Raw genomic sequence first — 219,417 nt, forward strand, 5'->3', positions numbered from 1 at the left:
CCCATAATTTCCGCTGATATAAATTTAAGTATCTCCTTCACTAGCACGGAAGGTCCCTCCCTGCCTGGGTGGGCGGAATTATCAGGAGTGTTTTATGTTGTCCGTTTATGAGAACAGAAAATAATCGAATGGATATGATTTTCTTTCCGGTGCAAAACATAACCTCCGCCCGGGAACAACACGGGAATTCGGTGCCGTAAAGTCTTTCGAGCAGATCGGGTTTATTTCCGGTGCCTTCTGCTGTTCCCATCGGATGTTTATGGGATTTAATGGGCCGGCACATCTTGGGAGGTAGTTTTGAATCTTTATGGTAGCTGGTATCGGACTAACAAATCTACAGTTTGATGATTGACTGATTTGCTATAGTAAAACCTAAAACTTTGCCTTAGTAAAACAGAATGTTAACACAATTCGATTTGTTTAGTTAATTTAAAACCCAAAGAAATGCGTTCCAAAATGTATTGTATTGTCAGACGGGTTAACCTCCCTTTTTTTAGCGATTTTGGGTAGTTGATGATAATTCCCGTTTACTTCAATGAAACATTTCAGAATAGTTTACAAATCAGAAGTACAATTTAATTCAGTATAATTGATTAAACTCAAGTTACAACAAACTTCTCTAGAGATAACTCTCCGAGGGGACTTATGGATATATTTAATACCTCTCTTCTTGAATTCAATTTTATATAAATTCGTTGTAGACCAAGACTTTCCTATCTGATAAGAAATCACTCTGTCTTCTAAGTGAATAAATTTGGAATGAACACTAAGAGCTCGTGAGTGACTGGATTAACCAACCCAAGTAACAATTCTAAAATTCTAAAAACAATTCTAAGATATGAGAACGAGTCATATGAAACATATAAAGCTGACTGCTAAACTCGATGAAAACTATTCGTAAAACCGAATCACAGATCTTATTGCGGTTACTTACATTACCACAATAAAACTAGGTGTTTATGCAACGTCACCTAAAAAGCCATTTTAAGGATTCCCGTGGGCAGGCGTATCAACACACGGGGGCGTAAAAATATAGAACTCTTCTTATTGAGGCTGCTTTTCAAACTGCAATTAAACTTCACAGCTTACTTACTTACTTTAGCAGCCGAGAGCCGGGGGGGGCTCTTCCCGTATCAAGAATTCCTTGTACTCGGTCCTGGGCTACTCGTCACCCATTCGTTGCGCATCTCGACACAGGCAAGTCGGCTTCAACCTGGTCGAGCTATCTAGCACGTTGGACCCCTCTATTCCTGGCGCCGGTGGGGTTCTTGAAGAGAGGATTTCACTGCACAGTCGTCCAGCATCCTTGCGACGTGGCCGGCCCACCGTAGTCTCTCAGTTTTTACCAGGTGTACGATGGGAATCTCTCTAAGCAGTGCCTGTAGCTCGTGATTTATACGCCTCCGCCACTCTCCGCTTTCCGTTTGTACTCCACCAAAATAGTCCGCTACACCTTTCGTTCAAATACGGCTAGTGTACGTATGTCTTCCGTAAGCAAAGTTACTGTCTCAAGTTCGTAGAGGACCACTGGTCTGATTAGCGTTTTGTACATCGGCAGTTTTGTGCAGCGGCGAATGCTCCTAGATCGAAGTGTCTTGTAGAGGGAAAAGTAGGCTCGATTTCTATTTTCTTTATAAAATTTAATGTAAAAAACTGTCATTGTGTAAGCCAGAGCTTTTAGTCGTATCGGCCGATATTTTTGCAATAAGTAAATTAATCGCGTAAAAATAGATCCGCTATGATTTACGCGACACCTTGACGTACGGGCTTATCCATTCTGCCTATAAGTGATAACCATAGATTTTAGGGGTTTTGGACCCTCTGCTCGAGAGCTAGCACTCAACATTCGCATGTGTTTCCTTCCCTGTCCGCATACGAGCTTAGTTTCCACCAGGATTGGTTACCCAATTTCCACTAAGGTTACATATATTTAGGTTCATATATTTACAACAATGGTGACAGATTGACAATTGTGACAGTTCCACTGTTTTGCTAGTAACAACAAAGCGATGATGTGTTCTCCTCTCTTTCATATTTGCTTGAGTAAATATATCGGGGTGATGGCGCACCCACAATCTTTCGGTTGGTACCCAACTGTTTTGTCAACAAAACTACCATCGCCCGCTATATTAGGCAGTCTAATACCTAATTTTGTTTCACACTCCCAATTCTTTATTATTTGTAAGACTGCTCTTTGTTTCTACCACCGAGTAGATGTTATCGAAACGGAGTCAAATTTACACTATCCTAACCAAAGGTGAGAAAAGGCTTTTCGTGCAGTGATTAATTGGGTGGAAATAGCTTATTCGAAACCAACCAGCACCATACGAGCGTAAACATAATCAAAAATATTACTGATCCTGATCAATGACAAACAAAATAAAACAGTCCAGATGAAACCGAAAATCAAACAGCTTAAAAACGAAATATATACATACTAAAAGATGTCTTTTGTATTGTTCGATAAAGTATAGCGCAAAATATAAAATTCAAAAGTAAACAACAAACAGAATCAAAGAGAATCAAACTCCCAATTATTGGGCCACAAGAGAAGGGATAATATTTTTATAATAATCGTTTTGTAAATAGTCACTCCGGTCGCGGACATCAACCAGCTGCAGTAACGATTATTGTGGGCGTACAACTGGGTTGGATTGGTGTGGCAAACCGTGGTCGGTACACTCAACTGTCAAGTTACAGTTTGAAAACACAATGCGAGGCTGCTGCTGCTGTTGCTGCTGTTGAAAATCCCTGCGCTTATTGCACTCAACGCCGCTTCCCAGACTAGGTGTCGTCGATCCAGACTGCACACATACACCAACACAAACACAGTTTTACTTGTTATTTTACACACAGGCACACATCCACGGGCACTCTTGGTTCGATTTCGATTGCACATGAATGGTTCAATCTGATTATTTGACGATCATTGTTTTCGACGGTCGCTTCACCTTCTGTCGACGTATTTTGGCGCTCTGATTGAAATGGGAACTTGCTCGCGAACGCAAAAAAAATACCGAAACCGAATCGAATCGATCGGTATGTTTGCTTTCACCGGGCACTGTGTTTGCTGATACAAGATATCATCGGTACGCATGAATTAATTCTGTCATTGTTGACGTTATTAATAATTCTATCAATATCCGATGAGCGCTGTCGCTTTTGTAATGAAAATGTCCGTTTAAACCAAAGGGTAAACTAACTTTCAGTGTACTGCATCATGAAAACATTGATTTTAGGAGTATTATTTTAGCATTGATTTCCGAGCTTCAATGGTAAATTTGAAAAAACACACAGGTTAGAAACAGATATTGGTTTTCCAATGCTACACAAATAACAATATCAAACTCGACTAACACAGCTAACTCACCAAACGCCATCCTTCATGCTGACACGGATTTTCGGGAAATTGCTCCAAGCATCCGCATCATCTGTAGAGAGTTGAACCATACATTTTGAACGTAAATTAGCAAACATTCCCACAAGTGGTTAAAATGTTTCCGTAGTTTAAACAAACGAAAACAACACTCAAACAAACACACGCTCCCGCACTGGCCCTCGTTTGGCACCGGGAGACGAATGAATGATATTTATGTCCTGCCAGTATCTAACGTCCATGAAAATAGTTGTTTGTATAGCACACTTACATAGAAAGAGAGAGACAAAACAGAAAATTTACTATCCAACTTTGCCGCTGCTGTAGATTACGAAGCTGAAATTTCGAAATACATAGGCTGATCCGGGCAGCATAGAGTGTATGATGAGAGGAAGCATTATTTTCGTGGGTTTATCGTTTATCGTAGTGATAGGAGGAAATTCAAACGAGGAAATTGCTTCAGGCGCTTGCATTACATGTTAGAATTAAAGTGCGAAACAAACGAGCAACCAACAGTATTAAAACATAAATCAAGATAATTAACGCCGGATGCCTAAGCTCTTCAAATTTTTGTAAGGTTAGAAATTCAATCAAGCAGACAAAATAAAAGTACTTAAGAATAAAACGCAACCAAAGAGACATGGAAATGTGCGACTGAACAAAACAAAAACAAACTTGCACATTTTTGTACATCTAACTATCAACAAACCGCCTATAGAATACCGAACTCCTTCCGAAAGATTATTTTTCTATAAATTATCACACACACCAGGCAGCTTCTAAAATCAGGCAGTGTTGTAGGCATTGTAGCGTTGTTATACTTACTAGAAAGCAAAACAAAAACAAACAAAAAATGTTCAGCTGAAAAATTAAATTCACACACTATATACTAAACGCGTAGCTTAGGCTTACTAGGATAGCTTATCAAATCTAAGCCCGCCTCCAATTGAAAAAAAAATTGACAGTAAAGAAGTGCAATCTATATTTTTTTCTACCTTAAACGCCTACTAACTAGAGCAAAGTGTGTGTATTTCATGCCGATTGATGAATTTTCAAACCATAGGAATATAAATACTTCCAGGATGTTGACAAACACGCTGTCAATGCGATAGGAATTATCTCTAACAACAATCGTCCTGGGACTCTGCGAAAAAAAAGGCTAACTGAACATGAACCGAATGTCAATACAATGTCACCCTGCTTACTACTATGTATGACCTTTCAACAAAATAGTGATTATCAAACACGGACAGGATGTGCACTGTGAGCAGATGATCGGTATGTAATGGGTTAAATGTAAAATGTATAGTTATATATTTTAATGTAAGAAAAAAAAACCGTAGTGATAAAGATGAACCATTTTGAAAAAACTGGAAATTAAAATATATGTTGTTATAAATAGTTCGTGTGCTGTTTTGTTTTTAATCAATGATATCACAATGATTTCTTTTAATGAGAGTCACTTGCGCGCTCGGACACAAACCAAAGGTGGGGTTACTTATCACAAAAGTAGCGGGCAAATGGATTGAAAACTCCGGACTTTCGGATGCAATTGGATTTAGAATCAGTTTCCAGTCTCTTAGTTTCCTTCCATTTTCTTCTTTTTTTATCATTTTTCTTTTTTCTGTCACGTGTTTCCTGTTTGGTTGTTACATTCTTCTATGTTTCCGGCCTTATTTTTTTCTTATTTTACCTCTGCTTTACCTCATTCGTTTTTATTAATTTCATTCTCCTATTATCTCCCTATTTTCGGCTTTTTCTGTTCCATTTTACAATTTTCAGTCCGTCTTTCTTGTTTTTTTTTCTTCTTTTTCTGTCCTATTTTTCCGTTTTCTTATCCATCTTCTTCCTTTTATATCCCATTTGACTTCTTTTTCCTGTTTTCCTCGTCTTTTTTATTTCTCGCTATTCTTCTTTTCCCCATTTCCATTTCTTTATTTCTTATTCCCTGTGCCCTTACCTGTCTCGTTTTTCCTCTTTTGTTCACTAGATTTTTCTTAAAGGCTGTTTGTTCTTTCTTTGTTCCATTATCTTCCTTTCCTTTTCCGTTTTTCGCTTTTTCATGAGTCCTGATTTTCCTTTATTCCGTTTTTCGTCTCTTTTCATCCGTTTTTCCTCTTTATTTTGTCATTTCGTTCCGTTTAGAGTCTTTTTTTTAAATCCAGGTTTCGTCTTTTTCGCTCTGACGGAATTCACACCAACTCGACCAGAGTTGCATTCAACTTGCGGTTCGTTTGATTGTTTTTTGAAACCAGTCAATCTGCCGTATGCCAGACTGCGGTCAACAATCTATATGTTAACTCAGTATAATCAATATATATATAATGCCAGTGATATTTTGGTGGCAAACATATTGCTGGTTCGTGTCTTGGATACGGGAACAACATTGTCAAATTTCCCAATAGAAAATTTTCCTGCCGACGAAATACCCCAAAACGAACAAATCGGGTGATTTACGTGATTTACGGAAAAGCAGAAGGATTTTTTATTGAGTTGCCTTTTTAGTTTGACAATCAGATTCCCGTTTCGAAACGATCACTCACACATATACGCATACAATGTAAATACATAATTTTCAAATGTGTGATGTTTACCACGAGCACTGAAGCGACACTGGCATTCTATATATATTGATTCTACTGTTAACTCTGAAAAGAATCCAAAAGTTCTTATTGAAGAGTGAAAGCTGTAAACTGATTGAGAGCATAAAGTGACAAATATTTTCATTCCTCTTTTTATCTTCAAATCGGCAACCCATACAAAAAGTAAGTCACCCGGTGCCAGTCCGACGCAACCGAATGTTCCGACCGACTTCTTCCATGCACTTGTAGTGGTTTTTAATAGTATTAAATCATACGATAACGCGGTTGCTTTTCATTAGTGTGGTGACTGTGGTGTCATTCGCTGCTCCAAACGGTAAAGGAAACTTGATCGAAGCGAAAATTTAAAAAAGGATCAGAACGCATTCGTTCTGCTGTACAATCAGAGGTATGACTGAACCACAGACAGACAGACATTACACTCGTCTTCCATTCTGCGCACCGATTAAACTGTCATTTCAAATTTTGCGTAGTTGGGAATGTTTCCGTATTCGTCAAAGTGGCGCTTTTTACCAAACGGAGAGGAATGTCTCTTAAAAAATATTAGCTAGTTCGAGGGATACTCGGGTTGTGGGATGTGTGGTACAATAATTTTTGTTGATTTTTCTTCCAAGTGTTATGTCTGTTTGTCTGTGACTGAACGAAGTGTGGCGGTACTGTACATAGCGTTCGAACTCCAGCACAAAACAGAGGCTATGAAATAGAACGGACGATGCGGCTGACTGCTGTAGAAAAGAAAGGAAAGGCAAAAGCCTTGCCTTGGCTATTCAAGGACGCTTACTCACGACTTTCGTTTCTGATTTTTCATCATTCACATTTCGACTTTGGTTTTGCGTCCTTCATTTATCATTTTTCGTTGTTTGGTTTTTTTTTGTCTATTGTCTGTAATGTTTCGTCTTTTTTGTCTTATAAGTTAATAAGCTGTCATATGACGCCTTTTGCTGTCGGCTTTTTGTTATTTTGTTATCTTGTAACGTCAGTTATTCATTTTCTGTCCGTTTTAACATATGACAGATTCTTTTTGCATTTTTGTCATTTTTTTTTTTGACGTTTTCGGTATCTTTTTATTGTAATCTTATCATCTTTTGTCTTTTGCTTCATCTGTCATCATCTGTCATCAACATCATTTCATCTTTCCGTCGACTTTTCACCGGTTTTTCGTCGTTGATTTGCTGTCTTTTCGTCCATCTTTTGTCGTCTTATCGTCATCTTATCGTTGTCTTTTTGATGCCTTTTCATACTCTCTTGTTAGAGCCTTGTTGTTTATTTTCGTACTCATCGCCTATTTGTTCTCTTTCGTTATTTTTTTTGTCGTCTGTTCATGGTCTATTAGCGTTTCTTAAATGGTATTTTCTTCGTCTTTTAACCTCGGTCTTTGGCTAAGATTTTTTACGTTTTTGTCGCCTACTTTGTTGACATTCTGTCTTATTTTTGTCGTCATAAAAGACGACAATTTCTTCGTTATTTGTTATATTTTCATTATCTGTTGAATTTTCGTCACTATTTTGCCATTTTCCGTCATTCTTTTTTAGCTTGACAACTACAACAGCATTATTGATTTTTTACTGTTTGATCATCGTTCTTTCGTCGTATTGCCCCTTTTATGACTATTTAGACTACTGTGATAATCATTTAATGCAACATACCATATTTTAAGGTCCAAACACAATGCATACGAATTTTGTTACGTTGCGGCAATTTGACAGGTTTTCCATGGGTTTTCTGTCAAATATCCGCAACGTAGTAAAATCCGTATGCATTGTGTCTGGGCCTTTACACTGTTAATCTGACACTAGAGTGGCTTTTAGTTTAATCAACTTAAGAGTTTGACTTCTTTTTCCTTCTTGCCCTTCTTTTTCACTTCATTTTCCTTGAGCGAAATCGTGTGCGAGATTCGACTGTGATAATCGTGTAAATCGAGTAGTGTAAATAGGGGCAAATGTCGCTAATTCTTTTGTATATTCATCATCTATTCATAATCCTTTTTGCATGTTTTATCGTCTTTTTGTCTTGTTCTTTTTATCTCATTTTTCATCTTTTGAACGCTGTCTCTTCGTTGTTGTAGGATAAGAATGTTATTAGATAAATAAAATACTAATAAATAAAAATAAAATAAAATTATACCTACGTGAAAAAGAAAATAATTCATATTTCTCAAGTTGATGTCCGAAGTCCGCCAATTCGCATTGAACAGAGTACATATTCTCCCCGCCCCTTCTACTATTACGTGAGAGTCATCTGCTATAAAAACGCGTGCGCACCGCAAGAGAGCTCATTCGAATCGACGAGTAAGCGAGCCATTCTTGGTGAGCTCTCTGTCTTATATCGGCAACGATACTAGTTAGTAACACGCGCAGAGATGCTGCCCGGTTACGGAAATTACGACAGTTGTATTTTCGTTGTGTTTTCTAAAAGCATTCTCATATCGGGCATCCTTGCTACGTGGCCAACCCACTGTAGTCTGCCGTGTTTTATTCGCTTCACAATATTCGCATTTTTGTATATTCAGTAAATTTCGTGGTTCATGGGCCAGCACCACACGTAATAAGCCGCCAAGAATTGAACGCAGGATCTTACACTCAAAAATACCAGGAGCTCGTCGGTCAGTCTCTTTCAACGTCTATACTTCGTGACCATAGAGTACCACCGAGAGAAACCTTACAGATCGTGCATTTCGTACAGAGTTGCAATCTATGGGACCTCAGCTGGTTAATAATCCGTAGAAGGCCTGTTGAAAGATGATGATGATCATGATAAACAAATTCGTCGACAACTTCAAAGGTATCTCCATCTATCACCACCGTAGCTCAATCACCCGAAGGGCTACCACGTTCTCTACCAGCCACCGTATACTTCGTTTTACCAGAGTTTATGATAAGCCTTCCGATGTATGTACGCCTCTTCCACCACTGCACAGTTGATTTAACTGAATCGTACGCCGCCTTGAAGTACATTAACACATGGTGAGTCTGCAGGTTGACTGTCCGGAATTTATCGAGGATTCGTCGCAAGGTGAGCATTTAGTCCGTCGTGAAACGACCCTCTCGATATCTGTTTCTGCTCTAGCGTGTTTGCAGTTGCAACCAACATATGAGTTCTGATTTGTTTCTTCTCGTCAGTGCGACATCCGAAATATGCCGACTTTCAACCATAATGTGGTCTATCTGAATGCAGTCCACTCCGTTAGGGTGTTTGCAGGCAAGTTTTCGAATGTCCCGTCGTCCACAATTTGTACTAAAGATAGCAATTCTCTGGCTGCAGTGAACTTGTTTAGCCTCAGGCCATTGTCCCTTGTGATGGCTTCTGAAGCACTGTGAACTTTCAAAATAAAATATTCTTACAATTGAAATAAATTATTCAACTTCAGCGACCAACCAGAGTCCATGAGAGGGCTATAAAATACTGTACAATTGCATTGCTACTAAAAAGCCGTAAATTGCCAATAAAGACCATGCATACTAAGCTGGTGGTATGAAAGTATGATTTTTAAGGGTTGAAATAGAATTCTAGATGCAATCCACATTAGCAGTGATTCCATGTTGTACCTCAAAAACAATAAAACCGAACCCAACTATGGGGATTCGTTGAAGCAAAGCAATGCCAGGAGAGTAAAACGAAATTGTTTATTTAATGCTTTTTCCCGACTTTTATTACCTTTCTTCGACCACGGACGAGTCAAACCTCACCATCACCGGCATCACCGGCACTGATTTCGGACAATAAAATTTCGATTGGGCTGTTTTATTCAGCCTCGACGCGATGGTAAATGAATGCTTTCCAACTTCTATGTTTAGCGACAGTTGGGTCGTGGAACTTTTGCGCGCCACATGTTCTAACTAGTTATCCGGAATACCTCTATGGTTTCGTTTGAGTAAATAAGTCACGCACATTGCAAAAAATCTGGCAGTAGGCTAGCTTGTGTAATTTGATCTTTTTAAACTTTTTCGTGACAATCATTTAGGAGGATATTCTACTAAAAAAATATGAAAATTGAAAGTTAAGAAATAAAGTTGCTATAATGGAAACGCATGGTGTTTCGTTTTTATATTTTCAGCAAAGAGGAACCTCGGTTTTCCTTACCAGAAAGAGAAGGAGCGTCATATTTGAAAACATGCTCGCTTTTCTTTTCGTCGATGACCCACTGTACGGCAGTCTGGTAGTAGTGGCTGTTGGCAGAAACCGGAGCCTTATTGTTAGCAAACTGGATAGGTATGCTTTCTTTTTATGCTGTCTTTCTACTGCTTTGCTGTTTAGACGATGTTTAATGGGTGACTTACCTTCAAGGGTAATATGATTTCTGTATTTCATAGGAAAATATACGAGAAACAAAAGAGCCTCAAGGAAACGAGGGTAATAAATGTATAATGTTTCTACCATTAGGATGTATAAGCAAATAGAAGTGCCGGTCTACAGTCATCGTTGCCTTTTGTAGGTAAACAGCCATTAGGCTGTGTTGTTGGACAATCATTCTGTTGCCATTGCAGTATATCATGCTTGATAAACATTTGCATTCCTTGAAGTCAAACACTGTTATCATTATGTCTTGAGTTACACTCATAAGAATATGCTCGTTCAGTCTGCGTCCCTATTTCTCAACAATTGCTTATTTTATTTATTTTTCATATGAATACTATAAACTTTTATCAACACAAATGATTTGATAGTAGACAGCAAACGACTTTCTGAATTTACTTGTCAATAAACAGTGATTTCGGTTACAAATTGGATTTTAAATTAAAACCAGTACTGCATAGCAGTACCATTCCCGCAGTTCTCCGCTAATCTCTATCAATAATCTGGTTAACCGATAAATTTGTTGTGGGCAAATCACTAAGCCACCCAGCATCGGATAAATTGAACTCTCATCAGTAGTGCACGTGAATCAGGTTCTCTATCTCGATTCTGTGCAGTCCTGCTGTCCAGCTGGAAACAGAATGGATTTCTGTGGTTGACTATCTGTTCAGTATGCTTTAAATGGAACTGACACGAACGTACCATCCACTGCTGTCAGGCACATCTGAAGCGTAATGACCAGATACCTATTCAAAATAGCCACTGCTGGAAATTGTTGGCAAAATATATATTGGTGACCTGGCTTCAGGACGAACGACATTTTATATGCAATTCTGCAATCATCGCCCAGGAACACCCAACGCCAACGGTGCAACAAGTATAATGCAGAAATGTTCAACATAAGCTACTACATACTGTGGCGAAATTAGTGACTCCGCACCCACACCCACATCCATTAACCCTCAATCTGCCCCTCGTCGTGCAATACATATAGCCAGTCTTTTGTTTGAAAAGATGAAGCACACTGAATTAAAAATACCAATTACCGCACCTGTGCGTCCCGCCGATTCGGTGCACACATCCGAGTGTTCTCTCCTTCACTAATCCGTCGGTTGCAAAAACACGCACCTGGATTGTACGCAATTCCGATGAATCCACGAATGCCAGTGTTACGTTATCTGGTACCACGAATCCACCCGGCTGCCAAGCGTATAAACATGTATAATTAAATTTTGATGAGATCTCAAAACGCAATTCTATCGCTTTCCCGTTCGGAATCCGGCGGCGGCTTTGCCAACGATTTGCAACATTTCGAGAGTGCAGGGTTGGTTTTTATTTTGTCCCAAGCGCACTCATTTTATCCAGTTATCGGTATCAAATCTTAAAATTATGTCACCTAAGGAATAGTTTAAACAGCTAAAATATTACTAACATTATCAATTAGAGAGGGACTAACATTGTTAAAAATGTAAAACGGTCTCAAACAACCCTGCATTCGGTCCGGCAGTTGACGAGCATCAGCGACCTGTCAAAGCGTCCTCTGCATGCAGCAGCTTAGCTTCAGCTTCCCTTTGGCTCTCTTTAACAACCGGGTGTGATATGAACGCATTCTTGGCACTCGATTGAAAATGGGTTTATTCGGGGAATTTTCATTTCAATGACGAGAATCCATTGAACTTTGGATGGTTTACACGTACGTACGAACCTTCTACTTATGTTCTAAATCCTAAACAGATTTGAGATAGAAACTCATTCGACAGTAGGTATTATTTTCAGATGCCTATAACAGAATTGAACACTCGCGTAAACTATGTTGTTGCATTACTAAATTTTTAGTATGAGGTAATCATTCCGATAGCAGTATTGAGAACTGAAATTATACGATTTTACAACATGTTAATTTGGATTTTTAACAACTAGGACAAGTAAAGAAAATAAAAACACACGACACCGTAATAAGTTCCGGACTAAAACGAGTAAAATTGCTTCTATCAACAATAACAATTTATAACAGTAACTCAGTCTTTTGCTAAAATTGTATAACAAATTCCTACTTTTTCGAAAAACTTATAGAACTATTTTGCTGTATTTCCGTCTACCTGAAAATTCGTTTATATGTTTCCAATTCAGAGGAAGGGTAATAAAAGAAGCGTAGGCAATTACAGAGGGATGTCCGCCTTATACGCTTTATCGAAACTGTTCTAACTCGTTGTGTTCGTGCCAATTTCCTCGTTCGTCCAGCAGTACATGGTCGATGGACAATACGAATTCATGCCAAAGCACTCACCGTCCACCAATCTACTAACACTCACTTCCTACGCAATGGACTGCTTAGACAACCTTTCTCAGACAGACATGATAAACAGGGACCACTCTACTGCCTTTGACAAACTGAATTATCAAATCGCCGTCGCTAAACTGTAAATGTAAAGTAAAGTAAAGTAAAAAGTAAAAAATAAAAAGTAAAAAGTAAAAAGTAAAAAGTAAAAAGTAAAAAGTAAAAAGTAAAAAGTAAAAAGTAAAAAGTAAAAAGTAAAAAGTAAAAAGTAAAAAGTAAAAAGTAAAAAGTAAAAAGTAAAAAGTAAAAAGTAAAAAGTAAAAAGTAAAAAGTAAAAAGTAAAAAGTAAAAAGTAAAAAGTAAAAAGTAAAAAGTAAAAAGTAAAAAGTAAAAAGTAAAAAGTAAAAAGTAAAAAGTAAAAAGTAAAAAGTAAAAAGTAAAAAGTAAAAAGTAAAAAGTAAAAAGTAAAAAGTAAAAAGTAAAAAGTAAAAAGTAAAAAGTAAAAAGTAAAAAGTAAAAAGTAAAAAGTAAAAAGTAAAAAGTAAAAAGTAAAAAGTAAAAAGTAAAAAGTAAAAAGTAAAAAGTAAAAAGTAAAAAGTAAAAAGTAAAAAGTAAAAAGTAAAAAGTAAAAAGTAAAATGTAAAAAGTAAAAAGTAAAAAGTAAAAAGTAAAATGTAAAAAGTAAAAAGTAAAAAGTAAAAAGTAAAAAGTAAAAAGTAAAAAGTAAAAAGTAAAAAGTAAAAAGTAAAAAGTAAAAAGTAAAAAGTAAAAAGTAAAAAGTAAAAAGTAAAAAGTAAAAAGTAAAAAGTAAAAAGTAAAAAGTAAAAAGTAAAAAGTAAAAAGTAAAAAGTAAAAAGTAAAAAGTAAAAAGTAAAAAGTAAAAAGTAAAAAGTAAAAAGTAAAAAGTAAAAAGTAAAAAGTAAAAAGTAAAAAGTAAAAAGTAAAAAGTAAAAAGTAAAAAGTAAAAACTAAAAACTAAAAACTAAAATGTAAAAAGTAAAAAGTGAAAAGTAAAAAATCAGAGGGGTTGTGTACAAGACACGACCGCATATATAGGTGACGCAGGACTACGTAAGACTCTTTGTAGTGATAGTAGCATGTATTCATGCTTGTAATATGGTTTTGCAGAGTGCATATGTATTGGAGAGCTGTTGGGCAGGCAAAAGTGACAGCTCCATATAAATTGTACGGGTTGGAAAGAGCGAGATTTTTTAAATAATTTCATTTCTTCATTTAAAACAGAAATTACTATTTGCGTTCTATGTATAGCAAGGTAATATATCTGTTTACTAAATAACAAATCTATTTTCAACCAACAAGCTAAAACGCGGTAGAATTGATCAAAAATGTAACTATTAACTATGTTAGCGGGATAAAACTAACCAAATATCTATAACCAGCGATTGCTTTCGGCCAAGAAAACAATAAATTATACTAAAATCAATGCTACATTCAGTTGTTTCGAACTTGACCTATGCGGCATGCTGCATCCGAAAGTCGTATTTTTGGGTCACCGATTCAATGCTAATTCACTGAAATATTAGTTGCTAAATGTGAACATATATAGCGGCATACAATTCTTGGTTGATTTAAACATTATTTATTTCGAATGTATAAATAGTTTTAGAAAAAATGTCGAGCAACATTTGAAAGGGGCGGATAAGCCAACTGTCAAACAGAACGAGTGAGAGTTATTTTTTGCTGGAGCAGCATAGGAAAATGAACTCTCACTCGTTCTGTTTGACAGTTGGCTTATCCGCCCCTTTCAAATGTTAGTCGACAAATGATCATTTTATCCAACGCGTTTTTGCTGCATCGAATAGGAAAAGATGCAATGTGTGCCTAACAGACGTCTTGCATGTGTGTGTAGCAAGCCCTATTATTCGATTCTTCATGTATACGTGCTATATGCAACATATATACATGCTACATGCGTTGTATGTAACATTTATCAAAGTAGTAACATTGCATACGTTCAATTCTCAAAAGATTGTGCATTTGAATACAATTTAACAAAATCAAGAACACAAACTATTGATTTCCTGCTACCTTACTGAAATTAAAGATTGATTTATTACCCATGGTTCCTCACGTTGAAGGGATTTTACCAATTCAATTCTATTTTGTCAACAGTACATCTTTTCACTACACTTCTGATGAAACGGTAAGCATGCGTATTCATACAGAGTCGTATTATAACCGAACACTACAGCTGTAGCACATTTTTCCAACACAGATATCAAATTCGCCGAGGTTTAATCGTCTCGCAGTAAAGAATTTGCGATCTGTTGGGACAATGAACTTATGCCATTTTTTCTGGCACACTTTCCTAACACAGACATCAAATTGGACTAGGTTTAATCGCGTTCGTAAGAAATCTGTTGGCATGAGGGGGCTTTGTCACTCTCTCTGGCGTACTTCCCAAGCAAGGACATCAAAATGGTCTAGGTTTAACCGCAGTGTGAAGAAATCTTGTTGAAATAAGGGAACTTTGTCACTTGTTTTGGCTTACTTCCCAAGCACAGATATCAAATTGGTATAGGTTTAGATCATCGTAAAGAATCTTCCAACCAATCACGAAGCGAGAATTCTGGTAAACCATAGGCTCATTATTTTCAATTTTTCAATAGTTCAACATCAAGAATCCATACTTTTCTTCATTTGGGCCAATTCTTAGAAGGTTTTCCGATCGATTGGTGTAAGAATATTAAAAATCGACCGGAAAACCGCTGAGCTATTAGCGCTCAAAACATTTCATTTTTCGTGACGCTCGCATTTTTCGATTTTTTGGAATGACACCCTATCTCAAAACTTGCCGTAAGACGTAGTCCTACGTCAAAAGTAAAATGTAAAAAAATAAACAGTAAAAAGTAAAAATCAGAGAACAAAAATCAAAAGACAAAATCGAAAGAATAATTCTCACTGCAACGGGGCTGCTAACACGAGGTCTTCAAATATTGGAACTTTTGCACTCGATTGGTTGAAAATAGATAAAAAACCCGATTTAATCCACCTAGTGGTGAAAGGAACCTTTGTTATACGGTCTTACTTGCTATTTGAGATAGAAATCGACACGGCTTCGGAACATAATTCATCTATTGGTTATCGTTACGCAGTGCGTTGATTTACATAAAATTTTTGAAAATTGAATAAGTTTACAAAATTTGATCAAAATAAGAACACTTTTAAATTTTGATAGATCCTTTTTTCATGAAATTGCTGAGTAAGGATAAGTAAGTTATTATTAATCTGTTGTTATTAATCTGAACTTTTATTTGCACTTAAGTAAGTTGTAAGAGGAAATCTTATTCTTTAACATATACATTGTTTAGTAAAGGTCTAGTTTACAGGTTTTTGAACTATGCATAGTTTCCTGTAATGCTATTCCACAGAGAACAGACATCCGAACACGAACAAATTTTTTGGGAATTGTTGGATAAAATTTCAAATTAAAATCACCTAATATGCTAGCGTCACCACCACTATAGTTTCCCAACTAAATGATTCTTTTGATTTGCACACTGACAACCTTTGGCTCCTCTGGCGCTAGTTTATATGGACTATAAGCGTTATGCTAGCGCCAGGAGCTAGCTGTTGTGAGTTTAGTGTAGAATTTTATGCGCCTTCAGCGACATCATCACTATAGTTTCCCAACTAATTTGACATAAGTTTTATCCAAGTGGGGACCTTTTGCTTGGATGTCTGTTCTCTGTGGCTATTCTATTTGAATCACATCAGTAGAGTTTTCTTGTATAATTTTCATCAATTTGTATTAACCTTCGGTTACTCACGCTGTTGTATTTGATACAACACGTGTAGGTTTTCCAACGCCATATTGTTATAAAGTTGCAAAACGTTGTTTAACTAACGTATATTCTTCAACAAACTTATTGTGCGCAAAATGTCATAATTATTCAATGCATTAATAATTTAAACTGTTGGGAAAATGTATGCAGCAAAACTATCAGCAAATGTAAAATGTTTAAAATGTATCCGTCTGCTGGTAGTCGAGTAATTCGGAGTCAAAATTGGGGCATTCTTTATAATCAAAGTTCTACAGTTCCTAAACAAGCAAACATACAGGTATACTATTTTCAGCAAAGTTGTGTATTTTTATTATTTGTACAATTTTGTAGTACATATAAAAGTTATACAACAATTACAAAAAGAGCAAAAATAGAAAAACTGATTTTACAAATTCATATACAATAAATAAGATTTTTCTATCTTCGCTGCAGAGATAGAAGGTTACAGTCTTCAACAAAATTTCTTGTAATAATATGTTCTATAACTTTGCAGAACACATCAATGTGTTATATTGACACTGAAGAAAAATAAATTTTTTATTTCACTTTTAGGGGAATTAATCAAAATTTAAATTCTACCAGACGATAGAGCTTTCAATTTCAAGAAACTCTTACAATAGTTTAATAAACTTAAAACCAAGTTTTCCCAGTCAAAACTCCCTTGCACACGTTTTCTTTGGTTTGGGACTATTTTGCGCGCGAGTAACTGTATTACAAAAGTTGGCGCGAGTGTTCGAGGGTTAATATCTTTTGACCGGTAAAACCAATTCTTATGAAATTTTGCATATATATTCGTAGTGTGAATACCTCTCGTTTGATATTAAAATAATTGAAATTAGGTAAATTTTCTTCGTTGAAATCATTCTAAATTATTGTTAATTTTGGTGTGGTGTATACGGTTGCTCATAACTTTCAAATTAAACGTCCAATCAAAAAATCATTCAATAGTGATCTATTAGGATATATTATCTTTCATATGAGACTAATAGCGCAAAAATCGGTTTGGCCATCTCTAAGAAACAGGCGATAATTATTACCTTGTCAAAACAGGTTTTTTAAGGCTAACTTCTAAACTACTTGTTTGTTTTCAATAAAAAAATCCTGAACAATTTAGCTTTAATAAGGGCTTTCATTTGATACTAAGATCGTTGAAATCGGTCATGTAGTTCCGGAGAAACCCGTGTCACGTATTTTTCACATTTTTGCTTATAACTTTTAAACGAAACGTCGTATCACGAAACAACTCAATAGTGATCTACTAGACAATAATACCTTTCAAACAAAAGTAATAGCGAACGATTCGGCTCAGCCATCTCTGAGAAACAGGCGATAGAAAAAATCATTACATACATACACACACACACACACACACAGACATTGCTCAAATCGTCGAACCCTATCGATTGGTATATGTGACTTGGCCCTCCGGGCCTCGGATCAATTTCGTGTTTTTCGACCAATTTTTAAACCTTTGTTATAGTATAACAAAGGTAAAAAACTTGCAATTTAGACACCATGTTGGATTTTATCAAAAAATCGCCGTTCTTGCCACGAGCCCTTCAATTGATTCTCATTTTAAGACCACCAGCAAAGCTGAGAAATATTCTACAAGAAACATTCATTAAATTAGGTGTGTATTGGCACTAAATGAAACAACCATTTGTCTGTAGCAAGGTTTATTATTTCATTTGTCATTTGTTGTTTATTCCATAGCAAATTTTTGAAGACTTCGTTCCAGTAGTGACCCCGTTTCAGCGAGAAAAGTCAAAAATCAAAAGTAAAAAGTCAAACGTCAAAAGTAAAAAGTAAAAAGTCAAAGGTCAAACATCAATAGTCAAAAGTCAAAAGCTAATAGTCAACAGTCAACTGTGAAAAATTAAAAATCAGAAGTCAAAAATTAAAAGTCAGAAGTCTAAAGTCAAAAACCAAAATCCGATACTCAAAACCCGAAAGGTAAAAAGCAAAAATGAAAAGACTAAAATCAAAACTCAAAAGACAAAAGTCAAAAGACTGTAACCCAAGCCAAAATAAGGAATGAAAGTCAGAAGTTATATATCGAAAGTTGAAGCTCTAAAGTCGTGTGTCAAAATTTGTAAGTCGAAGGTTAAAAATCAAAACACCAAAAAACCAAAATTCAAAAAATACCAAAAATTTGAAATCAAATCAAATTTCTACATTCAAGTGACAAACATTAAAAAACAGAGATCATAATTGGAAATTATAATTGAAGCAACCCTAAAGTAAAGTAATTAAAGTTTACAAGAATTTTTTAACTTTCGCACGAGATACATTTTTCAAATTAACGTAGTAAATCAAACTACGTTAATAACGTATGGATAGATTAGACTAGAAATGAAATAAAATTGGCCTTAGAATCAAGTTCATTGGAGCTTAAAGTTTTACATCAATTAGAACAGGGAATTGAACATGAAACCGGATGTGAACTTAGGCTTGAAATTTGACATAAATTAGACTTAAAATTGGGTTTGAAAATGGACTTGAATGGACTTATTTAAAATTAGACTTTACTTGGACCTTCGATTACTGTTGAAATTGGGCCTGTAAACAGAGTTGAAATCTGACAGTAAATTTCATTTGAAATTTAAATTAAACTAAACTTGCAATTAGACTTGAAATCGGACATGAAATTGGCATTCAAATTGAATTTGAAATTGAACTAATTTGAACTTGAATTTTTACTTCAATTTTGGCTGTAAATTGGACTTGAAACTGAATATGAAACTGACATTAGACTTAAAATTAAAGTTCAAATTAGACTTAGAGTGGGCTGTAAATAGAACTTGGACCTAGACTTTGAATTAGTCATCAAATTACAGTTGAAATTGGACATGAATATGGACTTGATATTGGAAATCAATTCGGTGTTAGAAATGGGTCTAAAAATGATTTTTAAATTTGACTCGGACTGAAATTGAATTTGAAATTGGAACCTGAACGTCAACCTATTTTTACGCAAGTAGGTAATTTACTTATCGTACAATATCGTACCGGGCGAACAAATACAATTTACAAAACTTCCTGGTTACACCACGAGGATATTTTTTGTTTGAAATAAATCTTTTAGAAAAGGTGAATATAAATGCAATCTGGGTTGGATTTGGACTGGATTTTAATTGGATTTGGATTGGATTTGAATTGGATCTGGATTGAATTTGGATTGGATTTGGATTGGATTTGGATTGGATTTGGATTGGATTTGGATTGGATTTGGATTGGATTTGGATTGGATTTGGATTGGATTTGGATTGGATTTGGATTGGATTTGGATTGGATTTGGATTGGATTTGGATTGGATTTGGATTGGATTTGGATTGGATTTGGATTGGATTTGGATTGGATTTGGATTGGATTTGCATTGGATTTGGATTGGATTGGATTTGGATTGGATTTGGATTAGATTTGGATTGGATTTGGATTGGATTTGGATTGGATTTGGATTGGATTTGGATTGGATTTGGATTGGATTTGGATTGGATTTGGATTGGATTTGGATTGGATTTGGATTGGATTTGGATTGGATTTGGATTGGATTTGGATTGGATTTGGATTGGATTTGGATTGGATTTGGATTGGATTTGGATTGGATTTGGATTGGATTTGGATTGGATTTGGATTGGATTTGGATTGAATTTGGATTGGATTTGGATTGGATTTGGATTAGATTTGGATTGGATTTGGTTTGTATTTGGATTGGATTTGGATTGGATTTGGATTGGATTTGGATTGGATTTGGATTGGATTTGGATTGGATTGTGGATTGGATTTGGATTGGATTTGGATTGGATTTGGATTGGATTTGGATTGGATTGGATGGATTGGATTTGGATTGGATTTGGATTGGATTTGGATTGGATTTGGATTGGATTTGGATTGGATTTGGATTGGATTTGGATTGGATTTGGATTGGATTTGGATTTGATTTGGATTGGATTTGGATTGGATTTGGATTGGATTTGGATTGGATTTGGATTGGATTTGGATTGGATTTGGATTGGATTTGGATTGGATTTAGATTGGATTTGGATTGGATTTGGATTGGATTTGGATTGGATTTAGATTGGATTTGGATTGGATTTGGATTGGATTTGGATTGGATTTGGATTGGATTTGGATTGGATTTGGATTGGATTTGGATTGGATTTGGATTGGATTTGGATTGGATTTGGATTGGATTTGGATTGGATTTGGATTGGATTTGGATTGGATTTGGATTGGATTTGGATTGGATTTGGATTGGATTTGGATTGGATTTGGATTGGATTTGGATTGGATTTGGATTGGATTTGGATTGGATTTGGATTGGATTTGGATTGGATTGGATTTGGATTGGATTTGGATTGGATTTGGATTGGATTTGGATTGGATTTGGATTGGATTTGGATTGGATTTGGATTGGATTTGGATTGGATTTGGATTGAATTTGGATTGGATTTGGATTGGATTTGGATTAGATTTGGATTGGATTTGGTTTGTATTTGGATTGGATTTGGATTGGATTTGGATTGGATTTGGATTGGATTTGGATTGGATTTGGATTGGATTTGGATTGGATTTGGATTGGATTTGGATTGGATTTGGATTGGATTTGGATTGGATTTGGATTGGATTTGGATTGGATTTGGATTGGATTTGGATTGGATTGGATTTGGATTGGATTTGGATTGGATTTGGATTGGATTTGGATTGGATTTGGATTGGATTTGGATTGGATTTGGATTGGATTTGGATTGGATTTGGATTGGATTTGGATTGAATTTGGATTGGATTTGGATTGGATTTGGATTAGATTTGGATTGGATTTGGTTTGTATTTGGATTGGATTTGGGATTGGATTTGGATTGGATTTGGATTGGATTTGGATTGGATTTGGATTGGATTTGGATTGGATTTGGATTGGATTTGGATTGGATTTGGATTGGATTTGGATTGGATTTGGATTGAATTTGGATTGGATTTGGATTGGATTTGGATTAGATTTGGATTGGATTTGGTTTGTATTTGGATTGGATTTGGATTGGATTTGGATTGGATTTGGATTGGATTTGGATTGGATTTGGATTGGATTTGGATTTGGATTGGATTTGGATTGGATTTGGATTGGATTTGGATTGGATTTGGATTGGATTTGGATTGGATTTGGATTGGATTTGGATTGGATTTGGATTGGATTTGGATTGGATTTGGATTGGATTTGGATTGGATTTGGATTGGATTTGGATTGGATTTGGATTGGATTTGGATTGGATTTGGATTGGATTTGGATTGGATTTGGATTGGATTTGGATTGGATTTGGATTGGATTTGGATTGGATTTGGATTGGATTTGGATTGGATTTGGATTGGATTTGGATTGGATTTGGATTGGATTTGGATTGGATTTGGATTGGATTTGGATTGGATTTGGATTGGATTTGGATTGGATTTGGATTGGATTTGGATTGGATTTGGATTGGATTTGGATTGAATTTGGATTGGATTTGGATTGGATTTGGATTAGATTTGGATTGGATTTGGTTTGTATTTGGATTGGATTTGGATTGGATTTGGATTGGATTTGGATTGGATTTGGATTGGATTTGAATTGGATTTGGATTGGATTTGGATTGGATTTGGATTGGATTTGGATTGGATTTGGATTAAATTTGGATTGGATTTGGTTTGTATTTGGATTGGATTTGGATTGGATTTGGATTGGATTTGGATTGGATTTGGATTGGATTTGGATTGGATTTGGATTGGATTTGGATTGGATTTGGATTGGATTTGGATTGGATTTGGATTGGATTTGGATTGGATTTGGATTGGATTTGGATTGGATTTGGATTGGATTTGGATTGGATTTGGATTGGATTTGGATTGGATTGGATTTGGATTGGATTTGGATTGGATTTGGATTGGATTTGGATTGGATTTGGATTGGATTTGGATTGGATTTGGATTGGATTTGGATTGGATTTGGATTGAATTTGGATTGGATTTGGATTGGATTTGGATTAGATTTGGATTGGATTTGGTTTGTATTTGGATTGGATTTGGATTGGATTTGGATTGGATTTGGATTGGATTTGGATTGGATTTGGATTGGATTTGGATTGGATTTGGATTGGATTTGGATTGGATTTGGATTGGATTTGGATTGGATTTGGATTGGATTTGGATTGGATTTGGATTGGATTTGGATTGGATTTGGATTGGATTTGGATTGGATTTGGATTGGATTTGGATTGAATTTGGATTGGATTTGGATTGGATTTGGATTAGATTTGGATTGGATTTGGTTTGGATTTGGATTGGATTTGGATTGGATTTGGATTGGATTTGGATTGGATTTGGATTGGATTTGGATTGGATTTGGATTGGATTTGGATTGGATTTGGATTGGATTTGGATTGGATTTGGATTGGATTTGGATTGGATTTGGATTGGATTTGGATTGGATTTGGATTGCATTTGGATTGGATTTGGATTGGATTTGGATTGGATTTGGATTGGATTTGGATTGGATTTGGATTGGATTTGGATTAGATTTGGATTGGATTTGGTTTGTATTTGGATTGGATTTGGATTGGATTTGGATTGGATTTGGATTGGATTTGGATTGGATTTGGATTGGATTTGGATTGGATTTGGATTGGATTTGGATTGGATTTGGATTGGATTTGGATTGGATTTGGATTGGATTTGGATTGGATTTGGATTGGATTCGGATTGGATTTGGATTGGATTTGGATTGGATTTGGATTGGATTTGGATTGGATTTGGATTGGATTTGGATTGGATTTGGATTGGATTCGGATTGGATTTGGATTGGATTTGGATTGGATTTGGATTAGATTTGGATTGGATTTGGATTGGATTTGGATTGGATTTGGATTGGATTTGGATTAGATTTGGATTGGATTTGGATTGTATTTGGATTGTATTTGGATTGGATTTGGATTGGATTTGGATTGGATTTGGATTGGATTTGGATTGGATTTGGATTGGATTTGGATTGGATTTGGATTGGATTTGGATTGGATTTGGATTGGATTTGGATTGGATTTGGATTGGATTTGGATTGGATTTGAATTGGATTTGGATTGGATTTGGATTGGATTTGGATTGGATTTGGATTGGATTTGGATTGGATTTGGATTGGATTTGGATTGGATTTGGATTGGATTTGGATTGGATTTGGATTGGATTTGGATTGGATTTGGATTGGATTTGGATTGGATTTGGATTGGATTTGGATTGGATTTGGATTGGATTTGGATTGGATTTGGATTGGATTTGGATTGAATTTGGATTGGATTTGGATTGGATTTGGATTGGATTTGGATTGGATTTGGATTGGATTTGGACTGGATTTGGATTGGATTTGGATTGGATTTGGATTGGATTTGGATTGGATTTGGCTTGGATTTGGATTGGATTTGGCTTGGATTTGGATTGGATTTGGATTGGATTTGGATTGGATTTGGATTGGATTTGGATTGGATTTGGATTGGATTTGGATTGGATTTGGATTGGATTTGGATTGGATTTGGATTGGATTTGGATTGGATTTGGATTGGATTTGGATTGGATTTGGATTGGATTTGGATTGGATTTGGATTGGATTTGGATTGGATTTGGATTGGATTTGGATTGGATTTGGATTGGATTTGGATTGGATTTATAATGGATTTGGATAGGATTTGTATTGGATTTGGATATGATTTGTATTGGACTTGAATTGGATTTGGATACGATTTGTATTGGACTTGAATTGAATTTGGTTTGGATTTCCATTGAATTAAATTTTAATTGTACTTGGAAAAGATGGGTTATAATGATTTAGATATGATTAGTTATGAATGGAATAAATTGTTTCGATAATAAAATAAATATTGATGTGGTTTGGATTGAATTAGATTTGATTAAAATGGGATGGATTAAATTAAACATTTTTACCATTTTGTAGTTGTTGGCCCAGAAACCCGTTAGTTCAGATGCATCCTCGGGTGCGTCTAAGGTTTTATTCTGTATCGTTATTTTAATACGCCACGGTGCAGAGATCTATGATAAAAGTATGACTAGCAAAGCAATAAAATTATTTAATGCATTTTCTAACCGGGAGTGCCATCACAATTCACAAAATTTCGAATGAGCGTATTAAATGTTTGTTTGTTTGTTTTGTTTCTGATCACAAAATAATTTATCTATTTTGAGACCCAGTAAAATTTCTGGATAATAATGGTAAGCACTTTCGAGCAGAAACCGTTCCTCACGTGCGTTATCTAATGTACGAACAAGCACGTGGGCGACAGAATATTTCAAACTCGATTTGATTACGTTCGGGAAATTTCAGCCGATAGCTTTTCTTTGTGCTGAAGAAGTCAGCGCAACGCAGCGGTCTGCTGGAAAGCACAAAACAGTACACCTGATAGGACATGACTTATGCCGCAGCCGTGTGGGTAGGCAGAGCGTCAGACGATACAGACGAGTTCACCTTTGCGTTGTGAAAATATGAAAATTCGATGAAACCATAAATCATATCGCCGTAGGTATTCCACTCGCGTTCCGGTTTGAATTTCGTAAGTATCCTACCTACCTATCGGAGGAGGAGGAGGACGAGGAGCAGCAGCAGCAAGATGGAGCCTAGATCCTCTTACACACGCTCCTTATGAGATACATTCCGAACCAGTACGCGCGCGATCCTTGAATAGTTTAGAAAGGAAAAACGACCGCCACGCCATGGTGTTGTCTTCTTCGCCGCTGAATTTCCATGGCGAAAGCGATAGGATGGATGTAGTGTTGTAGCTAAGAGAGTAGGTTTTGTGAAGAAAGCAATTTGGATTCTGCGTCATATTTATTATGGTATTTTCCGGTACGATTTTTACGAGTGCAGAAGAAGCGGCTTTGCTCCTTAGAGAAAGAGAAAAAGAACATATATGAATAGCAAAGATTTTAAAGCATGTGTTTACAGGATGATACGATTCGTAAGAGTAAATGTAGTGAAATGGAAACCGGTAATTCAACAGGAGGATTGAAATATATTTTCTAGTGCTCTTTTCCTTTTTTCATTTTAAAAAAAATGAAGAAATGTACAATAACTAAGAATGTTCTGAAAATTCTTATATTTTTCTTACTAATACTTTCAATGCTACCACAATTCTTATCAACTACCATTTTCGCAGGAAAAAAGTAAGCAACTCTCCTGGAGTCGCTATTTCACCCGTAGTAATACGACACTTCCAACATCCATATTCAGTACCCTACCTACCTTGAAGCGATTTGCTGGAAATGAAAAAATAACGTAATAAATGTAAAGTGAAATGAATAATGCATGAAATGTTTACGTACTGTATCCTCGACTGCAATGCATACCGTATATGTACTAAATCGCACTGAACGTTGACGTACCTGCAGTGTATGTAGAATGTAAAAGTATGTATGCTCTTTGAAGGAGAAAACAGAAACTTAGTCTTCTGCTTCAAGATTCATCTGTCTCGAGTATGTGGGTCGAAAATATGAGCTTTATTACCCTAGTAGGTACGGGCTTAGTAAAATAGTTGCAAGATATGGGAGAACATTTTTCCTTACTAGCATAATCGGAGAAAATTGCGTCGGTTCCATTTGCACTTGTTGAGATCTTTGTAATGTATATTTCTATCCATTTTAATAAGAGTGTAAATAGTGGTAATTCACCACACATGTAAATTATTGAAATTGCTCTACTAATTGTGAGAAAACCACACAATTATACAAATTCAATACATGAGAGAAGATTTTCTTCTGAAACTTGAGGCTATGACTAGCATAGATGAAAATAAGTAGTTGTTGATACGACCTGACAACACTTTAATTTAAAATATTTCCGCTTAACACCATTCATTTCGTAAAAGTTATAATTCACAAAACACATCAATTGTATTCCGAACAATGTTTAATTTACGGCGCTGCATAAATTGAATCATTATTCCACCATAACCGTAACTTGTCAGTTTCTACATTTTTGCTGGCACCATTTTGACCACCACCACCAACACCAGTAATGCCCTCTTGCTTTGTTTTGGTTAAAAAAAGCATCCGCCTCATTGCTCGCTCTACTAACAAGTATTGCGGATAATTAAATCCGCAAAATTGCTCTTTTTCCCAGCAACAGCAACCTCGATGCTCGACTCAACGGTATATTATCCGTACGAAAATGTACATGCAAAATAAATTGTGTTACACCATTTAAGCTTACAGCTCATCGGCTCACAGCTTTAATCAATTTATGTATGCAAATTATATTTACGTAGGCAAAACCATCCTGGACTCTGGTAGCACCGGTACCGCTGCCGATCCGGTTCTGCTTCTCCATAACAGCAGCAGGGCAGGCATGCTCGTGACTCTGCACCGAAATGCGATGCCACAGACCCGGAACCGCTTCCAACTTTTTCGACGCTACCAAGCGGCACTAAATTTCGACATGAAGAGTGTGACATTCGTGTGGAGCTACATCAAGCACCAATATCGCCGTCCTAAAGATCTTTCGCTGTTCCATTGCTCGTTTAACCTTGCTTATTACGTGAAACATGATGTTCAGCTGCAGTTTACCAAATTACCGTATGTTACGGTAAAAGCACCGTCAGCTATGTGCACGTTCTCTGATCCGCAGCATCTCGTGCCATCAGATTGATTCGCCATCATAATGACAACCCGTTGTAAATTAAAACCAAATTACGCTTCATTATCGACCTATAATTGATTTAATACATCCTAGCGGGAACGAAAAACAGTCGCCCACAACAAATTATGTCGTCCCGCACGTCTGAAAGAGACTATACAGAATACAGCCCTATCAGCTTTGTACATCATTGAAAATGCGGTGAAGTCTATTCGTTGTACAACATTTTCCTGGAAACTTTGTATGAAAAATTTGTAAAGAATTCCGTATTAAAATACATAATGCGACAAATAAATTCAGTTATTCATGGTCTAATGAACCAAGGATTTTTTTTAATTTTTAAAAATTTACTTTACCTATGTCATACTATATCAAAGATATAAAAATCGATTGAATATCACGGAAATCATAGGACAGATGACAGAAACAGAAAATTTCCACACATAGATCAAAAACTCGAATCCACGTATCTCGATTGCCGGCCAAGTGTGTTACCTTTGCATGACCGCCGCACCCTTCTTTTAGGAAGTCTAACACCTAGTTTTGTTTCATTCTTCCAATCCTTCAAACTGATTGAACCATCTAACACGTTGGGCCCCTTTATTCCTGGTGCCGGAAGTGTTCCTGAAAAGAACGGATTTCACTGTACAGTCGTCTGGCATCCTTGCGACGTGGCCGACCCAGCGTAGTTTCCCAGCTTACGCCAGGTGTACGATGAAAATCCTCCAAGTAGTGCCTCCAGCTCGTGGTTCATACGCCTACGCCACTCGCCGTTCCGTTCCCTTTGTACTCCACCAAAAAAAAAAAGTCCACAACAACTTTCATTCAAATAAAGCAAATGCAGGTATGTCTTTCGTAAGTAAAGTTACAGCCTTAAGCCCGCAGAGGATTATCGGTCCGATCAGCGTTTTATACATCGTCAGCTTTGTGCGGCGGTGTACGCTCCTGGTTCGAAGCATCTTGCGGAGGAAAAAATAAGCTAAACTTCCAGCGTGAATATGTCGTTGTATCTCCTTACTCGTATTATTGTCGGCGGTGACCAGAGATCCCAAAGCATGAACTCATCAACCACTTCCGGTTCACCGCGTCCAGTCGTGCCGACTAGGGGCTTCATAAGCTATTGCGGTCGAGCAGACTAAGCTTCCATACGAAGTGTAACCCGTCAGCGCCGTAGCGTGCGGTTGGCCAGCCTTTTTTTTAACGACTAGGAGTGAAAGGAACTCAAGGAGTGGGGTTTGGTATCCCGATCCCCCTAATGGGGCGTAAGGACCCAGACCCACTAAAATCCTACTCGAGTCTCCAGCCTCAATCCCCCCTGGCACCACCTTATCGGTATTACTTCAGGGAGGGGCTATTGTGCTTAACGCACTCTCTTAGATAACTGCTGGACTATGGTAGTTAGTTAGGCCGTTGATCGGCTCTCCAGCGGTTTTGTAGCTCAAGTACAATCTAGGTAGCAGCCGCATTGACCACTCCCCAGACGTCCGAGCTAGAACACATCCTTTGGACTAAGTTGTCCGGAGTAGTGTCCTGTCCGCTCACTGCCTGCATGTTGTTTCTCGCGCCCACGAAACGAGGGCATATAAAGAAAACATGTTCTGCAGTTTCTTTAACATCCACGCATTCGGGACACGCGGGGGACTCTGCATGCCCGAACTTGTGCATATACTGTCTAAAACAACCATGCCCTGACAGAATCTGAGTCAGGTGGAAGTTGACTTCGCCGTGGCGCCTGTCGACCCACCCGGATACTTCCGGAATAAGTCGGTGTGTCCACCGGCCCTCTGTGGAATCAGACCATGCCCGTTGCCATGTGGTCATCGAAGCCGATCTTGTGGTACTCCGTATGCTTCTAGTTCCACGTTGGTTGAAGTGTTACCACCCATTACCATAGGCATCATACCCGCTAAAACGTAGATTGCATCATATGAATCTGTGCAATACGCACTCGCCACTCTCAAGCACATGAGACGATAGGTACTTTCCAGCTTACCTAGGTAGCTTTTGGTTCCTAACGCCGATGACCACACCGGTCCGCCATACCTAAGTATGGACTGGACCACGTTGGCTAAAAGCCTCCCAGGCCCCTATGACTCCCAGGAGTTTTAAGGGCCACGTTGACGAAAAAGTTGTTCACCACGATAACCTCCGTTTTATTATGCGTTAGCTTCAGTTTCCTGGAGCGCATCCAATCTTCGACAATGCTTATAGAGTGTAAATTGACCCACTGTACAGACAACGTAAGCTGTATCTGAGTAGATTTTTTATATGTAAAATAAATTATCTGTGGGCTTTAATTCGAAAAATGAGTGTACGTAATGTTAACGCTTCTACCACGAAAGAGAAGTGGAGGTTAAAAAATGTAATTTTCTAAAATCGGCAACAAAAATTTCTGTCGGGGTTTTCTCTCATTTTGTCGGTTTTTAGATGAAAAATAATAACGAATAAACTTAAAGTAAAAATGTATAAAACTCTTAATTTTCTGCGTGATTAAAAAAATACCCCCCTTCAGCTGACCAACATTGTAAGATCAAAAACTTTCAATATGTTAAAATACACATTTTCTCTGAAGACTATTCCCGAGTAACAATTCCAAGTTATTACGTTCGCATGGTGGTTTTCATGACCAATTTCAAAAAACCGCTAATAAAACTATGAGCTCCATCAGAACTTTCTGATGACCGCTATAAAACCGAATTCTGACCAAGTGGCCCGCTCCTCAGAATGTTTTCATAACCTCTACAAGAATCAGGTTATAAACTCAAGTAGTCGTATCACGCTCTGCTGAAAGCAGCTATAAACCGATTAAGCTGTCGCTGCTTGACATCCACTGCCATAATTTAATAAAGCTTTGCCTTTTTCGCGCTGGCGAAAGCTAAATATCAGTTCGCCAGCTTTGTCAACTTGAAAATATATCCGTGAACAGAAAAATTAAAGGTTTACTGATAGATCATTCTGATCGATTTGGTTTATAGCGACCATAATAAAATATCCCACAGAATATTTAATAAATTTTAGGCAATTCCTTTGGTTTACAGCATGTGCGCATTTAATTTCATCGTGCATATTGATATGATAGGTTGATAAAATCACCGCGCCACTGAAATTTTGCAATTTGGAAAAACTGGTTGTTTTAATAAAATAAAAATATTTAGTTAATCAAACTCAATTTACTTCCTGTGACAGGAAACCCGATTGATAATAACTTTCTTTCTGCAAAACACTTTGCTTTGATGAATTTTTGTTTGCGAGCTAAAACAAAATACTAGAATATGGCAAAATGGCCTCGCATAAAAAAATGATTTTGGTGTTGAACTTTACTATTCTTCATAATAGCAGCAAAAAACTGTTTGGTCAGGGTGTTACCGTTTTAATAGGTCTATAAAACTATCAGATTTATTGCGGTTTGACAAACGACCGTGATAAGATCAATTTTGATTTGTGCACCATTTTGTGTTGCTACGCCGCATGTTTATAAGAGACGTGGTGCAGCCAATCAGTTTTAACGTGGTAATATAAGCAACCAAAATAAATTTGCTTTATTAACAGTTTTATTGTGGTTTTCTAGCTAGTTACAATTGTGTTTATACTCGTATCTTCTTGGTATTGCGCAACACCACAATAAAACCAGAGGTAATGATTAATACCGCAATTAAACCTTTATAAAATTCAAGTACAACTAAGTGGCTTTAGAATTGTTACTTCAGTTTTTCACTAGTATGCATGTTTAATGAGTTTTGAAATATTCAAAAAATTCAGATAATTCAAAAAATTAATTTCGGGAAGCTTTGGGTAAACCAAACAACCATTAGAGGAAAATACTTATTTTGTTTACAAAAACAAAACTTGCATCAATGTAGAAGAAAAATTTTATTTTTGACTTTCACCCTAAAGACAGAAAATACCTTTCTTACATAAAAACGAATATGAATATACAACAATTCCGCAAAAAAGTACTATCGAAAAAAATTCTGTCCAATTTACTTCAATCACACTATGTATATTTTTTCCTTTTTAAAAATAATTAGACTCGTAATTTTTTATTTGACGCCTATGGCGACCCTTTCTGAGTTAGAGTGTTCCCAAAAAAATCGATTTATACCTACTGCGGTATTGTTTTAGAAAGCCCATAAAAATACCTTTCATTTGCTTCGTCAACGCTTAAAATCCCCCACCCTAATTCAAAAAGGTTCACCCCAGAGGCAAAATAAAAAATTAAGGGTATGATTATTTTCAAAAAGTATTAAGTAGAGTGAGTTTGAACAAAATCGGAGCAAATTTTTTTCCGACTCTATATAATCGAGTCTAAAATTGTATATAATCGAATCTATTTATAGAAGAGGCTTATGTCTGTACCGAAAACCAAGCCTGTGACTCTGACGTCATGTTTTCATAGCAAGTATCGCAGTTCACTCCCAAAATACTTTATACAAAGCTGAAAATAATACAACTTATAAAACAACTACAGTTAGTCCAAGCACCTCACGAACTTTCTCTTATCCAGGACAGGATTTGCTTAGGCCCAAAAAAGAAAAACGTCAATATTTTTGATGCAACAATTTACAGTCAGTTGCCTGGTTAAAATCCCAGCTCCTCAGTCCGTTATTAATTAATAATAAATGGCGTTTACATGCAAGCGCTATCTCTTGACAATTTTGTATGTAAAGTTTATCTACTAGATCGGCATATATGTAGTACTGAACGCTTTTTTATATTTCATCGCAATAATGCCTGAAGTTTAACTTAAGCGCTCTCTATAAGCATACAAAAGCGACAAGGAGTGTGCGCGCTGCTGATAGAGATTGCTAATTTGTGGTTAGATTAGCGTTTTGTTTCACCCAATTTGAAAAGCACTTCAACAGCACAGCTGGAAACACACCAAAAGTAACAACAAGTCGTCCGTAGTAATCAAAGATTACCTTTGTAATCATTGGTAAACATTACTCTTTCGTAATCATATAAAAGAATTTTTATCAAAAATTATAATACTATGGAGCAATCGGTAATGTCATCAAAGGTAGCTTTTTTAAACCCCTTGCGTGTACGTATACGCGGCAGTTAGAATAGACCAAACCAAGGTGACGTCACGAAGCCGATTTGGCAGATACTGGCGCCCTTGTTTACATAACAGACAACAGAATCCAGCAAATATTCAGTTATTTAAACGACAAGTTTGTTGTTAAAACAGCAAGACAGGGATACCTCGATATAAGACAACCTCGTTATAAAACAACCTCGATATAAGACAATTCGATATAAGACAATTTTTACCTCGATATAAGACAAATCCCTTTGACATGGTTGGTAACGACACCAGAGCAAATTTTCCATTCCAAAAGCGTCGCCATATGGATGTTCATTATTTCAAAATAATCCAAAAAATTGTAATCAACTAATAGCTGAAACAATATTAAATCGTTCAAAAAACGTAAACACATAACACAGAGCAAAATTGGCTACTGCTAATGCCAAATTTTTGTGAAAAAATCATGTTTCGATATAAGACAATTTCGATATAAGACAACTTTTTGAAATTATAAATTGTCTTATATCGAGGTATCCCTGTATGACTAAATTAGAAAGGCCAGTAAAATGTTAAAAAAGCATGAAAAGGAAAATTTTCCAAACAGTAAGCAAGGGTGCCAGTATCTGTCAATTGACGGCTTGATGATTTGGTCAATTGACTGATACTGGCGCCTTTGTTCATATTTTGGACTATTTTCTTTTTCGTTCATATCGAATATAGCGTGTGTATTTAATACTTTACAAGCATAATGGCTTTTATTATTTAGTCATATTGCTATTTAAACAACAAACTTGCCGTTTAAACAACTGAATCTTTGTTGGATGCTGCGTTTGTTATGTAAACAAGGGCGCCAGTGTTTGCCAAATGACGTCACCTTGATTTGGTCTATGGTTAGAATAGATCACATGATAATGACGTTATTTTGCGGTCAAATGACACCACCGGGTGGTTTGTTTACATAAAATTTGTTATATCCAGCGGTTTAGATTTGAGTTTTCGTGAAGAATGACTGTGTCGTGCATATAAAGCACTTTTCCTTCAAGCATGATTTATCTGCTCGACTCAATTGTTCGATTCGACGCTCGACTCAACTGCTCGATTCAACTGCTTGATTCCACTGCTCGACTGGACTACTCGACTCAACTGCTCGAATAAACTGCTTGACTCAACTACTTGATTGGACTATTCGAATCGGCTGCTCGACTCAACTGCTCAACCCGATTGCTCGACTAGACTACTCGATTTAATTGCTCGATTCAACTGACAGCTCAACTAGACTGCTCAACTTAGCCATTCAACCCGACTGCTCGACTCAACTGCTCGACTTAGGCTGTGAACCATTTTGCGAAATTTTTAACATTTTAGTTAAAATATGACAGTTCCATGGTTATTCCCCTTCTGTTGAAAATAACCCTGCTCTGAAGCATGGTTATTTTTGACAGTTCGATGTTTTATTCTGAGAGCCAATGAGATATGCCACAGGTGAGGAAAGAGCTTCGATGTGTTTCACTGATTTTTCATTGAATTTCTTTTCACCAATGTATGGATGTTTAACATATAACAAATTTGTTTATTCAACCCAAAATAAAATGAGATAAATTTTATCTATCAAATAGGAGCAAATGAACACCAAAAATTCATCCAAATCCAACCTGGACTGAATAAATAATTTCGTTGTTACAGAAACATATCTTCATCCTCACCTTTTATATGCTCTCATTGAGTAAAACAACTATCAATCTATCAAATATGAAATGGTTTGCATAGAGCTTGCTAATTTACGGTTGTGTTGGTGGTTTGTTTTCCCCCAGTTTGAAAAAGGTCATGGAAAAACCAATAGCAGCAGCAACAAATCGCGTGTACGTATACGCGGCATAGTGTGCGTACGGTAGCTGTCAGCAATCTCAATTCTGAACTGATTTTAACCACTCGAGGAGAAATAACCATCGAACTGTCAAATTTTAACTTAAAAGTTAAAAATTTCGCGAAATGGTTCACAGCCTTAACTGTTTGATTCGACAGCTCGACTGGAAGTTTTTATTCAGTTAAATAGAATCCAATACGACCAGAAAAACTATTTGTTTCAGTTTTCGGCTATGACTCTTTTATGTACAACATCTTAGAGCTATATTATGCAATATAAGAACTCAAAGAACTAATACAAAGATTAAACACCTTCGCAAACACTGGCCAATGAAATGGATCCGCAGTTTTTGGAATTCTGAACAGACATTTATATTTTCCGCATCGTAAGATTCGGGCTCAACTAGTCACCTATAAGCGAGTCGGTATATAATCGAGTCTCTAAATAATCGAGTCCGACCTGTAATTACATTTCATTACACAAATTCTGTGAATTGTTACACTAATTACCCACCATGACTATAGAGATTACCATAATGCCCAATCTATTCACGCAAGCCATTCCCAAATTAAATCGAATGCCACACGGTTGTGTGATCTCATACGAATAAATACGCGGAAGCAAGTATTTATGTAGCGAATAATAACGCTTGATTTATGTTTTATGACATCTGTCGAACGACTGTCGAAGCCGTGCATTCTCGGCATTCTGGTTGCATGCCGTAACGACATAAAACGCAGACCCGAACCAAAATTCGGTTAGCTCGCAAAATTCAAAATCATAAATTAACTTCTCCAGTAAGGCCCCGTAATTCCAAAAGCCGCCGCCTGGTTGCCGGTAAGAAAAAAACAACAACGACCATTGGCATTACACCGAGCGATGCGATGCCGCACGTGTCCAGCTACGCGGCACTTCTAGGTCAGAGATCATCAGGGAACTGCGACACAATGACCGGTTCCTGTATGCCAGATGGGAGATTAATTGCAAGCGTGCGCGCAAGCTTCATTGGAGTGTAAAATTTGGTGCAACTCTCACCTGCGCTGCGTATCGGGGGGTTTCCGTGTGACTATTAGCTTTTCGTTTCTTGTCGAAATAAAAACACCTTTATTAGATTCATTATTGAGGGACTTGGTTATGTTGTTCAACTTTTACGGCAAGGCAATAATTCTTAACGACCTCATTTTCCGTAAATAACTTTGTTTCGCTTTCAACCGACGTATAAACCCCTCGCCCGGAATTACCAGTGTCACGAATGTCAAGCACCGGCGGATTTATGGTCGAATAAATTTATTCTTCCTTATCCCGATTCTGCATCGACCGTCATTGGGCGATTGGTTAACGTTGTAAAGGGGCACGGGGCCAGGGTCAGGGAAGGGGACCAGCCAGCTGCTATGATTATGAGGATTCCAATCCAGCCAGCAGTCGTAATGTGCACCCGATTCTGCGGGGGACAATTGGATCCGCAGGTATTGGCTTTGCGATGAGTGGATTAAATACCAACTACATATATTCGCGCCATTAAATATGGACTGCACTACTGACTGGTTGGGTGTATGTGTGTATGTGCGTTCCCTGTATGTGGCTCGTGTGTGGTAATGGTCAGCGCATTAATCTTGATTCGATTCAGCGAAGGATTATTGGCACAGGTAAAATCCTCTGCAACATACAGTGCAGACATTTACCAGCGAATAGTTAGCTACTCGGTTGTGCAGCTGAAGGTCTACATGTTATTCCAGCGCTCAGTAGGAGTAGCGAAAAGCTATTAATATTATCACATCAGCAATTAGTTTTGCATACGGATACCGCTTGGAACACCCATCGCCCGGTTTGGAGGGGGAAAATCAGCAATTGTTTATGTGTATGTTATCTAACTGCGTTGAACACCGCCATTAATCATGGCGACTTGTATAATCGCCTGTTGTCAAATTAAAACTACATTAGAGAAATTAATTTCTCTATCAGTAGATCATAGCTGTTAAGTGTGTTCTGTAAAGGCTGAGCTAAATTGAGTTCATTTTAATGATATAATGCAGAATATCGTTTCCCAGTGATCAGCAAAAAGCCAACCAACAGAATAAATTCTTCACATCCTATTTACTAATCAATATCCCTGCAAAGCTAATTGTTTCCAAAATGAATTCAATTTATTATTTTATTGCAAAACTGTTTCAGACAAATTCGTAATCAATTTTCTGTTTCTGTTCTGTCCTTAAACTGTTTCAGATGACATTTAAAATCTACAGTTTTACAATAAAATAATTACGGTTTCCAAATTTCACGTGATTGGTTTGCTTTAAATTGTCGTTATTTTACAAGTAAAAATAGCACCCATTAAATAATCATGGACAATGTTCGTATATAATTATGCCAAAAAACGACAAATTCTGAGCTTATGCTAATCACTGCTTGCTTGCGTTAATAAAAAATGTCGTAAAATAGAACGTAATAAAACCAGTCCCGCGGAAGTGAACGAACCTAGACGACACGGACGGGAAAGATTTCAGATTTAAAGCCCCCCATGAATATTCCATAAATTACGCAACTTTCATCGTTAAGTTAATACTCTCGTTAAACGACAGACCATCAGTGGCACCGCACCAGGCAGCAACGTTTCAGGCGGCCGGCAGCCGTGTGGGAATAAAGTTCGAAGTTTCCCAGATCAACTAAAGGTCGCCCGCACCTGTCCTTTGTGCGCTTTTCACGGCACAGAACATCATCAAACTGTTAAAGTGATTTATTCCTCCAGGTTTCCCGTGTCGGTTCCTCCTGATCAACTCGACAGCACGCGAAAGTATTTTTAAATGAGAAAGGATTAATCCTCGCAAGCTCATCAAATTCCTGCGAGAAAAAAAAGAACCCAGAAACAATAAAATATAAATTAAGCTTGTCGACGCTTCTAGACTCCACTTACGCCGGGCCGAGTGGTGATGAACAACCGCGCGTCTCCTCCATCTGTGAGGTTGAAGTGGGTGAAGTCGATTGCACGAATCCAACTGAAAAGGAGAACAAGCAGAAACACCTTCACAAAACTGGCTAGCTCGGTTTCTTTGTCGGCTCCAGTCGACAGTTCAGAGCTCTTGACGTCACAAAACCAAGAAGAAGTAAAATTTCAAAACCTAGCCAGGAACAAACGAAAAAGTGAGTGAGATGAAATCCGATGAAAGTTCGTTAAAATAGCGAAGTGCAAATCTAGAGCGAAGGGCGAGAGGCAAAGTATATATATACATGCATACACTTTTCAATCTGATATAAAGTCCAACTTTCAAGTGTAAAACAAACAGACGAGATTTGAGAGAGTAAATTGATTTTCCTGTTCTACGGAAGTTGGAACGGTTGCTGGAACGAAGCGGGAAGGCGGAAAAGTGCCAAGTAAGTGCTAGAAATGCAAGAAACAGACTGAAGTCGAGCTGGAAAAGCTTTTGCACATTTCAGCAAACTAAATATTTTGCCGATGGCAATATTTGTTTCGATGATCCCACATTCGGAGCTGGCCACCAACCAGCATCGCACAGGACAACCACTAACAGGCACCGTCAGATCCGATCTGAGCAATTGTCCTAACGACTTTTCGATGATCCCCGAACATGCAACGTTGCCTGTCTGTTCGAGTCGCAAGCTTTGTTTCGGTGGTGTCGGGAATTCGCCGAACGGAGAGAAGAGAAATGGTCACGTTCCGGCCGTTCAGCATTGGTGGTTTGGCTAGCACCGTGGTCAGCAGCGTTGTCTTCATCTTTTGCCATGTGGTGGCCAGTGAACCATAAATCTTTAATTATCCGGTGATCCCTCGGGGGAATTGTTCCTTGCCCGCACAAAGTAGTAGCTCTTTCCGGGGTTTCCGCCTTAAACCGGCGGTAAAATGGTTGGCTGTCCTGCCGAAGGAATGCACCGTGATAAATTGGTTCATTTTTCTACGATTCATCTTCATTAAATGCTTTTTGTTGTGCTATTTCCTTCTAGTTTTGTACGGAAGCCTAGCCTTGCGCTCAGTAAATTTCGGAAACCAGCGAAATTTACACCTGCAATTTATAGCAGCAATTGTTTTGTTAGCAGCTGGTTTATTTGCTGTTAGTCATTTATAATTAACTTTTTTTCGGATCGCAAATAAAAATATGGGATGAAGGAAACCCCTAAATTAAAGACGTTTGCATTTTTTTATTAGCACGTAGATCAGAGATATAATTGCCAAAATGTAATATTACGAAATCTTCGTTATATGAAAGAAATGCACTGATTTAAAAGCTGTTTCTAATGGATCTATAGATATTTTGAAAGCAACGGTGTATTACTGAATTGCAGTTTATTTATTCATCTAACCATGCGTACAAAGTTGCATGAGTAAAAGATAAATTGTTCCATTGAATTCCATAATAGTGGAATTTGCTTTTGCTAAGAAAACAAAAACTATGAAATTTATTCTTAATCATCAGTTGCAGAAAAATGAATATGCAGCCGTATGCAAATTTTCAAACGTAAAACAAAACTAGCAGCGCTGGTCATGCCAAATATAATTTCAGCTATAGGGTTCATTTACCACTTATAGACCCTTTCCACATTATGAACCTAGAGTGACTATATATAGAGTGGCGACATTGTCAAAATTGGAATGACAATTATCTGTCAGTGTCATTCCAATCGAGTGTCATCTACTATCCAACGCGTATGCAGGAAAGAGAAAGAAAATTCTCATTGCATACATTTGGGATGACATGTCGCCTCTGTATATAGTCACTATATATGAACCCAAGCATATAATTTTAGCAACCACATGGAATCCCCTCGATTGTGTTAAAAAAATGTGCAACTGCCTTATGTGTTCCACTAAAGTTAATCTTCAATCAGTCGCTATCTCAGGCAATATTCCCATCGCGTCGGAAAAATTCTTGCATGTTTCCCATCTTTAAAAAAGGCGATAAACAAAACGTGACAAACTATCATGGAATTACATCCCTCTGCGCAGGTTCCAAGCTGCTTGAAATCTTAGTTGGTGGCATCGTATTACGAGAGGCAAAAACCTACATTTCGACGGATCAACATGGTTTTTTCCCAGGCAGATCGACAACAACAAACTTAGCACAGTTTACTTCCCATTGCATTTAGGGTAAATAGGAAGTCCTGAATCGCAATGTTTCACAAACTGCTCGGGCGTACCTCAAGGCAGTAACCTGGGGCAATTACTTTTTTTTATTATTGTTCAACAACGTCTGCCAAGTTATACCATCAGGCCGATTTCTAATCTATGTCGACGACCTCAAGCTCTTCCTTATCGTACGTTTTACAACCATTGTAAAACTTCTTACTGTGATAACTAACTTGTCACAATATTGTGAGTTTCATCCATGTATTCAAAACACCCGTACTGAATTCAGTGACTAAATCTTACAAAAAAAGTTTTCCAGGCGCAATGAACTCTTCTTCAAGAAATGATTCATGAAATGCAATTATCGAGATAAATTTTGAAAATGTATGAAGTGTGTTGTGCTGCACACGAAGACTACAGAAAAATCCCCTCCAGTAAGGTGTTTGGGAAGGCTAAGGCGAAATACTAGAAAAACACTAATTGTGAAGGTCGGGCCACCTGAGTAGTCATAGTTGGGCCACCATGATTTTAAGCGCAGAAGCGCAATAATCGCTAGAGAATGTCAATCACGTAAAATGTGATGAAATAAAGCAAAATTAATACGATAAAAACCTAGATTTTTGTTTTTTTTTTTTCATTGTAGTTGTACATTTCGGAAAAGACGATTGTAGTAATATTGATTTTACAAGATAGCCAAAATTTCGCAAAAATGCAATTAAAAATAGGGTATTTGTACCTATATGAGCCGTTGTTCACGGAATTCATTTTTTTCATGTCTCTATATAGAATTTCAATGCGAATGTCTTAGATTTTCTGCGGTGGCCCAACCTGTACAAGATGGCCCGACTATGACAACATTTTTTGTCTTCATGTAAATGCCTATAACGAAACGAAAGTTATGGGCGAATTCCAAAACGTGGCCCAACCACGACGTCACTCCCCTACTATTGGACACACAAATGTCTTTTAGAAATCATTACTCGCATATTATAGCACAGGCGAACAGAAATTTGGGATTTATCGTAAGAGTTGCCAAAGATTGTAATGATCCATACTGCTTACGAACGAGCATTGTATTTCTGCCTTGTTCGTTCTGTATTGGAATCCTCAGCTATTATATGGAGCCCATACGCGGTTTCTTGGTCAAACAGAATCGAAGCAGTTCAATCAAGGTTCCTGCGCTATTCTCTAAGACGTTTGCCTTGATGGCAGAACCCAGTAGAGTTACCACCATACATTGATCGCTGCTGCTTGCTCGACATGAATACGCTGGCCAGAAGAAGGGACATTTCCAGAGCAGTTTTTGTTGGAAAGCTGCTGCTAGGGGAAATCGATTCGCCTTTCATCCTATCAAAACATCCCGCCTAGAAGCCTAAGAACATGGGACTTTCTAAGATTGCAATTTTTAATAAATGTTATGTTCACTTTGATTTTTGCATGTCCAGTGTTAGTTTTAAGACAAGATTACAAAGATTGTTTTAATATGTATGATGCCGACTAGAAATTTGATTAGCTATTAAGCAGATTTTTGTGTATTTGTATATAAGTAATTTGAAAACGACTTTTATAAAATTTGTAAACACTGCTAATGATCAAAAGATGATGGGGTTTTTATGCCTCTTTGAGAATGGCGTATGTTAGACTATCTCAAAGGGGCTTTTCCCCATCCAATCCAATTGAATTTCATGGAGCCTAAGTGGCCAGATGGAAAAATAATTAACAAATAAACAAATAAATAAATAAATAAACTTCCCCCCTAAAAATGTTTTGTAGATATGCGACTTAAAACAGAATCAAATAAACATAGGTAATACACACTTTAATTTATAAAGCATGAAAAGGCAATGCGTTGGGTTACAAACGTCTTTAAGACTTCACCCATCGTTATCGACAGACTACGCTACCGGCCAAGTAACAATTCTAAAGCTTGATTTTATTTGAATTTTATAAAGGTTTTATTGTGGCATTATTCATTACCTCTGATTTTATTACGGTATTACGCAATACTAAGAGGATAAGAGTCAAGACACACTTATATAGCTTGCTAGCTATAAAACCATAATAAAACTCAATAAAACATATTTATTGCGGTTGCTTATATTACCACGATAAAACTAGTCGGCTGCACCACGTCTCTTATAAACTTATCAGAACTGTGGCGTAGCAAAACAATATGGCGCACCAATCAAAACTGATCTTATTACAGTTGCTTGTCAAATCGCAATAAATCTGTTAGTTTTATAGAGCTATTAATAGGGCAACATTCTGACCAAACAGATTTATTGCTGCTAATCATTTTTTATGTTAGGCCCTATTGCCATTTTCTAGTATTTTGTTTAAGCTCGCAAACAAAAATTCTTAAAAGCAAAGTGTTTTGCAGAAAGAAAGTCATTATCAATCGGTTTTCTCGTCACAGGAAGCAACTAAAATGATTTTGCTAGGAATTGAGACTAACTGAATGTATTTATTTTGTTGAAATAAGTTTTCGAAAATTGCAAAATTTCGATGGCGCGTTGAATTTCTCCACCTATCACATCAATATGCACGATAAAATTTAATGCACATAACCAACGGACATTAACCAAAATTTATTAATTATTCTATGGGATATTTTATTACGGTCGCTATAAACCAAATCAATCAGGTTGATCTGACAGTAAAACTTTTGCTATTCCGTTGTTGTTTCAGGTTAACAAAGCTAGCGGACTTCTTTAGCTAAAAGCGTAAAGCTTTTTTAAATTATGGCGGTTTCTGTTAAGCAGCGAAAGCTTAATCGGTTTTATTGCAGCTTTCAGCAGGTACAACTCTTAAGTCTTATAACTTGATTCTTAAAGCGGTAATAAAAACTTTCTGAAGAGTGGGCCACTTGTTCGGAAGCCAATTTTATATCGGTCATCAGCAAGTTCTAGTGGAGCTCTCGGTTTTCTTAGCGGTTTTATGATATTGGTCAAGGAAACCATTAGAGGAACGTAATAAAACTTAAAATTGTTACTCGGGTGTTTCTTACAGTACAGGATAATATGGAGCTAGTGCAACGATCCTACTAACTCTACTGACTAGGAATCAAGAGTGGTTTGAAAACTTAAAACTGATTGTTGAAATCATACTAAGGCTGAGCGAGATCTCGCGAACTTTCGTGTTTACCGAAATCTAACGAAACTGGCAGAAATTTACCTTAGCGTTAACTGTAGTTTAATGGTGATTTACCATAGAATCTAGGGTAAATATCGTATAATTTCCATAAACACGAAATTTCGCGAAATCTTGCACAGCCTTTATAACTGCATTTTTCTAACGCTACTATGCGCATATACTAGCGCCAAAAATAGTGAGTAAAGAATAATGGAATCAGCGTGATTCGGTGACTTCAACTGTGTGAAGTGCGTTCGTCCATCACGTACAAGCTCTAGGACGGGAAAACGTCGGAGATCGGTGATAGTGCGGGAGCTTCATCGGTTGTAAGAAGAGCGATGTTTGAGAGAGAAGCTGGAAAAGGAAAGCTTGCAGAGAGAGAAACTACTGGTCGAGTAGGCGATGAATGAAAAACTTGAACAAAAAAGGAGTATTTGGCCCGGAATCATGAGCTGCTTCGACAGCAGGATGAAGATACGGGAAATAGCAGTTAGGAGGAGTTAGCAAGTTTGCTGAAGCGTGCAGAGGAGAAACGGGAGCAGAACAGACACCGTATGGAAGGAATTTATCAACAGCAACGTGAGAAAGAAGAAAAAGTGCTACAAGCGCTCGAAAGTAGGTGAACTGTGGGAAAGACGCACAGGTTAAGAAGAACAGCTAATATAATACAGAGAACTTATGATTTATAAAACCTAAATACAGTTTACTTCAGTTCAACATATTGTTTTCAAAAGGAGCTAGTGAAATATTTAACAAAAAATGTTTTTCAATGTGTATTTTGAGTTTTAAAAATGGTCCGAAAAAGTGAACTTTTTTAGTGCTGCGGGTGAAACGGACAATGTGTGGGGGTAAGATGGACATGTATTGTGAATCGCCCCAACTGAGCGCATATTATTATTTTTGACCCTTAACAAATCGAATACGAAAAATATGGTGGTGTAGCGTGCAAAAAATGAAGGGGGCAGTCCACCCCCTCCCACTAGAGGCAGCCAATAGAAAGTTGTTTGGCAGCGGCAATATGAACAAGCATTCCAAAAACTGTTTCATGCCTGACCGCTGCTGATTTGTTTGAAGTTCACGTTTGCCGGTTAAATTTTCATTTATATGCTTGAGATATCACTAAGAAGCAAAATCAACAATTTTAATATAATATGTTCACTGACCATCTTACCCACACTAGCAGTTGTCCATTTCACCCCATCATTATACATTTTTTTAAAGCGTTCACAATTTTTTATACGCAAATGAAATTACGTATTATTTCAATGCAGACATTACTTGAAAAGGTATTAAATCGAAATACTTCATGCTATGGGCAACATTTTGGAATTAAACTACTCAAAAAGCTTAATTCCGATGGAAAAAAAGTTACATCCAAACGCAGAATCATGTCCAATTTTTAGTATTTTTGTACTTTATCAAAATTGAAAAGTTTTAAATGAGACATCATGAGTTAGCAAGATGGTTGGATGCCCATCAAAACACTTACCAATTTTAATGCTTAACTGGTATAATCAACCTCCTGTCCATCTTACCCACCCTGTTCGTCTTACCCACAGTTCCCCTACTGAGAGCTGACTGACTTGAACAAGCAGAATGACGTCAAAAGACAGACCCGAAATAGTAAAATGAACCTAGTTCAACGGGAAAAACAGTAATAACAAGCTGATCGATCGAAACGAAATGATAAGAAGCAGAGATTACTGGTACTTGAGTAGAATCTTATCGAGGACGTGCAATGACTGAGCATGCAGCAGAACAGCACACAGGGAAGATGTATCAGCATGATGCTCCAGAGACGAACTACCATGGCGTATCCGTGAGTAACAACTCTCAAACGACTTCCGATAAAGTAGACACACCCAACCAAACACCTATGTACTTGATAAGCCTCCTATTCCTCTTAGTATAGATCCGTTAGAGCCACCATCAATTGGCAACAAGGCAAGTCATCACGAGAGAGCTTCCCGCCTTTAGCGCGGACCCCATCGAGGGGTCGCTTTTTATCAGTAGTTACAACCATTTCACAGACGTTGACGATGACAGACAGACGCTTCAGACGTTGTACGGTAGGCCGGAGCAGATTGTCCAACACCTGGTGGCCAAGGCTCGGGCGATGGCCACATCCAACGATGAAAAATTGGAGACGCTCATTTATTTCGGCTTGGTTGTGCGAAATTTTTGTGTAGTCATATGGTGGCTGTTGGAATTACGAACCACCTTTCTAACCCGATCCTCCAGAAAGTTACGACCGTTACCGGTGGCATCACAAACTTCTAGATCGCAACGAAACCCCCAAAACATGAGAAGCCACAAAATAGCACCGGAGAATTCGGATGACGTTGTTCAGCTGCTTCAGAACTTGCTGCCACTGCTTCCACCATATGAATAGACCTTCGGGTATGTGATGGTCCCAGTCCAGCTTAGCTCTCCAAATTTCCTGCAGCATATTCTACCCTTGAATTATTAGCGAGCGAACCTGCCCCAACGGATCATAAATCTTCATCACGAAGCTCAACACCATCCTCTTCGTCGAAACGGTGTCACCAGCAAATCTACCAGCGATCTTAGATCATCTTGCAGTTTTAACTTGTAGTAGAAGACATCTTCTGCTGCGAGACAGCGTTCTAAATCATGATTGATTTTCATCGAAAGTTCCTGTATTTCAACGGGACTCACTTCTCCGTTAGCTTCGAGAACCAAGGGTGGATTCGGAATCCAGTTGCGAATTCGAAAGCCTGCCTTCCAGTGACCTTCAGCTACCTCCAGTGCTAGCATGACGGCCTCCTCTTTGGTTTAGTTTGTTTAGATTCTGCACCATTTCTAACGGAAGATACCAAATGAGTCGAGCATTAAGGCCTGCCATTTCTTCTTTAATTACTACGTGGATCTAGCCCTTCACTAAGAATCCTTCTCAAGTGGCTTCTCCAGGGTCTCAGCTTCAGACACCAGCCCCGGCCCTTGGTCGTGGGTCTACTATCTGGAAATTTAATGTCGTCTAGCGCCCAGATTATCTGACCCAGTGCTCAGTTTTAAGCCTTTTGCTTTCTGTCCGAACTGTCGTCTCTTCGACGATTTTGCGCGCGATTGTGGTTTTGTGCACCTTCCAGATTAGGAACTCCAAGGTTCTTCCAAGGTTTTCAACCGAGAATAAGATATCATGCTTCACTATATTATATTCTCGTTAAAATTGTATACTGCAGCAAAAAAGATTCTCCTTGGAGCAATAAAATCGAATTACAGGGAATCAAAAGAGAATTCAACAGCTGATGCACAAATTAAAGCGATCACTATCTTACAATCTCGAAACCAGACTTACAGCACGAAACATTAAACTAGGATACAAAAATATTATCTCAGCTCATTTTCACTCAATGTTCCGTATCACAACATAATAAAATATGTGGCATAAAATGCATTGTGTGTAATATAACACATAAAATCCACAGCCCCGAGTAAGGAACCAGAAAAAAATATATAAAGAAACACTGACCGCGCCAAACAGCCACCGCCATGTCTTGTCCGGATGTACCGAGCAGCCAGTAAAGTTAATTCCAGCATCCGCCGAGAACAGAAATCATGTACACCATAAAGCAGCTGCCCTAATGAGAAACTGGCCACATGAACTAGTCAAACAAAAGTACTTGGAGCGTATAAAGACGAAAGAACATTGCCGCAAGAAGTACGATAAATTTCCGCTTTTAGTAACTTTGGGGCCGGCAAAGCACATGCTCGTGCTCTTGCTCCTGCTCCTGCTCCTGCAGCACGGGGCAACAGATGTCGGTACCGTGCCGTCGTCGCCGGACGGAAGGAAGAATTCTGTAGACGTAAAATGTTTGGGCAGCAACAGCCCCGGAGGCTGGCTGGTGGTAATCCGCCTCCGTATGCTGTGTGCTAGCCCATTATTTAGTGCATATTATGATGTTAAGCTCAGTGTATATCTTTCCCCGTTAAATTGTACAGGATTATCAAACGTTTGACAATAGATTAAGACCAAATTTGCTGTCTCATTATTAATGCACGTTTATGGGTCAGTCACTTTTGATTCGGCTTTGAATAAAATTCACATTTCGGCAGTTTGATATCTTCAATTTGTTTTTATGCACTTCAGTTGGCGTTACAATTTCAAGGCACGTGAATGGCTTTCAGCTAAAGTAGCTTCTCTTTAACTCTTGTTCCGTTCCTTTTTTTCTATTATTTGTCTGTCTAAACATTAGCTGAGAACCCTTTTCTTTGTGACAAAACTTTCCGCCAAGTTTTTTTTTCTTTCTATAAACGTTAGAACTTCCACCCCACCCATCGGCAATTGGACTCGACCCTTTTTTTCGGGGGAAACAAAATTTGGGTTACGCTGTTAGTGATTGACATGGCATTGCGCTTTGGCCTCGTGTTTTTAAAGACCGTACAAAATAAGGCAACTTTTTAATGTCCATCCATCATTGGAGGATTTTTTTTTGTCGCTTCGTTTATATATTTCTTTGATGAAGGGTCGCCGAAATAAGAAACTTTTACAAAAGGGTCCAATCGGAGCGTTCGTCAACCAAGGAATGTCAATGAGCTGGTGCCGAAGGTTATCTCAATGTACACGAATATAATTTGGGTCGAGATGATAAAGTCGGATTTCGTTGTTTATTACAATGCCCGGTGGTGTTGAAAAAAGTATGTACAGTGCATAGAAAAGACAGCTGAATAAATTAAAATTCAAATTACCAAACCTAAAATACATTACAAGGATTAAAAACTAGTTCCATGCTTTGTAATTTGGACTGCTAATTTATTTACTGTCTATGTCAAAACAAATGTGAGTTAATTTTCAAAAAATACAATTCAATTAGCGAGTGCTTTGAAAATTTCAAAGTTCACCAAAACCGCACCGTCACGTAATTTTATATTCCAATCGCAAAATAACCTCACCGCACATAATCATATTTCAAATTGATTTGCTTTGTTTCGGTAGCTGTCCCATTTCATTGGCAAATAATCATCGCACAAAACAAATTGTAATTACGTTGCCAATAATGCTATTACAAAGTACCGTACCAGATTCGCCGGGCCAATAAGTGCCTTTTCGGTTGTGCCACGGGAGGGCCCACCAGGCCTGGGTCCCATTTAAAAATTCAATGTTAAATGCTAATTGATAATTTATTTATTTTTAATTAAGCGGATAATTAAATTGCACTTACGTATCGGCGTTGCCTTCCGGACAGCCCGGTCCGGTGCCAGGAGTGTCGCCAATTTCCGTTTATTATTTCATCCTTCGGCACGCTGCGATTCGTGATGCCCAAACACAGCGGGCACCGAAGGCCACACCTCGCAAAACGTGTGTTCTAGAATGTGATCGGGTAGTGGGCGCTCTATCCGCTTGCTTTTGTTCCGCGCTTACGCGGGGGAGAGATAGAGAGTAAAGGAAAACATTTTCCAAGGGAAGGCATTGCATTGCGTTTTTGCAGTTACAATCTGCTATATTTCAAAATTATTTCCATTTTATTGCGTCGATCGAAGTCGTTTTCAAAAAAGTTTAATTAAGAAACTATGATATAATTGATAAAATTTTTAAACGACCATAAAGATAAATTAATGTAAAAGATTGAAATTAAAATTGTTATGCACCTAATTGCTATCCGATCAACGGCACACTGACTCGCTTGTTTCCGAAAATTCAATACAACCAGATGTATTTTGCTAAATCTTATCATTTCACTTCACCGGCTTAAACACGTTCCATGAAATTTATCAGACCGTGTAACTTTTCACAACTGTAATCGCCACGCTGGATGCCAGTATGCAGACGGGAAAAAAACTCCAACCGGCAGCGGCAGCGAAAACCGGATTAGCCGCGGATCAAAGTCAAACTAAGTACGTCAAAGCGAAGCGAAGGCGAAAAATGAGATTAACGCAATTGCTCTTCCGCTAAAATCTGTTTCCTCTTGAAGGTATTTATATATTTGTTTTCTCCGGTAATGGCATTACCATGGCAATCGACGCTCCGAAGCAATCTACGTTCAACCTCGATCTCCTGTAGCAGGTTCTCCACCTTCTGCTGCGCCCAGCAAGGCTAGGCGTGGGAAGGGCCGCTTTTCAATACGGTGAAGATAGCGCTTGGAGCAACTACTACGGCAACTCCTTCTATAATGGAACCATCGCTGCCGTAATTGCCAGGACGCTGCCCGCAACACCTGCGCCATCCGTCACCGTTAGTAAGTTGGCCGTGGACCACTGTGAGAATTTATTGGTAGAAAAAGATCATAATTCGTTCATCAACGACGTGTTGTGTCTCGTCCGTCAATAGTCAGTGTTTAATTATTTTTATCAGTAAATATTGCTATTTTCTCTTTTTACAAAATCAGAAAGAATTTTAAATCACCTTCAAGGGTACCTTCAAATTGTATCATATTAAATTGAATTTTTGACTGCCAAAATTGTGCTGAAACATAAACTTTTATGAACAATGACGAAGACAGTTATACCTAATTCTGACCAATTTAGGAAGCAAGAAACATCCCAACGGTTCTAGTGGCCAAAATCTATACCTATAAAAATGGATTTCTGTCTGTCTATCCCTATGTTCCTTTTAGAATCGAAAACTACTGAACCGATCGGCGTGAAAATTTGCATGTAGGGATTTTTAGAGCCAGGGAAGGTTCTCTCGATTGCAAAAGACCCCTTCCCCACTAAGAGGGGAGGGGGCTCCCATACAATCTATGCCTATAAACATGGATTTCTGTCTGCCCTATGTTCCTTATAGAAGCGAAAACTACTGAACCGATTGGAGTGAAAATTTGCATGTAGGGGTTTTTGGTGCCATGGAAGGTTCTTATGATGGTTAGAGATCCCTCTCCCCACTAAGAGGGGGGGGGGGCTCCCATACAAATCTATACCTATAAAAATGGATTTCTGTCTGTCTGCCCGTATGTTCCTTATAGAATCGAAAACTACTAGACCGACCGGCGTGAAAATTTACATATAGGGGTTTTTGGGGCCAGGGAAGATTCTTATGATGGTTAGAGACCCCTCCCCCACTAAGAGGTGGGGCTCCCACACAAATGAAGCACAAATTTCTGCATAACTCGAGAACTAATCAAGCAAATGGAACCTAATTTAGCATGTGGGTGTTTTTGTAGGCAATTTTTTTTTTCTATGGTGAATTGAGGCTCCTCCTCTTTTTAGGAGGGGAATAATGACCCCTCTCCCTTTTAAGAGGGGTGGCTGCCTAACAAATGAAATACAAATTTCCTCATAACTCGAGAACTAATCAAGCAAATGGAACAAAATTTAGCACGTGGGTGTTTTTGTAGGTAATTTTTTTATGGTGGATTGAGACCCCTCCCCTCTGTAGGAGAGGAATAATTACCCCTCTCTCTTTTAACAGGGGGGGTTTCCATACAAATGAAATACAAATTTCCTCATAACTCGAGAACTAATCAAACAAATGGAACAAAATTTGACATGTGGGTGCTTTTGGAGACAAGAATTTTTTCTATGGTGAATTGAAACCTCTCCCCGCTTCAGGAGGGAGGGCTCCTATACAAATTTCCTCATAACTCGAGAACTAATTAATGAAATGGAACCATATTTGGCATGTGGGTGTTTTTGGAGGCATGAATTTTTTCTATGATGAATTAGGACCCCTCCACACTTTAGGAGAGGTGGCTCTCATACAAACGAAATACAGATTTCCGCATAACTCGAAAAGTAATCAAATTTGGCATGTGGGAGGTTTTGGAGGCAGGAATGTTTTTAATGATGCTTTGAGACCCCTCACCCCTGTGGTAGGGGTATAAGGACTCTCATACAAATGAAACAGAAATTTTTGCGTAACTCAAAAACTAATCGAAGCCGAGAAATTTTAGACGCTTTCATAAAACATTAATCAATAACAAGACCACCAAACACTATCACTATCGCGAGTGTTTCCGGCGACCTGCCGTCGGAAGCGCCGGCCACTGCGGGGGGCAGCCCCCCGAAGTGATCACCTTTGTCTAGGTTTATTTATTTTCCTAGATCTACTGACCTCTATTACTTTCCTTCATTTGGGTCACCCCTGCGAAATGGTACTTTCTACGAAAAGATTTTCGTAGCGAAAACGCAACGCTAGGAAGAAACGATATTCAAAATTTGCAACGGGAACGTTTGTTTTCGTTCGTTCGCTGCAGATGTTTCATTAAAAAAGTATAAAGTATTTATATGCATAATAATGAAGGTATGCAAAAATGGTATACGCTTAACGCCCAGCGTTACGTTTTCGCAACATAGCGTTGCGGAACACAGGGTCAAAATTAAAAATACATGTCAGCGGCTTTTTCTTAGTTGACCTAAAAGAGAATTTTCCTGAAAGTTTTAACTTTCTATCCCTGCTAGGAAAAGTGTGGGGCTTAATGGGTTAAATGCTTTCCGCTTTATTTTATCAGGCTAAGCAATGGGGGGAGTTGTTTTCTACTTTACTGTGAGAAAAATTTGTATATTAAAACACCCATGAACTCCCCAGAAACTTGCAAAACTCAAGATTGTGACAAAGGTCATCCAAGGTTCACGATTTATGTACAACATAGTTTAATTTGTGGAAATACGAAGTTTGTCGGGTCAGCTAGTTTATTATAAAAACCGCAATGAGAATGCAACAAAACCTAAATTTTTACTAGGGACCAGTCCGGCACTTACGGCCTGCTGGAGACCGAAGAGTCTTCTGAATCATCCACAAGTGTCACGAGAATTAGTAAGTGAAAAGCTATTGATCACTATCTGGATTCTATTCGAGCTCACGTCTGATGTAAGAATGGGTTTGGTCGCGAAACACATATAATGAAAAACGGAACTGGTGAGTGTTGATATATGTCGAAAAATTACTTTACTAGCAATACACGTCACATGCTATCAATCTACCTCTGTTCAAAATTCTAGTCGAAAAGTCGCTTGAAACTGTAGGATATTTACATACTATGCGTTGACTTCCCCAAGTACTCGGCCGCTTACGACAAACTTGAATATCAGACCATTTTCTGTAGAACTCTTTCACCCGGCACATTATGTTACTATCCTACAAATTAACGTGTGAAATTTCTTTGGTGTACCGTCCATCGTATTTGATCTTGATGATTTTCAATAGCTCTCTTTGGTCGATTGTATCATATGCAGCTTTGTAGTGAACAAACGGTGCGTGGGACTCTGTATTCACGGCCTTTTTGGAGGCTCTGCCACAGTGTGAAAATATAATCTGTTGTCCTTCAACGAAGTTGGCATGACAAATTCCCACAAATCTGTCAGCAATTAATAATACTCGGCAGAAAATGATTCGGGACAGCACTTACTTAGTACGCGGCATTGAGAACGTTGATTGCATGATAGTTCTCACTTTCCAGTTCATCGCTTTTCTTGTAAATCAGAAAGACAACTTCATCCTTGCAGCTACGTAGCCAGAGGTGTGGCCCTATCTTGACTCCTATTACTTTATATGCAAGTAAACCATGCACTTTACTGCCCATAAATGAAAAATTGGCTAATATGCCACCGACATGAACTTGAGAAAAATGCAATTTTGTTACTTTTGTCTGTAAAAGATGTTTTACGCGGTAATGGCAACCTGTTTAATGTGCATATTGCCCCTCATACACCCCGAAGCCACACCGTTGAGTTCAAACAGCGATAGATGTGGCCAAATTCCCTCCGCCGGACGTTTTTAACGCAGTAGCCAGTTTTTCATTTATAAACACAAGTAGAGTTTACAATTCGGGAGCAAATTTGGCTAACGTCCATACGTTAGGAATTATTCCGTGTTAGTGAGCCTACAAAATGGCTTTGAACTGCCTAAAACGGTACGGAAGCACAAGTGAAGACGAAGTGGACGACGAAACAAGTAATCCGTGCACCCCGGAGAAGTTGCCAACGAAGCGTGTGCTTCAAGCGCTTAAAGCCAGAAGGAAGAAGCAGTTACTCCATGCCCTCATTAATGTAAGCCGCGAATCCTGCCGTCTAAATTGAAAAAAAAAAGATAAAATGTGAACATAACAAGATTCGATCCAAAAACTTTGCGATTGCTAACCTTACGTCTGAAACCACCACACCACATGATCAGTTTTAATGTGTGATGGAAAAATGCGAAATAAGAACACATCGGTTGCTGCGCATGCGGTTTGAACCCATTATGGATATTAGCCAATTTCTCATTTATTTTGGATATTAGCCAAAATTGTTTCACGTCCTGTGCCTCCAAAAATACATTTTTTTACAATCGGCTTCCGTGGGAACATTGGTTGGAGTGTATTCTATCATGTGATATTATGATCTCAATTTTGGAAAAAATGGCATATTAGCCAATTTTTCATTTATGGGCAGTTTACTGCTTATAACTATAATACATTAAAAGTAATTTAATGTATTATAGTTATAAGCACTAAAGTGCATGGTTTACTTGCATATAAAGTAATGTATTAAAAGTATTTTAATGTATTATAGTTCCAAAGGAAAAAAATAAGCATATAAAACAGTTGATATCAAAATTGCACGCCGCGCCGCCGGTGTCATTTTTCTCACGCCGCCGAGACAATTTTACCCACCCCGATGACGAAGCTCAAGCTGCTGGACAAAACTTGACAGCACACCGTAAATCCATTTTGTGAATAATAAACTCGTTATAAAGTACGTTTAATTTATATTCAATTTAACAGCATTCCAACTATACTCTGAGTGCAGTATTTAACTTAAGGGGTCGTAACAGCATAGCATTTATGAGACCACCTCGAATAAACGTCAGGGGCCGCAAACTTTCGCGCCTTGTGCCAAGAAAACACTGCAAAAACATGCAAAAACCTCCCACTTTATTGACAAGTTCATTAGTGACTCCTATATCTTTGGTTCGTAAATCGCACTTCCGGTTACGGAAATGTTTATCGGGATACGTTGGGTGAGTAAATCAACTTCTATGGCTAACGCTGCGAGGTTATAGCTTACTTACCGTATTTTTTCCGCGATAATCCGCTTATCGAACCCAAGCCGAATTCAGGAACCCTCTCCCCATTCCTCGGTCTTAGGCTGCCGCTCTCCAGTCGCTCACAAGACCCGCTGCGCTAGCATCCACGTCAACAGCGCTCATCTAACGGGTACGGGTCTGCCTCGAAGTCGGCGGCCTCTGTCGGGTTCTCTGCTGAATATTGTTTTCGCTGGTCTCTCATTCATCCTTACTACGTGGCCAGCCCATGGTAGCCAGACGTGTTTTAGTCGCTTCACAATATGATATATTTCGTGATTCATGCGACTGCGTCACACTCCTTCATCTAATATGCCACCAAGAATGGATCACAGGATCTTGCGCTCAAAAGCGCCAAGAGCTCGTCGGTTGCTCTCTTTCAACGTCCACGCGAATGCGTTGACCACTTCAAAAGTATCTTTATCTATCACCACCGCAGTTCCAACAGCAGAAGGGCTACCACGCCCTCTACCAGCCACCTGTACATAATTAACCCTTTTCAACCCTATATATCACATATATTGTATTGTGTTATTTCCGGCGGTCAGAACTCCCAAATATACGAACTCATGAGCCACTTCCAATTCATCACCGTCAATAGTCACTGTCCGTGTGAGACGAACGTTATTTCCTCTGGAGCCTCTTCTTACCATATATTTGGTTTTTAACGCATTGGTTTGTAACTCGCTTCAGGGTAGCTTTGTTTGTCCGGAAACCCGTACTCGTGCATTATTTGGCATCCCTGTTTGCGCTCAACTGTATCGTATGCTGCCCTGAAATCCACGAAAATGATGCGTGGGCACGTTGTACTCCCGATATTTCACAAAGATTTGTCGAAGAGTAAAAATTTGATCCGTAGTAGCACGGGCCCCCATAAAGGCCGTCTAATACTACGAATCCTCTACAAAGTTACAAAACCTGAGAGAGCACCTTGTGGGCGGCGTTGACCAGCATAATGTCGCGGAAATTACAGAAATTTAGCCGATTTCCCGTTTTGTGGATGGGACAAACCACATCTTCCATTCACTCCTCCGGTAGTTTCTCCTCCGGTAGTTTCTCCTCCAGTAGTTTGTGCTCCTCTCAAATCCTTGAAATTTTCCCGTAAAGCCCCGTTCCTAGTAGCTCTTGGCCATGTTTGTAGAGTTCTGCCGGCAGTCGGTTCTTTCCAGTGACTTTATTATTCTTCAACTGACCGATTTCCCGCCGGAACTCTTCGGGATCGGGAGCCGGCACACTGTTATCGTTTGTAGGCACTTCTAGGTTAACTTCCATTGCGTCTCCTCCTGTTATATCGCCGTTGAGATGCGAAGAACTGGTTCCACTCGTCCACCACCTCGCGCTTGTTTGTGTTTGAGGTTTCCCTCCTCGTCCGTATACATATCAGGCTTTGGTGTGCGTTCTGTACGAGATTGGTACACCTTCTCCTAGAGCTTACGCGCCTCATTAGTGCGGAACCGACCTCACAGTTGCGACCTCTTTGATGGCCGAGCGCATCCATTTTCGAAGGTCAAAGCATCTAGCGCGACAGAGGAAGTTAGAGCTTCATCCAGTACGCGCGCGTTTTTAAGAGTAGGGAAATCTGCTGAGCACCTTAGAAGATACGGTACTATCAGACACCTAAGAAGATAACTCAGGGTTGTGGGGTTAGGTATCCCGACCCCCCCAATGGGACGTGCGGATCCAGACCCACTAAAACCCTACTCGAGTCTCCAGCCTCAATCCCCCCTGGTAATACCTTATCTATATTACTTCAGGGAGAGGCTATTGTGCTTAGCGCACCCCTCTCGCACGGCTCTCCAGCGGTTTTGTAGCTCAAGTACAATCTGGGTAGCAGCCGCATTGACCGCTCCCCAGACGTCCGAACTGGAACACATCCTTTGAACTAAGTTATCCGGAGTAGTGTCCTGTCCGCTCACTGCCATCATGTTGCTTCAAGCGCCCGCGAAACGAGGTCATATGAAGAAGGGATGTTCTGCAGTTTCCTCAACATCCACGCATTCGGGATACGCGGGGGACTCAACAACAACCATGCCCTAACACAATCTGTGTCAGGTGGAAGTTGACTTCGCCGTGGCGCCTGTTGACCCACCCGGATACTTCCGGGATAAGTCGATGTATCCACCGGCCTTTTGTGGAATCAGACCATTCCCGCTGCCATGTGGTTATCGAGGCCGATCTAGTGGTACTCCGTATGCCTCTAGTTTCTCGTTGGTTGAAGCACTTTACGTCCTCGCTGATGATGACGCCAATGGGCATCATACCCGCTAAGACGCCGATTGTGTCATGTGAAACTGTGCGTTACGCGCTCGCCATTCTCAAGCACATGAGACGATAGGTGCTTTCCAGCTTGGCTAGATAGCTTTTGGTACCTAACGCCGATGACCACACCGGCCTGCCCTACTTGAGTGTGGACTGGACCACGTTGGCTAATAGCCTTCGCTTGCTGCCATATATCGCAGAGCTATTAGACATCACACGAAACAATGCCGAGCTAGCTGTGGAAGCCTTCTTGCATGCATAGTCGACGTGGCTCCCGAACTTGAGCTTGTCGTCGACCATGACTCCCAGGAGTTTTAAGGACCGCGTTGACGAAATAGTGCAGTCCCCGACGCTGATCTTTGCTTGCTGCACCGGCTTGCGGTTGTTCTCAACGATAAGCTCCGTTTTGTGATGCGCTAGCTCCAGTTTCCTGGAGCCCAACCAATCTTCGACAATGCTTATAGAGTGGGCAGCCGTCAACTCAACCTCTCTGATAGATTCACCGTAGACTTCCAAGGTGATGTCATTCGTAAAGCCGACAACCACCACCCCTACCGGGAACATTAGCTTCAACACCTCGTCATACGTTCCACAACACCAGGCCCAGTATGGAACCTTGCCGAACCCCTGCGGTGATTGGAACGCACTTCTGACCCTCCTCTGTGTTGTAGCATGGCACACGATTCTGAAAATAATTTTCCAGAATCCTGTACAGCGACACCGGCACTTGGACGTTCCGAAGCGAGTTGGTTATGGAGTCCCAACTAGCGCTATTAAACGCATTTCTCACGTTGAGTGAGACAATTGCGCAATAGCGGATAGCCGAACTCTTACGCTGGATTGCCACCTCGGCTGTGTTAGTGACAGACAAGATGGCATCCACCGTAGATTTGCCTTTACGGAAGCCGGTTCTTTGACAGACCGTTTGTTTGAAATTTTCAAAACATTTAGCTAACTAGTGACTCCGGCAACCGTTTTATGCAAAGCTGATGTGTTAAAATGCATTAGGATCGCCGTAAAAACAAAGAGAGGAGACGCGAAGAGAATCTCTCATTGTCACTTAGGACTATTTGAAAATTTACCCGAGAATTGTAGAACCACCGTTTCAAAAAAAAATATTAATATTAATGTCTGACCGCATTTCAAGGTTTAAGACTAAAAACACGAGTTTGGTCTAATAGGACCAGGTTGTGTCGCTTCCATCTATCCGGGAAGTGGCCATCTTCCAGGCATCTACTCATTACTGCCCCGAATAATTCGGGAGCCTCCAAAATAGCCGCATCAATGGCCAAATTCGGGATTCCGTCTGGTCCCGGTGCCTTGCTCACCCTTAGGGATTTAGTGCTCTCAAAGAGTTCCTCGTTACGGTTACGACGGTTACGACCGTCGCTTCCTCCCCAACCTCTAAACTGTCGCCCGCGTTACTTTGGATATTCGGCATGGAGGCCGACCATCTTACGCTATGGTCCATTAAGCGCGCTTATCGCGTGGTTGCCTAATTGCCGAATATTTAACAGAGGAGGGCGGCTTTGTCGCGAGGTATAAATCGTCGATAATTTTGAGCGCACATTTATCACTACGTACTAGGTAATGGTTCGATTCGATATTCGCAGTACGTACGTTGGTGATGTTCGAGAAAAGCCGGTCCTCGATGAGAATATGGTCGATTTGGCACAAGGTTCGCTAGTCAGGTGACCTCCAGATGGCTTTGTGGATATCTTTGTGTGCTCCTGATCACGAGGCCTCGGGAAGCTGCAAAGTTGATACATCGCTGCCCGTTATCGTTTGTGTCGGTGTACATACTATGGGGCCCGATCAAGGTCTATACATTGCTTCCCTGCAGACATGGGCATTCATATCCCAGATGACGATCTTGATGGTTTAGGACTGTCTTGAGTGTTATTTAACATCGCTATTGAAGGAATGATCCGAGCATCGAAACGAGAGGAATGATATTCAGTAAAGTAGCTTATTCCTAGTCTCCACAGACGACCTTGAGATCATTACTAGAAACTTTACGACTATGGAGGTAAATCTACGTCAGAATAAAAATGAATAAGGATTGAACGAAAAATCAACGCGTCGAACCCCAGAGTGACGATTGACGGCGATGAACATAAAGCAGTTGATGAGTTCATATATCGCCGCACAAAATTGCCGATTTACGGTGGTCCTTTACGGACTCGAGACTGTAACATGTACTTACTGAAGATATTCGTGCACTTACCGTATTTGAACGAAAGGTGTTGCGAACGGAAAGCGGAGAGTTACGCGACCGTGTGAACGAATAATAATTTCTTGGAGAGATTTCCATCTTACATCTGGCGAAAGTCGGGAGACTACGGAGCTTCGGCCTCGTCGCAAGGATGCCGCACGAATGTGCATTGAAATCTGCTCTCTTCAGGAACCCCACCAGCACCAGGAATAGAGGCTCCCAAGGTGCTACGTGGCTTGATCAGGTTAAAGCTTTTCTCTTTATTTCTCAATGGCAAATAGCAATTTAAACTTAAATAAAAAAAAATTTCTAGCAAAAAAATTAATGCACGAAAAAATTTACCAATCAGTGTAATTTACTGCACCTAAAATAGAAACGAATCAAAACATGAAAGTAGCATATTAAAGAACAATGTTATTTGCAAACTTTTACGTTCCTGTCGCGGGAGAAAGCAATCTCAAACTTTTCCATTTTTTAGCAATACCAACCCATTGGGAAAAAAATCTTCACTTTAACGCCCGTTAAAGTTTAACCCGCTGTGCTGCCGGCGATGATGGTGCTCCTGCAGTACGGGGTACAAAACTCATCTCCATCTCCTGCGAATCTCCTCCACGGTCGCTCGACAGAAACTTGCTACCGGGCAAAACTACACCTAGGATAAACGTGGACGTGCCGAAGTGTTGTGCTGTTGGTTGATAAAATTAGGCCAGTAATTTGATTTGACACGATAACGTCACTTTGGGTTTTGTGTACAGTTTTGTTCTTTCTGTGCTTTCTCCGCCACTCCACCAGCCACGGTGATAGTGAGCTATTGAGTGTACTGAACTGAAGAGGTTTTTTTTTGTTTACAAACCAAGTTGTGCTTTCACGTGTCAACAACGGTTTATCTTTCAGAATGAGTTAGGTACCTCACCCTTCACCTCTATCGATCAATAAATCAGCAGTCCTACAGTAAATTTTCGGTTGGTAGTGAATAGGGCACTTACACTCGCGAGCTTTTATTTTGATTATTTGCGATTAAAGTCGACATTTTTGGAAATATTTTTACATCAATAAATCGAGCAAAACATAACATAGTAGATACCTTAATGGATAAGCTGTTTACAGTTCGTTATCGTTATGGGTTCCGTCCGAGTCCGAGTTCCGTGCTCTGTCTATTACTTGTGGACTCAATTTCGGTATTAATTAGCTCGTATCAAACCCAGCTCATAACCCACGGATCTCTACCAAACCGAGCAGCAAACAACATCTATTGTCATGTTGTTCAGCATCATCGCAAATGCGCCGTATCGCGGAAGTACCTTTGATACATAATAAACGCTGTTAATTAATAAGCCAGCATCTTGAATTCTCATATTCCGACAACAAATGGCAGGTGTTCTCACATGACCGCCGTCATCATGTTCTGCTCGCCGGCATTGTCAAGCTTCAGCTTCCGCTATTGTCAGTTCACTTCATATCAATGTCCTGGTGATGGCGGTCAATTAATATGAAATTTAATAGATAATTATCCTGGCTCTGCTACGTAGTACGTGACATAGTTGCATTGTCACGGCACGGAACACTATCGGTTCGCATCAGCGAAGCGTTTCCGGCTTGTTCTGGAGGGGGTCCCGAACTCTAGAAATAACAAAAAAAGAAGTATTGACATATGGAAGTTGAATTGTTATGCGATGGCTTTTGATAAATATGTATCTAGAGAACAAATGAACAGAATAGATGCCAACAAGACGATCACAATTTCCCCAAAGGAAACGTGATACACCTTAATTACGAGCATGTGACTCTGCCTTTTCCATTCAATCGCGTTTCTTGATGAACAATGAACTACCGAACCCGTTGAAACCGAGAAAGCATTGACCGGTAAGGATGAACTAATTAATAGCAGTTTCCGGTAACGGCTCAGGTCATCTTTCAGATGAAATTATCTCTCTTTTGCCGGTCGGGAAGCAGTATCGGTAGAACACAATATATAATATCCAGAGTAGTGCACAATAAAGCGTAATAATTAGATGTTTCCGAAGAAAAGTCAATTCGGCTATACCGGTAAACTGGAAAATATAAGACTTTTACTTTTTTATAAATAAAGATTCTACAGTATCTAAAAACATTCACAAAAGTTTTTTCAATACTTTAATAAGTAACAAAGTGTACCGAAGCATTTTACTGGAAGCTAGGTATGCTGGCAACATCATGCCGATAATAATGTCTCCTAACTATCAGCTCAAAATTTCATTAAAACTTTATAATTAAATATGCTCCGGTAATCTCCGCTTCAGGCAACCTATTTTTCTTCAAACAGCGGGCCGCTAGTTTGTTGTTTTCGCTGAAAACATCCAACTCACGGTTGACGAGTCGCACTTTCGGTAATTTCTCCCGCGAGGAGGTGGAAAATGTATGTAAAACTTGTTCCTTTCAGTTTGCACGCGACACCGTGCGACGGCGTTTACTTAATCGTCTTCGGAGATAGGTATGTGTTTACCAATCAGGATAAAAGAGTTCGGAAGTCGGCCGTTCCGTGTCCTCGCCATTACAGCGTGCGTCGTCGCTACACCTAGTGTCATGTCTTAAGGGCTTATATGTAGTAAGAATTTTTAAAAAAAGCAATTGGTTTAAATTTTATTTTCGTACAGTAGGTATATATATTCAAGCACACATATTTGTAATACCGTGTCAGGGCGATCAAAAAAGGAACATAAAGCTTGAAACATATTTTACTCAGCAATATGTTTCGGAAACCGAATAAACCGAATGATCTCAACTTTGAACACACGCTCTCTTTTTTTTTCTTGTATAGAACAGAAGTCCCATTTTCAACCATATCCTGTTTGTTGACGCCATTGCTTTACCTATTCCGAATGTCTATCTCTAGCGGCGTATTCCCATCATGTTGGAAATTTGCGCATATGTTTCCTGTACATAAAAAGGTAGTAAACGAGATGTGAACAACTATAGAGGAATCACATCGCTCAGTGCAGTTTCAAAACTATTTGAGTTGGTAATCATGGAACCTCTATTGTCACACTACAAACAATATCTAAGTGCCGATCAACATGGCTTCATTTCCCAGCGCTCTACCACCACTAACCTGCTGTGTCTAACATCATACATAACGGGAAGTATGGACCACCGTGCTCAAACCGATGTCTTATACACAGACTTGTCGGCCGCTTTTGATAAGATAAACCATGACATCGCAATTGCAAAATTGCATAGACTGGGTGTTAGCGACAACCTTTTGCGCTGGTTTCGCTCATATCTGACCAATCGACAGTTGGTGGTTGCCATTGGAGATTGTAGGTCCGATAGCTATCTAGCCTCTTCAGGTATACCTCAGGGAAGCCATCTTGGACCTTTGATCTTTCTGCTCTACTTCAACGATATTAATTTGGCTATCAAATGCCCTCGACTCTCGTATGCAGATGACCTGAAAATGTTTTCCCAGATCCGTTCGACAGACGATTGTCACTTTCTCCAAAATCAGTTGGAGGCCTTTGCCGCTTGGTGCGATGTGAACCGCATGTTAGTGAACCCGGGGAAGTGTTCAATAATCACTTTCTCCAGAAAAAAAGACCCGATCCTGTTTTGTTATGAGCTCAATGGCACACCCATCGAACGTGTTTCGTATATAAAAGACCTGGGAGTTATCTTGGATCCGCAGTTAACGTACAAGGAGCATATTTCGTACATTATCGCTAAGGCTTAGAGGTCATTAGGCTTCATTTTCAGGATCGCGAAAAAGTTCTCTCATATATATTGCCTTAAGTCACTATATTGTTCGCTGATGCGGTCCATCCTGGAATACTGTTCGCCCGTTTGGAATCCTAACTACAACAACAGTACAGAGAGAATTGAATCAGTTCAGCGCCGATTTCTTCGATTCGCCTTGCGTAGGTTGCCATGGAGAGACCCGTTCCGTCTACCTAGTTATGTAAGCCGCTGTCAGCTGATTGACTTGGAACCTCTCTATGTTCGTAGAGCTGCCTCTAGAGCTTTGTTTATTGCGGATTGCCTGCAGGGTAGAATAGACAGCCCTGTGCTTATGGAGCAGATTAACATAAATGTACAACCACGAGCACTGCGTAATAGCGCCATGCTGAGACTACCAGTTCGTCGCACTAATTACTCTATGAATGGCGCTTTCGGTGGCTTGCAGCGAGTTTTTAATCAAGTGTCGTCATTATTCGATTTTCATCTGTCGCGTCGAATACTTGGCAGAAGATTTGCAAGCTTTTTTTCGGAAGCAATAATCCGCGAGTAATGTAGACTTATATTTTAACTGTTTTTGTATTTGTATTTTACTCACTTGACTGTATTTTTATGTAACTATCGACAATCATTGGGGCTATCTCGAGCCCGTTGATTTAATAATAAATAAATAAATAAAAACCTATTATCCGATTTCCTCAGCCCAATTAAGTTCTAGTAGAGGACCAGGTGGTTTTGATATTCATTCAATAAACTACAGGTTATTTACATTTTTTAGAAAATAGTCATAGTATATTAAAGCTGCATACCAGCAAGATATCTATTTAGCGAAAGAAAAGGAACATAGGCTGAATGTAGAAATAGGCTGAAAATACACTCCCGTACGCTATTTTCGGCCCATTTAGTGCCAATCTCATCTCAGTTCTATCTCTTTCATTCTATTTCTTTCGCTCTACCTCCCATTCTCTCTCTCTCTCTCTCTGTGTGTGTCTCTTTATCTCTATTTCTCTCTCCTCTCTATCTCGCACACTCTCTGTTTCTTCCTTCCACAGTCTCTTTCTCTCTCTCCCTGCTCTTTCTTACTATCTCTCTTTAATTCACTACTGAGGATATCCGGGCGAAGCCATGTTTTCTTCAGAACGTCATAGTCGAACGCCAGAACGCAGGGGCTTGCGATGGGTGCCATGTTTTTGTTGCCAACATCCTCAGCACATCTCAACAAGGTTGGCAGCAAATTTACCTGTCAGACGGGCGCTATTTCCTGCATTTCCTGCAAATAAGTCTCTTCGTTAAGTCGACTGTCAAACACCGTTCGTTAAGATAAGGATAGCACCCCCCTGCCAGAACGTCGTAGTCGCAGCTGGAAAGCATCAGCCTGAGCTCGTTCGTTTTGTTCGCAGTCCCCTGTCGTTTTGGTAATAGAGCGTCCGAAATCGTTATGACATTGAAGCTGGCAGCAATAGAATTTTCGTCGACTGTTGCAGCGGAGCTGACCATTTCCACCTGTAGTGTGCGTACAGTTGACCAGATGGGCACTTGTGATGCAATTTTCGCTCGAGTTGGGTTGGCAAGATCGTAAACGGTAGCGGTCTAACGAACTAGTAAATAGCGTAAGGTATATGGAGGCAACTCTGTAGGGTTAGTCCAAGGGACCGTGACGTAATAAGGCGCCCATACTGATGCGGTTTGCTCAAGTATAACTCCGTACCATAAGTAATACAGTAACTTTAGAGCATAGACGTCTGCATTGAATGCTGTATGGTGACTAGCGATACCCAGAACAGCAAAAGTCTAGACTGCAGATGCAACACGTTCGTTGAATCGCAGCATGTCATTCATTATCACACCTAAGCCTTGTATAGAATTGGAGTGACCAGAGACGTATGTTTCCAGCCACTTAAAATTTGTCAATTACAAGCGTTCTACACACAGGTCAAAAGTCTTTGAAAAATCTGCGTAAATCGAATCTACCTAGCGAAACCATGGTGGAATTCGCTAATTAAAGATTCAGCAGTAATGCTCCGGAAACGACGGAAGAATGATTCGAATACTTTAGCAAGGCAATATAATATTGATATTCCACCACAGTTATCAACGAGGTGAATGCTTTCTGGTTTGTGAATTGCATTTTAGCAGTTTCCCAAATCGACGGGAATGTACACTTGACTAGGAAACGATTGAAAATAAACGATATTGGTGACATGACTGGAAATTAAAGTTGGAATAGGAATAGAAAGTAGAGTTGAACTTTGTCTATAAATCGGACTGTACATCAGACATTAAATTAGATTTGTATTTGGACTAATTTCGGCCTAATTTTGAAATTACGATCGATAATTTTCGTCTTATTTTCGTACACAGTTTACCTCTTTTCTGTTCAATTTTTTTTCTCTATTTCATTTTCTTGGTTTTTGCTCTCACTTTTCTTCTTTTTCCTTCCTCTCTTTATTCTTTTTTCTTCGCTTTCAGTACTGTTTTTCCTTTTAATTTTCACTAAATATTTCCTCATTTTTTCTGTTCCATTTTGTATTTCTTGTCTCGTTTTCTCTTTTTTCTTCCCTCTTCTTTTCTTCCCACCTTTTCTACCGTTTTTTCTACCTTTTATCTACCCGTTGTTTGCTCTTTCTCTTATTTTCTTGTCCCTTCTATCCACCTTTTCTCTTATTTTCCTGGTGCTGATTTTCCTCTTGTTTTTCTTTTTCTGTTCGTTTTTTCACGTCTGTTTCTCTCTCTTTCCAGTCTAATTTTTGTTTTCTGTCCCGTAATCCCGTTAACTAACTTTTATTTTTTTTTATTTTCGTCTGTTCAGTTCTTACTCTTATAATCCCTGCGTTTATTCCTTTTCTGTCACGTTTTGTTTTCGTTTTGTTGTCTTCCGTTTATTATTGTTTTCTCACTTTTCTTGTTTTTCTGTACACATCTCTCAATTTTTTTACTTTCGTATTCTCTCCCCTGCATTTTTTCCATTTCTACAGCAGTCCCCCGAATAACGCGGTTTCGAATAAGAGCGTTTACACTAAGGACGGTCTCGAATGATTCCATTAACGCGGTCGAACGTCCTTATTGGAGTCTACGTAGCATGTGGGAATTGACTTAATTGGTTCCAACATGGAATTATTCGGGATCCTGACCGTATAGAAGGTTGGTGTCTTCGACAGAGTTGTTCAGTACATCAACGGGTTTTCATTGGATTATATTATTGCGGAACTGACTAACTACGTGGCGCTAGTGTATATGTGATATTCTTATACAAGCTGTATCTTACGCTGCTGACTATCTAGAAAGTTGCGGTCTTCGGGAAGGTTACTCGAATGACTGACACCTTCAAAGTGGTATGGAAAATAGCGCAGAACTCACTCACTACGTGGCGCTAGTGTCTACATTATTTGTTTATACAGGCTGCATCGCAAATACATAAGCGCCGTCCGTTGAGTCAATTCTGCATTATTTTCCATATCATCTTGAAGGTAGCAGTAATTTAAGTAACCTTTCCGAAGACCGCAACTTTCTAGATAGTCAGCAGCGCAAGATACAGCCTGTCTAAGCATATTACATATACACTAGCGCCAAGTAGTGAGTCAGTTTTGCGCTATTTCTCATGCCATCTTGAAGCTGGCAGTCATTTGAGCAACCTTCCCAAAAACCGCAACTTTCTAGATAGTCAGCAGCGAAAGATACAGCCTACACAAAAATTTTGTTTTCCTTGTTGGGGACCTTGGACCACTGCGAACTGGTCTATTGTGGTGATACAAAAATATTACATATACGCTAGCGCCACGTAGTATAAGACAATTCCGAAATACTACAATCTAACAAAAAGCCCTCGATCTGCTGAACAACTTTGTCGAAGACACCAACGTTCTATACGGTCCAGATCACGAGTTCCATGTTGGAACCAATTAAGTCAATTCCCATATGCTACATAGACACCATTAACACGGTTTCGATTAACGCGGTCCCTATTAGCGTCCTTATTGGGGGGATTACTGTATTCTGTTTTTTCTCCTTTGTTGTTCCCGATTTTTCTATACCTGATCATTTTCTTTATCGTTTTTGCTTCTTTTGTTTCATTTTTCCTCTTTTTCTTGTTTGTTTCCCCACTTATTCTGCCCCATCTCCTCTTTTTGCATCTCCCGGTTCCTCCTTTCCCACACCTTTTTTCACTTTTTCTGTCTCGATTTCCCTCCCATTGTGTCACAATTTTTCTATCGTCTTGTTTTTTTTCATGATAGTTTTTGTTCTTTTTCTCTCTCGCGTTTTCCTCTTTTCCTATCCCCTTTGTTCATGATTTTCTTAGTGCTGTTTTTCGTTTTTTCTCCAGAAAAAACAACGGACTTCCTTTCCCAAGTAACAATTTGAGTTTTATTACACTTTTATGATGGGATTCAAGACTAAAATTGGCCTGAAGACCACCATAGGAGTACAATAAAACTCAGATTATTGCTTGGATTAAATCCATATGTAGTCCTTCTGTGAATATGAAAAGAAATTTATTTATCTCTTCACAAGAAACTGTTTAATCACTATGGCTGTTTGGTTTATGAGATGAATAATTCTCGTTGAAACGGGGCCACTACTGACACGAGGTCTTCAAATATTGGAACTTTTGCACTTAGTTAGTTGAAAATGGTGCAAAAATGAGAAATACGTTTTTAATACCTCAACAGTTTAAAAAAAGTTGACTTTTCAGCAAATCTTGAGATCTAAGTATATCATGTGATATAACGGGTGGTAACTAAAATTTTGAAATTTTTTACGACCCTTATGCTCATCAACAAATGAGCTCAGAGAGAAATGAGGGTGTGCATGTGTTAGCTCTCTCTCCTCTTTTTATTAAAATTTTTTGTTTTGTTTATGCTTGCCCAGTTTTGCTAAAAATGGCGTCGAAACAAGAAGCATTTCGGGAGCGCGTTGTACACTTCTACGAATTGCAGCAGAAATCTCGGCAAAAAGTATACGATACAACATTTGAAAAGCAAATATGTTGCGGCTTCGACTGTTTACCATATCCTAAGATGCCCAACAACTATTCGCAAGCAAGGTAGTGGAAGACTAGCCAAAATTATGGACGCAGAAGGACGTCGTTCTCTTTTTCGTTTCTTCAACAACAAGCCCTCTGGTTTGGCTATCAATTAAGATGCACCAGACGAATCTTTGAAGAAAATTTTGATCCCGTTTCTACAAAAACATTATGAAGATGGACAATACGTCTTTTGGTCGGATAGAGCATTATCGCGTTACGCCAAAAAAACTCAATCGTTCCTGAATACCCATTTGATCCCATTTTTACCCAAAAACCACGACCCGTAAAATCTGTTCCACTGCGCCCAATCGAAGATTTCTTAGGGATTTTGAATTCCTTGGTGTACAGAAATAACTGGAGAGCCACGAATTGCAAACAGTTGATTGGTAGAATCAAGAGATTCGTCCGCAAAGTTGACATGACGACCGTATAATGCTCCGGTTTCGACGTCAAATAAAAGCATCGCCGAACAGACAAATACGGACCGATTTCAAATGTTCGCTAATTTTTTTTCAACAATGGATAATGTATCTTCAATTTCGGTTAATCAGATCTTCATGTATCTTTGTCTTTTTTTGACAGCTTGTTAAAAAAAATTCCAAAATTTTAGTTGCCACCCGTTATCATAAATTTACCATGAAACAACTAACAAATTGCCCGGTTCTGTAAAAAAGAAGAACAGGGCTTTCAAATGCAGTAAAAAATTTGTGGCGGCCATCTTGAATTTTGTCGTTATATTGGATTTTATCAATAAATCACCACTTAAGGCCACCATTGGAAAGTTGAGAAAAAATGCTACATGAAACATTCATAAAATTAGGTGTGCAATGGTATTAAGTGAATAAAACAACCAGTTATGTGAAGCACGCTTCACAATTTTCATATAATTATTGTGATATTTCCAAAAAAATCATAAAATTAATGTTTCTTGCAGTATTTTTCTCAGCTTTCCAATGGTAATCTTAAAACGAAAATCCGTTGGGGGGCTCTTGGCCAAAAAGGCGATTTATTGATAAAACCCAATATGGCGACCAAATCCAAGATGGCCGCCCAAAAATTTTTACTTCATTTGAAAGCCCTATTCTTCTATTTTACAGAACCGGGCCATTTGTTAGTTGTTTCATTGCAAACTTATGAAACATCACATGGCATCTCAAAATTCAACTTTTTTGAAACTGTTAGGCCCCTTGGCAAACGAGGGGTCCACTATTTCGAGGTATTAAAAATGGAATTCTCATTTTTTTAACTTTTTTTTTAATTTTTTTTTAGCATTATGGCCTAATAAGCCAGTCGTCGTGTGTTCGAATCCCGACTGGGAGAGGCTGTTAGAGTCAATAGGATCGTAGCAACTGGCCCTGCAATTGTGCTGCACTCTAACAGCTGGCCGCGAAGTCTGTCGTATAAAAACAGAAGCTCAAGTTTCGATAACGGAAAGCAGCACCTAGGCTTTGCTTTGCTTTGCTTTGCTTTACATATATATGATATCTATACAAAGATCCATAATTTGAACGTTAAAGACTAATTGTACCTACGTAGAGCCGGTACAATTCAAAACAACCAAACACTACGGTTCGACACATTAGAAGTAAAATGTTTGCATTTCCAACATTACACCAACTCACACCATGCGAGGCGACTCCCTGTTTAGAGGCTGATAGCAGGGCGAGATACAGAAACATTCGAATCATAACGACAAATCGAATAATAATTCGGTTCTGCAAATTGTGAGTTAATTGTTACGTTCTACTAAGTATGTTATCACAGTGGAAAATAATTTAAATATTATTAAAACTGCTAACAGCGGTTTCCAACAAGAATGGATTTGAAAATCATTTTCATTATTGTTTGAACTCATCGTGTGTTTTGCACCAGAATTGAGTTTGCAATACAAATATAAATGGAAACAAGTTTGCAATTCGTTCCAGAAAATATAAATATAATCAAAATACAAAACCGCAGCTGAATAAAATGCTTGCCCACGCTATTTTAAAACTCCAACGTAGGTAATTTTTAACTAAAGTTACCTAATTAAATCGCATCACGTTCAAACAAGTAAACTCTCGTTCAGACATTATACGGAACTTTCTTTCCAGCCGGCAAGTCAATTCCCATTTGACGCTGTTTGTAATCCAACCGGCGTACAATGTACACCACCAGCTTATGGCATGAAGTCCGGAAAAGTCGAATCCGTTTCTAGCCATAAAACTAGCCTTCGTAACTCGTAGTTCCGGAAGCGGAAATACACTTTTCCTCCATCCGTCGTCACACCCACCCACGTTAAACCCTAATGAAAATCTCCTCTTCCGGTTGCAGTGAGTGCCGTGGCCCGGCCGCTCCGCTCCAGTTAGTGAAAAAGTTTTTAAACTCGTCGGAACAACAACTGACAGATGGAGAGGCCCCCAAAAAACATGTGCCAACTTCCAAATAAAAAAAAACTACATACATTTTGTGAAACTTATAAAAGCTACATGAAACTTTTCGGAAAAGTGAGCACGTTGTTAGAACTTTCTGACGGTGCAAAACGCAGCGTCAGCACCTGAATGCAATTACCGAAAATATTTCAATGCACTTTTTGTTGCTTTGCCGCTGTTTTCTACGAAGCGGTAAAAGTTTCCTGTTTGGTGAAAAACACTTGCGTAAGAACTCACTCATCCGGCTGCAGACGAAAGTAGCGTTTGGAATCATTTTTCACATCCTCATTTGTACGCCGGGCGACAAATCGTGATACCAATAATTCACACGTTCGAAGCACCACTTCCGGTCCTGCTAGATCCGTCCATCCGCTCTCGCTCGGTGCACTCTGGCAATGCTATGTGACACTGTGCGGGATACCGTGTAAACTGCCATCAATGTGCTCAGCCAAGGGGAAAATTGTGCTTACCGAAGCACATTTTACATCGCGCACTAGAGCAATATAACCGTTTCTGGCAAACAACCGGTTTTATTAGCTTCGGTCATATACCGGACTGCTGCCGGCTTTTACAGCACTAGCAGCGAAAGTAAATTTTGGAAAAGCGATCTCCGATGCCATTGCGCTAGACCGAAGCCATTTGGCGAGAGCAAGAGTTGCTATATTATACGGCGGGAATAGATTCATGGAAACAAAGGTTTCGTATATTCAGCAAAGTGAATTATTTATCAACAGTTACCGAACGGTAACGGTGAGGGCATGCAATGGTTTGACGTTTCGGTAGCAAAGTCTCAATTTAAAGGAAGTATGCAATCAAGAAATTTTCCTTTAACTCTTATCTACTTTTATATTTTAATATTTTATTTTATAATATTTTATATTTTATATTTTATATTTCAGAATGTAGACTTTTGACTCGAAATTTTGGATTTTTACTTTTTACTTTTTACTTTTTACTTTTTACTTTTTACTTTTTACTTTTTACTTTTTACTTTTTACTTTTTACTTTTTACTTTTTACTTTTTACTTTTTACTTTTTACTTTTTACTTTTTACTTTTTACTTTTTACTTTTTACTTTTTACTTTTTACTTTTTACTTTTTACTTTTTACTTTTTACTTTTTACTTTTTACTTTTTACTTTTTACTTTTTACTTTTTACTTTTTGCTTTTACAAGCAGTCTAGTATATCATAAGATAGTTTTACTTATTTTGCAATATCAAAAGTCCTATCAGAGTAGCTATACTTCTCTATATACTGCAAAACTAACTGACTGACCTAAAAATGCATCTGCATCATCTGGAAGTACACTGACGCAAACCACCTACCAGCAACATTAACCAAAAAGGTGACAAAGCGGAATGTTCAACACGAAACAGGAAGTTTCGTCGCGACATCGCATGTGTGTTTGCGGGGAGCAATAAAAAAAAGTTGTCTGGCATCAGCACAGACAGCATCCGGAGCCGGAAAGGCTAAATTCTGAATAGCAGAAGATAGCAAAGGCAAAAAGGAAAAATGATTTCCGTTCTAAAAGAACTGCAACTAAACATGACAAACTTTATATGGGACTGGCTTGTAAATCGTGATATCATTTTTTTATATTTTATTGAAGCTTTAAATTGTAAATTAGTAAATTATTCTCAAAACAACACAGTCGTAGTTAAAAAAAGGATTTTAAAAGAATGCCGGTTATTGAACGTTCACTACTACGTCGGAATATCATCCAGTAGCTTTGAAAATAGATAAATTGGCATGGCATTTTGGCACGATATGAAAATTGTGCATGAGCCACAGAGCAACATAGTCAATATAACGCTTTCCTGTGTATTTCTATAGAGTGGTTTTTCATAACTTTTTTGAAAGCAACTAGCCTTTTCTGTCTGAGTGCATCCACCAGCTTTTAAATTTAATTATAAACAATATCTTTTTAAAAAATATTTATTATCCATTTGATTTATAATGTCCATTTCCGTTGGTCTATAATGGTCCATCTCCTAGAAACATAAAACTTACCTGCTAAATTATTACTTAATTTCCGCTTTTCCGTATAAAATAACAATCAATCTTGTTTACATGCAATTAAAAACGCTTCGTTGGGAGGGCACAATCGAGCGTACCTACATTCCGTCAGATATGAAAAACCAGTGTAATACCTGCCGAATTTGTCATTTGGTACATGCCCGACCTGGCTCAGCCTACCAAAGCTGATATCAGGTAACGACGCCGAAGTAAATCATTGAGCCGGATGGTTCGTGCGGTTCCGGAGCCACCGAAAATGCCAAAATTTTTAAGCACCCATCAGCAGCGCGCGAGCAAAATTTAGCTGCTCGTTCTGCTGAATCGTTTATTCTGCCAATCCTACATAAATATAGATTTATGGCCAACGGGTGTCATCGCCGGGCAGCTTCTCCGTACTGGATGCAGCCAGCGCCAGGGCGCCAGCGGTACCGTATTTCGGAAGGTGATCCGCCAAATAAGGCACGGCCCCGGCGTGGCTCGGCGCCCTGCCTGGGTTGAAATCGAATCCGACACCGACAAGTGGGTACCCAAATTGGGATGGATAAATTGGACGATAAAAATGATGAGTGGAAAAACAGACATAAACAAGCCCTAATAGCGGATCACAAACAAGCGCTCTGTACCTACGTATTTTAGCGAGTGATTGATAAGAAAATGACTCGTAAAAAAGGCAGCACGATCGAACCTTACGGTTCACGGAATATATTTTACACTAAGCTACGTCTGCTACAGATTTATTAAACGTGATTTGCTGTTGTGATCATAACCCAGTTTTATAGGAGTTTGGAATGTGATTTTTTAAAAAGTGCCGTATTTAGAAATGACTTGGCTTGATGAACCAATTTTCCTACCCCTACTAGAAATAAATTCCCAAAACGGACTAGTGAGTTAACTAAGTCGAACTAAGTAGTGCGGTAGTAAGCAAATTAGATTATTAATCTAGAGCATTCGAAATTCATTCTGGAATGAAAATTTAAAGGCATTGAATGAAATGAATGAATCATTACTAGATCCTTATGAAATGATATTTCCTCCTCTTATACTTTTAATATCTTTTTGTGATTACTCAAATTTTTATTTTTATTTAGTTTTATTACAACATTATCAACGCAACATTCAATAAGCCTACGAACTGATGATTCTAAACGAAAAAGGAACGTGGCAAAGTGAGTGACAAACATAAACTCGTGCAAAGCGAAGCTAAGTTTGAAAATCAATCAGCTAACACGAGATTTATCAATGAAATCTTAAAGTACTTAAATACTAATCTTTAAGTTCTTAAATACTTAAATACTGCTTTTAAAATCTATATATATAAAAGTGTACGTTGGTTTGCATGTGAATGTGTGTATGTTCCGCTATAACTCCAGAACACCTTGACCGTCCACCGTCCTTCACCAAATTTCTCACATATGTTCCTTGACATAAGGGAATCAGCACTTGGGGGTTGACAAAAAAGGAAGAAGAGGTCGCTAACAAGGAGAGAAGGTTCAAGTAAGTAAAAGAGGTTGCGTTCCTCTAGCATTTAGACCGATTGCAGTTGCGCAAGTGGCTGGAAGGCAAGACGGTGCGGTGGGGAGGGGTTACGGAGGAGCCACCAGGTCTAGTTTTACCACCTTCACCAACCTCTAAGACTGTATGTATAAATCTCTGTGACTGCCATCTTTTAATAATACTAAGGGTTTTGATTGTGGTATAGAACAAGCGTTCTGTATTACCCATGACAGAAAAGGTTTTCTTGGTGCAATGAACCAATGCACTATGGGCCAAAACGAGGGAAAACAGACGCAATTAAGATACGGCCTGCAGGCTGATAAAATAAAGATGATCTTATGTAAAATTTTCCGAAGAATCTTGTGGTGTCCACCCCTTTCCTGTGTGCCATCGGAAAGTGCCCCATTTTGCTCATTTTCCCCTATTTTTGACATTTTTTCACACTTATTGGAGTATACCAAGCTAGACTTCGAGAAATAAAGCTTAAAAACCTGATAATTTCATGTAAAAAAATCCGCAGAATCGAATAGGGCTTACCCCACCTAGTTTGGAGCACATTAATTTTATGGGTTGAGTTCCCGTTTGGAATGGTCGACTTGATAACGCGAGTTCAGCCTAAAAAATTATTGTGCTCTAAACTAAATGGGATAAGCCCTATTCGATTCTGCGGACTTTTTTACGCGAAATTATAAGGCTTTTAGGTTTTGTTTTCTCGAAATCTTGCTTGGTATAGCTCAATAAGTGTAAAAAAGTATTAAAAATAGGGGAAATTGAGCAAAATGGGGCACTTCCCGATGGCAAACAGGAAAGGGGTGGGCACCACAAGATTCTCCGAAAATTTTATATTTTATCAGCTGTATCTTAATTGCGTCTGGTTTTTCACTTGTTTTTGCCCATAGTGCAATGGCATTCAACGCTTCCACCACTCAGGCAAGCGTAAGGCAAACAACCATCGTTGCTCTGTGCAGCCATTCTGCTACGTAAACACTCACGAGCGTACAGCCTTATATCGTCTTTCTACCCACTCAAACAACTTGTGAGTAACAAGGCCATGCGGCTCAACCGTCGGCCTAAAATCTCAGCTTTGAGATCAGGTAGCCAGGAACCACGCAGCATAGCACCTCCTAGCTTAGCTACTCAATAGAGTATTACCGGGTATCGTCGCGTGGAGGCGCTAGGTAGGTGCTTGGGCTGGCGAAAGCTATATTGGACGCTTTCTCGTTTGCCTACCCCATTTCATACCCACCGTGTTGATTCAAAGTCGCCGAAAAAGCGCTCAAATTCAAAAATCGCGGAAAAAACCGCGTCAATTCGATGATGTAAACAAACCACGTTAAATGGTCATAAAAAACTCCAAATTGTCATAAAAACCCGCGATAATTCGAAAATCGTAAAAAAGTGTATAAAGAGGCTTGAGATGTAAGTATGAGATTGAGACTAACCTAGATATTCGAAAATTTTCTTATAAAGCCTGTACCACGAAAATGAAGATCACATTTTTTTATAAAGTTAATATTATGTTAACGGTACAATCAACCATAATTTGATAATTTATGTCTAAAAATATTATGCACATGCGAGATTTAAAGTGACACGAAAACCTCGTGACAAATTTGAATTTATTATACCTCAAAACAAAAATCAGGGATAATGAAACAAGCCCATATATGGTCGGTGTTAAGTCAGACCGAACCAAGTAACAAAAATCTAATTTCGAGAAAAACGAAGTCAAATTTTGCTACTCTGTGTTGTTTAAAGCTGTCAACGTTCGAAATGAGTTCATATCTCTGGCTATTTGTAACGTTTAAGTAATCTGATTAGAGTAATATGTATTTTAGGAAGTTCTTGATCGTTTGCTATCATTAACTCATTTTTTTAAATTTTGCGACTTGGTTCAGTCTGACTTAACACTGACCATATAGTCCCTAAGAAGTTGATAAGCATTTCCTCCTATCAACGCTAATATGCAGAGATATAGCGCCCTACACGCTTATGTTATGTTTCTTAACAAACATTGGAGGAAAATTCCATCTTATAACATGTTTGAATATGATAAGACGAAATGTTACAAAATGTTACATGTTTGTCATCAGTGTCGGGCTACTATAGTCATTTTATTTTATCTTCATTTGTGTGAAGCTGGGTTCTTGTGTTTTCCGCAGCTTACGAACACCTCTGAAATTCTGCCAGGTAGGAATATGGAACCGCTGCTTTTCTCACTCTTTTTCAACAATGCCACTGTAGGAGTTACTATAAGGAATAAAATAAGTAAACAAAAATACAAAATTATTTACTTGATTGTAAACTTTTAACTATTCCCTGCAGGGACAATATGAAATGCAAAAATGTAAAAAAACAGACAACACTTCTAACAAGTAACGTTAAAAGAGAGGAGAAAAATTTGATGACTGACAAATGCTCACTCACACTTGAGCAGCGGAATATTCAACGGAGACAATTGGCATACGAACGTTTAGAGTTAGTTTTTGAAGTAGTGTCTTAGAAGACGGGCTTAAATCTGTAAAACCCTCGCATGGATACTACAGTCACTTTACTGTTGTGTACCGGTTATCGAGTCGTATATGCGAATGACCTGAAACTGTTGCTGGCAGTTGAAAAAATTGATGATTGTCGCCGCCTACAAGCTTTACTGGATAAGCTTGTTATTTGGCGATATATAAAACTGGCTTACAATAAGTGTTAAAATACGAAATACGAGGTTTTTTGGTTTAGTTTTAGTTCTTTTAAGTTACCGGACTGACGGAATTGAGTTGCACAGAGTCGATCATGTTACTTACTTTAGTGGCAACGGTCCGTTACCGATCCTGCGCCGAACGAATTATGGTACTCCAGTACCGTCGGTCCTGGGCTGCCGTTCTCCAATCCTCACGAACACCAGCTGAACGTGCATCGTCTTCGACAGCACACACCCACCGGGTGCGGGGTCTGCCTCGGAGTCTACGGCCTCTTCCTGGTTCTCTGCTGAAAATAGTTTTGGCTACTCTTTCATCGGGCATTCTGGCCACGAGTCCAGCCCACCGCAGCCTGCACACATTGCACTACCTTCACTATATCAGCCTATTTGTATACTTGGTACAGCTCGTGATTCATGCGTCTGCGCCACAGTCCATTTTCCATTTTGCCACCAAGTATAGATCACAGTATTTTACGCTCAAAAACCCCAAGCACTCGCCGATCAGCTTCCTTTAGCGTCCATGATTCGTGTCCGTAAAGGGCCACCATTTGCAAACTACGGGACTTCAGCTGGCTACGTAATCCGTAGAAAGCCCGATTCGCGGCTGCAACTCGTCGTTTCACTTCGCGGCTTACATCGTTGTCACATGTCACGAGTGTACCAAGGTATATAAACTCCTCCCCTACTACTTCATGTCGATCATGTTACTAGTCTTAGTATTTTACTTGAATGAAACCAAGCTCACATTAGCTCACACCACGAAGCAATTATTTCGAAAGTAGTGCGTCAGCTTAAATTTATCTTGAAAATTGCACGGGTCTTCAAGGATCCATACTGCCTCAAATCATCATATTACGCCCTTGTTCGACTACTGCTTGAAAACTGTAGCTTAGTATGGTATCCACAGCAACTAACATGGAATTTGCGTATCGAACGAGGGCAAATTTATCCGGATTGCTTTGCGACATCTACCGTAACATAATCCTGAGGACCTCCCACCGTACCCAGATCGTCACCGTCTACTTGACCTCGACGTACTAGAATACCGACATAAAACCCACCGACAGTCAACGGCAATGTTTGTGGCTATAGCCTTAAATGGAGTATTCGATTCTCCACAACTGTAGTCACTAACGGGCTTTTGCGCTTCACAACGGAATCTACGATCGACAAGTTAACTGCAAGTACATGGGCAGGGCAAAAATATTGTTTTTCGGAGCACCATAACTCAGAAGGGGGCATCCTGAACGCCGAATAAAAACAATTCGTGTTTTAAAATTTTGAACAATATTGGAGCACTTTTAAATTTCGTGGCACTTTTTGACGTAGGACTACGTCTTACGGCAAGTTTTGAGATAGGGTGTCATTCCAAAAAATCGAAAAATGCGAGCGTCACGAAAAATGAAAGGTTTTGAGCGCTAATAGCTCAGCGGTTTTCCGATCGATTTTCAATATTCTTACACCAATAGATCGGAAAATCTTCTAAGAATTGACCCAACTGAAGAAAAGTATGGATTCTTGATGTTGAACTATTGAAAAATTGGAAATAATAAACCTATGTTTTACCAGAATTCTCGCTTCATGACTGGTTGGAATATTCTTTACGATGATCTAAACCTATACCAATTTGATATCTGTGCTTGGGAAGTAAGCCAAAACAAGTGACAAAGTTTCTTCATTTCAACAAGATTTCGTAACACCGCGGTTTAACCTAGACCATTTTGATGTCCTTGCTTGGGAAGTACGCCAGAGAGAGTGACAAAGCCCCCACGAGACAACAGATTTCTTACGAACGCGACTAAACCTAGTCCAATCTGATGTCTGTGTTAGGGAAGTGTGCCAGAAAAAATGACACAAGTTCGTTGTCCCAACAGATCGCAAATTCTTTACTGCGAGACGATTAAACCTAGGCGAATTTGATATCTGTGTTGGAAAAATGTGCTGCAGCCAGTGCTGTTAATACCGTGGACCCCCGTTCGTTTGACCGTTTTTAATCTGTTTTTAATTTTTTAAACACTTTTTAATTTGAACCCCGTTGGTTTGCACGACGTGCAAATTAAAAATGGTTCAAATGTCATTCTCAATATGACATCATTTGCTTATGCAGACAATGCACATAAACACGATTTGTTTGTACTGATCTAGCGTGTTTACTCTGTTTCACAATGCGTTTTTCCAACGATTATGGTAGAAATCTGATTGGAGAATAAAATATTCGCTGCTTGCAACTGCCAACTGAATCAAACCACCAAAACAATAACAAAGAACAGGGCAGCCAGTTCACACAAGCTCCAGCATATTTAGGGTTACCAGTTGTTCAAATTAAAAGCTAACCCCGTTAGTTTGCATGAGGCATCGTTCAAACGAACGGGGGTTCACTGTATTCATCAGCATAACGTTCAAACTTCTGGATTATCAGTCTGCCTTGCATTGAAAATCTGCTTGCTTTGATCAAACGTACATAATAACTATACACTCAACCCCCGCTAATATGAAAAACAGCTCGTTCAGATTGGGCGAGTTCATTTTTAATCTGAATATTTGGTAACTCTATTCATTTTCACACACGCGCAAGACGCGCACCCTATGAACTTGTTGTTTTGATTTGACGAAAACAAACGTTTTGAAAACATCTCAAACATGCGCGAATTCTAAAGGTTCGGTTTGTATAATACGAAATTGGCTCGGCAGTTTCGACTAAAATGGTCTATTTTGAGTACTGGAGAGAGATAAGTTGCATATGAGCTATATTGCCAAAGCTCCTGAGCAAGAGGAAACGCATTAAGATTTTTTGCTTTTTTTTAATTTACCGGTCCACTTTACCGTCAATTGCGTGTGACGCTTGATCGGTTTTTAATGTGAACGCATTCATACCACCGGGGTACAGATTAAAAATGTTCAGATTAAAGAAGGCCATACCAACGGGGGTACACGGTATACAGCAAGCAAGAACTTCATGCACGAGAATATCCAGCTTTTTACGAGCCATAATGGCGGACGTGTTCGTAATATTTGAACAGCATTTTTGACATTACCCCAATAAATCGCACGTTTTCTTTCCGCGTGTTCACGGTAAAACTAAAGGAATGTACGAATAGAAAACGTGCGATGTATTAGGGAAATGTCAAAAATGCTGTTCAAATATTACGAACACGTCCGCCATTATGGCTCGTAAAAAGCTGGATATGTTGTATATAGCATGCATACATGAAGAATCGAATGATTACAAGCATGAATACATGCTACTATCACTACAAAGAGACTTACGTAGTCCTGCGTCAGCTATATATGCGGTCGTGTCTTGTACACAACCTCTCTGATTTTTACTGAATTACTAACGTTTGCATTAAAAAAAAATGAACAAAAGTTGCCGATTTTTCATGGGTTTACCTTCACACGCACTGACGAAACTACCCAAGCAGCATCAATTATCAGTTGAACTCTATCAGTTGAACTCTAACCGTGATGGCGGAAACAGTGAAGCTACACCGTTCAAACATGTGCGCGTTCAAAGAACGGTATCCCGGCGCGTCGGAAACGGACATCGTGCGGCACTTTGTGGAAGCCGGATACGCCCGTTCCGGAATCTACAACATCTTGGAACTATTGGACAACAATCAGAGCATCGAAAGAAAGCCCGGTTCCGGACGGTCGACAACCCTGAGCGACAAGAAGCTCCAAAGGATGCTGAAGAGGAAGACCGAGGGAAAAGTGGCTACATCGCTGTGTGCGCTTAGTCGGGAGGTCAGTGCAATCGGCCAAACAGTGAAAAAGTACCTGACGAACATGGACATACATGTCGGGAAGTGGCAGTCCACTGGTCTCGGAGCTGCAGGTAATGACGCAGCGGCAGAGGCGAATAACATGGTCAAGAGGATTTTCCCGGCGAAACGCGACGTGGCGGTGATGATGGACGACTAGACCTATCTCATCCTGGATGGTTCACGACTCACGACTGGAAGGGAACTTCGTATTTTACTTCCCCCACAAAGGAAGTGGGCTCCAAGGTGAAGTTCATTTCACACACCAAGTTCCCCAAGAAGGTGCTGCTGTGGCTGACAATCAGCGAGAAGAGGATATCAAAGCCGCTCTTTTTTCGCTCCGGACTGGCCGTGAACAGAGAAATTTACAGTACGAAGTGCCTGCCGGAAGTTGCGTCGTTCGTCAAGAAATACCATAAGGGCGAAGACGCAGTGTTCTGGCCGGATCTGACGTCGGTCCACTGACAAACATGTCGCATGTTTTCGTCCGCCATGGTGAATATTTCGGTTAACTACCGGAAGGCCGCTCGCAAGGGCATAGAATGTTTTTGCAAGTAAGCTAATATAATTATCTTCAATGGGAAATTTATCAAACTCAATTAGCTGTTTTCGTTTTTAGCACCATCCGAAAAAAAGCTCATTTTCTAATGCATACGTTAAATGTATACAATTTGGTGTAACCGTGTAGTCAATAAATACAAAAGTACCTACGTAATATTTCGAAGTTCAAATACCAAAAACCGCCATATGGAAGAACGACGATGGATTAAGCACTCATCGATATTCTAATTTCATTCCGCTTAGCAAATGCACACTGCCAGAATAAATTTCCAAATTCGATTAATTGCAGAAGTTTTTAAATGGATTTACCGTCGAAATTCATCCGCTTTCGCGTCGCTGCGTCAAGAATGGCGTAGAGTCCATTAAAAGTTCCACTAAACTGCGTCGCTAACATATGTTCTAGAGTGCGATCTAATGGTTGTATAAACTGCGCTGTCGCACCGTGTGACCTCTTCCGTGCGTCGCACCGTCGGCGCCGCTCAGGAAGCTGCACAGATGAAGTCGTTCCGATATACCGAAATGTTATGTCTATGCATAAAATTTCCCATTCGCTTTTATGCTAATCAGATAAAATTGCTTCTCCTCGGCGATGTGATGGTGTGGTGGCTCTTGCCACTGTCACGATGATGGCGTTGTTGATGATGATGGCAATGGTGATTGGGACTCGACTGTATGTAAATGTATCGTATCCTTTGCCTCCGGCACTCGCACAAATTCCGCCGAATAAGACAGCGCATGCATGCCCAATTTGAATAGGGATACTCGATTGATGGAGCCATGGGAGCGCCAGTTCTACGCCAACTTGCTTGCAAAAGACTCTGCACTTAGCTTTCAACGAGCAAATTGTGAAAACCATTCGAGCCTTTGAGTGAGACGAAAGAATAACAGACCCGTTCCGCGATCCACGTCGAAAGGATGGCAAGTTTCAATTAAATTAAGAGAAAACGAGAATATTTGGCTTCACCCATTGGCATTGCATTGGCTGTAGAACGGAGGACTGCCTAGAGATGAGACAGAGAATAAAACAACAAATCCCGAGCTTTTCGAGACGAAGGAACCACTGAAATAAAGATAACAAATCGAATCGCAATCACTCTTCTTAATCAATCGATCAATCAACTGCGTTTCAGGAGTTGGCTGGTTCACTCCGAAAAGTTGCGAATGGTGAACCTGCTAGGATAGACAGGGACCAATGCTTAGACGAAATTTGTATGTTTAGCTGTTTCTTTCTATTTTTTTGTGAGACAATCATGCTGTTATTTTCCAATCAAACTGATTGATAGTATGCAGAGTAGGTATTTGTATGAAGTGAAAATTGAATTCATTACCGATGAAAGCTCTCTTTTGTTTCAATTGAAAATCAGCAGCAAAAAGGGGATTTGGTTTTATTTTGTTTCGTAGATCGAATTTTTGCGGTAACGCTTGCTATTGAAAAGATGCTAAGGAATGGATGACTTGAGTTGTGAGTTTTTATTCATGCTGTACAGAATATTTTTCCAATTTAAAGAAGTTTAGAAATAATAAGTTTGCTCTTGTGCTCTTGTTGGCTGCATGTTTATATTTCTAACATGAAGCTCAGAGCAAAGGATTAGGATTGGAAAATTAATTAATATAATAAACTGTACCCCGCCCTCCTTTGAGCTGCTTTATAATCTGTTAATTATACATCAGGTTTCTGTCCTCCAGCTAAACTACGATTAGTGACATGACTCACTTCGGTCAGTTGATTGAATCAAAACGCTGCGCTGAATATAATTTGAAAACATAAAACTGAAAATCGCTCAACGCTCCACGTAAGGCACTAATTACTGCTCAACTTTGGAGGACGCTTTTGGATCTGCAATAACAAATATGAGCGATACCGGGCAAGTGAATCCTGTTGAGTTACCACTTCATTCATTTATATGCAAACAAACAAACAACTTCGAAGTTGCATTTCGCGAATTCCGTTAGCAAAGTTTCATTTTGTGCTTAGAAAACGCACTTGCCCGCCTTTGCTCAGCTTCAGTATTCTACATGATTACGAAGCTGTGACATTAGTCGCCACCTCCTGACTGGATACCCCCCCGAACCAGGTGAACCCTCTCCGTACGAAACGGCAAAGTTGAATCCAGTGTGGATGACCGGCACCTCTACGGTCTCTACGGTGCGATGGTGGCAGTAAATTCGATTCGCTATCTCTCCCTGCTCTGTCGGTCGGTCGGTCATTTAATACTATCGGGTCCGAATCGTACCATACCTACTTTTGGACGACCAGAAACAGTCGGTCGTTGTTGCATCGAGCAGTACCGAAAATTTACCGCCCATGTGCGATGAAAGTTATTCCACAATTAGTTTTAATTGTAATACCGAGCTTTATCCACATCGACGAAACCAGCAGCAGCACCAGTAGCAACACCAGGGCAAGTGGTTGCAATCATCAAACAGGCGATGATGGTTGTTCATTGGATAACGAGACCTTTGGGGCCAGAGTCAGTCGGATACGGCGTTCGGCCGGTGGCTACGAACCGGATTTAGTGGTAAAATTTGTTGGAATGAAGATTAGATTCAAATCTTCAAGTTATTGCCCCTATTTATCCTCAAAGTAAAGGCACTAATTTGTAGCAAAATGTACTGCAATGAAGTTTCCTGAATCTTTCTCCAGATGGAGGCAATCGAAGCTTCGGGTTATCCGTTGGATGTCCACGTAATCATTACGAAGGATGGTTACACTCTGAAACTGCATCGCATACCTGATCCAGCTCTCCAGGAAGACAACGAAGGCGAGTCAGTCTTATCGTCGAAGGGCGCAGCAGGTTTTCGTGGGGTTGTTCTGCTCATGCACGGAATGTTCTCGACGGCTGCGGATTTCGTTGTGACAGGACCGGACAACGGATTGGCCTTTGTGCTAGCCGATGCTGGGTATGACGTTTGGTTAGGGAATGCTCGTGGAACCCGATACTCGCGGAAGCATCTTACTGTGAGCCCCAAAACGGCAGCGTTCTGGGATTTCAGGTGAGTGTAGTGAAAATTGCAACTAAAATTGGAGAATAATCATTAGAACTTAATAGCACATCTAGGTACCTACCTACATAAAATCACTTCAAGCACAACAAATTGTACTTTGCAAGATTTCGTATAAGCTGCGTGACATTTGTGATCCACGGCAGTTTTTGTTGCTTACAATTTTTATAACTTTCTCAATTTTCGTTATAGAATTATACCCACTTTATTTCAATTTCATTGTCATTGAAAAGTTTCACATTGTCTGATAATAGCAATTAATAGTTAATTGCAAACAATTTTGTGTAAATTCATTTGTGCTTAGCCCGCAGCAATTTCTTATTTTATAATTCCTTTTTCCAACTTCTTGGAGGATTCCCAAAGTGCACACGTAACACGACACTTAATCTAGAGTAGCTGTGATCCGTCGAATCACCATGGAGTGCAACTACGGGCAGTCTACCTAAACTAAGCTAAGCTAACCAGCTTTGAGCCACCATTTTGAAATTTCCGATCAACTATATCATATGCTGCCTTAAAATCGACAAAACTATAATGTGTGGGCACATTATGCTTCCGATATTTTTAAACAATTAGTCAAAGTGTGTCCAGCTTTTTATATTTGCCTTATAGTTATACATCTCTACACATCTGCGTTGGTAAGAGGTAATGCTTACCAATTTAGGGACCAAATTGCTTTATTGGTTTCACTATTCATGGTTTTTGCTGTCAGGTATTGTGAACCAGTTAGCAATGTGTGATTATCTACGTCTTCATTAAAATCACCAAGAATTTGAAATTGTTTCGCAATGGTCAATGTTCTTAATTTAATTCTAATCATTCATGAAGCAAATTAATATTCTTAGTTTTCGCTAATAGTGCTGAGGTGCTCAGGTTCAGGATCTTATTGCAAGGGATCAGCATCGTTTGCTGTCGTGTCTCGTTCGTTGCAAAAACTTTGACAACAAGCTGTGCGAAGCTGTAACAATTACGCAGTTTGAAATTCGAGCCAGTAGTTTTGAATAGTAGTTTGTATTGTAATCTATACCTATAAAAATACAAATGAAACACAAATTTCTGCATAACTAGAGAACTAATCAAGCAAATGGAACAAAATTTGGCATGTGAAAGTTTTTGGAGGCAAGAATTTTTTCTATGGTGAATTAGGACCCCTTCCCACTTTAGGAGGGGGGCTCCTATACAAATGAAATACAAATTTCCACATAACTCGAAAACTAATCAATCAAAAGGAACCAAATTTGGCATGTGGGGGGTTTTGGCGGCAGGAATTTTTTTTATGATGGTTTGACACCCCCCACCCCTGTGGTAGGGGGATAAGGACTCTCATACAAACAACAACCGAGAAACGGTGTTCCGCAAATTGCTATTTGGCGAAATATTATATAATCATGGCGAATTTTTATATGCTATCCGCTTTATTTTATCAGGCTAAGCAATGGCGGAGTTATTTTCTACTTTACTGTGAAGAAAATTTATATATTAAACCACCTATGAACTCCTCAGAAATTTGCAAAACTTGAGATTGTGACAAAGATCATCCGAGATTCACGATTTATGTACAACACAGTTTAGGTTGTGGCAATACGAAGTTTGTCGGGTCAGCTAGTTTACAAAAATATTTGACTATGGCCTTCAGGCCGAGGGCCGTTGTGGTGGGTGGGTGCCTAGATACGTTGCTTGCATGATTTTTGTTGCGAAACGGTAAATTCGCGGAACAGTAAAGTTTTTAATGTAACAGTTCGTAAACAAATTAGAACGCGTGATTTTGATGACCACCTTGAAATCGTTATCTTGATTTTGCAAGAAACCTCATCCTCATCTGATAAGACGGATACAATATTATCCGCTCATACAGTGGATTCACGCGGGATTAGTTTATGTTTTACTTACAGAGATAAATATCCAAAGCATCAAGTCGCATTCAGGCCCAAAAACGTCGCACGCGCTTTCTAAACGACTATTTATAATGGCGATCGCGGAAAGTTTTTGTAATGAACGCGGGCGTTGTATCGTTGGATTATATTATCTACCAAGATGAACCCTAATTTGTACCTACCACTACTAACACAGATCCCATCCCGTGCTCCTTGTGGAGATGCAGTGGTACCCGCGGTCTCTAGCAACAATAAGTATCGGACTAATATTCCTTCCTTTTCCCATGTAAGTCTTGAATCAGTAGAAGTTGCACAATGAAAATGTCAAGTTACTCCCAAGCACCATTCAATTGGTTCTATGTGCAATCTTACTGGTTCGACCAATCACGGAGTGCAACTACGGGCAGTCTACCTAAGCTAAGCTAAGCTTTCATTATAGAGTTATACTCACCTTATTTTAATGTCATTGTCACCCGTGATTGATTTTAGCAATGAAAAATTTCACATTGTATGATTATAACAACTAACGTTAACAACAACAAAATTTTAACACCTTCAGTTGCGCTTATCCCGCAGCTGTTTCCTGTTCACTATTTCCTCTTCCTATTTCCAAATTCCTTTTTCCTATTTCCCATTTCATAGGGGACTCCCAAAGCGCACACCTAGCACGTCGCTAATTCCGGACTAGCTTTGATAAGCTAACATTTTTAAAAGATTGGTTGAAGTGTGAAAACCCCATCTGGTAGCGCATTATGAATTCTCTCGCTATTGGGTCTATCCCGAATCCAAATCAAGGAGAGTACTGCATATTACCGTTATACCGCGGTAATTATGGCCAACAATTCCTCCGGTAGTTTCTCCTCCTTCTAAATCCTTAAAAAAACAAAAAGTTTTCTTTTAAATGAGCAAATAAAACTATGCGTTTTAAACATTTTTATTTAATGTTTAAACGTGAAAATTATATCCCATAAACTTTTTTGCCTCCCGATTTTTCAAGTCTATTTCAAAGGGCAGGGCTAACTTTAAAAATAATTTGGAATGGCCTTATTGCATGCTAAAAACTGCTCTGTTTCGATAGCTTTCTTTCTTTATATTTTCTTTATTTATTGATTGAATGATCATCTAAGTATTGCTTTAAAAATTATTCTTTTAGGTGATAAATAACATTAAAAACTTACAACTGACGGTCAATAGTATGAAAGTAAATGATTCAAAATAACAAAGTTGCAACCGTCAGGACAATTTTTCTAATAATTTAAGATCATAACTAGAGTTGTTTAAACACAAACTCTCAAATGTCACAGTTAGACCTCCGCACCAAAGATCCAGTAAATTGGGACAATCAGTTGTAGAGCAAATGTAGTAGCAGAAAAACAACTTTAGCGATTTACCGCTTGTTTTCGAGTGAATACCAGTAATAGCAAGTTATACCAAGTACCAGGTATACCAAGCAATCCAAGCAATTGATTTATTTCATAAAGTTTCATGCGATCTATTAAGTTCAGGTTCTTTTTCAGGTTTTCTTTTTCTGCTGCGCCATTGTCGTGAACAAAGGCAGATTTGCGTTCGGCTGCGCTGCGGCTGTTGCAATAGAGTTCTGCGCTAGTGATGAGTCTCTATAACTTTATTACTATGGCAGTAGATTTCCGTCCGAAACTACACCCGACCGCTCATCTATCGGTTTACCCGATTTTCCTTCCAGGTGCTGCTCCTCCAAAGTTTATCACAAGAATGAGACTCACAGCGCAGCGGATGACGACTGTTCATATAGCATTGCTTGGAAGTTGTCTTATGGGAATAACATTATTTTCCAACTGCTGAACAGTTGCCGTATTAGACTATGCTGCCTCCAGATAACACAAAATCGTAATAGAAAGTTCAAATTAAATCGTTTTCATGTCAATTTCACAATGGAATTGTATAATGGTTAGAGTATGTCAAATGGAAGTGAACAATAAGTTGTTTTGCAGTCGTGCGTGTCTTCATATACAATTCTAGACTGTGAATTATAAAGCAGTATAGACGATTGCAATATTTGATTATATCTTAATCATATATTCAGGAGTATTTAGTTGCATGTTATAAAAACTACGCAAAATAGAATTACAAATAATTGTCGAAATTTTCGCACATATATCGCCTCCACTTTGGTACATATATGCTCTTATATGGCGTGAAATATAACTTTTTCGTTCACATATGATTTCGTATATCTCAGTTGCAATCGAGATATACAAACCAAATGGTTTACTGGGCCGTTCGCCAATTCCTTAGACAACGTGTACTAGTCGACACGTCTCGCTCCATCTAATCAAACCGTCTCATTCGCTGTGCTCCTGCCCGTTTTATACCTAGCGATATTGAAGCAAACACCATCTTCTTAGGGCAATTATCCGGAATTCTTGCAACAAACTCACCCAGTTAACGTCGGGGTACGATTTTGACCCATTTTTGGTCATCTCGATTTTGGAGTCTCGGCTAGACGGTGCTGCCATAGTGTCAGTAGGATCGTTGAACTAGCCCCATAATTATCCAGTACTCTAATAACCGGCTGTGAAATATGTCGATAAAGAAGGATCAAGTTCTAAAGGACGTTTATACCCATGACTTTGATTTTTGCAACGTGCCAAGGCCACAATTACAACTTTTAATAGCAGCTATTTGAGTACTGAGTACTTTCCATACTTCCATGGTACTTTCCATGGTTCATCCATTGACTCCATACTCCATGCTTCTGTACGCAACCGAAGATCGTTTATATCATTCGTCTCTCGAAAACTCCAAGCACACGCAGGTCCTTCTCGAGCTTTGTACACGTTTCATGCCCGTAGAGAACAATTTGATGAGAGTTTTGTACAGGGGCTTAGTCTATTCGAGCGCAATCGCTTGTGAAGACCATAGTAAATACAAGTTACGTGGATGTCTCCGAATCTCAAAGCTTGTTATTCGGTGTCACCAGTGGACCAAGCTAGAATTCGCTAACTACCTCCGACCTTGACGCCGAACTGGATAGGGCTGTTGAGCGAGCTTGTAGGCGGGACAAAAAAGCCTGCACTAACTCCCTAGCCAACCAGAAATAACCGCCGCACAGTGGTCCCATTGGTATCAGAACACGCGTTTTTTTAATTGCGCCGAAATGGTTGATTATACTGGTTAAGTATGTTCAGAGAAATTTCTCAGCGTTAAAAGCTCTTTCATATGGCATGAACGATTATTTGATTAATCCCCCTAAAAGTTAGATAAAAAATTTATTTTTTGAACAGTAAGAGATACAGCAAAACAAAGTTCTACAAAATTTTTAAAAAGATTATTATAAAGAACTTTGCCAAAGAAAGTAACCTTCTAGCTATTATAGTTTTAGAGATAAAGAACAATTTTTATGGAGACTTTACGAAAATCAATTTTTTGAGCACAGTTCTTTTTACAGTATTTATACGCATTAGACATGTTCGGCAAAGATTTTCTAACAGTCAAATTACATACTTTTGTAGAATATAGTAACTTGCTATCGTCAATATTTGCGGAGAAAATTAATGTTTTCGTTTCAAAATTAACCAATTTTCAACAGTAATAACTCCCAAACATGCAAATATATTCAAGCCATTTATTACCCATATGAAAGTACAAGAAAAATACTACAAAATGCAAAACAAGTTAGCTTGACCCGGGCTATCCCTCTACCAAAACACTCGCATTGAAAATTGTTACTCGGTTGAATTTAATATGGCGTATTGTAAAAACCGTGTTATCCCGATCAAGTAAAGTGTGCAAAATAAATTATGAAAATGTGTAATCCAAGCAGTCCGTTTGTTGTACGATATTTCTCGCCGCTTTAGTGGTGCCAGGATGAATACAAAAATGACACTAAAAACAGTTACAGAGCCGGCCAGCTACTGGCCAACCGACCAGAACAGAATAGCTTAAGCGATGTACTGAACATTTTGAACAACTCTTCCGAGTTTGAAATGTCAGAGACCAACAAAACCAGTAGCGTATGATGACAACTACAGTTCGTCGCAGTAATCGCGTCAACTCGGAGGCACCCTCATTGGATGAAATTGAAGCAGCCATCAAGAGTATGAAACCTGATCTAGGGAAGATCGACGCTACGTTCTGGCGGCAGCAAGCTGAATTCCGTGCTAGCCGATCGTGTGTAGACCATATCCGTCAAGGGTTTTGCATAGCTCCTTATGGTTGACAATGTAGCTGCTCCAAATCTGTGTTCTCATACAGCTTTTACCCATAGCTGCTATAGTATTTTATGATCAGGGGGGACGTCGATGGAGTTACTCGACCTGTTGCAAATGGCAATCAACACACCTCCGCCACGAGATTTTCTGCCGTTGAACTGGTTACGATCACGTCCAAGGACGAAAAAAGCACCTCCGAATAAGCGTTGTGAGTGAATTTTCTCATCAACCCAGATGTACGTTTAAACGATTATTAATATCATCGCTTTTGGTTCGAAGTCCATGCATGTTTGAATAGTGGACTGGAGAAGTTCAGCCACGGATCAGGCACAACGCTGGAAATAAGACCGGTGTCATCGGAAGAATTATTATGGGAGCTATCGCAGTTGCCTGATAGTTTCGGGGACCCACATGCAGGACCGGGACGGCTGTTGTTCATTGATAGGAATGGCTCAACTGCGGTGGGGAGGTCGAGGGCTACCATAATTCCAAAATCATTGTATCCCGATATAACCTCAGTTGTCGGGGGAGATACGGTGAATTGTTGTCTAGAGTAGCATGCTACGTCAAGCGGGTATGGGTTGGTGGAGTCGCAAACAGGTCCAGGATTAATTATGGCGAAGGGAACAAAAGTCTACATGATGTCAGAAATATTGCGTCCCAGCATCCGATCGACCGACGGTGGAGTGACGGTGATGCTCGTAAAGTGGTAAACAACTATGTTCCGGAAGATCCAAGAGCTATAATGGAAGCCTGGGTCGTTGCAGGAGTAAATTTGATCCATGAAGCGATAGGTGTTGAAATGGAGTTATCCGATGTAATAGTTTTTTAAGGCGGCACCCTCAAACTCCCTAAACAGAAGAACTTGTGACCAGATTCCCGTATTCAGTGCAGAGTCCCGTAATTTTTCATCCATACCGATTTTAAACGAGATGAAATTTATTGCACTAAAGTCTGCATCCATTTTGGTCAAGAGAATAACCTCAAATGGTCCATCACACTGCAAACATTCGTTCACCAGATCGGCTACAGCGTCCGCGTTGGCGCTAGAGTGAATTCTGGACTGGTACAACCAGAATATTTGAAGAAGGAACGGTTATTACGGCCCGGAAGTCGATGACAGTTCCCCAGAAGTGGTTCCCCAGAAACAATTCTGAGGCTAAAGGTGTAGACCAAAGATGGTCGGGTAGTGGAAAATTTACCCGAAGCCTGCACTCGTACCCGTACCCGACGGGTTCCGGTCGGGTTCGGGTATCAAAAAATAAATAAACTTGAGGGTTCGGGCCTACTGGTTTTTAATTTTGATTCTTTATCGGGTTCGAACCGAATTCAGGTATTCAAATTTTCATACCCGACCACCTCTAATGTGTACACTGTCTCTTGTACTTTTTTAGAAAGCTGTTCCATCTGCTTGCTATTGATCAAGATGGCAAGAGAAACAGCCTGGCCAATGGACGAAGCGAGCTATTTTCATCAATACGTCGCACTATAGTCACACGTCCAGAATGGATAGACGTATTCAATGCAATCAATGCAATGCATTTCGCACGGGTGACCGCTTCGCATTTTACTTTACTAATAATTTATATCAATAATTTATTTACCGACTGTTTATATTTACGAATTTTTATAATGATTAGAATGAAATGTAGTCAAAATTGAATCGAGGCGAATGAAACCTGAACTCGAAAATTCATTTATGTCACGCATTCTCCACGCGTCGACTACCGTCAAGCTATGCGAACCAACAATTCACGAATAGCAAAACAAGCAAAAATATCACGGTCAATTAGAGGAAATTATTGCTACTATACATAGGCACTTAATTGATTTCAAACGGTGGGTTAGTTATTTTGCTCTCGTACATTACCATCAATCTTTATATGTAGCACAAATATAGCAACTAAGTTGACCGAATAAATCATCCTGCACAAACGACCTCTGGCATGAAAAAGAAAAGAGTAACTTACGAAAATGGAGAATTATGCCGCCGGGAGGCTTAAATCGCCAACTACAACATAGCCATATTTGCTAGACATGTCACTGCCAACACACGTCCGACTGACGCCTTATCTGCTGTTCCCACGCAACGTGCTTCCTAAGGCGTGATGGCTCACTCCACTAAATTCCTTCATCCATTTAAATACCTCCACTTCATCCGTGCAAATAGCTACATGCCAGCCAGCCAGCCAGCCGCTTGGTTGATTCATTAGTATGATAGGCCACGGGAAGCTTCCTTTTCTGCGCGCCATCTTTGGCGTGGTGCTGGCTGGTCCGGCAACCGAACAGAGCAAAAAAGGGATATCCGTTTTGTGCAGAATTATTTCTGCACTTAAATTCACATTATTGCAACTAAATGAGCGCACGTTCAGCCCACCACGTTCGCCGGTCGGTGGCTGGCCTCGGGGGCACGAAAGAGCTTACATCTGACCGTATGCCAACGATGGAATCGTGGCGAATTAAATAAATAGGGATAAATTAATTAGCAACACCCACTGCCGACTTTCTGCCTTCGGTCTTTTGGTTGCTGAAAAAACTGTAGCAGCTTTTCTGCTTCTGTTTGGAAATTTGTGGCTCATTTCACCGCGCTCTTTGCGTGCAGCAAATCCATAAATGCTTGTTTTTTGCTATTTATGCGTTAATTCTAGCAAGTAATCCACAAAGCTATAAACTTAAGACATTGGTTATTTAATTGCAGTTGGCATGAGATCGGCACCGTGGACTTAGCAGCCATGATCGATTACATTTTGCGACACTCTAAACAACGGCAGCTGCACTACGTTGGACACAACCAAGGTGTAACGGCCATCCTGGTACTACTCTCTGAAAAACCGACGTATAATCGGAAGATATGCTCTGTCTCCGGAATGGCCCCGTTGAGTTTTCTCGGAAATGGCAAAAATGAGTTTGTCGAGCATTTTGGTAAATTCAACGATCAAATTTGGGTACAAAAACTTTCTTCGTATTAATAAATCCTTTGATATTATTTTGTATTTAACATTTTTGTGTACTCGCAGGCTACCTTAAGAACGCTCAACATATTTGAGCTGACTCCTTCGGAAAAGGTACTCAAGTTTCTCGGCAGTACCTTGTGCTCCGAAGAGGCACCCACCGGTGAGATATGTTCCGAACTTCTGGCAAGATTTTTTGGCTTTTCCTCTGAGCAAGCTAAAACGCTTCTTCCCGAACTTCTAAATAAAATTTTAACCGGAATCTCAACTAAGCAGTTGATTCATTATGGACAACTAATGGATTCGGGTAAATTGAACAACAGAAAGCAAACGAATTCTAATTTACGCGTTGTCTGAATTTTCTAGGCAAATTTCAACAATTCGACTACAAAAATATAATACAAAATATGCAACATTACAAGCAGACGAACGTTCCGGAATACAACCTGTCCAGAATCGACGTTCCATTTACGCTCTTCTATGGAAACAAGGACTTTTTTACGTCACGTCAGGTAGAAACACCTAGAGAATACATTAAATGCAAGCTAGGTACTATTTTTTTTTGTTTTCACAGGATATGAAGAAACTACTACGCTCTCTACCGAAGGTTAGCAGTTATACTGAGATACCCGGTTGGACTCATATGGACTTTATTTACAATGTTCAGGTGTATATCAAAGTGTACAGCAAAATTATAGAGTCACTTAGGAACGTAACTACAGTGTGAAACAAGTAAAATATATAACGACAGTCTTTTATCTTCTTCTTTCTTTAGTGGCAATGGTCCGTTACCGATCCTGCGCCGAACGAATTAGGGTCCTCCAGTACCGTCGGTCCTGGGCTGTCGTTCTCCAATCCCCACGAACACCAGCTTTACGTGCATCGTCTTCGACAGCACACACCCACCGGGTGCGGGGTCTGCCTCGGAGTCTACGGCCTCTTCCTGGTTCTCCGCTGAAAATAGTATTGGCTACTCTTTCGTCGAGCATTCTGGCCACGTGTCCAGCCCACCGCATCCTACCATATTGCATTACCTTCACTATATCAGCATATTTGTATACCTACTTGATACAGCACATGATTCATGCGTCTGCGCCACACTCCATTTTCCATTTTGCCACCAAGTATAGATCGCAGAATTTTACGCTCAAAAACCCCAAGCACTCGCCGATCAGCTTCCTTTAGCGTCCATGATTCGTGTCCGTAAAGGGTCACCGGGAGGATTAGTGTTCTGAAGAGCGCCAGTTTTGCGCGACTTTGCAAACTACGGGACTTCAACCGTAGAAAGCCTGATTCGCGGCTGCAACTCGTCGTTTCACTTCGCGGCTTACATCGTTGTCACATGTCACGAGTGTACTAAGGTATATAAACTCCTCCACTAATTCATATCGTTCCCCATCTAACTCCACCTCGGCACCAACACCACTTGGGCTCCCACGTTCCCTACCAGCAACCATGTACTTCGTTTTGGCGGTGTTAATGGTAAGTCCCAATCTCGCCGCTTCCCTTTTAAAAGGCCTGAAGGCGTCTTCCACTGCTCTTCGGTTGATTCCGATGATATCGACGTCATCCGCAAAACCAAGAAGCATGTGAGATTTCGTGATGATAGTTCCATTCCTTTCCACGTTTGCCCTTCGTAATGCACCTTCAATGTTGAATAACAGGTTAGAGGTTGCATACCCTTGCTTCAGCCCATCCAACGTCACGAAAGCAGCTGAGGTCTCAACCGCCATGCCACCCATGATTTGGATCCGTCCAGCGCCGCACGAATCAGCGTAACTAGTTTCGTCGAAAAACCATGTTCTAGCGTTATCTGTCACAGCTCATTTCGTTTAACTGAATCGTACGTCGCTTTATAGTCCACAAACAGATGGTGTGTCTACAAGTTGTATTGCCAGAACTTGTCTCGCAACTGACGCAGGGTAAACATCTGATCCGCGTGGAGCGACCCTCGAAAACCAGCTTGGTACTCGCCGACGAAGGACTCCGCCCAGTCGGTCTCAGTCTGCAGAACAGGATACGGGAAAGCACCTTGTAGGCAGAATTGAGCAATGTAATTCCTCTATAGTTTTTACACTCCAGTCGATGCCCTTTTTGAAATTTGGGAAAATGAGGCTATCCAACCAATCCTCCGACATTTGTTTTTCCTCCCAGGTCCTGACAATGATCCGATGGATTCCTTCGTACAGCCGCTCGCTCCCCGCTTTTAGAAATTCAGCCGGGATACCGTCCTTCCCAGCAGCCTTACCGTTTTTCAGCTCACTGATTGCCTTTTTAACCTCCTCCTGTGTTGGTGGCTCCACAGCTTGACCATCGCTTACAATTCCTATCCTGTCCCTGCTGATCTCCGCAATTTCCTCTCCATTCAACAGTGTCTGGAACTGCCTTTTCCAGCTGGCTTCTACCGCCGTTTCGTCGGTAAGCAGGTTGCCAGCACTATCATTGCACATCACAGGCATGGCAAAATTCCTGCATCTCACCGTTTTATAGAAACTCCGTATGTCGTTGCTGGCGTATCGCTCCTCTACGTCGACGAGCACGTGCTCCTCGTACTTGCGTTTCTTTAGACGATGGATCCTTTTTTCCGCAGCTCTAGTCTCTCTGTACCTCTCTCTGTTTTGACGCGTTGCCGCAGTGAGCATGCGACTCCTGACCTGGTTCTTTTCATCTGTCACTCTCTGGCATTCGGCATCAAACCAGCTGTTACACTGTCTTCAACGCGTCGTCCCTACCACCTCTCTCACAGCTGTTTCGATGGCACCATGGATGTTCCTCCACAGCCCATTTATATCTTCTACTTCTACCTGGTGTTCTGTGATTCGTTGGCCAAGCTTCCTGGCGTACTTCACTGCTACGCCGTCTGCCGTTAACCACTGGATGTTGAAACGCAACGTCCTCTCTGTGCGAGCTTTCGCCGTGTTCGACAGCCTTGCGCGAATCTTACTCACTACGAGATTGTGGTCAGAGTCGATATTTGGTCCCCGAAAAGACCGTACATCGATAACATCCGAAAAGTGTCGACCGTCAATCAAGACATGACCGATCTGAGAGCTAGAGTCTCCATTTGGATGCCTAGGTGTGTTTCCGAATATTCAAACGTGGAAAGTAGGTGCTACAGATGGCCATTCCTCTGGCCGCGGCAAAATTTATGAGCCTCATACCGCTATCATTGGTCGTCAGATGAAAGCTCTCTGCCAATGTCTGGACGGAAGAATACCCGATCTGCGCATTTGCATCTCCGAAGATGATTTTCACGTCGTGTTTTGGACACTCCATAGGTCCTCTCAAACCTGTCGTAAAACTCGTCCTTAGCATCATCGGATTTATCATTTGTCGGTGCGTATAAGTTGATTAGGCTGTAGTTGAAGAATTTGCCCTTAATCCTCAACACGCATATACGGTCATTTACGGGCCTCCACCAGATAACTCGTTGCTTTTGTTTTCCCAACACTACGAAACCGACTCCATGTTCTGCTTTTTTGCCGCCACTGTAGTAGATGTGGTACTTGAAAGAAGTGCCTGCAATAGGGTCTACTGCACGCAACTCCATTTCTCCGGGATTTGGCCACTGAACTTCCTGAATAGCAGCGATCCTGAATAGCAGTTGGGGATTCAAACAAGAAAATTTGCGGGGCTGGTTGTACGATCTTTGTCGCCGTCGTCAGTTATTCGTCGCCCATTTCTCAGGCGTTTCTGAAGTTGTAGTCCACCGTCCACAAGGGCGCGTATGTCCTCATTGCGCATTGTCAAATCCCTTAAAACGATCGGTCCAGAAGGGGGTTTATACATTTTCAGCTTCGTACGGCGGTTTATGCCTCTTGATCGTGCCGTTTTACGAAGTAGGCTTGGGGCCTTATTCTCACAGTCACCTCACCTAAATTATTTAGGTGAGGTGACAATTTACGATTCTTAGTCACCAGTAGTAGTACAGATCAAACGGGGAGTCGTTAGGTGAGGTGAAGTGACTGTGAGAAGAGGGCCCTTGATGTCCTGCTTGAATACATTGCTAGATCTCCTCATTTGTGTTGCTGTCCGTGGCCACCAGCGATGCCACATACACGAGCTCATCTATCACTTCTGGTTCGTCGCTGCCAGCAATTGCCGTCCGAGAAAAGCTTTCGTTGCTTTCGTTTGAGCCTCTACCATTCATGTATTTGGTCTTCGACGCATTTATTTTAAACCCAATCCTCCTAGCTTCCGCTTTCAGTCAAGCGCAAATGGCCTCCGCCGTGACGCGTAACCTGCTTAGTTTGCTACATTTACTGAAAATCATACTTCTTTTTTCGATATCCGCTTGTCGAATTACCCCCTCAAGAGCAATCTTGAAAAGCATGTAGGATAAATTGTTAGCTTATTTCGACCCTGGCCGCGTCTCGAAGAGGCTCGATCCTATGGATTTTTACAGCTTCTCCCAGCCGAGATTCGAACACATAACATACCTCGATGTCAACTGTGAGGCAAAATTTCAACATTTGTCTGATTTTATTTCAATTCGATTTTTTTGTCAAATAGCTTTTAACTGAAAATAATTTCTCATTTCATGAATAAACTGCTTAAGGTTAGGCTATGTCCGATTTTTTTGTAAACATTCGTCCCTCGAAAACTATAAGCACACCCAGATCCCCCTCGAGCACCGTCACAGATGTTTCGACAATATTTAAGTCAAAGTGATGAAGGGCGCTTATGTCCTTTGTGAGCAGCGTCAAGTCTAGAAAGAACTACCGGTCTAACAAGAGTTTTTTTTTACATTGTCAGCTTCGTACGACCGCGTATGCTTCTTGATTCTAGTTTAAGTGCGTTACTGGATCTTCTTACTTGTGTTTTGGTCCACGGCATTCAACGACCTCAAATACACAAACTAATCTACGTAAATGGTTACCGTGTTTGACTGGAAAACCGTATTCGTACACTGTCTGCCATAGCTGGTTTCGGCCGACTATATCGTATGCTGCTTTAAAGTCAATAAAGATGTGATGCGTGAGAACGTTGTACTCCCGACATTTCTACAAGATCTGTCGGATGGTAAAAATTTCAGACACAGAGGTGCGCAACAATCTGGGTGATTAAATCAAGTAGAGCACTTCCTAAAGTGTAGGCCTTTCAATAAATTGAAGGCAAGCGGCTAAGGACCGAGTATGTTTGCGGAACATTGTAATGCAGGTCAAATCCTAATACATCTAAGTAAGGTACGATTCAAATATGATGTCCATCAAATTTCGACATTTTTCATGTGCTGGTGAGAAATCGTAGCGTTGTCTGATTGAACGGAATTCAGTTTAAGTCAGCCAGAGTCTGAGTGCTCCGAAGATATTTTCCTCTTGTAGTGTCCACCACCACCTTATGATTTATAATTTCTTGGGTTGTAGCTGTCAAGTTTCCAAAACTTCCGACGTACTGTTACGTGCTCATCTTTTGTCACGAGCCTACAGCACTTCTTTGGGCAATCGAAATCAATCAAATTGAGACCATGTGCATTTTTTCATTTCTCAGTAGATTTGACTCAATTACACTTTTCATCCTCTTGCATTGCATCGTTCTTTGTGCTTCGTCGAATCCTATACCTGGGCCCCCTGTTCGTTTGACCGTTTTTAATCTGAACACTTTTTAATTTGAACCCCGTTGGTTTGCACGACGTGCAAATTAAAAATGGTTCAAATGTCATTTTCAATATGACATCATTTGCCTATGCAGACAATGCACATAAACACGATTTGTTTGTACTGATCTAGCGTGTTTAATCTGTTTCACATTGCGTTTTCCCAACGATTATGGTAGAAATCCGATCGGAGAATGAAATATTCGCTGCTTGCAACTGCCAACTGAATCAAACCACCAAAACAATAACAAAGAGTAGGGCAGCCAGTTCACACAAGCTCCAGCATATTTAGGGTTACCAGACGTTCAAATTAAAAACTGACCCCGTTAGTATGCATGAGGAATCGTTCAAACGAACGGGGGTCCACTGGACCATTGCCTTAACCGATTCAGAAAAGGCACTATTTTAAAGTTTTTAAATTTTTGAAGTGGATCATCGAAATGTGGGATAAATTTCACATACCAAAATAAGTTCTTTTATGTTATGGCCATCGCCCGCCCAGTTAGCTCCGGGATACGATAAAAAAGGGTTAAGTTCTGAAGGACGTTTATACCCATAGCTTTGCTTTGCTTTTGTTATGTTATGGTAAACTGGGAAAGTGATATTCTGAAGTTTTTGGAGCGTCTTAGTAGAATACGGAACCTAAAAATAAAAAATAAGAAAACTTATCCAATTTTACATAGTAGAATTACACATAGTATCCAATTACACATAGTAGAATTAAATTGGATAAGTTTTCTTATTTTTTATTTTTAGGTAAAGTGATATTCACCACCGGGCAGCCGAAAACGTGCTTCCTTTACAATTATTCTAAACTTGAAACAGTTTATTCTATATTTCTGATTCCATAAAATCCATGTTGTTCTTTGTTTGCTTTTGCTCTCATCATTATATCCGCTTAATTTTAAATTAATGTCGAAATGAAATCGAACTAACAGATTAGCAGTTTGGAAATTTTTTGATGACTTTAGACTCTAGCTATGCATGGGTACGTGACAAATAGTCGAATTTACTGTTTCGTTAAATGATGGTATAATTTTAAAAAGGAAACCTGCTATGTTGTTTCATTTGTGTGTGTGTGATCGGTGGCGCATATTAACATGTTGGGTTATAAATGGATTTATTAGTCTACAATTAATGCTTTAATGAAAATCAATTATGCGTACGTTCAATTGGCTTCAATGGTGTTTGTGATTCAATTGGTTCCATTCTTGCTTTGCTCAATTTATTTTTGTTTCTGAATTTCTCTAGCACTTACAAATTAGTTTAACTAAATATTTCCGATAAAATAATTTCAAGTATAAGTTATTGTATTTCATTTGAGTTTTCAGTTGCAATGTATATGGTTTCTCAATCACTATCTGTTTAGCGGACTCCAGCCGTTTTGCTGCCAGCCAATCCGGTTTTGCGTAATTATGCCGTCCATTCCACTAGCCATTCAACACTTACATTCTAGGTTTAGAAGCAAAAAATCCCTTGTTTGTTGATGATTACGTCTAGTGTGTAGTAGTGTGTATTGTAGCTATCGTATGTCAATTTTCAACCTAGTAGTTAGACTCATCTTGATACGATTCTCAAGCTCCATCCACGTCGTCGCGCCGGTATGATATCTTTGATTCGTTTCTTCTTCTCTTAAGTCTAGATAAATTATACTTTGCCTTGCTGCTGGGTTACTTGTTAAGGACAATTGTTGGATGATGCTTGTTTCATCATAACCTACAAAAAAGTACAATCTAACATTGAATAGAAATTTCCCGGTTTTTGTTTCGTGTCTTGTTTACGTTATATAATGTTCATTTTTTTTTATAGACATACGAACTTACGTACTAAGAATATAATCCTGGCCATCATCAGTAAAGTACGTCCATTCTGTATTCCGATCAGAAATACAGTTCCTAAAGGTGAAACTCTATTAAATAGCGTTTTTAGTTTGCGACGAATATTCTTAGCTTTCGTTTGGGATATTTTTTCTCTGGTCGAGTTTCGTGACCAAACCTAGTTCTGATCGAAATCTCGAATAAAGGGAAATAAATAGCTTTCTATCTGATGCTTTCCTGCTGCAAGGAGTGTCAACTTATGATAAATTAATTGGGTCATTTAGTAGTTGATAGTGCTCGGGCTTCTGTATGTTAAGTTATCACGTCTATCAAACTACAATCCGGACCCACGCCAGTAATAATGTTATACTATCATAGAATAAGGAAACGGTGCTCTTCTAGTGGTGCGAACTTTCCGAGTAAATGATTTGGCTGCCAGTTGGCACATTGAAACCTTACTTAGATATTACACGATATGGAATTGTTGTTGTTTGCAACACCGATGAAGAAAAACGAAGTACAGCGTGTTTGGAAAGTGTTGTAACTTGAAATAATAATCTGTAAGCTGATGCGATCCACTTATGCCAAAAGTAGTGCCAAGCCATTTAAAGAGGGCTACCGCTGAAGTCGGGTCCATTTACCGTCAAAAACCAACTCATTTGCATAACTAGCTTTGAAATAAGCTCGAAAAAACAACATTTTTGATTAACCAATTACCCAATACCATAATAAGGCTAACAACTGCTTCCATTTTATGATTATTACATATATTCAAATGTCTATACAATGGAACCACTCAATAGGCATATTCCATACCAGTTGATTAGGGCATCAAACTATGCAAGCATTTTCGATCAGTGAACGCACTAGAGAGCAATATAATAGGGTCTACAAACAAACGAGGATCACTGAAATCACCAGCAATCTTAGCGATGAAGCCAAACTGTCGAGAAGCTTTCGATATTGCCGTGGTGCGGTGTTGGTGCGAAAGTCAGTTTGGCATCAAGAAGTGCCCCGGGACCATTGACTTGGTTGACCCTCGAGATTACATGTGCATTTATTTGGTAGTTGAAAACGATCGGACTAGCAATGCGGTGGACCAGTCTACTTGACATTTTAGCATGCTGATAATTTTGCTCACCAATTAACAAACATAACCAAGAGCCTCTGAAACCATATACAATCATCTATAGAACGAACGAACGAGCGAACACAAACAGGTGAGGTCCCATGTTCCCGCCTTGAGGAACATCCGAGAAGTTGGTAAGCCGGCAAGAGAAACAAGTGCCAACTCACACGTAGAACTGCTACAATGCTACATAAGAAGTAAGCTATTCCCTAAAATTCCACGATGCGCCGAGTCACGAAATTTTCTGCGCAACAGTATTTATGGACAATATGATCACACACTGCTTTTAGATCACTCTAGATGGTATCAATTTGTGCTTTTTGTTTCATGCTGGATATACAGATAGATAGCCTATTTATATTCTTGTTTTCGTACGACTCAATTCAAACGTTCGAAAGTCCCTTCCTTTTGTTCATTCGAATACGAGAATAGTGCTTCGTTTGTAACCAACTATTCGAAGAAATGAATTAGTTATTGATCAAGAATCAGGGTAAATTGATACCGCTATTGGTCAATGATTACGGACTTCTTTTGTTCTAAATTCAAGCTTTAGACCTGGCTCATACATTGTTTCAACAAGACGGCGTTATTGGCCACGTAGCAGGCAAAGCAATAGACTAATTGAAAGGCCGATTAGTGAGCAGTTAATTTCTTTTTTTACCTATAAGTTGGTCGTCTACATCGCATGATTTGACGCCTCTAGACTATCAATTTGTGGAGTTATCCAAAATATCTCGGACCCTATTCTCACAGTCACCTCAAGTAAATTTTTTAGATGAGGTGACAATTTGCGATTCTGAGAGTCACCTGGGTGACTGTATAAATCAAAAGGGGCCTGTAAGGTGAGGTGAAGGTGACTGTGAGAATAGGGCCCCTCGTCTATACGGTTAAACCAGCAACAATTAAGGCCTTGGAAGACAATCGTCTCGACTGTCAGCACTATCGCTGAACTGTGATCTTAGAATGCGATTTTTTCGCGAGCCGTATAGGAGCCGTTTTTAAAGGAACATAGTCCAATGACTTCTCTAGAACACAATCTACACTAAACATTCACCTTTTGAGAATGAAGATTCTCCGGGGTAGGAGGAATTCCGGAGAACATAGGAACACGGCGTACCCCTTCTGGAGAAAGACGAGAGCGCCGAACGGAAGACTGGTTCAGACCTGAAGCTGAAGAGGAAGACCGAGAGCAAGGTAGCCTTATCGTTTGGCGCCTTGAACCGGAGGGTCGGAGCAACCGGTCGAACGGTGAAGAAATACCAACATGGAGATTGTTATGCAGAAGCATTAGTCATGGCCGACCGGGTCTGAGCAGCAGGTAATCACTCAGAAGGAGCGACTGAACGTGCTGGTAGAATACATCTTTCCGGCGAAGCGCAGCGTCGTGATCATGATGGATAAAGAGATCTACTTCAAGCTGTCAAAGTCAAATATATCTTTAAGGTTCTTTTGAAGCTGACGATCACCGGGAAGGATATGTCCTAGCAGCTGTTCCTTCCTTCGGGGCTTTCGGTGAACAGGGAGTTACACAGCACGAAGTGCATTCCGATAACTGCCGCCTTCATCAAGAAGTATCAGGCGTAGGAGGATATTATCTTTTGACCTAACCTGACCTGGGCTCATTATGCCAAGAGATCATTGGGAGAAGGACCGGCTGAAAAAAAAACATTGCACTAGGGACCGCCCGCCCGCCCAGTTAGCTTCGAGGTACATATGCTGGTCTATCAAGCCAGTCGTCGTATGTTCGAGTTTCGGCTAGGCGACGCTGCTAGATAGAGTCAGTAGGATTTTTGCACTAGCCCCGTAACTGTCCTGTACTCTAATAGCCGGCCGCGAAGTCTGTCGATAAAAAAGGGTCAAGTCTTAGAAAGACGTTTAAACCCACAGTTTTGCTTTTTACTAGGGGCCGCCAGCTCTACCAACTAACCACGGTTGCGACCGATAGAAAAATTTTGGGGGAACCTCAAGCGGAAGATCTACTCCACGATCTACTCCAATAATTTCGTGACCAAGCAGCTGATTGCAAAAAAGGCTGAAGAATATACCGAAATCTGTCTTTTCATCGGCCATAGCTGAGGTCAGCGAAGTCGGCGAATAAACGTAGGTCTTAAGGAAAGTTTGTCTCATGGTTTTATGGTTTATCAATACGGTTTTGTTCTATGCACAGGGAAGAAGAGTAAACGAAGAGTAAACGTGTGAATGTGATGTGACGATCGAATGAACTGAAAAATCTAATACAATAAGCGCCTTATTCCATCTGTAACGAAAACCAGGCCCCTGACAGAAAGTTATGTTTTCGTAGCAAGAATCACAGCTCACTTTCTAAATGTTTCACACAACTCTGAAAACAATATATGTGCCAGTGCTCGAAAAAATTGATAGCCCTGCATGAAGACGAATATAAAACGCATTCAGTGCCAGGGATGAACCCTGGTAGTATTCTTTTATCTGTCCGCCCATGGACTGAACTGCTGACAGTGTTTGTCTTTCTCAATTTTCTACCCTTCAAAACAATTCATTCATGAATCGCAGTGCTGAATGATTGCTCGACTAACCTGTCAGTCAATTTTCTTGCTCTTGACTGATAATTGAAATCTCAAAGTTTAATTTTTAAACTGCTTGCTTTTTAAAATCAACCAAAGCTTGGCTGAAGGAAATTAATTGAAACTTCGGAGCAATGTTTACGATTATTGTAATTTCGTTTGTCATTGTCGGCAGCACAAAATGAATGAAAGATTCACATTTGATTTCATTCGCTATTGTCGAGAACGAATGAATGTAGAAAACACGAACATAAACGCAAGTGATTCGCTCGAATCGTTAGTTTCAGGTTGGCAATGCTGAGTTTATTTCATCTGTACTAGAAACAGCAAAGGAGCAGTATATGGCATTAATTCAGGCGAATGGCATAAATTGAATATGAGATTTCTAAGCACTGATATGTGCACTTAAACTACAGTTGGTGCGAGCACTTCACTCTCTTAGTCGGGTCAGGGATTTCTGAGGGCCCGAAAAAAGGGGTCAGAAATTGGTGTAAAAATATATCAATATTCATCATACAACGATGTACAGATGTCTGTACCCTGGCTAAAACCTCAACACCACCGTTGACAGCAGCAAGTTAGGATATAAATGTAAGCGAAGACTCAAACAAATTATGCCAGATTGCATTCAAGGCAAGCATTATTAACGTAGTTGTATCTCATAATGTTACATAACGTTAGAGGTACATTTAGACGTCTAGGTCATATATTCCGGTTATCTCCGTTACAGTGAATCTAGATTATCAAACAAGTGTTTTTTGTCTAAATTACAGAAAATCAGGTTGGGTACCTCGATTTATTCACAATTAGACGCGAGGCGATGCACGCGGGCTACAACTAGTTTTTGATGTTAGGCTAAAAATATTGACTTAGTGAAAGTGTCGCCCAAATTCACAACTTTCAAACTCCGGTTGAGTGTGTTCGTCCATTTACACCACAAAGCCGGATATAAATATTTCGAATTAATTGAGAAATTGCCAACCACTGCAATACAAGGTAAATGATCCCTTCATAACTGAAGAATTACTACTTTTATATTCTGAGAGCTCGTGAATATTCTCTTCGATTCTACTATTCTATTCTTATATTATACTTCTATTCGGAATTCTAATCAAACTGTATGCTTTAACACAAACTGATTAGAATTCAGAACAGGGATTCTGGCCAGAATGGGTTTGATCAAGAATGTAGTATCGAGGCGATCGCAATCGTTTCGATCAAACTGTATGGCCACTTGATTATACTGACGGAATGCAGAATATCATCCTCTTTCAAATGTTTGGAATAAAGAATATTGGTCCAGTTTGTTGCAGTTCTGTTGACAACGCTCACTACTATAGAGGGCCCCCAATCAGTACTGCAAAATTCTATTTCAAGCTCTTTGTTCGACAACAGTTTTTACAATAATTAGGTGCGGGTTCAAACTAAGTAACGTAAAGTAATGCTGTGACTTCCATCCATTTTAACCGATCAAAATCCGTATGAGATCATCTAAAACATAAGCAGATCGCATCAGTCAACGTTAGTTTTGCCATCCTCCGAAAATAGCTGTTCTTCATCTGTTGGCCCTTCTTTACGCTCGGTAGCTTAATCACCGAAAATAGCAAAAAACAAGAACGCTCCTATCTATTCACACACGCACATCATGTTTGTATGTATTATGCTGCTCACGTGTCTTTTCTTTGCATCCTTTGCAATCTTGCTACATACTTCGAATCCTGCCCACATAAGCTTAGTGCCCCCCGGTATCACCCGGGGACGGGTGGTGGTGGTGTCGGTGTGTATAGTTATGTTATTACTATCAGGATGTTGGGTGCTGTTCATATTATTCTTTCACATCGATCACTCACGATCACTCACAATCTCGGCACACGGGTTAAAATAGTTCGAAGTTTGTTCTGTTAAAAATCTTATGTACCTAACATGAATTGCCTACAATCGTTCCTTCTTTTTTTTTGCTCAAATGGTTACCATTCGAATTCTGCTAATATTATGCTTCTGTAATCGTGGTTTAGGTGTAAATGTGTGTGTATGTTTTTTTGTTATTATGTATCGACGCTATTGCGCTCAGTTGCTTCGGATTCTATTATAACACATCGAGAGATTGGCTGCTGAAAGAAGATTTGTTTTGCTTGGTTGTGGTTGTATGCTATCCTATAACTATTAGAATTCTTCCTTGCTTTGTGGAGTGACTTACTAGCTAGTTATTTAAAGCGTACAGCTAACAATCGCTACGCTACTATAGATCTACACACTATCGAATAATTATTAATAGTCCCATATTTCAAGTTTAGTGGCTTAACCTGGCTGCTTTGCTTGCTGCTGAATGATCTTCTTGTTATAAGGAGTTTAAGTTCGCCCACGGACTCTCACTTGGGTTTGGCTTTTCTCCTCTTGCCAGCAGAAAAGAAAAATCAATAATAATAATAATAGATTTGAGTTCCACTGTTGATTCGCTGGCTGTTTGCACACAACAACGTTAGGAAAAGTAATAGATTTTAACTACTTATAAAATTATTCCCTTGTTTGATTACTTGTTATTTCCTTTTCGCAATTGTTTCACCATCGATAAGTTAAACTGCTTGTTGAGTACTTTGCTTGCTTCGGCGTTTTGATATTACAAGAAAAATAAAAACGATAACATTAACATAAACGAACGCGACAGAATTGCGATATTCTTTCCCACCGTAGGTTGAGGTTATTTTGTTCGACCGTGATGGCGATTGTCCGACTTGAGGAATGTCTAAAATTTATTCTATTGCGTATGGAGTTGAGATTGTTCCCTAAACAGTGTTTCCTTCATTAGATACCATTTTTTTTTCTTAAGAGATTTGGTTTTAAAGCTGCTAGTATTACAATTTATTAGATAGTTTCGTTCCTTGTGTTTTCGGTAGAGTTTCTTCTTTGCACAATTTAGTTAAAAACGGAAAAAATACAACATAGGTACTACCGTATAATCGTGATCGCTAAAACGCTAAGTAATGATGATAAGTGTTAACTTTTTCTTTTCACTTTATGTTGGAAAGCCTCTTGACTTAAAAGCTAATTCTGGCTGCTAAATATAATATAAAGCTGGGTGCGGACAACCATACAGTTGTGTTTCGTACGCTAATAGTTTAAAACTAAATTGGAAGCTTTGAAATTGGTTTGCATTCTCTAACTTTTTTTTTTTGGATTAAAGCAATTCGAAACCTATAAGATGCGCGTCTTTGAGCAAAATGTGAACTTATGCTACGAAAGAAACCTTATTTGTATTTGCGTCTGTTGTGGTGTCTTCTTATTGTAGTCTACCTAGACATGTAAGTAAATATAACCTATAATTTGCGTACGGCGAGTTGCCCGTATGTGGCATAGGGCGACAGATATTTAACAATTAACAAAATAGAAAATTTAAATTGAACGAACCTATATAGTCAAGAAGGTTGCATTGCTATTGCTCAAATTTGCTGTCAACTGCTCGTTTGCAATATAATAATAATAATTATAATTCGTCTTTGTTTGTGGTTTCATCATTCCACTCACTTGTAAAGCTTAATATGAGAAAATTATTAAAATAATATGGTGCATTGAAAATTGTTAAATAATTGAAACTGCTAATGCTGACTATGCAACTCTACGTCCTTACCGTTAAACGATTGAACTCTACAACGTAATAGTGCTTTCTCGTCAATATGCTAACAACTCATGATACAATTGATGAACATCGTACACAAAAGTCGAAAGGTCATTAGAAAGCAAATGGTTCTACATAAGTTAATAACGCGAAAACTGAATAGAAAGTAAAAAAAATACTTTAAGCAAAGTACATCACTTTTTTGGTATCGGCATGCACGGTAATTGCACGAGCCATCGCGCCCGGTGTTCTATCCTCGGAACAGCCGCTCTGGTGTGATCCTTCGCCGGAGTCGTGCTCTTTCTCGACCAGGTGGTATCTGTGAAATGCAAAAACGCGGGATTATATGGGTATATTTTTTCAAAGAATATCGAAAAAACGGTTTTACCTTGCTCTGAAAGCAACCAAATGGGCGTAATAGGCAGGCGCTGGAATCGAAACCGAACGCGTACACCGGACGTACGTGTGACAGAGCTGATACGTGAGGCACTGCAGTTCGTCCGATTCGAAGTGATTGTCGTCCCACAGGACGTGATAGTGCGAGGGTCTACTGGTGCCCTGCGAAAGAAAAAACAAGGTGAAAATTTAGATTATTCCAAATTAATCAACGGGCAACGGGGTTGACATCGGTGGTTTCTAATCCGAATGGGCCCGATCGGAATGTAGAATCGAGACGACTGTAGAAAATAATTGGATTAGAGTTCCCTGACAGTAATTTATGGTACACATGAGGTTATATTTGACAAAACCGCTTAATTGACGTAGGTACTAAAATACTAAGGCACTGTTTATGAACTGCCGAAAATATGTTATTGAGTCTAGTCCACTAAGAACCAGTAACTAAGAACTCAGCTCTATTTCGGCATTATCTGACGAAAGAAAAATGCTAAGTAGTCAATATGAATCAATTCTATAGCACTTTCATACACATTTTCTAGAGATTCTAGCTCTAGAGTACAAGAAAATTGCGCGTCTAATGCTACGTCCCTCTTGGCTAAAACAGGCTTTCCAAGCTGCGATTCGAACATACAACATTTTGCACTTAGAGCTGGGAAGTTGGATCCGAGAAAGTAATTTTCTGAAATGCCATCTACATGGTCCTGTAGAATTCACTACATGATCCTGTGAAAAAATTGAAAATGGTACAAAAACAATTTAAACCGCTCCAGAGACCCTAATTTCGTCCGCTTCTTCGAAAATTAGACTAAATCTAGTAACGAATTTCCAGCCGATCGACTCGGACCCGGCTTTGTCGCGAATGGTATCACAGTTTCCTGTGAGTAGTGTTGTCTCTTCAGTATCAGACTAAGGACACTATAACATGAGCTTCCAGTTCGTTCCACCTCAGTCAAATCGCACCTAATAATCGTTCCGATCCAGCGTGCGGCTGTAGAGAACGGAGTTTATAAACTCTACTTTCTTCTGCAAATAGTCGTGCTTACTGTGGGCTTCACAAGCAATTGCGGTCGAGCAGAGCAAGCCCCCGTACAAAGTGTACCCTGCACAAGACGCTCATTAGACCGGTTGTTCTCTACGAGTATGAAACATGGACGATGCTCGAGGAGGACCTGCGAGTGTTCGGGGTTCTCGAAAGAGGTGTACTACACACCTAAAAAATTCGGTAAAATTGACCGAAATTTCAACAGCCGAACGTTCGGTAAAAATGTCGATGGTGCATATCGACATTCACGGATCCTTAATGGTTGGTAACAAAAAAATGTGCCGAACGGTCAGCTATGGTTATTTCGGCAATATTTTACCGAATTCGGTGCTTTTTTTTAAATGTGTAAGAACGATCATCGGCGGCGTACAGGAGAACGAAGTATGGAGGCGGAGGATGAACCATGAACTCCCACAGCTCTATTGCGAACCCAGTATCCAAAAGGTGGCTAAAGCTGGACGGATACAATGGGCAGGGCGTGTTGCAAGAATGCCGAACAACTACCCTGCAAAGATGGTGTTTGCTTTAAATCAGATATGAGCAAGACGACCAGGAATGCAGGAATACTCGGTGTCCGAGGAAATAGAAAACGGTAGTCCAAAACCGAGCGAACTGGAAAAACCTTGTATAACACGATAAAAAAGATCTTTTTTATCGTTTCAGGTATTCTACTAAGACGCTCAAATAAACATTAGTTAATTTGACTTGTATAACAGACTTTGTCTTAGGACGGCTAGCCACTTGAGAAGAAGTCCTTCAGCAAATATGATTCTTCTTTTTACAATCCATTCGCTGATTTGCTCCATATTTTTAACCTTTCACCTGTCGACCTGCCGCTAGGCTAGAAGGTCAATTGGTTGACCTATGCAACGTCCGTTACTGTCGCTTAGCCCCTGCTTCTCGACTTCGTGCAAACGCTCCGCAATATTCATTCTCCTAAACTAATCACAAAACTTTATAAGATGACCCGACCGCTTGCAGATCCCCTTCGAAATCCATCATTCCAGCTCTGCTCCGATTCGTAAACATGCACAAACTCTCTGTTTTTAGGGTTTCCCTTTCCAGAATGGCTAGATTCGCTGATCGACAGCCCTGCGAACTCCGCAACCCCGAACACAATTTTATTTATAAAATTCGTAAACATTCGCCACGGATTCTCTACCTTGTTGCACTTATACCACACCCAATCGAGCTTGTAAGATGGTGGTAGTTTGTCAACTAACTCCAGCACCAGCATCGGGTTGTTCAGATGATCTTGTAGACGGGTGGCCTCGAGATGGTCGCACAGTTGCTTGACCTTAATCCCAAACTGGAAGAATGTTTCCAAACGATTCGGTCTTGGCGATGGTGGATTCTTCGCCATCGCCAACAAGGTCTTGAGCAACTTTTCCGGCTTGCCAAACAAGCTCTTGAATCACATCCGGAACAGAATGCAGCATCATCAGCCGACTCCTAACTGCTTCGAGCGCATCACCCATCAAGCAGTCATGTAACCGCTTTAGATTATCTAGATTTGAAAATCCGCAAGCTTCTGTCGTATACTCAAACCTTCAAATGAACAGGGACCAAATTTCTGGTTCCCCCCTGAACTTAGGAAGACTATGTGACACCGCCTGCCGAGCGGCCAACTGATCCCTTGATATTCGACCTACACTGCGTCCCGGCCCATGTCTTGTAATACGGATGCTACCATAAGTGCTACTTCTCGCATTCTTCTCGGATACAATACTGTATGCACTCCTATCACTATATACCTCGCTGCCTTATGTACCCTGCTTGTATGACTGGGGAACCTCCGTTAAGTTACGCCGCAGTCCTGATTTAGTTGTCACCTTCTGCTTCGGTTTCTCGCCCAGAACACCACCGACTGTGCCCGCAACAGCAGCCGCGTCATTCTTCAGCGCATAGACATACAGTTGTAACTCTTCCATCTCATGCTGGAACTGGAGCTCCTGCTCACACATCTCCCAATCTTGCTGCATTTTCAGTTCCAACAATGCCTTCTTCCTGGCGAGCTGCGCCTTCCGTGCTTCCATTTGCTTTTCAAAGGTCTCTCTCATCAGCTCTTCCTGCTCCCGACTGCTGCTCGGACGGATCCTTAGTGAAACCAGCTCCTTGATCAGACCCCGCATCATTCTTTACGCCGGATTTCTTAGTACGCCTTTTAATGAATGGTTCCGGCAACGAGTCCAAAACACACATGCAGAGCATTGTACTCAGTCGATGTCCGTCTCCGTGGATTGGGCCTCCGTTTTCCCGCGGAACAGGCATTGGTCTTCATTTGAACTTGACGAACGCAGCTTCTCAGGTTGAATCAATGCTCTGCATGTGATTTTTGGGCACATAACCGGAATCGTTAGACAACGCACCGTGATGCACCGAGCTTAGTACTATGGAACTCTCATGCCTGCTTAGCCTAGTCTAGATTCTTCTGCCAACAACCAGGAGCTGTACCGATTTTGTAAGCAGAATGGCAGGTGTACCGAGAGGACCATCTCAAACTCCTGGCCAGGCACCTATCGGTTACCCAGCTGACCAGTATATCATTGTCCAACCCACTGTAGAGTAACCTGTGTGACCTTCACCACGACAACTACGTTTATTACCAAAATGTGGGTGGTATGAATGTTGGGCCCCTCTGTTCCTCGTGCCGATGAAGTCGTTCTGATCGCACTGTCACTTCAAGCTTCAAGTCTAAGTTCTAACTACCGGTCTAAGAAGAGTTTTGTACATTGTCAATTTCGTACGGCGACGTATGCCTCTTGATCGTACTATTTAGCGAACGACGAAATAGGCCCGGCTTCCCGCTTCAATGCACCGCCGGATCTTCTTAATAGTGTCGTTATCCACGATCACCAGCTATCCCAAATACACGAACTCATCTACCACTTCTAGTTCGTCACCGTAAACGGTTACCGTCTATGAGAGGAGCTCATTTGTCTCCTTCGAGCCTCTTCATGTGTAGCTTGAAAGTCCGAATTCAACTGCCTTATTTAATAGTCTCGTGAAATCGTCAATATTTGCTGGTTCGGAGCTGCGTAGTTCTCCGTCTTCGAGAGATACTCAATCTGCCTGATCGTAAACTAATCGCGGTCTGTGTGATACATTTGGGAGTTTGTCGTTGGTAGTGATAGGTAGTGATGAACTTGTAGACGCTGCCCATAGAATCTACTTCAATTTTTCACTGTAGTCTATTATTAAAAGCGTAGCTTACAAGCGATACATTGATGGCTATTTCCAGATTCCTCTTAACGAAAGTGAGTTCCGTTAATATTCCTATAGACTAAAGAATGCTTGAAGTTGAAGGCTAAGGTTCAGACTTTTATGGCATGGTAGGATATCACTGAACGAGAAAGAAGGGCGAGAATTCTTGCGGCTACACTGGCAATTTCAAACATGGTGATGGAGTATAGAGTCGAAGATAAGATGCCCAGAGCTACTGTGGGATATATATCTGTAGTCCGTATTTGCAGATCCAGTTGTATTTGCCACCCAAAGTGCGGTTTATATTATCTGAGTTAGGAAGGTGGCTCTCTTGAACGGTCATAATGGTAGAGAAGGCCTGATATGCGTTAAACTGATCGGTAAGGTGCGTATCCCAAAAAACATTTTATTTTAATTTACCGTTCAACCGTTAAATAATTAAATCATGTCTAGAAGACAACCGCCTGACAAGCTATTAATATTAATAGCCTATTATACAACAAAATTGAATGTTGAGATATTCGCATAAAATTCACATCCCGCCAGACTTACAAAAAACGCCATTGTAGGAAAACTAATGGTCCTTAATTATTTCTCTGTGGGACTGTTCCCTGTTTCTTCCAAGCTAGTTCAAGTAAAGTCAAATAATGGACCAACGATTAGCCCTCCATCAGGCCAAAAAATTTAAACGATTTTCTCCGGCCCCATTGTTCATTCAATAAAGCAAAATTTGCACAAGACTCACCTGTATACCCTGGTGACTGCACAGGTAGAAATCGAACTCGGTCGGATGCGTGATTCCTACGTCCACCGTCGTGCCGGCAGGGATGTTGCCCGACTTGCCGCTCTGTTCTTTCTTGTCCGCACAGAACAGCCGCGTGTGATGGCGCTTCTGCACCACGATGAACGTTATACCCGGTTTATATTCCGACTCCAGCTTGATGCATGCCTCGCGGATCGCCGTCAATTCATGCTGCAAAACGTGCGGAAACTGGCCCTCCGACACGCCATCCCGGTAGAGAATGATGCGATGTGGCTTGAAACCACCGGTCGATTTGTAGAACATAATCAACAGCTCCCGAACCATACTGCTCAACTCCTGGATGATTTCCTGGCGGTGCTGCTGCACACGCACTGTTGCAGCGTAACGCGATGGATGCGCATCCATTGAACCAACCACAGCGGCAATCGAAGGCTTCTTATTATCGCCAGCTGGTGGATGAGTCACGTCGGCACCCAGGAAAATGACCGGTTCGTCAAATACCTACAAGATATTTACGGGAAATTATCATATAATACAAAGAAAACTTTATATAACATGAGTACCTTTGGTCTAATTGATGGCACAAGGATCGAATTGATTCCGCCCAGCTTGACGTTGATCTTCAAACAGAGATTAGACAGAGTTTGTGGTGACGTTTTATTAACGTTCTTGGCCTGGACACATTGAGTAGCCATTCCAAGAACGGTATCACCCACGCGTTTGACCTCCGCTGTAAATCAACATAAAATTAATTTGGTGTTTTTCCGTCGCAAAATTCGACTTACCATAAACTGGTGTCTTTCCGGGCAACACAACGACCACCAGCTGGAGTTGATTGAAACTGTTCTTCAGATATCTAAACATCGGCTCCACCTGGTCCGGTCCGGTTGCGTACTTGCAAAAGCATGGCTGGCCGATGATGGGCATACCCGCGTCGTTGGAGATCTTCTGCAGCTGCTGGGTGAAGTTCCTCAGGGCATCCTCGCGGACGGTTCGTTGGGGCGCAAAGCACGCTATGGCCCAGACGCGAATCTCGACGCCGGTGAAAAATTGTTTGCCTCGCATGTCCCAAACCCCTTGGTTTGGTAATGCTAAGCTCACCTTATTCTGTGGACCAGATGGTAACTTGTTCGCTGATTTTAACGTGCCACTTGCTAAGTTTTTAGGGGATGCTTACAAACTAAAGTGAAAGTGCATGCGATGGCGCGAATGGGTGATACTGAGAAGGAGGGATCTGAGTTTGGCATATTGAGTTACACTAAATGAGATTCAAAACCGTCATTTTTCCTAGTTATTCATTCGTTTTACTTCAAGGATATGTGAGAGCAAAACGCAATCCAGACTCAAATCAACCTCCTTTTCGAATGTAGTGGACAAAAATAAAAACATGCTACTCATTGGAGGTAAATATGCACTACACTGTGCCTGGTGGGGCTTTAAATAGACTTACTTGTCCGCTCATACTGGAAACACGACCTCCGTATTGCAGCTTCGGTGGAGGCAGCACACGACCGCGAACTTCCATCATGCTGTTAGAAATGGCTAGACCGAACTCCTGCACGTAAGCATCGTTATTGAAGTCGGCCCGACGTACGAGATTGTTGATTTCGCGTTCACTAAAACACACGCCAGGTTCAACATTGAAGCATAAAAGCAGAATTTCAATGAATGGCACTTACCGATCTGGAGCCGATCTGGCCGTCGCCTTAATCATAGTTGATGTCTGCATATCAGTCAGCTTTTTGATGCAGCGCTGACCGGCTACGATGTTACATACCTCCAACGGCAGGTAAGTATGCTTGTGCTCCTGGCCGACCTGAAGGCACGGTAGATGCGGATAGCGAAGCTTCATCTTGTACTTATCTAGGAAGTACTTCGCCACGGTGCACTCGACTGTCTGGCCATTCTCCAGCTGTAGCGGGAAACTGAAAAATAAAAAACACAAAATTATGTTAGCCATCCATTCGAGGTTTCTCAAACTAAACAATTACTTACGATTGCATTTGTGCGGGCCGACGGGTTACATTGCAGACGCGGTACTTACGGCGCATTGTACCGCAATGGGTGATCTCGATCTTGAGACCCTTGATTTCCTTGGTGAATTTCACGCGTTGAGAGTCGGTCAACGGTTTGCGCTGCTCATTGATATCCCTAATGTCCAGCACTTCGCACATGAACTCGATTACCGGTTGTGCCTTGTAGAAAGCAGTGGCCGACACTAGGGGAATAGAGTGATTTATTTAGAGTTGACAAGCCAAAATTGCGCAATGTTTCGTGAACCATTTTGCAGTTTGAAGAGATTTATTATACCACAAAGATCCTTCCACTTTGTGAACACTTCGCAGATGTTGTAGACATTAAACACCTACTAAATTGAATGTGACTTGTGAATCAAATTGTGTAAAATTATATCCATTTGAATGTTTTAGTTTTTTTTTCTGGTTCAGCCTATTTTTCTGTATTTATGGCTTGATGTAGCATAGAGGACACACTACATCTACATATTCAAGTTAGAGGTATACTATCAAAACGTGCGGGGGTTTTTTGATGTTCGATGGAGTTTTTATTTTAATAAACAACACAATTTGCAGAGAGCAAAATAAACGCGACTCCTATGCATCCTTGAAAGCGTCGTTGAATTTCCTTACGTATGTAATTGTCGGCGGCGAACAGAGATCCTAAATATGCATATGATGAGCAGGTTGATGAGTAACCACCTTGAGTTCATCGCCGTCCATAATGATTATTCGTAAGGGGCGAACATTGTTCTCTCTTAGGCCTTCACCTATTCTATATTCAGTTTTCGACGCATTGATTACCTTCACCGTCCCAAAGTTTCTAGTAATTAAGTTATCAGCGTAGTCTAGGAATTACCCTTACTAAAAATCGCATCTTTCGTTTCGATATTTGTTCGTCAGATGACACTCTCAATGACGTGTTAAAGCGGACCTAAAGGCAACCGCGTCAGCCATGCGCATTATATTCCCGATATTTTTAAATATCTGATCCGTAGTAGTATACGGGCCTTTCTAAAGTTCGCCTGGTATTGTCCTACGAATTCTCTTAATATTGACGATAGACGACAAAACAAGATCTGGTAGAACATCGCCTAGACGGCTTTGGCGGTGTTCGAAGCAATCGAATCATTCGCCTTTTTTTTGCAGATGAACAAATCACTTCTTTCCATTCCTCAATTACTCTCTAAAACCTGGAGATTATTCTATAACGTGCCGTTGCTAATGGTTCCCTACAGAGTTCTTCCAAATGGCGTTTCTTTTCGGTCACTCTTGTAGAATTCAGCTGTCCGATTTCTAGCCGGATCTTCTCGAGACGCGGAATGCTACTAAGCGCTGCAGGCATCCATACATCCCTAAAACCAAAACCTAGGTGCTACATTCCGTTATCGAAACTTGACCTTCTATTTTTATACGACAGATTTTGCAGCCAGCTGTTAGAGTACAGGACAATTGCAGGGCCGGTTTGTACAAACCCATTGACTCTAACAGCCTCTCCCAGCCGAGATTCGAACATACGACGACTGGCTTATTAGGCCAGCATTATACCTCAAGGCTAACTGGGAGGTCCCTACATCCCTACCGCCTTCATCCGCTATACATATCGCAATTCAGGTGCTCATTGAAGAACAGCTTTCACCTGTAGCTTCGCGTTTGTGAGGAAGGTTTCCTTCCTTATCCCTACATCGATTTTCGGTTTCTAGCTCTTTTGAGACTGGTTCAGCTTTTTATAAAACTTTGTAAACTAGTTGTTGAGTTCTTCCTTCTGTCCGCTGCCTGAAGTGTTTCTGCACACGTTTTTGCAGAAGACCGCAAATCTCTGGGACCTTTACTTGCTGAATTATCGCATATTCAAGCTTTAAATATCCATCGCTTCACGAGCTCATGGGGCAAAATGGGGCAAACGGGTTTATCAAATCAGCGCTTCATCTTTAAGTTGAGTACTATAAACTTGTATGGGTTTCGCTTGTCCCTAACCACCCTAACCACCACGTACGGCAAGCATACGTTTTATGTGTTTCGCGTTCGCTAAAGGCTCGATACAATTTTTTTTGTGTTAGTAGATAGACACATGGTTTCTTCGGCAAAGTTATAGAAAATATAAAGGCAAACAGCTTTACTAAAGAAATGACATTTCTATCTCTATCGAGTGCAGAGCTTTATTTTTAAGCTTTATTTTTAAGCTTTATTTTTGTTTAACTTCACGACCCAAAAGCGATAACTTGGTAAAGAAAGATCCTAGAGATTTGCAATCTTCTGCAAAAACATGTATTTTGTGTCCTTCAATAATCGCCTAGAATCATATATTCTTGTAAAATGCAACCAGCATAAGCTAAGTATGAAAAACTAATTTTTAAAGAATTTCCAAACGAAATGCTCTACAGCTCTGCACTCGATATAGATAAAAATGTCATTTCTTTAGCAAAGTTGATTACCTTTGCCGAAGAAACCATGTGTCTAACTTCTAACACAAAAAAAATGGACGTGTCGAGCCTTTAGCGAATGCGAAACACATAAAACGTATGGATGCCGTATTCACATTTGGGTAGCTAGGGACAATCAAAACCCATACAAGTTCATAGTACTCGACTTAAGCCTTAAAAGTAAGCGCTGATTTGATAAATGCCCCATTTTACCCCATGAACTCGTGAAGCTATGGATATTTAGAGCTTGAATATGCGATAACTGAGCAAGTAAAGGTCCAGAAGATTTGCGGTCTTCTGCAAAAACGTGTGTTTTGAGTGCTTCGATAATTGCCTAGAACAATATTTTCTAGTAAAACGCAACTAAGAAAAGTTAAATACGAAAAACCAATTTTGAAAGAAATTTTAAAGATAATTCCCTACAGTTCAGCACTCTATAAAGATATAAAATTTATTTCTTCAAAAAAGTTGCTTGTTTTTATATTGTTTACAACTTTGCCGAAGAAACTAGGGTGATTGATCGTGGTTCGGCCTATTCTCATTGTTTCACATAGCACCCATGGACTAATGCACGTATATCTATATACGTATATCTTGGTTCGGCCTATTGCGATATAAAGTTTCCAAAACAAATGTTTTTATATATTAATCAATCAGAAATGGTAAAAGCCTATTTTTGGTTCCTAATATAGTATCTTACTTCAATTTATCTACCTAGCAGTGTTAAATGAGCTTGTACATGGTCAATATTCTAACTATTTCGGGTTATATAAATTTAGACAATTTTTTACTTTCTTCGGAAGCATTACAAATAGTACAGATGTATTTTTGTTGCTAAATATAGTATCTTTTTTCACTTTATCTACCTAGCAGTGTTAAATAAGCTTGTACATAGATAATAATGTGGTTATTTCATAAAAGATTAATTTAGATATAGTTTTTAACTTTCTCCTCCCAGTTGACCTCAAGGTACAACGCTGATCTAACAATCCAGGCGTTGCATGTCGTAATTTCGACTGGAAGAGGCTGTAAAACTCAATAGATCGAAGCACTAGCCTCGTAATTGTCCTGTATTCTAACAGATACCTTTGAAAAAAGACAGAATTTACATTTAATTTCAGAATATTGTCCAATACATCACTGAAAATAGCTGCTTTTAAAATCACAACTGTGTTAACAAATAACCGGTCATATACCGACGTTAGTCGTTGGTTTTTTACCTAATTCAGGGACAACAAATAATGCTAAATTCCTATCGTTAAAAGAATAGAAATTGGCAAACCGACATACTTTTAAAAACAATTCAAAAGGTAAAGCATACTTTTATTAAAAATTATTTACGAGCGTCTTAGTAGAACTCACGAAATATCGCGAACTAATTGGAAACGAATTCTTTTTAGTTCTACTATAATTTCTGCAGAAATTTGCCACGCTGATGAAGGTTGCAAGTCGTAACCGAAAAACGCGTATAAGTGACGTAAGTCAAATTAGTAGAACTGAAAGGAATTCATTTCCAATTAATTCGTAATACTACTTTTATTGATTTTTCGTTAGAGTTCCCACAATCATGAAATTTTTGTGGAAACTTTTTTTCCAGATAGTATTTTTCTGGATTGGTGAATTTTTAAATATTGTTTCATTCACAAGCCCTGAAACCGCGTATAAGGTTGCATAAAATTCTAAAACATTACAACCCAGTTTGTACGCTTCTTTGGTAAAAAATACCCTCATATTTATTGCTAAAAGAAAAACTCAATTTTAGGAAGATAATAATTTTGTTTCTGAAATGCATAAAATAATAAAATATGGAATAAAACACAACATTTAGATTTAACACAAGTGGTACGTGCAGCCAGAAATGGGTAAAACGTGGGCGAAGCGCGGCGCCACTAGCGGTGATTTAGTGAAGCTGATAGGCCGAACCACGATCATTTGTAGGCCGAACTAAGATCAAAAAATTAATATCGTATTTTCTCAATAGGTCGTAATCTCGCTTTTTGTTTGGAATAAAACGTTCCAATAATGGAAGAATATAGATGAATCTATGTTTTAAAATTGTTTTCAACCTATACTTCACAGACTAAAACACTTTCTAGATGTTTAAAAAGACAGCTGTGATGGCGACATTGGAAACCGCTTTTACATATGTTATAAATGTAATTATTTGAGCTAGCTACATTAATTTTTATGGCAAATAAATAAAGGGAATGCATAGGAAAACATTATAAGCTGCTTATAAAATTATTTTACCTTTAAATCTGTAGATATTCAATGAATTATCGATGATTAAGCTGATGGGCCGAACCAGGATCAGTTTTTGCATAGGCCGAACCACGATCAATAACCCTATGTCTATATTTCCTAACACAAAAGTTATTTTTTTATTCTCATTATAGTAAGCGATGTCTAACTTTTGACTTTTTTAGATTAAGGGGGATACGAGCAAAATATACGAATTCATCATCCACTTCTAGTACATCGCCGTCAATAGTCACTGTCCGTGGGTGAGGCAAACGTTGTTTTCTCTTAGGCCCTACCATATGTTTGGTTTTCGACGCAATGGTTTGTAACCCTATCCTCCTAGCCCTCGTTTTTAGTCTGACGTAGATTGCCTCCGCCGTTCCAAGGTTTCTAATAATGATGTCGAGGTCGTCTGCGAAGGTTAGAAGTCGTCAACTCTTGCTGAAATTCGTTCCTATCGTTTCGATGCCCGCTCGCCGGATTAGCGCACAAAGCACATCGCTCGCTTTAGGGTAGATCCGGAGTTTATCCGGAAAACTGTACTCGTGCATTATCTGCCATAGCTGTTCGCGTTCAACTGCATCGTATGCTGCTCTGAAATCCACAATATGATACGTGTGCACTTTGTACTCCCGCCATTTCTGATAGATTTGTAAGAGTAAAAATTTGATCCGTAGTAGCACGGTCCCCCATAAAGCCCGTCTGGTATTACCCTACGAATTCTCTTGCTATTGGGGATAATCGACGCAACAATATCTGGGAGAGCAATTTGTAGGCGGTGTTGACCAGCGTAATGCCGCAGTAATTACAATCTAGCCGATCGCCTTTTTGTATATGGGACCGACCACACCTTCCATCCACTCTTCCAGTAGTTACCCTCTACCCACCCACCCCAAATCCGAAGTGTCGGTTCATGGCCATTTTTGTAGAGTTCTTTCCGGCGGTTCTATTATTCTTCAGCTGACCAATTTCTCGCCGGATCTCTTCGAGATCGAAAACCGGAATGCTGATATAGTTTGTAAGCACTCCTAGGTTAACTTCTAGGTTAACGTCTTGTTCTGTTATTTCGTCGTTGAGATGCTCATCGAAGAACTACTTTCACCTGTAAGCCACCTCGCGCTCATTTGTAATTAGATACCCTCCCTTGTCCCTACACATGTCAGGTCTCGGAGTGTAGCCCTTACGAGTTTGGTTCACCTTCTCGTAAAACTTGCGAGTGTCATTATCCCGGTCCTCACGATCTCTGTCCTCCTTCTGGTGCTTTTTCCTCCTTGGCCAAATTCTTCTTCGAGGATATACTTGGATAGCTTTTCCCAGGTCTTTTTTCCTCTCCATCGGTTGTTGGCATTTCCTGTCAAACGAATCATTTCATGCCCTCGAGGTTTCCTCACCTAGGACCGCGGTTGCGGCCTCATTGACGGCCCATGCGTTTTCGAGGGTCGAAGCATCTAGCTGCACAGAGGACAGCTGAAATTCATTCAGCCTTCGCACGTAGTTTTCGGTAACTCGCGGGTTGTCTAATTACAGGGTAGCTTTGTCAGCAGCCCGTACGGAGCGTACGTTGATGATGTTCGAGAAAAACCGGCCCTCGATGAAAATAGGGTCGATTTGGTTCAAGCACTGACGAACTGGCATGACACATAGAAGAAAATCCTCCAAAAACCATCGTCCTACACATTTTGCTTGCACACTAACACCCTCTGTTATGCATATTGCGGAGTAGCTTGCATTTGCAGGGTTTTATACTGTAGGTTTTTTACATTTGGAGGGTTTTATACTGTAGGTTTTTTACATTTGTATGGTTTTATTCTGAAAACTCGTAACAACACTCGAGCGCCGCGGTGTGGCCATGTTGCGAAACATGCTTTTTTTGAAAAATAAGTTGTTTTTTAATGGACGATGGAGTTAACGCGAGTGTCTCGTCTGTTTGTCTGTGGTTCAAGGTTCGTTGGTCAGGTGATTTTCAAGTAGCTTTATGGATATCTTTGCGAGGAAAGAATGTGCTTCTGATCACTAAGCCTCGGTATACTGCAAATTTGATGCATTGCTGGCCATTATCGTTCGTGTCGGTTTACAGACTATGGGGCCCGATCACTGGTCTGGTTACGGGACTGGATGTCCCGTGGCGAGCAGCTGTTGTACGTTGCCTCCAGCTGCGCATAGAACGTTTCCTTCTCGTCGTCGGGTCTACCTTCGTGTGGACAATGCACATTTATGATGGTGTAGTTGAAGAAACCTTTCACTTGGTATTTCTATACAAATTTTGTTGCTACCGGTAATAGATGACGGACCGAAATACTCAAGAATACTTTGTAGGTAGAGCTAATTAGTGCTACGCCACAAACAAGAATCCAGTCTCCAGTCTCGTGAGCATCCAGTGCCCATCAGATCTTGCTCGACCTGTGCTAACCATTTCGGTCGCTGCACCCGCCATCAACGCGTCTTATTGAAAAACAGACAGAAAAGACCATCGTCTTGTCGAAGTCCCCTGCTAGATTCGAATGTGTCTGAGAAATCCTCCCGAAATTCTCAGACAGCATGGCATCCCATCCATCGCAGCAATGATTAATCTGATCAACTTTCCCAAAAAGCGGTTTTCGTCCATAATTTTCCATAGCTCTTGTCGGTGTTTACACTATGGCTTTTAAGTCGATGACTGGGCGATACGCGGAATCAAAACTTGCGACAATTCCGCAAGTTCGGAGGCGGGTAGATTTGATCCACTAAAGGTCGCTCTTCCATGAAACTGGCTTGATGATATTCACCCGTGGCGACACTCGGCATGAAAAAGCACCTTGTAGTCGGCATTCAGGATAATGATCGCACGGTACTTCCCCTAACTCACCTTTGTCACCTTTCTTGTCGATAGAACAGATAACCTCATCCTTCCACTCCGTAGTTGCTTCGTATTCCAAACCATGACCAGCTTATCAGAGCACATTTTGATAAGTTCCGCCTAAATACCGCCTTTTGTAGCTGTCTTATTAATCACAATCTCCTATTTTATGTCCACTAGAGATTCAATTTTACCTCAGATTTCACGTCTAATTTCAAGTCCAATTTAACTCCCTCCTTTTTTAGGCCACTTTCATGTCCAATTTTAACTAATATTTCAAATTCAATTTTAAGTTCAAAACTCTCTTTTGATTATTACATCGACATAAATGAATTTCAAAGAAAGATTTCTTAACGATGACCTAGCTAAATGACGCCAGCAACCAACACAGGCTAAACAGATTTGTCCAAAGGGCATTTGCATGAACATGGAGAGCTGAAGAGTCTCTGACTGTTCGGTCCTTGTGAAAAATTACGTGTATCAATTAATATGTTATCCAAAACATTGTTTATCGCTGGCGACTACTTTTTCGCAACCTTTCTGGCAGCAAATGAAATTCGAGATGGAAAAAAGCTTTCTCCTTCGATCCTAATAAAGAAATAAATCTATTTTTAATACCTTTTCAATGCCAGTGCATGTTTTGAATTTTTCGTCTATCAAGATAAATAATAGTTGATAGATAATGGACCGGTTTCTGCTGATCCCTCTTTGCATCCATACACATCCGATTTTGCCCTCGACGCGTTCCTCTGGTTGTTTGATCGGGCTTATCATATAATTTCTTAAGCAAAATCACCTTTCGATTTATCTTGGCGTGGTACCAAATTTCCTACCGCATTCAAATGCCTGGAAATCATTGGCTGCGCGTCCCGACCGTGAGTTATTCGAAAGCGTTGCATTGCTGAAGGATCTTTTTACTATTTATAGTTGAGGATGTAATAACACCTGAGAACGTACTAGGAATGCGTTAACCAGAAAGACGAAGAGAGACTATGGGGCTCCTCGCATAGGATTCGCGTGAAGGAATATTGCAGAATATTCGCACAGAATGGCTTGCTTATAGAACTGGCAATATTTATATGAAACCCCAAAGTTGGAATCCCCGGGATACCTATAATTCAGAAAAGGAATCACATTTACTATGAAATAGAAATCTTCGGGATTCTGAAAGCAGAAATCCTGGTATTTTAGAAAGCGTCGTTTGTTGAAATTCTCAACTGGTGGTCTCGCTCTGATTCTGCGCCTCGACCAACTTAAGATGGAATTGCTGAACCGAATTCCGATAAGAGGCATTATTTTTTATTTGGCTTTATACTCCGTCTTCATCTGTCTGCCACTGATGATTCAGGCACTGACGCTTAGCATTAGATTAAAGCTGCCAACTTCACTTTCTTATGTGGCGTAATTAGAGATAACACCAAGAATTCATGGTTTACGTTTAAATAATCCACTTTATCTACAGAGCAAGAAGTTTTTCTCTCTAGAATGAATAATCTGTGTATAATTATAGATTGTTTTACAAAATGTACTCAATCAAACCCTGCAAACAGATTGCAGAAAACATTATTTGAATTTAAAAAAATCCTTCCCATTAACCAAACTGCAAAACGGTACGAACAAATCAACAAATATCGTTATTCTACTCACCATCGATGTTCAGCATCATTTTCCACTGTGAAGGACGCACGCTCTGATGAAAACCAAACCACACTTCACGACCGCCTCCCAAGGGATGATAATAGCTAAAACGATAGCAATAACAATTAAAAATGGCAATCGCTATAAACCGAAACCACGCAGAACTCACCCATCCGGTGAACTGAAGAAACTTCTACCAACTGGTGTGTAGGTCATACTCGGCAAATGGCGCATCACCACATCGAGCGCCAGAATGGCATCGTACGGAATCTGCCGTGTGCGACCCTCGAGAGCTTCCTCCAAATTGAACAGTGAAACCTGAGCCACCCACTTGATGGTGACGCGGAAAACGCGATCTTTGCCCTCACCGGGTAGGGTCACTTCCAGCTCCACGCGATCATTCCCGATTGGCAGCGGATCTCGGGTATAGAGATTATTGCGACCGTCGAAGACGGGCTTCAGAGCGCCGAACATCTTGCTGTAAGCGTGAACCATCGTCTCGATGATCTCCCGATTCACCTTCCGAGGGCACTTGTCCGGCTGGATGTTGATATCGTAATGATGAACGAACCCACGGGGCATCGTAATTTGAAAGTGATTGGCACGGAGCACGATCGGTCGACCCTCGCGGCCCAGATTCGGTCGCCTCGGACAGGTGAACACGGGCAGGTCTGGTGGAGCTGGCGGCGTTGCCGGGACCACCCCGAGAGCGCTGGTAGCCACATTCTGCGCACCGGCTGTGGTTGACACTGTAGTGGGGTTCACTGTGGCCCCAGCTGGAGGAGCTGTTGGTGTTTGTTTTTTTTTGTTTTGGTTTGTTGTTGTTTCGAAAGTGTTCCGGGTTTTGAAATTTCATTTTAAATTTTGAACAGAGCCACATTGTAAAATGATGATTTTGTTATTCCATGACAAATAACAAAAGCAACAAAATGATTTTTTTTTTTGGGTTATTCAAATATACGATACCAAAGCAGGAACAATGATCAAGATTGAATGGTGTTGGGAAAGAAACAAAAAGAGATGCATTATATTAAAATTTACTCAAAACACGATACCACGGCAGAGTGGGCTTCTCTGTTGGTGAATAGCTCTCAATCAAGTTGTTAGTTGTTGCTAGTCCTCTTAAAAGCTATTTACAAAAATCCTCGCTATAGCTAGCTCCTGTCGTAAGAGAAATTATTGATAAATAAAAACTCATTCCTACATCTATATGCCTATAAGACATACGATACCTGCTGTTTCTAATCATTTGGTAAATATAAATGAAAATGTTTATATACATGAACGATTAAAATGATAAAAAATAATATGAACTAAACGATTTTTTCGCTATTTACTGCCTTACACATATCGCTGACGTCAGAATGGCTTAGTCTAGAAATTTCTCAAGGTTCTTAAGTGACACAGCACGCATCACCGCTTTGCTGTTATGAATGAATCATCATTATTAATTACATATATGCAATGTCTCTTGATGCTGCTTATAGGAACGTTTAAAGCAAACCTCGGCCTTAGTTAATGGACATGGACGAAAACAATATTTAAAATATTCGAGATTTCCTAATTTCCCAAAAAAAAATGAAGGAAAGTTTCCGATTTCCTCAAACGCCGCTTATTTCAACAATTTATGACTCTTGAACTGTCAATCATAGAAGGAAGTTGAATGATTAATGCATGTTACTTCTATACTAAGCCATTCATTCTGCAGTTTCTGGACAGGCAAAATCAAATTATTCTAAGGAAAATATTAGATAAAAACAACACAACCACCAGCTGTTACTTCTAATCGTAAGTGCAATGATTAAAAAAACAATGTTTAATTATTGTTGTTGTTCTTTGAGGTAGCCAAATTAGTGAACACATAAAATATTATTATTGGTCTATATAATACACAAAACAAATAAGGGCAACAAAAAAAAACAATTAACCGATATTGAATATAGACAAACAAATGATTTTGCACAGACAAAAATAAACCGAGCAATGTGTGTTTGTAGCTTTCGAAAAACAACCTTACAGTATTGCGAAGCAGCAGCAAATATGATTTAGCCACTACTTGCAGTTTGCTGAAGCTTATATTTAACTAGTGATACAACGAAATAAAATAAAATTAACTATGCGACTCTCAATCTCTCCCATAGAATACACACACGCACGATTATACGAGGATCTATGTAATGGAGTGTGAAGCTCTAGTAGTAAAACGTGCTCGTTTGATTGGAAATGACTGGCAGGAAAATGATACTCGAGCTGGTTTTGTATTTCGGAAATTCTATCAATGACCAAATAAACTCTTAGCGACAATGTTGTTTTTCCGGAATGAAACCAAACAATGTCCGAAATCAAACGAAACATGAACTGTTGTGGTCCCTGCTTAACGAGCTAATAAGGCACTCTGTGGTTTTAATGCAGTTTTCGCTTAAAAGTTTAGCTTTTTCGAACAGTAGCATAAATTATTTTCATCATTTCCATCATTCAGCGGGCCCGATTTCGCAGTGGTTTACCAGTGGCTAACCTGAAGACCGCTCGAAATCGGCTACCGTCTCTCTTTCTAGATCCTATCAATTTTGCAACCTAACAATTTTGATTTTCAAACATTCATAAACCAATTGGAACTTTTCTCCTCTCTACTAGGCGCTACTGGCTCACACCGCAATCCAATTTATGAACGTTCGAAAGAGACTAAATTTTCAATTTTCAACAGTTGTCAGTTTACGTGAGAGTGTATCGAAGCTGGTCTGCGACTGAGTCGGACTTGGAGGCCTTGGCGGCGAAGTATTCCATGGTGTTTCTATAAAAGAAAGAAAAAAGAGAGAAAAAAACAATAACAGAAAATCTTTTTCTTTTTAATTTGCGACTTCGTAGGCGAGCGGCTGTTGGTGCTAGGTATTTTCGCAACAATTTCCACCGTCTTTCAACATCCCTTAGAATCCAAAAAACAGTTTACAAACAAAACTAAGCAATTGAAACCAAGCTTGTCACGTAATTCAATTAATACCATCAGATTTAAAACCAAAACGAACTATTTCAAATAAACCAAAAAATACTATATGAAAAAACACACTACACTGTTATTTGAATTGATAGCGGCAATGCAGCTTACAATTGAATATACATTTGCACATGAAAGATGTTTTGTTCGGACAATATTTAATACACGGGAAAAACGTTTTCACAGAGCTGAGGCATTCCACGGAGGTTCGCAAAAATCCTATCCAAAAATTGGTACTGATGAACAGAATATTAGGATATATGGGAAATATGGTTTGTTTGGTCCAAATGGTGTCTTCAACAAATTGTAGATAATAGAATTGCACGACAGCTTACAGCGATCCTATGGATACGCGTAATTCGGTTACGACTTGCTACCTTCTGAAAATCATTTGCATTATGAAAAAAACTTTTTTGTTGAAAAAACATAAAAATAAAAGTAAAAAGTAGAAGAATCTGTATCTCGGAATACAAACACAGGCTTGGCGTAGGACTGGGAATGTAGATACAGTTCCTCCTCTTAATGTTATCGACCTTTTCGCGTGCGTAATAGCGGCTAGTGGGTACAATTTTCGGAAAACGTTAGCATGCCTTTGGCAACTTTATTCTCGTCAGGATGATATTGTTAGGTCGACTGATATGCGGTCAAATAAGCAAAAAATATATCAATCGGTAGACGCTCACCGGCATATGTACAACTTGATAGTTGATACTATGCATTTTAGTTGAATAAAAATTTGTTCATTTTATTTATTTTTTATTTCAGGTTACATTTACATATAATATCCACAGTAAACCAGAAAATGCGAAAACACGAACACAACATTTACGTCACTTTCATCACCTTTTCTTACAAGACATCAGTTCTGAACACATTACAACAGCATATCTATACAATCGTATCGTTCTAAGTGAGGGTATCGTTGTGCATTTTCCCAAACCGGTTTGCTGTTACAACATTGATTCACAAGCGCTTCAGGACACAGGTTCAAGCGGCATAAATTATCTCCGTCCGGTTGAAAGGGGGAAATCACAAAGAAAATAACAAATCAGATGATTGTGCCAGAGTTTTATCATGGAGAGATGAAAAATAAATAAATTAATTAGTTCACTAAGCAGGCCCGTAATTTCATACAAACTACCAAAGATATTCCAACTGAATGCGGAATATATTTAGACCCTTACTGTTCTTCAGACCCCGGTAACTCTTGGGATAGAATCCCAAGTGTAACGACCCTGCCCGGATTTAAGTCCCGGAAGATATTAACCGCGGTAAATTTTCACTTATAGCATTGACCTAATTCGTCATTTTTTCTAAAGTCACCAAAACGTGCATGGTCGCGTTTATTATTCTTTTCGCAACATAGGCAGCGCAAGTCAAGTGTTTTTATTTGTCAATAGCGAGCCACCGCACATTTCCTATGTTTACGTAGAAGTTAGGGCTACACGGAAGGTGTGAATTTGTTTTTGTAAAGAAGTCGTAAGTTGCCGGTCGACCCGTCTGGTCGATCATGTGAATTTTAATAGAAGTTTCTTTCTTTTAGAGTTTGAGGAAGTCCGTGGGGTAGCAAGGGGTAGCATTCATGCTTGTAATCATTCGATTCTTCATGTATACATGCTATATGCATCATATATACATGCTACATGCGTTGTATGTAACATTTATCAAAGTAGTAACATTGCATACGTTCAATTCATTGTACATTTGAAAACAATTTAACAAAATTAAGAACGCAAACTATTGCTTTCCTGCTACCTTACTGAAATTAAAGATTGTTTTTATTACCCATGGTTTCCCACGTTGAAGTGATTTTACCAATTCAATCCTATTTTATCAACAGCACATCTTTTCACTACACTTCTAATAAAACGGCAAGCATGCGTATTCATACAGAGTCGTATTATAACCGAACACTACAGCTGTGGCACTTTTTTCCAACACATATATCAAGTTCGCCGAGGTTTAAACGTCTTGCAGTAAAGAATTTGCGATCTGTTGGGACAACGAACTTGTGTCATTTTTTCTGGCACACTTCACTAACACAGACATCAAATTGGACTAGGTTTAATCGCGTTCGTAAGAAATCTGTTGGCACGAGGGGGCTTTGTTACTCTCTCTGGCGTACTTCCCAAGCAAGGACATCAAAATGGTCTAGGTTGAACCGGGGTGTTAAGAAATCTTGTTGAAATGAGGAAACTTGGTCACTTGCTTTGGCTTGCTTCCCAAGCACAGATGTCAAATTGGTATAGGGTTTAGATCATCGTAAAGAATCTTCCAACCAAGAATTCTGGTAAAACATAGGTTAATTATTTTCAATTTTTCAATAGTTCAACATCAAGAATCAAGACTTTTCTTCTTTTGGGTCAATTCTTAGTAAGAATATTGAAAATCGATCGGAAAACCGCTGAGCTATTAGCGCTCAAAACCTTTCATTTTTCGTGACGCTCGCATTTAACGATTTTTTGGAATGACACCCTATCTCAAAACTTGCCGTAAGACGTAGTCCTACGTCAAAAAAATCATGTTTCATATAGCGGAACACTATGATAAACTGGTGTAAACTTGGTTTCTTCAATACCACAAATTAATCAGATCTTCACAGTTTGGGAGTTGAGTCAGGGCTCACGATCCTGCCGTCTGTTTATTGCTTAAGTATGTATCTCTTTCCTCGATACTATAACACCGTTATCTGTATCAAGGGTTTTGTCCCATCGAACGTTACAAATATTACGCTTTCGAAAATAGGTTATTTGATGAGGGTGTATGCCAATTAATTACTATCTTTGAAAATTTTAACCAAAAATGTTTTTTCAAGCCGCTTTTTATGCAAAAGAACGTGTCAAACCTATTACGGACTCTTTCTTTTGATCTTACATAATTTACACACTTCCATGTGATTACGGAGATTTCGTCTTCTAGTTAGTAGTATTGATATCAAGGCAACTAAGCAGTGCAGAACAGTCAGTCAATATTCCCTTGAAGGAAATCGCCGATTAAACACGCTTCAGTCACAATGCGCCTTCCTCCTAGCGGTTGTAAATTAATGAGCTTACAACGGCCTCCATGGCTCGGCAGATTACATGGGTCACGTCAGCGTAGAGGCCTGGCAAAGGGTGAACATGTGCATTCCACAACCTCTGTTCACCAACTCCTATCCCTACCTCCACGTGGTACCAGCTGGAGTACGCAACCTCGGTTGTCGTACGCTAACAGGGATCTACTGTACCGAAAAACAAAAAGTTAATGAAAATGGAAGAAAAAATCTACCTGAATTATTAGCAACGACGTTTAGCATGAAAATACGAACACGAATCGGAATCAGCAGTGCAAACTGGCTCAACTTGCAAGGGAAACTGGCCGCCTGAAGCTTGAAATCTTGGGGCTGAGCGAGGTCCGCTGGCCCGGTACTGGTGAACACAAGACATCATTCGGGCAGGTCTTGCTCTACTCTGGCATCCGAGGTGAAAATGCTACTCGAGAAAGCCCAGGGGCACATGCAGCCCTGATGAAGTGAGAACCGATAAACGGAAGAATAATCGTTGCCAGATTCAGAACATGGGTTAGAAACCTTACAGCAATCCAGTGCTATGCGCCAACAGATGCTGCCGACTTGCAGGAGTTTTTACAGCCAGCTAAACAGTGTGGTTGAGAAAATCCCGAAAGGGGGCATCCAAATACACTTGAGCGACTTCAACGCGAAGGTTGGTTCAAGCAACGCAGACCTTGAACGCATCATGGGACGCCATGACCTAGGAGAGATGAGCGTAAACGGGGAACTGTTTACAGAATTCTGTAGCAATAACAACATGATCATTGGTGGATCGCTCTTTTCCCATAGCCCAGTACATAAAGTCACGTAGGTTTCCCACGACGGCCGAACAGAAAACCAAATCGACATCCGCATCAGCCGAAAATGGCGAAGGAGCCATCAAGATGTACGCAACAAACGCAGCGCTGATATTGCATCCGACCACTTGATCTTGTTATCGCTGAGATACGTTTGAGCGTCGCACGAGTCCAATGTCGGGAGTAGAAAGTTGGGTGCCGTTACGACGTTCGCGGATTGGAGAATCTTGAGATGAAAAGGGTTTTTGTCAAACAACCTGTATCCCGAGCCTCGGAGTGGAACCGTCGAAAAGCAATGGACCGGCATCAAGAATTCCTTTACCACGACTAGTGACGAAACTCTCGGCAAAACGCGCAGCGGGCGGAGGGAGTGGATATCGGATAAAACTTGTAAGAAGACCGACGAGTGGAGAGAGGCGAAAGCCTGCATTGAGCGAGCGCGAACTAGATCGGCTAAGACAGCTGCCCGTCAACGATACGTTGATCTTGAGAGGGCTGTTAAAAGAGTTTGTAGGCGAGACAAGAGAGCCTGGACTAGCTCCCTAGCCGAACAAGGGGAAACCGCCGCCGCCAATGGTGATATTCGTTATTTCTCGTCGCCTTAGTGGTGCCAGGATCAATACAAAGATGCCGCTAAAGGACAGAGCTGGTCAGCTACTGACTGACCGTACAGAACGGCTTAAGCGATGGACTGAACATTTTGAACGACTCTTCCGAGTTTCAGATGTCAGAGACCAACAAAACCAACAGCGTATGACGCCTACAATTCATCGAATTAATCGTGTCAACTCGGAGGCGCCATCGCTGGATGAAATTGTAGCATCCATCAAGAGTATGAAATCCAATAGAGCACCAGACTACAATTCAGCCGAGATACTCAAAGCTGACCCATATTTGTCAGCCTAGATGATGCATTAGCTTTTCAGCAATGTATGGGAACATCTAGGTCGCACTTAGGCGTAGAGGAGTTCCAGATAAGCTAGTCCATCTCAAGGTCCCAAGATCTGCGAACATTTGGCGCTCAAAGCAGATCACTTTACATGCGAAAACTCGAATTTTCAATTCAATTCAAAAACTGCAGGTATTAAGTAAGTAAGTAAGTAAGTGGAAGAGAATCGGTCACACTTGAGGAAAGGAGCGAACGAGATCTGCAGAGAAGCACTCTGATTTTATAACGGTAGTTTTTACGATTTACGGAGAGAACGGTAGGAGTCTTTTCAAAATAAATTGTAAAAACTACCGTTATAAAAACTTATTTGATGTATATTTCAGTGGGTGCAGTGGTGCAGAAACTAGTACAGGGTCAAAAAACTAGATCCCTTACCGTATTAATTATTGTTGGTCAATAGCAAAAAATTAAATTTTATGCATATGCATATTTCGAGATAATAAAATTAGTTTTTTTTTATTTTTTTTTTTTTTGTTTTCCCTATTATCTATAACTTTGCCGAAGACACTGTTTCGATCAAGCAAACCACATTTCCTATGTAAAGTATTTTATTCATTAGTACCAGTTTTGGATGCTTTTTGAAAGCGCATTCAAGATCTTATAAAAATAATTCTTATCCTAAAATGACAGATTTTTAAAATAGAACATCTAGAAAAAGTTTCAAGTAAATCGGAATGGACAAGTCAACAAAACGTTTAGTTTTCATCATTTGCCATGGAATGCCTTAGTTACGAAAAAAAATCAAATTAACCTATTCATCGGTACATCGGATGAAATTTTCCAAACGATTAAGAAAGCTCATGCAAAATCACACACAGTACCTATCTATATGTCGAAAAGAAAAAGTATCACCAGTTTGATAACAAAACTCTCAAAAACATCACTCAGTTGAAGGAAAAATTTTGGTCACGCTTATAAAATAATATCAAAAAACCAAACCACAATCACAACACAACCGAAGAAGAATGGGAAAATATAAACATTTGCTCCGCCGTCGCGCGACGACGGCGAGAGGAGAAAGAGTCGATGACCTAAAAATAAAATAACACACACAACACAGCTGGTGACGCCGAAAAATGAACGTGCCTTCAAAGGCTAGCTAGCTAACTGGCTAGGTACGACGGAGATGGTGGCGCCATCAAACCGGGAGCTGATTCGGAGAGAAAATATGACGCTGAAAAACTGTCTCAAGGATACGAGCAGTAGACTATTACTCGGTCACAACTGCCACCTTGTATTAGGATCAGACAGAGCCAGAGCCAGAGCCAGTAAGCGAGTGTGGTGCCGTGTCGTGGTCGTTTACTCGGGAAGGGGGAAAGAAAAATTAGAAGGGGACACGGGCGACGCGTACCAGATCCAAAAGCGGGTGGAATTCTTATGGAATAGCGCGCAGTAGCGAATTGTGAAGAATGGAGTTCAAATGAGGCCACACCAACAACTATGGTGGTGGCGTGGTGTGATATTTTGCGCTTCGCTGCCCGAGCAAGTCGAACTGCACTGCAACAGCAGGTTGGAGTCTTGTGTGAATTGAATAAACTGTCCATCTACATTTATATGTTTTTGTATGCTAGCTAGACTATGCGAGGAAAGCTTCTTTGTTATCTGTTGACTTGATTTGCGGTTTGCCGTTTGCTCGCGGGTATCGTTTAAGTTTGCACTGACTTGTGCTGACCAAATTACAGTGGCAATTTCAAAATAATTCAGTTTAAAAACTTTCAACTAACTGTTAAGGGTATTTTCAATTGAGTTTTTTAACTGATATACCAACATAACTCAACGGGTAACGCATTGCCAACGATACTTTGCTTAATTATCTTTATTTTAAACAGAATATTTATATTAATTGCAACTATAATTGTTAAACTTCGACACAAAAAATCACGATAGCCTTTAATTTTTTAACTTGGTTTTTCTGGTTACCAAATGACTCATACCAAACGCCATACAAAGTTATATTGTTTAAATTCAAAGTCCAGAGTTGCTACTCAATTCAAAAAACGGCATCAGTATCATGCTAACCCAGGTAAGACGTAGTCCTACGTCAATAAAAATAATACCATTCAAAATCATTTTCGTCATTAAGAACATGTTTGCGAAAGGTGATTGATGTTTAAGCATATCTTTGGAATATATGGAATATATTTTGCCAAAATCGGTCTGTGCCGAAATCGAAAATCCGCATATCCTTCAGCAATGCTTTTGTTGATGCGTGCCTTACTTCTTGCTGTGTGTCTGATCCACAACAGAACTTTTTCAAGCTTCTGGTCTACTGTCAGAGCGTGCGTGGACTGCAAGGAGACTTTAAACACAACCGTCTTAAAAGAAAACTGAAGATTCACTTACTTCAGCTCTTCGAAAGCGGAGTATTGATTGCCTTCTCTAACAACCTGAGTTGCCCCATCGACACTTCTCCGATATCTAAAACACTGAATCAAAGTCATCAAGTTCAATCCCTCTTAGACCATGTGTGATTTTTTCTTTCATTCAATCGTAAGGATGACGTAACGAGTAAGAACTGTCTGACTGACTGATGAGGTTTGTTATTTGTGATTATCAAAATCATCAAGTCTTCAGCAAAGCTTACAGATTGACCTAATTTGTTTAAAATCATATTTGTTATTTATAAAAATTCATTCGAAACAATATTGTCTTGATGAACACTAATATAGACTAACTAAGAGTTACATATTGTTACCGATACTTTTACACAAAACTACACTTGAACAGCAAACAGTTATCGTCTCTGCAGGGGTAGTCTTTCAAAAGTGGCTATGGTGATGTCAAAAGCGAACAGCTCGTACACGGTGTTGAACTGAGCTGCCATATATCTTATCGGGCTAAACCGACCGTAATTAACTCTCCGAGCGTCAAGATCAAGGAAATTCCTGGTACGAAGAGCCCTTTCCGGAGCGTATAGATTCAGCTGTTCCAGGATAGGCGGACAGTCAATATGCCCGAGCAGGAACTCTGCAACAAACACAACTTGAGCAGTCGTACGCCTCTTTTCGAGGGTTTCAAGTCCTAGCAATTTGTACCGGTTGTCATATGGAGGCAAGTCCAGCGGGTTGCTCCACGGTAGCATCCGAAGAGCATAACGGACGAACTTTTTACCTTTGTTATACTATAACAAAGGTTTTTTGTATTGCTTCAATCTTCGCAATCCAGCTAGCTTGAAACGGGCACCAGTCTATTGAGGAGTAATGATCGTACCAATGCGCAGTATAGCGAGCGAAGACAAAACGGATCGCGGAGCTCGTTAGCTATTTTAAAGATGAAACCGAGTTGCCTGTTAGCTTTTGAGATGATCTCTTCAAAGTGCAAACGAAAGGTGATAGCAGTCAAGATTCACTCCCAGGTCACGAATATGATTAACCCGTTGCAGCGCATGACCCAGAATAGAGTAATTAAAGGTAATCGGGTTCAGTTTGCGGTAAAACGAGATAACACTGCATTTGGGTACACTGATTGTTAACAAATTATTCGTACACCACGCCTCAAATAGTCAACCAACTGCTGCAATCTCAAACAGTCAAGTGTGATTTTTATTGGCAGGTATATCTTAACATCGTCCGCGTAAAACAGACGACATCCAGCAGGCAGCAGTATAGAGAGCTCGTTGATGAATAATGTGAAAAGCAAAGGGCCCAAGTTGCTTCCTTGTGGAACCCCTGATAGATTACAAAACAGTTCCGATTCTACCGGACCGATTTTAACGCATAAACTACGGTCAGTGAGGTAAGACCTCATCCATCTGATAAAAGCGACAGAAATTCCAAGTTTCTCCATACAATTTAACAATATCGCGTGATCAACACGACCGAAGGCAGCTTTTAAGTCTGTATATATAACATCCACTTGCGCATTTTCCTCCATGACGTTTTCGGCAGAACGAGACAAACTGCTTTAGATTAGTGGCGACTGATCTTCTAGGGAAAAATCCATGCTGATCAACGGATAAGTACTGCGAACTGCACATAAAAAGTGCATCGTGGACTATGATTTCCAACACTTTCGAGCAGGCACAAAATGATAGTTTTCCACGTTCCTCTTATCTCCTTTTTTTGTGCACGGGAAACATGATGGATTTTTTTCCATGATTCAGGAAATACATTCTGCTGGAGAAGTTTCATATAAAAACACCAGTGGGCGAACAATAGTTGCAACACATTTCTACAGAACACAAGAAGGAATTCCGTCAGATCCAGCAGTGAACGAATATTTGAGCTTTTTGATCGCGGTTTCAACGAGTTGATCGTTTATATAGAATATATTGAAGTTGATCGCATCACATGGAGTATCTCTGATTTCAGATGCAGTCTGCATTTCCGAAGCAACAGAAGTGTTAAAAGAATTCTTGAAGTGAGTGACAAAGAGCCCGCATTTTTCCACGGCAGTGTTCGCACAGACGGTACCCAGAAACATGTTTACAGGCAGTCCTACCTCGTTTTTCCTAGAATTCACAAATGACCAGAATGATCTAGGATTCCTGCGCAAGTTGGATTGCATTCGTAAAGTGTACCTTTTGTACAAAAGTAGATTATAAGCTCTGTAATTGTTGCTGGCTATGTTAAACTGTCGCTTAGAGAATGGACATCGGAGCTTACTGTACTTTCGTAGAGCGGAAGATCTAGGGCGCTTCAAAAATCGCAAATGAGCATCGCCCCACGCTGGTTTACGAGGTGGTCTACGAGTGGGAACACAATCGGAGATCAGGTGTTTCATGGTTTGGGTGAAGTGACAAAAAGCGTTGTTAACATTCGCAAAACGGTCGAAGCAACTCCAATCGACTCGACTGATTCTTTCGGTTAAGGCAGAAAAATTTGCTCTTCGAAAATCTAAGTCACTTGCGTCGACAATATCTTCAAATTCAAAGGAGGCTGCCAGGTCCACTATCACTTCAACAGCGGGATGATCAGCGTTAATCAACACGTCAAATTGCATCACGGAAGAAACGCTGTAGGAAATTACCCATTGGGTATTTTCTCTTGAAAATTTGAGTAGAAGTAGTTTAGAATGTATTGTTTACACTGTATTTTTATCGCGGTGTTTTTCGAAAATTGGAAAAAATGGCGTCACCCGAAAAGCAATGCCGCGAATTTATTTTGCGCATCAAGCACCTAGAAAATTCTTAACTCTCTCATCATGGATGATGAGACTAACGTCAAGGCGAACTTCCGGCAGCTTCTAGGGCTCCTGTACTTTACCGCCCATCCCAAGTTTGATGTTCCGGAGGAAGTAAGGATACAGATACTTTCAAAGTTTGCCAAGAAATACATGATTTGGCAAGCGATCTGCTCATGTGGCAAATACAGTGCGCCGTTCGAGAATACCGGGACTGTTAACGGGCAGATCAACTTCAAGGAGTGTCTACAGAAGCGTCTGCTTCCTCTGTTGAAGCAACACGAGGGCTAGGCTGGATCTAGCTTCGTGCCACTATTCAAAGGATGTCCTGGAGTGCTACGAAGCCAACGGGTTTTCTTTCGTACCCACCCCAAGGACATGACATTTGGCAAACATTTGGCGCTCAAACCAGATCACTCTACGTACGAAAACCCGAATCTTTAATTCAAACGTTAAATCCGTACTGCTGTATGCCTGCGAAACGTGGTGCATCTCAGCGGAGACAACGCAAAAACTACAGGTATTCATTAACCGGTGCCTGCGATACATCACTCGCGCCTGGTGGCCTGATAACTGGATATCCAATGAGGAACATCGTCGGTGTCACCAACGGCCGATAGCCACAGAAATTCGTGAACGTAGATCGAAGTGGATCGGACACACCTTGAGGAAAGGAGCGAACGAGGTTTGCAGAGAAGCGCTCGCCTGACATCTACAAGGACAGCGTAGAAGAGGCAGACCCAAAGGCTCATAGAGACGCAGCCTAGCCAACGACATCCGGGCTGTAGACGAGAACCTGTCCTAGTGACAGGTAAAAGCCATGGCGGGTAACCGTCAGCAGTGGAGATCTCTGATTTCATCCCTTTGTTCTGCCGGACCGGCGGACATGGACACATAAGTAAACTACGGAAGCATCCTAAGGAGGAAGCATCTGAGGAAGGCTTCCGTACAGAAGAAGCTGCAGCGAAATGTTGCACAAAACTTTTTGAGTGGAGTTAAGCGTAAGGTGCGAGCATACGATTATGGTATTGAAGTTGAATGAAATAAATATGCCAAAAGGGGGTGGGTTACTATGGGTTTCGATTAGGTAATTTTCTACAGCGTTTCAGCAATTGGATGTGGGACCCTCTTAACCCGCTTTCACGCCAGGACAGTTTTATGACTCTGGACGCCTGAACACTGTGAAATCGAGGATATTGAGCTTGCTGACAGCCAAACAATACAGCAAGATCAGATCAACAGTTGTCACACTTTTTGATTCCTTTCGCTTGATTAGCATAAAAAATGCAACGCTCATAGATAGCATGTATTGTCTTAAAAACGGGCCGAAATACTGCCGAATTTCAACAACTTTCACAGAAGGTCGAAATTATAATTGGCCGAATCACGGAGGGCCGAGTTCTTATTTGCGCGAATCACGAAAGGCCAAACTCCTCCTTTCTCGGAAGGTTTAATATGAAGACGAATTTGCTTGGAATGCCTAAATAGCTATGCAATAAAAAACATGAATTGGCAAGCAGTTAACAAATAACTAATCAAACAGAATACAAAATAAGCAAGACAGCAACTATTTTTATTACAAAAAAAAAAAACAAACATCGAGAACGCCTTTGTTGAGCGCTTAATAAAAGCGCAACTGCGCCAACAAAACTTTTGTTGTTCATTTTATGAGCATTTATACATTTTGAATATATTTCTTAATCTCCGCGAATCTGGAACGTCTTCCTGAAAACCCCTTTAAATTTTCCCCTCTACTGCCTTTTGTTCCACTTGCAACTCTATAACAATCCTGGTGCTGGGAAGGGAAACCGACAATGGTTGTCCATCGTTAGTGCCCTGTCTCTACGCTATTTGTGCCCCGTGGTAGCTTCTCAATAACAGGCGTAAAGTATGACCACAGAGCGAAGTGAAACAATGACCTGTTTCCGTTCCTTCCACTATAGAAAAAGCAAAGCCGTGGGATTAAACGTCCTTTCTAATGCCCTTCTTTATCGACAGACTTCGCAGCCGGCTATTAGAGTACAGGACAATTACGGGGCTAGTGTAAAAATCCCACTTATATACGTGGTGCGAAAGTATTCGAGGAAATCTTCTAGTTCTCTAGGCATTGTCCCTTCTATCGCCTCGTATGCGTCGAGCATCCAACTTTGCGGCAGAAATTACGAAGCCTAGACTTTTTACATTATAAAAGATAAACAAAATTAATTATTAACAAAACAGCAATCGTTTTATCGCCATGAATACCTCTGTGTTGATTGAATAAAATTGCTTCAATCCTCGAATGTTTAGCTGTTTTGTTTTGGGCGAAATCGAAGAAGCACAGGAAGCGAACAAGAATTATTTGAAGTGTCATTAGCAAATGTTTCCTAGATGGTTCAGAACGAAACGGCCGCAGGCCACGAGTGTTCGCCGGTGACCCGTCCTCGAAAACGCCGGCCACTGCGGGCGACAGCCCCCGGAGAAAGCACTTCTATTTAGGCCCAAGCATTTTCCCTACCAGTTTACTAACTAGTAGAGACTATACCTTAGTTAAGTCCAAACGAGCGGTAGCGAGGCCGTGAATATACTCAACCGGATGTGACGTTCGACCATTTGTGTTTCGGCCTATTGTGATTCGGCCATCTGTATTTCGGCCATTTGATATATTATGCCATTTGTTATTTCGACCATTCGAATGTAATCCCAAAAATTTGAGGATTACCAGTTTACCCAGTTGTTGAATGTTGAACATGGGTTGAAAATAAAATAAGATTTAAAACTATTAACAAATTTCGTTGCAGTTTGCAAAAACAATGATGAAATCATTCGTCTAGTTATTTAAGAACACAATTAGTCAGCAATCATGGCATCGAATTGCAAGTTTAGTTTTTTTCCCCCAATACAATATGTTTTATATATTTTCAATGGTTTTATGGATGCGTAGACCAAATTCATTTTCCCGTTCACCTACAAGGGAAAAATTATTTCTGTTACTCGCCAAACACTACTCACAAAGTAGTTATTAAAACATGTTTCTCGGTAAACGCTCTATGAAAGTGAGTCATCTAAAACTCACGGAACGACTTAACCCACTTGGTAGCAGAGGGTAGCCGTAGCAGCAGCAGCAGCAGGTGCATGCACTTTTTAGTTCAGGTCATTTTCTGGCTCTGGTGCTGTTATTCCAGGTTGCAGAGAGCACTCGTTCGTTCACGGAACCTTGCAAATGCCTGACGGAGTCGAGCCGTTGACTCAGTGTAAAACACAGCCCTTGAGCAGGTGTTAGTGCATTGGGGCTATCAGCACACAACCGTAAGGGCAGAAGGGTTGATGATTTCTATTATGGCTGTCAGAAAGTTGGCAAACAATTCACTGCTTCAGCGGGTCCGTCCAAGCACAAAAATTACGATTGTTACTGAAATCCTTTTCCATTAGTACGTATTTAATAAAATCTGCTGCGTTATTCGTCATTAATCGTCGCTGATACGGTTAGAACGATGGTTTTAGTTGGTCAATTTTTCATGGATCATGAACTGAAAGACGAACAGACGCACACACGAGTAATAAAAGTGCAGTCTCACGAACACACGCACACTCTTGCACTCGAAGCACGTTAGTACACAAATTACACGAAAGAAACGGGTGCAAAGAACGTGCAAACATAGCATTTTAGTTTCATCCGGTCCATCTGCTTTTGAACAAAACGACTTCCAGAAGCCACATTCACCAGTTCCAAGGAACTAACAGTCCTTAAAATGCATTTTCATCGCAGATATTTCACTTTTCTGTACAATCTGCCCCGTTCTGTTTCGTTGCATTCACTGCAGGTACGCACACAGCAAAACTGGCAGCAGCCATCATCGTTCGCAAACGCACACAAACACAGCCGAGACAGAGCAGCCACAGGAAAAATGGGGGAAGATTATTTACAGATTCCCCAGCTCCGGAAATCGCACTTTTTTCAAACGACCAAAAACACTACTTACGTTGTCCTACGGGATACATTGTCTATCGCTAATCACACCCGAGCAGTTGAAGAAACGATTAGAGGCACTCGCGTAAACTAAAGCGAAACGAGAACGACCGAATTTTCCACTTTCCGTCGCGCGAATCAACACGCACGTCTGGCAGAGCTGATGAACTCGTCGCAAAATTTCGTATGGCGAACTACCTACGAAACGGGACTGCGCCAGCCAAGCAGAGACACCACTAGCAGCAACGGGTAGCGTTTTAGACCAGTGGCGAAGACAAAGAAAACCAAGTCGCACAACAAACAGAGACGTATCGAGGGCGGCCGACCGTGCCGCTGCAACGACACTAATCGAGTAAAGATAGCGAATTCATAAATTAAAAATTAACCTGATGGGTTCGTGCTAAAGCCTAGTATCGACCTGAAAAGAAATGGGCAAAAAGATAGGCCAAGAAATGCCAAAGAAAAGATTTTCCGTTTGCGATTTCTTTACCAGTATGCACTTCACAAGAAATATTCTTTTACTTTCAGATGGCGCAGTTTTACATGCAAATGAATTGAAACGTCAATTTTCCGTACGGAATAATATCCGGCGCAATTATTACCACAGGAAAAAATGACAGATAATTGCTTGCTTTGCAGTTGTCAAAATTTCTTCGGTAAATACCAGGATTTTTTCTTGAGCTGTTTTCTTTTCAGCTGGATACTAGGCTTAACTCGATCCGAAATTTATAGATCATTTTGCGATGACGTCATTTTTCCGTCAAATGACACCACTTGGTGGTTTGTTTACATATTTTTTGTCACATCCAGCAGTTTCAATTTGAAATTTCGTGAAGGATTACTGCATAAGTTTTTGTAAAATGCATGTACGGCACTTTCTCTTAAATAAAAACTATAAATTTTTATCATTATCTGCCGGACAAAGATAGGAAACTCAATTCAAAATTTAACACCATGTAAACAAACCACCAAGTGCTGTCAAAAAAGTGTGGTTAGGAGCTCCCGTGTAATGATCTATTAACGATACGGGCAGTTTGACAGATCGGCCCGTAAACCGTAATACTAGACAGTTTTAACTTTAAACCTGGCGCTTCAAACTGAATGCTGTCAGTTTAACCGAGATGCAATTTCGGTTAATTTATGAACGCTTTGACAGCACTTCAATTAAAACTGAGTTGAGTGCTATAATCACCCCATCGACATCTCTATTGGCGTTGATGGCATTAAACGATCTCTTGCACACTCATATAGCGAATTCATAAATTAACCTGGGTTCGTGCTAACTCGAACCCGAAATTTATTAACGATACGGGCAGTTTGACAGATCGACCCGTAAACCGTAATGCTATAGACAGTTTTAACCTGCGCTTCAAACTGAATGCTGTCAGTTTATGAACGCTTTGACAGCACTCCGATTAAAACTGAGTGCTAATCGACCTGAGCCAGGTTAATTTATGAATTCGCTAATAGAAATGCCCGTATGTACGTGTGGGTGAAAATCTGCCAAAATGTTTCGATCTCTTGCGCTCTTTAAGAAATTCCTATTCCGCTTCACTCCTACAGTAAACTTCTTGAGGTGGCAGCTGCTTACGTTCGTCAACGCGAATAACCCGAATAACGAACTGCAGTGAACGTCAGCGACAGCATGTCCTGGGGCTCAAAATTTGACAGCGGGCCCAAATCAGACTGCTGGCATTTGAGTGAAACGCGGTGCTGACATGCTATCTCATTTACGCACACGCGAGATGTTGGCAGCGAAAACATGGTTGCCTGCCGATGGGGTGGTGCTAATCGTCCTAAGCGGGATGTGCGATATTTTATCGATACCGGAGGTATCGATATTTTCGTTCAATATATCGAGTATCCGGCATTGATATTTCGCCAAGCGAAATATTATCGGATATCGATACTTTTTCATCCGATATTAGGTATCGAAAGCTGCAAAAGGGCCAGCTCTTCACGCATAACTTTTGCCAAATTATCGAACTCGCGTTGTTCAGTTCTCAAGCATTCCAAACAGACATGTCTCAAACTGAACCATACTGCATGCCGCATTTAAAAAATGCTACAAAGTTTATTTGAGTCGGTACGCTGCTACCGAGCCTGATGAAATAAACTGCACGCTCAAAAAAACAACCTCAAGCCATTTCGGTGTTGTAGCACACAGACAACATGCGAACGATTTTTCCAGGTACAGCACTAGTTCGCTAATTGCACGAATGAAGCGATGCGACTAGCGAATTTCGTTTTCTAATTGCACGAAGGCTGTCAATATTTATTGTAAAGCGTGATGCGTTATCACCGTAAAGAACTCTTCACATGCGCTCACACCTGCGCTTGGTTCAGGGAAGAACATTCAAATCATAACAACCGAACCAAAAGCTTAAAGAATATCTTTTCAATCTATTACCTTAAATCATTGTTGTACGACACCCAGGTCATCAATAAGCATTACCAATGCTATTTACATGCAAGCCTATAAGCATTTAAGTGACATTCATTTCATTCAAATTATACCAGCTAGTATTTTTATGGATCATCACAAACTTCAAGGGTCAGCGAACACTGATCTACACATATTTCATACCCTTGTCTAACTTCCAGCTATCTTTTATAAATATAAGCACGCAAGGAGGGGGCTCCGTAGCCGCAAGGTTGCCGAGTCTGCTTTGACAAGCGAGAGGTCGTGGGCTCGAATCTTAGTAGACAAGCCATTCGATGTCAAGTGACTTTAGCATGGGTTTATTCTCAGGCCCCTCCATTTACCCTTCCTTCGTGCTGAATTCTATATTTACCCACTGAAGCCTCTTGACAGTGCAAATTTCCCTTCTATAGTTAAGTCAAGTGTACTGGTCCGAGGTACGAATGAGTCCTCGCCAGGGACGGCTATAATATGGGATAGTGCTGGCAGCGAGGAATAAGTGGGTAAAGTAGATCAAGCTTTGAAGGAAGGATAAACCCCAATACACGCAAGCGCGCATACAATTTAAAATAAGCATATCGCTCACTCAATAGCGACTATAGCAAAAAGAAATGCAGTGCAGGTCATACAGCAAACACCCGGGCGATATTACAATAGATCAACTATACTGAGTCCACACATGGAAAAAAAGCACGCAAGGAACCCGTAAAAATACAAGCTACAAGTTTAGTTCACCTATTTAACGAAATAGAAATTTAACATTATGGCATTATGGTCTAAAGGGATGATCAAACCACAACTATAATTTGTGATCAAAGCGTTTTCTTTAATTTATAAAAAATATCCAAGAAATCAAATTGTTGGACTCACAATTAATATAATTATTACGAACATTTTACCTTTGCCGGTATTTTTCATTATTCATAATACTTTGTCAGTTTATTTTGGAATTATTCATTCATTGTAATTAACATGACACTTTATTTGTCTTCTATGTCTGCATAGACGTTTATGTAAAAAGAGGCAGCAGTCTTCACTGTACATAATTTCCTATCATTTGGAAACTTCACCGTATCAGCAGCTCAGTCAATCTCAGTAGAATAAACCAATACAACTGTAACAGACATATGATCGGATCATTCCCGGGACCCGGGAGTTATCTCGTCGCACATAGTACCAAAATTCAACATTCCCCTCCGAGAACTAATGAGAAAGGCCCGTTCGGGGCATCGTACACAAACGTATTCTGGAATTGCCGGTCTTCCGGAGTGGAACATGATCTGTGGCACCGCAATGCTTTGCTTCCAAGTTGTCTGCCAGACCTCGGGGAGCAAACATGAAAAAACGGGAATCACCATAGCCCTCTTCCGTCTAAACTAACTGTAGGGATCGAGCGGGGTGAACAGAGAAAAATATTAGGTATTGTGAAAAATTAGAAGCAGCAGCGATAGGGTCGTATACCCTCCGCACCGAGAGAGCGGAGTCGTTACAGAAATGGAAAGAGGAAAGGGAGAAATAAACCAACTCAGTCTTGTGATTGATTGTGCCGCGTAAAGACGTGTTTTATTAAAGCGAAGTTCGCAGTTGAGAAAATGTCCGTTTATTCGCAAAATCACCACACTAACTAGCGTGTATAAGTACGTATAAGTAAATTTATAAACCTCAAGCAGAGTATAAGAAACAGGTAGCGTTCGAGAGCCACTCGATACGTGAGCTATGCAAGGGACGAGATTCACTCACTTCAAATGAATTTGGTCCCTAAAATGTTATGCTTTTTGTTCTACGCGTGGTGCCTGTATAGCTTGTGGTGATAACGTATCACGTTTTACAATAAATATTGGCAACCATCGTGTAATTAAAAAACGAAATTCGCTAGTCACATTCGTGCAATTAGCGAACGAGTGCAGTATGTAATTGCACTGATTATTCGCGACTACGAAGGCAAGGTGCTACCACCTGGATAAGTTTAGTATATGCGTGAAGCAAGGATAGAAATTTGTCAACGAGTGCAAGAAACAGAAAGATTCTGAACCATTCTTCACGTACACTCACATATCTAGATAGAATTAACAAAAGGGCGAATGTCGCAAATGTAAACAAACCGGATGAGAGTTACTTTCTGCTGGACCAGCATAAGAAAATCAACCCTCACTTGGTTTTTCTACGCTTGCGACATTCGCCCTTTTGTTAATTCTATCTTCATATGAGCACTTTCATGGGGTTAAAAAGATCGTGTAGCATCTAGCATCGTAGCCGCGTATAGCTTCGGGAAAAAATCTTTGTTGAGTGTGTGTATTTTTTTCGGTGTACATACATGTTGTACCGCTGTAAAGCAATCGATTAGACGAGTCGCTATCGTTTCGTTACATTAGCCGAGTTGCACTCACAAAACGTCAAAATAAGGCGAGTCACTGTCAAAGTCCAAAGTAAATCGATTGCGGTAGGCATAATATTATATTAATTGTGATTCATTAAATTAAATTAAATTAAATTAAATTAAATGATAAAATAAATTTTATTTTTACAATCCATTTTTGAAGCCGTGAGTAAATATTTTTTCATTTAATTTTTCATAAAATAAATCTGGCACATGAAAACATGAGAGAGAGAGGCCCGAAAAAAAATTTACATTAAATTTTGTAGTAGAAACAATGCATCTAGAACAATTTATAGTAAATTTATTGTAAAAGTGCCTCAAATTCAAATTATATTCATATTTTTGTTTCTTAATTTATGCTATTGAATTGACCATATATCATCATAAATGTAAACCACAATATCATTATCAATCTTCATATCGAATTGCAGTGAATGACAGTGAGTGCATGTCCTGGGCTCAAAATTTGACAGCGAGCCCAACTCACACTGCTGGCTGTCGAGAGAGAAACGAATTGACGAAATGCTATTTTATTTTCGCTCACGCTGTGCTGTTGGCAGCGAAAGCATGATTGTCTACCGATGGAGTGCACAAAATGCTGTATTGTGAAAAATATTTTTGAACTTTGATTTATTTTCTTTATTTTCCATGTTCGTGCACGTTAAGCATGTACCTTCACTGAACAATTTGCTTTGAGCGTTTGCGGAGCTCGCACAAAAAGTGCTGTCAAATCACTTTACAGCCGCACGTACGAACAGCATCAGAAAAGAAACGAACTGAACGTGTTATGAAACCACACAGTTAAGTTTATATTTTAGTTTAATCAAATCGGTGCAATTGCCATACAATAATAACCAGTAATGTCGATCAAACTGAGTGGCACTTTATCCCGTTCGAGGGGAGTTTTCGCCGCCATCACTAAGCAGCTGAAGCTGCTTAATCTGAAAGCGGTCCAGCGGATTACGGTTACTTTCGATCCGTTTCACGATCGAGTCATTCCCACAAGGTATGTATTTACAAGAGTAACAAGGGTAATCACGGTTGCGGGCTACGCATAGATGGACTCCTAGTGCGCAGGCGTGTGTCAAAATGGAGCAGATTTTGTCGAAAGCATTCGCGAAGTCCATTTTCCTTTCGAGCAGGATACACTCAATTTGTGTGCGGGAAAGGTAGCTGATATTACCTATTTTTAGAAGAATTACCCTACAGAATTAGTACTACCGCTAGTGCAAGTGTTAGTTTTTCCGAAATACCGGAAAAGGTATGTATTTCCTCCCTGAACCCAAATGTAGTAGAAAATATACAATGCTCAAGTATAGCTCAAGAAAAATATTACAGTAGTAGGAAGAGGGTATACATAGTTTACATATAAGATAGGGAGCCTAGAGCGTTTTTACCACCATAGAAATGGGACGGTCAAACGTACCACTGAAATTTTTGCTGATAATGTTGACTCCATTCATCTGGATGTGATTGGCCAGGTCCGAATAGGACAGTGGCAACATTTGCGGCGGACCACCAGGGGTCAATTCCCGTTCGGTCGACATTTCCGCCAGCTTGACCGGTCGGGACTTGTCAGCCGGTTCTGCAAAAGAAAGAGAGAATGTTGATTAGTTTACTTCTGAATATCTTTTTTGTTTGGCGTTGGAAGAAGATTGAAAATTTATCGATCTGAGTGATATAGATAATCTATTGTAAAATTTATTGCATGTTTATGGTGAAATAAAATAGATTATTATCACTGTAATAATGCTAGAAGCACATAGGTTTACGCAAATTGCTAACACATAAATCTTTCTTTTGCTTGCAGAGAAGTTCTTAACCATCTGTCGGGGCCAAAAATAGTGCAAACTAATCCATCCTGCGCGCTGAAGGCCGAGGTGGTTTGCGACCGACGACCGCCATCGCTTGTTTTCCAATTGATTCCTTCCGTACAAGCCGAAGCAAAGCTGAAGAAAATCGAGATCAATAGCGAGAACCTCTCGACGCTGGAAATATTGCAACTGTGCAACAAACACATAACCAGCTTGGCCCCGAAGGAAACTGTCACCTCAACGCTAAAGACAAAGTCTGAAAAGAAGGCCGGAGGTGCCGGAAAGCGACGATAAACTGTGTATATTTGCGGCGGTCAATAGTTAAGCTAGAGTAGCCGGAAATGCCGGACAAAAAACTAAAGGGCGGTCATATGGCCATCATCGAGAATTGGTACCATCAGATTCCCGCCTTCACAGATGTTTTCACCGAGGAGAGCTTCTACATGTTTGTGGTTTGCTTCGTACTGGGTACCATCGCTGTTGTATTTATACTGTCACGGTTCATCACACTGAAACCGGTTGATTGAGTAGCTAGATGAGCCTGACGCTTTGGTTAAGGTAAAATAATAAAGAATGAAATGTAAGCTTTGCATTATAAATAATCCGAAACAATCGTTTCGCAAAGGGGTGCTGAGTGAGGTAAAGAAAGTCATCTGAAGCTTGCTTCGTCAGCAGCGGTAGCCGGTAAGGCTGGTACTGATTCGTTTCTTTCAACATGTGCCTATTGGAGGAAACATTTTCTCACGCTCTGCGAACATTTTTTTCCATTCAACGTAAGAAATAGATACCTACTCTGAAAAAAACAACCTACACGGAGTGCAAATATTCATTTGACACGCTATTAGTTGCGCATACGTTTTCTGGAATGCTTGTTTACTACTTGTTGTGTAACTTTGTTGCTAACGCGATCTTGAAATATGGGATAACTATCAGATAATAATGTTTTGCTACGTTCTACAAAAACAGAATGCAATCTGAAAACTGAAGTATTTTTTGATATATGATAGACATTTTCAAATTACGAAATATAAAATGGCTTAGGAGATTTTTCATTGGTCTATTGGCCGCCGTAACTGTCCTCTGTACTCTAATAGCCGGCTGAGAACTCTGTCGATAAAGGAGGATCAAGTCTTAGAAAAGACGTTAAGTCCAAGGCTTTGCTTTGCATAAAAGAGGCTGGCAAAGAGTATAAATGTGCAAATCTACCACTTTTGTTCACTAATTCCTGTTCCTACCTCCACGTGGTGTTGGCTAGGGTACGCAAACTTAGGGCTAAATGAGGTCCCTTGGCCGGATATTGGCGGACACAAGACATCGTACGGACAAGTCGTGCTCTACTCTAGCATATAAATGAAAATGACGAAAGGGGACATCCAAATTCACTTGGGTGACTTCATCACGAATTCATTGTCTCAAACAACGCACACCTTGAACGCGTCATGGGATGCCATAGCCTAGAACCCTAGAAGAGATGAGCGAAAACGGGGAGCTGGTTTCAGAACTCTGTGGTAATAACACGGTCATTGGTGGATCGCTTTCTCTCCATAGAGCAGCACATAAAGATTTCCAGTGACGACCGAACAGTAGACCAAATAGACCACATCTGTATCAAGCGAAGATGGACCGGCATCAAGAACGCCTTCTCCTCGACCAGTGACGAAACCCTCGGCAAAGCGCGCAGCGGAGCCGCCATCGCGCGGGCGAACCAGAGCGGCTAAGACAGCTACCCGTCAACGATACGTCGAACTGAAGAGGGCAGTTAAACGAGCTTGCAGGCGGGACAAGAGAGCCTGGATTAACTCCAACTCCAATGATGATATCCATTTATTGTACGACATTTCTTGCCGCCTTAGTGGTTCCAGGATAAATACCAAGATACCGCTACGGAACAGATCTGATCAGTTACTGACTTACTGTACGGAACGGGTTAAGCGATGGACTGAACATTTTGAAAAACTATTTCAAAATAGCAGTTTTGACGCCAAAAATTCGTCGCATCAATTGCTCTGGGGGACATCACTTAATGAAATTGAAGAAATCATTAAGAGTATGAAATTAAACAGAGCGCCATGGATTGATTGCATTTCAGCCAACATGCTCAAAGCTGACCAGCTTTGTTAGCACAGACAATACATCCAGACGTGGACTGGATTTATCCTCCAGAATAGTCGAGAGTACAAAGTGCCCGTGCAGCATATTTTTGTAGATTTCAAAGCAGCATACGATACAGTTGAACGCGAATAGCTATGGCAAATAATGCACGACAACGGTTTTCCGGACAAACTGACGCGGCTGATCAAAGCTACCCTGGAGCGAGTGATGTGCTACGTGCGCGTTTCAAGGACACTCGCGAGTTCTTTAGAATCGTCGAACGGACGGACAGTGACTATTGACTGGAAGTGGTTGATGAATTCGTATATTTGGGACCTCTGGTCACCGCCGACAATAATACGAGTAAGGCGATTCAACGACGCATTCAAGCTGTAAATCGAGCGTACTTTTCCCTCCGCAACACGCTTTGATCAAGGAGCATACGCCGCCGCACAAAGCTGAGGATGTACAAAACGCTAATCAGACCGGTAGTCCTGTACGAACTTGAAACAATAACTTAGCTTACAGAAGACATGTGCACTGGCCGTATTCGAACGACAGGTGTTGTGGACTATTTTTGACATTTTCAAAACATTTAACTATCTAGTGACTCCGGCAACCGATTCGGGCAAAGCTGATGCGCTAAAATGCATTAGTATCGCCGTAAAAAGTGGAAGAGAGGGACTCTATCTCATTGTCAGATACGTCGAAATGAAAAAGTACCCGAGAAATACGTTTGCGTGTCGCACGTGTCCAACGACGGGAGGCAGGGCTGTCATTCGCTCACACTATGCGCCCAATGTTCCAATATTATGCCTTGTCGCACAGAGCGATTGGGCAACACACCTCTACAGCTAATATGCACACAGCGTACGAGCGAAAGCAGAGTGGGAGCGAAGGACAGCACTCGGTGAAAATCGCCCAGTGAGTGACAAACAGCACTTGGTGCTGCCCTTTGCCACACTCCGTGCGGAATTGCGCAAAAAAATTGTTTTGTATTTACAAATTTTCTGCCCTTTTAAAAGTGAAAATACACGCTGCACTGAACAACTAATATGGTCTATGTTAAGTTAGTACGGATCAGGCACCGCAATAGTAAAAATGTTTTTTTCAATCACACCACTTCAACTGACCCAGCGCAGGGTGTACAATCCAGCCGCGCAGAGTGCGGCTCTTGGTATGGTAACATTTATCACTCAGCGTTTGCGACTGCCTTTTGTTGGTGCGCGTAAAGCACGAAAGAGCGTGTTTAGCAAAAGAGACACTGAAGGGAATTTGTGGGCGAACACACACCGCATGGCGAGTGTTGTGTTGTTTAAGAATGTGTGTCTTTTGGTCTGCGCTGCGGTTTATGCCACCTCTGACGGGAGGAGAAAGTTAGTTGCCCCTACGACGTCCGCCGTTTGGAGAATCCTGAGGTGAAAAGGGCCTTTGTCGAACAACTTGAATCCTGAGCCTTGGAGTTGCCACCTGGTGGAACCATCGAAGAGCAATAAACCGGCATCAAGAACGCGCACGACCAGAACCCTCGGCAGGACCATTTGGGAGCAGGAAGATCGACGAGCGGAGAGAGACGAAAGCCGGCATTATGCAGGCGCGAACCAAATCGGATAAGACAACTGCCCGTCATCGATCCGCCGAACTGGAGAGGGCTGTTAAACGTGCTTGTAGGCGGGACAAGAGAGCCTGTACTAACTCACAAGCCGAACAAGGGGAAACCACCGCCGCCAATGGTGATATCCGCTTGTTGTATGATATTTCTTGCCGCCTTAGTGGTGCCAAGACGAATACAAAGAGCTGGTCAATTACTGACTGACCGTACAGAATAGCTTAAGCGATGGACTGAACATTTTGAACAACTCTTCCGAGTTTCAAATGTCAGGGACCTACAAAACCATCAGCGTACGACGCCTACAGTTCGTCTAATTAATCGCGTCAACTCGGAAGCGCCATCGCTACATGAAATTGAAGCAGCCATCAAGAGTATGAAATCCAATAGAGCGCCAGGGATAGACTGTATTTCAGCCGAAACGCTTAATGCTAACCCATCTTTATCAGCTCAGAGATGCATCAGCTTTCAGCAATATATGGAAAACTGCAACCCAGTGAACTGGATACAGGGCATATGGGTCTAAGTCCCTAAAAAAGAGACCTAACTGAATGCGGTAACTGACGTGGCATCGCGTTGCTCTGTATTACTCTTAAAGTTAAAGCACTCTATAAGCTATGCCTCAACCGGATCTAGGAGAAGATAGACGCTACTCAACGGTAGCAGCAAGCTGGATTCCATGCTGGCCGATCAACGAATTCTACGACTGTTTTCTGCTGCTATACGTTGACTTTGAACAAGCGTTTGACCGACTCAACTGCAAAAAAATCTGAGACGCACTTAGACGTAGACGAGGTCCAGAGAAGGTAGTCCCAAATGGTCACTTTTTTTGCTACCAACGGGGTAGTATCCCCTTAGCGCCATAAATAGAAGAGCTAAACTTGTACTTTCTTTAACAATATCGTAGATAATGATTAACTCTACAATTGCCCTTTAAACTATATTTTAGAATTCTGTTTCGTTGAGGCGCTGTAGTCAAATGAGCATCAAAAAATATTAATAAATGAGCATCTACTGAGCAAAAAACCGAAAATGAAGCCTGGTTAGCGTAATCCTGCTTTTGACTACAATGCCTTAGCGAAGCAGAATTCGAAAAAGTGTTGTAGAGTCAATTATTAGCTACAATACTATTGAAGAAAGCATAGTTTTATCTTTTGTTTTTATGGCGCTATGGAGCTGCTACCCCACCCCAAAGAAGAGTACTCTTTTTGCAACCACATTGCAGTTCTAAAGTATCACAAATACAAAACTATACTTTCTTCAACAATATTGTAGATAATAATTAACTCTGCAATTGCCCCATACACCATTTTTTGAATACTTTTTCGCTGAGGCAAAAGAGCAAAAACAACAAACGAAACCTGCTTAAAACTTGAGAATAGTTTTGATAAAGATACAGGGTGTTAGGGAACTCGGTGCAAATATTTTGCGAACCACATTTGACGAAAAAAATCCTTCTACACACATGGGCAAATCTTATTTATTACAGAGTTAAACCTTCTAGTGCCTAACCCTGCCAATTAGAGGGTTGGAAGTATTTCTCCTAAAATCGCCATAAATCGCCGATACGTTATTTTTATATTCTAATATTTACTCATATCTTCTCATTATAGTCTAATATATACAAATGCATGGTTTTATTTACAACTTCAATTTGGGGGATTGATCTCTCGCAGAAATTTTCTCTCGAATTGTCGAACCGGTCTAATAAGCGTCTTGTACAGGGTGCACTTTGTACGGGGACTTAGGCCCCGTACAGAGTAAACGCGACAGCGACGCGACACGACTTCGCTCTCATGTTGCCAAATGCACAGTCCTGCTTCGGGCGAAAAAGGGCTGCGCGTATAACTACAGCAAGAAATGTCGCGTCGCGTCGCATGTCGCTTGCACTCTGGCGGTACCCTTAGTCTGCTCGACCGCAATTGCTTGTGGAGCCCATAGTAAGCACGACTTCCGCTGATAATACGCCGCCAAATCTCATGGCTGGTATCATTGTCTGCCGTTACCAGTGAGCCAAGGTAGACAAATTCATCAACTACCTCAAATTTATCGCCGTCGATCAATATACTACTGCCCAAGCGGCGTCGTTCGGCCTCGGTTCCGCTGGCCAGCATGTACTTTGTTTTAGACGTATTTACCTTTAACCTGATCTTTTCTGCTTCGCGCTTTAGTCTGGAGTACTGTTCAGCCACCGCCACAAATGTTCTGCCGATAATATCCATGTCATCGGCAAAGCAGACGAATTGACTAGATTTGTTGAATATCGTGCCCCGCGTGTTGATGTCCGCTCGGTTCATAACACCTTGTAGCGCTATGTTGAACAGCAGGCATGAAAGACCATCACCTTGACGAAGCCCTCTGTGTGATTCGAATGAACTTGACAATCCACCCGAAATCCAAACACAGCACTGTGTAGATTTAATCAGTTTGATGAGCTTCCTGGGAAAGCTGTTCTCGTCCATGATTTTCCATAGCTCTTTCCAGTCGATGGTATCATATACGGCTTTAAAGTCAACGAACAAATGATGCGTGGCAACTCTGTATTCACGGCCCTTTTGGAGGATTTGCCGCAGTGTTAATATTGTAGACCGACCTTCGACGAAGCCGGCCTGATAAGTTCCCACAAATCTGTTCGCAATTGGTGATAGTCGGCGGAAAATGATTTGGGACAGCGCTTTATAGGCGGCATTGAGAACGGTGATCGCTCGATAGTTCTCACAGTCCAACTAGTCGCCCTTTTTATAGATCGGGCAGATAATCCCATCTTTCCACTCCTCCGGTAGCTGTTCCGAATCCCAAATTCTAACAATTAGTCGGTGTAGACAAACGGCCAGCTTTTCTGGTCCCATTTTAATAAACTCCGCTCCGATGCCATCTTTTCCAGCTGACTTGTTGTTCTTTAGCTGCATGATGGCCTCCTTAACTTCGCCTATCGTTGGGGCTGGCACCTCTTCCCTGTTTGTTGCACTGTCGAAATTGCTTTCCCCGCCGCCATGGTTCTCCGCCTGGACGCCATTCAGGTGTTCGTCGAAGTGCTGCTTCCACCTATCGGTCACCTCACGATCGTCTGTCAGAATACTGCCAGTCTTATCCCGACACATTTCGGCTCGCGGCACAAAGCCTTTGCGGGGTCCGTTCAGTTTCTGGTAGAACTTCCGCGTTTCCTGAGAACGATGCAGCCGCTCCAACTCTGCATATTCCTGCTCTTCCAGGTAGCGGGTTTTCTCCCGGAAGATTTGGTTTCGCTGCATCTTCTTCTGTTTTTGTCTTTCCACGTTCTGACGTGTGATACTGCGCAGTGTGGCAGTCCTCGAGAAGGGCTTCGTCCACCTCGTCCTCTTCCGGCAGCGCAGCTTCGAGTGAATGCGCGTAGTTTGCGGCGACGTCTGACTGCTTCAGCAGCGCGAGATCTAACCGTGGCTGGCATTGGTACCGAATGTTGTTCACAACGGAGAGTCTTGGGCGCATCTTAACCATCACTAGGTAGTGGTCCTAGTCACCGTTAGCGCTTCGATAGGATCTGACATCGATAATGTCTGAGAAGTGCCGACTGTCGATCTGTGATTCTGTCTGATTTGGTGACCTCCAGGTGTACTTGTGATGGATTCCGTGCTGGAAAAGGTACTACGTACGGCCATGTTCTTGGAGGCGGCAAAGTCGATAAGTCTTAGGCTCATTTCATTGGTCCGCTGGTGTGCACTGAACCTTCCAATCACGGGTTTGTATTCCTCCTCCTGGCCGACCTGAGCATTGAAATCCCCGATGACGATCTTGATATCATGTTTTGAGCAGCGGTCGTATCCACTCTCCAACTGCGCGTAGAATTCATCCTTGTCGTCATCGGTACTTTTGAGGTGAGGGCTGTGCACGTTGATGATGCTTATATTGAAGAATCGGCCCTTGATTCTCAACCTGCACATTCGAGGATTGATTGGCCACCACCCAATCACCCGTTTCCGCTTCTCGCCTATCACTATGAAAGCTGTACCCAGCTCGTGTGTATTGCCGCTGCTCTGGTAGATGGTATGTCCATCTCTGAACGTACGTACCGTTGAGCTCTTCCAGCACACCTCTTGCAGCGCTACGACATCGAACTTGCGCCTCTTCAATACGTCGGAGAGCACTCGAGTGCTCTCTTGGAAGTGGAGAGATCGGCAGTTCCACGTCCCGAGTTTCCAATCCATAGTCCTTTTTCGTCGCGTGGGTCTATTCCGATTGTTCCAGTAACAATTTCCTTGTTCTTCGTTCCGTGCTTTAGAATTTTTCGTGGTGACGGCTTGCAAAGTCTGCTACATCAACCCCCTGTTTCGCCGGAGGGCCAACGAAGCTCGAAAGAGCCCTCCTTTCCTGTCGGCATACGACCTTGTATTCCACCGAGGTTGGTTACCCGATCTCCACCAAAGTTGCTCGTATCCCGGCTGGTACCACAAGGAGGTAGGAATAGCCTACACGTGCACAAAGCACCGACGGCGACGGTACGCATTATTCAGCCGTTTACCAGTCGGGCACTAAAGCGTTAAGCATTTTCAATTTTCGGTTCTGTTTTCCTTAAATTAGCTCTAGTAATACAAAAAGTATGCTAACTAGCTCAATTCCGTTGCTTTCATCCGAAAGCTGAAAAAATTTTGTACTGAAAATTATCCACTTGCTACTTCGTGAAAATTAGTAACTTTTCAGAAGCAAAAAGCTTTTAAATAATTGTTTCTCAAAACGTTTTCATAAAGTTTCTTCTAAAAAAGTGTGATAAAATTGATTGCTTTTATCCACCAATTTAAAGTTCTGGTATCGTTCGTTCTAGGCGTGAAAAGCTTATCTCTTTTAGTTTCGTTGCAATTTAATTTTAAACATATCATTTGAGGTGTTGAATTAACTTAAACCTGCTCAAATTTATATCTCACACCTAACGGGTGACAACTAAAATTTTGTAATTTTTTTGAGGCTCTTATACTCCACAACAAACGAACTCAGAGAGAAATGAGAGTATGTATGTGTTAGCTCACTCTCTCCTCTTTTTGTCAATATTTTTTGTTTTGTAAAATGACGTCGAAACAAGAAGCATTTCGAGAGTGCGTTGTGCACTTCTACGAACTGCCACTTTAATCTCGGCAAAAACTATACGGTACAACATTTAAAAAGCGAATATGTTGCGGCTTCGACTATTTACCATATCCTAAGATGCCCAACAACTATTCGCAAGCAAGCTGGTAGAAGACCAGCCAAAATTATGGACGCAAAAGGACATCGTTCTCTTTTTCGTTTTTTCAACAACAAGCCCTCTGGTTTGGCTATCAATTAAGTTGTGCCAGACGAATATTTGAAGAAAATTTTGATCCCATTTCTACAAAAACATCATGCAGATGGACAGTACGTGTTTCGACCGGATAGAGCATCATCGCATTACACAAAAAAAAACACAATCGTTTCTGAATACCCATTCGATCCCATTTTTACCCAAGAACCACGACCCGAAAAATCTGTCTCAGTGCGCCCAATCGAAGATTTTTTCGGGATTTTGAGTTCCTCTGGAGAACCACGAATTGCAAACAGTTGATTGGTAGAATTAAGAGATGCATTCGCAAAGTTGACATGACGGCCGTACAACGCTCCTGTTCCGACATCAAACGGAAGCTTCACCAAACAGCCGATTGTGGATCGTTTTCAAAAGTACATTAATTGCTTTCAACAAGGGATAATGTATCTTTAATTTCGGTAAATCATAGTTGTTAGTTGTTAGTTTTAGTTGTTACCCGTTAGCGGGTACGAAAGCCTGTAACCTTTTTATTAATGTTGTGTTTTTAAATGAATTTTTCATCTCAAAATAAAACGTTTACCTTCTTTATGGTGGTCGCTTGATTGAGCCCGTCGTGTAATTCAGGCCTAGGACTCACGATATTGCTTTTATGCTGTTCAATTTACAATAAATTGCTACACAAAAACTTCAATATCACTATACTCGGTATAGGGCAACCGTAGAGGACCCATTTATTTGGCACCACACCAGATCCCGCGTTGCAATGATCACGAGTCGATTTCGACTACCACTTGCTTCACACTTGTCCTGATATACCTACAGACTATCAACTGTTCAAAATTCTCTGTTGAAAAACTATGTTGTGGATTTGGATTTTTACAACAATAACTCAGCCGTGACGCAAAATGATGTAATGTAGAAAATTTTAACCACATTGACAGCGGATACAATTGCGCAATTGTTAGCACCTGATAAGCTACGGGCCTGTAACAATGTTCAGTTTATTGAGTTAAATCATAAAATTTAGTTACTCTGATAACAAGGACAAATTGTCATGAGAAGGTGTGCTTGTAAAATTTTCCAGGGTACAAAAATGTGTCAAACAACCCAGTGACCATAACTGTGCGTTATCTTTTATTGATTTTCGATACTCTCCATGTCACGTGAGTCTCGTTTTCATGGTGAAATTGCGTTTCATGGCACTGAAAAGTCCGACCGAACCCAACATCCAATGCTTTTTCCTGGTATTCCGATGAGTCAGGATCGAATGTAGAACACGGTGCGTACACGCAGACAGCAAATAAAACTAAGCCGAAATCGAAATTAGTCCATCAAAACAAAATTTTTGTTGTGGTGTGCATATATTTGGCAATGGCGTCTCAAGTTCAATGTCAAATCTAATGCGACCAGTAACTATACTGAGAAAGAGAGGCAGCTGACGAAAAATAGCGAAAGAGAAGCGGGAAAGTTCACGGTCGGCCGTTGGGGGTGGTGACGCCGGCAATGGGCGGAAAAGGGGCGATACCACTGCCACCACCCACCCCCATCCATCCGGTGCGCGCTGACGGTAGTCGCCTCGCAGGGTTCGAGAAAAACATAACAAACCGCGATGGTACTCCACACTGCTGCTGCTGCTGGCTCACTTGCTGCAGCGCACGTAGGACCACTTCTACTGTACGGGTACGGGCACAGGAGAGAGCGCTTAACACAAACAGAGAGGAAATGTCGGTTCCTACAGCTAGTGAGTTGTTGCGAGCTTAACCCGCATGGTGATGGTGTGTTAGTTGTACTCGCGGCCCAAAACTTTCAGAGAATACCTACTCTTGATGTGTGTTTGTCGTAACTCGTGAGTGAGAATTGCGTGCTGCTGCAGTCGCGAATCGCAACATAATATTTGTTTCGGTATAGGGTTTTACACTTTGTCGAATTTATCCGGTTCGTGTAATATTCTAATAACAAGAAAATGATTTGATGTCATGTTTTGAGACCGAATTTGCTTTGGATTTAATTGTTACCTTTCAGCTACATGCCTGTAATGTTGTACTAAATATTCAGTTAGTGCATGATATAAGTTTTCTATCCAAAAATTGCTAGCAACAAGTGTGTTAGTGTACGACGCAATATTTCTCTAATAGGTTCACCTTTGTAACACTACAGTAATTAAATATTATCAGCTGTTATCCTTATCTGATTTCTCGGTAACTCAATTTAGTTGCTTGTCCTCACTGTACCTTTTCACAGCAGGGCAAACTCAGCAAAGGGAAACCCCCTATCCAAAATAGCTTGAAAATTCACAGTTCACAGTAAGGTGGAAATTCTATTTCTAGAATTATAATTAATATCGTATCGTCATCAATCATCGATCGCACGGTTTTACCGTCCAATTTTACACGTCAAAGACAATTCATGAACGAAGCAAGTGTTGTTTATGGTTTTATGCTGCTGACCCTCGCTCGACATTAGACTTCATTCGAATGAGAAACGGGAATTATAAAACGTAGGCACACGCAATATCCTCGCTGTGTTACCAACCGACTGCCAACCATTCCAGATACTCCCCGTTTGCTGCCATCCATCGTATCCTACCGTACCAACTTCATATTCCAGAGGGTTGAGAGTAATTTCACGTCACTCAATTGACGTATTTTTTTTCGCCTGATTCTATCAATACCCACCGCACCGCACCGCACCGCACCACACCGCCGCACACAGCGAGTGGGTGTCGGATCGATAAAAGCTGTGAGCTGAGGTACAACGCAGCGAAAAACGTCGTCTCGGTCTCAGAAACTAAAACTAAAAGGATGAGAAAATATTGCTTTATCCTAGAGACTTAAAGAACTTGAACTTATTTCCGCAAAATTTCACTCTCGTTTTCACCAACACTAGCAGTGCTCTCTAGTAGTGCTAATGCGGTAGTCCCGCTTCCGGTCTCTCTGGTTCAAGTTTTGATTTTTTGTGTTTGTTTTGAACGAAAATATTCTTTATACCTACTAGGAGTGACAAGAAAGGAAAAGTAATTGTGCAATCCTGGAAGGCCATGGAGCTGGGAAGATTCTAGAGTCGATTTCGAGCAAACACGGGAATGGGAATTTGCGAGAAACTGATAGAAGAGTGCTCTCTCTCACGCGTGCTTTTCAACACTCTATTTCCTCGGGTGTGCGGAATGTGATGTTTTGAGATTTATGTTTTTGTTTGGTTTTCCTGGTTTACCAAATGTATGGCGTTGAAAGAAGTTTTGCCTTCTACATCGAGCAAATGTTATGATTTCGATTCAAAAGTCGAGCGTTTCGAATGAGGTTCGCAAAACAGTCCTATCGATTTAGTTTCGAAAACTAAACAAATATCGAGCGTTGTTGAGTGTGTCACTTTTTCACTTACTGGTGACAGAAAGCATTTATAAGCTGTTAGGCTCTGTCTAACTTTAATCATCACTGACACTCGCCCCTATGGCATTCTCGTCAACAATACACATCCACGAGGTCCAAGATAATATTCTAATGATTATTAGCTACGCTGATCGCTTATCCGACATCTTCGTTACAAGTCCAGCACACTGCACTATCTAGCTATAAAATGCCTATCTAACAAATAGTTTTGTTGTATAACAGCTTACCAAGCGCTTGTTACCCAATAATTAGATGTTTTCTGGATGGTACCCACCAGTCGACCTTCTTCAGATTCCAAACCTAATGACTATTGAACACCACAGCCAGGGTAAGGGCTTGAAGAACGTTCTGTTCGTGGCCACAATTCGCCTCTTTTCTTCACGTCTGACATAGTCAGCATAAGTGTACCAAGATATATGAACTGGTCGACTATTTTAAAAGTATTCTCATACCTGTCACTATCGCCGTACCAAGATCCGAGGAGCTCCCCACTTGAAGGGTCGAATGTCGATGACGACGAAGTCGTTCATAAAACTGAAAAAAATGTAGCACTTCTTGATGATGGTGATGATGGACTACTCGCGCCTTCCCTCGTACAACTCCTTGCAAGACTATTTTGATCAATGAATTCAACTTCGCTCTAGAGTCTAGAACATCTACGGTAAAATCAATATCCCGCTGCGTAACGAAAATCAGCCAAATAAATTCTGTTGGGATACCATTATCGAGCACAATCATCCATAACTGATTTCGACTAACGAAATCGTACGTCTCCTTAAAATCCACTGTGGAATTTCCTTTTAAAAACCACATTGAACAAAACAGAGTGCTTCCAATGCTACTAGTCTTTGCAATGGAATTTGAATATGTGTAATTGAGAAATATTATGCGTCGGTCAGACGTAAAGCGCGAGAAAGAAGACAAATATTATGCAGAGCTAGAAAAACTATTACTAGTTAATGAGACACGCAAGTGCTATGAGAAGGTGAACCAATCTCGTAAAAGACACACACCGAAGGACACACAATGATATGTGTAGGGACGAGAATGGAAACTTGATCACAAACGAGCGCGAGATAGTCGACAGGTGCAAGCAGTTCTTCGATGGGCATCTCAACGACAATATAACAGAAGGAGATTCCACCCGGAATGGAGGTCGATCCATTTCTACTAATTTGCAGATCCCTACTACACCCATCTTCGACAACATGTCTGCAATGACGTAAACCGACGTCATGTATACCGACCTGTCAGCCGCCTTTGATAAGCTCAGTCACGTAATCGCGATCGCTAAACTCGAAAGGTTTGGGATAAGCGAGACTCTCCTACGATGGTTCCGTTCTTATCTCACAAATCGTCAGCTGATGGTCGCCATAGTTGATTGTAGTTCCAGTAAATTCTGTCGCAGTGTTGAAAAATTCATAGCAGCAAAAAACTCAATGAGATTTCAAGCACAAGAAATTTCAACTTTGATCAGAAGCGCCGAACTCACATATGAATTTCTCTCGCTATTATATGCGATGACTCTGTTGCTATGCGATGTGAACCAAATTCAGCTGTGAGCATTTTGCTTACTTCTTCCACAGCTGGCATTTCATACAACGAACCAGAGAGCGAAAGAGAATTAACCGCCAGAAAAAACACCAGCTGCGAAAAAAGCTAGCACACATTCATGAATGAAGATGGCAAACAAATTGGCAGAATTTACATTTTTTCATCGCGGGAATCGACATTTTCTTAACTAGAAAGTAAAAAGCCTAATAAGAATTAGATAAACATGTATTTTAAATGTGTGTTGTAGTTTAACTTTACAATTTACTTAGAGATTCATTCTCCTACGCTCAGTCACAGTTACGTATCGCACGAGAGAATGCCTATGCTGTTCAACAACGATAGCTCCGAATAGCAGTTGAAGCAAAGCAGAATATGATCAAGCGGGAAGAAACATGAGTGAGTTTTGTGATTCTTGCTATGAAAACAGAAAAACTCACGTGTGAGTTTTTTCTGCATAGGATCAAGTTGACATGATTCACAGTTGATTTTGATTTTTGATGAGTTTTGTGGTTTCGAGTTTTTATCATCACTGATTCTGTGTCGCCTAAGGTAGTGCGCAGGGCAGTCATCCCGGACCGCTCACATTCCTGCTCTATTTCAACGATGTCAACCTCCTGCTTGACGGATCAAGGTTATCATATGCCGATGATCTAAAAATATTCTCCCGTATCCGCTCAACTGAAGACTGCATCGCTCTCCAACGGCAGCTGGATGTCTTCGGCTTCGCTAATTGGTGTACTTTAAATAATTATACAGAATGGTTGTAGCTCACTTAAAGTGCCCTGTATTATCCTTCTCACGTAAAAAAGATGCTGTTATTTTCAACTACTCTAATCTCTAAAGCGTGTCCCACATCAAATTACTTAACGATGAATCAAGTGATTAAACGTTACTACGAAACTCTGAGCATCGAACGGAAGGAGTAATGCGATCCGAATGAATGTTAGTTAGCAGTTATTAGGATCACAAGCGTGTCACGAAAGCGTTTGAGCGGAATCCCAATGCTTCATGGGCATGGATGTGGCAAAAAGTGAAATCTGTCCAAGTCTTTCGTTCAGTGAACCAAGGACCGGGAGGGACTGCATACGTACAAAGTACAGAAGGCTTCAAATCGTGGCGAACGGCAAAATACGGTGGGAAAGTTACGGACCCGGAAACTGCATACCCAGTAGCTGGCATAACCTCATTGTTCCATTATGGATAATGAGACTTACGACATGGCGGACTTCCGGCAGCTTCCGGGCTACTGTTCTTCACTGCCCAGCATAAGTTTGATGTTTCGGAGGAAGTAAGGAAGCAGAAACTGTCAAAGTTTGCCAAGAAACATATGATTTGGCAAGCGATCTGCTCATGTGGCAAACGGAGAGCGCCGTTTGTGACTACCGGGACTGTAAATGGGCAGATCTATCTCAAGAAGTATCTACAGAACCGTCCGCTTTCTCTGTTGAGGCAACACGAGGGCCCCCTGCCATCTTCTGGTCGGATCTAGCTTCGTGTCACTATTCAAAGGATGTTCTGGAGTGGTATGAAACCAACGGGGTTACTTTCATACCCAAGGACACGAATCCCCCAACGCACCGGAACTAAGACCTATCGGAAAATACTAGGCTATTATGAAGTAGGCTCATCCCAAGGAGGTCAAATCTGAGGAAGACATAAAGAAAAGTGGATTTCCGTATAGAATAACCTGCAGCCAGATGTTGTACAGAACCTTATGAGTGGAGTTAAGCGTAAGGTGCGAACATACGGTTATAGTACAGAAGATGAATGAAATGAATGTGCTAAAAGCTTACTAATGGGTCATACTTTATTGTCTGAAAGTATGAAAAGGTTTTTTCCGTAATGCAATTTGATGTGGAACACCCTTTAGTAAGACTAAATAAGAAGTATTGACAAGAAAAAAGGATGGATTCATGTAATCATTGTTTTAGAAGGTAATGAAAAAGCGGACGAGTTAGCCAGATTTGGATCTGCTATGGAAGTTATAGGCCCCGAACCTTTCTGTGGGGTATCCAATAGTACGTGCAAGATGGAACTGAAAAAATGGGAACAAAACCAGGTCATATTGAACTGGAATAATACTCTATCAGCCCGTCATGCAAAACGGTTTATTAAGCTAAATGTCTCAATCACGCAAAAGCTATTGAATCTTTCAAAGAATGATTTAAGTACCTTTAGCGGAGTGGTTACTGGTCATTGTTCAAGTAAATATCATCTAAAGGTAATGGGAAATCTTAATGATGATAGATGTCGTTTATGCAATCTAGAGTGTGAAAGGGCTCATCATATACTGTGCGAATGTACGGCGTTATTCATTAAAAGGCGCAAATTTCTCAATAATGGACCGTTGGTGTTGGAGCCTTCGGAAATATGAGCTAGTTCTCGTCAGAAAGTAATACAATTTATTCTCAACATACTACCATGTTGGGATGATTCAATTAAAATAACAATTACTAAACGGCATAGTAGCTGTTCATGAGTAAAGGCATACAGCAAAAGAGGACAAACCACAATAGATCAAAGAACTGGTCGCAGTGGTCCAAGGTCCCCAACAAGAAAACAAAACATCGTTTTCCACTGCTTTTAAATTCAAAGTACCTGTATTAGTATAAGATTATACACTGAAGTCGTTTTTTACGCGGTTCGATTTTCACGCGACTATTTTTACGCGAATGTCGGAATTTACGCGGTTTTTTTACGCGAATTTCGGAATTTATGCAGTTTTTATACGCGAATTTCGGAATTTACGCGGGACGTATCCTTCGCGTAAAAAGCGACTTGAGTGTATTAGATTAGATTGACAATACTTTATTTTGCTTGATAGCGTTGAATCCCTGTTACCCAGAAAAACACTAATAGAGTAGGGCGGGGCGTAAGTGCGATGTTTGAAGTTGTCATCAATTTTCATGAGATATAAAGAAGCAAAACAATAAAATATATTTTATATTGATGCAATAACTCAATATCTTCACATTCAACTATAAATCATCTGGGGTAATGATGTTATATAAAACAAATTCTTTATTTTTCTGGTTAGGTGCCGAATCGCACTTTTACCCCACTAGCGCACAGTAACGCTCCTCCATACAAAGCTTGGCCAAAAGTCAAAAGTTACTTCAAATCGGCTGAATATAACATCTTTAGCTAATTTTGGGTCACTGATTTCAAATTTGGGATCAAAAATCGAAAAAACTGATGGCTCATTAGGGTAGTTCACAAAATTAAAAAAAAATAGTTCCGGTTTTTTACTTGTTTCATTGTGATTTTTGTTTTTGAGATGGCAAATTTTGTATTTGCCGTTGAAAGCATAAAAAAAAAGTTGTATCGTAATGCATTAGGGTGGTTCACAAACCATAAAAAAATTATTACAAAAAAACAAAGTAAATTGCGATATCCACTAAGCTCGTTCAAACTATAGAATTAGCTCTTCGAAGTGCCATCGTAAGGTATTCTTCACTATATAAAAATAAATTCAAATCGGTTCAGTAATTCAACAGTTACGAATTTTTAAAGAAACCGAATTGGTCAAAAATGATGATTTTTGGCGTCACCCTAACTCAGAAAAAGACACCCTAAGCGCCAAGTAAAAAGTCAGGGGTCTAAAATTTTCCGAAAAGAAACAACTACACAAAATTTGAACAAACACGAGCATTTTTAATTGGGACTTTCGTGGAATTCTCCTATGGAAGAGAAAATCATTCCTTCATGTAAGAAGAAGAAATCACTTCTAATATAGCCGGCAAAAAGTCGATATTACTTCCTTAGCGCAGCAAAGCGCAGAAAGCCACCTAGATTTCCAAAAGGTAGAGAAAGTTTCCTATAAGATGCATTTAACGTGATCGTTTTCTGACGTTTCCCGCCATACTTTCTTGCTCGCTGAATATTGGTGTTGAGTTTCCCATACATTTTGAATGGAAGAACAAAATATCATTCTTCAACATGTTCAACTTCAGAAATTTTTTCAAAATTTCATTTTAACTTCAAACTGAAAAAGCTTGAAATTGGATTTTTGACTTTTGGCCAGCTTTGCGCCATAGCGGGGCAAAAGTGCGAATACCACGATATGTTTCGGTAAGAAGTATTCACAATTTGTACCTTTCCTATTTTCCGCTGGCGTACAGCAGCCTTCGTCAGAGCAAAACTTTACCAAACTTTTTTTTCTTGTTTCACCAGTTTCTTGTGGAGCACAAAGTTTTCTGCAGATCTTCCATTTCTAGTAGGGTAAGCGTAGGGTAGTAGGGTAACGCCACTACTGGGGCGTATTTAGTAGTAAAATTTCAAATTTTTGGTCAAAATATAGTGCTATCATAACAAATATACATGCATACGCTCACGATATGATTGAAACATTCTTAATCTTACTAAAAATGACGGTTGGAATCATTCAAAATTCAAATTTTGTTGAAGAGAAAGATTTTTTCTACGATCATTGGTTTGCCTATAGTGGTGGTATGGTTGCTACCGAGGTCCCTAGATTGGAGGCATCGCGAGCCCATAATGGAGGCAACACATTAAACATTCAATTACTGCAATAAAAATTTATACAAACTGGCTCTGCTTGTTTGCATGAGCTTGCGTTCTCACTTCATATGCTCGACAGATTTAAATTTATTGAATTCATGAATAAATAATATCAGAAAAAGATAAAATTCAAAACCTATTTTAGCAGCTATGCAAAATTAAATTTTATTCAGAAAATCTTAACAAAACCAGTGGAATATTTCTATAAATTTCATTTTACCACTAAGAGAAGAGACGATTATTTCAAGTAAACCTGTATAACCCAGGTGCAGGATTATATAAACGTTATCTAGAGGCATAATTGCGTTTTATCTCATGAAGGGCGTATCTTATTCAAGTACCACCACTATTGGTACTACCTCCACTAAGCGTACGCTTACCCTATCTGTAATATAGTGGCTAAAACTGTATATAAATACCCATGCATGTTTGTCTCATGCATGAATCGCACTTTTACCCCGCTAGGCGCTTTATGGGGTTTGATCAAATTAAGGAAAAGCAAAAGTTATTTGGTAAATTCTTCTCACCGCATTTTCAAAACAGATATATGAGTGATGTAAATGTTGATATGTAAAACGCTGCTACAATTTTTCAACAAGTAATATCCTCCTGTTGATATCGTATTTGCTGTACAACGAAATATTACATCAAACCCGCTCTAACATAACATTTACACATAACTCAGCAACTATGCTTTGAAAACAACAAATGTTTACGATAGATTCAAGCTGTCAAAGTAGTCATCCATCCAAGCCAATGTAATCAATTTACTCAGAATCGCACTTTTACCCCCATCGCACTTTTGCCCCTCCTTACTCTATATATAAATTTACTATTTAGCATCAAACATTCCGTTACTTCAGCGCCTATAACGGAATGTTTGTTAACTGCCTTAGATTAGACGAAAACAGTATACATAATCATGAACTCAACAACAGCTGAAGTCTTGCCAACGCGGTGATGATAACTTCCATATATTATTGTACGGAAGAAAAGCACTCCAATCGCACTGACCAAGGCGCCTCCATCGATTTCAACAGAAAAGGAGCCGCATGGTCGTTTTTCAATTTGCACTCTCCAGGGGGCATATGAGTTCTTTGATTTAAATAATGCATCTTGTTTTATTGATTACTTCGAACAAATTCTGAAATCGTTAGCAAAATGGCGAAAAATTAACAAAGTTCCAGCCTTACAGGGCATGCTGTAAGTTATTGTTCAGCGAATAAAAACTTAAATCACGATTTTCTTGAAGCCATGTTTTCAAAGGCGATACTATGGATATCTCAAGAACGGCTCGGCAAGTCGAAGCTTATATAAATATCTGGTCCTTGAGGTATTGCAACTTTTAGTTCTTATTGAAATTGAATTTACGTCACTCTTTGAACCAAGAGGCTCATTTTGCTCAGCTTTGATCCGTGGTTAGATCTTCTAAGTAAACAGTTTCCTATTTAATCCTTGTTTCATTCGTTACTAGTCTCATCATGTCAGCACAATTTTCTAGTATTGAGCCCTCGCGCATCTTTAAGTATCTAGTATCATTACCTCCCGTATTGTAAACGTATGTCTAGAGATAGAATACTGAAATACAATAAATAAAATCATATTCAAGTTCAAACTTTATTATATCCAAGGATATATAAAAAAGCGGTGGTCTGGTCGGCGTGTGAGGTTGCGTACTACTATCCTAACATTCTCCAATCTTAGATAAAATTGTCGGTCAGACGTCGTTCGACTCAAGTGGACCTTTCGAGTGCATCCGTCCGATCACCGTCCGACAAGCTCTTACCGGGCTGTGTGAATCCTATTCCCATGAAAGACTGCCAAGAGTAGAAACCAAAACCAAAAAATCTGACTGAATAGCCTACGACTTGCAGACTTCATTAGTTCGAAGTTCGAAAACAGTCACTGACGAAGCCTGCAAGTCGTGGGTGAAATATGTATCTGCCGTGAATACATATACATATTATAATTTATTTGGAAAGTTTTCTTTTTTATTTAATTCCAGGCAAAAAATCTGACTCTCTTCATCTCCCAACTATCTTCCTATTCGCCCCCCCGGAGTACACCCCCTAAGGCTAATCCACCAAGCCCAGCGACGTGGTAGAAGTAATATTTAGATCTATCCAGGGGATCCCAAATAGGCTACTTCAAAGGTCACAATTGTTCAAATTAGGAATATAGTGTCATAGTGTCAGTGGAAAAAGTATTTTAAGAAAACCGAATTATTAACTGACTAAAAATTAAATCTGAACGACCTGCTAATGCGCTATTACGTATATTGTATGAGGTATAATCGTATTGCTATTCAACATTTTCTAAATGTAAGTTGCAATACCCTTCTGGTTTCAAGCGTCTATTTAATATTTTATTTCATACCACAACTCTTCTTAATAGGCACAAAACATATTATACAAGGCGCCTCCATCGATTTTAAAGAAATGAGGACGCATGGTACCTTGCCAATTTGCAATATGTATTGGATTCGCAAAATTCTCTCCTTGGATCACCGCAGAACCCTGCTTTATCATACAATGCGAAAACAAATACAATCGCAATCCATAATTGTCCACAATGCAGAAGATTGTTGCGAAACGGCGATAAAATAGGCTTACGCTAGTTAACGCTGCTGTCGGGCATCGATGTACATCACGCGAATGATCGCATGCACGAGAGGATTTAATTATCGTTATCAATACTTATTAGAAAATAGATACACTGAAGTGCATTTTTAACACGGTCTATATTTTCAGTTATTAAGAAAGATGCAACTGAGGGACCACATTCCCTTATTTTACTCAAAGCATTTAGGAGAAACCTGACATTCGTCACGTATTTTGTAAATGGTTCCTAAGATGCACCGTTCTTGAGTAAACGAAAAAAACAAACCGTGTAAAAAAGACTTTAGTGTATGATATATCGGTCTAGGCACGATTATTATCAGCCCTGAATAAGCATCTCATCAGACCGGTCGCAAATACTCCTTTCGGTCGAATAAAGGCTCGATGTCCTAACGTTACCAATCTAAGTGTCCGCGTATATTGAATATATCGAAATTCCCGAACGTGTGGGTGGGCTGATCCGGCATAAAATTATGGTAATAAATAAAGGTTGTAAGTAATAACCAAAATATGCGTGTCTGCGAGATTTCATTAGTTACGGTAAAATTGAATGGTATTTTCTCCTAACTTTATCATTGATAAAAATGAGTGTAGATGATAAATTATCTACACTAGTTTGACACAATAAAGTGTGTTTCGAAACACACCATTTCCTTATCTTGCTATACCAGGATTGGTCAATAATGGCAAATGAGCAAAAACATCGATGAATAACAATAAGCATTTCGCCTCTTTGTCCATCTTAAAGGTACATTCCAGTACCCTTACCAAGTGTTTTGATTTTCTTTTCATTCAACAGAGGGGAGAAGTCTGTTCGTTCGACGGAGTATTGCACGCGTCAATGATTTCAAAGAATGGAGGAATGACGGATTATTTCATGGGCAGACACTTTTAACTAAAACGTATTATCGTACATTCCGCTGCAACAGCCGCGATGATCGTCGACAGACTTTTATACAAATTAATTCAACTTTTGGGTTACCCGAAATGCGACCCAATTCGAGATAAAACCTCGCTCGCCTCATTTAAAACAGTTTAAGAGCCGAATGTGCCGAAATTATTCCTCATTGACCAATGCCGTCAGTCGAATCTGCATGCATCAAGGCCGGTTTCAAGTCCAATGACTCAGCTGGCTCCGAAGACGAATGAAAAGAAAAAAAAATATTTTTTCGCTATCGTAATTTCGGTTTGACCGGCTCGAGACGCCGGCACGCGGCGGGTATGATTAGGCAGAACGCATAACCGCATAGACACATACATGGATGGTGACGAGACGGGGCCGGCCGGCCGGCCGGGCAATCGCGAAACCAGGTTGAGCCGTCTGCGAAACAAATCGAAAACAGTTACATGATCACCTAGACATCTCATACAACCACTAAGGCCACGACAGCGGCGGCAGCAGCAGCAGCAGCAGTCATTCGAACTCCCCGAAAACCAGTTTTGTGGAAAAATGAAATAAAAAAAACGGACTGACTGCCTGATTGACTGAAATTCAACCATCAGTGAATGTGAGGCTTTTATGCTTGATCGTGTAAATTTGAAATACTGAAATTTAGCGTAAATTCGGTTTCTGTTAGAATGAAGAAAATATTGCATTATGAAATTCCTAACCCGGTTAGATCCATGATCCTTAATAGTGCGTGGAATTTGCAGATGCGGGATGAAACTATAACTTATTATTTCTAAGAAAGGCAAAGTTTTACGCATGTCTGGATGGCCCGACTCGACTTTTTGTTGGAATCGAACGTAGTTTGCATGTTTTGAACCAGTAGCGTAATCAACGTACGCAAATTGAAATTGGATTTCTCTTCAAAGTTCAAAGTATTGGTTAAATTAAGCCCTATTTAAATGATTTTGTTTCACACAACAAGGTTAATCGATTGAAAAGCGTAGTGGATTTATATCTTCAAGGTGTTTTCATATTGTACGCAATGTTTAATGCGGATTTTGAAATTCGTACGGCCAACCAGTTGACCATGGTTTCTCTACCTTCTCATCGCCATCGGTGCAATTCCCATCTCAACACTCAGTCCGATACTATACAATGATTTCTGGACCAGTGAAAGATAAATTGCAGATACCACTGACTGGTTAGTTCCATCAGCAAGATTGTTTCTCGCAATACCCGAAGGCAATTCGAAGGTTGATTTGGAAATATTTTACAATATAATCGGCGATAATCATTCTAATGCTGTAACACAATTGTTAGCAGCAGTAATACTGGTTTATACTTGAACAAACTGAGCAAACAACAGACCTCCAGAGCAGACAGTTCAGGTGTCTCAAGAACGGCAAACCGCTAATCTAAAATGTCAGGCAAACCCTGTCGAAAGGGTGAATGATAACATTTGACTTAAGTCAAAATGATGACTGTTTTATCATAACCCTTGCTAAGAGTTTTTTGTTTGTAAAGATAATCGGTACTAAATTTTTAACAATCTTACCGAATAACACACCTCCATCGATTCTAACGAAGAAGGGGACGCGTGGTTATTTTCCAAATTTGCAGTGCCGAACGCTTAAAGGAAGATGACCGTTTGAAAAAATCAGTGCTTTGTGTTTCAGTTTTAGATTCAATTGACTGTTTTACTTGGTTTGATAATAATATTTTTAATGATGCGACCGCGAGGAATGGATGATAAAGATCGACGCAATAAAACACCGCTTCTGCGAAGCCATTTTTTCAAACTTCATATACCTTTTCTTGCAAACTAAACAATGTATCTTATTTTGCTTAGTTTTGTTGATAGATGTAAAGAAAATACTTTTATATCTTTTGTGCACATTATGAATAAAACACAGGCCGAGAAAAAGAAATGGAAGAACAAAAGATGGTAGAAAAAAGTAAATTTCTTTTCCCAACGTGCAATAAAAGAATAAAACAAAAAAGTACATAAAATTTCAATGACCGACGAAGTAACGTTTTATTGCGTCGAGTTCGCTCCGTTAGGCACTATACAATGTTGTTTTATTCACTTCCCATGGTCAGATCATCCAAAATTAGTATCCAAATAAGCAGAAAAGCCTATAGAATCGAAATCTAAAATTGAAAATTACTGAGTTTTTTTAATTTTTCTACGGCCATGTCCCTTTGATAAACGCTAAAAAGGTTAGAATATTATACACTTCTATACAAAAAATAGGCCCTACAGAAAACAGTGTTTCACCTGAAACTATCTTCAGTTGGTTGCCTCTGAAAACGACTTACAAAGATGCAAATCAAGTAAAACCCAATCATAAATCAAATTCCGTACTTATACTGTATAGTAAACGTTGTCAAACACTGCCTTATGGTCTATAAAACTTACATTGACTTATGATTTTTCTTCCATGTGAGTGACAAAGTGGATGATAAATTTGAAGTCGCCAATCGTCCGTGCACAAAACAGTATTCAAAGAAAAATTTTCCATTCAGACACTGGTTACTATCCAATGCATTATATACTGCCATTTAGTGCTGGCAGAAATGCTATTTACACGGAAAATAAAAGAAAACTGTAAACTGCCTTCAATAAAGTCATTTCGAACAGTTTGCAATAAACCAACAATACACAAAACAACAGCAAACTCAGTGCAGACATTTAATTGGAAATGTTTGCACAAGATTTCTATAAAAAAGTACCGTATGGGTTAGGTTGCGTTAAATTAAGAATTGGAGGTAATAATATTCCGGTCGTATGATGTTCAAATATTTTGCTTTTATCAACCACAATTTGGGTTTCAAAATGCGATTACCTATCAACCACCAACCCCTAATTCGTCCCATCATTCAACCAATCTTGGCACAATATCATCAATTATTGTTTGTCGTTCCCGTTTACATAGTTTTGCTTGTACCGGAACTTGCGCTCTTAGAGCTTGGTATATGTCTTTCAAAAACGAAAGACCTTCTAAAGACCATAGATTAGACCATAGACCATAGAGCTCATTTTAATCATCTGTTTTTGAACTTAGCGTTGGGCGCTAAAGATACTAAATTACCTCCGTATTTAACAGCTCTACTTTAACCGAAAGTCGCTTTCTAATGCGATGATTAAAGGTATAGGTATGGTTTCAACTCTTCTATTAATCTACAAAACTACCTACTGTCTTTCATTGTTACTTTAACTAGTCGCGGACTCTCGTGAACTGATCTTGTCCATCCCATTCCCAAGTAACAATTCAAAATTTTATTATGTTCCTGTAGTGGTTTTCGTGACCAATTTCATAAAACCGCTAATAAAACTATGACCTCCACCAGAACTTCCTGATAACCGCTAAAAAACTGCCTTCCGACCATGGGGTCCACTCTTCAGAAGGTTTCCATAAGCTTAAGTAGTTTTATGGAACTATCAGTAGTCCCCAAAAATTACCATTTTAGATGCTTATCACTCAGTCAATCCCCAATACACTTCAGAAATATTCATATGAATCCATTGGCAATTTTTCTAACCATCTCTAACAATATACTAGATTGTCAATCAAATCAATTTTTCAAATAATTGAAAATAATTGAGCAATGTCTGACTAGACATCCTCATTTCGTGGTTGGTTTAAATACTTCTTCTTCTTCTGCTTCAGCATAGAGCCTGGGTGGCTCGTGCTGTTTCAAGCGCTCGTCTCCATTCAACTCGGTCTTGGGCCACTCGTCGCCAATTTCCTAGTCGTCTCAGAAGTTGCAAATCGCTTTCGACCTGGTCGAGCCATCGTGCACGTTGGCCCCCCCCCCTGTTCCTGATGCCAGTGGGGTTGTTGAAGAGGACTATTTTCCTGCTAGTCTGCTACCTTTCGCTAGATGTATGATGGGAGTTTCCTCCAGCAGTGCCTGTAGCTCGTGGTTCATACGCCTCCGCCACTCTCCGCTTTCAGTTTGTACTCCACCAAATATCGTTCGAGGAACTATCCGCTAGAACACGGCAAGGGCGCGTATGTCCTCCGTGAGCAGCATCACGGCTTCAAGTCCATAAATAACTACCGGTCTAATAAGGGTTTGTATATTGTTAGCTTCGTGCGGCGGCGCACGCTTCCTGATCGTAGCATTTTACGAAGGGCAAAGTGGGCCCGATTTCCCGCTTGGATGCGCCGCTGTTTCTCCTTACTAGTGTTGTTGTCCGCGGTCATCAACGATCCCAAATACACGAACTCCTCTACCACTTCTAGTTCGTCGCCGTCAACGGTTACCTTCCATGGGAGACGCGCATTTGTTTCCTTTGAGCCTCTTCCTTTCATGTATTTGGTCTTCAACGCATTTGTTTTTAGCCCAATTCTCCTAGACTCCGCTTTTAGTCTGGCGTAGATTGCCTCCGCCGTCGCAAAGTTCCTGGCTATGATATCGAAGTTCGCTACCCTTGATAAAAATCGTTCCTCTCGTTTCGATGCCCGCTCGTCGGATCACCTCCTCAAGAGCGATATTGAACAGCATGCAGGATAAACCGCCACCTTGCCTAAACCCTCGCCGCGTCTCGAAGGGACTCGAGAGTGTCCCAGAGATGCGTACGAAACACATCACTCGATCCAATGTAGCTCTGAACAGTCGCGTCAGTTTGTCCGGAAAACCATGTTCGTACATTATCTGCCATAGCTGGTCTCGATTGACTGCAGTCATGTACATGTATCGTATGCTGCTTTGAAATCAATAAAGATGTGATGCGTGGGCACGTTGTACTCCCGACATTTCTGCAAGATCTGTCGGATAGTAAAAATTTGGTCCGTAGTTGCGCGAGCCCCCATGAAACCTGCCTGATAATTTCCTACGAAACCTTGTGCTATCGGTGACAACCGGCGTAACAGGATCTGGGAGAGTACCTTGTAGGCGGCGTTTACCAGCGTAATACCGGGATAGTTGCAGCAGTCTAGTCGATCATGGGACAAACCATTCCTTCCATCCATTCCTCCGGTAGCTTTTCCTCCTCCCAAAGCCTCGAAATAACCCAGTATAGAACCTTTGCTAGCGTTTCTCCGCCATGTTTACAAAGCTCTGCCGGTAGGCGGTTCTTTCCAGCGGCTTTATTGGTCTTTAGCAGCCCGATTTCTTGTTTGACTTTTTGGAGATCAGGTGCTAGGACATAAATTAATTTCCGTTCCACCTCCTTCTGCGACTTCGCCATTGAGGTGTTCATCGAACAACTGCTTCCATCTGTCGACCACCTCGTGCTCGTTTGTGATTATATTCCCTCCCTCGTCCTTGCAAATGTCAGGTTTCGGTGTGTAGCCCTTCCGAGTTAGGTTCACCTTCTCATAAAACTTGCGCGTGTCATTAGCTCGGAATAGTTGATCTAATTCTTTACGATCTCTGTCCTCCTTTTGGCGCTTTTTCCTCCTCAGGATCGTGGTCAACTGGTTCCTAGCTCGTCGGTATCTGGCGTCGGTTCTCTCTAGTGACAATAATTTTTCCAAGCAGTTTTTCCCCTCCACCGCTTGTTGGCATTCCCCTTCAAACCAATCATTTTGTGTACTCCGAGGCTCAATACCTAGTGCCGCGGTAGCGGCCTCTCCGATGGCCGAGCCTAACTCCTCGGAAGAAGGCAGTGCCTCATTTAGTACTCGCGCGTAGTAGGTTGGTTGAAATAAACATTGCAAATTTTAAATTATTTTCGAACGGATTACAATTCATGGATCAACGAAAGTTAGACGAAAATTTTAATAATTTAATAAAATATAATTTAATAAAAAAATTCTCTTTGTTTTTGATGATTCCGTTTCAGTGACGTACATCCAAGGGAAAAACAAACGGTACCGCAGTTTTATGTTTTACAAAAACTGCTAGTCCATAATCTAAAAGTTTCATTACGTGAAATTTAATTAAAAAGAAAACTTTTCAATTAAATTCTACTATGCATATTTATTCTTAACAGATACGTATTTCGCCTACGAGTTGCAGGCTTCCCCAGTGTTTGTTTTCGAACTAAAAAAACTTCAGTTTCATTACGATCAGTGTAACGGTTAGGTTACGGGAAACGAAGCATGATCACCAACGTGTATAATTGTGCATACGAAGCAAGTATCGATCGACCCGATGACGAATGTTCAATCGACTGATCGAGTGAGGCAGACGATACAAGATCAGAACGGGTTAGTTAAGTTCGGCTCACGCTACAGAAAGGTCATCGCGTACGGTCACGGTCAACGAGAGTCGGGAGTAAAGACACACTTTACAATGGCGACGAGATTAAAAATTGGTGAGTGCTACTAAAATTGTGATATACAAAAAAAGAAGGTTTGAAACAATGTACTAAGTGGATATCGTGGTCTTTTTATGTTGGTGCTAACCTAGTTCGAAAAAAATGAAGTAAATTGGTGTTTTTTAAGTACAACACGTGGTGCGATAAAAAAAGAATGGCGGAGCCGATGAAACAAAGCCTTCATTACGAGGGCTCGGCTTAATTTTCTTAATACCTAATGGCATGATGTGTGTATTTTCTTTTAGTAATATTATACCTACCTAATAAATTTCACAAGAAAAGTGTAATCGGTAAACCTTATGCCTTACTATGAAATGAAGCTAAAAAAAAAGTTTGTTGGTGAAAACTGAAGCAAAATGGGGTTTTATTTGGAATTGCATTTTTGTATGTATTAATATATATTATTAAAAATCAAAATGGACGCTATTGGTAGATTAAGGTAGTAGTGTGCTTCGTGCAAGGAAATTGAAGCCTTCGTGGTCCGTTTGCTATGTGCATAACCTTCATTGACAGAGCCGATCTGTAGTCAAATAAATGGTTGTGATGTACCATGCTTGATATTAGTGTAAAAAGGCTATACTGCGTGTATAACCGGGAAAGGAATCCTACGTGGAAGATCGATCGATTGATCTATGTTTGTAAAGTGGAGCATGAGAGAGGGGTTGTTGCTTTGTGCATAGCCTAAAAGATTATTCATGCTCTGTGGAGGGTAATACAGGATAGAAGAAAAAATATTTACCCTTGGTGATTGGGCCCAGAATAATAATTCTTCGCGAATAAACGCGTGGGACTGATGTGTGCTTTAATTGAAGATTTTTTTTTGTCTAAGGTTGTAAAGGGTATTAATGCTTCGTGCAGTCTTAAATGGTCGTTCCTTCGTGGTTGGTATTGTTAATTTGGTGGTACTTCGGAGTTATGTAACTAATTCTGGCGGTGTTGGTTAAGATGAACACTTCGTGTAAATAAGGTTAGACTTTTTTCTAATTTTTTAGATGCAGCGGTCATGCCACCATTTAAGGTGGGCACAGACCCAAGAAATGAGTGGACAAAATGGAAAAAAGCGCTTGACAGATATTTACAAGCAAGCAAGATTGACGATGACGATGAGAAATTTAACCTCCTGTTAGTGCTGGGAGGAATTGATTTACAGACATACTATGATAAAATATCGAAGTGGGAAGTACGACAAATGACTGTAGATCAGGGGGAAATCATTCTCAAATATGAATCAGCTATATTGTCTTTGGACAAATATTTCGCTCCGCAGCTGAAAAAACGATTTGAACGTCATCTTCTCAGGTCTATGCGTCAAGACAGTAATGAACCGTTTGAAGAATACGTGTTCCGTTTACAAGATCAGGCGAATCGATGTATGTTTTCGGATGTAGACGACATGGTTATTGACCAAATAATTGAAGGGTGTAGATCATCTGAACTGAGGAAAAAGTTGTTGACCGATGATCTATCTCTTAACGAAGTTATTGCATTTGGAAAAACGTTAGAGGAGGTTCAAAAACAGACGCGTGATTATGATAGAACTACAATGCACACGTATGAAAGTTCGGAAGGCCCCATAGTTCAGAAAGTTGTAGAAAATTCCTCAAGGAGAATAGCTGTCAGGAATAAAGAGATCAAAAACACACGGAAATGTTATAAATGCAACAGTACCGGTCACATAGTCAGGGACGTAGAGCGATGCCCGGCAAAGAATGCAGAGTGTCATAATTGCCATACGAAAGGTCATTTCAAAATATGCTGTCGGAAAAGGAAGCTATACGCCAAACGAGTTCATGCTATTGTCCCAGAACAGACAATGTCTGATAAGGGGGTGTCTTTCGTGAAATTCTCTGAAGATCAAAGCGAAGTACTTGAATTGGATGTAGGAGGTGTGAAAACGGAGATGGTGATCGACTCAGGATCTCCGGCGAACATAGTTGATAGAAAAACATTTGACTGGCTTAAACAACAGTACGCTCATATATTGAATGAAAGAAACCCAGAACAGGACGGTATTAGATATACAGCATTTGCATCACCCGTGGATATATTTTTCAGTAAAGGTGAAGAAACTGAGGTGAAGATACCGGGAGAGGAGACAGGCGTTTGGTCTCACATTTTAGTTGCCCCAGACGGACAGGTGAATCTACTGAGCAAAAGTACAGCTTTCGCGTTGGGAGTGCTGAAGATAGAATATCACGTGAATCAGGTATCCAAAAATCCGTCAGAGATTCAAATGACGTTCTCAAAGAATTTCCCAAAGTCCCAGGGGTACTTCTGACTGTTCAGGTGTCCGTCCGGTGGTCCAATCTGTAAGAAGATTCCCTGTGTCAATGGAAGCGGATGTTGAAAAAACCATCCAAGATCTACTCGAGAAAAAGATTATTGAAAGAGCGGAAACTCCACTGACATGGGTGTCTCCATTGGTTCCTGTTAGGAAAACGGATGGAAAAATTCGGCTATGTGTAGACATGCGAGCTGCCAACAAAACGGTAAAGCGGGAAAATTATCCCATTCCAAACATTGACGATGCGATGAATGGTATCAAGAAGGTAGTTAAATTGTCGAAAATTGACTTGGAAGCGGCTTATTATCATTTCGAGATCGAGCCATGTTGTAGAAACATTACAACTTTTGTTGCTCGCAGTGGGGTATATAGGTTGGTCGTGATTGTTTATCTCTGAATGTATTGGAAAGTAGATTTGCTAATTTCTTACAGGTTTTGCCGATTGATGTTTGGGATTAAGTCAGCTCCTGAGTTGTTCCAAAGAGAGATGGAAAACTTATTTCGGGGAATAAAAGGCTTGGTGGTTTACATTGATGATCTTCTGATCTATGGTGAGACAGAAGAGGAACACGATGTTACACTGGAGGAAGTCCTGTGCCGTATTACTGAAATGAACATGAAAATAAACGAGCAGAAATCGGTATTTGGTGCAAAGGACGTAACGTTTTTGGGATACGTTTCCTGCGAAGGAATAAGACCTACAGAAGACAAGATTAAGGCTGTTGTTGACCTTCAACCATTAACCTCGGTGACCGAATTGAGATCTCTTTTAGGGCTCATAAACTTCGTTGGGAAATTTATCCCAAATCTTGCAGCGTTGACGTTTCATATGCGAGCTCTGCTTCATAAGGATGCTACTTTTTTGTGGACCGAAATACACCATCGAGAGCTAAATAATAAAAAAAAATGTTCTGAAGGGGGCAGAGACGTTAGGCTATTTTGATCCGGAAAACGAAACGTTGCTCGTTACTGATGCTAGTCCATTCGGGTTGGGCGCGATCTTGATCTACGTCGACAACGGTATTTCAAAAACCATTTGTTGTGTGTCGAGAAGCTTATCGGACCACGAAAAAAAGTATTGCCAAACGGAAAAGGAATGTTTAGCGATAGTTTGGGCTATGGAAAAACTTTATGTCTATCTCTACGGACTCCAGTTCACCCTAGTAACAGATTGTAAACCATTAGAGTATCTATTTAATAGAGTCAAATCCAAGCCATCAGCAAGAATAGAAAGGTGGATCTTAAGGTTACAAAGCTTTGATTTCGTTGTGCGTTATGAGCCCGGTGAACAGAATCTTGCTGATGCACTCTCTCGGCTTACTCAAGCGAATGCCAATGTAGCTCAAAGTGAACCAGATGTTATATGTTGGCTAGCTGATGAGATGAAACCGTCCGTGTTGACTATTGAGGAACTGGAAACCGAAATACTTCGCGATGAAGACTTGCAAAAGGTCAAAGATGCTATGTATTCGAACAACTGGGATGAGGTTCCTGGAGAATACAAGACAATAACAATTAAGAATGAGCTGACAGTCTACGGAGAACTTATCCTTCGACGCGACAGGATTGTTATACCAAAAGAGCTTAGAGAAAAGGTTGTGCGACTAGCTCACTTGGGACATTAAGGTGGTAATTCAATGAAAGCCCTTCTCAGATCACGAGTGTGGTTCCCGGGAATGGATAAAATGGTAGATTCAATGCTTCAAACATGTAAACCATGTAAAATGACTGCTCTTCCCGATAAACCAAACCCGATGATTCGCCGAGTTCCTACGGAGCCGTGGCAGGACCTAACAATTTATTTCAAAGAAGGCTTACCAGACGGCATGTCCTTGTTGGTAGTTGTTTGTTATACAACAAGGTTTATCCAGGTTGAGCCAATGAAACCAGCAACTACATAGAAGGTAATTGGAGCGTTATTAAAAATGTTTAGCTCTTTTGGAATACCGAGGTCATTTACGTCCGACAATGGACCACAATTTAGAGCAACGGAATTTCAAAATTTCTGCATCAGTTATGGGTTTCATTTGAACCTGTCTACACCATTTGGGCCGGAACAAAATGGCGCCGTAGAAAGGCAAATGAGGAACATAGGAAAACGCATTAAGATAAGCGTTATCCAAAACACCGATTGGCAGACCGACCTCCAGGAATATATCACGCTATATCACTCAACACCACAGGAGACAACGGGAATCTCACCAGGATTCATGATGTTCGGCCGGGAGATAAATAATCGTATCCCATCTATACACCAAGCGCCCTCTTTGAAATGGGAATCAGCCAGAGATAGAGATGCAGCAATTAAGGAGCAACACAGGTTGAGAGCCGATAAGAAACGTCAAGCGAAAGATCACAAATTGGGGGAGGGTGATACTGTGTTAATGCGTAACTTTAAAAAGGGATCATTAGAACCAAATTTTAGGAGCGAGGAATTTATAGTAAGAGAAGTTAATGGAGGAGAGATTGATATTGAATCAGTTGAAACTGGAAAATCATACGTTAGGAATAGCACACATCTGAAAAAACTAGAACAAGCTCAAGAGCGAGGTGACTCTCTCGAGAGTAGCTTCATTAGGGAAAATCACTCCTACAGTATTAGACCAGAAGTTGAAGAGGAGTACCGTAGATTCCCTGCAAGATGCCACAAGAGACCAGCAAGATACGACGATTTCACTATGTAAACTTGTGAGGAAAATATGGGAAATTATCAATAAAATCTTGCACATAAAGTAGCGAGATGGAGAGATAGTTGTAAATAAAGATCTATTCTAACCAGTGACTGTTTCATTAAAAAATGGAGGGATGTAACGGTTAGTTTACGGGAAACGAAGCATGATCACCAACGTGTATAATTGTGCATACGAAGCAAGTATCGATCGACCCGATGACGAATGTTCAATCGACTGATCGAGTGAGGCAGACGATACAAGATCAGAACGGGTTAGTTAAGTTCGGCTCACGCTACAGAAAGGTCATCGCGTACGGTCACGGTCAACGAGAGTCGGGAGTAAAGACACACTTTACAATCAGTAGAAGGCTAGAAGTAGATCTAGAAGAAATCTAGAGTAGAAAATCTTTCATATCTTCATATACATCGAATTGAACGAGTCCAGAGAAAGTTTATACGACTGGCTCTACGTAATCTGCCTTGGCGTGACCCAAACAATTTGCCTCCGTATCCTGACCGCTGCCGTTTGCTTGGATTAGATACATTAGAATGTCGACGTAAGGTTCAACAGGCTTTGTTCGTAGCCAAACTGTTAAATGGCGAAATTGACTCACCGAAATTACTGTCGCTTATGAATTTCCGTGCATCTGAAAGGACTTTGAGGCCGTCATCATTGCTGACTAACCCGTTTCACCGCACCGAATTTGGCCGCAACGAACCAGTTACATCGTGTGTCAGAGTTTTTAGCTGTGTTGAGGAGCATTTCCAATTTGGCGAATCACTGAGTAAATTTAAGCGGTTGATGAGAATAAATTTATCATAGATTGTTAGAGTAAGTTCATTTAGACTAATAAGTCAGATGAAGTGTAAAACAAACAAATAAACAAATAAACAAATAAACAAATAAACAAATATACAAATATGTTCGTTCTGAAAAGGACGGTAATTGTTAAAACACTGTGACGAATTTGGGATTTCCTATCAGATTTCTATACGGCTCGGCAATACGCCACCTTCCATAATGGCAACCCCATTCAGAAATTTATTCAATTGTTTATTGTATCGAATGACCAGCTACAAATGACATAGGATGATTCTAGTCTTCCTGTTGTCACAAGCGGCAAAACTGTCCAATTCCAAATGCTTTTCACTAGGTAGACGAGTACACCTATACCAAAGCGTTCAGCAGCGTAATTTCCCTTTCGCAGCGACCTACCGAAAACTGGAGTACAGCACTACTTGTGGTTTGTTGTAATGAGCCAACCGGGTTGAAGTGTTTTCTTCTTCGTCTTTCCCCAATGCTTGCTTTCCATTGGTTTTCGGTGCCATTCCGAAGGTTACCTTGACTTGCTCTGCAGAAGCTGATAGCACTGCAGAGCGGTAACCCTTGTTTTATTCCAACACATTTCAGATACAATTCTAATCTGTCCCATTTTTCAAGTTTTACCGTTTCGCTACTTACGTAGCAGTACCTTTTTGACGACGGCCATTACCAAAATCGTGCGTAGAAAATGATGCTGTTAATAACCATATCGGATAATTCGAGGGGTACATGGTATTGTGATTATAAAATTCTGACCTCAAGCAACGTGTCTCCTTCCTCGTCCTCCTCGTTCAATTATAAAAGGACACATTGAGCTTGCTCGATAGTCGTATCGTCATCGCAAAGTATTTCAAGGTCGATTATCCTTTATTAGGGCTACCAAAATTTGTCATGAAAGAGTTGAATTTAAATTCCAAATCTTCACTTGCCGTTAATTGAATGAAAGGTGTTGCGGACTATTTTTGGCGGAGTGCAAACTGAAAACGGAGAGTGGCGATGTACGATTCACATCGTACACCTGGCGTACACCTGGCGAAAGTCGCAAGGCGGTGGTAGACCAGATATGTCACAAGGATGCCGGACGACTGTGCAGTGAAATTTTTTCTGTTCAAGGATGACATCAGGACCCAACTTGCTAGCTGGCTCGACCAAGTTGAAGCTGATTTGCGAGTGCCGAGACGGTCAACGAATTCGTGACGAATAGGCTTTATGCTGCTAAAAGAGGAGGGCGAAAGTAAGTTGTCTCTTGTCTGATTTGGCATAACCAAAATGGACCAGAAGGAAGCCTTAAGCAGATGGAAGGCCAATAAGCATTAGTATAAGCAGTAAATCAATCGTTTATTGGCATCTCTGGCGTTTTAAACTGGGAGTTGTTGTTTATAAGCCTTTTGACTGCATAGCTGTTGTGGCATCCACAATTCTATTTAAATTCTTCCTCTCGGTAACTAGCTGCAAATAAGCATTGTCAGCACTATAAGAGGGCTGGCAGTAAAGTAGCCGCATATTTTGCCAAAATAGCATTTAAGTAGCATTTAAGGCGACTTAAATGCTTATTGGATTGCATTTAAATCGCATTGGGAATGCTTATTGGTTACCTAGGTAGTTAACAACTGGTTCAAATTGCTCCGATTTCTTCCAAAACATGTGTACTTGTCATTTTTAGCAACTATCAGACCGCTATATTTTTATTTAGCAGTTAAAGTGCCTCATTCTTGTAGCAAACCAAAATTAGACTGCATACAAGCAGCAATTTAAGTTTTATTACGTTCTTCTAGTGGTTTTCATGACCAATTTCATGAAACCTAATAAAACCATGAGCTCCGCTAGAACCTTCTGATAACCGCTATAAAATTGTCTTCTTACCGAGCGGCCCACTCTTCGGAAGGTTTTTATAACTTCTCCAAGAACCAGGTCATATGCTCAAGTAATCTTATCACAATCTGAAAACAGTTATAAAACCGAATATGCTTTTCAATGCTAGACACCGATATCAAGGTTATCGTTTTGTTCTACAAAACTCCGGTACAAGTCAGCTAGCCAACTTTGTTTACTTGAAGATATATATCCGTAGGTAGTAAGGATAAAATTTTACTGTCAGGCCATCATGATCGATTTGGTTTATAGCTACCATAATAAAATATCCGATGAAATAAATAATAAATTATCAGCAGTGTCTGTAGTTGTGCAGCATATGCGCATTAAATTTTATCGTACATATTGGTATAAAATCAATGCACCTTCAAAATTTTGCAATTTTTGAAAACTAGCTGTTTTAACAAAAGAATTATAATTAACCAATCTCAATTTCTAGCAAAATCATTTCAATTACTTTTGTGAAATGAAAGTTGACTGATGATAATCTTCTTTATACAACTCACATTCCCTGATGTACAAATCTTTCCACGATTGTGAGAAACGTGCTGCTCGAGCCACAAATGCTGATCCCAAGTGTTAACATAACTTAATTTACTAATTTTAATAATACCTCTGAGTTTCATTCGCAAGTTTAGGATGAAAAAAATTATCATGTCCAATCCGGTCCAATCTGTGAAGTGTTATGTGACAAAAATACAACAGACAACCATTATTCGATACAGATGCTAACAATGGTAAGCACCTGTATTTTCATTACACCACGTAAACGTTCAAATAACATACAGAAGCTAAATTTCCGATTTAGAAAAGCGTGCGCCATATTTGCAAAGGTGTTGCTGAGCAAATAGCTCACTCCCTGTGCCTCTCCAATATTAATTGTTCCAGGATTATGAAATCGACTTCCCTCACCCAAAAACGAAAAATTCCTCACCACGGAAACACCTACACAAAGGCAACATTAGCCACCCACGTCCAATACAGTGAGCTCGGCTCAGCTCAACCATCGGTTTGATCGTCTGGCCTGGACAACTAACAACAAACTGATTACCTTGCCGGTTGATGTGTGTGAGTGCGCGGATATCGAAACCAAAACTCGAGGAGAGAGCTCCATCCAATTCCAAGTGGCAACTCTGCGGGCATTTCGATTTCATCACTGCATAATCAACAAACAAGAATGATCCAGCCAGTACTTTTCGTCTCCAGTACAGAAGCGCGGAAAATTACACCAAATAACAACGTATCACGTACTAACCTTCTCTAGTAGCGATATTACGTGGCCCGCCTTGCGTCTAGCTCACTCATCTATTGCATCATGTTTATTTATTTGCCGGCATTTTCAGCGCCAGACTGGCCAGCACGACACAAACAAAATTGACATTGAAAATATCTAATTCTACTTGCCACTGGCAAGGCAAGTGGCCAGCAGCTCTCATTCCATTTCTTATCAACCGCTTCAGTCTCATCTAGGAGAGCTCACTCACTCTCTGTTTCTCGCTCAAATGTTGTTTTGCCTAAAAAAAATCTCTACTATTAGTGTGGTGAGGTGAGGAGGGGAGATTTCAAACGAAAGTAAAATTCTCTCGAATTCGCTCCAGTTACTAAGAAAAAAAAGTTCTCTTGTGAAAATCCTAATACACACAGACATATGGGCATTTTATAGTGGAAGTTTGTAAAAACAAAAAGCTAAAGCATTGATTGGTAAGCATAACGGATTGGTGAACCCCTAATCTTGCCACTGAACAGCTCAGCTATTTTGCGATAGGAAAGTTTGGTAGAATTTTAATAAAATGATACGCCTTTTGGTATACAAATACTGTTGATAGTAGAGTTCGGTGAAAAGCGTTTAGTCATTTAACAGCACGTACGAGAAGAGATATATGTTTACATCTTACAGTCTAAGGGGACTGAGCCAAAAGAAAAATCACATGGTACAGCTCACGCGAAGGTCTAAATTTTGTAACATTAGAAATTGTATACAGAAGAAAATACACAAAACATATTTAACTAAACACGAGGAGGAATGAGTTTACGTTTGGAAACAGTTAGAACTAAACCCAAAACAAATATCACAGCAAATATGTGAAATGTTAGTGCCCCTTAACGAACAGAAGAAAAAAAACGTGGAATTGCAACGGACCAAAACAGTTCCAGAGAAATTGGAATTTAGCTAACAAAATTGACTAGTGGAAAAACAGCAAAATATGATGATCCATACCCAAGTAAAAGCTCGGGGAACTGGCTATGGTAAGTAAGACCGAAACAATGATCTTACTATAAGCGTAAGACACAGCAACGTACATTAAATACATTAAAATTTGAAAAATAAAATGAATAATGTTAGTCTATCGTGTCTAAATCAATTAGTGTTCAACCTTTATTATGTCCGTATACCATACCGTACCGTATATAGACAAAACACTGAGATTTTTTTTTAATTTTTTATAACGGTAACGGTAGTTTTTTAAACGGAGGGAACGGTAGAAGACAGTAATGAAATCAAGAGTGTTCATAGTATCTAACAGAGTGGGACAAGACTTGAAGAGGGAATGAGCAACGCTTACTAGGTTCGTGGTTTGAACCAAGCTGTAATGGGAGCCAACAATTACCGGATTTTAACCCAGCTTTTCCTCCAGACCTCCAGGTCAGGTGATTCACAGATATTGTATCAATGTGTAATCGAAGGGAGAATTAGTATCCTGTAGAGTGCCAGTTTTGTGCAAATAATTATGAGACTTTAACTAACTATGTAATCCGCAGATTCTTAAGCCCGATTCGCGGTTGCTATTTGTCGATTAACGTGGGCATTAAAAAATGGACCGACCTTTCATACCCTACCACCTGGTGGCGAAGCCCCCTATGCATGGCCAATCGTGGGTCTGCTGTGCAACGAAACAATTTGACAGATCAGTTGATTTGCAGCAGCCATTACAGTCCAGCAACTACGCACGCTGCTTTGTTCGTACTAGCAGCTGCATCCAGGAGCGAATAAGTTTGACACCGTGAGGCACTTCGTGTCCGCCGGATATTACCTTTCTGGCCCTTACAATATTCTCTCCCTTCTGGAAGGCAAGAGGCGAGAGCGGTGAACGAAAGACTGCTTCCGGTTGCCCGACGTGGCGGTACTGAGCGACCGTTAAGCGCAGTATAACCTGAGGAAGACCGAGAGGGACTTGCATGGAGATATACGATACGAAGCACCCGCCGGAAATTACCGCCTTCAAGACGAAGTATCACGCGAAAGTGGTGGTGGTCTTTGGACCACGGCCCATTATGCCAAGAGATCACTGGAGGAGTTGGACTGGCTGAAGATGGGTAAACTTTAATCATAGGATTTGCCACAAAATTTCCGTGACCAAGAGGGGAAGCAGCTGATCACCAAGGCCATGAAAGAGTTGAAGTACATTCCGTCGTCCATCTTTTTATCGGCCATGTACCATGGCTATAAGATTCCGACCAACTGCCGTAAAGCCACCCGGTAGGGCGTGAAACCATTTTTTTTAGAAGGCTTAATAAACATAAGATTTAAGGTAAATTTGTTTCATTGAATTATTATTGTTTTCATCACCATCTGAAATTAGTCCATATTCAAATGCATGCGTTAACTAATTTTCCACTGTTTCACCTCCACGTCATGTCCCACCCTGGGGATACCATTAACACCCATGGTGACCTATTACAGACCCAGAAATGGTCTTCATAAAAAGACTATTTTCCGATCGCTAGATAGTGAAATTTAACGAAAACTTCCAAGGTCAAATTTCCTCGTGCATTTTGCGTGCTTTCTAGGTTCCACTTTCCGTGATTTCCAGGCACGGACGACTAATATATATCCTAAGCGTGCAACTGCTGCTGCTATTGGCTTCAAGTAAAAGAAACTTATGGCACTTTCTTAGCCCAGCTTGACGTGTAAAGACTACTAAAATACTTCCTAGGTGTTCAGTTCAGTTTTTCTCTTCGATCGTGACTTGAAAACAGCGTAGCTACCTATTACCCCCCCCCCCCTTCCTTTCAACTCTTCCCCTCCATTCTCAAAAAAATCCTTCTTCATTACTTTCCCTTATCGTCCCTTCATCAATTGTAGAATCATCGTTTCAAAAAAATATTAATATATGCCTGACCGCATTTCAAGGTCATGACTAAAGTCACGAGTTTGGTCAATTGTCATAGGAACGGAGCCTTTCTCCGAAGACCCGCGCTGAGAAGACGCGGACTAACACGCTTACGGACGAACAACGTCACACGCAATACCTTGCAAGTCGTAAGGGCCTGCATAGTGTGGTCGTCCTGAAAGTAAAAACAAGTTAGATTAAAACTTCTCGGTCGGTGTATTCTACAGTAGGTGGAGGAAGAGGCACAATTTGTCTCTAAAAATAGCCCGACCCATGTCGCTACGGTTAACAAGGGGGGTTGTGCAGACTTCTTTTGTCCAGCGCCTCTATTGTTCAAAGGTACACGGGTACCAGCGAGCCACACACCCTGGCACGTGTTGTGGGTTCAAATCCGGTTATAATCTGTGATTATAGTTTGGTTCGACCCATGCACCTTCCAGCATTGGACAAAAGATAGGAGCCACAACGACAACTTGTTAAGAGTACCTATTACCCCCCCCCCCCTTCCTTTCCACTCTTCCCCTCCATTCTCAAAAAAATCCTTCTTCATTATTTTCCCTTACCGTCCTTTCTTCAATTGTAGAATCATCGTTTCAAAAAATACACCCAAATTGCTCTAACTTTTGAACCGTTGCGTAAAATCAATTGAAAATTTGCATGGAGAAAGTTCAAAGTGCATTGTTTATACTGTGTGAGAGTCAGGTGCGTAAAGATATGAAAAACGCCGTCGAAAGAACAGCTCGTTTGCGAAAAGATTCTGCACAAGTACGTCGAAAATCAGAATCTGTCACACCGTGCCATCGGTAAAAAGTAGGGAATCCCAAATTCTACCTACTGCAAAGGATAAGTTTGATGTTACAGAGAACCTCCGAAAACAGAAAATGTCGAACTTTGCCAAGAAATTCTTAATTTGGCAAGCAATTTGTTCATGCGGAAAGCGAAGTACACCTTTCGCGACCCCCGGGCACCACAAACATAAACAGGTGTGTTTGAAAGCGTGTCTCCAAAAGCGATTTCTTCCTCTTCTGAAGTCTCCCAACTGTCCTACGATCTTCTGGTCGGATTTGACTTCATGCCATTGTCCAAAGGCATAAGGCAAATAATGTCGATTTCGTGCCGAAAAAATCATAACCCCTTCATACACAGAACAAAAACACCTTCTGAAACATCCTAAAGTAGTCAAAACAGTTGAGGAAATGAATAAAATATGGGTAAATATGTCGATTTTGAGGTTGTGCAAAATCACATGGGTGGGGTTAACGCCAACGTACGGGTATTCGGATACGGAGGCGAAATTTAATAAAAATAAAAACGCTAAAACTAAGCTTACTTGTTTCATTTGATGCCCTGAAAGTTTGATGACAATCGGATAAAAACTCGAATTTTGTGTGTCGCAATTTTATTGTGGCCACCCTTTAATAAGCGTTACTTCAGTGACCTTCTTTTATCTAACTTTTCGCTGTTTACCCTTCACGTCTTGTTCCACTCTGCTGGGGTACTATAAACACCTTTGTTTCATTACTTTTTTTGTTGTCCTCCCCAAAGCAGAGCAAAGCCTAGGTGCTACATTCCGTTATCTAAACTTGATCTTCTATTTTTCTGACGTAGGACTACGTCTTTGATTTCTATTCTTTCTATATGGGGGTGCATTTTAGAAAAACGAAAAGGGAACATGTAACGAAAAGTGGTTATAGTTTGCATGATTATAACTCAGTCATCTGTCAATAGTTTCTAGAGATATTGGTATCAATCGATTGGAAATTTTTCCAAAAATCCATTACAACACAGTAGATTACATGTTTCCTTAACAGACGTTTGATAATTAAGAAAATATTAGACGAATATTCATTATTTTCATTTTTTTGCCTTCCCACATCAATGCTTCCCTAGCACAGATGACAGAAATATATACGAGATAAGCTATGGATTAAGCTCCTTTATGATTGTATTTAATTTACGCCCTAGCTGTTGCTGCTTCCCCGGATAAGGCAACGAATACATCCAAATTCACCAAGCGAAACGCCAACAAACCGAAGAATCCATCGACTCATCCGCCTGCGAACGATATGGTTTTGGCTGCTATGCCTTTTGCTGCACATCGACATTCGGTCGCGACACATCGGCAGGAAAGGTTGTATTTGAAACATTGCTTCTGCTTGCCTCTACCTGCCTTTGCTGATCATCGTCATTCGGTCGCGACACATCGGCAGGAAAGGTTGTATTCAAAACATTGCTTATTCTGCTTGTCTGCCTTTTGCTGCGGCAGGAAAGGTTATATTTGAAACATTGTTGCAGCTTGCCTCTGCCTGCCTTTGCTGCTCATCGTCATTCGGTCGCAAAACATCGGAGGGAAAGGTTGTATTTGAAACATTTCTTCTGCTTGCCTGCCTTTTGCTGTTCATCGTCATTCGGTCGCGACACATCGGCAGGAAAGGTTGTATTTGAAACATTGCTTCTGCTTGCCTTTTGCTGCTCATCGTCATTCGGTCAGTGGCTTTCGTTAGAGATACATCGGGCAGGCAACTTTCGAGTCACAACCGTGGCAAAATTTTAAAGGTTGTATTTAAAACATTGCTTGCCTTACGGTCGTCATTCGGTCAACGGCTTTCGTTGGCGATACATCGGCAAGCAGCTAGCATAACATCATCATAGCATAACATCATAATTATAAAAATCTTGATTACAGATCCTACCAGTAGCGTTTGTCCGGTAAACAGTATTCCCACCATTAATCCACACACCAATAACCTATCTCATGGAAGAAAGTAGACAATGGACACCACGAGTCAGAAATTTGAGAATTCGAGATTAACAAACGGATCTTTTCAGGTCCACCATTTAAGTTAGCTGAAGAGTTGAAATTATGAATTTCTCACATGTAATAACACAATCCTTTAATGCGCAACTTGGGCATCTATAAATGAAATTCGTACAAAACTCACCGGCTTTAGCATTGGGAGACAAATTACATTCGTAGTCCTACGTCAAGCCTGCGCCCGTGCCACTAGGCATGGACCCTTGTACTTTTATACGACAGACTTCGCACTTTCGCAGCCAGCTGTTAGAGTGCAGGACAATTGCATGGCCAATTACTACGATCCTATTGACTCTAACAGCCTCTCCCAGTCGAGATTCGACATACGACGACTGGCTTATTAGGCCAGCGTCATACCTCGAAGCCAGCTGGGAGGTACCATGTTGTCCTCTCCGCCGAAAGTAAAAAACTATCTTTTTAAAAAAATAATGCAGAGGTTGGTCTAGTTGAATAAAGTTCTGTACGCATAAAAAGTGCTGGTAATACGGAATGCATGCAAAAATGTACGCGGCAACTCCATTTACAATGCAAATTGCACAGTAGTCCAAAAGGGCAAAAAGCTTTTTTCCTAGTTATTTTGCTTTCATTTTATCATTTATGGTCTTGAGCACTTTTGTTCATATGAATATCCCCCTTAATCTAAAACTGTCAAAAATCAAAAGTTACTATGATGAAAATTTAAAAAAAATACTTTTTCGTGTTAGGAAATATAGACATAGTTTCTTCGACAAAGTTGTAAATATTGTAAAAACAAGCAACTTTGCTGAAGAAATAAAATTTCTATCTTTGTCGAGTGCTGAACTATAGTGCATATTCTTTAAAACTTCTTTATAAATTGGTTTTTCATACTTAGCTTTTGTTAGTTGCATTTTACAAGAATACAATGTTCTAGGCAATTATTGAAGCTCTCGAAATACACGTTTTTGCAGAAGATCGCAAATCTCTTGGACCTTTACTTGCTAAGTTATCGCATATTCAACCTTTAAATTTCCATAGCTTCACGAGTTCATGGGGTAAAATGGGCCAAGCGGATCTATGAAATCAGCACTTCAACTGAAAGTTTAAGTCGAGTACTATAAACTGGTATGAGTTCCGCTTATCCCCAACCACCCAAATGAGAGTACGGCAAGCATAAGTTTTATGTGTTTCGCGTTCACGAAAGGCGCACAATACACGTCCATTTTTTGTGTTAGTAGATAGACACATGGTTTCTTTGGCAAAGTTATGGAAAATATAAAGGTAAACAACTTTGCAAAAGAAATAACATTTCTATTCCTATAGGGAGCAGAGCTATAGAGCATTTTCCTTGGAAATTTTAAAAAAATAAGTTTTTCATGCTTAGCTTATGTTGGTTGCATTTTACCAGAATATATGGTTCTAGGCGATCATTGAAGGACTCAAAATACACGTTTTTGCAGAAGATTGCAAATCTCTAGGACTTTTCCTTACAAAGTTATCGCTTTTGGCTCATGAAGTTAAGGAAAAATAAAGCTTAAATAAGGGATAACTTTGTAAGCAAAAGTTCTATAGATTTGCAATCTTCTGCAAAAACATGTGTTTTGAGTATTTCAATAATCGCCTAGAACCATATACTCTTGTAAAATGCAACCAACATACCCTGAATATGAAAAACTTATTTTTAACGAATTTCCAAAGAAAATGCTGTACAGCTCTGCAGATAGAAATGTAATTTCTTCAGCAAAATTGTTTATCTTTATATTTTCTATAACTTTTCCGAAGAAACTGTGTGTCTATCTACAAACACAAAAAAAATGGACGTGTATCGAGTCTTTCGTGAACACGAAACACATAAAAAGTATGCTTGCCGTACTCTCATTTGGGTGGTTGGGGACAAGCGGAACCATACAAGTTTATAGTACTTGACTTAAGCTAGCAGATGACGCGCTGTTTTCATAAATTCGTTTGCCCCATTTTACCCCATGGGCTCGTGAAGCTATGGAAATTTCAAGCTTGAATATGCGATAGTTAAAGGCCCAAGAGATTTGCGGTCTTCTTCAAAAACGTGTATTTTGAGTGCTTCGATAATTACCTAGAACATTGTATTCTTGTAAAATGCAACTAACAAAAGCTAAGTATGAAAAACCAATTTTTAAAGAAGTTTTAAAGAATATGCCCTATAGATCAGGATTCGATAAATATAGAAATTTTAATTCTTCAGCAAAGTTGCTTATTTTTATAATATTTACAACTTTGCCGAAGAAACTATGTCTACATTTCCTTACACAAAAAAGTAATTTTCATTTTCATTATAGTAAGCGGTTACTAACTGTTGATAGTTTTAAATTAAGGGGATATTCATACAAACAAAAGTGCTGAAGACCATAAATGATAAAATGAAAACAAGAGACACTAGGAAAAAAGTTCCACTTTTCGCCCTTTTGGACTACTGCGCATTGCACTGTGGTCCAGAAAGCCAAATTAAGTGGAAAAAATTGTTTACTCAGTAGTCGTTGATTTTATACTATTTACGTCTTAGCAACAAAATCTTAATTTAGGATGCCGCTTTTTTTGGCATGAGCTATTTTAGGGTGACCCTTAAATTAACCAAGATCCAGAAATTATCTTCAAAACGAAACAAGATAGAGCGATATTCACTTCAGCAATTTTATAGCTTGAAGTATTTTGAGTAATATTGCAGAAGACTAAATCCTTCTATCTCGAACCGTTTCCATATTAGAGCGATTTTCCTGAGTCAAGTTAGGGTGACCCTGCTATTTTGCGATTTTTCTCCATAACTTTTTTATTTTGCCTTTCTCGCAAAACACTTCTTCAGATGACTTTTGAGGCTCAATAAGACGCAACTTTTGGTGGAAAAAGGAATTGGCTATCTACTTTACTTCTACACTTATATCAATTTTTATGATAAAAATAGGCCGTTTTCAAATGTTAGTATCTCAGAAAGGTGCAAGCAGAATTGAAATCGGTTAATTGCGTTTGAAAGATCGTGATTTTTTGTGTATAATATAAGAAAATTGGAGAGTGGATTTTTGTCTATCTCAAATAAATCAACTTTGAATATATGTGGTTTTAACATATTTAAGTATATAAAAGTAAACGAGTTGCGCCATAACTACGGAACGCCTTGACTGTTCTTCAGCAAACTTGGTGTACATGTTTCTTGATATAAGTGAATCAGCGCAGGAGGTTGACAAAAAGGGGGTGGTCGCTAAAAAGGGAGGGGGGAGGTCCAAATAAGTAAAAGTGGCTGCGATCATCTTGCATTAAGGGACGAACCAACCACAGGCTGAAAACCTCTCAAATATAGAATAATAATAATAATAATATCTTGCATTTGGTCTGTTAGAAGTTGTACAAGTGGCTGGGAGATAAGATGAAGAGCGTGTGAAAAGATGGGAGGGTCACAACTACGGAAGTAGAACAATATAACGAAGGCTTTGTGTCTCTTTCATTATCTTCGGAGAGACGTACAATTTGCTGTAGACAAAAGGGCCGCTGACCGAGGAGAGTTAATCAAGGGGAGCAGTAGATATGTCTAAATGAGGTCTTTGTTTTTTGTATTATGAGAATTTGCAAACTGAAACGTAGTGTTGTGAAGCCCGCATTCGTGTGGTCCAATTTTGTCTCACAATTTTCTTTTAACGAACACATATGCATGAGCATTTCTTTCGGATTTCTTTTCTGATATTCTCATACACTGCGACAAGTTTTTGCCACAGTGTATTTAGTTATCACCTCCCAGTTGGCCTCGAGGTATGATGCTGGTCTAATAAGCCAGTCGTCATATGTTCGAATCCCGGCTGGGAGAGGCTGTTAGAGTCAATAGGATCATAGCAACTGGCCCTGCAATTGTCCTGCACTCTAACAGCTGGCTGCAAAGTCTGTCGTATATAAAAAACAGAAGGTCAAGTTTCGATAACGGAATGTGGCTTTGCAATGCTTTGCTATTTAGGTATCAGCCACGTTCGTTGCTTACGCTCGTCATTGTAACCCAGCAGTTGATACCTATCATCGCTCGCGGCCCGCACACTTACCTGTGTGTGTAAGCGAGGGTGTAAAATGAAGAAGAAAAGTAAAATCCGTATCCATACATCCTAGTGTGCCGCTCGTGCTAACGACCTATGGACAGCTCGTGAGCTTTGGATTCGCGGGCGGGATGTGTAGAAAGTTGATATGAGGCTGTACACTCGCGAGTGTGTAGGTAGCAGAATGTATGCACACAGTGCCAGCAGTTGTTTGGCGTAGGCTTGCGTCAGTGGAGTAAGCTTTGGATGCTATGCTTTTCACACTCGCTCGCCTGAGATTTTCAATCTTATCGAAAACAGATGTACAAGTGGCTGAAAGACAAAAAAATGGTAGCCTCTGATGAAAGGGGAGGTGCGAATCACGGAAATCCCCGTCGCGGGTAGAAAACTATTTAAACTTCTCATTCGGTAGTTCCACTCCATGATACTATGAAACACATATGATTTCATTACTTTGTCCACCATTCCCTCTGTTTATTGGATAGTCTACCGTTTTTAATGTCTAACCTCATTATGAAGTTTAAGTCAGCAAATATGAGGTTAAGTTTATACATTCTCTTTTAGATTTGAACCACGCACACAACTTATAACGATTTAAATGCAAGATAATTATAGCCACTTTTACTTATTTGTACCTCCCCCTCCCCTTTTTAGCGATCACCCCGCTTTGGTCAACACCCTGTGCTGATTTACTTATGTCAAGAAACATGTACGCTAAGTTTAATCAAGAAGAGTCAAGGCCTTGCGGAGTTATGGCGCAACTCGTTTACTTTCATATACTTAAATATGTTAAAACCACACATATTCAAAGTTGATTTATTTGAGATAGACAAAAATCCACTCTCCAATTTTTTGATATTATGCACATAAAGTCACGATCTTTCAAACGCAATCAACCGATTTTAATTCTGCTTGCACCTTTCTGAGATACTAACATTTGAAAACGGCCTATTTTTATCATAAAAATTGATATAAGTGTAGAAGTAAAGTAGATAGCCAATTTCTTTTTTCACCAAAAGTTGCGTCTTATTGAGCCTCAAAAGTCATCTGAGGAAGTGTTTTGCGAGAATTGCAAAATAAAAAAAATTATGGAGAAAAATCGCAAAATAGCAGGGTCACCCTAACTTGACTCAGGAAAATCGCTCTAATATGGAAACGGTTCGAGATAGAAGGATTTCGTCTTCTGCAATATTACTCAAAATACTTCAAGCTATAAAATTGTTGAAGTAAATATCGCTCTATCTTATTTCGTTTTGAAGATAATTTTTGGATCTTGGTTAATTTAAGGGTCACTCTAAAATAGCTCATGCCAAAAGCGGCATCCTAAATCAAGATTTTGTTGCTAAGACGTAAATAGTCTAAAATCAACGACTACTGAGTAAACAATTTTTTCCACCTAATTTGGCTTTCTGGACCATAGTGCATTGGTAGGTTGACATCAAGTTCATATTTTGTTGCAATTTTTTCTGCCTTTTACATTGCTTATCCAATTTTATTTTACTTATTTTTTTCACATCGGAATCAAAGACATAGACATTCTGAACTAAGTAAGTATAGTCAGTACACAATTCTAGGTCACACACAATTTTGGGTCGTTTTAACTTTAGCTGCCCATTAACGCATGAATGTCATACTAATTGCTAATCATAAGTAGCACTAATAATTTGATAAAATATTAGGTGATTTTTAAACGGAAATTAGGGGCTATATCTAAAAAGACCTTCAATTGTGTGTCACCCATGATTATGTACTGACTGTATATTTACTGTCCGGTAATACGACCCAGTTTCTACAAATTATGTTTTTTCTTGAAAATCTTGAATATTCATATCAAATTTAAACTGTTTCGGAAAAACAACTCAAGCCAACGTTCAGAAATATTGCTTTTTTAAGTTAAAAACTCTCGCAACAGCAATTCAATGAAATTTATTCGATTCTTTATGTTTTAAATGATTGAAACCTTTAATTTACCTTTTGAAAACATGAAATTTTCCAATTTACTATTGTACCATTCTTTTCGAATGCTTATATCAGTCTGTTTCTCAGAAATCATTAGTGCCCAAATTTAAAAACTGTCCGGCTATAAAGGAACTTCCCACTATATTAGTTCTACGTTATAATTTCCGTGTTGTACCGTCTAGAATTGTATATAGAATATTGTCTAGAATTGTATTTAGAAAGAATATGAATAGAATTCTAAAGCAGCAATATGTCCAAAATGCCCCCCGTACTCTATATATGAAAAGATGCCATACTTACTTGTTTGACTGTCGAAATTTATTCGCTCAATCTTGTCTGCGCAGTATAAACGCGTTCTACCTTAAAAGTGTGATAAAATGATAAGTACACGCAGAGGGACACTGTATTCCTCGTCGTCCAACTTAAAAACGCTACACTTATCAAAACACTTGACACTTAACTTCTTCTTGTTTGTTTTATACGCTATATTCCATCACACTTGCCCTACCGCACGCACTGTATCCGCCTAAGCACAGCGAAAATTTTGTTTTTCTTCTTCCACCGGTACGATATACTTGTTTTACTGTACGTACACTGCTATGATTAATCTTCTTAAAAAAATTTTTTGCCTCCTAGATCTTCTCTGACGCACCTGTGTGCTTTAAATCACTATTTTCGCAGTCTCTATAGGATGAAAAACGCAAGGCCCTTTCTTTTCATGCAATGCAATGCAATGCAATGCGTAATAAACGCAACATCACTTGCAGTGCCTAGATCACTTGTATCACTGTGCTGCACCCGGCCGGGTCCCGAAAAGAAATTCCGCGAAAGTCTTCAAGCCAGATGTAACTCAGAGACCGTGTCGATAAACTCGTCGCATCAGCGGCACCGAAAAATTCAGATTCACACAGGAAGGCCATATAGCCTCCGGAGACCGACCACCATCACAGTAAACAAACCTCAGTTGTAGGCCCGTCAATACCTACATTGCACACGTTCACGTCAACTACACAAATAAGCGAGGCGGAGGTGCATCGGTCTCTGCGGCCTACGACGGGTGCACAAATGTGTGGCGAAAAATGCATCACCAGTGCTCAGATCTCTCACACAGCGGCATTCGACCCCCGTCTGTCCGTCCGCAGCCCGGAATGGCCGCCCGTTCGCTGAGAATTCACGATTCGGTTTGGATCCACCACCGGCGGGAAGCGAAAGCGATGATGACGACGGCACAGACGATGGCGACAGCGAACAGCAACAACGACGACGACGACGACGACGACGAGGATAACGTCGCACCCGCACTGCTCCAAAACTCCCACTTCTCGACACTTTAAACCGTTCTAAATTTTGCGGTGTACCCCCTTGCCCGGTGCGCGCCTCCCACCCCACCCCTTTTCTTGTGCTCGTTTACCTATCAGCGTTGATTGCCCGACTTGTACACACATTCGATTGCAACGAGCTGGCACATAAAACGCACACGTTAAACAGTTTTTTTTTGTTTTTACGTTTTTTTTTTCGTGAACCCATTTTGGCCCGGAGGGCTACTTTTCTATGGCTGCACACTCAAATGGGAATTTCACCGCAACTAATCATAATAAAAAATAATGATTGATTGCGGGTTTTGAATTGAGTTATTTAACTGGTTTGTGTATTACTGCACGGAGGTAGATAAGTCCGGATAGGGTTGGAAACAACTTGAAGAATTATTTATTGATATTTTTTCTGACTAATCCAAGTTTGGTAACTTGTACATTAAATACAGTCATTAAAAGTTTAAGAGTTTTCTGATTTGAAAATAACCTCTAAAATGTTAGATTCGAACTACAGACAACGCTTTTCGCATTACTACATAATCACATAAATGATTCCTAAATGTGAAATCTTTAATTTTCCGTTTAATACAGGCACGGAATTAAATGGAAAAAATCATACTGCTAGCCCCGCAATTGTCCTGTGCAACAATCGTTAATCGCGAACAAAAGCCTTTGTTTGGGTATAGTTGGTCCAGCTATAGGTGCTTGAAAATACATGAAAGGCAATATTTAGTGCTTAGCAATTGTAGTGTATACGTATTCATCAAAAGAAAAAAAAAGTACAGATTTTGCGACTAGAAGAACACTCATAAAATGATGCATTCAGTTTTATGGTATTGCAGAATATTTTATAAATACTAAAAATGCGTAACAAGGTTCATCAGTAATGCATTGTAAGTAACAAAAGCTGTGGTTTTACGCCTCTCGAGCGACGTATATCCTAGTGTTGAACGAAATTGATACCAGCTGAGTGATAATGAACAAAATAAAACAATTGCGCAGAGTTACCGTTTTAATTCTGCAGGGTCTAACAATCTATACGAAACATAGTAGGTACTTGAACAACACAAATGACTTATTAGACATCCCTCTTCGTGTTAAACAAAGGTGTATTGTTTATAGCAATAAATATTCGTTAGAGCGAGTGTGTATAACCACTATGAAATTAACAAAACAGAAGAAAATCATACCTAATAGGCAGATGCTAAGAAGCATTAAAGATTGCGTTGAATATGTTCATTTCAACGGCAAAATATCCATCTGGTTTTAGGTCATCATGGTTCAAATGAAGGTAAATCATGCCTTCACCTTTGAAATTGCAATTAAATAACTCAATACAGTAATCCCCCCGATAAGGATGCTAATAGGGACCGCGTTAATGGAAACCGTGTTAATGGAGTCTACGTAGCATATGGGAATTGACTTAATTAGTTCCAACATGGAATAACTCGTGATCTTGACCGTATAGAACGTTGGTGTCTTCGCCAAAGTTGTTCAGCAGATCGAGGGTTTATCTTGCGCTGCTGACTATTCAGAAAGTTGCGGTCTTCGGAAAGGTTACTCAAATGACTGTCACCTTCAAGATGGTATGGAAAATAATGCAGAATCGACTCAATGAACGGCGCTAGTGTATTTGTGATTTTTTTGTGTTTGTCATAACTCATGATTTTGGTAATGTACAAGAAGTTACTTTCTTCAGTAAGGTTGTTTAAGTGACAGTGGTTATTTAACTGGTTGGAAAATTAGCTAATATTTTGCTCGTTATTTAACACAATGCTGGTCGCTTACAAAATGCAACGTTGGCAGTCGAATTCTTTAGAATTTTTTCACTCCTCACATTTAACTTGCAACGGATATGAAAAATATACCGCAACACGAGAAAACTGAATTACTAAAAGTGACATTACGTATGCCGTTGACTTCACATTTCTAATACTGTAAAACATAAAGTTGCTATTAAGTTGCTGTAAGTTTCGATTAAAATAGTGATAAAATAGTGATTAAAAAATAGTGATAAAAATGAAAATATAATTGTTCATGAATCATTAAGAATGTTAAGAAAGTAGCTGGAAGTGTGTTAACGTGACTGAGACTAATTGAATAAATGAATTGGTGGAATTTCTCTGGCCATTTATATTTGTTTATTTGTTTATATTTGTTTATTTGTAAAAAAAATCATCGGACACAAGGTTGTCTTCATGATATAAACACATATGACAGTGAATACATACAATAGTACAATTACAAATTTATCGTCTACGAGAGAGTCGTCGTTGAAAATTATTAGGCGTCATGTTGAAATCGAACCAACCGTAGAGTTCGTTAAACCGCATTGCCATAAATCGGATAGGGTCGTACAGTCCGTAGTTTGCATTCCGTCCCTGCAGGTGCAGGAAATACCTGGTTCTGAGGGGTCGTTCAGGAGCATACAGATTTAGTTGGCTCAGAAGAGCGGGGCTGTCAATATCTCCTAGTAGCAATCTAGCCAGGAACGTGGCTTGAGCGTTGGCACGTCTTCTTTCAAGAGTCTCCAAGTTAAGCAGACGGCAGCGTTCCTCATATGGCGGAAGGTTTCTGGGATCGCGCCATGGAAGACTGCGCAAAGCATACCGTAGAAATTTTTTCTGCACTGCTTCGATTCTAGTGATCCAAATTTGTTGATATGGACACCAGATCACTGATCCGAATTCCAAAACAGACCTTACAAGTGCATAGTACAAAGATCGAAAACAGTACGGGTCACGGAACTCCTTGGCGATTTTAAAAATAAATCCAAGTTGCTTATTGGCTCTGGAGATAATATCGTTGTGGTGTATACGGAAGGTTAGTGCGCTATCCAGGACGACACCAAGATCACGAATGTGATAGACGCGTTGTAACAAATGTCCTGCCATGTTGTAGCTAAAAGCTATGGGCTTATTTTTACGATGAAACGAGATGGCGAAGCACTTTGAGATGCTGACGGTAAGCATGTTATTCGAGCACCAATCTTCAAATTTATCCACAAGGCGTTGCAGTTCAATGCAGTCTGAGTCCCTTTTAATTGCTTTAAAGATTTTTACATCGTCAGCATAGAAAGATCGACAGCGGCAGAAGAGCTGATAGTTCGTTTATAAAAAGAGAAAAGAGCAAGGGTCCAAGGTTGCTCCCCTGTGGCACGCCAGAGATGTTGTTGAACGAGTCGGAGACCTCTGATCCGATCTTCACACTTAGCCTACGGTGTGTTAGGTACGAACGTAGCCACTTGCAGAACGGTGCGGAAACTCCCAGCTTCTCCAGCCTAGCAAGGAGGATGCCGTGATCCACCCGACCAAACGCAGCTTTCAGGTCCGTATACACTGCATCAATTTGCACCCCTTCATTCATGTTGCGCAGGCAGAACGAGACGAAATCGACGAGATTCGTGGAAACTGAAAGTTTTGGAAAAAAACCATGCTGGTCTGAGGAAATGTAGTGTTGGCAGCTAGCGAACAAAGCGTCGTTCACGATTATCTCGAGAACTTTAGAACTTGAGCATAACGATGTAATCCCTCGATAGTTTTGTACGTTGCGCTTATCACCCTTCTTGTGTACAGGGAACATTACTGATTCTTTCCATAGAGTAGGGAACTTACACTGCTGAATTGAAGCATTGAACAACAGTGAGAGAGGTCTAGCGAGTACAGTAGAACACTTTTTCAGGATACAAGATGGAATTCCGTCAGGTCCGGCCACTAACGAATATTTTAATTTTCCGATGGCAGTTTTCACAATCTCCTCCGTTACACGAAAGACGTTGAGGTTGATGACTTCGTTAGGTGTGTTTCTAACAGCATAAGCAATTTGTTCTGAGGAAGCAGGAGCACGATTAAAAGCCTGCTTGAAGTGAGTAGCAAAGAGGTTGCATTTATCGCGAGCAACATTGGCTTTACGATCGATTTAGGATGTAGCATTAGCATTAGGTGGATTAGCACGATAGATTTTTTTGCTGGCAGTAAATGTTGCTAGAGAATAAAATTGAGCGTCGAGCGTTCAGCATCGCAAGACATAGCCTGTATAAGAATACTACGTATACGCGCCGCGAGTGAGTTTTGCGCTATTTTCCATACCACCTTGAAGGTGTCAGTCATTTGAGTAACCTTCCTGAAGACCGCAACCTTCTAGATAGTCAGCAGCGCAAGATACAGTCTGTCCAAGCATAGCACATATACACTAGCGCCACGCAGTGAGTCAAGTCTGCACTATTTTTCATGCCATCATGAAGGTGGCAATTATTTGAGTAACCTTCCTGAAGACCATAACTTTCCAGAAAGTCAGTAGCGCAAGATACAGCACACATACACTAGCGTCAGGTAGTGTGTCGGTTATGCGCTATTTTTCATACCACCTTCAAGGTGGCAGTCGTTTGAGTAACCCTCCCGAAGACCGAAACTTTCTAGATAGTCAGGAGCGCATGATCCAGCCTGTATAAACAAATCACATAGACACTAGCGTCACGTAGTGAGTCAGCTCTGCGCTATTTTTCATGCCACCTTGTAGGTGTCAGTCATTTGAGTAACCTTCCCGAAGAACGCAACCTTCTAGATAGTCAGCAGCGCTAGATACAGCCTGTCTAAGCATAGCACATAGACACTAGCGCCACGTAGTGAGTCGGGTCTGCGCTATTTTTCATGCCATCATGAAGGTGGCAATTATTTGAGTAACCTTCCCGAAGACCGCAACTTTCTAGATAGTCAGCAGCGCAAGATACAGCCTATCTAAGCATAGCACATATAAACTAGCGCCACATAGTAAGTCGGTTCTGCACTATGTTTCATACCACCTTCAAGGTGGCAGTCATTCGAATAACCTTCCCGAAGACCACAACTTTCTAGATAGTCAGCAGCGCAAGATATAGCCTGTATGAGAATGTTACATATACGCTAGCGCCACGTAGTGAGACAATTCCGCAATACTATAATTCAATGAAAACCCGTTGATGTACTGAACAACTCTGTTAAATACACCAACCTTCTATACGGTCAGGATCACGAGTTATTCCACGTTGGAACCAATTAAGTCGATTCCCATATGCTATGTGGACTCCAATAAGGACGTTCGACCGTGTTAATGGAATCACTCGAGACCATCCTTATTGGAAACGTTCTTATTCGAAACCGCGTTATTCGGGGGACTGCTGTAAGTATGTTTCACAACGGAATAAGTTCCTGAAGTGAAAAACGAATTTGATTGAACATAGGATTTAGTTATTGGAAGGTGAATGACCCCACAAGAAAAAAAGTGCCAACCAGAGGGTAGGAAGATAACCGTAGGGGTCGCACAAAACTATTTGCGAATGACTTTGCTCCGAAATGGATATATTCACACATTTTTTGATGTTGTGTCTTTATCAAAAAACAACCATACCACGACGAAAACATTTGTCGTAAAAGAAAACTTTTGTTTGCGAGACTTAACCAGTCCTCATTGTTACGGTAAAATCTTTTTACCTTTGTTATACTATATAATAAAGGTTTAGGAATTGGTCGAAAAACACGAAATTGATCCGAGGCCCGGAGGACCGAGCCACATATACCAATCGATCAGGTTCGACAAACTGAGCAATGGCTGTGTGTGTGTATGTATGTATGTTTTTTTACGAGTAGGGAAATCTGCTGACCACCTTAGAAGATACGGTACTATCAGACACCGGAGAAGGCAACTCAGGGAGTAGGGTTAGGTATCCCGACCCACTAAAACCCTATTCGAGTCTCCGGCCTCAATCCCCCCTGGCACCACTTTATCGGTATTACTTCAGGGAGGGGCTATTGTGCTTAACGCACTCTCTTAAGGCCCCCATACACGTACGCATATGTTGGGTTGGAAATGAACAAAATGTTGGAGGGTCATTCCGGTCGAGCGGCGAGCCGAACATTTTCTTCTGTCAGTTTGGTTCGTCACACTCACACACCGGCGAGCGTGTTGGACGAACATGAATTCACCAACATTTTCGGCCAACATGTACGTACGTACGTGTCTGGGGGCCTTTAGATAACTACTATGGTAGTTAGGCTGTTTATTCGGTGTTGATCGGCTCTCCAGCGGTTTTGTAGCTCAAGTTGACCGCTCCCCAGACGTCCGAGCTGGAACACATCCTTTGGACTTAGTTATCCGGAGTAGTGTCCTGACCACTCACTGCCATCATGTTGTAATCTATTTCCTCGCGACTGCGAAACGAGGGCATTTGAAGAAAGCATGTTCTGCAGTTTCCTCTACTTCCGCGCATTTGGGACACGCGGGGGACTCCGCTTGCCCGAACTTGTTCAGATACTGTCTAAAACAACCATACCCTGACAGAATCAGTATCAGGTGGAAGTTGACTTCGCCGTGGCGCCTGTTGACCCACCCGGATAGTTCCGGGATAAGTCGATGTGTCCACCGGTCTTTTGTGGAATCAGACCATGCCCGCTGCCATGTGGTCATCGAGTCCGATCATGTGTTACTCCGTATGCCTCTCGACGTGGCTCCCGAACTTGAGCTTGTCGTCGACCATGACTCCAAGGAGTTTTAAGGACCGCGTTGACGAAATAGTGCAGTCCCCGACGCTGATCTTTGCTTGCTGCGCCGACTTGCGGCTGTTCACCACGATAACCTCCGTTTTATGATGCGCTAGCTCCAGTTTCCTGGAGCGCATCCAATCTTCAACAATGCTTATAGAGTGGGCAACCGTCTACTCAACCTCTCTGATAGATTCACGGTAGACTTCCAAGGTGATGTCGTCCGCAGAGCCGACAATCACAACCCCTACCGGGAACTTTAGCTTCAACACCTCGTATGTATGCTTCAACACCTCGTAAGTATGGAATCTTGCGGAACCCCTGCGGTAATTGGAACGCACTTCTGACCCTGCCCCGTGTTGTAGCATAGCACACGAGTCTGGAAATAATTTTCCACCGGCACTTGGACGCTCCACCGTAGATTTGCCTTTTCGGAAGCCGAATTAGTTCCTTGACATACCGTTTGTACCCTCAGTGTACTGTACGAGTCTGTTAAGGATAACCCTCTCCAGCACCTTGCCGGCAGTATCGAGCAGACATATCAGCCTATATGACGAGGGAATACCCGGAGGATTCCCCGACTTTGGTAATAAGACTCTGTGGGTTCTGTCGTTTCCATCTGTCCGGGAAGTGGCAAACTTCCAGGCATCTACTCATTACTGCCCCGAATAATTCGGGAGCCTCTAGAATATCCGCTTTAATGGCCATATTCGGGATTCCGTCTGGCCGCGGTGCCTTGCCCAACTTTAGGAATTTAGCGATCTCAATGAGTTCCTCGTTTGTAACCGTCGCTACCTCCCCAATCTCTAAACCGCTGTCGCCCACGTTACTTTGGATGTTCGGCATGGAAGCCGACCATCGTACGCTATGGTCTGAGATACTGGAACGTCGGCCATGGGACGACTCAGCGGCCTGAGGTCAGGGCCTTGGCTCGTGGCGCGGAAAGAGGGCCTCGATGATCCGCTCCAGCATCTCTGGCGATCGCTCTGCGGGCGACATCACGCCCTAGGTCTTTGCTATTACGACCCTGTAGACATCACCCCACGGGTTCGCATTGGCACTAGCACATAACCTTTCAAAGCAGGCTCGCTTGCTAGCTTTTATCCAATTCTTAAGCGCTGCGTGTGCAGTAACAAGTGCTACTCGACATTCTGCCCTGCCTTCGTCCGAACGAGTTCTTTGCATAATTCTCCACGCACGAAAGCACGCTCCGCGGAGTTCCGTAATTTCTTCTGTCCACCAGTAAGCCGGTAACCTACCATATCTAGATCGGCGTTTCCTAGGCATGGTGGCGTCACACGCTCGCGACAGTACCTCAACCAAATGATCAGCGTTCGGATCAGGCATATCGCGGTCACCGCACTCTCTTCGGATCGCTTCCACAAATACTTTGGAATCGAAGTATGATGTCTTCCGTCCGCGGGTGGTTGGAGTGTAGCCGTTTCATTATCTGACCGACACCATAGCGGACCGCCTGATGGTCACTGTGAGTGTAGCCATTGTCTATCTTCCAGTCTCCTATCAGACCAGAACTGCCGAATGTCACGTCGATGATAAACTCTGCACCATTCCTACTGAAGGTACTTGTGGTGCCGACGTTGACCAGGTCTACGTTGAGTTTTGCCAGAGCCTCAAGCAGAATCCGAACCCTACGGTTCGTGCGACGACTTCCCCACTCTACCGCCCAAGCGTTGAAGTCGCCCGCCACAACCACCGTCAGCACGACTGATACTTGGTAACATCCGCGTGAACTGCTCGATAGACCAACTCGGCGGAGCATTACAGCTGCAGTAGAACACTCCACACACTTTGGCAACCGCAAATCCCTCGTCTGTAATTGACACAACCTCTTGAACAGGGAACCTGGTTGTCGTCCATATAGCCGCCGTCGTGGACCTATCCGAGACCCAGTTACCGTTTCCGGAAGGGATACGGTATGGGTCCGAGATGATGGTAATGTCCGTCAACGGCTCAGTAACTACTTGGTACAACAGCTGCTGGGCCTCGTAGCAGTGATTCAAGTTTAGTTGCGTTACCTGCACTACGCCCGTGTTTTAGTTGCGGGCGCGCCTGCCGGATACTATGGCCGTCCTGTTGTGTGCTTAGCGTCCCGTTGGCCGGTACATATCTGGCACTTGGGCGGCGCAGTACAGTTCCTCGCTGTATGGCCCGCAGCGCCACATCTCCTACACAGGTGGCTTCGGTCTGGCCCCTTACAGCTCCAGGACTTGTGCCCCCGCTCAAAGCACCGGAAGCAGGCCTCACTGGCGGCTGCAATACGTTCCCCTAGTAGCACAGTTGTTGCAAAACAGTTGTGTCAACCGCCATGTAACTAATTTTAGTCATAAATGAGTTGCTGCAACTAAAACTGCCAAATATGTGCTGCTTGGGTCAGTGGGCATACGAACCATCCCACCTTCAGCTTAGCCACTTTCAGGGCTGCATTTCTGTCTACCAGTGGAAGTCTTATAGTTACTACCTGGGTCCCCGCCGGTCCCTTAAGCAGATGAACTGCCTCGGTAGTCACCACCACGTTACATCGCTCCTTGAGAGCTCATACTAGTTCACCCGCTTCAGTGATCTCGTCCAGGTTTTTAAGCTGGAGAGTCATCTCGGGCGTTAGTGCGCGAATCTGTACGCTATCGCCGAGGACCTTTTCTGCCAGCACTTTGTAGGCAGAACCTTCCTCTGATTTTTTAATTTTTGATTGTACGGTGTGTTTAAAAAAAGAAAAAGCTGTGCACTCCAAGTCACAATGTGGAGCTTTATCTTTCTTTCGAAAAAAAAACATTATTTTTATTTCAAATTTTAGGACCCAATTTCTATTTTTTGTTTTTCATATCTAACGTTCTACCCAGTTATTTTTTCATTTAAGATATATTACAAAATTGAAATCAAATATGTAAATTACTCATTGACAATTTGTCATTTTGTTCGAGGTATCCTTTTCCTTCCTTCTTAAGAGGACATGAACGACTAAAAAATTTGAAAAAATCATTATTTTTTTATTTTAGATTTTGATTCTGCAATCTTTTCCGCTTATTTTGATACTAAATTTGTAATGATCCGACCATGGGAAGTGGTCGAAAAACGATCATAAACATAAGCATTCCAGTGCGGCGTGGAACAATTTCGGCGGAATAAAACGTCGCTCCTAGAAAACCACGATTTTCAAACTTTATGTACCTTTTTCTCAGAAACTACACAACGTATTGGAACAAACTTTTTTTTTAAGACTTTTATAACTTTTCTGTTTCATAAACAAAACACAGCTTGAGAAAAACGAAAAAGAAGGAAAATAGATGCCTGAAAAAATAAAATTTTGTCTTCTTTTTCAAGATTGTGAAGGGAGGGGGCCCTACTAGCACAGATGGTATAAATCAGTTGTAACAACCGAAATACGACTAATTTCAGTCATAAATAAGTTGCTGTAACTAAAAATGTCAAAAGTGTGCTACTTGAGGGGTGACAAAAACTTTAAAAATAATTTGCAATGGCCTGAATAAAAGAGAAATTAAGGTGTTGATAAAATTAAATGTCGTCTACAAATATTTACACACCCTAGCAAAAAAATATAATTATTGCACGCAGTACGTTCTTATGAATTTTACTGCTAAATGAGAATTTTGAGGAATAAGCAACTAGTATTTAAAAATATAGTCAACTTAATTATAGATGGTACTAAGAAATTAAATTATTGTTATTGTTGTATTAGAAAGGCTAGGTCACACTGCTAGGTGGATTAATTCTGGTTTTTTTTTCATTTCTGTTACGGCAACGTATACGAAACTATCCAACACACTATCAGTAGTAGTTTTGCTACAACTTGCACTGCATTTCATTTTGCTATAATCGCTATTGAGTGAAAGATATATTACTGGTCATAAGAAAAATGTTACCTTCAAAAGTGTGTAATCGACCATAAAAGCGCAATTTTAAATTGAATCGTTTCGGTACCTTCGGCGCACTTTTCAATCATATCCCAAGCAATAATGGCGTCGAAGAAATCGAAACGAATCAATCTAAAATAGCCTTTTTATGAGCGATTCTCTCATTTCTGAAAGGTAAAATTTTCCTTGAAATCAGCAATACTGGTTACCATTAATTTTATGCGTACTACATCTCTAATTATAGCCATCTCTTGGCGAGATCCCACTGACTGCGTTCGTCTGACCAGTAGTACACTTAACTATAAGAGTGACTTTTGCACTGTCAAGGTCAAGAACCTTGATCGGGGTACTATGGAATTCAGCATGAAGGAAGGAGAAATGAAAGGTCTGAGAATAAACCCGCGCGAAAGTCGTGTGTCTAATTAGATCAACATTTGGGTGTTTACGCCAAAAGAATCGAGCTGCGTTGTTCTGGAACATTCAGAATAAACCCATGGCCCAGGAATGGACTAGCATCTAGCAGAATTGCGATAACTCATACTGCTTCGTGGGGAATTTTTACAACCAAATAGTGTAGTATATCTAATGCTTAGCTATGATACTTGAGGTAAAGCAGTCCTAATAGCGAAGTATGTAGAATTTAAAATGAAAAACTGAGCCTTTATGTGATCCGCTTAGGGCCCATACCCATAGAGGTTCAATTAGCTAAGCTGGTTGTTCTTGTTTAATTTCCTAGCAACATATTAGTTTTACATCTCGGCTAACATGAAAGCACAGTTAATCATTCATTCCCATTTCCGCGAAAGGAAAGCTTCACATGGTTAAGCCCAGCTATCCGGTTTGATGTGTGGGTCACAAAGCGCTCAGACAAGGCCTCCCACTCTACCACCAGCGCACCGGCAAAGGGAGGTCACTTTCGCAGTTCGCAGTTTTCTGTTCGCCAGGCACAGTATGAGACTCCGTAAAATCATGAAAAGACGCTCGAAGCAGCGAAAAGAAATGCAAACCGTCGTCATCGTGGTACCACCTATAATTGCAACGACAAAATTGCACTCTGCAACTCCGGGCAATGCCGTGCGCACGTAATGCGTTTTGCGGTTCGCTTGCTTTGTAACGCACCAAAACATTGTAACTGACACGACCTGGTGGTAGGGTTTCCTATTTTTGTCCTGTTCGTAGTTCGAACTGTATGCCTGGAGTGGACACTTTGAATAGGGCCACTTCGAAAGGGTCACACTCCGTGTATGCAGAGATTATGCACACTATAAGTATAACCAACTGGTGTGACGGAGCCAATACGTGGCTACATGAGTACATACCAGGAATCCCCTTATCAGCAGCGGACTTACTCCGGTCGGGTAGATGGCGATGCCCGCTGACAGGGTATTCTTCAAGATAATACAACCGTGCAACCGAAGAGCTGCGAAACGTTAATTCTAGTGGTGTTTACGTAAATACACACAGCGATAAATATCGGTCGTCACTTGGCTCAACTTGCCTGCCTGTGGTTCGATGATGATTTATTTATTTATTTTTTAATCTGCACGGGAAAGGTATCGTAGGTTTCACGCTGTTTCAGCTTTTCTCAGCAGATAAGGCTTAAAATGTATTGTTCATGACAGAGCGGTTGGCTCAATGTCTCGTTGCTGTTAATGTGAACTAGAAAGTATGGATATTTAGTATATTTTTTACAACTGTTCCAACTGTTATTATTGTAATGCAGTTTTCAAACATCACTTTGCCCGAGTTAAAAAAACTTTAGGGTTAACGAAAAAGTAGCTCGATCTTCTAGGATTTCGGTGAACATTTTTTCCATGATAGTTCGTAAATTGTGCAAGCACCAATTAGAGAAAGTACCTACGTCCGTCATTACGTCAGTACGTCATAGTTCTTATGGCAAGAAACAGTTTAAAAACAGTTAAAAAAATAGTGAAAACAGCACTGTTCCTAGGTTACTCCCCTGAGGAACATTTGACAAGCTAACGAAGCTGTTTAATCCAACGTTGCCTCATTTGGCGCACAGCTAATGAGGTAAAATTTTAGCCGTTTATTAAAATGTATTGAAACACCAAGACGCTCAATTTTAGTCAAAAAGAAGGAACTGATTGAGCTAGGGGACTTTAATGCTACGCCAGATCAAAAACGGAAGCAAGAAGGATAAGGCTAAAAATCAATGCCAGTAGTCCTTTACGTACTTGAAACTGTAACTTTGCTTTCGAAAGACATACTTGTATTAGCCGTATTTGAACGGAGAGTGTTGAGGACTATTTATGGCGCGGTACAAATAGTAAGAGAAGAGTGGCGCAGCTGTATGAACTACGAGGTGCAGGCTCAGCTTGAAGAGATTCCCGTCGTACGCCTGGCGAAAGTCAGGAGACTACGGCTCTGTACTGCTAGAGAAGAAAAAGGAGAACTTTAATATTAACTTAGTTAGTGATGAACTAACCATTTTCATAATATAACCGCCCAGTTAGCTTCGAGGTACGATGCTGGTCTAACTAGCCAGTCGTCGGATGTTCGAATCTCGGTTGGGAGAGGCTGTTAGAGTCAATAGGATCGTAGCACTGACCCCGCACTGTCCTGTATTTTAACAGCTGGTTGCGAAATCTGTCGTATAAAAACAGAAGGTCCAATTTCGATAACGGAATAAGCATCCAGGCTTTGCTTTTGGCTATGCCCTGCAACCAGATTATGGAGAAACCGTAAATTTCCCAGGAATTCAATTTCTTCTCTCCGTATCCGGTACACGCGCAGAGTCGGCACAATCCTTGATTTTCCACTAGCGTACGTCAGTCCCTGCTCGAGCATGACTTGGCGTACAAGGACTGGTTGCAAGCTCCAACGCATTTGAGTGAAACGACGACGATACAAGGTACTGCGGAATTGTGCTAACATGAAAATAACTCTGGTCAGCTAGCAGCACCTAGTATTTAGCAGAAATAGTCTTCAGGATAGCAGAGATTCGTTGAAAATCCTATAGCAGCGAGTGAAGTGTCTTGGGGTCGGCAAGGATAAACAGTATGGTTCCTATTAGTTCGATCCGGATGATGATTCTCAGCTAATTTTCCGAACAGAGCCTATCGAAAACCAACATTCGTGAGATAAGCACCACCCAGGTAACCAATATGCATTAATAAAAGTAGTAAATCAATCGTTTATTAGCATCCCTGGCATTCTATACTGCAGGTTGCTGTTTATCAGCCTTTTGATTGCATCACTGTTGTAAATTGGCATCCACAATTCTATTTAAATTCTTCTTGTCGGTAACTAGCTGCAAATAAGCATTGTCAGCACTATAAGAGGGCTAGCAGTAAAGTAGCCGCATATTTTGTCAAAATAGCATTTAAGTAGCATTTAAGGGAACTTAAATGCTTATTGGGTTGCATTGAAATTGCATTGGAAATGCTTATTGGTTACCTGGGCAGCATCATTACACAGTTTTTCGTTTCAACAAAGGCATTACTGAGTTACTGGAAAATCGAGAACGTCATTTCGGGCATAAAGTCTAACGCTGTCGGGAAGGACCATTCACCGATTAACTCCGCAAAGTTCTTTCTATCGTTGCATTTGTCCCGCACGTTACATATCTATATAAAATGTTTGTAGAAAGTTGCCCCTTCCCTGACTCCTAAAACCTCGCTGAGGAAAAACGTAGACTTTACGTGTTATCGAAGGCTTTTGAGAAGCTTTAAAACAGCAAATGGCATCCTACATAGAAGAATGTATGACAGGTTTCCGTAAAACATAGAGCATGAAAACCGACTGTACGTCGAATTTTTACCGTCCGACAGATCTTGCAGAAATGTCGGGAATACAATGGGCCTAACGTATCACATCTTTATTAACTTCAACGCAGCGTACGATACAGTCGATCGAAATCAGCTACGGGAGATATCGCACGAACATGGGATTCCAGATAAACGGACATGACTGATCAGAACTACATTGGATCCAGTGTTGTGTTTCTTGCGCATCTCGAGGACACTCTTGAGTCTCTTCGAGGCTCACCGGGTGCTGAGATGCTTTTCAAGATCGCTCTTGAGTGGGCGGGGATCAAAACAAGAGGCACGATTTTTAGCAAAGGAAGCAAACTCCTTAGCTTCGCAGATGCCTTTGATAGCATAGTCAGAAGCTTTGCGACAGCTGACTCAATCTATGGCAGGCCAGAGGCGGAGTGTAGAAGGATCGAGCTAAAAATCAAAAGCTACGCGCCTTCCATGGACGGTGACCGTTGACGGCAACAAACTCGAAATGATAGATGAGCTCGTGTATTTGAGATCGCTGGTTACCACCTCAGCACACAAGAAAGGAGATCCAGTACCGCATCCAAGCAAAAAATCGGACCTATGTTCGCCGCCGTACGAAGCTGACAATATACAAAGCTCTCATCAGACCGGAGATTCTTTATGAACTTGAAGCTGGAACGCTGCTGATAGAATACATGCCCTTGTCGTGACGAGAGTGGCAGAGACGCATGAATCATGAACCACAGGCAGTGCTTGGACAGATTCGTGTGGCGTCCTGATATCAATGCCATATGAGAGGGTTTGTCTGAAATGTGTAACGTGTGTTGTTTACAGAATATTTAGGGAATAGCCAGTAGCATGTAACAAGAACAGAGAAAAATCGGCCAAAAGCAGTGAACAGCTTCCCCGGTAAACGGAAAAATAAACAAAGTAAGAATTTAACAATTACCATTAAACATCTGACCCGGACACGCCGTAAAGATGTCGGAGGCCAATGCAGCGAAAACGGTTTTCTCCAACAACCTACTAGCCCCTAGAATAAAGGACTGTTCGATCAAGTCGAAAGCAACTTCTTGCATGCATAGGAAATTGACGATGATTAGCCCAAGGTGATTAAAATGGACGACTGCTTGAAATAGGCAAGCCACCCCGGGTCAATGGCGACGCTGCGGCACGGCGACTTTTCGAAAGCTTTTGACACCATTCCGCATAGCCAGCTATTTTCCAACTTTAACCCATGGTTACTCGCGCTGTTGTATTTTGTACAACGCCTGCAGAACGTTAACTTTATCTCGGCCTCGGGATTCTGGCAATAAAGAAAATTACCGTTTTCAGCAAGGTTGATCCGCAGACCAAAATCTTTTAATCGGTGGATAAAGTTTCATGAGTTTTTGCCAAGTGGCGCTAGTATTCGAGTGAATTCTGCTCTATTTTAGCTTGCCTATGCATCTAAGGTGGTGCGAGTAACTAAAGGTTAATACTCAGTTCAACATCTCTTCTGCCGTCGGAATCCTGATGGAATCGAAACCTGTGTAGAAGAAGACAGACCGTTTTTTGTGTAGGTTGCTGCTCCCGTAGTATGAAAGTAAAGTCCGGTGTTCCTCAAGGCTCACTACTCGGCCTTATTCTTCTGCTGCCATATCAATGGTTACCGACGTGACGGGGGTAAAATACAGTTCGGTTCAGTTTTACACCGATGATCTGCGATTCTACGTCGGTTGACTTGGTCCTTGTTCGCGTGAGTTAGTTCATAAGGAACCATTTGGCATAATGGACATTGGTATAACGACCATTTGGCATAATATTTCTCAAACATCGTTTTATGACCAAATTTTCATGTTTTTTCAAGATGATTCGTCGGAAATGATCGGCGTCACTGCGGGGAGGAGTGTGTGGCAGACCACCTGCCACATTGCCAAATACTGTTCATAAGAACAAACACTAAACTTCAAAATCCGGCTAAATTATCAATTATACCAAAAACTTATGATGCCAAAAGACCATTATGCCAGATGATCGTTATGCCGAATGACTTTATATCATACTGGGTAGCCCCAGTCGGGATGAATAGTACTAATCTAGAGCGTATTGTGGATTGGTCTCAACGAAATAATCTTTTAGTCAATCCTGCTAGGAGCAAAACACGCATCGTTACAAGCCGATGTCGCAGAGCCAGACGCATCGTTTCACCAACATCTGGACTAGTTCTGAACGGTCAGAGTACCAAATGGTCAGAAAGTACCAGGCAGCTCCCATAGTGATTTGCAGTGGCATAGCTTGATCGTACATTTTACTGAAGAATTTGTTAAAAACCGTAGTCTGCTAGACTATTTTTCAATGGCGACGTGTCCAAACGGGTGTAAACCAATGGTAAAACCTTATGATACCAGCCAATAACACTGGATGTTCGTGCGAGTTGTTAACTGGAGCTCGTTACAACCCGGCGTGAAGCGTTCATTGACAGAAGCAATGTTCGAGGGAAGCTGTGTCAATTTTGTCAATCGTGTACTAGAGTACGGGAGAGTATTTTCAGCCCATTAAGTGGCAGCCTGAACAATATTCAGGAATTACGTTGAAACTATATTCATTCGAGACAAGATTTTTATGCCAGTTGATAGAATAATATTTACTGAATATCGGCGTTTATTTTGGTCTTAATGAAACGCTACTGAATTTGAGTTATAGTGGCGAGAAATGATGAAGTCGCTGCAGCTGAATTGGGCCCATTTTCTATAGTGTTGTCTGTGTTGTTTAAATCCGGCAGGCCGAAAAAGCCTGCACAGGGATTACTGCTTTCCAAAAACAGATCAAAAGAGAGACCGATTGGATAACGTGTCGGTATTGCCTACATGTCGGCTCATTGAAGATAACTAGTTTTGCAGTGACAACAGCTTGCTGCTGGCGCTAGTGTATCATTGAATCGTTCATATACACTAGCACCAGAAGCAAGTGGTTGTCACTCAAATACTAGCTATGTCAACGCGATAAGGGAGTTTCAGGCGCAGCTGCCTCACATATTGGTAGTAGTGTAAATAGAGCACCATATGCTGAAATTGAAAGCAAAATGCTGCAAATTGCTAGTGAATGAAAATTGATCTATATTTTCATATTAGAGGGGTATTTTTGTGTTCTTCAGTGATAAAAAGAAGTAGAATTGTTCAGTGATACCATATTCACCGTATGGACGGTATGCATAATGTGCGGAAGGCATATTGGACGATAGGCATAATTTACAAAACTTCGCCTTCTTATGAATTCGGACTTGAACCAATCATAGTAGCATTACAATACAATAAAAACCGGAGCCGTCCATTTAATTTAAATGAATTTGGCATAATGCTGTTTGGCATAGTGTCGTTTGCCATAAAAACATTGGTATAAACATAAGGCACCATTTGGCAGAAAAACATTTGGCATAGCGATATTTTAGCATAATTCCGTAAAAAATATTTTGTGACTTTTCATAGATGATTTAGGACGAAACGGCTGCAGGCGACTCGCCGTTGGAAATGCTGTATACCCAAGTAACAATTTCAATTTTAAGGTGCAGTTGAAAAGGTTTCCAGCATTTGCTGCTGAAAACCGATCACAGAACTTGTAAGTCTACAAAACTGTGATAAAACAGCAAGAAAACCCTTATAAAGCGAGGGAGGCCCACACTAATGAAGGTTCTCTAGAAAATTGCCAAAGATCCTTTTAAAACTTGTAATTTTTATCGATATCTACTTATCATGACTTCCAAGAGTCGCTTAAATTAAAAAGTAAACCGCCACAAGTGTTGATGATTTTATGGTTGCCTTTTCGAAGAACACTGACAAGACATCTTACACTTTTCACCGCCTTAAATGTTATAAATTGACCAAAAAACAACGGTCAACAACAACAAAAATGAAATATCCTTTAAAACCGCGTATAAGGTGAATTACACTTATTGATAATGTAGTTTTATGGGTGATTTTTCAAGTCTCCTTCTGTCATACTTCAGAAATATTAGTCAAATAAGATAAAATTCACTTGAGAAGAAACATTATAAAACCTAACAGACTTTGCAATGCTCTGATCAAGCTACTGTAAGAAATAAATAAGACCAATTGGTATTGTTCTTGGGTAGGTTTATTCGCTGTCCTAGGTCTATCGACTCTTGTTCCGACACCTCTATTTAGATGCATGGATTTTGCAAGGTTTACTGACTAGTAGAGGTTATCCCTTAGTTGCGCCCGAATGAGCAGCAGTGAGTAAGGACAGTATATACCCTCCATTTGAGCAGGTCGAGGGCCGCGAATATTTTCTATGACATTCGGCCATTAGTGATTAAGATATTAGATCTACTTTGTCATTTGCTATTTCGCCCATTTGAGTTTCGACCATTCGTCGGTAATCCAACTCACTCTATATGCAGTGCTTTTTTTAAACTGAGTGGATTGGAGACATCTTGCAAGCTAACGGCAGATTGCTTAACGTCCATTATGCCTACCATTCATTATGCTTTCTGCATATTATGCCTATCGTCCATTATGCCTATAATCCATTATACCTACCGTCCACTATGCCTATCAGCCAGTGTCTATCATCCATTATGCATAATGTGTGTATGCCTAAAGCCCATATGTCTAACATCTATATGCCTAATGTAGCACACCCCTAATAATTTTTATTTACTGTCGTGTAATAATCGAAGTATTTTTAAGTTTCGATGCATTTTTCTTTTATTTAAGAGCTGCTAAAATACAGGGTGTTAGGTAGCTTAGTGCAGATATTTTAGGGGGTGATAGAGCATCATATTTGATGAAAAAAATCCTTCTAAACATATGGCCAAATCTCAATCATTACAGAGTTATTGAACAGTTTTAGTTTTGGGTTCTGTTTACCTTAAATTAGCTCTGGTACAGAAACTATGCCCGCTAGCTCAATTCTGTTATTTTCATTCGAGGCTGAGAAAATTTTGTACTGAAAATTGCTTTTAAACCTTTTACTTCATGAGATTTAGTAACTTTTGAAACTTGAGTAACTTTGAAATAGGTGTTTCTTATGGCATTTTCATCGAATTTCTCCTAAAAATGTGTGATAAAACTGATTGCTGTTATTTACCAATTTAAAGCTCTAGTACTGTTAAACCATTCGTTCTTTGACGTAAAACGTCTATCTCTTAGTTTCGTTGCAATTTCATTTTAAACTATGGTTTTGGGTGTTGAATTAGTATCTGAAAACTGAACGAACTCATACATCACGCATAGCACACTAGATCAACGCGTGCGACGGACACGGTTAGACGCACATGGGAAACAGTTTCAAAACTGACTTCTCGGGTCTCTCTGGGACGTTTCTGAAAACGGGTATTGAAATGTATTCTCCGGAAGGACTCGCGGACATTCACCTTTGTTGTCAAGACTCCTACCTTCTCAAAGTATATCAACTTACTGAGTGTTTATTACCAAAAATTGTGAAATTGTTACCAAACCCACTGAAATCTCTAACAGTCTATTGCAATGCTTTCTTCCAACCGATCATTTCTCGTAAGAAATTCCTCTAATTGATAGTACGGAAAAAGCATGTACAGTTCTCGAACATTTCAGTTAATTTCAATCGCCTTGCAGTGCTTTACAAACACAATCAAATTTGCTAAACGAGATGAAAGGATAATGATTTCCGAACTAGAAAATCAATACTTTCTCTACAGTCAGTTCTTCGCGGATATAGCAAATAAACAATCGAACAATAGACCTTAACTTTTTCAGCGTTACACCAAAATTCGACAATAAATTTAATTTTACGCCTCTACAGTATGGTCTTTGCATTCTTCAGGTGCAATAAAATGATTCGTTAGTATCAATCGAATCGAGAAATCAACGGTTACGGTTACATAAAATCCCATCAGAAAAATGTCCAACAAGAGAAGATAAATACTAGAAACACGACCTGGCGGTCCGGTGCGAATCGAACCGTTCGGTTCCAACAAGTTGAAAAAGAAAACGCTAGTTTCACCTCACAGCAAGCGCACCGGGCAAGATCCAGCACAATTGTAAATGTAAACATAAGTTCATTCCATCCAACAAGCACTTATTAAAGAGCAATCATTAAAGCTTCTGCGAATTGCAGTACATATTTCAGCCGCCATTATTTGACATAAAAACTCACTGCTGCCACCCTTCTTCTTCTCTTTTTGCGTCACAGCCAACAATCTAGACTCGGTTACTCCTCTGCCCTTGACCATGCTTTTATGCTATATGTAGATCTATAGCACTCCTAACCATACACAACTTCACTGCACCATCCCGTTTTTATAGATAGCACCCCACCCTTCAAAGGTCAACTGAAAACGCACACGAATAGCTTCTTCCCGGTGGAAGTCTGACTGTTTCCCAGCCACAAGTACAGTGCCGTCTCCTGTATGTGTGCCGATTTTCTGTTTTTGCGTATGTCCGGCTCGTTGCTCCTTCGTCGCCCTCCGCCGCGCCACCGCCCGGTATACCCAGCGATACAAGTAATTACAGTTTATTGCGATTTTAAATTTTTCTCCAACTTTTTCCTCGCGGGTTCAAAATGCACTGGACAACCACTACAAGCGCCCCCACTACCGGTTTGCTGTGACTCGATTCCGGAATTGTCCAGCAATTTCGTTCATTTTCCATGGTATTGGTCCACACAAAAAGAAAAAAAAAACAGAGCAAAAGTAACACCGGCGCACACCTGCAGAGAATATGTGAGATTACCGAAAAACCGCACAGACGAAGATATCGCAGCACACTGACAACCGCACTGGCCGACGTTCGAATCACTAATGAAGGCTGGTTGGCTTACTCCCGGTCCAGTGTTGTGCGTATTGCCACCCCACAGCATGTGCCCCAGCGTACCACCCCACTTCGCAGGGCGGCTACTGTTAGCTCGGTGAGAATGGGAAACTCACAGAGAAAAACCAAACTCCCCGATGTGGCTCCGTGCCCTACCGCCCGGCATGGCTCCCCCCTCCCCGTACGACCATCAGGATGAGTTGGAGCAAAACACAAACACAAACAGCCGAAGCGAAACGGCGGCGGCAACCCAGAGCAAAACAAGGAGAGCGAATTCTCACGTTGGCTCTCCACTCGAGCCAATAAATATATGATGGTCGCAACAGCACGCGCACGTTCGACGATTTCAAGGGCTCTCGGGCACGGCGCGCGGTTCGCTCTCTGCTGGGCTGCTGCTGTGATTGTCCGCGCTTTCCCGGTCCGCCGCTACCACAGTACCAACCAACCAACCTACCACCCACCCACCCACACCGTTGTTCTGGCAATGTTTTTGCTGACAATGTTTTCATTCCGAAAAATAGGGTTGGCTCGCGCTTGTTGACTGTGTGTGCCGATTTTCACTGGCGATGAGGAACTGCGTCTTACGTTGGGAAGTGGGCTTACCTACTTGATTTTGATTCTGAAAACTTTCCACAGAGTTAAAAATCTGCTTGTTTTTTAAAATTGAAATTATTGATAAATTTGCTAATCCATCGTTTCCGTTTCGACTGAAATAGCTAACAAAACGGATGCTGATAGCTGAACCATTTTAAAATACACTCAATAACGATCATTTTAAAGTTTGTTACGGTTTACAGTCATCCATAGTAAACCCCTAAACAATTATTAGCCACAGAGATTGAAAACCTATTAATTCATGATATGAAAAAATATTACACATGTTTAAGGCCGAATAGCCTTAGAGTATCATGATTCCGGCTCATCAGGACTTATTCAAGCGCTCTCTCATGCGATTCCTCAAGCTGCTTGCACATTTGGGCTATTTTACCGTCATCTATTCTACTCCGGCCGAATCGAAGTTTTTCGTCGTGACCGGAAAGCACGATAATGGTATCGAAATCTTTAGCAAATATTACGCATCTCTCCAACACGAAATTCACTCAGATTGTCCGAGTCATCCCAATCGCTCCGGCCCTGAACTCGGGGATTGGAAAGTGGACGTCCAGCATTCCTTGTCAGCCAAGTATCGTGATATCAATCATCGGAACTGCCTTTATTGATTGCATCTTGTAGCAAATACCGATCTGTGGATGTCCAGCTGTACTATCAAAATGTCGGTGACGAGGTCTTTCTCATCTGTTTAGACGAATTATTCTATGTCACTGTTCTTACAAAAACTTGACTCTGTGAGAGTATCTTGTCTTGTTAAGTATTCAGTGACTGCTACGAAGTATCCAACGGTTGTGTAGTACTAATTACTGTTAACCGATGAATTAAGGTACAATTCGTGGAGAATAGTGTTTGGGTTACAGTCGAGCAAGCGTGAGTGCAAGTCAAGCTAGGGAGTTCTTCACTTTACCTTTGTGTGCTCTAGTGTGAGTGTTGTAACGAGGAATTGCATTGAGCGGCAGTTTCCATGTCAGGGGCGGCTCTTGGTGGCTTGATTCCTCAATTTAATGAGCACTTGTACTCCAGGTTAGAAGCGATTTACAACAGTATTTGATCCGTAGCGAGCAGCTCAATTAAGGTTGGTGTTATTTCGACACTAAAGGTAAGACCACAGCCCCATCACCAGACTCGGTTGCGGGACGCTAATAATGCACCCAGCTAGCACCAACTCGTATATCAATGCACGGAAATTATCGTAAATATCTCTTAACAAACTGGAAATCGTAACTAAAGCTGGATAAAGTGGAACCAAGTTGATTTTCTATCGTATATAATGATAATAACTGACATACATACGATTTTCTGCACAAAATCGTATAGTAGTACGGAGCGACTCGCGCTTAATCGGATATTATCGTATTTAAATACTTACATAGTCGTAACGCTCAAAATTATTCGTAATCGCGAATATCGCTTCCAAAATAGTACGGATATGCCAATTTTTCGCATCAAATACGATTTATTAGTATGCATATCTGTACGTAATGCTGATTTTTATCTTTTTTATACATATAAAAATGCTAGCTGGGCAGGTTGCCTAAACCAAATTTCCAACCAAGCCTCCCCTTCTTAAAGGGGATAGGGATCATAATTCCCCTCCTAAAGAGGGGCATAGAAAATAATTTGCCTACAAAAACAGCTACATGCTAAATTTGGTTCCATTTGATTAATTAGTTTTCGAGTCATGAGGAAATTTGTATTTCATTCTAAAGGCCCCCCCTTCTAAAGTGGGGAGGGGTCCAAATTCACCATAGAAAAAATTTCTGTCTCCAAAAACGTTCACATGTTAAATTTGGTTCCATTTGCGTGATTAGTTCTCGAGTTATGAGAAAATTTGTATTTCATTTGTATGGAAGCCCCCCC

The 219,417-nt window shown here is 40.4% G+C and overlaps 3 protein-coding genes across 7 annotated transcripts; 2 read left to right on the forward strand and 1 right to left on the reverse strand.

The window, feature by feature from the left end:
* The first annotated feature begins 81,860 nt into the window (after positions 1–81,860).
* LOC128735499 (lipase 3-like) lies at positions 81,861–91,961 on the forward strand. The gene is made up of 5 exons (XM_053829979.1): positions 81,861–82,210; positions 90,982–91,228; positions 91,301–91,541; positions 91,601–91,746; positions 91,809–91,961. The coding sequence occupies exons 1-5, from the start codon at positions 81,861–81,863 to the stop codon at positions 91,959–91,961; spliced, it is 1,137 nt and encodes a 378-aa protein (XP_053685954.1).
* Positions 91,962–97,667: 5,706 nt separating this feature from the next.
* On the reverse strand, positions 97,668–216,923 carry LOC128738173 (protein argonaute-2). 5 transcript variants are annotated; one of them, XM_053833090.1, is made up of 14 exons: positions 216,845–216,923; positions 194,994–195,377; positions 145,576–145,734; positions 125,210–125,284; positions 122,663–123,278; positions 122,503–122,597; positions 113,336–113,558; positions 113,020–113,265; positions 112,791–112,956; positions 112,126–112,447; positions 111,904–112,070; positions 111,323–111,841; positions 106,321–106,490; positions 97,668–106,251 (listed from the first exon to the last, which is right to left on the reverse strand). In XM_053833090.1, exons 3-14 carry the CDS (start codon positions 145,694–145,696, stop codon positions 106,113–106,115), a joined length of 2,859 nt encoding a protein of 952 aa, XP_053689065.1. In that variant the 5' UTR covers positions 145,697–145,734; positions 194,994–195,377; positions 216,845–216,923; the 3' UTR covers positions 97,668–106,112. The 5 variants fall into 5 exon arrangements, with proteins under 5 accessions (XP_053689065.1, XP_053689063.1, XP_053689064.1 ...); XM_053833088.1 differs by having other exon boundaries at positions 112,126–112,465; XM_053833089.1 differs by having other exon boundaries at positions 112,126–112,465; positions 216,868–216,905.
* On the forward strand, positions 144,900–146,384 carry LOC128738180 (uncharacterized). The gene is made up of 2 exons (XM_053833111.1): positions 144,900–145,155; positions 145,960–146,384. Exons 1-2 carry the CDS (start codon positions 145,010–145,012, stop codon positions 146,255–146,257), a joined length of 444 nt encoding a protein of 147 aa, XP_053689086.1. The 5' UTR covers positions 144,900–145,009; the 3' UTR covers positions 146,258–146,384.
* Positions 216,924–219,417: the final 2,494 nt, after the last annotated feature.

This window comes from Sabethes cyaneus, chromosome 2 (assembly GCF_943734655.1).
Source record: "Sabethes cyaneus chromosome 2, idSabCyanKW18_F2, whole genome shotgun sequence".
Taxonomy (NCBI): Eukaryota; Metazoa; Arthropoda; class Insecta; order Diptera; family Culicidae; genus Sabethes; species Sabethes cyaneus.

Coding starts and splice junctions, on each gene's coding strand:
- LOC128735499 (XM_053829979.1), top strand. CDS start 81,861: ATGGAGGCAATCGAAGCTTCGGGTTATCCGTTGGATGTCCACGTAATC. Junction 91,229..91,300: donor AATTCAACGATCAAATTTGG/GTACAAAAACTT, acceptor GTGTACTCGCAG/GCTACCTTAAGAACGCTCAA. Junction 91,747..91,808: donor ACTTTTTTACGTCACGTCAG/GTAGAAACACCT, acceptor TTGTTTTCACAG/GATATGAAGAAACTACTACG.
- LOC128738180 (XM_053833111.1), top strand. CDS start 145,010: ATGTCGATCAAACTGAGTGGCACTTTATCCCGTTCGAGGGGAGTTTTC. Junction 145,156..145,959: donor GATCGAGTCATTCCCACAAG/GTATGTATTTAC, acceptor TTTTGCTTGCAG/AGAAGTTCTTAACCATCTGT.
- LOC128738173 (XM_053833088.1), bottom strand. CDS start 145,696: ATGTCGACCGAACGGGAATTGACCCCTGGTGGTCCGCCGCAAATGTTG. Junction 112,466..112,790: donor TTTCCAGTATGAGCGGACAA/GTAAGTCTATTT, acceptor TCAGCGAACAAG/TTACCATCTGGTCCACAGAA. Junction 111,842..111,903: donor TGCCATCAATTAGACCAAAG/GTACTCATGTTA, acceptor AATATCTTGTAG/GTATTTGACGAACCGGTCAT.